The following is a 288358-nucleotide window of genomic DNA, read 5'->3' as shown; positions in this document are numbered from 1 at the left end:
GAGCAGGGAAGGAGCAACATGCAAATCAAGGATGAAGCTATAGAGACAGCCAAGCTCAGGGTAGAGAGGTTAATTGAATGTTTTTATTTTCCTGTCATTTTTTGCCTGGTATACACAAACATATCATGGGAAAGGACGTGTTTTGAAGCCAACGTGGCTAGAATGAAATGGAGATTTAGCCTGTTTGCAAAATTGACTTTGATTATAGACCTGTGGTATATTTTCAGCTGAGCTTCTGCCTTGATATTCAGATGCTAAGAAAGAATCAAATCCTCTGGTTTTGGTGTTTTGGATTCTGAGACTGGGCCACGATACTCAGCAGGAGACACAGCATTTAGATGGGGACTGGCACTCTCTAACTTGCCATCCTTTATTCTTTGTAGGCTCCGCAGTTAGCATTTTCACTTTAGGATATGATTTCCTTAGTGGAAGTGGCCTTCTCAGAAATAATACTGTATTGTTCAATGACTTCCTTGGCCTCATACAAAAATGCTCATAGTCTGTTGTGTTAATCATTGCACCTATCTGAGGAGGAACTCGGGCTTTGAGAATTCAGCACTGTTATAACAAATGGAACATCTATTCAGACTGTGAGAATCAAATGAACTAGATAGAAGTGTAAAAATAAATTTATGTGTATATCTACAAATATAAACACATAATGTTGTATACATTTGTTTACATTTTGTATATAACTTTTTTCCAATTATATGTATAGATATTTACTTACACATTATATAAGTTTAAAGTTATTTATAAAAGATTAGAACTAGATCTGTCAGATGTGTGTGTATTTCATATAAATAAAACATAGCAAAAATAAGTTTGCAGACATGTTTCCCAGATATCTTTATCAGCATATCTTGAAATGAACACAAGGAGCAGCATACTTTAAAAATGTAGGAATATACTATTGCTAGCAACAAGGCGGGCTGGACCACTGTGTCAAATACATCTGCAACTGAAGCAAAGTAGCCTTGTCCAATGTCAGGCTGCAGGAAATGGCCTCTGGACCACTGGTCTTGCTTTGTTGCAAAGAAGTAGATGTGGAAAGTTGATTATTCCCAGACTGCAGGTGAGGAATGAAGCAGGATTTTCCTTGCTTTTTTAGAGACTAGTAACAAGGCAAAAAGTGTATTTCTGTGGTTACAAACGGGCACTGTCTCTTTCTGCCTTTGAGGCATGGACTGAACTGTGAGAAGTTGGATTCTGTGCTCTTCATGTAACATTCTCTGTGGAGAGAAAAGGCTTTCTGATTTATAACCTTTCAAAGAAGGGGCTGATCCCTTAGCCATGTTGTGTTTCTTTATATCCTTCCCCTCCATAGCACTGAGGTTCACAAATACTAAGAGAATTATATAATTAGCAATTCATTACAGCCTTCATCAAGTACACTTTTCAACAGCTACAAATTTTGCTTAGACATCAGTCTTTGGTCTTTTTATTTATTTCATGCTACACAAAATATTATTTGAAGGAAGAGAGTTCATGCAATATTAATGTCTGGGGTCTGATTGACTGCAGTGAATTCAAAGGGCTTTTGGAGTATCCATCTGAAGGCAGAAATGAGCTCTTTCAATTTCTAAAACTTATTCCTACTAAGTCAACCAGAGTTCAGAGCTCCCACCTTCCTTCAGGCTGTGCTTAGCAATTTGCAGTACTGGCCCACAGTTACACAGCTTAGCATTATCTGGGAACAGGAGAAGGGTTAAACAAGAAGCTGACAGAAATTCCACTTATGAATAACACATTAGAAGTTCTTCTTCTGCACTTAAAATAAAACATCATTTTTTTTCCTTCATCCATGTAAAATTTTTCTATTAACATCTGGCTTTGTGTTTTCTGGAGACTATTTCAGTGCATCTATTATAAATATTTATGTGATAAGAAAAAAATGTTGGAACTCCTTCAAGGAAATTAGATGAGAATCCACACTTCAAAAATAAATGTATAAAGTAAGTGTTCAAACTATGCTATTATTAAATCTCTGTATTCAGATAGTGGGAGATTTTGTCATCAGAACAGATTAGTATGTTGTTACCTGAATGCGAGTCTAAAATTAGATTCCATCAAAAAAACAGGAGTTCTAAGTGAAAAAACAACACTAAGAGTAACTTGTCAGGTGCATTTATAAATCTAACAGTAGAGGACGTTATAAATAACCTAGTTAATTCAAAAGACTAGTTTTACACTTAATAAAACATAATCTGCAGAAAAAACATGGTAATCTCTCAATTTAAACTGCTACTTTTAAAGATGTTTTGCATAGCGCACTGCAAACAGAAATTAATGGAACTGCTTAAAGGCACAAAATTATGAAGGTTTCCAAAAAATGAAAATTCTTTCAAAAAAAAGCAGGTACGTGTGGACTATTTTATGTAGCAGACTCATTTCATGTAAGTTCTACCTGTGTCAAAGAAAAATTGTTAGGTTTGCTAGCAGAAAACAAATGCGAATAGTACATAAATCATTTATTTGAATTATGCTGTCTTCCCTGCACTCTGTTTTCTCTAAATAAAACAGACAAATCTGGATTCAAAGAACCAAACCCGCCTTCAGATGTGGGTGTGCATCTCACTTAAATGTCAGGTAGAGTCAGGTGCTCAGATCAGAGGAAAAATATTAATACCATTCTGAGAAAAAAGTTGAGGAGAGGAGGTTGGTGGGGGAAAATGTCGGTGGATATTATTAAGGGAATAATTTTTAAATGAGATTTGAAACTGGAAAACAAACTAAAAAAATTCCTTCCATTTCAGGGAATATCGTCCAGTGTTTGATTTTTTTCTGATCCTTTATTTTTAATTATTTTCTGATTGAAACCAAGCAAAGTGTCCCTGAAATAACTCAAAAAAGCCAGAACAACATCAATGATGTTAACGTTAATTTTGTTTCAGAAAGTAGATTACACCTTCTCAATTGCTTCATATTCTATTTTCCTCTAAGATCTGTTCATCTGCTGTTAGCTTCAAACTCCATGGACATGCTAGTGTAAAACTATTTACTTTTGACTCAGCCTGGTATGGGGTGCAGACAGTGTTATCCTTTCTCTTTGGTTTAACTTTCGTTATTCAAATTGCAGAATGCATAACAGGTAATTACCAGCTGATGTTAATTGTCAGAGTCACTTAAATAAAAGTTAGTACCAGAACAACTAGAATCTTGAAGCTGAATGTGTATGAATCTCCAATTTGACCTTATTCTCACAGCTGCTTAAATTAGAAGTCTCTTCATAATATCTACTCAGTATATATGTATATACACATACTTAATACAACTCAAATAGATTTCACAATGACTCCCTTAGAGAGGCAACATTCTCCCCCCTAGCGGAGACGGATATCTCTGTTGTTCCAAAAGACCATGGTGAAGGTGGTCATTGTAACATGGGTCCAGAGCACTTCTGTGTTGTGCTCTGCACAAAGACTCTTTGATCTGCTCCCTCATTGAAAAAAAAAGAAGAAAGTTTAAGATCGTGCAGTAGTCAAAGTCTGGCCATTTTACCTGCAATTCAGTACAAAACTGAACAAGAATTTCTGGGGGTTTCTTTTTTTTTTGTATTTTAGTAGGTTTATTTTATAGTGATGGGTATTTCCTCTTGCCATTTTTGAATGCCTGAGTTGTGTAGCATTGGAAATCTCTTTGCTCTGAGGTAGTTTTGCACAATGTTCAGGCCAGCTCTTCATCATATCTTCAAGAAGATAACTGATTGAATTGCTTGAATTGCCCCAAAAGGTATTATTTTCACACCCATAGCCTTTTTTTTAACTTTTATAGTGCTTTCCAAAATATTTACACACTTGTCTCATTATTCTTATTAAAGAAAAATTCTAGATATAACTATGTTAGTTTATTTAACACCACTATATAGAGGTGAAATGCTTCTCTCTTTCTTTTTGCATAAATCAGGAAACTTGTAGAAGATTGCCAGTTCCACAGTCCCCTACACACCCTCTTTCAGATTCCCAGTACAGGTGAACAGAACTCTTATGTAAGATGACAGCCAAGCAACCACACGGGGTTTATTTGTTTCAGATATGAAGTGCCAAAGATATCTTCCATGTCAGAAAACATTTCATGTACACAGCATAAAGGAATCAAAGAAAGCAAAACAATAGCATTATATAAAGCAAAGTTGAGGTTTGACCTTCAGAGTCTTCAAAAAAAAAAGGGTGACTATATTGTTATAGAAGAAAACCTGCCGTATGGAATACACCTCTACTTATCATAAATGTGTTTGGAAGTGAACTACTTTGGAAAGTAAGCTACAAATCCTCTAGATTAGATTTTTTATTTTTTTGTTTCCAGACATGAAAATGAGAGTATGCTATTTCTAATGCAGTCTAGCATTAATGATGCTTGCCTTACTTTGTTATGTCCTACAAATTTTACATGGCATTGTAGCATTTCAGCTGATTGGCTGCTTCAGCAAAGAGAAGTGATTGTTCTGACAAATGACAATCACAAAGCATTAATATGGACTATTAATACAACACCTCTCACCAGTTGTAACTTTTTTCCTTCTTTTGTTGTGCACCTATGATATTACCCAAGTAGCTTTAAGCATTTTTTAAACTATCATCTGTGATTATTATAGATGTTAGCAGTGAGATGCTTGCTGTCAGATTCATTTTGCCTGATTACAAGTGTTTGTAATGAAGGTCCATCTGAGCTAGTCACATAGGGACCATTTTGTAGTCAATGGAAAAAATTAGCATTCTTAGGGTTTAGCATTTTAATTGTTGACTGTAGGATAAGTGCTGATACCCCTGCTCTGACTATAGACTTTTGAATGCAGTCAAATGCTATAACTGGTTACTAGAAATTTGTGCCAGAGCACATGGAGTCATATATAAATGTTGACATAAGCTTCTTATTAACTTAGGAAGACCAAATCCAGATGAACCGTTATCTCATTCTCCTAGAGTGCTCCATCACTACAGACACCACACTTCCTCCTTGTAGCCTTGTAGTTTGAGGACTTCAGGTCAGAGTGACACTGATACAACTCTTTCAGCTATTTCTTGAGAAACCTGAGGACATACCTATGCAGATATTTGCTGCTGTCACAGCAGCTGCTGTCTTCATTGCCACCTGTGTCTAGGGATTGTGACAAGCCTATTAAGGCCATTTTTGGCCTGACTGTTGCCAATGTTACTTTCTCAGCCTAGAGGTGTGGGAGATAAAATGCTACCTTTCACAACAGTTTAATGTACACAGGTTGGGCAAAACTACATGAACATAGTAGTGTGTCAGCCTGGTGTCCCCTGAAATAGCCTTTAGAGTCTACAGCTGTTTTTTTGTTTTGTCAAATCTTGCTACAGAGCTGAATTTCATATCTGTGCCATGGGATATAGAAGTCTTTCTTTGCTTGGAACACAAAAAGTGGAATTAAGCTTGTTTACTTTGGAGTGGTAGAAGTTGGTCCCTCATTGGTCTGTGTTGGCATTTTTCCTCCCCCTTGCTAGTTAAGTAATATAGAAAGTGTTTGCCAGTCAAGTAAAGCATTTCATTAAGTGCCTTTGTCTGAATACTTGTAATGGCTACAGACTAAGAAATCCTACAAATAAAACTGTTTTTCATCCAGGAAAGACTGATTGATAAAGGTCACTAAATGCTGGAGTGTGAAATCAACAAAAAGTTTAATCTGGTATGATCTAGCAGTTTGTCAGGTTTAGAAGAACCCATGTGAGCTAAGGATGTAGGACACAGAAAACAGATGAGAAGAGATAAATCACTGACTCAGAAACCAAAAGCCACCACTCCTGGGCTTGAAACAAAGAAGAAAAGAGAGCATGAACTACCCATTCATCAGCTGAAGAATAGCTACTTGTTTATTTCCTCCATCATCATACTTCTTTTTCAGGTCTTCTGCTAATTCATGTCTGTCAGAGCAGTTAAACACGATGCACTAAATTCACTGAGAGATCATAGAAGCATAGAATCACCAGGTTGGAAAAGAACTCCTGGATCATTGAGTCCAACCACAGAGGTGGATATTTTGTTTCTTGCCTGCTTTCCCCTGTAAGGATAGGATGGGATTTACAAGGCACGGGGTTACCAGGGGATGCACAGTCTCAAAGACTGCAAGTCGTCCTGAAAAGTTTTTAAAATAGGGGAAACCCTTTGTCCTCCAATGGGATCTATTCCAGCTGGCCCATGAAAAGTGCAGGTTACCTATGAAGCAATGAAAAACCCCACAAAACTCTTGCATAGCTGATGCCACATATTGGACCAGATGCCACATATTGGACCATGTAGCAGCTGGGTTATGTGAACCAGAATTGGGTACTGCCCTTGAGGTACTTGCCATCTATTGAAATTTGGTGGGAACTATGGAATCGGTGAGTTGGAAATTCACTAAACAATCAGCCTGACCTACAAAAATTTTGATGCAAATATACCCTAAAAAAACCCCCCCAAAACATAGCTTTAATACTAGGAAAGTTTTTGCTCATGATAAAATTACTCTATTAATTTTTAAGTTCTTTGGGGATCACTTTTATTCTGGTCTGAGGTTTTTCTTCTAATAAATTAGACTGCTGATTCTGAATTCTTCAGTCTCTGTGCATGTGAGTGTCTGTCTGTTATCTCCAAATAACATTTGAACTATTTATCCAACTTCGACAAAGTTAAGAGGGATTTAGAATTCCCAAAGAAAATTAAGTTTTTGTGACATTATAATGTAATATTCCAGCTATCAAGAAAACTTCAAATGAACCTTGAAATGAGCCTTGGAACATACATTTCATATGGACTTCCAAGTTCCAGCATAGAGAATGCCATTTCTCTTTTTCGTTCATAGAGGACATACAGTATCCAAGTCTTTGTCCGGAACAGGTTGTGAAGTAACTCTGACTTATTGAATGTGGGAACAGAAGCTGATTCCAAGACACTTGATGAGCCAAGTTTGGGGTAAGTTTTCTTCTTACCTATCTATATCTACTTCTTGCATAATTCATTTCAACTACAGGTTCATACTCTGCTTAACTGGGCTTTCAGTAGTATAATAAGATTTTGTTTATTGTGAAATGAAAGTAATAACATCTCATAGGAAATTCCTTTACACTTAATATTTTTGTTCGTAGTCTCACTTCAGCACTACATAGGTAAGCAAGATCCTTTGGGAGATTAGTTTTACACTAAGGAGGTTTATTTGAGAGTAGGATGAGAACTGATAATCTGAGGTGTACTGTAGATCTACTAATACGTTTTCAATGAAAATGAGCAGAAAACATAGAATCATAGAATAGTTAAGGTTGGAAGGGACCTTAAAGATCATCTAGTTCTAAACCCCTGCCATGGGCAGGGACATCCCACTAGATCAGGCTGCCCAAGGCCCATCCCACCTGGCCTTGAACACCTGTTCCAGTGTCTCACCACTCCCATGGTGAAGAAATTCTTCCTAATGTCCAGTCTAAATCTGCCCCTCTCCAGTTTATACTCGTTCCCCCTCATCCTATCACCACAAGCCTTTATGAATAGTCCCTCTCCAGCTTTCTTGTAGGCCCCTTTCAGGTACTGGAAAGCCTCCCATTATCCTCATTGCCCTTGAGACAGAGCTCACAGAGGATTGTATACAAAAAATAAGCGTGGGTTTTGTCTGGATTTTTTAGAAATTTAGCCAAGATGCATTTCTTGGCAGCTCCCAAACTAAATGACCAGACACCATAAACTGTTTACATATTTTTCCTTATAAATTGAAAATATCACTGTAGAGCTGTCCACCCACTTTCTGACCTGTTAGTGTAAAAAAAAAACCAAACCAACACATGACTTATCAAAGCTCATGCATTTTCAATAGCAGCTCTTAAAAAGACAGTTCATTTTGCCAGCTCTTATGGTTTTGCTGCCATAAAAGTTTTCTGCTGTAAGAAAACAGAAAACTGGTAAATTTGATATAACACTATACAACAATAGCCAGGATACTAGGATTTTAAATAAGAATGCTAACATATTACCATTGCAGAGTATGTTCATAGAAAGCTGTCTAAATTTATTTTCAGGACTGTTTAATTCAGTATCGTGTAATTGGTTTTGGTAATAAATGCACAGAGAGATGATTAATGTTTAGATGTTATTTCTTGTATATGAAAAAGACATGAACCTCCTTTTCACACAATTCCACATTTGATTTGCCTGTTTAAATACTTTTCTGGAATTATAGCAATGCAAATCACCTTCCGATGGTCCAAGAATGGAATGACAGTAAATGTATCACTGAGGAGAATTACTAAAATGGGAAGTACTTATTGGAAAAAAAACATGTAAGCTTTGTTATTTGGGTCATTCCAAGATCTTTGCACTAACATTTTAATATGTTTGCTAAAGTTAATTCACTATTATTTCATAATGCCACCTACCAGCCAGGAGACATTATATTCCACATCAAATTATTTGTCTTACATTTTACTAAGTTTTATAAAGATGCCCAAGTACTTCACTGGAAAATAGCATACTGGAAAAAAATTGTAGTGATATACCCATTATTGATGTATCTAAATCTTGCTTTATGAAATACTTTTGAGATATTAACTACTTCAACAGGATATGAAACCTGATTGTGACCAAATTTATCTAAGAAACTGCATTTGCAGTGAATACATGATTGCATTTTATATAATCAATCATAATTAGTCTTTCTGTAACTACTAAAAATAATCAGTCCTCTTTGACTGTAAGCACAATTTTGCTGAGAAATAAAGTTAAAGAATATGTTATTTTGACAGTACTCGAGAATGAAGACAGTGAATAGATGAAGGCTTAATGCTTTTTCTATTTAAAAGCTTAATGAAAACTAATCTGCTTACACAGACATATGCAAGAGTTTTCCTTTGTCTTTTTTTTCCAGTTATCTGAAGAGACACTATACAGTACATACTTATTGGATACAGAGAAAGTAGCAAAAGTAAGGATAAGTCACCCAAAACAGTGGGTATTTATTCAACTACTTTAGTACAAAATTATTGTGCTCCTTGAGAATGATCCCTTTTATGACATCCTCCGAAGTCCCAGTAGATCCTCAATTGAATTGCTTAGAGTAAAACACAGATGACAAGACACAGAAATACTTGGGAAATTTCTTAAGTGCAGCCATTCTTCTTAAAAGTACTATCAATCATAAAAATGTTAAGTGATCCTTATTTTTTTCAAGAAACTGTCTCTCTGTATCTGATTCCACCTTTAGTGGGAGATCAAGGTTTGTCAGTATCCAGACAAAACAGTGTCTCCTCTCCATTTTCTTTTGCAGTTTTGGGCATGGGAATGACCTGCACCTTTACCCTTCCTTCCTCACCTATACAGAACTTAGCACAAAAATCATTAATAGAGGATCTTTCTCTTCATCTCTCTGCCTTCTCCAGCAGATCAGTGAAATATCTTGGCAATGGGCTCTGTGTGAACAGCCCATTTCCTAGAAAGATGAACTGATTAGTGTTTGGGATGGGGGGGGAGTAAAACCTGGCCATCATGGGGCATAAATGCAGTGTGAAGATGGTGACCCAAAGTGAACTTCATCACATGGTCTTGTTCCACGTAATAAAAACTAGGGGAAGCTGTAGGAACTGAACGATGACCCAGCCAAGTACTGGGTCCTACACTTTATTCACAACAACCCCATGAAATGTGCCAGTCTTTGGGAAGTGTGGCTGGAAAGCTGCTCAGCAGAAAATAACATGGAGGTGCTGGTTGATAGCTGGCTGAACATGAGTCAGCAGCGTGCTTAAGAAGGCAAGAAGACTGAAAGTCTCCTGGCTTGTATCAAAAATGGTGTGGACAGCAGAAGCAGGGAAGTAACTATGCCTTTGTTGTTGGCACTGGACAGGCCACACCTCTAGTACTATGTTCAGTTTTGTGCCCCTATCTTCAAGAAGAACATTGAGGTGCTGAAGCATGTTCAGAAAAGAGCAATGAAGCTGGTGAAGGGTCTGGAGAACATGTCTTATGAGGAGCTCCTGAGGGAACTGGGATGGTTTAACCTGGAGAAGGATAGGCTGAGGCAAACCATTCTGCTCTCTACAACCATCTGAAAGTAGGCTGTTATAAGTTTGGTGTTGGTATCTTCTCCTAAGAAACAAGTAGTAGGATGAGAGGAAATGGCCCCATGTTTCACCAGGGAAGGTTTAGATTGGATATTAGAAAACAACTCTTTAAAAAAAGAATGATCAGTATTGGAACTAAGTAAGTGATAGAGTCTCCATTGTTGGAGGCGAACAAAAAGAGTGTAGATATAGCACTTTGGGCTATGGTTTAGTAGACATGGTGGATGTGGGCTGACGTTTGGATTTGATGTTCTTAGAGGTCTTCTGCAGCCTTAATGACGCTATGATTCTATGATTTGCAGACCTGAATATGTGTCTTTTCCTTGGTGCTGATATTTCTTCTGCATTTCAGAGCTGCAGGATTCTTCCTTACCTGCAGGCTACCCAAATTTTTACCTTTCCCCAAGGAGAAGACAAAGCCATATTTTACTTGAAGTTTCATAAAGCAACATTAAAGTCCTTTAGAGACGTGGAGGGATTTAGCCTCACGTTCTTCTCTGAGGGTGAAATATAATCCTATGAGGATTTGCTGATTGCAATTCACTCAATAGCAACAAACTGGTAGGGGAAAGAGTGATGAGAGAAGGGTAGTATTCACTGCAGAATGTAACACAAACAGCAGAAAAATATTTTTTCAGGCCTAGGCAATCACAAGAAGTCTTGCATCTGATTTCTTTTATCTCCAGACTTCAGAAAGCAGATCTATCTCTGAAAACATCTGAAGGGTTTGGAATTTGGGATTTCTGTACCAGGATGACTGGGAAAGCAACACATTAGGAGGTAGATTGATTATGTTCTTTTGTAGATGCGTCTTTTTCCCTTTTTCTTTTTTTTTTTTTTTTAATCTGAAGATATTTTCTCCTACACTTCTGAAAGGATCTGAATCGATGTCCATCTCCACTCTACAGGGATGTACCTGGCAGCTGGGTAGAGCCAACTGCCTGTGCTGCCTCTTGATAGGCATAGAAATCTTTCTGATCACTGCAGCTATGATTGCCTGTGATTCTGCCAATCACAGAGGGACTAAGAGTAAGCCACCAAAAAATGTCAAGGTACGAGCATCACTCTTTCCCTGAGCCCCCTGGAGCCTAGCTCCTACCTGTGACCGCGTGGGTTCAGAGACACAACATAGGTGGGCATCAAAAGTTGCATCCACTGCAGATGCTGTAACCAAAATTTTGCATGGTAATCCAAATTCCACTTAAGTCCCAATGACAAAATAAACTATCCAAACTTGCTTAAAATTAGAATAACAGTAAGAGAACTCTCACATGGCTTCTCCTTATATGAGAAAGTGTGCTCTTTTGTAAAATTTTTTTGTTTATAAAGGTATTGTTGAGGATCTCTTTGTGACAGAAATAATTGATCCAAATAGCTACTGTTCTGTGTGGAGAGATTTTTGTTTCCAGTAGTCTTTCCGACAGACCTGAGAAGATACATTTATTCAACTATTTATTCAAAGTAATCTGGATGTTGCTTTGAGAAAAACTGTTGCATATAACCATGTACTGCTGTCAATCACAGGGATATAAACTGTGAAATGGTTTGACATCTACGATGACTTCCATATTGTTTGCAAAACTTGCCATTCCTCTAAGGACTACACCAGTCAGGTAACCTGAATGGGAGCCTCTGCTCTTGGGCTGAAATCATTGCTGCTACTCTCAACTGGGTGCAAATGGAAAGCAGTAATTAACTTGATAAGCTACACAAGTGAAGAATGGGGCTATTGATGTCAGGTTATCTAACTAATCATAAAAGACTTTGTTTCTCTGTCATCTAAGAAAATTACCTATGTTCAGATGAGATAAGTGGTCAAAAGTTTATCTAGCACCATGGATTATGGCTCTGGCCCACTGTGATAGGTGTCTTTTCACTGGTTTTCTCATTCCCTCCCTTGTCACTATTGCTAGCCTGCTTTGTATCGCACACTTATCACTGGTTACTCCTCCACTGAATCTCTTATTGAGCATTTTGCTACTGCACTGATCTCTCTTAATGCACAGAAATAACGACGTGCTGGTTGATTTGTTGTGTTGTAGAGTAACTGCTGGGCAGAAATCCACCATAATGCTAAGGAACACTTAAAGTAAGATCGATGACTAAGTAGACCAAAATTATCCTCCCGAGGAAACGCACAGAAAGCATATGATAAAGTGAGGGTGTAAATGTGGGGCCAAGTATGGAAAGTACTTTTTTTTCTAACTTTGTTTCTACTCAGGCAAACCTGTTGAGCAATTTGGAGTATTGGCTTTTAGCCTATCATCAAATACCATGTTTCTTTCTTCATCTGATTTCATATAAAAAAATTCACTGTGAACTTTCATTATAGAATTTATTTCTTGACAACAGGAAGTGGCCTCCCGAGTACCACCTGCAGTATTCAGATTTTTGCCTTAAAAAAGGTTTCCCTAGACAGAAAATATAGCATATCACATATGCACTTTCCTGTATAGTTTCTTGATAGTTTCCTGTATAGTTTCTTGATAGTTTCTTGCCTGTATGATAGTTCTGTGTAGTAATTTGCGATGAATTTATGAAGGATGCCCTGGGAATGTTACCTATTATCGGTGCTTCACTGCAAATAGACAGTCACTCTTATTTGAGCTAATTTCTGATGCTCAGAATATCTCCCTGCAGTTTGTGTTGAGGTGATCTCCTGTTTCTGGTATTTCAGTTTTTTAGTCTCCTCCTTTCAAAGTGAAACCCTCCAGGTTTTTGGCATTTTGGGGAACAATTGAAAACTAGCTTTCTTTGCTGTCAGCCTTCAGATTTCCAGAGGGAGGTGTTACCCAATCTATGGTCTTTTCTTCACTATGGATAGAGCAACATTTTCTGTTCTGCACAGGTGGAGCAGAATAATAGCCCTTAGGAGAAGGAACAATTTGGTAAAAACTGTGTGAAACAACTGTGCAAAGCTGTTGCTATTGCAATAGGTTTCTTTAGGAGAAATGTTCTCAAAAAAAAAGACAAGTCAGACTAGCTTCTTGTGCAGCAAATGTACATTGTATTTCTGCTATCTGCACTAATTTCTTTATAAAGACAGAGAAACTGTAGTGTGAACTGGAAACGTTTAGAAGTACTTTAGAGGCATTTCCCTCAGAAACACAAGGGCAAAAGTAGAGGGTTAGGCATTTTTCCCTGAAATGCCTTCCCCATCACCATGCACCATCCTCATTGTCTCTGTTATTGTGGCTGGTAGTGGTGTGAAGGCAAACATAAGATCCAAAAAGTAGGGAGTACTAGCACTGTCTTACAGATTTCTTTTGTTGCTTTGATCAAAATAGCAAAACTGTTCACCTTTGAACTGTCTTCTGTAAAAGTATTTTGCCAGCACTGGTCTCTCAAGGGAACAGGAAGCAGAAAGTGAATCTGGTGAAACACGAGCGTTCAAGAAACTTACTTCAAATGTTTGCTTGATGCCACTAGAAACTGTTTCTTCACACTTCTATCAATTTCCTGTTACCTTGACCAGCACAGAAGCAACAGGTACATTATAACATGCTGCATTTTTGACTTCAGTGACAGATTTGTCTGGCAAATAAACTTCTGTTTCTGATATGTTGAGTTAATAGGAGACCTGACACTCTTTCTCCAGATGTTCCTGTTGAAATGGATAATTTGCATTTGGAATGACAAACTTTCCTCCTGTCTAATTAATGTTAATTTGTAATAATTTACCTGTTTAGCTGACAGCACCTATCTTTGCAATCTGTTGCAATGAAGCGTTAGCCCTTAAAGTCTTTTCAGCTGTTTCAAACTGCTGAATATATTAGACTGCAAAATTACTTATACTGCAGAACAGGGTGTGGGACACACTGCCTGGATAGGATGTGAAAGCCCCATCCCTAGAGGTATTTAAGGCCAGTTTGGATGGGTCATTGACCTAGTGGAAGGATTTCCTGCCCATGGCAGAGAGGCTGGAACTGGACGATCTTTAAAGTCCCTTCCAACACAAACAATTCTGTGATTCTATGAGGTGTTCAAAAGTTGCAAATATAAAGATGTACATAGGCAGCTACAACAGCTATAGCTAATTCACTCTTGTCTTTCAGGGAATAACAAAAGCAGAAGTAGTTTAATGGCAAAAGTAAGTGAAAGCGATAAATGTCAGCAGCTTCAGCTCTTACAACACAATCCACAGAGGCCAAGAGAGAGGGTGTCTGAAGGCTGGCTGACACCTGGCACAACCACATAGACCTGTGAGATATTGCTATAATTGACTGCTAGAAATCTTCGGTATTTCTGTCTCCCTAGAATGTGTTTCTGAGCAGAAAATCTTTAGACAAGCCTTGCTGAGAACTTTTTTTCCTAGGGGTTCACAGATAGCAGAGGCCGTAATATCATGAAGTTTGAATCTATGCAGACCAATCAACTTTCTCGCTTATTCTAGCCTCATGTGTGTTGCCTCTCATCCAGAGTTAAATTAATTTGGGAAGTTAAATTTGCCTAAAGCTTATCTGTCATTTTTAAGGCTGTGTTTTGCTCACTTATAGTAGAAAATAAATAATTTTTAGAAAAATAACAAATTGAATAGAGATAGAGAGTAAGGTAAACGGAGAATTTATTTTAAAACAGATTAAAAAGGGTGGCTTGGGCACCTGGAAAAACAAGGTTTGAAAGGGAAATGCTTACAGCTAGGAGTTAAGAACAGGAGTAGTACAAAGTCAAAGAACTATGATCTGAGAATAAATCTTTTTAAAGTGAAAATTAAATGAAGGACTCTAACAGCAAAGCTAGTTCTGTAAGGAGGTCCCAGATAATCAGGGAGATGAGGAACTTGAATTATTACAGTGGAAGTGATTAAATCATAGAAACTTGGTGTGATTTTTCAAAGAAAGATTTGTAGGGTAGGAAAAGAATAAGAAAGAAGTTTGAAATTAAACTGTGCGATATCAGGATAAGATAATTTGTTTGGCTTCCCAAAAAGGGGATGAAAGAAGACAGATCATGGTGAGTTTGTTATGCTCTGCTCATAACAGTATTTAATCAGTTCACTGCATACTTCCTGGGGTCTACTGTTGCCTGCAGGCAATGGGAAGAAATTTTATCTTCTTGCTTGATGTCTAACTTTCCTTTTGGGAGGCACAGAAAATTGGTTTTCTTCTGAAATATAAGAGATTAGCTACAGCTGGAAAATGTCCCCTGTACAGACTATTTTGGTATAACATTGACACTGAGAAGCTTTTCAATGCCCTGTTCATGGTGTCTTACTCACATGTTCCTGGTTAAACTGACCTCTCACCTTGAGATTGGAAAAAACTATCTTCTAATCAGAATGACAAGGACTTTAAGATTTTTTTGCTTTCCTCCATGCTCAGGGCACGATCCACTTTCTGAGATTCTCTGCCATTTACAGCTGTCATGCAGCTGCAGAGGCTTGGAATACTGCAGATTATCCTGTTCATTTCCTGGGACACAGAACATAGTAGGATTTTGGTCTCAGGTTTGCCCCAGGGATGAAGAAACAATCTGTGCTCTAGGGCAGACAGAGGTCGAAAATTTTTTGTGTGGACCTCTCAAAAGTTACTGGGTATTGCATATGGGTCTCAGGGACCTTGATGGTCTCACCCAGATCTGTGGTCCAAAGTTATTCACCTGCATGAGTTCATTCAGGATGAAAGTTCAGGACCAGAATTTAAGACAGGTAACATACAGCTTGACAGTGGTGGTGAATTCAGTCATTCATGCATGGATCATGCAAAGACTTTTATTTGTATTTTCTACAGAAAAAAACCTTGTCTACACTTTCCATTTTAGTGAGGTGAGACCTTGATCAGACATGCACAAGACAAAAGGTAGGTAGCTTCTTGATGTTCTGATGAGGAAATGTGCTGAGTTTGTGGGTAGTTTAGGGTTTTTTTGTGTTTGGTTTACTGCATTTCTTTTTCCACTTTACTTTCACAAAGTTTCCTCCTGATCACAGTTACACCATTTTCTCCTTGTCACTAAAAAATCATTATTCTCTCTTTGATAGACTAATAATTGTAGGCAAATAATAAGGGAAGTGGATATGTCTCTGCTTTTCCAGCTGTTTTGCAATAACAAATAGAAGTTTCCTTGTACTAGAAGAATATGTGGGTTCACCTCTCTCTTCCATTGACCATGACATTAAATTTGCAGGGAGTAAATACCAGAAGTTTACTTTTGTGTCCTTGATATAAGATACAAAATTAAAGTGAAACAGAATGCATGACTAATTTGCCAGATGCAAAGTCCTTTCTCTCCTATGACTTACCAAAAAAAGGCCATTCTACCCACCACAGGGAAATAAAAAAACTTTTGATATATTTTCAGCTTAAGATAGGCACATGTAGTCTTACATTTTAGGATGGCTGAATTGCCATCTTCTCTCTGTTAACTCTGTTGGGAATGAAAGCTGTTCCTGAATGGTGAGATTCCTTCTTGAATACTCAAAATTGGAATTATTGTCTGTCAGCCTTCAACACTCACAATATCTTCTACCTAAACAGTGTAAACTATTCAGGGAGAGAAAAAGTCACTTTCACTTTTTCAAAATCCCCAGTTGGATTTTCTCCGTGATCATAATCTTGCCCTTCTTTTTGGGCCAGAGCACAAATATGCTCCATTTCAAAATTCAAAGCATTCATGGGTGGTGGCTGGATTCTCTCTTCAGTTTTACTTCACACCTGTTTTCTCTGTGGGATAATAAGAAGGTAGCTCTTCCTGTATTCATAGGTCCTAATGAGGCTTGACACTCAAAAACACAGAAATGTAACAGCATATTTTACATTGGCCTGTAGTTGAAATAAACTCACAGTGATCTAACAAATTAAAAAAATAACAGTTATAATTAGCTCTTATTTTAAATGTAACCAGCATGACATTTTCACTTAAATAAATCTCATGAGACAGAATGTGTTATATTGAATTAACACCTTTGCAGGCTATGTGCTTTTTAAAGCAAGTACATAAATTAACAATATTCCGAACAACCAAATTCTGCCTTTCTGGAATGCACAATCTGAAAGCTTATTTTCCAAGTTTGCTATGGTGCTAGTGGTTTTTATTACTTATTTTTTTTTTTAGTCTAAGCAGGGGTCATTTTCATGTCTGTTGTCCATGAAACGAAGGGCTGCCAGTCGTTTCAGTGGGTCATCCAACTTGTGTGGCTACCTTTTGCTCTTACTTACCTCTATTTCAAGTGTGATCCAAGGTCAGTGTCTCTGACTGCTAGATTGCAAGGCTATCAGTGGCTTGCAAATCTATCATGAACAAGATGACTCTCCTGAGTTCATCTGATTGCCGTATTTGTTATTTCTAGATCTTGGGGCAGTGTATCCTAGTACCTGGGCATATGAGGTTAGCTATGACAAACAGACTCATGAGGCAAGGGAGGAATGTCTCAAAACCCAGAAAAAACATTTGTGGTTTCTATGGAAACACAACCCTCTCAGGCCTTCTGCATCACACAAAGTTTCTTTCTGAGATCTTTGTAGATCTGATCTTCTTTTTCTATTGCTGTAAGGCAGGAGTGATTTCATTCACAGTAAGTAACATCTTAGTTGACACAAATAAAGACATTTTCCACAGCTGGTCTTCTATTGCTGTTTTTAGTCTATGCTATTTGCAACCTGAGTGATGTTGATTTTAGGACGTGTAGGCAGGTTTCAGGGAGTGTAAGAATCACACAAAAAACTTACAGAATGCAGGGGTATGTCAAGTATAGGAAATTGGCTGTTTCTGGTAGTTTATGGATTAATACTCTATTTCCTTTACAAATCATTTTGAATTTTAATGGTTAAATATACAGAAAGAAAAATAATCTACCATTATTTTTTTATTTATTCATTACCTAAGGAACTGGAACAGGCACTTTGCTGTGAGATTTAGTCTTTCATACTCACTTAGGCATTCCCTCTCATCTTATCTTCTTTTGATGATAATCACACAGTGAGAACCAGAAGATAATGAAGAATTTAAAGATTAGAGATATGCAAAGTTTACATATGAAAAGCTGAGTCAAAGGGCAAAGAAACCACAATGACTGAGATAATGAGAGTGAGGAATATAATTCCTCTTCAACTAGTGACGTAGAAAAATATCCCCATGGCACTTCTACACAGGAGGAGACAGTGTTACCAAAAAAAAGTGGCAGACTAGCACAACATACCAAGGTCTTATGTATTAACAGATCCCACTGCTAAAATCTGGGGTGATAGAGTCCCCTGGATGTCTAGCTCTACTAAAGGTAATAAATCTAAATATATAGGTGTAAATGTATGAACCACGAGTAAAAGGAAGGAATGCAGGGTGACTAGTTCAGATGTAAACAAAAGAAAGGGTGACTTAAGTGCTAAAATACTATTTATTGCTTCTACTTTAGAAACCCTGCAGTAACTCATGTGGCTTTCTGCCACATCTCCAGAAAGACGTTGATCTCCTGTGCATTTGATTTCATAGCTGCAAGCCCTGTCCACATCTCATCTGCTTTAGAGCATCTACAATAACTCCAGATGCTTAGAAAGGGAGAGATTCCAAGGTCTAAAACATTTGGTGAGCTGAATCCCACTATGGAGCACAGCAAAATGGTCCATTGTTATTGTGGGGAAGGTACTTCCCTAGCCCCGAGGCTCATGTTCCTTACACATGGGGTGCTAACACTTAGCATCTCAGTGAGAATCTTTCGAACTTCAGACACAAAGTGTTAATGAGGGGGGAATAACAAAGCTATACCTCAGCATCTGAAAACACAAGGCTGAAGGTAAGGATCCTTCCCTATGTGCTCAAGTATCAACAGCATAATGGTGTCTAAACCACACTTTTAGGGTATTTGTTTTCAGTAGCTGAAAAAAAAACTAGTAAAAGGTCAATAAAAGGGTCAAAAATATTCATTATACAATAGTGACTTTAAAAATAATTTTGGAATATCATCTAGGGTCCTTACTGAAATAAACGTTTTGAGCAATATGTTTTTTATCTGCCTCTTTTATTTCTCCTTTTTTTCCATATACTGAACTTGGTCAGCAAAGAGAGTCTTGCAGATCTTTCATTTTGGGCTTGTTCATACATCGGTTCCATTACATTGTAATAGCAATAAATCATGTCCAATCAACCTCAGTAATGTACCTCTTTCTAACCATTGTCATCACTGGGAAAAACAAAGGCAGACAAAGATCATGGATCATCTTGTTATTCCTGATGGAAGGGCAAAGAAGGTCGAATTTGTGTTCTTCAGTCATGAAGTTGTTGGTAAAATGACCACTGATCATACCTACTTCTACTTAGCAGAGAGCAGTATTTTCTGTAGTGAAATCAATTATGTTTCTCTTCTGTGTAAGAGGATACTTTTGAGTCACAAGTTCTGGAAAAATGTGTGGAATAAAGCTTTCAAAGACATCTACTCACTGTTACTGGTATTTCAGTTTTCGATTTCTTAGTAATTTTCCACTTCGTGAACAGACAAATCTTTCCAAACGAATAGCTATTGAACAATAGTAGCACTGTTTTTCATTTCCACCACAGACAATGCAGTGATCTTACTGTGAAAATTTGTGTGTTGTATTCCATTAGCAGTCATCTGTACCATCCTGACCATGCAATAACTTCTGTTGTTTCTGCTGTTGAGTGACATTTTTAATCTCAATTTCAAGCCAGAAATAATGTTTTGGGAGCATCTTGAGTACATAAAGGATTTCTGGTACAAGTGTAAGAGAAAACACATTCATTAGTGGAAAGTATTTGCAGATGTCTGTCAGTTTATAAAATAATGAAAATTTTATTGCAGTCACTGTTTAAATTTTGAAAGTACAAAACTGACCTACCAGTAATATTGAGAATCTGATGCTCTTATAAAGATTTGAATATTTCACCAACATGTAAAAGATTGTATTAACCTGGGTTTCCTTCATTTAGTAATCTGTACTCATGCCACAGTACTAATGAAATTGTATTTTGAAGTCTTATTCACTAAACAGGATGTCAGGGTATTATAAATCTTTCAGAATTGAATTATTGTCCGTCTTTAAATATTGCCAAACACTTTAAAATACTTTACAGTAAGGTATGAGTCCTTACCGCAGACATTTGCTTTCAAATAGCTATATCTAGCAAATAAACAGTAAAAGACAAAAGAGGAAGAGGAAAAGGAATGGGAAGGGCAGGGGCAAGGGGGAGAGAGAAAGAGGAAAAAAAGGAAAAAGGAGAAAAGGAGAAGGAGAAGGACAAGGACAAGGAGAAGGACAAGGACAAGATATGACCTCAGAAAATCCAGGTCAGTGTATATTTTCGATAGAGTTCAGCCCTGGTGATGTCTATCACCAGTGCATATTGATTGACTTATATCTGCATATTTGCAAAGGCAAGTCAAGGAACGATACCAGGATGAAACATTAAAAGTTATCAGTAGGTGAATGTCATTTCTTAATTAGTATAGACTGGATGCATTAAATGTCCTCTTTTTCTACGTACATAGAGAACATCATGAGTATGGTTACTGTGGCATTTTCTTGTCTCTGAAAGGAGAATATTAAAATTCTACTTCTTATGCTGGAATTATTTTCTTCTTTGGGCTGATGTAAGCAGCCACCTGAGACTTGATTCAATGACAAGACATAATCAGTGGGCGTTCTTACTTGGAGATCCTAGTGAAGACAGTAATTAAGCAGTGCACTTCAAAAAATTTTTTGTTCTCCAGAATCCATTGAAATTGCCATTAGCAGCTCCGCTAACCACAGAATGGAGACTATATGTGTCAAATGACTTTTATTTTGGAGAATGATTTTTAATTTTGTTATTACTTTTTAATCACATGAGTACAGCTGGAAGATACATCTGATTTCGGAAGGAGATATAAGGATGAGATTCTTAGAGGTCTTTATCTTAATCCATCATATGAGATCAGAAGTACCTCACCAGTTCCTACCTCTTAAAATCAAGCTGGATTCCTATTTTCTACCTTTTGTTGTATTTGAATGCCCAGTCCTTAGAAGCTCGAACACTTTTGACATTTAATGCAAAAGCTTTGCTCAGCAAAAATGTTTGGGGGTCTCATTCACATTTAGAGCATCAAATGAAGTGAACGCAGTTAAAACGTCTGGATCTAGGATTTCTACTTTGTCATTTTGAGGGTGTTTTGTCACTTTGAGTTTGTGTTTTAGTAGGTTTTTTTTAACTAGTAATAACATTCATGTGTGAATCTCATGAGTTTCAATAAGGCCAAGTACAAGGTCCTTGTTTTGGGTTGGGGCAATCCCCGATTTCAATACAGGATGGGGGATGATGTGATTGAAAGCAGCCCTGCAGAGAAGGACTTTGGGGTGCTGGTTAAAGAGAAGCTCGACATGAGCCTGCAATGTGCACTCGCAGCCCAATAGGCCTACAGTATCCTGGGCTGCATCAAAAGAAGCGTGGCCAGCAGGTCGAGGGAGGTGATTCTGCCCCTCTATTCCTCTCTTGTGAGACCTCATCTGGAGTATTGCATTCAGTTCTGGAATCCTCAATATAATAAGAAATTAAACTGTTGGAACAGGTCCAGAGGAGGGCTACAAAGATGATCAGAGGCCTGGAGCACCTCTCATATAAGGACAGGCTAAGAGAGTTGGGATTGTTCAGCCTTGAGATGACAAGGGTCTGAGTAGATCTTATAGCGAACTAGTTGCTGTTGTTAGTTTGAGACTAGACATAAGGGGAAATTCTTCACTGTGAGTGTGGTAAGACACTGGAACAAGTTGCCCAGGGAAATTTCGGAAGTGTTCCAGGCTGGGTTGGACGGGGCCTTGAGTGACCTGATCTAGTGGGAGATATCCTTGCCCATGGCAGGAGGGTTGGAACTAGGTGATCTTTAAGGTCCCTTCCAATTCAAATCATTCTATGATTATTCAGAGAAATACAAAGTGTAGAGTAACACTTGGACAGTTAATCTTTCTCGCCATCCTTAGACACTCCAAAGTGCTTCCAAACACTTGGCTGATTTATGCATTTTTTTTAAAATGAAATAGTCCCGTAATCTACAGAAAATGATCTGTTTGTTTTCACATAAAAGATACTCCCTTCAGGGAAATGCAGCTTTTGCTGAAAGAAAGAATAACTAAGGTGCTGAGAGATAAGTATTGAAAACGCACAAGAGATTTAAATATGAGATCCCATAGTAGATTTGTAAAGTAGCGATTACTTACATTTCCGTGTAAAGGCAAACATGGAAGAGATATAATGATTTCCAGGGATTTTCAGTGACAGTTCCTAAAAATAATATAGGACTCATAAACACAACAGACAAGCATCCTTCTTCATCTGTGTGACAATTTGCAAACGCCCAAGGGATTTCTGATGATGTTACGCCCCAAGCTGTTGATCATCATCCTGGTATGAATCAGATCAGCTCATTAGAAAAAAAGCATAACCCAGAGGAGGCACCAAAATGTAGAATATAATCATTAATTTTGACAGAAGTATGGAATTTATATCTATGTTGTTAAGATGATGTCAACAAAGCCTCCTTCTATCTGAAGCAGGGGAACAGGAGTGGAGAAGGTTGTTTGATATTTTGTCAAAGATAACATATTTTCTGGGGAAAAGACAGTTTTAGAATCACAAAGAATAAATAGGAATTCAAACTGAGTAGAGAATTCTGACTAAAATAAAATATATATATTTTTTAAATATTTTCTTCCTACATGTTTTGGTGGAAATATTTTCAAATAGCATGTATTTTTTAAATGCAGCTTAGTTTTATTTTTTACACTATATCAATAGAAGCCTGATAATTAAGACATCCTCTAAATTTGTCTGCAATTGTTTTTTGGGGAGGATTTTTTGTTTAAAAGAGGAAAAGGAAGAATGTTTAATTTTGAAGCAATGACAATTTGGGGCAGGATGTTCTCAGCTTCCTCTTTTCATCTAAAAATCAACCTCTTACTTACCAATATAATCTCCTGTGCTGGAGAACGCTTCCATCTTGATTATCCATTTTCAGGAAGGTAGTATACATATGGACTAATTCAGATGAAGGCAAACCTTAGCACAATATTCCTGATTTACAAAAGTTTATGGAGAGACAGGAGTCATGTTTTATTCTGGACTGTTTTGTTTTAATACAGTTCATTTAGGTAAAATTAACCATTTCTATCACAGCTGAAAATGAGAGGGAAATGTAAATCACCAGAGCTGAACTTATAGCCCTGAATCTTGAGCTCAAGTTTCTAATCACAGGTTATGAATGATGCTTAGTATTAATAAAATCAAATGAAATTTAGGTGTTAAACACTATTCTTTTTTAATTCCTAGTGTAGTAAACTATTTTTCTCTCATCAGAGCAGAGAGAGGAACTGATAATATGTCAGTGGCTAATGAAAAGGTCTTGGTAATGAATAATTTACTGTTCTTGGAGATGTTTATAAAAATTAAGTCTCACCAAGGGTATAAATCTACAGCAGCTTGAGTGAATCAGAAAATACACTGCTGTAAATAGTTCCCAAGTTTTACTCAGAACAATGAGAACTTTATTTCTCAATGACAGTTTGTTTTAATACATCTAAAGGCTGTCACTTGTGTTTGTACTGAATATAATTGAGCTAAACAACACTAACATGATGAAAGAGAGGGGGACAACACAACACCTCCATCACTGAGAAGGTAGAATGTATTTAAGAATTCACAAGTCCACACTAAAGATTTCCAAAAATAACTGTTGATTTAGGAGGTCTTGTTACTGAGCACTTCAAGGACAGGAAAAGTAGTTGCAGGAAAAGTCAAGTTGCCCTTCATTTATCAGGAAAAGCAGGCCCTTGAGCATCAGAATTTTTCAAGATGGGTTAAACTGGAACTCTAGTTAGGTGATGAAAACAGCCATATGCTTTTGGAAGTGCTTAGCATGGACAGAGATGGGACAAATCAAACTCATCCCCATCTTCCCTCTAGACAACAGGGCAGATATGTCTTGCTACTACTAGCTATTGTTGTGTGTCTGCCCAGAAGTAGGAGACTGCAAGTCCATGGTACCCAAAGAAGCAGTCTGTGGTGATAAGAAAGTGAGAAGAAGCCCAAGTCTCATCTGGCCTTGCAGGTACTGCTATCAGCAGGGACTGAACAATAGGAGTCAGTTCAGAGCTCAGAGACTAACTGTAGGTGTTGGAGGAAGTAATTCTCCACGGCTTCTGACTCAGTCTCAGTCTGTGTATACACATACTATGAAACCATAGCGCAACAACAAGCACTGGTGATGCTGCTTCCTGATCTGACCAGTGGTGAGTGATGGTGAGTGGGATAGCATCCAGCAAGGAGCCCATGATTCTCTGCAAAGCAGCTTAAATGGCAGTGCTGCTTCACTCAACAGGCTCTTAAAAGAGCCATCTGTCCTATTCACAGACATCCCTCTCTTTCTATTGCCTGTGAGTTTGAACGACTGGTATTTGCTCCCTTACTGCTAACAGGGAGCTGATGTTGTAACCGCAATTGCAGGCAACTTACTGTGTTCCTTCTCGCTGGCTTCTGCATTGCAATATTTATTTTTTTTTTTTCCTATGCTCAAACAAGAGTTTTCAGCCATTCCACTTTAGGTGTTTGCCATTAACTCTCCATCTAATTTTTTTTTTGTCCTTAAGATCCCTTCCTTTCCTGACCGTGATGAAGGCTGTGAGTGCAGAAGTCTAGGAGGTGAATGAATGTCACTATATAAAACTGACTTTCCTGATGTTATGCAGTTGTCCCTGACATCTAAAGTGAGGAGTGTAGGAACAATTGCTTAAAGAGATGGCTTGGCATCTCATTATAAAGCTGAAATCATCCAATTCATGCTTAGTAATCCACATGCACCAACATTCACTCACAGCAACTCCATCTCTTTCCTATTTCTCTAAAGAGAAGTGGTGTACTATAAACCGGAATTACTTATACCTATTACTGTTCCTGCCAAAAATAAGAAATAAAAGACCTCCAGACAGATTTATTAATATCATATGAAGCATCATAAATACTCTCAAATTAACTACATTTTCTTACCGTGCCTGAATCATAACTATTCAGAAATGCTTTACCTTAATCCTTTTAAATAGTATTCCCTACCCAGCCATAAGATTTTTAGAAAAAATGTCTTAGAACTGATTCATTTTCCCTTTGTAGGAATTAAAATTCAAGACATGACCCTAGACAACTCTGAAAATTGCTTCCTATTAAACCAGTATTCTGTTGTTTTTAATCTTCTGGGGAAATGTCTAGAATTATGTGACTGTTGAAAACATAAGAATAATATGGATGTCACTTCCATAGACTTTGGCATGGAAAAGAAGAAGGTTTTGCTTTTTAGCACAGAAGAGTCCAATCTGTTGCAACTATAATAGTTGCAAGAAACAGGGGGAAAATTTCCCTGTAGTATAAGTAAAGGATAGCCTTATCTTATCTTCTGCCTCACACAGCAAGAAAACTGTTGTCTAGTCGCTGAGAAGGTCTACAGTCAAGAAAGAGCAGATGTGAGGTCTGAAATTTAGAGAACTGTTTCATCCCAGATGAATATGTGGCATCTGCTCCAAGTAGAAAAGCCTGAGAGATCAGTAAAAACAAGACAAAAAATGGAAAACAACTTCATCTTTATTTTCCTCCCCTTCCTCTCTCACAAATGCACTGTCACAAGCTCTGAACAATATCTCAAACAACTGACAAAGAGTTTTGACAAAGTTGAATGTAACGTGGATGCTAGACTACCTCCAATGAAAAATTGCAGGTAACTTTAAATGGTTAGAGGCTACAAATTCTGCCTAAGGGAAGCAGTGGGATGCACAGCAGCACTTAGGAACATTGCAGTTCCAGAAATAACCTAGATTTCTCAGGAGAACATAAGAGAGTACCTAAACAAATCCCAAAACTTCTGAGATGACCTGGCAGGGTATGTTAATTCACAGTATAAACCTTGGGCTCTTATTACTGTTGTGAAGATAGCTAACACTGAGATTTTATCTTCCAGTAGTCCTGTAATGTAAAATTCTCACAAGTTCTTCTCATCGGATGTAAGACTGGATTTCTCCTTTCCCAGTGTGATACCCTAGCCATCAGGACTTCAGGCCTGTCTCTTCACAAGGTCACACAAAGCCCCCTCAACAGTCATCTGGGCTCTGGCAGATATAGTGATCCAACTACCACTACTTTTGGCTAGCAGAGAGAATCGTTGCACAAAAAAAAACTATAAACCTGAACATCACTGACAAATCAGATAATGTATTCATGTAAGTAAGAGTATACAGAGTCAGATCTGTACAGCATGTATAAAAAGCAAGACCAGTGGGAAATAAAAACCCTTTTGGTACAATGTGCAAGATGGTATATTCTAGTCAGCTTAATTAAAGAGGGTTTCGAATAATAAACAGAGCTGTCAAAAAAACTGTATGTGATATTGATGGAGAAATTCAACAGCAGAAATTCAGAAATTTTACAGCAGTGTAATCACCCACCAAGTTCTGAAATGTACCGAACACTTCTACCCCTCCTTTTTTTACTCCAGGACCTAGAGGAGTCAGCTACAAGAATGGTTATTTCAGCTTTCTTTCCAGCTAATTAGGAGGAACTGACTGAGGATGGGAGAAAAAGGACTGAAGAATAACATTCACTACTTTACGGAAAGGGTGAAAAAGATCAGTAGAGTAAGGCTAGAAAGTAACTTGTCACTTGGCAGGCAAGGAGATAGGTAAGATCTCTAATGGAGACAGTGCGATTTGAAGCCAGGAGGTGATCTGTTATAGACTGTATCACATACTAAGAAGTAAACTCCCCTGATGCAATGAAAAGCTAGGAAGCAAAGCATAGTGAGAAGTGATTATGGGCTGAAAGAAGAGCTTTCAAAAGGTTTGAAAAGAACCATGTTAAAAAATTGTACAATATAAAAATGAGGCCACATAACAAAGAATAAACATAAATGGATAGTACATTGTGAGAAGAAAAAAAAACCCCAAAAAGTCCCTCAAATGACAGAAAAATAAGCAAAATAATTCATTGCTAGAGACAGAAAGAAAAATCTGTATAAATACTTTTGAAACCAGTGTAAAAAAAAAAAAAAAAGAAGAAGAAAATAGAATTAAAGGAAAATAGAAATTCATTCTCAGATAGGAAAGAAATCCTAGCAAAAGGCTAATGACACACGGAAGGCTACAGTGGTGGTTGCTTTCCCTGTAAGGCCTCATTACAAAGGTGACCTATGACCCAAAGTCACAATGAGGTTCAACAAAAACAAAGAGAAGAAACAGGAAAAAAAAAAGAAATATTTAAGGAAAACTGGCGTACACAACTCAGCAGCTCAGCTGGAATTCACTTTGCAGTGCCTATGGGAGTATCTGTCCAATCACCACATCTTTGTGGGTAACTTTAGTACCACGTTAGGAATGGGTTGTAGTGAGAGCTGAATAGACACAAACATCTGATCCATCTTTAAAAAGAGAGAAGGATCTCACAGAGGAGTTCAGGAGGCTTAACCTCACCCAGGCTGTTGGGATAAGACTCTAACACATCACTACCACGTAAGCATTAATAATAATAATGTGTCAAGAAGCAGCCACCATGGAGTTTTCAAAACAAATCACAAATCAAACTATTCTAATTTGTTGCTGTGGGAGGAAGGCAAAGGAGGCACATATAGTCTAGATAATTTGCATTGCAGATAACTTTTAAATTTAAATTTTTAAGGATTTTACACTGTCTTCCCTTATAGTTCTATAAACCAGCCAGGGAAAAATGTTCTAGACAAAATCATTATATTTGCACACATGACTAGTGAAAACCACTTGTAGAGTGTCTTTACTGAGGTTACAGCAAACTGAAAGGGTGCTTTACTCCATCTACTCCATTCTCTATGTGGTATTTTTATTAGTAAGTGCTGGAATCAAGCATATAGTGATGAAATATTGGGATGACCTCCCAGTCTATCAGAGCACCATTTTCTTCTATTTATCCTTTGAACTTTTCATGTCTATATGCATCTACAATGCTACATGTCTACAGTTTTCAAATCAACACATACTATTTGGAATATCTTCGCCAAGTTCTAGTAAGCCAGATCTGCAGTTGCTTTCTGTCTTTCTGTCTTTCACCCACACCACATATTTAAATTTAATTAAAAGTTTAACAAGTAATCATCTGGGGCTTGAAGAAGTGTCAACCATCTTCCACTATAAAGAGGACAATATTCTATGTATTCAGTATGACACTGAATACTTGGATCACTTTTTGAGCAAGAAGCAGAATACATGTTAGAAAAAGTTTCTGACTCTAAGACAGATGAAACATAGGGATGGATTCTTTGGAATAAATCATTAAAAAAAGGTTTAGATAAACATCAGCGGGTAATCATTTAGATCTATTGGAAAGATTAATATTATTTTGATACATGAACACAGAGCTACAATAAGTTCTTGGAGACCACTCCAAAGAGCTGTAAATATAGACTTAATCAATGGCTCCATGTCATATCGTCTCAAAAAGAGAGTGGCTTGCCTAAAAACACAAGTTGTGCCTCTTCAGCATGAAAAACATTGAAAGAATAAAAGAACAAAAGAACGTTTTAACATTCAAAAGATATTTCATTGTTGTGATAAAGAGATTTCACAAAAAGTAATAAAGAAAATGTGAAATGTCAATACACCACATAAAATATTCCTTGGACTATTCACAAGATCCGGATTGAGTTTGAGCTCATTACATAAACAGTACATTCAGGAGAAAGCAGAAGTCTACAGAGAAAATCTAAGTAAAACAACATTCTGCAGTTATTAATAACTCAAGAGGTTAAGATCAGAATTGTACTCACACATAAAAATCAAACCTCTCAAAGTTTATGGTTAAAGAATAATGGCTGAAAAAATGTTTCTTTGGCTTATTCAGAATTTAGTTTTAATATATTGGGAATGGAATATATTGGATGGTTATATTCAGAGACTAGTGGTAAATGGCTGAAAGTCCAGATGGAGATCCATGACAAGTGATGTCTCTCAGGGGTCTGTACTGGGACCAGTGCTGTTTAATATCTTCAATAATGATATAAACAGTGAGATTGAGTGCACCCTTAGCAAGTCTGCATATGACACCAAGCAGAGTGGTGCAGTTGCCACACCAGAAGGATGGGAGGTCATCCGGAGGGATGTGAACAGGCTGGAGAAGTGGGCCTCTGAGAACATGAAATGGACCTCATGAAGTTCAACAAGGCCAAGCAGAAGGTCCTACACCTGGGTTGGAGGAATCTGTGATTTCAATACAGGATGGGGGATGATGTGATTGAGAGCTGCCCTGCAGAGAAAGACTTGGGGCTGTGGTTGATGAGAAGCTTGACACGAGCTGGCAATTTGCTCTTGCAACCCAGAAGGCCAACAGTATCCTGGGCTGGGCCATAAGAAGCGTGGCCGGCAGGTTGAGGGAGGTAATTCTGCCCCTCTATTCTGCTCTTGTGAAACCTCATCTGGAGTATTGTGCCCAGTTCTGGAATTCTCAGCATAAGAAGGATATGCAGCTGTTGGAACCATTCCAGAGGAGGCTACAAGGATGATCAGAGGGCTGGACCACAGCCCTGGGACAGGCTGAGAGAATTGGGTTTGTTCAGCCTGGAGAAGAGAAGGCTCTGAGGAGACCTTATAGCGACCTTCCAATATCTGAAGAGAGCCTACAAGAAAGCCGGGGAGGAACTGTTTACAAAGGTTTGTAGTGACTGGGCTAGTGGCAATGAGTATAAACTGGAGAGGGGCAGATTTAGACTAGAAATTAGGTAGAATTTCTTCCCCGTGGGAGTGGTGAGGCACTGGAATGGGTTGCTCAGGGAAGTTGTGGCTGCCCCATCCCTAGAGGTGTTCAAGGCCATGTTGGATGGGGCCTTGAGCAGCCTAATCTAGCCACATCTAGGGATGTGTCCCTGCCCATTGTAGGGGGGTTGGAACTATATCATCTTTAAGGTTCATTCCAACGCAAACTATTCTATGATTTATGGCAAGGTTAGAAATAAATCTAGCTGCTCTGCTTTTGTACTTTCCCATCAGCACAGGTAGCAAATTCTATGTTGGTCTATTATGGCAGAATTAGCAAATGACTTCTCAGGTTACACAATGCCCCTTTTCCCCCCACAATTTCTATAGTAAGAATAAGATGATACCAAAATATTTGGAAGTAGATACAAAGTCACATGAACTGTAAAAAACAGTGCTTGTTTTTTCAGCTTCTGAATTTATAGCAGCTGACCCATTAAGGGAGTAGGACCCTGTTAACTGATTTAATTTGACTGAAAACAGGTCTGTTTTCCTTAGCCATTTTTCTTCAATCCCTTTGATGCTTATCCTTACCATGAGATAGATTTTCAGACTGAACATCACACATACTGAGTATAAAATCTGAATGGCAACCAGAAAAATTAGGCTGTCAACCCTTTCTTTTTAGTAATATTTAACAATACCTGTTAAAGTTTTTATTTGTTCACCTTCAAAATGAAGTTCTTTTTTATGAACCTTTTGGGATTTGGGGTGGAAATCATCATGGACTGAATTATGGTGACTACGCGGAAGGAATACCTTCAGCTTGTGGCTCCCAGCCCTACTGAAGTTATGACAATTTGCCTCTGAAACACAGACTTTCATGACTGGCATCTTTAACCCTTTTATGCTTCCATTTTTGGTACTTTGCCTTTCTTCACGTTCTAATGTAGTAATGTGTAGGCATATATAACATAGGCGTATTAGTATAAGGGCACATATTATAGATAGATATGGTGTACTAGTGTACCACAATATTCTATTTACTCAAATTGGTTATTGATTATTAGCATTGACTTCAGCAGCATTAGTCTAATTTTTACTGCACTGTTACAAAGGGCACAATTGAACTTGTTCTTCCGTAAGAATGAATCCCATCATCAGGAAGCCGCTCATTAATAGGACCTTTAGGGGCAGATAATGTTAAATGCATTGGTTACACCTGCATGAAAATAACTTATGTCATTACAGCTCAGCTAGGAATCCTTTGGAGAACACTGAAGGGAAAAATCCAATCTTATTTCCTCAGATTTGCAAAGTATTTTAAAATCTGTTCACAGAAATACAGGTCAAAATATTGGGTTCTCAATGTGCACCTGTATTTCTATCTAGCCTTTTCCTTTTCAGAGCCAACATTTAAATCACCTTTTTGATTAAATGGAATAATACCTGCATTAAATTGAATGTTAATATTGTTTTCTGTGCTTACAAGGAAGAACAGTTCCAGACAGCTGTCTCATTTTCTCCAGACATATCTTGGAAATTATATGATTTGTGGAATCGTGCTCAGAGGGTGATAACAGAACCTTTGGTTAAAATGTGATTTCTAGACTTGACAAAGTAAATGAAGTGTTGTTGTCAAGTCAGGTAAGGCTGTTTCTGTCTGTTCAGAGGGCTCCGTGTGTGTTTGTTAGGCTGTTGAGTTTTTTTTTAAAGGAAGAAGCAAACGTAACTTAAAATGGCTTTCATTACTGGGAAATTGAACATCAACCACAAAAGATAAAATGAGACTACCCTGAGCTTGCATCATGACAGAGAGCTGCTAATTCTCAGAGAAGCTCAGACACTGGAAATTGCTACAGACATTTACCACGCATGGCAGAATTCTTGGAAATAAAATATGCAAGCTTCTTCCAAATAAGAATGCATCAGTTAATACTGGCATACATGTTTATCACATTGAGGATTCATTTCTCTCCTAATTCCTTAGCGTTGACATTGACCTTCTGAAGCAATATGTGCAAACTTGCATTGCAACATATGATAGCAGTATGATTTCGGCAGGCAGTCTTTATAGTCACATACTGTGTTTCTTTGGTGAGAATAAAGCACAAAGATCTCTGACAATTGTGGAGGTTCTCCAAAGAAAGAGTGACGTCCCATATTCAAACACAGCTGGTGGCTTTGTGTGTACAAAGAAATTCTGAGAAGGCTTGTGGGGAGTATACCTCTTAATGTGAGTGTAGGAATAGTTCAAGTGCCATCCTGAATAAAAATCAATAAATAATGTGACAAAGAAAAGTATCAGATTAAACATGATACTTCATTCCTGTTTACTGAATAGCTCTGGGTAGACTGTGATCTTGAATGCATCTGCTGCTTGAAATTTGAGGTATTTATGCAGAAGCATAAATATTTGCATTTATAAATTCAGGCTGTGATTTCCACTAATGAAACTCATAGTTAATTTAGAACTCTCTTAGTTGGAATCACAGGTAAATGAAATAAAGTCAAAACTACAGGCATTTTTACATATTTCAGTTAGCATTAGTGGCATTTGCAGTAAACAGAGGGGAATCATTTATTTCCAAGTGCACCTGACTTTAACTGTTCTTCCCTTTCCTCCCTTTTCTTTCTGAATAGAAGACAGCTGTGTAGATATTGCATGGAAATGTCTTTCTGGATTTCTCTACTGCTGATGTTTTATTTATGTAATTTCATTTTTTGATATTACACTTGTTTGAATTCAAAAGTTTTATGCCAAGCTGTTCTCAGTAAACTATTTGGAAACAAAGATTCCAACCTATTACAGATCAACCTATATGGTGAATAATATTAACTGAAAGTACTTATTGCCCCTTTGCTAATATTAGTAGCACATCTTATCACTGCCATAGGTAATTTTAAGTCATCTGATATAGTGTGATAGAAGATGAACATTTCAAGAAAGATCAAGAATATCTTCACATATTGGGTACAAATGCATGTAGAGTGTGATTCTTACAATGAAGAGTGGCAATTAATGTAGTCCTCACAAAATGTCACAGCACACATGGGCCATGGTGGTTAGACAGGCTGACTGCTGGATTAAAAAGGTAGTTTTGCAGTTTCTTTTGAAATGTGTTCAGAGACCAGATTGCTGTTCAGGTGGCATGTGTCGAAGGGCAGCCCAAGAAGAAACCTTGTCTCATACAGTTTTCGGGCGCTCATGCCCATACAGCTCAGGTTTACTTAGCATATAAAAATGTAAACTCTTTCTTCTTTTCAGGACTACTAAAGCTACAGTTTAATTTCAGCCTGCTGTGGAGCATAGGACTGGCCATCAGAGACACACTATTATGGAAAAGACACAAGAAAAGTCTAAAGAAGAATAGGCAGAGAGTGTTTCCAGAGCTACCTGTCCAAGCTTATTTAAAAAACACCAGAATATTCAGTGTTGCATGGTCACAGAAACAGATGCTGTTGCAAACCTATGCTTGCAGACACATGTAATGGATAGGAGCTTATTTTACGTGAAAGATACTATTTTGATCCACATTTGAGGTTTGACATCCATGTGGGAATGAAGTAATGAAGATGGATTTGATGTAAATTGTTCCCGGTAGTTTTACAAGAAGCTTGTGTTTCTGTTCCCGTGGAAAGGAATAATATTAAAAAAACAAAAAACAAAAAACAACCATTCAAACCAGGTAATTCCCTTGATCAGAATCTCCTTCCAATTAAGAAATTATTGGTGGGGTGTGGCTTTTGAGACCAGGAAATGATTAAGCTGACATTAAATATGTTATGGAAATTAAATGTGCATGCAGACTCAGGCAGACACCCTGACACTCTCTGCCCAGCACCTCCTTTCTCCCAGCTGAAAAATAACACAGATTTGGGGGGCTTTTTGAGCAGCAGCAGAAGGAGCTGTAGGCTGGAGGAGGGCGGGAAGTGCTGCAGACCCAGATTAAGGATCCCCTTCAGGCCTGGAAAGACCTTGCTGGAGCAGAGACCATCCTGCAGCCCAGGGAGGGAGGATATTTCCTGCAGAAGCTGTGGCTGTGGAGAGTCCAGGTGGGAGTGAGTTGTCCCTAAAAGACCGCAGGACTGGTCCCTCCTTGTCCTGTTGAGGGCAGGAAGTGAGGGAACAGGTGGGTGGACATCTGCCAGCTGGCCAAGTTTAGCCTACCACAACAGTTAGAGAAAGCTAAAATATGTCAGAAACAGTAGCTGTCCCAGGACACTCAGATCTACTGCTGGCATCTGCAAACTTGGTATTTATTAGCATTAATTGTGAGAGTAGTGAGGCACTGGAACAGATTGCCTAGAGAAGTCATGTATGCCCACGTGAAGGTGCTCAATACCAGGTTGAATGAGGCTAAAAGCAACATGATCTAGTGGGAGGTGTCCCTGCCCATGGCAGGGGGGTTGGAACTAGATCATCTTTAAGACCATTTCCAACCCAAATCATTCTATGATTCTATATAAACCACCTGTGATTTCATTATTTTGAATACTGCTGCCACTCACCATTCCTTTCCTTTTGACAATAATTGACAAACCTCAACTGTGTTAGTTTAGATGTAAATTTTGTTATGGGAAGAAATGGAGCCAAAACTACACTGAAAGGAAAAAAAAATGCACTCAGGTATTTCTCTGTAAATTCCCCTTTTGATTTTATTCTCTGGCACATCTAGAAGCCAATTTTGAAGTGCAACACTTTTATGAAGTAGGCTGTTGACTAATGTATTTCACAGCAGGAAAAAAAACCAACAGGAAAATATTCACTCTGGGGTGAGCTTTTGATGAACTGATTCTTGCTTAAATACTGCCTGTTCTCCTGTAACTACTAAAAGGTAAAACAACAATAAAAAAAAATGCAGAGAGAAAGGAAGAACTAAATCACAGATGATGAAATTCAATGTATGCAATAGCCACAGGTATGTGTAAGATTCAGTTTATTACAGGTTGGAGCTAGCTTTTATTATTTTCACTCATTCTAATATCCACCAGAAACCACAGAAACGAGATTATTAAATCCTGAGCAAATATCTTAAGTGATGTTGTGAAAGCACTACTGGCAAAATAAATAAATAATGAAGAAAAGAAAAACAAACAGAATTTAAAGAGATCTCCTGTATTAGCACACTGCCTGGATAACTTGATTCAATAACCATTTACCCTGTCTAATAGTCATAATTAATATGGTTCTTTATATTGTTTTTTCCCCCTATGATCATTATTACATTTGCACTTTAGGTACAAACTACAGCAATCATCTACCCTATTACATTAAAAAAAGTGATTAATCTCATCTTATTTAATGTATCTCCAGCGTCGATATCTTCATTTGTTATAGCTGTCTTGGCTTCTCTTCTAGTAAATACAGACTGAATAAATGGAATTAATGGCATTTCAGTTGTGTTACATCACACAAAATATAAGTAAGCAGTACATACTTCATGAGAATGAAATTGTGATCAAAACTTCCCTGTTTAATTTAACAAGCTCTCTGTATTGACTAAGGAGGTTTGGAATGAAACTCTGAAATATATTTTATATTGAGGTACTGGATGTCATCTTCTCAGCTCAGAGTTTCAAGTGTAACTTTTGCAATGTGTTTGGACAGGTGAACAACTGCTTTACATGTATTGGTACTTGTTTCCTCTTCTTTACAGGCTAGCTGTACAGGCAGCAGTTAGTTCGGCTCTTCAAACTCTCTTTTATGTAAATAAAATGTCTGGATAAAAGCAATTTTTCATGTTTTCAAAGTTCCAAAAGTGACCTTCTGTGTCTAGGAAAAGGTGACTGATCTCCCTTGTGTTAGCCTTCAAAGTTAAAAAAGAAATGTCAGAAAAAAACTAACAAAGGTTACTGGAGGAATCAATCAGTTTTTCTTGAGCTTCATTCTCTTTCAGTCTACTAAAGAATCAGAGAGCGATTGTTTTCACTTGTAAGCCATAATATTAACATAACAACTAAAAAAAATGTATCTTTGTCTTAGTGCAAGAAGCCTGTGTATTTTTAGTAAATCAAGAATTGGGAAAACACATCCGTTCCCGAAGTCATGCTTTCCTGAAATTTATAAATGCAAAACCTTTGTTTCCACCTCTGCCTATTCTGCAGTCTATTCAGGATGCACTTTTCCACATTGCAGCACAACGTAAGCACAGATGTGGCCAAGAAAGGCAGGAAGGAAAAGAAATAGGTAAGAGCCTCCATTTTCCTGATTCATTTTTTAGCACTTTCATAAGTGCTAAAAAATATTCATAAGATGGCTATGAATAAAATAATCTGATTTTGGAAAAACACATGAGTAGTTATATGTGGATACAAAAAAGATTTTTTTTTCAAAAAATTCATGAAGAATCTATATATTCCCAAGACATCATGACCGTTATTTTTGTATTTTGGAAACAAAATTGGCTTTTTCTTTCACTGCAAAAAAAATCCCTGCTAAAGAAAACTAAGTCTTTCAAGATAACAGTGCCTCATCTTTAAATTCTATTAAGAACTGACCATAAGAATTAACACTCTTAATCATTCACCTTTCTTCCTAACTTTCATAACATCATCCTCTCAGTTTTGCAGCAGGTTGCATTTGTCAGTCCATAGCACTGCAAAATTCGAACAATACAGATCCTCCTTGAGTACTTTACATGAAATATTTATTTTAACATATTATAATTTTTATTATAATCTTCCATTTATTTTCTTCATAGAATTTCTCTTTCCAACAACTTAGAGCAGTTGAGTTTTATCTTATGGTCAAATGACATAAAACTGGATTCTTTGTCCTCCAGGGTCTTCAGCTTAGGACCCTCCTTTGACTAAGTATTTTCTTGTATAACCAAGAAAACCTCGGAAAAATATGGGCCTAGTGTTTTCCCCTCAGAAGGAATCGGGAATAAATTAACTTTTAAATTATCTATTGTTTTCAGAAACAATAGTAAGTTTGATTCTCTTATGTAAATTGAGAGTTTTCTTTAAAGCTAAATACATTTCAATGTCTTCTATGTGTCCTTTATAGCCATTAATTACTCTTCTCAGCACTCAAAATCATGGAATTGTACAATCATACAATCATAGTCTCATAGAGTAGTTTTTGTTGGAAGAGACCAAGAAGATCATTTAGTCCAACCCCCCTGCAGTCAGCAGAGATATCTTCAACTAAGTGAGGTTGCTCAGAGCTCTTTTACTTTACAGAACTGGGCAATTTTTTCGTAACTCAGCAAAACGTTTAGCACTTTAAAACACGAGATCAAAAACCACTGACATATTAGAGTGAACTCAGGAGGACTAGAGTTTCACCAAGCAAAAAATTGGTCCACAAATCCACAATAAAGTATTTGGACTTTATGCAAGAAAATTTGAATATAAAGAACAGTTGCTACTATATGAATGGAAATGTCAGAATGAAGCAGCAGAAAATATACAACAGAAATGGAGGAGATTTACTTAAGGCAGAAAGCAGACGCAGTCTCTATGCTGTGGTTACACGGTACTTAAGGAAACAAATCTTAAATACGGCAAAGGGTAACAAAATAGGCTAGAAATGCAGATCACAAGTCTGGTTTTAGCATATATTCAAAATCATATGATCTTTATCAAGACAAGTGGTTTTCAAAAGTCTTCAATTTGGCAATTGAAGCTCTAAGAAAACAAGTTAAAAGTCCTGCCTGTATCAGTCACCATGGAAACATTTACTTCTGTCTGGATAATCTTTATCATTATGGACTTGAAGCTAGTTAAAAAAGTGAGTGAACTATCGTTCTTTCTGTAAATAAAAAAAAAAAAAAGAGGAAGACAAATTACCTAGATCCTACTACGCTTGCATTAATAGGATAATTGTGTTTAACCCAAGATAAAAAAAAGATAAAAAAATAAAATAAATGTCATACTCACCCTTTATTTTCTGAATGTCTTTTCAGGTGCAGATTTTGCTGTCATTAATCTAGTTTAGGATTAGTTTGATACCATGACTGTCATGGTTTTAACCCCAGTTTTAACTGATGTAGTCAGTCCCACTCCCCCTCCATGTCTCCCAGTGGGATGAGTAAGAGAAGGGACATAAAAACAAGAACACAGGGTTGAGATAAAGGCAGTTTAATAGGGAAACAAAGGAAGAGAAATAAAGACATTTCTAACAATAATAATAATAACAATAATAATGCACAATGAATTGCATGCTACTCAATGACCAGTCTGTCATTGTCTACTCCAGTCTGTCCCCAAGTAGTAATCCCCGAGCAGTGAATCCTGGCCCCCATGCAACTTCCCATTATATATTTAGCATGACGTTATATGTTGTCTATCCCTTTGGTCAGCTGTCCCGGCTCTGTCACCTCCCAACTTCCTTTACAGCCCCAGCGTACTCTCTGGAGGGGTGATGTGAGAACCAGAAAAGGCCTCGACTCTGTGTAAGTGCTGCTCAGCAATAACTAAAACATCCGTGTGTCATTGACAGTTTTCAGCACAATCTAAAACAGAGCACCATACTAACTGCTGTCAAGACAATTAACTGTCCCAGCTAAGCGTAAGCATTACCTGGCAACAACTAAAATAATGTATTGTCAACTTTATTCTCATATTAAATCCAAAACACAGCAGCTACTGGGAAGAGGATTACTCTATCCCATCCAGAACCAGGACAATGACAAGATATACTGCAGCAGTGAGCATATCTCCGCTTTAATGAAGCCAGTGCTGTATCGGAGTCAGAGGTCATCTGAATGAAGACAGTCCATGATGCATTCGGTTAAGACATGCCACATTTTCTAACCAAGAATGAAGGAGAAAATGGCTGGAAAAATGTATTGCTAGGTCCTAGAGGGACAGTCTTCAGTAGGAGTCAGAAACAAAGTTCCTATTTATGTTCTTGAACCGTAAAAAGAAATCTTGTATAAGAGAACTCCCATGACTAGCTGGCCACCTCCAGCAGAAACACTGCATAAGTTTTTAACAGTGCATAACAGCGCACAACAGTGCATAACACTGTTGTAACACATACTGCTTGCACAGAGAAGAGTCATTTAGTTAGTGGTGCACAGAACACACTTACTCTGGAACTCAGAATCATCACATGTTGTCATCTTTGCAAGCTTATTTGTCAGATTAGACCTCCAGTTCAAAGAAGCAGCACTCTAAATCCTAAAGAGAAACAAATTACACTCATCACAATGTAAGATACTTCAAGTGTGTCTGTTATGGGCTGACACATAGGAGATTACAGAAAAATGAATGCTATGTTTATTACATTACAGAATGATACTGCAAGAGTCACTTATTGACTAAGCAGTCTTATCAGGAAATAATTTGATTCAGGGAAATGTTCCTATTAATTTGCATTGTAAGTTAACCATCTGAATCAATAAGTGTCTTATTCAACTCTACTCCAATTGAAGTAAGGCTTCCAATTCCCTGTGTTAGTGGGTAAATATGGATTGGTGTTTTCCAAAACATAAGGCAAACATAATTTTCATTTATTTAAAACACCAAACAAAAAAATTGAAAGCCTGGTAACTGAATAGAATGACAAAAAAAGGTTTGTTCTTTAACTATTTCATATGTAAATGGAGAGTTGCCTGAAGATTCTGAATGCAGTCATTCATTCCAGCCCCTTGCAGGACTTAGGCTTGGATGGACTTCAATCCATCTGCTGACTTGGACCTGCAAGGCAGAACACAACAGTTCATTGCCGATTGGTGAGCAATTCAAACACACAATTTTATGTTTTTATTTTATAGACTGTTCAGCAGACAATAGGAGGTAAAATATCAGTGATGTGCTATTCAGATCCTAAAGACTTAAAATTCACTGCAAAAGCCCCTGAGCTGAAGGGTTCCCTAAAATAAGAGGTGTTGAGATAGACCTGTGTGCTGGAAAAGCTTTGATACAGAATGAAACATTCACTGGCATCCTTTGCAGCAACAAAGACCAAGAAAAGATCTTGCAGTGTCGATGAAGATCGTACTTAGAGAACAGTAAATCTACTTCAAGAGGAGTACAAGTACATATATGTTTGGTTTTGATGCTGTTTGTAAGGTGGCAGACTGATCACTGCAAACTACCTAGAAACAAAGAGTGGCACAGATGGGCATTAGTTTAGTGGCCATCTCCACAACAACACAAAGCCAAACTATTTTAAAATAGCCACCTCTTCGTGTAAATGTGTTTGGTTATAGTATTTCTCAAACATCATTATTAATTTACAACTTTTGTCATGTGAGAAGGAAAGAATCTGAAGCCAGAGGCTGGATTATCAGCTGTCTGGTACTCACTTGCAAGGTATTTTAGAGGAGACAGCTGAAAGCAAAGACATTGCAGCATCACAAGTGTACCTGAATGCCTGCATGATGTTCTAAAATGCGATTGTTAGCTTTGCTATAAGAGACTGAACATTTCAGAAACTAGATTGGGACACTAGCATACTGCACCATCTATATGGTTATAAATGCATGTAGATAAAATGCTTTGCTGAGAACTGTAGTGAAAAATCCTACTTATTTCCTAGATTACATTTTCAAATTCACTAGGCATTACCGATACTAAAGATATGAGAAATGCCATACTGAATTGCAGTGAGATTGCATTGCTGTGATATCTTGTTCCCAGCTGCACAACTTTGGGGAAGGATATAAGAAACTTGCAGTAGGTAGATATATGGCATAGTAACCTAGGGATCAGAATACCATTCAAAGATTGGCTCAACGCTGGTAGTAAGAGATTTATATCCCTCTCAGTCTTTGCTGTAATTATAATGAGTTATGATTTTTATAGCAAGAATTGTTACCAGTCTTTTTCTAAATCCTCTTCTCTTGCAAGCTACAATTACTTCTTGAAGAAAAGGGCTCTATCAGATAATTACAGTGGGAAAGTGCACTTAGTTCCTCTTTGCAATTTTCAGTTCATCACATTTCAACTACATTTAACATCCTCATGTTCATTTACTATGAAACATTGGGAATAGTATTTCTTTTCTGACTTTTCCCAGATCATTCAATTTATGTATTATTTTTCCTTATGATTTAATTTTCTTATTTATCTTCCATACTAAATTATTCTGGGGTTTTTTTCACTTCTTTGGTCTGATAGTTATTCTAGTTTATTGGACCCTTGCCATCACTTCTTAGGTCCTTTTGCTGTGCTACAACACCCTTTTTAAGATGAGATGAGGAAAAATATTCTCGCACTCAAGATGAGGTCACATATTATGTAAAGAATTCAAGATATTCTCATTTTTTCTTTTCACCTGTCTTTTATTTTTAGAGGATTTTTATTGTCCTGAGACTGAAATTAAAACAAGGATACCTACTGAATTTTCATGTCAGTTTTCTATAAAACTAATTCAATTTTATTCCTATATTTTGCACAACTTTGCATTTATCAGTAATTGGTTGCATTCAATGTTTTATTGATTGCTAAAGCAGCATATTTGGATTTTTTCTGAAGTTTCTTTCCATCATCTTTGGATTTGACTAACCTATTAATTTTGTGTTGTCTATGAGATATGTGGTATTGTTTCTTAAAAATTCTACGCTACAGGTTATCATAACACGTAAGTAAAGTGGAAGTCCTAAACTTTACATCTGGTTTAGTAATAGCTGCATTAAAATGAGGTTCAGTGCTTGCATTGATGTAATTAACATTTTTACCAAGGATGCTTTTAGCTGTAATGTTATTTGTGTTTGTACATTAAACCTAAGATGCTAGTGTCCATAGAAAGCCTAAGCTGCTAGTAGCCTTAGTCCTGTTATTGGCTGTGTGAGCATTAGGGAAGAGAGTAAGTAATGAAAATTGCTGAGAGGTCAAGCTGAGAAACATTGTCAACACAGTTACTTTGAGAATTTCATAAAAGGGGTGATCTAGATAGAGTAAGAATGCAACAGAAATTAGATAACGTAATAGTAAGAAATGCAAGATCAGGTAAGTGAGGACTATTAAATTTACAGCTATGAGCTAAACAATGTTAGCTGAAAATTATCAAGAAAGAAAAAAACCATCCAGAAATTCAAATGTATTTAGTAGCAGAAGACTCAACATGACAATATGTGACATTTTGTCTAGTATCTAGGACTCAAATATCTGTGTTTCATTATGTCACACGTTTTAAAGCATGTGACTATGAAACAAGAAAGCCTTCAAGACTTTTTCTTGAAGAGCGTTAGAGAGTAGACCCACTAAACATTCGGATCACACTGAGCTAGGTCCACCAGTCAAACAAAAGGGCAGATAAAGGACATGCTTTCAGTAAGATTCTTTGAAGCTGTTTTCTGTGACATATTTCAAATATATTCAAAGGTGGACCTGACCTCCACAGGTTTATGATGCTTCCACTTGGTAGTTGATTGGCTCATCATTTTTATTCTCTTGAGCATAACAGGAAAGACTGTACTGTTGCATAGAAAGATTTTTAATCAAGATGTGTCACCATCCATCTTAATCTTTAATATGCTGGATCAGCTCTTGACTTATGAAGAAGTGTACTGACTACAAAAGTGATTTCTTCAGAACAGAGTAGAGGACACTTCCTTTTCAATCAGGATGTCTACCAACAGAAATTCACCTTCAAGCATGGCAGGAAATTTCATGTTCAAAAATCAATGGTTACTTTGCTAGTACCAGCTTTCAAATGCATACCAGAAAGTCTTTATGTTTCTCTTTTAGTAAGAGTAATCACGTTGACTAGTAGAGTTACTCTAATTAATGCAGTTCTTGGCCAATGCCTACGGGCCTTTCCACATTGTTTCTTATGATGAGGAATAGCAGGGAGGGAGGGAGACAGCAGTAGTAGACTAAAAAATAAACAGATGTGACAGACTGATGGATGTGGTCTTGATCCTACTTGAGAAAAATAAATGGTTAAATTTGTCAATTCAGACTTTTTTTTTTAAATATTGCCATGTTTAGCATAGGTGGCAGAAGTCTGTTTGAACAGGATGAACAAGTACCGATGAGAATTTTCAAACATCCAGCACACGACTGCCCTTTGGATCCTATGACACACACAGACGGAAAGCACTTTTCCTCCTTCTGAACTATTCATCATTAAATTTAATGCAGAATTTGTAGCCATGAAAATTTGAAACATATTTTAACATATCCAAAACGCAGTAAAAATCAGAAATTTTACTATAATCATTTCTTCTGTGAGGTGTATGATTTTTAGTATCTGGTAAAGCAGCTGTGGAGGGAGTTTATCTGAACAAAAGCTTGAAGACTTGGAGAATGTCACAGTGACTGAAGCCTTTTCTATACACAGCTCCCACCAGCAGCAGAGAGTGAGCAAGGCTACGTTTTTAAATGAGACTCCATGAGGCCTCGTGCCACCACTGGAAGCTGTTGAAAACAGAAATGCTTTAACACTTTATGGAGTAATAAAGATAAAGCTGTAAATAACTTCCCTCTAGGTTTGCCTCTGCAGAATGCATGCATTATTGATGCCAGAAAAGATAATTTCTGCATCCCCTTTAGGGAATGGTTTCGTAAATATTTCACGATAAATTAAATATATTATTTCAGAAGAAGTCAGCCTTTTATGACTGTGTTATCTAGAGAAAAGTGACTACAACTGAACAAGCTATTATGCAGAACAGAAACGCCAGTTTCTTTCAGTCTGTTCTAGTCATTTACAACTTGCAGTCTTTTCCTTCTCTGAAAATCCACTGACTGCTTTTGGGAAGTCCACAAAAGATGAAAACTAAAACTGTAGTTTCAGGGAGTCTATACAGACCCAGAAGCTCCAGAGACCGAAGTCCCCTAACCTCTTCAGCCAGCACTGTTCCAGTGCCTGAGCACTCTCTTGATGAAGATTTTTTTCCTTATACCTAATGAAAAAAATGCAGTTTCTGTTAATTGCCTCTTTTGCTTATCACTAAGCACCTTCAAAAGTAGGGCTCCATCTTCAGTTGGGTAGCTGTAGAAAAGAAAGAAGGTTTCCTCTCAGTATCAGTTTTTAATAAAAACATATACAATGTATTTCAGTAGATATCAAATCCATGAATGAACAGAAGTCGAAAGGAGATGTGATCACTATTACAACAGCAGAAACCTGTGCTTTATGTACTCTTTATTACAACACAATTTGTGCATACTATACCAACAAAATTAATTCTATTGCATATTCCTACTTGCTGCTATAGATCCATGCTATGCATTGCTTCAGCTCTGATACATTTGATGAAAGTATTCTGCCACCTAAAGGAGATATCTCAGACAATGCCTCCTAAAAATAGTTGATTTGCCATGATGAATTGAGGCCGTGGGTAGTTCTCCCAATTTTAATTTTATGATCAAAAAGATTCAGTTTTCACACCTTGACACTATTATCTCCTTGAACCAGTCAATCTCTTATGTTTTTTTTTTTTTTCATTTCAATAGACTTCTCTGCGTCGGTCTTTCAATATCTCATTTTCCCATTTGTTAAATGTAAATGTCCTAGAATTAAAGCAGTGTTTCAGTTTTTAGTCAGTGACTCCGATGTCTTCAGAAATTACTGGCATTTTTTCAATGGCCCACTAAAAATTAACTCAGGTCATAGCTTTAAAACATTCCCATGCCCTTTGGTATTCTTAAGAATTCTTATGCTATGATTAAATAAAAAAAATTAGAATTTCTGAAAGGTTGGATAAAGGGGAGAGAAAATGCTAATTAAAAGTACTCTAGACCCTGACACTAGATCTGTATGTAGTTATAGAGATGTACAGATAAAGATATAGAGAACTCTTCAGTTCCTTTACCTAGGGAGTAGTTTATTAAACTGACTGATTCACAACAAATCTTATTATTAATCATAGAACCATAGAATCACCAGGTTGGAAAGGACCCACTGGATCATCGAGTCCAGCCATTCCTAACACTCCCTTAAACCATGTCCCCAAGCACTTCATCAACCCATTCCTTAAACACCTCCAGGGAAGGTGACTCGACCACCTCCCTGGGCAGCCTCTGCCAGTGCCCAATGATTCTTTCTGTGAAGAATTTTTTTCTGATATCCAGTCTGAACCTCCCCTGGCGGAGCTTGAGGCCATTCCCCCTTGTCCTGTCTTCTGTTACTTGGGAGAAGAGGCCAGCACCCTCCTCTCCACAACCTCCTTTCAGGTAGTCGTAGAGAGTAATAAGGTCTCCCCTCAGCCTCCTCTTCTCCAGGCTAAACAACCCCAGCTCTCTCAGCTGCTCCTCATAAGACTTGTTCTCCAGCCCCCTCAACAGTTTTGTTGCTCTTCTCTGGACACCCTCACATAATGACCCAAATATGCTTTGCTTCCTTATTGTCAACAAAACCAATGACATCCAACCCAATGTTGGACCAGAATATCCTCAAACCTTTAAGTTCACGTACAGCCCTGAAACAACCAAGTTTTTAGTCACCAGGTGAGTACATTTGCTAAGAGAAAGGGTTTGGGAGCAGAGAGAGAGTGAGTAATAATACAAATAGAACAACATATTTATATCATCTAACAGCTTTTCACAATTATTTTTCCCATATCTGTAGGCTGGTTGAATTCAACAGTAATTCTTACTAAAATAGAATCATAAATTAAATATATGTATGAGTACAATATTACTACCATTATATGTTAATATTTTATCAATATAATAGTCATTTCTTATGTTTTTTCTATTTTCTACCCATTTGTAAAACCTCAAGCCTAAGTGACTAAAATATTCTCAAAAAAAAATGTTTTTCATAGAATATATAACATAAAGAACAATTCAGAATTAAAATGACATTTAATTATTCCATCTTTTTAAAAAAATGGAGTAGCTATTTAGACTTTTTCAGTACGGCATTAGGCAATTACACAAGATCTAATTTTCATGCTTGCAAAGAAATAAACTTAAAGTCTCCATTAGTTTTATGCATATTTCAATAATCAAAGGTCTAAATAAATCTTCGAAATAGACAAGTGATTGCAAGAATATTTAGCTGTATAAAATTAATATTCTTTCTGCCAGAATCAGTCATCAGTGGTCACTTCATCGTTGTGATTCTGGGAAGCATTGCTTTCACGATTTTCAGGTTTTGTCTCTTATCTCAGTGAGGCAAAATACATTCATTCACCCAAGATACCTATGAGAAAAGAAATTCATCCTTGCTCCGAAATTTAAGAAAAAAAAACTGAGAAAATATTTAACATTCATAGGCATGGCAGGCAAAGGTCGCACATGTAATGCCAGGTTTCTGAGTTCCTTCTTCAGTAAATACTTTCTTTATTCATTTGAGATGAAAGTCAATCTGTATTTTCTGATGATCAAAGCAAGATGTTTACAGTAACATTTTGTATTAGCAACTTCCAACGACTCATTTTCCAAGAGCTTATCAACAATCAGTATTAGTAAAAGAATCTCATTTCATCCAGATGTGTCAAAGTCTTTCTTAAAACTGCATCAAAGTTACTCATTAATTCCTTAAATAATCTATGTTTTGTAGATGTTGGTTTCTTCTTTTTGTTGAAATTAGGGAAACTATTATTTGTATTTATATCTCTGTTCATTTTCTTTTTGTGGTGTCATCCACTTAACATGAGGGTAGTGACTAATTTCTCCTTTTCTCTTTTTTGGCATAGATTTATTTTTTCAAGAAAAACAAACTGAGCATTTTGCATAGCTTCTATTTTTGGGCATTCTTGTGCAGTTGCATTGAACTTTTTTAACTGTGAAGAGGAGTCAGGCAAGAACGTGAAGTAAAGATGAAGATCATAAAACTGATTTATGATGTGTCATACCGAGTCCCATGAAGAAAATAAATGAGCCAGATTCTTTTTTTGAGAAAGTGAAAGCGCTTGGTATACATATCATCTCCATACAAACATCCAAACAGATTTTTGTTTGCTTGTTTTGCACACAATTTTTATGTAGTTGAGAAATGAACATCAATTTATTTGAGATCAGCTTAATCTTCAGATTTGAGCATTACATCAGGTGCTATCTGAATGAAAAGGATCATAGAATCATAGAATGGTTTGGATTGGAAAGGACCTTAAATATCATCCAGTTCCAAACCCCCTGCCATGGGCAGGCACACCTTCCACCAGGTCAGGTTGCTCAAAGTCTCATCCAACCTCATCTGGAACACCTACAGGTATGAGGCATCGACAGCATCCCTGGGCAACCTGTCCCCGTGCCTCACCCTCTTCAAAGTAAAACATTTCTTCTTAATATCTAATCTAAATCTCCCCTCCTTCAGCTTAAAACTGTTCCTTTTCACCCTATCACTAAACTCCCTGATAAAGAGCCCCTCCTCAGCTTTCTTGTGGGCCCCCTTTAAGTACTGGAAGGCTGCTATAAGGTCTCCCCGGAGCCTTCTCTTCTCTGGGCTGAACAAGTTCGACTCCCCAGTCTGTCCTCATATGGGAGGTGCTCAAGCCCTCTGATCATCCTTGTAGCCCTCCTCTGGACTCAGTCCAACAGTTCCATATCCTTCTTATGCTAGGGATTCCAGAACTAGACACAATACTCAAGAAGGGGTCCCACAAGAGAGGAATAGAGGGGCAGAATCACCTCCCTCGACATTCTGGCCACTCTTCTTTTGATGCAACCCAGGATACGGTTGGCTTTCTAGGCTGCGAGTGCACGTTGTCAGGTCATGTTGAGCTTCTTATCTACCAGCACCCCCAAATCTTTCTCTTCAGGGCTGCTCTCAATCCATTGGCTGCTCTAAATCCATTAATCTTGTATAAGCTCTTCAGGAAGTGTCAACAAGTATACAATGCAGTTATAATTGACAGTCACAAGTTTCTCGGGGAGCCTGTGTTCTTTCAGAACACCTTTTGGATAAAGACTGAAAGTTGATATATTGCTCTACATCATTAGGGCAACAAAATTTCTACATTTGCTGCTTGCACAGAGAATGGCACAAAGAAGTCCTGACAGGAGCATGCTTATTAGTAGTTAGACGAGAGTTACAGACCATGACAATCAGCTCTTTCTTCCTGATGAGGTCTGAATACTTTAGGAACAGTTTTCTATGAGAACTTAAGGTTTTTTTGTCAATGTTTATCAATATTAACTATTTGAAATAAAATCTTCTAAATCTTATCTACTCTGGTGGGGAAATTTTTCATGAAATTGCATTCAGTAAAATGTGAAAACTGACTGGAAGTGATGTAAGGAAACTGAGTAAAAGAAAACCAAAGCTGACTACCAGGGAATTCTCCCCACTAGTGAGGGTGAGTAGGGAGCTGTGTATAAATAATAAGGGAATAAGGGAAGTTTCATCAAAAAATCTGGTGAAAAGAGGAATGGACGAAACCATGAAATTGTGGAAAACCACAAAATTGTGGAAAACCACGAAACTGGAAAATCACTCTTTACTTCAGAATTGAGGGATCACTTAGGTTTCTTATTTTTCTACAGGCTAAGCATTGATACATATTTTTAGAGTAAATGCCATGGTATTGTCTGTGGGAGTTTTGCTTGTGTAAGGGCATCTGGGTTTTACCTTATGATTTTATAGACTGCATTCAGCCTGGGCATGAATGACCATAATTACTGCTGACATCAACGAGGTGAGACCTAACATAGTTCATGGCTTAATTGGATGAGGGGATTTGCACTTCCCATGTATGCAAGCACTGCTCAGTGGAACACAAGTGTGTTTAGAATATTATCAAGCATTAACCTTAGGTTTGTGTGTCTAGTGCCTACAATATCTGGAGTAAATGGTTGTACATTCATAACTAAAGAGCCAGCTTGGATACTGACACTGGTTTTTTTCAGACTCATTCAAGGACAGAAAGAGCACTAATCTATTAGGAGTTCCGTACTACAGATAGAACAAGCAGGTCTCCAGATTACGAATATCCTAATATATCTAGGAGTATCTTAAAATCTCACAGTCCTTTTCAGTTCTGCCCTGGATATCTCTGATAATTTGAATTCCCACAAATCCCATAGAAACCATATAAAGAAACACAATAAATCTGCATTGCTCAGCTTTGAAGAGTGCAACTTAACCACATAGGTAGATATATTTGCAAGTCATAGTTGCCAGCTTCACTGGAAGGCACAACTGTCTGCTTAACACATCACAGCAGAGATTCCAAGACTCTGACTATATAAAAAGACAGTGAAAAAATAACCATGCGTCTTCTAGCAAATAGATCACCGTGGCAGAAAGAGCACAAAGTAAATAATTGGTCAGGTCACTGTTTTTTATAAATCAAAAGCCTAAAGGAAGCCCTGTCTAGCCACTCTGTGCAGTCCATGGCTATGTTTATAAGGCTATGTGTCTCCTTTGTGTCGCCTCTATTCCTTTGCATACAATTTGAGTTATAGCACAACACAGTCCAGGAAGTACAAGGGCAACAGCAGAAGAGCTGAGCTCCCAGCTAGGATGAAATCATAAAAGATTTCTTTGCAGCTCTTGCTCTGTCTGCCATCAATTGTGAAGATTGCTCAGTTACCTTGTGAGCTGCTATTTCACAACTCAGAAAAGCTGTGCACACTGCTATTATGATATAGCATTTTGTCACATAAAATAGTACATAAAGAAGGATTGATAGTTATAGAGATAGGAAGATCAGCTGGAAGGAAAGTCTGACACAAAATGAGCTCTGATTAGCCAGCATATAATTGCAGCCTCTGATAGAAGCTCTCTGAGAGGGGAGACCAGATATTAGTAGTCCCCTCCACATGACTTTACAACATGACATGAAGAATGAGATCAGGCAGCCCCTGAAAATTGTGTCCCTTCCATTCAGTGACTGGTTGAAACCAGGCACAGCATGGGCACAGCATTTTAGTGTTAGTTGCTAAGCACAGCTTTTATATGTGCTCCTTGGCATCTAGAACTTCTCAGATACCTCTGAGAAATGTGCACATATGAAATGAGCCTTGTTCAGCAAGAAACAGGAGAAATACAGATGTTCTCTTCCAGGTGCCTGAGCTCCTCAGCTGGAATTGTTCCACCTGCCTCCTGAGTTTGATGGTGATGAAATTTATGGCAAAAGCCTATTATAAGCTGCTTGTGAGAGTCCTAGCTTGGACAATCAACAAAGTAAGGCGGTAAGGCAATGAAGAGAAGGTTGTGAGTATTTACAAGTAACAGCGATTCAAGTGATTTGCCCATGCTCAGATGGAAAGTTTGACCAGAGCTGGATGGGATCCAAGACCACTTCACCGTGATCTGGTGTCTTCTAGTGTGATTGCCTTTTGCTCTGTTGAATGCACCAAGGTAGGATTATCAGTTATCCTGACATCCAGGACTGCCAATGCTGGATGGTAGCAGTAATAGCAATAGATAAAATGTCATCCTCTGGGACATCCACCTTACTGTTGTGCAGGAGCTGGTCTATGATCTGGAAGTATAAAATCCTGGAAAGAGTAACTTGCTAATTTCAGTGTCGTTGTCCTTTGCTGGAGTTCTTCATGTCACTGTATGATTACTAAGCATAGATAAGAGAGAAATAGTGGATCTATGCCCTCATACTGAACTTAAGACTCAAAACAAATGTATTTAACTGCCAGTTTCAATAAGTATTTCTAAGTAATATTTCAATAAGTATTTATTTTCAATAAGTACTTTCAGTTTTCAATTGTGTCTGGGAGTGATTAGGGGTCCTCACATACCCTAAGAAACAGACCCTTTTGCACAGGCTGTTGGCAGAGTTTTACAGACATTCAGCACCTATTGATTTCATTAGTAGTTTAGCATTTGAGAGATGGGTCCCGAGTGAGGACTTCCAGCTCTGGTATTCCTATTTCAGAACAGAGTTAGGTGCCTAAACTCAGTCATCTAAGCTGAGGCAAACCCAAACAAACAACAATGATGAAAAAAAGGAAGGGGAAATATGGGATCTGTTAGGATTGGTTTTACGGCTCTGTATCTTTCTGACCCTATGCTTTTTATTCAGCAAGGATATTTTCATGTTCCCATGACTCAAATTATGGCAATGCTGTTAAAGCATTTATTTCCTTCTTGTAGCAGTCATGTTTGAACAATTCTTCCTCCATAAGGATGACAGATATTTTGATATTTTGATAGCTTTATCATGGTGTTCTTTCACAAGATGGCAAACAGACCTCTCATGGAGCATTTCAGAACATTTAATTTTCTGTTGTCCTCTCTGTGATGCCAAAAATTACTGCAAAACCAAACTTTTGCCTGATTATAAAATTTCAGCACCTCTTTAACACATTTCAGATTTTTGAGAACCCAGTTCTCTGATGATTTCTCTATTGTAGACCTGCTTTCAGTTCCTGCTTGGTGTTGATATCATTGTAGCATAAACTGAGCAATGACTGTAATCAAAGCTTTGGTGTTTTCAGCAGAACACAGCAGGTTTCTATGTGGTGGCAGCAGGGCAAGGAGAGTCGGCAGGAATGCTTTTTCAGGGAGTTACTGTTGTTAGAAAAGATTTAGCCTGGGGAATGTGTGAATGAGGAAAAAAAAAAAGCTGAATACAATAAATTGAAGAGCAAACTCTATTTTCACAAGCTGTTCTCTGTTGGTCACGGAGAATTTAATGCTAAATATTTGCTGTTAACAGGTCACTGAGCTCAACAGCACCTGTTATTGCTTCTTCTCATATCCTATTTAAATCCATTGAATGTGAAGCTTGTGGGATCAGTGGAGGCTATTTAACCCTTTCTGCAGGTGGTTTCCTCTCCATCACAAACACGTTTCTTCTTACTGCAGTAAATTTGAGTTACATGTATTACTGTTTTTTCAGGAAATCATAGAACTATAGAATGTCGGGTTGGAAGGGACCTCTAGGATAATCTGGTCTAACCTTTTAAGATAAAATATAGTTTACATGAGGTGTCATGCTGAGTGTCCAGTGTAGAGGAATCTACCATTTTCCTGGGGAGTTTATTAATGTCATTTTAACTCCCTTAGACCTAGATAAATATATCTCATAACTCAGAATTGAGCCTTTTGGGATTCACAAGTCACAGAAGTTACTATGTTTTGAACAGATTAAGATTCGCTGTTAAATTAATACCCAGATAATTCATTATTTCATAGTACCTGCAACTGTGTGAGGTTGTTTCTTCATGAGTAAACTGCTAGAGTTCTCCTGCCTAGCTTGCACCTAAGTTTTTAAAAATATATGCAGTACCATGACAGCCTAATAGCTTATAAGTGGCCTGTGATGCTGACAGAAATCTCCCAGTTCTACAAGACACCAAGAATGTGTCCCAGATTTATGTATAATTGCACGATCCTTACTCTGCTCGGTATTGAAGGTAAAGTTTTCACTGTCTACTTCTAGTCTACAAAATCAATACCTGCATTACATATTGAACACAAAATCACATCTTCACCTGAGTCCTAGCATGTCCAATGGCCATGTTACACCTCTCAAGTTCTGCCTTTCATGGATCCATCTCCAAGGATGCCTTGGCACAGGCACATACATATGCTCAGAGTGTTTTGTACTGCAGGAGGCCAACTTTACTGCACAAGCTTTATAGGCAGTAATTATACTAGCAAATTAGACAGAGCTGGGGAATGTTCTTGGTCATGGAAATGTGACAGACTGTACTATGAAACTGTTTGAACAGTCCTTTGTGCAATTTCAGCCTGTGCCTTTTAGCAGTCTCCCCAAAGCCCCAGAGTACTATCTGCAAATCAGAGTAGTCCGGGAATTATTCCCGCTATGTGATGTGTACAGGCTCACACTGTTTTGAGTGGCTAAGAGAGTTTATTAAAACACATGGCAGTTGGCTTCAGTGTCTAGGAATGTTCCTAGGCATATTCAGCTCTAAGTGCAAATGTTGCTATAGAGTATCCTTGGTAGACACAGATAAAATATAAAGGATGAGCACGCAGTTCTAGACCTTCTGTGCATTGCTTCAAACCAGGTACCTCAAATAGGGCTCAGAGGGACCAAGCATTCTGTCTTCATTGTCTCTTGTGGGACATATCCTGGCCAGCTCCAAGATCTCTATGAGCCTTTGCAATGCCTTCTTATGGTCATGAAAGTCATCCCAAAAGGGCTTGATCAGAGAAAGAAATAAAAATAGGAACACTAAGCTTTCTAAATTATAAATATCAATGGGAGGCAACATGGCACATAGGAATAAAGCAAGGAATCAGACTAGATTTGCAGATTTCCGGCCCAGTATCTTAGCATCAAAGTGGACACAGTCTCAGTGGTAGCAAACCAAACTGAAGTCAAAGCAAGAAGCCTCACGGTGACCAATATAAATGGTCACAATGAAGGTTTCTCAGTGTAAGGTATCTATCTATCTGATAACAGAAGAAAGAGAAAACATGTCGCAGGAGCTGCAAATTCAACAAGTCACAATGTTTCACACAATAGAAAAGAGCCTTCTTAAGGAAACCAGAAGCAGAAAATTTTCACTAAAACATGACATTGTTTCCCTCTGCCTCAGTTATTTTCTCTGTAATTATTTCTAGAGAAAGAAACTGCAACAAATATAAAAATGAAGTTAAAACATGGATGCAAATGGCCAAACCTGGCTTGAGGTTAAACCTGAAAGGTAAGAGTGTGAGAAATTGTTTGCCACTGCAAACAACAGAAGGGAAAAAGGAGGTGGCCAGCACCAAACTAAGGATAAACTAATAAATCAATAATGAAGAACCTAGAAGATAAAAGTTATGAAATTAGTATTAGAAACTACAATGAGTGAAAAAATATCAAAAGCTACTAAAATAAGTGTATTGGCTCACCAATATTTACTCAGGATGACCAAGTTTATCATATAGCAGTATTATATGAGCAAAGCCAGGGCCCATAAGAAAAGAATAACCCAGAAATGGGCTATTCATTTGTGAGGGGAAATGGGAGGAAAAGTAGAATATAAGGTAAAATAAAAATGGGAGAAAAAGTAGAATATAAGGTAAAATAAGCAATATGATTATGTTTGTTTGAGGAATCCTTGTTGGGTAGCATGGCATTTGATCAGCAGGGAAGGGAAATAAATCTCTATTCTGCCCATAATACATGTGTCTACCTTCCTTCCTGAGCCAAGGGTGCCTGGGCTGCTTTCCTTAGCACATTGAGGGACACTATGGAGAGGACAGAGGGTGGACCAAGCATCGCAATATCCAATGTCTGAGCAATCTGCTGGGTGCGAGGACTGGCACTAAGTTACTCAGACATTCTGGGCAGCACTCAATGCAATGAGCAGAACTGAACTGTGGTGCCATATAATTAACATCTGTGATAATACTGGCCTGGTTTTAGCAGATTGTTTTTTTAAAAAACAGTTTTGATCTTCTATGGGAACAAAAATATCTGCAAATAAAAATAGGAAATTGTCTACCTAGGCCCAATAAAAGGCAAGTTAAGGCCTAAATTACATTCTCCTTTCTATTAAGTAAGATTTTTATTTACAGAGTACACAGTTCTTGATGCATCAAGAAATGTTCAAGAATAGAAAGTACACAAGTGCATTGAAGTGAGATCTCCAGTTTGAGTTGTTTTTCTGCTGCAGGCTATGAAAATTGGAGCCGTGCCAGATAATTGAGTGCATAAATACTAAACCTGAGGTATTAGGTCATGGAAACAGAAGCTGGGAAAGACTCAGGCTCTGCAGATCTGTCTCAGAATAAGCCATTGCCCAGGCTATTCTAGGAAGAAAACTTCACTCCACCAACCAAACATGGCACCAACGAGCACTCTCATCCAAGACTGATACACATATTGAAGAAATTCTTTCCAGCCTTTTTTATTTTTTTTTCAACAAGGTTAATATAGGGCCTGTGTTAATTCCACACTCCAGCTGAGCCAGATTCTAGATTTTCCGCTGTCTGTAAATGACACAAAAGATGGGATTTGGTTTGTGATAACACAATTTTAGGTACCAGCTTGCAAGAATTAACCTGTGTGCTACTTGAGTATGGTCATTGGAGATGAAGGTTCAGTGACAGATTTTCAGTGCCCTTGGAAATGCTGCAGGGTTTTCTGGCCGGCGTCTAATTGTTGCTCCAGAAAATTATAGATCTCCTATAGATACAGTGTCATATCTGCTATCTCCCTATGGATGTGACTGGCACCCTCAGACATTTCACATGTCAGTAGACACATGCCAAGGTAGGTAGGTTCCGCACAAAATGTTTACCTGAAGGCAACCTGAAGAGTTTTCTTGGTTCCACCAGCTTTATGAAATGGATCTCAACTGGAGCTTAGACCTAGATCACAGGCATATACAGCCCATTTTCTTTTGCCAAGGAATAAACATGAAGTGACATCTAAGACATGCTCAGATAACAAAGACATCCACATGGGGATTAGATCTTCTTTAAAACCTTATGTGACTCATTCTCTTTTTGGAGGTGGAACCAGCAATTACATGTAAAGTGGCATAATTTAAATCAACATGCCCAAAACAAAGGAAAAATATAGCTTAGATCCACCAATATTAAGAATAAATAGTCAAGCATTGTGATGTGAAGAGAAACAGTAACAAATTAAAGGACTAAAGTGGATAAAACATGAAGATGTTTATAAGAGCTGAGAAACTTGCCATTAATTTTTCACCATTAATATTTGGTGAAGACAATCATAGAATTTGATATGAAACAAAATGGAAGGTTTTCAAGAAAATCTGGATGAAAAATGTGTCCAATTAAGGGGTCCAGACCTGTCTGCAAGAACAGATGAAGTGTTTACATAGTTCAGTAAGGAGTTCAATGGATATGACATCCAAAACAACACAAGATAAATATAATGGCGTCATAATAAGAAATGTACTGTAAATTGGATTGAGAGAAATTAATGCAGAATTTTAATGGAAACTTTAGAAGGTTACAGCACTGGAGTATACAGCCACTCTGTCAGAAATGAGGTTTCTCTTCTATCTTAGGAGTGTGCCGTGTGTGTCTGTGTACATCTCCAACAAAGGCTGTACCTGACAAAATGGTAAATGTGAATCTGCTTTAGATTACTGCCACTGCAGAGAAGCAGATGCAGTTCAACAGCCATTTGTTACAGCTCAAGTTAAAAAGAAGTATTGGTTTTGTCATCACTGTGGCTGCTAATGAAAGGTATTACCCTAGAATACTAAGGTAAATAAAAGAAGTACAGAAAACACTTGCTCAGGTCTAAGAGCAGGTCAGTGCAGTGTGGTGATACAGACAAAGCAGCAGGTTCTGCCCTTCATCAGCACTAATTATTTCAGGCACAGAGACAGAGGCTGATTAGATTATAGGACATCCTGGCCTAAAGGTAGTTCTGGCATCTCTGCATCATTTTCCACTGCATGGAGAAAACATTGCCTCTACTGAAGGTAAACCAGTGCAAGCAAGGGCATTCACAGTAGAAAACAAAAGGAATTCTCGTGAAGAGATTAGATTTACAGCCAGAGAAAATGGATAGATGAAACCAGTGGCTGTCTCTGTTTGTGGTACTGCATCCCATTGCTGTCCCAGCACATCAGGAAGGATCACTTGGTCTTCAGTTCACCAGCAGCAGCTCTAGTTACTACAGAAGAATAGAATTGTGGAATCACTTAAGTTGTGAAAGATATTTAAGATCATCAAGTCAAACGTAACACTGCTAAGTCCACTACTAAACCATGTCCCTAAGTTACATGGCTACACGTCTTGCATACCTCCAGGGATGATGACTCAACCACTTCCCTGGGCAGCTTGTTCAAATGCTCGATAACCCTTTCAGTGAAGAATTTTTTTCCTAAAATCCAATCTAAACTTCCCCTGGTGCACCTTGAGGCTGTTTCTTCTTGTCCTGACACTTTCTACTTGGGAAGAGACTGACACCCTCCTTTTCTCCAGGCTAAACATCCCCAATTCCCTCAGCAGCTGCTGGGAAGAATATTAATTATATCCCAGCCAAGCATAAACATTACCTGGCAACAACAGAAATAAATTATGATATCAACATTATTCTCACACTAAATCCAAAGTGCAGCAGCTACTGTGAAGAAGATTAACTCTATCCCAGCTGAAACCAGGACACTGACATAACTAGCTAAGAATTTCTGAATATTTATGTTCCCAAATCATGACTTGCAGGACTTGGATCAAAACCTGAATGTACTCCAAGCTAAAAATATTACCAGATAAATCCCTTCTAGGAAGTAGCACCCTTCAAGAAAGATCAGAAACAAGTTGCTAACTCTCCTGGAGATTAATAAACAATTTTTTCTTTCTGTGGTGAAACAGACGTTGTCTTCTGAAGAAGATCATCCCCCCATCTGTCTTTAACTATTAGCTGATATAATGGATCTGACAGCAGATGGAATATGTGTCTAGGAGAAGTGATGACCCTTTCCTGAGAAAAGAATAAATCTTTCGTTTACCAAGCAGAATCTATATATAAATAGAAGAGCAGTCAGTAGAAACGAAGTGATCTCCTGGGAAGATAAATAGCTGGTTTTGTTCCTAACAGTAGGAATACATTTCAGAGAACAGTACTTTCATTTATTTTCTTTAACAGTGGGGGGATATTACCATGGAAATCTCTTTCCTGAAGTAATATGTACCTTGGTTTAACCCATTTGGAAATAAAGTTCTAAAATAGACAATGGCCCATATGATGTTCAATTCCCTTCTAAACTTGGCCCCACACAGTCTCAGAACAAGGAGGACCCAATTCACTTCTTGGGATGCAGTGCATCTATTTGTACAGATTTTCATGTGCTTGCTCTTTGTTTTCAGCAATTCTAATGGTCATCATCTGCATAGCAGTGGAGTTTACGGAGACTCAGGAGTGAACATTAAGCAGTCCAGATACTAAACCAGATACAAAAACAGCTTGGCTTGGTTCTGCTTTCTCTGCTTTGTCTAATGTTGTCAAGACTAACACAAACTGTTTGGCTATGTGGAAGTTTCTTGGTGAACAGTATTGTTCTTGAGTCAACTTATTGATAATGATTTCTCTGACCTTTGATTTATTTGTGAGAAAAATAAATGAAATATTGTGATTCTGGGGTGTAGTTATAATTCCTTCACATGTATCAGATGGATTCTCCATTAAGTTATATAAACATAAATGTAAACGTAAACATAAATATAAACATAAACGTAAACATAAACAGTTCTTTCTTTGTTAATGCACCCTTTGTCTTGTCTTTTTGTGTCTGCATTCAAATAACAAAATTTGAAGGTAAATTTGTCCTGAGCTTCAGTTTATAGTGTTGTTTACATCTTTGTCAGACACTGGGACAGTGGGGTTGAGTGCCCCCTCAGCAAGTTTGCCAATGACACCAAATTGTGTGGCATAGTCAACATGCTGGAGAGAAGGGATGCCATACAGAATGACCTTGACAGGCTTGAGATGTGGGCTTGTGCAAACCTCATGAAGTTCAACAAGGCCAAGGTCAAGGTTGGGGACAGTCCTAAGTGCAAGTACGTGTTTGGTAGAGAATGGATTGAGAGCAGCCCTGAAAAGAAGGAATGTTATGAAAGGCCTTTTTATCGGGGAGGTTAGTGATAGGATGAGGGGTAACGGTTTTAAGCTGAAAGAGAGAAGAATTAGATTAGGTTACATACTAAGAAGAAGTGTTTTACTGTGAGGAGGGTGAGGCACTGGCACAGGTTGCTCAGAGAAGTTGTGGATGCCCAATACATGTAGCTGTTCAAGACGAGGTTGGATGAGATTTTGAGCAACCTGGCCTGGTGGAAGGTGTCCCTGCCCGTGGCAGGGGGGGTGGAACTGGATGGTATTTAAGGTCCCTTCCAATCCAAACCATTCTATGATTCCTTGAAATCAATAAAATAAGACAAAAGATAATTTTGGTTCTCTATCCTCCTGTATGGATATATTGCTCAATATTCAGATTTGGAATTAGGAATTGCAATCGAATCCAATTCAGCAGAATTTCAGCAACTTTCAGTAAATATGAATGCAGCGTATTTGCTAAACTGAAACAATAAATTGAATCTTGTTTACAAGAGGGTGTTGCATTAGCAAGCTCATCTATGGAAATAATGATAGTAAATAAAATTTAGTTGAAATTTTATGACTTTGGTTGCACATTTTTCTGGAATATCTCTTTTCAGAATAAGAATTTTGCTTGACTCGTATTAATTTAACAAAGCTAAACTTTTTTACATGGCTTGTAATATGACTGACAATCAAAGGTGTGTTGTCTACAGCTAATAGATAAATATAGAACTTAGTAAGAATAGATTACAGGAAGTCTGGATCCTTAATCAGCAATTTTCTACTTTCTACATTTTTCATATTTCACCCTTTTCATTAATCTCAACATTCAACTACAACTCCCACTGGTTTCATTAGAATATTTCAGTGAGGGTGTAAAGAGTAGTGATAATTTTAAACACGAACTAGCTCTTCTCAAAATAGGTACTGTGCATTGAAACCTGGTGTCATCCTAAACTATTAAAAAATTCAGTCCATTTCTTATAATCCCCTTGATTTGCATTTGCTGTCCCAGGCCACGGAGTCTAATAACTAAGACACTAAAAATATTTAGCAGTTTTCTTTAGCAAACTCTGCTTCTGGTGAAAGGACACTTATTCCTAAAAAAATGCAGAACAATTCCATACGTGATCCAATTCCTGGACAGCTGCTCTGGTCAGACCTTGTTTTTTCTGGACTTTCTTCTAGTCAGAGAAAGTGTAGCTCTGAATTTCAACATTTCTGATGATATTTAGCAATTCAGATTATTGACCAGAATACTCCAGCTTGACATTTTGATGGGGGAGAAAGGGAAGGTAGACATAAGCATCTTGCTATAGTCCAAAGAGGAGCGACAGAGACTGGAGCTGTATGAAATCAATTACCCCAAAAGGGTGAGTAGTGTGGTCTGAAGTTTTTCAATCTTCCCCTTGTAATTACAGATTGTTCTGATCTAATGTTATGTGAGCATCTATGAGTACTCATAGAAGCTAAAATTGGCCCAATTTGACCGTTGCAATGTGTAAAATCCAGATAAATATGCAATGGGCTCACTACAGAAGTGGTACAAAAGAAATTGTCTGAACTATTCCTCAAGGAAGAGAAAAGCAGTAGTACTGCTACCTGCACCTGTTCCCTAAGGCATCCTACAGCCTGGTAGCCTCTATCAGGCAGAAATCTGGAGTGTCAAACATGGCAGTTACCTTATCAGTATTTTGTTGCCTTTTTTTTCACATCACTAAACAGAGCACAAGTTAGAGAGGAGAGGAAAGGTACAGGACTAATAGGAAGGTAAGTGCCATCGGGCGACACTTACAGGATAACCAGGCGATGAGGCTGTCAGCATGGGTTTAGGAAAAGCAGACCCTGCCTGGCTAGTCTAGTGTCCTATGACAAGGTGACCCACTTAGTAGATGAGGGAAAGCCTGTGGATATTGTCTACCTAGACATTAATAAGACTTTTGACACAGTTTCTCACTGTGTTCCCCTTGAGAAACTAACTGCTCATGGCTTGGATGGACATACCCTTCATTGGGTGAAAAACCAAGCTGGATGACCACGCCCAAAGAGTTGTGTTGAATAGAGTTGAATCCAGTTGGCAGCCGGTCACATAAGGTATTCCCCAGGGCCCAGTGTTGGGATCAGCTCTGTTTAATATCCTGATCAACGATTAGGATGAAGGGATCAAGTGCTCCCTCAGTAAGTTTGCAGACAATACCAAGCTGCTCAGGAGTGTTAATCTACTTGATGGTAGGGAGGCTCTACAGAGGGATTTGCACATTTGCGATTGATGGGCCACGGCTGAGTGCTGGGTCTTGATCTTGGGCCACAACAGTCCCATGCAATGCTACATGTTTGGGGATGAATGGCTGGAAATCTGCCCATCAGAAAATGACCTCTGGGGTGTTAGTTGGCAGCAGGTACATGTGAGCCAGCAGTGTGCCCAGGAGAGTGAGTGGCTGAAGTGTGTGCAACGAAAAGCAATGGCAATGGTAATGGGTCTAGAGCACAAGTCCTAGGAGGACCAGCTGAGGGAACTGAGGTTGTTTAGTCTCGAAGAAAGGAGGCTGAAAGGAAATCTTATTGTTCTTTATAACTACTTGAAAGGAGATTGTAGTGATGTGGGTGTTGGTCTCTTCTCCTAAGCGACAAGTGATAGCATGAGCAGAAATGACCTCAAGTCGTGCCAGGGGTGGTTTAGGCTGGTTATTAAGAAATATTTCTTCAAATAAAGAGTTGTCAAAAACTGGAACAGGCTTCCCAGGGAAGTGGTTGAGTCATCATCCCTGGAGGTATTTGAAAGACAGGTAAACATGGTGCTTAAGGAGATAGTTTAGTGGTGGACTTGGCAGTGTTAGGTTTACAGTTGGACTTGATGATCTTAAAGGTCTTTTCCAACCTAAATGATACTGTGATTCTGTAAATGATATGTGACAGATATGTGACAAAATGTAAATGCTTGAAGCTTATTCCCACTGATCCCCTTTGGGAAAACATCGAATTGCTTATGCCATATTGAGTGAGTCCTAGGAAGATCTGCACAACGTAAAAAGTTAAGATATGTGAAACTTCCTTGTTATATTTTCCATCAAAAATGTCCAGTGTCCAGTCATATGACTGCCAGATATTTATATATATATATGAGGTTTCACCTGCCATAATGAGGCTTACGTATATGAATACATTGCCATCTCCTCTAAATGGATAGTTATAAAATAGATGAATGTTTCCAGGATTACTGGTATAGGTACATCTTGTTTGGGGGATTTAGGTTTTCCTGACACATTTCTTTCCATTACAAATTTGGAACACTTAGGAGTGCTGTGATTTGTATTAGCTAGAGATGAATGAAAGAATGAATGCTGCCGCTTGTAGATTTTCCCTCCTTTCCTCTCTGCACATGGGGAACTTCTACTGTGACACTGCATCATTACAATTGATGCTTCTGTTGATCACTATGGAGTATACCAAGGAGAGCTCACAGTCAGCGTCCCGAACTATTTATCAACTTTTGCAGATTTCTTGGTTAGATGACAGCTGAAAGCTTCTTTGAGGTTCAGTTCTATAATGCTGCTCTAGTATAGGAATGGATAGCTGTATCATCTTTTTGTCAGACCTTTATTTTTTCAAGGTTTTCTTTGCAACATTATTAATATTTTATTTATTCATCTTTTCCTCAACTTTTACTTTCATTCCTGCTGCACGGAAAATTAGTTGCAATGCAGATCCTTGCAGGACTTCAGCCCAGAAAGACTTATTTATGTAAGAACTCCCTTCATGCTCTGGTGACTTCAGTGAACATTAGAAGATCTCTGAGAAAGGGTATGAATTACTCACATGTAGGCAAGGTATCACCCTCTTCCATGTCAGAAGCTAACAGGCATTGCTTTGCTTGGGGATAGTAAACTCATTCTTCCAATGTCTTGGAGAATAGCACAAAAATCTAGATAGTCAGCTGAGTTGCTAAGAAACATAAAGAATTTTAAAGTATGCAAGGTTACAAGGCTAATCTAAAGTTAGACTACTAGTGTAGCATCTCCATGGCAACCAGGAGTGAACGGCATGTAAGGTGAAAGTAGAGCGGAAGGCAGAATAATAATCAGCAATAAATAAAACTTGACAGGGCTTAGTGTGATTATACCATCAATGCTGCTGCCCTGCTGCAGTTCAGCTAAGCTGCTAGAGGAGAAATCTTGCAAGTCCAGAGGAAATGATGGATGACATTTTACAAGTAAGACTGTAATGGACAGCTCTGTGGCTGCTGACTGCTGGAAGGGGCAAGCAAAGGAGAGAAGATGACCTACATGCATGCTTTTATAACAAAACATTCTTCTTTATTTCTTCATATCTAGAAACAAATTTCTGTAGCAGATCAAATAATTGTGCCCTCCCTTTAAAGCTCTTACAGGCCTGACTTGTTTGTTGTGTTATATCTTCTAAAATGTACGTGATTTTGCCAGTACTTATGCTATTTTACACACATGAACCACCTACAAAACATAACCTAGGTACAGCAATCAGTTTAAAAAATTCAAATTTGGCCAGCTATTGTCTTACAGCACTGAATTTTGTCTATTAATGTTCATGTTCCTCTGCAAACAAGGGACAAGGCCCCTGATGGAGGAGTTGTTGTCTAAATACTCTATAGACTAGGGCATCAGTGACTTCAGGCTTCATGACAAACATCACGGTCCAGCAGCAAAGCTAACATCTTCTACTGTTTGTCTTGCACCTCAGACACTAGCCTACATGGCTATTACAGCATTGCCTGACATGCTGAATGTCAGGAGAAAAACTCTCCTGACAGTTCAATAAAAAATCCAACAGTGCCCCATTTCTGAGGTTCAGCCACTCACAAAAGGTCTGATTTTGTGCTCTTTGAACTCAAGAGACGTTTATTAATTCATTCTACTGTACTGAATAGTAAATCAAGGTGTTTCTAAAAACACTCCTCTCTCTTAGGTAACACTGACCTTAAGACTTTGATGGAGATCTTCCCAGTTCTCTTCATAAGGACTACTTGAGAGGAAAACACTAATAAATGATTTGTGGTTAGTACTATGCGCTGCAAAAGTACTGCAGTGAATATTCCTAACTCATCCATCATCATGATAGGCTTCTGAAATTTAGATTTATGAAAACAGAAAACAGACTATTTGACCTCACTTTGTCCAGCATAGATGTATGCGTATGCATGAAGTTACATGAATTTTCTTTTAGTAAAGCAAGGTTAGGTTTATTTGTGTTTCATAGATGAGTACCACTACAGGGTGGAGATCTGAGCTCCAGGTTGTGTCCTTGTTGCTTTTAATACATAACAGTCATTGGCCCTATCTGGCAATCCACATGGAAATTCTTTCCGTTCATGCTTAATTATCTTCAGTTCTCGTTTTCTGTGTGCTTCTGCTGAGCATTAGGAAGGCATGAAAAACAGGTGCAGCATAACTACCACCTGCTCTTAAATGAATGAAATGCAGTCTGTCAGAGTGATGGGTACTAAAACTTGGCAGTCTCGAGCATCTGAGGCGTTGACACTCTTGTTTTCTGGTAGTGAAACAGGAGCCTGGATAAGTACAGCAAAGGAATACATGTTTCCACATTACATTAGGTCATCTTTGAAATTGAGTTCTTCCAATTAAAAGTGGACATTAACAATGCAGGCACCTACACCTGACCAAATCACTTTAAACTCCCATTTAAAGTAATTGCAAAGCAGGTCTTTCATCTTAAAGCAGGTTCATACAGTTGGTCAAAGAAATCATGTCTTCAACTTCACCGACGGTACTTACTGTATTTCCACTGAGAGTAATGAGAAATTCCCAAATACTCCTTTCACAGAGTTACAGTGTAATGCGTTTCACTGTATCAATTCAAAAGATAAAGAGACACCATTTCATGTAGACTTTGGGATTTAAAGAATTCTCTGTTTTCTGTTCCTGTAAATAGAGAAAATTCTACCAATTCTACCAAAAGCTACCAACTTCAGATGGGGGAACCTTGGGCATTTTGATCACCTGGCACCTAACCACATTTGATAATGTTTTCCTGCTGTGGTTTCATGACATTATAAGTTTAAAAGAGGTAACAAATGATCTATTTATCTGACAGTAGATGATATGCTTAAGGTAACACAGTAAGACTGAGGTTGAACAGAGATCTGATTTCAGTCTCTTAAAGCCTACAGATGTCCTGGAGCTGCTCCATCCTCTTTCGTGCTGTGTTTTTCCATCTTCAAAGCAGTGACAGCAATATCACTTTTGTCCGTTAAGAAAGCTGTGCTTCCTGACAGATTAACATTTCACTGGCTCCTGTTAACCTCGAGACTCATTAAGAGAAGGAGAAAAAGATAATTGTGAAAATACTGAGTTCAACTCAAAATTCACAAAAGCTGATGAGTCTTTCAATGAGTTCCAGTGGATCAAGTCCACAATGTTCAAGCAATAATACTCATATTAGATTGTCAATGCTCCATGATGCCACATGTGGAACTTTTCTTAACACATTAGAATCAATCTATTCCATGACAACAGCCCAGAGAATCAATGATGCGTGATTTATTACTGCTTCAGTCTTAAATATTTTCCCTAAACTTATTTAAATTTTCTATGTTATAATCTACATTTCCCCTACTTCCCATTTAGCACATTTAATACACTATTAATGCTGTCTGGTAGAAATGCTTGAGGAAAAGAATCACTCATAAACTCATTTATGAAAGTAAAAGGAATAAAAAAGTGTTTGAATCAAGTTATTCAAAAAGCTCTTATTTTAATTTAATTGAGTAATTATGCTATCTTAAGTAAATAAAAACTGACTTAGAAAGAAATCTAATTACATTTGCTGATTATAAATTCAAATCCAGATAAGTTATCATTATAATATTACTGCATAATTTCATTATTTTTTCAAGAGTTGAAAAAAGAAAAGCTAAAGATCTTGATATTAAGTGTGAGGAAATAATCCACTGACTTCTACGAGTTTTCAGACAAAACCTGCTGCTACAGTTTATGAGGCAAGATCCTCTGGGCCTCAGAGTACAGGCTAAAAGCAGATGATTTATTATTCCCTTAAAGCAATTTGCTTAAAAATTTGTCGGAAGAGCAGGATGCTATTTTTAAAAGTGGTTAGCTTGAAAGTATTTCCAGCCTGGAAGCTTCATTGCCTGAAGATCTCACGTGTACTACACAGAGCTGGCTTATTAAGGGACGAAATAATCTACTATTTTAAACCTGCGAAGACTGTTACCAAAATATTTCTAGCTCTTAATTGGCTTCCAGCATTTAAACCTTGTAATGATTTTCTAACTAAAAAGGAAAGCTTCATTTTTAAGACACAGTTCTGTTTTGAATATTATTTTCCTCTTAAAAATGTTTCCTTTCAATATAGTAATTTCTACAAAGTAATCACAAGTCATTATCAACAGAGATGTCACTCCCCCTTTCTGATAATGTCCTTTTCTTTCACCTTTGCAAGAGGCTTTTTATGGGTTAATTATCTGCCTATCGCTCTGTTTTCAGTGCAGATTTATAAATTTGGGTTTAAGGGTTATTTTTCTCTCCTTTTTTGAAAAAGCTTCCTCTTAATTTGGAAGCTGCTGCTGCCACAAGCCATTTTTTCACTTAGCTGTACTTCCCAGGTCTGAAATTCATCCTGGCATCTGCTCCCTGAAACCTGAGCAGATGGAAGAGTCCAGGGGGGAGTATTTGTGCCAGCATAAGGTAGCTTTATCTTTCTGTGGTAAATGTTCTCTAGCAGTAAAATGCAGCCCCAAATAAAACTGTCAGAAAACCTACAGTTGTTAAGGGAAGTGTTTTATAAGTGTATACAGTAAGATATGTGTCTTATGGGGAAGAATAATGCATTTATGGCAGTATCGACTCATTTTACTTTAACTCTTTTGAAATTGTCCAGCTGACAATCTTATTGCAGGTGCCCTCACATAGCTGAGTTAGAGGGGAGTGACAGTTCTTGACAAGGGGGAATGGCTATAGATTGGGGAGGAGAAGATATAGACTAGACATTAGGAAGAAATTCTTCACAGTGGGAGTGGTGAGGCACTGGAACAAATTGCCAAGGGAAGTTGTAGATGCCCCATCCCTGGACGTGTTCAAGGCCAGGTTGGATGGGAACTTGGACAATCTGATCTAGTGGGACATGTTCCTGCCCGTGGCGGGGGGTTGGAACTAGGTGATCTTTAAGATCCCTTCCAACGGAAATCATTCTATGATTCTTATATTTCTTAACATCTAATAACTTATTCAAAGACTCTGCATTCATAGCTAAGCAATTTGAACGGGATTCTGGAAGTTGTGTTCTTGTTCAGATGTTTCATTGACTTGCTTTGTCAAGTTCAGAAAAATCATCAACATTTAGGTGTGAACAACGGAAGATAAAAAAGTGGTGGAAGCACTAGTATGTCCATATTTCTTGTAAGCAACCAAGAGAAACATAATGTGGGTTCCTATGTTTTGATTGGTCACATTGAGATTATCACAAGTCATTCCCTGCCTGAATTTGTCCAGCTGTCTGCATCTATGTGGGCTGTGATAAAACGTGTAACCTTTTATTCATTCTTATTAAAAAGCAACAAAGATGAGTAAATTTAAGAATACAAGGTGTTTCCCTTACACTGTTTAAATAAGATAATATTCTGTCCACTGAATTTCATAACCTAAACCCCTAAACCAGAGGATACTATTTTATTATTTTCTAAATGACACTTAGAATTCTTGCTTAAAGACTTCAGCCAATAATTACTGAAGAAATCATATTCTTATCTAATAGGAAGATACTATTCCCTTGCCATCTCCCATTTTCATATCTACTGGTTCAGTTATCCTTGGAAAGGTGAAAATATGCTTTTTATGATCATCTACCTAACAAAGGATGAAACTACTGTCCAGATGGGATTATACAGAGGAAAAAGTCTCAGTGACATGAACAATTTTGTTCTGACTTCAAGAACACTTTGAGACATATGAGATTAATTCCACAATGGCTGCCTTCATGCTTATAGTCCATTGCAGTACAGAAGATTAGACACTACAGATTTACCAAAGGCAAGTAATGCCAGACTTACCTAATCAACTGCTACAACAAAACTATAACTTCTGTTGGTGGGGAAAGACCAGTGACTAGTGCTTACCTGGACTTCAGCAAAGCAGATGACATTGTTTTCCACAGCCTCTTCCCAGCCAAATTGACAAGTTACAGACTGGAAGACTGGTCCGCGAGATGGGTAGGAAACTGCCTAACAGACTGCACTGAGAGAATGGTGACCAATGACCATTGGTCACAAGTGGGATCCCACAGGGATCAATACTCTGCCTCATGCTGTTCAAACTCTTCACAAATAACCTTGATGATAGGATTGAAAACACTCTCACCAAGTTTTCTGATGACAGCAAACTGGGTACCAAGGTGGATATGTCAGAAGGAAGGGCTGTCTTACAGAGAGATACGGACAGGCTGGAACAAAGACCTGTACTTGGGATAGAGCACAAGTAAGTCCTGTGCTTGGGATAGCATAACCAAAAAGCCCAGTGCAGGCTAAGGCTGTGTTGTTGGGGAGAAGCCTTGCTGAAAGGAACCTAGAGTCCTCATGGACAACCGGATGAAAAGGAGTCAGCAATGTGCTGCTGCAGCACAAAGGCAAATTGGATCCTGGGGTGCATGTGCAGGGGCAGCTCTACAGTGCCAATATTATTAGAAAACAGAGATAACTGATAAACAAATGAAGTAGTTGAAAAAGGAGCCTTATATCATTTTTGCACCTGATTTCAATATCAGCAAGAATCCCACCTGTGTGAGGAGCAGCTGAGTGATTCCCAGGAGACACAGGCATGGGCAAGCAGGGAACTCAATCTGTGTTTTTTGTTACAGACGGCTTCTTGCAATTTTTACTATTTGAAATATCATACTGTCCCGTGTCCCTGAGTCTCCAGGGTTCCAAAACTGTTCTTGTTTGTTTGTTTGTTTGTTTAACAGACAATATTTTCCTCTCCATTTAGCTAGTGGAATAAGGTTTTAAACCAGGAGCTCTGTAAAGCTGAATTAATTTGTGTCTGTGGAGGACTCCAATCTACTTTAGGGAGACATGTCTTAAAACTGCAAAGTATTTTTGCTGCTACAGTCAAATTCTCAGAGGAGTGATATGAAAAAATGTTAAGCGTGAATAAATCTGCAATTTATGAATGATGCAGACATTTACTTAGTGTGGTGAGCAACTGCTGAGGTCTGCCTCATCCACTCAGCTACAGAAGCAGGCACTCAGCACTAATTACAGCTTTGCTCCTCAGCAAAACAGGTGTGCTCTGCCCGTCTTAAAATTCGGGAAAGACAGTAGCAGTTTGTTGCCTTGGTGCTGACACATTGCTGTGTTGGATTTCACAATGTAATGACATATTGTGAAATGATTAAGTAGAAATTATTGTGATTGCTTCTCCCCCTCCATTTTGTGCTCTGAATAAATGTAGCTTCCCAGTTTTACCTGTCTCCCTGGGCCGCTTTCTACTCAAGGCTTGGAGGAAAATGCTGCAAGGTTTCACTGGCTTCAGTGAGCTTTAGTACATCTTTTCCGCTTCAGGTCAAGGACAGCATGGGCTGTAGTGCCCCATATCTGCTTCCAGAGTTAGGCCAGAATTTATGTCTACATAATGCTTGGCCATTTTCATAATAAAAAACCCCAAACAAACAAACAAACAAACAAAAACAAAACAAGAAAAGATGCTAAAAGATAAAAATTTATTACACAGACTGGTCAACTGTGAGCAAGACCGAAGATACTAATACCTCACCAGTATACAATGACAATATAGCTACTGGGGATGTAGAAGGCATCAACACAGGAAGGGCATGGTCTCCTAGACTGAGTCCAGAGGAGGGCCACAAAGAGGGCTGGAGCACCTCACATATGAGGATAGCCTGAGAGAGTCAGGCTTGTTTAGCCTAAAGAAGAGAATGCTCCAGGGACACCTTATAGCAGCCTTCCAGTACTTAAAAAGGGGCTACAAGAAAGTCGCAGAGGGCCTCTATCAGGAAGTGCAGTGGTAGGACAAGGGGTAGCAGTTTTAAACTGAAAGACGGGAGATTTAGATGAGATATCAAGAATTTTTTTCCTGTGAGAGTGGTGAGGCACTGGAACAGGTTGCCCAGAGAAGTCATGGATGCCCCATCGTTGGAGGTTTTAAAGGTCAGGTTGGATGGGGCTTTGAGCAACCTGATCTAGTGGAAGGTGTCTCTGCCCATGTCAGAGGGGTTGGAACTAGATGGTCTTTAAGGTCCTTTCCGATCCAAACTGTTCTGTGATTCTATGTTATTCATAACAGAGTGTTTTTCACTTTTGCTCATAAAGAGACTGGCATTAAGCATTTAGTTGCACCGATATTTCTGATAATGCCTACGCAGAGTGACATCAGTGGGCACTGGGGATCCCAGGGTTACATGGCTGGACTCAAGACCATTCCAGCTTGACCAGAAAGAAGATAGTAACTATGCAGGAACCCCCTATGCCCACAACCTTTACTGTCGACAAGGAAAAGGCTCTCTTCTTTATTAATGTTCTTTGGCACCAGTGAGTATATTGTGTGGTTCCCGAGTTCTTAAGATAAAGGACTGAAGAGACCGTACATGCTTTCACAGACTCTGCAAAATAACTGAGAAAAGCAAGTTTATTATCATTTGAATCAAATTGCCTATGTAAGGTTCTACATTGAAACTTTCAGGGTTATATGAATAAAAAATAAGTGCTAACATGATCTGTAAACACTTCTAACTTTACTTATACCAGAAATCAGCCCGAGTTTCTCCCTTTAATGAAATCAGTGATACTTATCTTCGTAGAGGTCTCTGTGTGGCTGGACACAATAGGATAGTGAATGTAAGGTTAGCGTTCACAGATTTTTTTAAGTGGGCTGTAAACTGCCACTGAACTAATGACTCATTTTCACTAGCTGCAGAACATAGGAACAGCAGGTGTTTATTTTTTTTCCTTCTGCTGCTGCATCATTTAGGAAGAAAAATGTGTTGAAAGAATGAGAAAATAATGAAAAGATAAATTCTTTGGACATGACACAGCTAACTTGTGAAAAGCTGATGAAGAGCATTGGAAGCATGAAAACTTTTGGAGCAAACAAAATTTACAGATCAGTTAAGAGGGGAAACTTCTCTTTCACACTCTTTAACTACAGTAAATATCATCACCCACCACCGTTCCAGAATTATTTTGCTGTTCCCCCTACAGCTGAGGAAGAACCACAGAAATTCCAGATGATAGAAGGGATTAAAGAAAAGCACAAAAGATTAAGTGACTCATGCAAGATCACTTAGGAAATCTGGCTGGCAGAAATGCTGCAGGGTTCCCAATTTCAGTCTTGTTCACGTCAATGCAGAAGTATTATACATGCCAGCAGGGTAAATGTTTGTAAATGTTCTGGAAAAATATTTTTCATTGTAAGTTACCATTTCTTGCAACTTTTCATATGACTACAAGTTTTGCATAAACTTTTGCCAGAAGAGATTCCTCAGATCCAGGTTGGAAAACCAGAGGCAAAAACAGCAGCTAGCCAGTGTCCCAGAGTCTGACAGTGCCTTAAGATACAGGAAAATAAGACCAAATTCCTAGTTCAATTAATATTCCACTATTTATGAAAGATGAGGCAGCTGTAAAAGGAGAGTCCAAGACAGCCTGGAGAGTAAGATACTAAGTATAAGCACAGATTTTCATATCACAGTTTCTTCCACTTAGCCATCAGCTAAAGACGGGCCTGAAGGGCTCTCACTGTTGGTTGCTATAGCTGAAGAGTTAGTTGGATTTTTTTATAGTTTTGGTTCAATATTGTTCTTCAAATGGGGGAAAAAATATTGCCATCCTGAAATAGCATAACAATTCCTTACTTTCAAATTTTAAAAGTATTGCCCAGTCAGAGACAGCGATATCCTGCATTTCTTCCCCAGATTTAGTGTTAACATACTTACAGACACATAAAAGAAGGTATATTGGGCACAAAAAGTGTGCATGTTTTTACAAGTTCAACCTACTGAATCTTACTAACAAGCCCTGCCAACTCACCATAAACATGTCTTATGTCTTGCATGCTTTGGGCAGCCTATTTTGCAGTGTATACAGCTTCTGACTACTCACCCCTCAGCAAATAGTGTCTGTGCATCTTCACTGTTCCTGCAGAAAGCTTGGAAGAGCTGGAGGCTTGGATAAATTTCCCTTCCTCTTAAATAATTTTCTGGGTCATGGTGGTTTATGATGTTTCCAGTCTCTAGATGGTAATTTCTTTTTTTGGATAGAAAAACTTTAGTGCTTAAATTGACAGATGTGTTGTTTGTTGCTGTTAACTTTTGGATTTGAGCTGAGATGCCAAAGTTCCAACCTCATTTCTCTCAAGCGTCATAGAATCATAGAATATTTGGGGTTGGAAGGGACCTCCACAAGACCAACCCCCTTGCACTGAGCAGGGCCATCTTCAATCAGATGAGGTTACTCAAAGCCCCATCCAACCTGGTATTGATTTTTTCCAGGGATGGGGAATACACCACCTCTCTGGGCAAGCTGTTGCATTGTTTCATCACCCTCATTGTAAAAAAAATATTCATTATTTCTAGTATGAATCTACCTTCTTTTAGTTTCAAACCATTACCCCTTGTCCTATTACAACAGGTCTTGCTAAAAACTTTGTCCCCATCTTTCTTACAAACCCCTTCTAAGTGCTTGTTAAATTTCCTGTGCTTGGACAACCATTATTTCTCACTATCAATTCCCTCCAACGTGACTGTGCTAAAATGCAGAAACTGTTATGCAGTCAGAATAGGAAAATGACCAGATAGTATCAATAGCTGCTAATATACCACCACATTTATGCTCCAGCATTCATCTGATAGATGGGGTAAGTGCTACCCACTGGTATTTTGTTTGTGTCGTTGTTTGTTGACTTTGTTTTTTATTTAACCATATGCTTCCAAGGAAACTTTGAAAGCATAAGGACACTTTACATGGTCCCCTAAAATACATTTGAAATGCACTTAAGAAATTGAAAGATTTTTAAAACATATTGTATTTTAACTTGTGAAGAGAAATTTTTTCCCATGAAAAGAAACTGAACTAGTTTCTCTCCTGCTAGTTTTATTCCTGCTTCTTCCACAACTGATTTCTAACAGAGAGCAGTCAGTCCACTTATGTATTCATTTCTCATCTGTACAGTCTCTAAAGCTGTGGTTATGGTATGCATTTCCGTTATCCAAACTGCAGAATAATTGTTTATATAACCAAACAATAACTGAAGTCACTTTCTTTGGTTGGTCTTCTAAGACATTTAAGCTTGTAGATACTTATGAAAGCAATGCAGGATGCAGACTGTCACATACTGATTCTCTGTGCAGTCAATGAAGAGAAACAGTTGCATCGCTGAAATCTGGCATCTATAGTAAGCAACTAAATATGCTATCCTAGTTATGCCTCTCCACCATTCATGCTGTCAGCTTCCTTATGGCAGCCTTAGAAAACAGGTTACTGGATTTGTCCTGTCATCTTGCCACTGGGTAATCCTGAATGAGCTGAACCCTGAACGCATGTGTTACTTGCATTCCCTCGTTGCTTTCAGCGCAAGGCTCACATTTCCTAGCTTCCCAAAACTTCCCTAACTATATTTAGTAGCCAGAAATTTCTTGTGTTCCTAAGAGGGTTTCAAGAAAACAAGTCATTTAACCAAATAGAGGTATCTACTGCAGGATGACATGAATCACACCCTATGCTTCCTCGGTTATTTAGGAACCCAAGGGTAAATTGTAAAGATGCTGATCTCATGGTACCTTTTCTTATATGGTAACTTGATTAGTGTGCATTGCCTCCCCCCTTAGTTTCTTGACTTGTGAAAGAGAGACTATACACTCAGCCACCCATTTTGCAAGGGACAAAGATAATGAGTTAATGTGTGTAGAGTGCAAAGAAAATACTAAATTCAACAAGCTGTGCCTTAACGATATATTCTTAACCCGTACTGATGAAGACATAATGTTTACATATAGACAGTAAGAGAGCCATAAGCTCTGAATACGCTATCAGCCCTTCAGGGTCTCTACATGGCTTCCAACATTTTGTAAATAGGAGTGTTAGGGCAGATATGTTGGAAGACTTGCCTAGAGTAAAGCAGAAAGTGAGCAGCTAAGTTGGGACAGTGAATTTCTGCATACAGCTCCTGTGACTATTGCTGATTGTCAGATATAATGTAACTCTTCCTTGAGCAACCTGTGATTCCCTCATTTACTCCTAAGGAAATACAGCTGATTTTTTAATTTCATTTTCTGTACTGATTTCTAAATGTCTAAGAAATGCCTTTGAATCTTTGAGGATTAAAAGAGATAGATAAATATTATTAATTATCATTGCAAGTCAGGTAATTTGTTCCAAAATTTTTGCAGTGTTCATGTATCTAATGAGTCAGGGTGTTTTATAACTCATCAGCCTCCAGCTGATGTTTTATAGCTTTCCTGTGTCAGAAGGAATAATAGATTGTGGTTGTTAAAACCATGGTTCAGTAAAGAATTATTGCTATCATCTATATACTATACAAACACCTTAAAACAAATCTTGGCCATAGTACTTCATCAAGACAACCAAGTACGACAAAAGAATGTCTGCAGTAACAGTTGAAATTTGTGGTATCAAACCAACAAAACTGCTCACTTATTCTCCCTGACAAAATTTTCAACAGAAGATAAATTGCTGTGCCCTTAAACGTGGACTGTGGACATGAAATAATCTCAGAGATGATAAAGTCAAATGATAAAACTTTTTATTATAGCCGTGTATTTAAATGATGATGGGACAGGGTAATCCTTTTAGGAGAGTAACACTACCCACATAGATTTAATCTGTTCAGCAAGAGCCAGTTTTACTCTTCTCCCAAAAGTAATCATGAAAAGTATAATCAGAAAGACTAAACTGCACATCAACATACAGATGTCATGGACTAAGAAAAGCCGATCGATTGTACAAAAACATTGGGGTTAAAAAAAAAACAACGAAAAAAAGAAGACAAAGAGAAATGTAAGTCTATTTTTTAGATGGAAAGAAGAACCGATAATAAAAGAACAAGAAAGTTAAATTAATCTTTAGTCTTCAAATGTTAGGTAAGTAAAATTGGGGTATCACATCTATTCTTTTTAAGAATAGGATGAGAGTCCAAGTTAGTATAAGAAAGAGCAGGTTAAGGAGAATTTCAGTAAATTATTTGTATTCAACATAACAATATATTGAACACCAAGTAATGAGTGATGTCCCTCAAGAGTCTGTATTGGGACCAATACTATTTAATATCTTTATCAGTGACATAGGCAGTAGAACTGAGTGCACCTTCAGCAAGTTTAGAGACCACCAAGCTGAGCAGTGCAGTTGATCTGCTTGAAGAAGGGATTCCATCCAGAGGCACCTGACAGGCTTGGGGAATGGGTCCATGTCAAACTCATGAGGTTCAACAAGGCCAAGTGCAAGGTCTTGCACCTGGGTCAGAGCAACCCCAGTATTAAAACAGGTTGGGGCATGAAGGAATTGAGAGCAGCCCGGCTGAGAAGTATTTGGGGGCACTGGTGTATAAAAAGCTGGACATGAGCTGAAAGTGTACACTCACAACCCAGAGAGCCAACTGTATCCCGGGCTGCATCAAAAATGTGTCCAGAAGGCTGAGAGAGGTGATTCTATCCTTCTCTTCTGCTCTGGTAAGACCTCACCTGGAGTACTGCATCCAGCTTTGGAGCTCTCAACACAAGAAAGACAAGCGTCTGTTGGAGTAGGTACACAGGAGGGCCACAGAAATGATCAGAGGGATGGAGCACTGCTCCTATAATGAAAGGCTCAGAGAGCTGTAGTTGCTCAGCCTAGAGGAGAGAAGGCTCCCCGATGACCGTACTGTGGCCTTTCAATATGCAAAGGGTGCTCTTAAGGAAGATTGAGAGAGACTTTTTACCAAGGCCTGTACTGACAGTACAAGGAACAATGGTTTTAAACTGAAAGAGAGTAAGTTTAGATTAGACATAAGATAGAAATCTTTAACGATGAGGATGGTGAGTCACTGGAAAAGGCTGCCCAGAGAAGCTGCAGATACCCCACCATTGGAGAAGGGCTTTGAGGAACCTGATCTAGTAAAAGATATCCCTGTCAAGGGTAGCTGAAACTAGATGGCCTTTAACAGTCTCTTCCAACCCAAACCATTCTATGGTTCTAACATTGTTACCTGCTAAAAAAACCAAATCTAATTTTGAAATGAACTTCCATATATAACATACTTAAAACGTCAGTCAACGTTATTCCACTGTAATTAGTAGTAAGGGAACCTAAGCTAGAATTCAGAAACGAGCTGTGGACACCACACATTACAAATGTTTCTGAAAAACTTGAAAGAGTGCAGAAGGTAAAAAAAATAATACAGGATAGGAAGCAATGTGGTAAGTATGACCTATGGAAGAGTCGAATAGAAGTGAGATTAGGGTAAAGTACTACAAGAGTCTTCAAGTATGCAAAAACCCCATGTATTTCTTGTTCTCTGTGAATGGAACAAGAGGCAATCAGTACTAATTTGTAGTAAAGATGCAGAATGTCATGTACGAGGATAGAGGCACTAAGTGACAAAGTATGCTTCCGACTGTCATTCACTGGATGTCTCTAAAAATGGATCAGACAAGGTCAGCATATCTAAACATGGAGATTGTCTAAATAATCACTCAGGGACCCAGACAGTTACAGTTCTGTTCCCCAAATATATTCTCATTGTTTTTTGTGAGGAGAGGAGAGAGGACGTGGGCTAACAGATGGGCACTGCTCCTAAGAAGCTATGACTGAATCCTATACAAGTTTTCTGGGTTATACAGATGGACCATTTTCAAAGTACTCTTATTGCCCTATTCATAGGGGAGCTATTATGGGAGTCATTGCAGATAGCGCTATTATGTGAAAGGCACTAGCAGAGGATAACTCTCTATGTTAGAGAGTGCTTTGATACCCTTGAGCTCAATTACGGTGAGGAAGGGACTGAGTGCCTGTGGGTTAAAATCAGAGGAGCCCACAAGAAGGCAGATATTGTCATGGGAGTCTGCTACAGACCACACAGCCAAGAAGAAGCAGCTGATGAGTTCTTCTATAAATAGCTGGGGATAGTCTCTATATCACTACCTCTTGTCCTCGTGGGAGACTTCAATCTTCCTGATATCTGCTGGAAGTACAATACAGCAGAAAGGAAACAGTCTAAGGGGTTCCTCAAGTGTGTGGAAGACAACTTCCTCACACAACTGATGAGTGAGCCGACAAGGGAGGGTGCCCTCCTGGACCTGCTGTTTGTGAACAGAGAAGGCCTTGTGGGGGATGTGACGATTGGAGGACACCTGGGACAAAGCGATCATGAGACAATAGGGTTTTCAGTTCTAGGTGAGATGAAGAAGGGGAATTAGTAAAACAGTCACATTAAACTTCCAGAGGGCAGACTTTGGACTGTTCAGAAGGCTGGTTAGCAAAGTCCCATGGGAGACAGCCTTTAAGGGCAAGGGAGCCCATGAGTGCTGAGCGCTCTTCAGAAATGAAATCCTAGCAGCTCAGGAGCAAGCCATCCCCATGTTCTGGAAAAGGAGCCGGCAGGGAAAAAAAACAGCTTGGTTGAGTAGTGAGGTCTTCAGAGGCATCAAAAAGAAGAGGAACGTCTATGAGCTTTGGAAGAAGGGACAGACATCTTGGGTGGACTACAGGGAGGAAGTGAGATCGTGCAGGGAAAAAAATCTGAAGGGCTAAGGCCCAACTAGAAAGCAAACTGGCTAAGTCTGTGAAAGATAACAAAAGATGTTTCTACAAATACATTAAAAAGAAAAGGAGGACTAGGGAGAATATTCAGTCCCTATTGGATGCAGAAGGAACAACAGTGACAAGGGATGAAGACAAGGCTGAGGTACTCAGTGCCTTCTTTGCGTCCGTCTTTACTATTAAGGGAATTTGTTCTCCCTGTGTACAAACCCAGGAGTTAAAGAAGCAGAATGAGGCTCCCATGATCCAAGAGGTGGTTAGAGACTTGCTTGCCTACCTAGACACCCACAAGTCTATGGGGCCAGATGGAATCTACCCAAAAGTATTAAAGGAGCTGGCAGATGTCCTTTCCAAACCCCTTTCCATCATCTTCCAGCGGTTCTGGCTGACTGGAGAAGTTCCATTGGACTGGAAGCTGACTGATGTTGTGCCCATCTACAAGAAAGGTTGCAGGGAGGATCCAGGGAACTACAGGCCTGTCAGTCTGACCTCAGTGCTGGGGAAAGTCATGGAACAGGTGATCTTGAGTGTTATCATGAAGCACATGCAAGAGAACCGTGAGATCAGGCCCAGTCAACATGGGTTCATGAAAGGCAGGTCTTGCCAAACTAACCTGATCACCTTCTATGACAAAGTGACTCGAATACTGGATGAGGGAAAGGCTGTGGATGTAGTCTTCTTGGAATTCAGTAAAGCCTTTGACGCAGTTTCTCACAGCATTCTGCTTCAGAAACTGTCTGCCTCTGGCCTGGACAGGCGCACGCTCTTCTGGGTTGAAAACTAGTTGGATGGCCAGGCCCAGAGGGTGGTGGTAAAAGGAGTTAACTCCAGCTGGAGGCCAGTTACAGGTGGGGTTCCTCAGGGCTCAGTACTGGGTCCAGCCCTGTTCAATGTCTTTATCAATGACCTGGATGAAGGCACTGAGTGTACCCTTAGCAAGTTTGCAGATGACACTAAGCTGGGTGGAAGCGTGGATCTGATGGAGGGTAGGGAGGCTCTGCAAAGGAACCTGAACAGGTTGGACCGCTGGGTTGAGACCAATGGCATGAGGTTTAACAAGGCCAAATGCCGGGTCCTGCACTTGGGTCATAACCACCCTATGCAGTGCTAAAGAATAGGAGAAGTCTGGCTAGCGAGTTGCATGCAGGAGAAGGACCTGGAGATGTTGGTTGACAGCTGACTGAACACGAGTCAGCAACGTGCCCAGGTGGCCAAGAAGGCCAATGGCATCTTGGCTTGTATCAGAAACAGCGTGACCAGCAGGTCCAGGGAAGTTATTCTCCCTCTGTATTCGGCACTGGTGAGACCACACCTTGAATACTGTGTTCATTTCTGGGCCCCTCACCACAAGAAGGATGTTGAGGCTCTGGAGCGTGTCCAGAGAAGATCAACGAAGCTGGTGAGGGGGCTGGAGAACAAGTCTTATGAAGAGCAGCTGAGACAGCTGGGTTTTTTTAGCCTGGAGAAGAGGCTGAGGGGAGACCTTATTACTCTCTACAACTACCTGAAAGGAGGTTGTGGAGAGGTGGGACCTGGCCTTTTCTCCCAAGTGACAGGGGACAGGATCAGGGGGAATGGCCTGAAGCTCTGCCAGGGGAGGTTCAGGCTGGACATCAGGAAAAGAATTTTCACAGAAAAGGTCATTGGGCACTGGCACAGGCTGCCCAGGGAGGTGGTCGAGTCACCTTCCCTGGAGGTGTTTAAGGGACGGGTGGACAACGTGCTCAGGGACATGGTTTAGGGAGTGCTAGGAATGGTTGGACTTGATGACCCAGTGGGTCCCTTCCAACCTAGTGATTCTATGATTCTAGGTTTGACACATCCCTGCAACTGTCATCCAGAGTTTTTTTTGTATAGCACAGACAACAAGAAAGGATCGTGAGTGCATTCTATCTGTAAGCAGGAGTAATCAGCTGAAGAATTTGCTTATTCTGACTTGTTTGTAAAGGCAGTTTTTCATAGTTATTAGTGTAAATTTGATACCCAGTTGACATTAATTTCCAGTGGAATTTGGTGATTTGTCATGGGATTATATTTATCGTGTCTTAATCAAAGGCCACTGGAGAAGGTATATCACAGCTACTATCTCAGCTTCGGGTTTCCCTACAAGCATTCTACTCTGCCTCCTTATGTCTCCTGAGATGCTTCTGCAAGTTACCACCTGTTATAATAGATTCCTCCACCTAGTGCAGCATCATCCTTTGCAGAGACCATTGCTACTCACCCCCTCTCTCGTTCACTTCTCTTTCAGGCCACTTCATTGACTCAAAGCCCACACAAACATAAACCACAGCTATCCTTCTCTTGCTATCTTCCAGCCTCAAGAAATCAGAGTTGCAGAAGTGGCTAATTGCATATGACATCGAAGAAAAGCAAGTGTGATCCAGCTAAGGGCTATTTGGGTATGTCAGCAGTTACGAAAACTCCGCTTGGACAGCACAGGAGCATGAAATGACACTTCTTTATAAAAACTGTGAGGCTTTTAACACTATTTAGTTAGTAACATGTTCATTAGTGCAGTGTTATCCAGAAGTTATTTTGCTTTCAAACCTCTCATCAGAATGGGGTCAGTCTCTACATTTGCTTTCCTGATGAAATAATTTGTTAATCCTGTACTAGTTATGCATTTGCTTCTTTTGGGGTTGTGACAAAATTTTCTGTGAAGTAGATGGATTAGGAAAAAGCAACTGGCTACTTGAACACAAGAACACAGGGGATCAAACCCAGTATCTCTGCCTCCTTCATCCCCACGGAAGTCTGCTCCTAATTTCCCACCCATACAACTTTCTACCTAAAACGGCTACAAAAATCTATTCCCATGTATTTCCCGGTAGTCTGTATCTGAAGATTTAAATAAATTCTAGTAAAACTCTTACAGTTTATAAAAAAAAAAGCCAGCTTAGTCTACTTTCTAGTATGTTTTCACCTGAAACAAAACACACTTTTATTGAGGAAAAACACTTTGAACTGTAAAATACGTTGCTACACAAGAGGCCTATATATGAATTTGAACAAGATAAAACCAACATGGATGAAATAAAATCCCACCTGATTTACTTAGGAGAGGATAGAAAAAAATACTGTTGTGTTCAGTGGCAGCTCCTTGAGGAAGCTGGATACATGTTTTGGAAAGTCGTGTGGAAATACACAATGTAAAAGTCTGTGGAAGACAGGTTTTATGAATAAAAAGAGATAAAAATACCATTTCAATACATGCCTTCTAAATATCAGTAATTTCGTGTCTCTCAAATAGTTCAAGAACGGACTGTCATACTAACAGATCTCAAATGCTCAACTTGACAAAATCCTTCAAACCTACTTACTTACTACACATATGTGGTATCACACCTCTATCGGACCCAGTGACGTACTTTATAAAGTATTTTTGTTTTATGTTGAAGACTGAGTAGCAGGGAAGTAATTTTAGTTTTCATTCCTAGTCAAGAAATTCAGAGTTCTTTATACTAATTACGTTTCCTCTTTGCCTAAAGCAACAAATATCATTAAATGGACTAGGCAAGAGATCTGCTCAAAATTACACAGTGTTTTTTTTTACTTGAAGTTACAATTTTCAGCAGCTGGGTAAAGTTTAATCACCATGCAAAACCTTATTACATGAACTCAGTGGTAAGGCAAGGGAAGATATCAGACAGAGACTTTTAAAAGGCCCTTTAGTTAAGATTATAAGAATGATTGCTCTAATCAGGACAGATTGTGGGCGTGTCTTCTAACATAATCATCAGCAGCTGCCAGATCAGGATGCACTCTCCTGGAGCAGTATTTCCTCTTGCAAGGTGCTGCTATGTGAAGACTTTACAAGAAGAAGAACATCTTTAAGGTTCACCTCCACATTGCCTACTTACACATTCTGCAGTAGCACACAGTAACACAATCTCCTTTCCTGGTTAGAGACAGACAAGCATAAAGAAATAAATACACCTGCCTAAGTAAGCTACTCATCTCAGCACCAAAACCCCTCATGGGGAAATCAGCAGAATGACTCAAAACTAGTTTACCATAAAAGTGAAATTCTGGCTTAAATAAAATCAAGGATAAAAAATACACCATGACCTGTAGCCTACTGAAGTAAACAGGGAAGTTTCTATGGATTTCAGTAGGTTATGATTAACTTGAGAAAGCAAGCCTTCATAAATAGATAACAAATAGAAGGGCTGAATACAAAGACATGCTCTCAGTCACAACTGGCTGTTCCAGAGCAGAGGAGCTTCACACTCTAACGACTGCTGGGCATAGCTGTACAAAGCTCTTCCAATAAATTATACAGAAGGGACAAGGCAGACGTTAAAGCATTCTCAGGCAGGAAACAAAAGGGAGCTGCTTTCTGCAGAGAAGAGAAAGGAAGATGTCTTTTTTACTTCAGTTGTCCACCAACAAAGAAGCTTAGCACCTACTGAAGATTGAACCATTAAAAAATGGTCAGCTCTCTTCATACATGCCATTTTATGTCTAGCCTACTGTTTTGATGACATGGATAAAGATTTGTTTGTCTAGAAAGGTTTCTTACCATATATATATATGGTATGATATAGTCCAAAAGCAGATAACAGGGGCGAGCCCTCTGCACAAAGATTTACCTCTACAATCCCCTGGCAATAAACTCTGCCACAGTTGTATTCCTCTAGCCACTTGTCTCCACTGCTGGTAGTGACTGACTGAAGCCCACTTTCCTCTGCTCCTGTGATCTGACAGATGGCAGTGGGTATTGCTGTCTGCACTGGGTCAGCAATGAGCAATGTACAGTTAATGTGATTGGGCACAGAGCACGTAGTATCTCACCGAAACCCAAAGCTCATCAGACACCATTTATCTTGTACCAAGCTAACTGGAGAATATGTTGATGTCCAGGCAGTCAGCAGCAAAACACATGCGGGAAGAATTCTGATGAAAAAAAGCCATTGTTTCACTAGGAAGGCAGACTGACTTGGCATTTTGCACAGTTCGTACATCCAAACCAAACACTACAATTGTTTCTACTTTAATTTTGGTAAAGGAACAAGACAAGAACTTTATGTTTTCTGCTGAAATTACCTCTAGCTGACTACTTGTCACCCCCACTCACTCCTCCATTTTCTCCACCTTCGCTTTTCTATCCATACCTGTACTGGAAATGTTCTCATTAAGACCTTCTCTTCAGTTATCCATAAGGTGTCAAGTACCTCATAGCCTAGAGTTCTTTAAAACCAGTATTATCTTAACACGTTATTAATCTTACTATTCACATGAATCCTCAAGTGAGTCTAAAATTTGCTGGTTTACAGTATATATATACATATAAAAGAAAAGAAACATATCCACAGCTTTTCATTGCCCAGAGCTGAAAAAAAGATTGCTCCTAGGGTACCAATCTACTGAGAAATCTGAGAATTCAGGAAAGTCCAGAGGACCAAAGGTGATTGTGGTAATAGCATTTTAATGAGCTGTCAGTCACCTGCCAAATCACAGTAACTTTTGATATTTATTTTCATACACTATCCCCACCTGCCATATAAAAGGCATTCTCTCAAATCACTATTTGACTTGTTAAGTAGTTAGACTGCTTATGGCTAGCTGTTAACACTCTGAGGATGTTTATTTATAATCAGGGCTGTTTTCTTTTAACATGCATATATCAAAAGCAATAGCAAAACATTGCTAGGTGATTCCTGTTGTTTCTCTCTGTTTTGCATTAAGACCCTGGTGAATAACAGAGCAAATTATCAGTAAATATACCCTTTAAGTTTGAAATTAACTCATTCATCTGTGCATATGCAAGTTTCATTCTCCATTCTACCAAGAAGCAAGTAATTTATTTTTACTGTCCATGGAAAGCAAATCTAGGGATGCAGTTTCTGCATGCCACTATTTGTGCTGGCAATGATTGTGTTCATTCAAGAGCAGCTTGAGAAAGAGTTGCGAGTTACCTTAGTCAAGAGCGCAGCTCAGAATTTGAATATACCAAATCAGTGGGTAAAGCTAAACATTGGTAAACATAGTCATTAATTATGTACTCATAGCAAGTTCAGTTGAGAAAGGGAGAATCTGTTTTTCAATATTCTAAAACCAGAAAAAGTGGCTAAACTAACGTATTATTCATGTGTACTTCTCTTCAGATCTAATTGCTGCGCACTTTACATGCCATATGTATGCAGGGGAGTCTAATGACTATGAATAAATAATACACTCTTGGGGTAATGATTGTTTCAGATTCCACTTCTTTGAGTGCAGAAAGAAGTGACAGATTAAGCTTTATGGACTGTTGTTACTCCACTCTGCTTGGGACAACACTTTAATGACATTTTTCCCATGCATTGGTTTCAAAGGCTCAGAGTGTTTGGGAGAGAAATTGCAAAGTGCAGTGGCATTTCTGAGAGGAGCAAGTCAGATCACATTCAATATCACACTTTCTTGGCCTCAGGGGAGAGGGGCATTATGGATTGACAAGGGCTATGCAGGAGTTGTGTGCATGTTATATGTGAGCCATTTCAATATGTCACCTCTTCTGATCATCTGACCTGTTTTCACTAAGTGACATAGCCTGCCAGTTCCTCTGAAGCTCATTTCCCTTGCTGAATACTGGATTCCCTGGATGGCAGTTTATTCATGCATACTAAAAAAAAATTAAAAATAGAGAAAAAGGAAAGTAATTGTAAAAGGATATTATTGCTCAGAGAACATCATTACAGTTTTGTCATTAAGAAATTACTGACCTAAATAATTTATACTCAGAAGTGGAAGCGATATTATAGATGACCTGTCTCCTATTGGATCCCAGCATAGAGGCTTGGAATCTTTTTAACTGATGCATTAGTATGTGTCAGATTCAGACAGCCATCTGAAATTACTAGTGATGATTAATATAATTAATTATGTTCTATTAAGTGTGCCCATATTTTGGTAGGACCCTTTCAGAGATAGAAAATTAGATATATTAGCTGAAAAACATCCAGTTTATATCTAAAATGAGTAGGAGGTAATAAGACACATTTCCTGCTTTCACAAGTAATTTTGTATATGAGGTTGTAGAAAAACAATAACGTTTACAAGTAATAAATCAGAGCATTGTTAAAGCTGATGATAATTACACTACAAACAGAACTTGGAAAAATGTTCTGGCAAAGAGTTTCTAATCATTGAGCAATACAGCTGTGAGAACTGACCCTATTCACAAACTTAGAGGACAATTTGATCAAAGAAAGAGGAGATCCTTTGGTGGAAATGACACAACATTGCGCACTGGTGTTTTTATTTCTTAAAATGCATTTTTGTTTCAAAAGTGAATAAGGGACTTAGAAGGCTAACTAAACCCAAAATAAAATGATACCTTTTCTTTTTGATCTTTCTCTTTCGGGCAAAGAAAAGGAACAAAAGTGAGTTTGCTTAAATAAAACACCGTCAACTCCTAATGCAAATATTTTTTTTTTTTTTTTTTTTTTTTTTAATGGCAAAATCCCCTCTGAGGGTTACTGTGCCGGCATAGACACAAAAGATCTCTGCAACCTGTGAAACCCTTAAATAAATATATGAGCTCTGACATGAAAGAGAAAAAGGGACTGTGCCAGTAACTCTTATCATTAAGAAAATCAGCCACAATCTCCTTCAAAACAGTTCCCTTCTGAGTTGACACGCAGCTGCATATGATGCTGCCATTGTTCAAAGCAATTCCACAGATCAGAAAGTCTGTTGAGGATTTCCGTCATTTTTGGTTTCATGTTTTCTACTGAAAAAAAAATAGTACTTCTGTTGAGTACCAACTTGATATTTAGGATCTCTTCACAGTAAGCCTTGTTCAATAACTGAGAAGCTTCTGTTGCAGATATTTTCAGTTTCACAAGAAACCTGATGTTAACTCGCTGTTCCCTCTTGCACATCGACGTTTTCCAACCGAGGGTAAGAAAGTGACTATATTTGAATACATGTCCATTCGTACTAAGTGAAGTGATTGAGTGTCACTGTGACACGTTAGAACATGTTCTGTAACCATCTCTTTGTCTTCCTCCTCCCATTCTCGGTTCCTGAGCTATAGAGTTGGTCTGGGATTTTTTTGTTGGACCTCATACACCAGTATGTAGAAAAATGGACATGTCACGTTGTACATCTTCACTTGCTACAGACTGCAGATTTCACTGAATTTTTCCAAGCTCACATAAGATAGGAATTTAGCAAGAGATTGAGCTCAAGAAAGGGTCTGTAGGATAAATTTGAAAAGTCCTTTACAAAGTATCGGATCATTTTATTCTTTCTTTCCTCAATCCTTATCAATTAAATATTCTCAAATCTTTAGTATTACCTTGACAATCAATAGCATTTACTGTTGCTGATATGTACAAAACTGTTCTCCTAAATCTTTGCTGTGTTTTGTCACTGCTGCTTGTGACTGTTAAGGCAGAAAGCAAGGGAAGATTTTTGTGAGGCTCATAAAGTTCTAGTGGGGAGGAGGCCTGAGGCAAGAGCCACCCCTGCGTATGATAACATGCTGAGGCTAATAATTCTGGATTTTGGTGTCTTACTTTGTGCTAAGGACATCACGTCATTGCATGATTTGGATCATCACTCAAAGCATGAGACAGGGTGCTGCTCATATTAGACCAGGCTATTTTGGGTCAGATTATTTATTATAGCAGAGTATTCTGTCTTCAATAAGCACCATGAAGTGGATATAATGAAAGGAGCAGGCAAGAGAAAGGCAGGCATGCAGTGCTCTGCCAGCCTCCAAGTCACTTACAACTCAATCGCTTCTTGGAGAGTTGTCTTTGCTTTTAATAACCGCCAGTACATCTGGACTCTATGAAGTTGTCCAATCATTGTATGCAAATTTTTAGTACCCAGAACATGGTGAAGCCCTACCACACACTGATGGACCCTTTGTCCCAGAGTTTGAGCAGGTTTTTTCCCCTTCCTGTTGTAATCTAGAAGCTTAGAGTTCAAATAAGCCGCAACTCTAAAGAAAGGAAAACAAATTCCAGATGACCAATAACCTGTCTTTTGAAAACCAGAGTTCCCAGTATTTTTTCATGTCTCTGTCTACATACAATCCATATTCATCACCAGTTCACTCACATATCTGTTCTGGCTGTGAGACAAGTGACTTTGTGTTTCCCAAGGACAACAGACCTGTTTCTTAAAGCAGACTGCAAAAATGCATCAACTCATTTGTCCTTCTGCCAACCCTCACAAGTTTCCTTCTTGATCCACCAGAAATGAGAAACTCCATCTTCTCCCACACTGACCGGAAGAGGAGACGAATGATCAACGCACTGGGTAGGATTGCTTCAGCCAAAATTCAGGCTACTATTATTTACCAGTGGGACTGGTTAGCTACTTCCAGCAGTCTCCCTATGCAGGCAGCTGTCTCCTCTTCTGATGCATGCAGCCACATCTGCTGTTTTTTTCCAGAACAGCTAGAACCTCCATCACAGATTTAATGCCATCAGAAAGACTGGTTTTAGAAACGTTTTTCCACCATTTTCTGCTTCTAAATTTGTAGCACGATAAATATTTAAGTACAAATTATTTTTTCCTCCTTTGGCAAGAAGTAAACTGCAGAATTCCTGTGAATGCAAGACAATGTGGTGATTAAAAATAATTATAACAGATGACTCATGAGTCTATAGTAGTCTTTGCATCAACAAATAAAATCGATCAGGATAGATGTTAAAAATAGCATTAAAGTTTAACCACCAAATATGTCTTCCAAACTCTGATTGCCAATCCTTTTTCAAATGGAGTCTCTTGTATTGTAGGTCACCCAACCACATTTTGCATTTTCTTTTTTTTTTTTAATTAAAAAGTGAAAGAAGAAAAATGGAATGAGTACTCAAAGCGACACCTCTCTGGAACAGGGATGTGCCAAAACACAAACAATTAGAGAGATCTTCTAAGCTACATACTCACACACACAAGAAAAATCAAAATGAAGGAGGAATTACTGTGCCAAGCGAAGACCTTGCCAGCTTTTACTTATTCATGGTTTCCTTTTTACAGTCCTCTGCTGGAACTCTTGTAATTATTCAGCTTTTTAACTTAGGAGCTCTTTTTCCGTAGGATTCTAAACTTTGCCAGATTGGACAAAAGTGGCCCATTTATATGGCAAGCTGTTGCCTATGTTCTTCCGCTAAGAGTTGCCAGTACTGTTTGAGATTAATATTGAGTGGGTGGGGGTGAATTGAAAGTTGGCTAGAATACTGGAATTTTATTTATTCTCTCTTTAAGGACATTGTCTCCCATTCTCTAATATTTGGCAATGGGAAGAAAAAAAAGACTTCTTCCCCTGAAACAGACATCTTTTCCTTTCATAGTCTTTTCTGGATCTGTCTCTTTTCTTAGCTACTTTTCTGTTCTCCAATATAAAATTATTCGCATTCTAGTCAGACCACAGAGAAGAGGATCTCTTGTCCTTAATAAGTCACTAAGAAAAAAGTGGAACAGGTAGGAAACACAAACATAAAGAAGTTAAGTGATTTGCTCAGGATTGTCAGTAGCAGATTCAAGAATATTCGATGAGTACCAAATCTCGAACTTTTTATCTTGGGGAACCAATTGATTTGATATGATATCTAAAGAGAAGCTATTTTATCTCAACCAAATGAGGCAGCATTATGGAGCTAGATAGTTTATTCAGCCTCAAAGGCCTCAAAGAGAGATCAATAACCCATGTAGAAATAGCTGAAAGGAAACACAGCTTATCACAGAGCACGACTAACCAAGGAAAAATGAACCTGCACCCTTCATGGAGTTGTATATCACTTTTATCCTAAGCACAGACTACTGAGCAAGACTCACAGTGCTGTCGCCATCACCAGTTTCCTGAATACAGCTTGTTGCTTAAAACATTCACTCAAATTCCTAAACTGAGGCCCCTCCTTAACAAAGAGGATTCATGGACAGATTTACCACATATATAACCACAGGATATATGATGTGGATAACAACAGCGCCATGCTTCAATTGAAGCTGGGTCACTGTTGTCAGACCACAGGATCTGTGTTGTTCAGCTGAGTGTGTGTTAAGGTCATATCCCTCTTTCATGGACCATTTATGCATTTCACATTGGACAGCTTTTGGCTGTCTCCTCCCCTGACTATTCTACAGCCTGCTGATCAAAGTATTTGATCAGGGTCTGAACACCTGAGAGTTGCATGCTAGAAACCTCCCAAAGATATCAGTCAAACCTTTCTTAAGAGTTAAGATTGCAATGAGTACTCAGCTTACCTCTGTACTAAACACAGGGTGTACAGAACACCTTTCCTCTGTGTTTTCCTAGAAGTCAAGTATCCTTTGGTATCTTACAGCACTGCTTTTAAAACTTTTTCTACCATGGGGTTGGTAGGGTGAGACAGGGTTACATGGAAGAGGGCAGTAACATGTTGCTATGGACACAAGAACCATGATAGTCATCCTACTTCTCACCTGATACAGCAAGGATATCTATCTCTGTGTCTATAGGACTGTTCTCCATCCAACAGACAAGGCTATAGCAAGGATCTCTGCATTAATATGCCACTTATTATAAATATATGCATAGTGTTGCCTGCATTCAATCTGGAGACACCCTTCTCTTCGTCATGCCTTAATGTTCCTATCACAGTTGTCAATGAGAACCTACTAGACAGTAAAGGTTTCTCTGTGCTTCTGGGTTATCTCTGTTTGTAGGTAGAAAAGCCAGCTCTACAAGAGGGAATTGTAAAATTCTTATTGGCAAACTGCTCATGCTCAGTGCCTGTAGCACCTCTGAAGTTCCTGGATGTAACAGAAAAAATCAGGCCTAGAAATTGGAAGGATGGAGCCAGACGTAGATTTAGTAGTCCAGCAGAACTTGCAGGGTCAAGTTAAGTGGGCCTCAGGAGATGAGGCTGGCAGATTTACTGTTGGAATAGTTGTTGACTCTGGGCATCAGGCCAATCTCATGATCTTAGACACAGCCAAAGATCAACTCAGAGTACAAACTTTGTGCTGCAAACCACTTATACAGCTCTACTGTGCTAATTATATTAGCACTGGATTCCTTTTCCTTTCCAGCCTAACAAATCACTGCTTCTGCACCACATGTCGCCTGGAGTTCATACTCTTCCTTACCTACTGTTTAGTGACCTGTTCTTTGTTAACAGCCACTGTGCTAGTGCCAGCAGGACAGGTATTTTGATTCACAGATGGATTAAGTTATTCATGTATACGACTTATAAAAGGCTTTGGGATGAAAGACAAGACACTCTTATCAATGACTGAGGTACATCTCTGAACATTCTCCAGGCTTCATAAATATCTCTTCTCCATCTCTTGAAAAACTTAATCAATAGAATAACTAAATCCAGATTGAGGGATCTGCACCAGTTCAGCCTACTCCTGCTAACAAAGCTCTGGATCCGGACATGGGAGGAGCCTCAGAAAATGTTCTCCTACTAGCTGCTGTCCTGGATTAAGAGAACAAGTTTTTTTTCAGCTTCCTACTACATCCTTTTCTCCCTTTCCTGAATAGCTTGGTTCAACTTGCAAGTCACAACATGACCAAATGAAGAAATTCCTTTCTTCACTTACTCCACAACCTTAGGAAGACAAACACATAAATACATAAGTATCTTTAAGCACATACGTGCATCTATCTTTTTAGAGAAGTCTGACAAAGAACATGTACATGATTAATTTTTTTAACAGGACTCAGTATCTTGAAGATTGATTTATGGATTAGGATTTAGAAATCATCAAATTATTGTTTTTATTTTAATTACTGGCATGTGCATCTGAAATAATAGCTTTTGTCACAGTCCCACAAGGCCATTACTTTAATTGTGTCTGGGGAATCAAAATGCAAAACTTTCCAAGGAGAAACAAAGGTTAGATGAAGTGTCTTTTTCAGAATCAATCTCTCTTAATCACATCCATACTTCTTGGATTCTTTGGCATCCAGCTTCTGGTGTTTTCTTTAGGTACGATGACATTGCTTCAAATCTCTGCCATGTGGATAGTACAAGTTGTGTGTAACTATCATTGGTTAAAAGCAGTGCAGTATATTCACTCTTTTAAATGCTTTTATCTAGGGATCAGAGCTAAATTAGAAGATAGCAGCTGGTTTGTATTAGAAGTGTAGTGTTCCGTCTCGATAAGATAGAGCTCTGAACTGCTCAATTATTCATTAAAAATAAACATTGGAAATTATTTAAAGTAGTGATTATAACCTTCCAGGAGCTTAAAATGGGCACCCAGGTTTATGGTTTGAGGAAAGAATATCTTGCTCTGTTGATGTCTTTAGAAATTCAGGGATTTCAGTCACTCCCCCAAGGACACCGAATCACGCTCACATTGCCTACTCTTAAAGTGTCTTCATTTTGTTTTGTAATAAATAGAGTTGAGAGTAGTGACTGCTTATATTTCACACAGAGGCATTCACTAAGAAAGGCTGAGAGTATTGATCCAAGCTACTTAGCTAATCAATACTTCTTTTGCATGCTTATCTGGAAACTCGTGGTCCTCCCAACTCCAATGTCATTTCACCAATTAAAACAAGAAAGGTTAAACTTGGGTTTATTTTTATGAGTAACCTGATTCAGAAATATAAATACATTTTTTCTTTTTTTTAATTCCTAGAAAGTCCATAAATCTATCATCTTTAGCAGAGTTTATATTTGCTTCTCAGGACTGTATCTCTTTTTATTTTTATGGATCAGTAAAGTAACATGTTTGTAATAAGAACTCTTCAAGGATATGGATGTCAGGCAAAGGAGGCAGGAGGCCTGGATGGATGAATAAGAAGCTTGTACCTAAATTAAAAGACAAGCATACAAAAAGTGAAAGCAGGGACAGGTGACCCAGGAGGTACATAGAGACACTGTCTGGGAGTTCAGGAATAGGCTACAAAAGCCAAATTCTATCATTCAGAGTAACGTGACAAGGGTTGAGAAGGGCAACAAGAAGAGCTTTTACAAGTGTGTTAGCAGCGAAAGAAAGACTAGGGAAAATGTGGGACTGATGCTGAATGAGATGAGGGCCCTGGTAACAAAGGAGGTGGGAAGGCTGAGGTATTCCATGTCTTCTTTACCTCAGCCTTTATTGGTTGGACTGGATTTCCAGGACCCTGCTGGAAAAAGGAAGACTTACCCTCAACAGATAAGGATCAGGTTAGGAAACATTTAAAGACACTGGACATGTATAAGTTCATGTGAACTGATGAGAGCTGGCTGATGTCTTTGCAAGGCAACTTGATTATCTTGTAAAGGTCATGGTGATTAAAGAAGTTTCCTGAGGGCTGGAAGAAAGCAAATGCCAACCCTATCTTCAGGAACAACAAGAAGGGAAATCTAGAAAACTACAGGCCAGTTAGGTTCACCTCAGTCCCTGGGAAACTAATGAAGCAAATAATTTCAGGAACTATTCCTAAATCTAAAATGGACAAGTTTGTTGAGAATAGTCAACATGATTTTTTGGAAAGAAACATACTTGATCAACCTGATAATCTGTAAAGATATGTCTGGCTCAATGGATAAGGTATGTTGTTTACTTTAAATTAGAGGCTTTTGACACTGTCTCTCAAAAAATTCTCATAGACAAACAGACAGAGTATTGGCTAGATAAGTGGAGCACAAGGTGGATCAAAAACTGACGGAACTACTCAAAGGCCTATGATCAGTAACACAAAGCCCAGCTGGAGTACCCAAAAGGCAGTTCAACCTCTTCATTCATGTCCTGGATAGAATAATTGAATCATTTACATTGGAAAAGACCCATAAGTTCTTTGAGTCCAACCCTTAACCTAACACAGCCAAGACTACCACTAAACCACGTCCTGAAGTGGCACAACTACACGTTTTTTAAAAACCTCTAGGGATGGTTACCCAACCACTTCCATAGGCAGACTGTGACAATGTCTGACAACTTTTTCAATGAAGAAATTGTTCCTGATATCCAAGGATGGTAAGATAGAGTGTTCCTTCAGCAGGTTCACAATTTTGGCTAGAAGGTGATCTCATTAAGTTCAACAATGGGAAGAACAAAGTCCTACACCTGGGGAGGAATAACCTCATGCACCACAACAGGCTGGGAGCCAATCAAATACTAAAGAGCACTACAGTGAACGACCTGATGCATTTCAGCAGTGTAGAGGAGAAGGGAAGGATAACCTTCCTTGAGCTGCTGGCAATGTTCTACCTAATGCTTCCCTTAAGCCTGTTGGCCTTTTTGCTGCAAGGGCATATTTCTAGTTTATGGGTAGCTTGTTGACCTAGAAGCATTCTTTCTCTAACACTGAATAATTGTGGATGATCAATCTGGAGCCAACCACCAAGGTTTTAAGGATGATTCATTATCTCAATGAAGAAAGTAAAGACTGCGTTTTGGTAAGGGATCTCTGAATTAGAGGTTTAGATATAGCTGTTATGGGGATGGCCTATAGCAAGGAGCTTACCTCATATTCATAGTCTTGTTATCTTGTCCCCAAAATGTTTGTGTTTTCTACTCCATTTAATCGGTATGGACATCACTCCAGCCTGCTGCACTGGCACACAGTTCAATCACTGATTCCTGTTTGTTATTTCTCAGTATCCTGGTACCCAATCTTGTCCACCGTGGTTGCATAGCAAGTCAGACTAACAGTGGGAATTACAGTAATTAAAGGATGTGTATCAGGTGGATGAGAGTGGGTGTCCTCCATCTTTGCTTATATCAGTGAATTGCAGATGAAGCAGGTGAATTCATAGTATTGCACAATCCTTAACGAAATCCAGCCAACAGGACAAAGTGCCTCACACAGATTCCTGTTATTTTTCAAAGATATCCTTGAATTTCAAGTCTTTATATTTTCCAGTTTTCTCAAAACTGATTAGTTCAGTTTGTGTTGGCAGATTATTTCTTTAAATTGCTCTAGATGGCTATTTCTTTGACTGACTATTTTGTATAAATTTCATCCTGAGCCTTTTTCATTTAAAGCTTATTTCACTGCTAACATGAGCAAGGAAGTTATGCTAAAACATTTTAAACAAAGAGAAGATAAATGCCCTCTTCTACCTGCCTCTTCTAGGTCAAACTGAACAGCCAAATATCACAATGATTCTATCTTTGCAAAATTCATGTAAGATTTAGGGAAGACTAATAAATGCATGCTTAATAAAAAAGAATTAAGGCAGGTGTTTCTGAAAAAGAAGGAAGTAAAGGGTTTCAAATTATATCTCATTATTATTATTAAAAAAATCCATCCTTGTTTGAGTGGGAAGAAAAAAATGTTAAAATTTTATAAGCTAACTCTCTAAAACTAAATTAAATATTCTGAGTACTTTAGTACTTCATATAAAAAACTGCCTTTGTTCAAATATTTTAACCTTTTCAGGGGATAGAGAGCAACCACTATTCCTATGTCTCAGTGTAACTTTCATCACAAGCTAGCAATATTATTTTAAAACCTATAATTTACTATCAGAAAAACTGGAAATAACCTGAATCATAATAAAAATGAAACAAAACAAAAATGTTGCATCTATAGATTGAACATGGAGATAGAGGCACTGTTCAGTTCCTTTTATGGATATATCTTTTCCAAAAACAAGAGAGGGTCCCCAAGGGTATATTTAAGCGATGTCTTATTTTATTAAATATTTAGGATCATTTTTACAGAAGTTTGAAGGAAAGTAGAAGCCTCATTCCACAGGACGTTGAATGATTCTAACATTTATGTTTCTTCTGAGGCAGAACTCAAATCTAACTGATTCACTTTCAAAGTTCTTCTAAATGTTTTATTTAGAATCAATAAAAATATTTTCTTCAAAACCCCCAAAATAATTTATTCCCAGTGTGATTTTTTTTCAATTTTATTTGATTGTATATGAGCATTCAAAATCAGTTATTTTCAAGTGAAAAAAATCAACATCTATTATACTCTGAAATCATTAGGACAGAACACTCAAAACTGAAAATGTATTTCATCTGGGAAACAGGGACTTTCTCCACAAAAAAAATATTTCTCAAAAATACTTCAACAGAGTCATTTTCTAATGGTAAATTCCTTCTGTTGATGACATCCAAACTGGCTGTAGCTTCTGTCTGTGATGAATTGTTTGCTTGGTTTCCTTATTTTCTTTGTACTTGCAATCCTCTTTGCAGTATACTGCTTGTTAGAATGATTCAAAAAGTGTCTCCTTTCTACCTCATGCTTCAAAGCTCAGCATTAGAAACTCCATGAAAACTCAGATGGTATTAATCTTTTCTTCTGATCTGAGTCCTAAAAATGAAATGGGTAAAGAGGTAATTTACCCGTCGTCTTATTTCAAACTAGGGTTAATTATATGTAATTATATATAAATCAAAAGACATATGTCATTTCTTTTTTTCTGAAAACTTCCAGTGATTGAGACACCAGAACTCTTTAGACAACTTGTTTTCTACTTTGTGATTCACTTATTTCACCATTATAAAGTTTCAAAAAGTGCCTTATTTTAAATAGAGGAAATTTCTCTTGTTTGGAGTTTAAACACCATAGTTCTTCTGTTGATCCTAATCTGTCAGCAAACAAGTTGCAACCTATTCTTCCTGGTAGCCTTTTATCCACTTGAAAATTGTCATACTATGTTCAGTCAGTCTTCCCCTTTCAAGAACAAATAATTGTTATTCATTCATTTACTTCTTGTAAGTCATGGTTTCTAGACATCTGATCATCATATCAAATTTTTAACATCTAGTCTGACTTAGTCTACTTCTTTTTGAGCTGTAATGCTGAAACCTGGATCCTGAACTTCAGAATATGTGACCCAAGTAATTTATTTCAAGTGTTTAACACAGTATTAGCCAAATACTTTGTTGTCATTTTTTTCTTGGAGGTGATGGTGGTTTTGGTGAGGTTTCGTTGTTTGGTTGAGGATTTTTTGTAACATAATATAGTTGGATCTGATTACTGTCGTCTAAATAAGTAGTGAAGAAATGCAGTACCCAAATTCGCTGAATTCCTCCAAAGTTCGTAAATGTGTGCCTCAAAATCACATCTCATGATCTGATATAACATCTGAAATAGAACCTGTCTTCAGATAGTGTTCTCATTTATGCTCCCCTAAATGCATTTCTGTTTGCAGTTTTTCCACTTTGGGAGAAAAATATGATACATAAGAAAGAAAGTGCACTAAAACCATGTTAGAAATGCCCAAAGCTACAAATAGGTCTGGAAACAAAGCAGTCAAAGCAAGCATAGACAAGAAGCAATTAAACCAAACACCTTTAATAAAGCATGGACTTATTTCTGTGGGAAAACCTCACTACTTATCTAAAAGTGTTAACATTTCAGAGTAATTTATTAAACCTATTACCATTGATTCAGACAGAGGTGTTTATAGAGATCTGAATATTGAGAAATTTCTGTTATGAAGCAAATAATGTTGATAATGACATTTTCTCCAAACTTTCTGAAGTGAGGTTTAGACAAATTATGAAGAGAATTGTTTCCTGCATAGGAAGGTCTTGAATAACAATAACCTGGAAAGTCTTCAAACACATTGTGGGAGCTGATGTCAGGGGAGCTAATGTCTGTTGGTGCTTAGGAAATCAGACCTTCCAGGTGTTGGAGCAGCTAGAGTGATTAACAACTGGAACAACTTAGGAAGCACTGCAGAGGTTTCTCCATCATTAAGCAATGTTCATGTGAGTTTTGCAGTTGTTTTCCCCATGAAAATTATGATTGTGTCTGAAGAAAATAAAATTTGAGGCGATCATCTGGGCAGTAGTGGGCTTGTGCCATGATGAGGTTATTACAATCTCCTTTCTGGCGCTTTCATCTACCATGAAGAAGACACAGGAGAGGTCCCACTCTTTGTGGGAGTTACTTTGAGGAGTTGTGATCAGAATCCAGTCCAGCTTAGCCTAGAAATACCTTACCTTCTGTGAAAAGGCAAGGTTAGCTACAAGAAAGGGAAAAGACTTTTTTTTCTCTGCTCAGCTTGGATTTCCTCTCCCACGTTTACCTGCCTTTTTAAAGCAAGTCATTAAGGCAGGAAATGAAGTCTTTCTGTCCCTGTCTGTGTAGAGCTGGGAACAATAATGCTTTGGTCTGGGAAGGCCATCACAGTGTAAACTCAGCTCAGGCATGCACACAGCCCTCTGTCAACCCAGCTGTCAACATCATGGATTGCAGGAGCTGCATTCACCAACACCGAAACTCTTCCACCAGCTGCCGTGTGAAACTCTGCCTGTAACATAAGTAGTATCTCACTGTCTGCATCTTTTGAGATGGAAGTAGAGGATAACAAATAATTTAACCCCAAACTAGAAAAACTCCTCCTCCCACCACCTCCCCAGGATAAATGATGAGTGTTTCAGAAAGGCTTCTCCTTTGCTTTTCTATTTCATCTGCAGTTTGATATTGTATGATTCATTCAGATGCATATAAATACAATTTAATATAAAAACATAGCTTAAATAAGGAAGTTCAGCCAGTTTTCTTTGAGCAGGTATGGGGACAGCATCACTATGTGCTCAGCAGTGCCAGGTCTCTCCCTAACTCATTCAGGCACAAACAAAACATCAAGGGTACTGAGACCTATGTGTAAGTCTAGGGAAAAAAAACAGAAGGGAGGCTGCCACATACCGCCATAAATCCACCCTCACCCTGCTGGCAGATACCTTGTAATAGACTCCCTGACACAGGGATTCCCTTTTGGCAGGACTCTGGTCTTGTGGACAGAGTGTGTTGGGGGGATTTGTTGTTAGCATCCCCTGTTTTGGGGGAGGTCAGGATGGGGAGAAGTGATTCCAGCTTTGTAGACAAGGATAGGGTGGTGAGAAAGCCAGAAACAGCCAAGAGAGCTGGATTTGACCTCTATATCTTTACAGTGGCATAGGAGGGGGTAATTAATCCTCTAGATGACACTTTGGGAGGCAGTGGATGACACACAGATTAGATGAAAACCTAGAGCTGCATTTTGTATCAGTGGGACCCATGCTGCTGAGAGACAGAAATACAGGTAAAGGCACAAGCTCTGAAAAGTCAAGCATCAGCCATGTCATTCTGGGTATCCTCAAATTAGCGTGTTTCTTTGCCTGTAATTCTATGTGATTTCTCACTGTCGGAGAGAATTATGTCAGAAAGGTTTATGAAGACTAAGTCATTAATATTTGTGAAATGTTCATATAATCTAGAAGAAGAGTTACAGAAATACCCTTAAGAAACATAAGTAGGGCAGGTTTTTTATTATATTTGTTCCACAAGGCTGACACCAAGCATTTAAGGATATGACTGATGCAGAATATTACATGAATGCTATGTTAGTGAAAGCATATAAGGTACTACAGTATCACAGCCATAGTGGACCATAACACAGACCAGCTCAGTTTGACACAGGTGTATGAATGGTGCCAATTTGTGTCAATGATGGAACAGAATAATCCTTTATACAGGATTCTGGGTGAGAGATGACTTTTACATCAGGACAGACATTAATATGTACAAAACTGCTGACTATGTACGGTTCATCTCTGAAAATAAATTGGCAAGGATTAGTTGGCTTGCAGGCAGAAGCCACTGCTGCCTCTGCTGCTGCTGCTGCTGCTGCTGCTTTGCCATGCAGCGAGAGTTGATTAAAGAGTTTCAGAGCTCTGAGTAAGAAACTGTCACCCAGTTCTTCAGCAGCACAAGGGAAACCTGTTAACTCTCAAAGGTCTCTGAGTATTTGAAGACTAGATCCCCTTTTGTGGAGGAGAGCAATTGTACTCCGCATGTAAGCAGATGAGCAGCTCAGGACAGGGTGTGAGTCAATCACAGATCCTGAGCATCTTTCCCAATCCATGGTGACATTACCATTCCTGTCAGCATCTTTGCAGCTGGACAGGAAGGAAAACTGTCAAGAATGAATATTTTTCACAATAGCTGCAAGGAGAATGTTTTGTTTTGTAGACACAATAATCTGGTGTGCCAGATGTGAGATTTTCCTTGGAATTCCCAGTCCACAGGAAATTCTGAATATTTCTGCCCACTTTAGCCTAATTCAGACTGAATATATTTGGTAGGTGAAATTTCCAAGAACTGGGAAGATTGCTTGTACACTGGTTTTACCAGACAGCACTAGGGAAATTAAAAACAAATAGAAATTTTAAGAAGCCCAAGGGAATCACATCACTTCCATTCTGCTACATGAAAAAGATCATCACAAAGGCTCAAAACATTAGTGGAAGACAGAGACCTGCAACAGCCCCAACATCCTTAATCCTCTTGAAAGAATTGAGAAAGCTTGGGGGCCGTGGGCATGGGAGATGTGTGCACACAGATTGTGCTTCACAGAAGCTGTAATGCTGGAAGACAGGGAGTGAAAAAAGCATATATGTGTCAGCACTGGATAGAGACGTTGGGCAGCAAGACATGTGGGAAGATGCTAGGAAGAGGCAAGACAGAATGTCCCTGTCCTCCAGCCATTATGGGGACAAGAGTGTCAAATTGATTAGACATGAAGTGTAAGTAGGATCTCAGTTTTTCATTTTCTTAAAGTCAAGTCTAGAAATATCACCCAAGTGGATTCACGGTTTGCTTATCATTCCCACGGACTGGATAGACTGCTTTCAAAGATGCCAGCCATCCTGGAGATTTTACTGCGTAGTGCTCTGAGTTTGCAGTTGTCAGAACTTGAAAATGAACTAGAATCCATTAATCTTTCAGGTCTGCATACAGTTGTTAGTTTTCATTGTCTAGAAAGCAAATGTCCTGTTACTTTATCAAAATATTATGGCTCCTGACAGCTTAAATGTATATACAGAATATATCCAAGTAATAAGCCAGATATAGTGCACAGAGATGCACCCATAATCTACTAAACCAGCTGGGAAAAAATAGTGTTGAAATATCTCATTCCTCAGACTAATTGGTGTATGTTTATTATTTAATATGAAATACAATTAACAATTACATAGAATGTAGAAACTTTTTCTGGTTTGCCTCTTAATTAGCACAATAAATTGTTAACTATGAAAGAAATCTACCTTCAAGCCTTATTACAGTGGAATTTTCCACTGCTGTGTTGAACACTGAGAAAGAAAAAGCTATGTTGTAATTCTGCAATGATCTAAGTCTTAAATAATTCAAAAGGGAAGTTCACTGTATGCCTGCAACTCTGATTACAGTGAAAGACAGTGACTCTAGACTGCCCACTGATTTAAAAGCATCTGCAGGCACCTTATTTATAATTAGAGACCTGGAAAAAAACAGTGCAGGAAAACTTGTAAGTGTTCCTCAAATGTCATAAAAAATGCTGAGGCCGTAGAGTGATAAATTACTAGACCTGTAATTCAATCTCAGCTTCCTAATGATCTCATTGATCAATCAGACTTCATGGCTGTGATTCATGATATCGTCTGAACCCTTTTTATTGAGTTATGACTTTGTTATAAATCCCACATTATCCATTATCCTTACATTGAAAATACACTACCTTATTACAGTAGCACTCAGCAGCACTGCCAGATTTGAAGGCTTATCAGTTATCCCATTAGAAATTCTCTTTTTCAAAAGATTACAGATCAGCTAGGGGAATATACTCTGAATTTTGTTTCTCTGTGTAATCTTAGGAAGGGGAGGATGAGGTTGTGATTAGGTTGCCAGCCTTGACCCTGGCAAAGAGCTTGTGCAGATCCTTGCTGCACACAGGTTATAAAAACAACCTTGCTCGAGTCACTTGAGTGGCAGAAGTGCTTAAATGCATGGCTGTATCATCAGGTAGACTACAGAGCAGAGGGACCTAAACCTGCTTCTGACACTGTCTAGCAGCAGCCAGGCAGGGCTGAGGGAATTATCCGGGGTAAGAATCCTCTTAATCAAATAGAGAAAGGGTCCAGCTGAGGCACCTCTGCGGCAGAAGCAGTTTCACTGTGCCTGTCTTAATTTATATGAGGAAGGTCGGGGGTGACCATAGTGTTTATTTCTTCTATGGGAAAAAAATGCTGATAATAACAGTCCTTGTGCAAAGGATGAATTAGGAAAATGTTATGGTATTCAGAGTGTAGCGGAGCCACTGGCATGCATTGCACCACCATGCTGAATTTGACAGACGTGAGTTACAATTGTAGGAGAAAAAAAATAGTTATCAGTGCTATGGGGTTCACTAACACAATGCCAAATAAATGGATCTATGCACTCCAAATGAGCCTAAAATGGTGCGTAGCTAAGCAAGATCCTCCATTTCTGGGTCATAGCTGGAGAGCTGACCAGAGAGGGGACTGATAAAATTCATTGCTTTCTCCTTGCAAGAAGGCAGCTGTGCATCAGCTCAGAAAAAAACCCCACAGCTTCTCGCCAACACTGAGGAGAGTGGATGGGTGAGCTCTTAAATCCTCAGGTATCCATGGTGCCAAATGAGAGATGTGTCACCATATACATTACCTAATGTCAAAGACCAGTAGGAGTGGGTCTGTTCCAGCAGGGATAGAAGCCAGGAGACCGTGCACAGACAGACTGTTCCCTCAGTAGTAGGGCACTGTCCCACAGCACTGTGGGGTAGGGCAAGTGACAATGTCCAGCTCTACCGACAACCCCAGATGAGGTGATGATTCAGGTCCAAGGTCCATCAGAGTCTAGTCAGGAATAGCTCAGATTGGAGATGATAACAAACTTTGTCTTTTGTTCCCTTCTGCCACTTGAATGCCACCAGCCTCATCTTCTTTCTCCTGACCCTTAACTAACTCATAACAACACTGCCAAGGACCTTCTTCTCCTTTCCTCCTGTTCCAGTTCACTCTTTTGCTCCTCTCTTTGGTCATAGAGTTGAGAGCAAGTGTGTGCACGAACATGTTCAGAACATGCTAAAGCATGGATTCAATTCACTGATCCAAGGAGGTGTTTGCTGCTAGTGGGTTTGAATGAGGTCCCAGCAGTGCAAAACAGTAGGCTAAGACCACATGGACTCTTTTGAAATGATTTCTGTTATGCTTTCCAAAAGCAGGAGATGAAAAGAACAGGGCTCGCTCTTGCTTAGTGTGCTAATGTCTTCTGATAATGCCTCTGTGCAATCCAATATCCATCTGAATTGCCTCACCACCTCAACAGAAAAGCACATTACATTTTTTTCCAAAGCATGGTGATTAATTAAACTTGTCTAAGTCAGTTTAATTCCTCTTTAAGCCTTTCCTCTATTTTTAGAGCATGTAATTCTGACAGTTTTGGGGTAGTCTGCTCTGAAACGTCAAGGTGAATTTTCAGTGAGTAATTTAATGATGTATCAAAAATTGTCACCAAAGCACTTAAAAAATGCCGACCAAAAATAAATTTTAAACTAGCACCCATGTTACAGCCACACAAAGATTAGCCTCACCTGCTGAACCACTTAGATGCCAACATTTGTACATGGGATCAATAGAAAAATATAAAGAAGGAAAACTATAGTGACTTGGTCATTTCTTTTTATAGAAAAATATGTAGAAAATAAACATATGCAATGGACGTATATATTTTTCTACCCATTGTTGCAATCATTTATTTCTTTTAAATCTGATTTGAAGTGCTCCTTTCATTAAACAATAATTTCCTATTAATGAGAATTTGTGATTGCTACTAAGATTCAGCATCTTATCCTCATTTTTGAATCCTCAATAACTTATATCTCTCCACCTGCTGTAAGCAGACAGGGCATTAATTGAGTTACCTGCTCACCTTTACAGATCAGCTGGGGAAATCCTTCCCACAGAGGAAACAGCTTCCTTCCCTGAAGGCATCATTAGTAAAATTCTCAAACTTTCCTATGTTTGAGGTCAGACTGGATGGCTGTACTGCTCCATTTCAACCTAAAAATCTGTGTGAGGTTTTTTTTAATCACTTCCACCACATCAATCCACTTTTAATAAAGAAAAAAACCCAACATTGTGTACTCATTTGGATGTGCTATATTCAGTGGAAAAAATGTGATAATGTGGGAAGAAAAGAATAAAGCATGATTCTCAGAGTCAGTTGGTATCACCACTAATTAAAAGAAAAATCATTAGTTGTTCTCCACTGTAAATTGAGTATGTTTTACAATGTGAAAAAAAAAAAATCTGTTTTCACGAATCACACCTTAAAGTATGACTTTCCTTAAGGACATGTTCCATAAGCCTTTAATGAATCCGCATTGACTACTGAAAACTTTGGTGCAAAACTGAGAAGTTCCTGTTTCCTTCCAGCATCCAGCGTGAACTGTGGTCATTAATGCTCCAGATAAAGGGATTCAGTTCCAACACATAGACATCTTAATTTAGGTGTCCACCTCTACAGATGTGATGTAGTGGCTTCAGAAGAGCCTAGTGTCATTCGAGATGTCCCAGAAGACGTCACCTGGACTCCAGCTGTCAGTCCAGAATGTCATAGATCTACCAGCCCCGTGTGGTTTCTTCACATGCAGTAGTTTAGATAGTATAAAAAAAGTCTTAAATCTCCACTGACAATAATGGAACCTGAAATGTCTGACTCACATGAATGTGTGAATTTAGGCATCTAAATTCGTTAGTCATTAACTGAAGCCATTCCCAGGTTTCTAAATGAGCTCTGGAGAAACTGGTCCTGATGCAGTGTGCACAGTTCTCTTCAGTCAGTCTTAGGGACACATGAGATATTCCCTACCTGCAGTCTCCAGTGATTGGTGTCACCAATAAACAGCCTGGTGTTACCTCCAGGGAAGAAAAAAGGCTTAAGGGTAAATGCTGGGCAGGATTAGAGCCTAGAAGGCACTTCTTTCTTACATATGACATTGCTGAGCTAGTCCAGTACCTTGCAGAGAAAGAGAAACCACTCAGTATTTGTCATTACAAACTCTTTTGAAGGCAAGAAAACACTCATGATGGACAAGGCACGATGTTAGCAAGAAGAAAGCTTTGAGACCTGACACAGGACAGGAGTGAGTTTATGGACTTTCTAAATTGCATTTCCTCCCTGACAAAGCAATTACAAAGAAAAGCTTCTTAGTGATCTCTACAATACAGGAATAAACTGAAATGCAAGTTTTACCAAACAAGCCCAGTAGCACTTCAACTGAACTGCCTCTAGGGACAAAAAGAGATGCTACACTCTTTTCTGGACTTGTGCAGTCACACCAATAAATGCAAATTGACTATGACAGCCAGACATCCTTAATCACCATCACAAAAAGCTGTCATTGCCATATATTTATCCCCTACTGACAAGACAGATTCAGGTCCTCTGGTTACTGAATCCATTGCATAGTCTGCTTCAGCAAGATAACAAAAATGCCAGCCGGAAGTATAAAATGTGCTGCCCCAGTTATCTATCCAGTGTCACACACTGGATAATTGTTACTCCTCCGAGACTCAGGGCTTGTTGAGGAGGGGAGAAGCGACAACCAGACAGCTACCTTTTGGATCTGTGCTGAAACTCATATTAACCACTGTACAAAGGAAAAATATATGAATCGCGCAGTGTGTCTTTTTAATTACTCATGAAATCAAAGAACTTAAGTGGTCTTTTAAATAAAAATTTGGAAAATAATTCTCATTGTAATAGAATGCATCACTGGCTGGTAGGAAGCTAAACTGTAAAGGTTATTAAAAGCCTGAAAGCATTCAGCCCCATCCTTCACATTTTTTTCAATCATGTAAGCGTTCATCAAAGCTAGAATAGCATGAAGGCATCCCCACAGACAGATATTTTCACCCATTAGACAGCATACAAAGCAAAGATCCACAGCTCCTTCTCTAGTAGCAGGAGCAAGCTGAAAATTATGTTAGAAAGGTGCATTTTCTGATCACATCCATTTTCATTTTGGGAGTCCTGGTGATGTAAACCACGGAGCTGTGTTTCAGTCTGGATCATGTAAGCCTACCCTAGGCTGTATTCTTAGTACATGAAGCAAGGTGAATCTCACCTCATTTTACAAGTAAAGAAACCAGTGTTACTTCCTTCTTTAGGCTTCTCCCAGCAATGATGGAAAGGATCCTGTGGGATCCTCTTTCTGGGTTAGAAGGGATTATCTCATACCTGTATTCACCTCAGTACACCTTGGAGCAGCAACGGCAACCCCTTCCCAGACAAAACAGTAATTTACCCTTCTCTTCAAAAGATGGCATAAATAGCCTTTGTTTGCTCTATGAATGTAAGTTTAGAAGACAAATACAAAATTTTGTATAGTTGTAAGAGTAATGGTTAGGGGAATGGGCACTGTTGTTATGTAATTCATTCAAGAGCCTTCACTTGCAGAGTCCTGTGGGAACTGTGTATTTAAGGATGATCATCTTGATGAAATTTCAGAAGCACCAAGATAGTCTAGGGGAAAAATTGGACTTTTGAATATGCAACAACACATTTATTGGCATCTTTGACGTCCAATTATGTGTAAAAATGTATTGCTTTTTTTGCAAAAAGCAAAAAAACACCTGGCACGTGCCTTGCTTTCTGTCTTTCTTTCATACAGAGCTCAACAATTGGGCAACTGAGTATGTGGAGCATGGTTTGACCTACTTAGCTCTAGAGACTGACTGAAATATATACAAGTAAAACAAAAGACAAACAAGAGCTCTTGCAAACATAACTGAAATAGTAGGGTTTGTAGCTTTGTGGCATCCCTGGGTTGCCATGGTGATTTTACAGGGAACAGCAGTATCTATAGGTGTAGTTAAGGTTACAAATTCAATTCCATACCTTTGGATTCTCATATCTTTGCCCTACAAATACTTCCATTGAATTAGATGTGTCCGGTTCATTATGAAGCCATTAATCTGAATCTGCTCACACCTCTGTAACATAAAAGTATTTGAAAACAAGGCAAAGCTCGCCTAAAGGAAAAATGTGTTCTGATTAATTATAATCAACTGATTATTTCATTATGACTGTAAGTTAAAGAAGATTTGCTTGAGCCATTTTCTAGCTGGATTAGAAAAGTAAGTAAATATTGTTTTGATTTTTGAAAAAAAGTCAGATGAACCTATAAACAACTTCAACAAACACCTGCCTTTAAAAGGCACAATTATAATATCATGTAAGTATAGGATTGTAAATTTAACTTGTGCATGTATTTGCTAAATTGGGTGTCAGTACCTGCAAATGTCACTTGCATATTCAGTTATCCATTCTGAATACCCTCATCTCATTGAATTCACAGCTGCATACCTTTGACCTAATGTGCATAAGAAGCATTCCCAAAATCACAGAATATCTAATGAAAACAGAGAACCAGAGGCAAAGCAGTGAAGCATTTACATGTACTTCTGCACACAAAAAGCCCTCTTTGTGTATATCTATTTCATTGTTCCTATTGTCACAGTATTTATCAGGTGGGTTACAGTTGAAAAAAAATCCTTTAAGAGCATATAACTATAGCGTCAAACATGTAAATGAATCATAGAATCATAAAATTATTTAGGTTGGAAAGCACTTTTGAGATCATAGAATCCAACCATAAACCTAACACTACCAAGTCCACCACTAACCCATGTCCCTAAATACTATGCGTCTTTGAAATACCTCCAGGGATGGTGACCCAACCACTTCCCTGGGAAGCCTTTTCCAATGCTTAAAGCAGGGTTATTTTTCTAAAAGAGCTTCCATGCTCATTTTTTGACAGACTCCTTATTACACATTGCTGTGTAGCCTTCCAGTGGGTGACACTGCATACCCTCACCCCTGGTGAGCTTACTGCTCTGACACAGCCCTTGGGGAACCTGCCATCACATTGGTCACATAGAGAAGCGTGCTGTCACCTGGATGTGGGAAGGTTACTCTCTCATGGTCCTTTGAAAATGACCTCACTGCAATCATAGAATCATTAGGTTGGAAAAGACCTCTTAGATCATCGAGTCCAACCATTCCTAACTGCCACTAAACCGTGTCCCTGAGCAATGATAACAGAAATTAGTTCAAGGAGAGGAACTACCTGACAGCGGGCTGTTTTCTTTAATGTTCTCAATGCAATTTGAGGGGAGGTGAGAAAGAGAAAACCTGAGATAATAACAGACACATTTAAAAGAGGAAAGACTTCAAGCGAATCTAATTAAAAACACTACAAAAATAAAAAGCATTAAGCACTGAAAATACCTGGTAACACTTTGATTCCCTGATTCACTTAGAATCATTTTGAGTTTTCTCAAAATGTGGGCTAAAAGTCAGTAGACAGTCTCAGTACAGCCTATTACGAAAACCAAGTATCTGCCAAACTGTTCCTCAGAGAGCTTAGCTCCTTTCATCCATCCTCTGGCAGACCACCTATTGCTCCTGGGTTTGCTTTTCCGTCCATGTGAATAGCTCTGTGATGTGTAGCCTGGTGATCAGTACAAGTAATCAGAACTAAAACAACAAGCCAGCAGATGATATCGATGAGGGAGTTTTTAAGGTCCCTGTGTTCATGACTCACTATTTGTTATCAAGTCTTCTCAGTCTCTGTGCTGAAGTTTGCTCACCTTTCAATAATGAGGTGTTTTCCTAGTTTAGAAACTGCAGAGACACAAAAGTGAGGTAATAGATAAGTAAGAGAATTTTCTGCTACAAAACTGTCGCAAATTTAGCTCAGCAATAACCACTATTCCCACCTCTGGTTACAGGAAATAATGCATCTTGTTGGATTTACACCAACATCAATGAGCATACTTCAGTGTTAAATCCTACCTGGCTGAACTGCATGTGGACATCCACAAAGAGCATCCCTCATTCCGCTCATCTAGTTTCAAATTCCTATTTCCACACCACAGTTTGCTGCCTGTTATTTATAATAACCTTCCAGCAGACTTCAGAATACCTACCATAAGCTCTCCTTGGTGACTGACATCACTTTTAATAATTTGCTAGTATTATTCTGTTTTCTTTCAGCTTTTGTTGGGGTCTAATGGAATGAGGGCAACTGGTACAGGGAAAGCCTCCTCAGATATATAAAACAATTAGACCTTTGTAAGTATGTCAGAAATCTTTTTTTCTTAATGGGATGCAGGTGCCAGGCATATGCACAGCTCCAAACACACCTGCCTGCGAGAAAGTCAAGGGCCTTGTGCATCGACTGTCAGACACGAATACACCAGAGACACCACAAATCGGGAAGTGTGATCCTCTTCCTGATGTGGATGCTAGAATATACCAGTACCTGTGATGTTTGAGGACTGTTTAAAATCTATTGCATCAAGTGTTTTATTGAAATTGAATTTTGTCTCTTTTTTTTTTTAATTTATAAAATGGATGTTCCGAAATTTACACTTCAGGCAAAGAATTAAGGTGAGTACTCAGAGAAGAATATAACTAGGCTATCCATCAGACTGTTCTAGCATCAGCCATCATATTAATATTTTCAAGGAATGCAAAAATAGAAAGCTCAAAGCATTAGTCCGCAACAATGTGGTCAGGACTAACAAAGAGAAACTGATGGACAGAGACCTGACTGCATGATCTGTGTGTCTAACTGCTTTCTTGGGAAAATTCACAATTGTCTCTGCAAGAAATTTAAATGGTGGTGCATTTTTTGACTTGTTTTTTCAAATACCTTGGAGGAAACTCATTCTATTTTATAACAGACACTTAGGTGTGCAGGTTTTGTAAGAGAAAGGACTTCCAAACTAATACCATGTCAAATACTTGGAAACATTTAACTGTTCTTTGCCACCAGTTTTCTGCTTCTTCTTTCCTAACTTGCCCAACCCCAGCTGAGCCCAGGCTCAGCTCTGGCCAGAGCTGAATTAGCTTTAAATATTTCTTGATATCTCTTCTCTGTCTGGCTGCCAGCCAAGCTCAACTTATATAAGGAGAGATGCTACTGTTGTTGCACACTGTTCTTTCCAGAAAGATGAGTCAGTGAGTCCCTTTGTTTTGTTGTTCACTTGTACAAGTTTTGTATACAGGAAAATTTATTCTCATTACTTCTCTGCAAAAGGACATCAACCTGACTTTTAATTTCTCTTTAGCTGATTGACCAGGACTGCTTCCACTCCAAATGAAAACTGGGAGTACATGATATATTTAGTGGTTTTAGGCATCTCATTTCTTTTCCTGAAGCTGTAACCCACTGAAGCAAGCAAATCCATATCAGGATTTCACTTAGGGTTCACTCCAGGCACACAGAGGCAGCAGCTCTCCACTGAGGCTGAGATGAGCGCAACTGAAACAGGCACTGAACTAGACACAGATTCCTCAGTGCTAAGAGCCAAGACCCCTGGCTAGGAACTCAGCCATCATAGTGGCCCTTTCCTCCACAAGAACCCAAAATGCTCGACCCAAGCTATTCCTGTACAGTAAGTCTGTGGCTGCAAAGCGTTAGGGAAGCATTTGGTCACACACAAATGAATTCATTGCAAGCTTTCAACTAGACAAAAATTCATCACCTCAGTGATTTCTCAAATTCCACATGGTTATGATTTCTTTAATTCCAAACCAAAAGATCATTCTCGGTGTAATCCTTGTGATCAAGCACAAGCAATGCAAAAATGGGTTTGGCCTTCATCATTTGCTAGTGGTTGATTCTTTACACCAAAAGGCAATGACATTATTTGCATATCCGAGTATCAAAGAATGCGTTTACTCATGTACGTTAACGTTCAAATCTCTGACTAGAGTCTCTGGACCCTGTCTATTTCACACAATCCAAACTATAGCTATTGTCCTGCAGATTGATATTGCTTTCCTTATTTTCATCATTTCAAAATATTTCTACCTCTCTCTGCCTCACCCGGTTCTCCCTTTCATGCTGAAGTTTTCCACGTTCTCAGGAGAAGCACGCAAAGCATTGATGCAGCATTCAGCACAAAAGAGTGCATGAAAACTTTCAGCAAAAGAAGAGACTGAAAGACTAGAGAACTATTACATTGGCTATTCCTAGTTCTGTTATGTTTACTATTACAGACATACTAAACAACTTTTTTCCTATACATTCATAAGAAGGAAAGCTACGGAACCTCCAGGGCAAAACATCTTGGAAGGAATGTTATCAACAGGAAATCCAGGAGAATTAGCAACTCATGACAATTTAAGGTACATAAATAATAAAAACATTTATTCATTAATCTGCTATATTGCTCAGGCTGGAAGCATTTGTTTTGTGAATATCCCAAGTTCCAGTATGTCTAATCTTGCCCTGGCACTGGCTGTGTACCTGTGGAAAAGGTAGGGCCTGAATTTTCTCTTGGAAGAGTTGCTAACTTCAGCTCATTTTTAGTTTCTCATGGCTAAGGCAAGTCATCTACTCATTACAAGTTTTTGGACAGTAGTGAAAAGTGGACCTGAATGAATCATAGAGCTGAAATTCTTCTATGAATCATAATTTTATAACTAAGAATGAGTCATTCCAGGATGGAAACAGCTGTATTAAGTACTATCAGTTTCTTTGTCAAAAAAGTTCTCAGGAAGAGCATGTCATCATGCTAGTGCCCCTTCAGAAGGGACTGGGAGTTCTGGACAGCAGAGCCACAGCTGGTCCTGCCAAAGCCACACAGGAGGAGCAGCACAATGAAGCATTTCCAATTCTGACAGTGGCAAACTACTGGAAGACACTATGCACAATATTTATTGGATGCAGTTCCTTGTGTAGCATCTAAGAAGGTATCCTAGGAGCTGCAATTTTCTGAAAACTCTGTCAGCTTAGTTTCTCGGAATAGCCCCAACTCCTATTAACATTGCTGGAGTGCTGGACACTGCTACTTGATCCCAACAAGGCATGCCCTTTATCCTGGGTTCTTCTCTCTGGCAACTTAAAATGGTGCAGGCAATAAAAAGTAGACTATAAGATTTCTGATAAAGTCAATGGGGGATTAATTATTTTTCCATCCCTTTCCTTCACCATAAGCAAGGCATTGTGCAACTACTCCAGGGGGGATGGATCCCATCTAGCTGCAATTAATCACCCTGTCTGCCTGGACATGGGGAGCACACATCACAGACCCAAGAAAGGCCCCCTGACTTTTCATCTCCTCTGTGCCTTCACTTCCAACCTGAAAAGGCCCCAGAACCCAGCAAGCCCTATGGGCTTTGCGAAGATATGGCAGTAGATCCCATCAACCCTCTGAAGTGAAGTTGTAGACTCTAAACATACTTGCTCTGACAACAGCTCCAGAGTTTGCTAAAAGAGCTTTGTAAGGGAGTCTTAGAAATCTCATTGGAAATACTCCTCTAATCTGACAGTGATTTTCAGACATTATTTCAGATTTTATTTTGCTGTAGAATGAGGTTGGAACAGTTAGGATAAGCCAACTGATGAACGTCCGATGTTCAGTCCGTCCTATGTTTTGCAGACATGTCTTTTTTGCCATGGAAGAGCCCTGCCTTGCCCTCCCAGGCTGCAGTTCTGTGCTTGCTGTATTTCCCCTGACTTGTGCAGGCAGCATGATTAGAGGTACTTCTCACCTAAGTGACAGGAAGTGGCTAATTAAAGACTCAAAGGAGAAGAAAATACCTCCCTAGATGTGTCTGTTGGACATTCTCACAGATTCATGACATGGCAATGAACCAATTGGAAGGTGATCTTTCTCAGTTTGCAAGCCTGGTAATAAATCATACTTTGTTATAGTTTATTTAACATTTTTATCTCAATATCTTCTCTTAGGAGTAGTATTTTCTGAAAGAAACAGCTCATTGCCTAGGAAACCATGCCAATCAAAAGCATCAGCGTCTCCACAAGGAATACTTAACATTTTACACTTCTGTACAGACTCACCAAGGAGAAATATTCAGAGAAGGCCTCATAATATACTGACCACTCTCATTTTGTCCAACCCATATTCATGTGTCCAGAACCATTAGGATTTCAGGTCTAAGCCTTCCCATAAACCATTGATGAAATAAGCATATTTTCTCTCTCCCTTCCTGGCCCTTTATCTCTTGCATCATAAGCCACAACTTCTTCCAGTAAGTTCCAGTTTCTGATTCTGCTTGAGATTGATCCATAATAATTTGTTTTCCCTTTTTATTACTGCAGCTCATCCTTGTGTCTTGTAGGCTTCTGATAATCACCCCTGTCTTTCTCCACTGATCTCAGAGAAGAATCAGATGTGAATGAAGAGCTGTTTTGCTAAGAAATTTCTGTTTTAAGGCCATTAAAAGAGCAACATCTCTAAGCTGCTTTTGCAACTAGCATCCATTTTACTTGTTGGCCTTCAGATTCCTTGAACAGCTTGATCTAAAGCTTGTTTTAACCACATTAACAGCTGCTCTCTGACATTTCTCTACTTCTTATTATTGGTTAACATGTCAGTAGCAATCATGTTTCTTTGATTTCTGCAAGCAGGAAGCCTTAGGACAAACGACCAAAGGAAGCCAATGCTATATATTAGTATTGGGGATGGCTATAAGTAAAAGTTTAAGAAGTTTTGCTTTAACACCCTTCTGTTATTCCAAACCATTCTGATTTCCATGCAGTTCCAATTGTTCAAATTCTTGTTTTAACTTCATGATAATGGCACTGTTTTTTTCATAAGCCTAACTGTTCTTGATTCTATTTTTTAAAGCATTGTGGCCATCAGTGCAATAACTCCAGGATGAGTGCTGAACCACATTTGCCACAGCCTCCTCCATCCACAGAAAAATCACTAAACAAATGGTCTAAAAGCAACTTGAAGAAGTGATCTAGTCCCCTGCCATGTAGCTGGCAGTCCCATAATACTGACATCTTTTGCAACAGATGGAAGAGAATTGTTGTCTCATCCTAAAACCGTTTGGTGATTTTAGCTGTCCTACTCTTAGTATTTCTCCCAAAGGTTAATCTGAATGTCTCTTACTCTAATTTAGGATGACCCTTCTTGCCCATTCCGAGGCAACACATCAACTTTCTCACTAAAGCTGGAACACCAAGATGTTTTTATGTTTTTCAGACACTTCTGTAATTTCTCCCTCACTAAAATCAGTCTTCTCTGAAATAGGATAAGTGTACAAAGCATATCTGCTCTTTCGTGATCACCCCAGTTTCTCTTAAGGAAATCTTACCTGGATGCTTGTTCCTCCTTGTGCATTTGAGCAGTTAATTTGTGAGGTTCATTGTACATTTTCGTACCTTTGGCTATTTCTCCCTGATTTATAGGTAGATATATTTGGTCGGTAGGATAGACCATATCAACAGATTTGTATGAGATGTAAGAATTATATAGCTGTGTTTTGGTGACTTGTGGATCTCTTTCCCAGGCTGAAGCAATGAACCAAGGATATGATGCTGCTATCAGAAAATTTCTGTGCTGTAACAGTGCAAATGATGGTGTAGGTATCTTCAGAGCTGGCAGAAGGTTTTAGGTAAATTACAAGAAATGTCAAGTATTTTATTAAAGTTTGTTGCACAGCTCTGTATTCATTTACAAGTGACAAAAATTCTTACAAAATCATAGAATGGTTTGGGTTGGAAGGGTCCTTAAAGATCATCTATTTCCAACCCTCCTGCCACAGGCAGGGAGGGACAGCTTCTACAAGATCAAGTGGCGCAAAGCCTCATCCAGCCTGGCCTTGAAGAGCTCCAGGGATGGGGCATCCACAATTTTCAGGGCAACTTGTTCTACTGCCTCATCACCCTCTTAGTAATCTTTTATTCCTAATAAAATAATCTAAATCTCCCCTCTTTCAGTTTAAAACTGCTACCCCTTCTTCTTTCACTGCACTCCCTCATCAAGAGCCACTCTCCAGCTTTCCTGTAGATCCCCTTTAAGTACTAGAAGGCTGCTACAAGGCGTCCGCAGAGCTTTCTCTTTTCTGGACAAAACAAGCCCGACTCTCTCAGTCTGTTCTCATATGGGTTCTCCAGCCCTCTGGACATCTTCATGAGTCCCTTCTCTGGACTCACTTTAACATATCCATGCCCTTCTTGTGTTCGGGATTCCAGAACGGAAACCAGTACTCCAGGTAATATTATTTGTGTATCTTTAATGATTCATAGATTCATCCAGCACAAGGGAAGGCACAGTGAAATCCTGCTTTTACAGTATTTTATTCAGAAGTGGTGTAACCTACTTGCAGAATTTCTCCCTTTCTAATCTAGCCAGGAACAAAGTAAAACCCAGTTTCTATATACATAGTTATAAATAGAAGAAGACAATGCTCATTCTTTGACCCTAAGACCAAGTGACACAGTGCTGCTGTCATTCATATGGATAAACTTCCCATCACCATCAGAAGAAAAAGAGGGTGGTTTCATGCAAAGTGCCAAGTGACATGGGTCCCTGGTGAGGTCATGACAGAACCATGCACAGGCAGTGCTCATGAGAGTGCTAGCCAGTACAGACCACACTGTGCCCTCACCTGAGGTAATGATTAAACAACACGAAAGACTCCTGGCAACTACTTCAGCTAATCCCAGTCTCTGATTAACATATTTGCTTAGATGTAGCAGGTAAGACCTTCCGGTCCAGCCCAGGCTAACAAGGAATGTTGCATGATATTTTACTGATGTACAGTACTTATAGATTAGTGAAATGTTTTAAAGCACTTGAGCTAAAATATACCCTTCTGTAATTTGAAGGAAGGGAGAGAAGATAAAAGGTAAAACATCTATCAAAGCATGTCTGAAGCAGGTCAAAATTGCTTGTTATATGACTTAAACAACTAGCGCCATACTCCAACTAAATCAATTTTCCAAGCCCACTCACTCTCCTCATCCCCCTGCAGAAATTTGCAGCTTGGTTCAATTTAGTTGTAAGACATTCTCTTGCAGAGTAGTCTTCATGATTATATGAACTTGTTCTTTGATTAGGAGTACAGAAAAAAAATTAAGATGAGTATTACCAGACTAAAAATGGAAACACAAGTTAAGTAGTGAAATGAGTCATCCCAGCAGAAGTATGTAAACTAAAAGCAATAGGAAACCTAGAATAGCTCTTTGTGAAAGAAAATATTGTAGTGGCTGAAATCTATCCATGCAACTATCAGAGTAAATTATAGGAGATTTGACATACTTCAGATCATATTTAAAATAGTTTTAGTAAACTTTAGAAACATTTTGAAAAAAAAATCAAACTGAAATTTCCAGATTTGCTGCAAAATTATGACAATTTCAAAAGAATAGAAAATAAATAAAGGAAAATTTTCATCATTTTCTTATAACAAAGATGTTACAGATCGGATGACAAAAAATATTTTGTTATGATTTAGCAAGTTATTTCCTCTTCCAGTAAGAAGCACTATATGAAATAATAACAGATGTGATTTTAACAGTGGTTAAAACCCCTTTAGATATTCACCTGCATGGAATGAGCTTCTTCACTGACTGCTTGACAGGTATGGGTAATTGATGGATCATTCAGGAAATTCCACACAGTCAGACACCATATGTTAGAAGGCACACTAATCCCTACCTTGCTGCTTAGCTTATCTGTCTTGTCAGGTTTAAGATTTTGGCAATCCTCAGTGGAAATTGTTGATCTTTAGAAAATTATGTAATTTTCTATTAATTTAGCATTTGCAGCACATAAACAACAAGTGTCCTAGCTAATGCATTACTAATGCAAACCCACCATATGCTTTCTTTTAAAGGCAAGCTGTATAACCATAGATGCCAGTGTAACTCTAAGCACAACGTTCACACTGCTTTGTCATGAAGTATTGATTTGCACATTTTTGGAAAGGTTCAACTTCCAGGTTATCAGGAAGTGCTCTTTTTGCCACTGTCCTGGAGGATTCCAGATCCATTAAATCACTACAAATCGCAAACAGAGAATATAAATATTAGGTATGTCTGTTTCCAATTTAATTCACTGTCCACTTAAAGTGGTGTGTTCCTAATTATTCCCACCAAACCAGCACTCTGTAACCATTTTCCGCCACTTAAGTCAAGCCGTTTCCATAATCGTTTGGAGACTCTTAGCTCAGACATGTGAACAAAGGTGTTTGTTGATGCAGTTCCAAAGATCCATCTTCCACAGTATAGGATTGTGGTCCTTCTTTGCTTTTCAGTCCATAGTATTTCATTTTTCATAGGATAGAACAACTTTCTTCTAGCTGGTATATATCATATCTTAAAAAAAAAAAAAAAAAATAGCCTGCAATCTACCAGGGAAGAGAAATCATCAACAAAATCTGTTCTGAGTGTTGTCATTTTTATCAGATAAACAGTAGATATATTTTATTTTCCCTCTGGAGGCTTGTACACATGAAAGATGGCTTAGCTCAATACAAACTCCAGTGGAACAACTTTGTTCTTTATCTCAAGTGTAAGATCTTTGGTTTTAAAAGCCAAAAATAAAATTCTGATAGTCAAAGTGAGAAAAGTTACCAAAAAAATAACCCAAACAAAATCAAAACAAAAACAACAAAGAGCCTCCTCACCTCCCCCTCCCCGACCCCAATATGCGTGTTCAACTAATTCCCAAGCTTTTTACTATAGTGCAATTTATCATCTTGGATTTTTTTTAATATGCCTGAGGTGGTAGTATAACGACTCCCCAGCCCCTAGCTGGCTGCAGCACACATCTGGGCCTCTCTCTTGGTCTTCTTCACCATGTAGTATGTCTGTATGACTTAACTTGTACAGATAAAATTAAATCCTTCAGTGTGTGGGCCATCAAGGGCCTGAATGGGTCTAAAACACAACTGATAAAGTAGGTTCATCTCTGACCTGCAAACGATAACAGTAGATGTAGTTCAGATTCCTGTGCCTGCAGGTTAGGTTATTAGTCACATGTATTTTATTTTTCGGTTAATAATTATACATTGAAGTTTTCGACCTTTCTCCATATCCCTGTGCAAAATTATGGTCTCCTTTGGCAAACCTGATCCTCTATATTGCCTGTGTGCGCTGTTACTCAGGGCTGCATGCAGTGCTTTGCCAGCACCGTGCACAGAGGTCATTGAAGCTCGCTGTAGCCCTGGGACACGCAAAGGAGAGGAGGGAAGAAGCCTATGATTCAGATTCAACAACAGGCAACAATTCAGCTCTTGTGAGGGTTTGACAATTTTTTAAAGCCTCCATGTGAAACAACCGTCTAATTTTGTTCTTCCTTAGTGAAACCATGATGAGTAAATTGGTGATGGAGTTAATTCTTTCCTCTTTCTGCTTCTTTCTACTTCTTAGCAGCTTCAGTGAGGAAATACACATTCACAGGGAAAACTTAAAAGAAGCATACACTTTGGAGGCTTAAGACAATACTAAATCATAGAATTATAGCATCATAGAATCACTTGGTTGGAAAAGATCTTTGAGATCATCAAATTCAACCGTTCTTGTCCTCTATTAAGTCATATCCCTAAGCACGTCATCTACCCATCTTTTAAATACCTCCAGGGATGGATACTCAACCATTTCCCTGGGCAGTCAGTTCCTGTGCCTGATAACCCATTCAGCAAAGAAATTTTTTCTAATATCTAATCTGAACTTCCCCTGGCGCAACTTGAGGTCGTTCCCTCTTGTCCTATGGTCTATTATTTGGGAGAAGAGACCAACAATCCCCTCACCACAACTTCCTTTCAGGGAGTCATACACAGCGATAAAGTCTCCCTTCAGCATCCTTTCTTCCAGCTAAATAACCCCAGTTCTCTAAGCTGCATCTCATGAGACCTGTTCTCCAGCACCTTCACTAGCTTTGTTGCCCTTCTCCAGACACAGTCCAGGATGCCAGTGTCTTTCATCAAGTGGGTAACCTTGTAATAGAAGGAGATCAGGTCAGTTTGGCAGGACCTGTCTTTCATAAACCCATGCTGACTGGATGGCATTGCTATTGTGATACATGAGGCACAGGGTATGCCTGGAGGTGACAGAGTATTGCCTCATTTTTTCTGCTTTAAAGAATATTTCATGTATTCTTCTGAGTTCAGCCCAGCCCATTCACCCAGAGTCTGGTACAAGTCACCTACAGGAGTGAATATGGTTTTCAAGATCTAAAATGTTCTGTCAAAGGTGTCTTTTTATCTCACCTAAGAGACTATAATTACTGTCTCTTGCAAAGTTCAGTGGCAAAGTCCTTAGAGTGCCGTAATGTCACAATATTAATTGCAAAATTCTTTTTCCCACGTGATGGTAATCACTCACATTTTCATATTAGCAGCTTTGTATCTCCCACTCTTCTGACTCAGGTGTTTTTAGGTTTTGGTAGCAATAAGAAGATGATGCTCATATTTGTTTTCTTAGTGTAGGATTAAGCCTTTGAAGAAACATTGCGTTGTGTGATATAAACTATTTTCATGTATTTTGCCACACAGCAAGGGAATTTCTTCACTACTTCCATATGCTTCGTGATGGTTTCTGAGACACCAATGGGTCTTGGGAGCTGGGAATTGGCATGTTGTCCATGAGCCTTGAAAATATTTCCACTTAAGGGAAAAAGCAGAGCAAATAATTAAATGCTTGATGTATTTCTCTGTATCAGGAACTTGATCCAAATTGAGATTTTTGTTATTTCTCATCAGAAAATCAGGGAATATATGATAAGCCTCAGTGATCTGAAGCCCCTTCTAGAAATGAAGACATTTGTGACTGCTCTCAAGAGAAGTGGAAATGCTGGACTCAGACTTAATTAAATATCAATTGAGTTAATATCAGTCTGGTATTTCAAATCCATGAGAAAATTGTTAAGGATAAGATCTCATCTTACCCAGATGGGATTATCCATAAGGATGCTCTTTCAGCCACTCCCTTTGATTATGCTTCTTATTAAGAAAGACTCTCTTTTCATGGTCATCCTAAAGTTTTCCACTTGCACCTTAAGGCCGTTGCTTCTTATCACACCATCCTCTGAGTATTGTCTTCTTTACATTTGTTTCTCTGGAACTATACCTAAAGTATAATCACATCCTTACTGAATCTTCACTGAATCTTCACTGTAATAGACTACTTTGTACTTCTTTGGGTTCTTCACTGCCTTCTTAAATGGTGTCATTCTTTTGCTGAAACTCCCACCCCTCACTTTTTACCAATGACAGAAGAAAATGAGAAAAGAAAAGGCATTTTTTTTAAAAAAAATCTCACTTTTTTCCTTTTCAAAGTCAGAAAGATTAAAGGTAAAATATTCTAGTCCCATTTTCTACCTGTGGTTGTTCCTATCTTTTGACCACCAGGAAAGATTATAAATTGCCCAAGAGTTAGGGAGCTTATAACACTACTCACAGTCTATAGCAGCTGTTTCATACTCATTAAGTTTTCCTTTCAAGAACGTTTCTCCAGGGACAATGGTACAAATCTAACAGCAATAAAAACCATTGTGGGAAAAATTGAACAGCACAGGGGCATTCTTTTCAGCAGATCTTTCAGAGATACATCCAGCAAATATCTGTAGTAACGTAACATTGCACTCATCAAAGATGAAAGTGTGTCTGTGTATAAGAAATGAAGTGTTCACTGCAAAGCAGCTCTTTCACACACGTAAATGTGTAAATTTTTAGAATGAGCTGAAGATAGAATAATGTTTCCTAACGTTTCTGCTGAAATGTAACAACCATTGGCTAAAACCATAAACGTATTGTTGTCTGTATTTTCATCCCTCTACATGGCAGAATAAGTATCTTTAAGTATTTCTCTCTTATTCTTTGCTTTTCAGCCACTAGCTTTTCCAGTATTTTTGTATTTTCTGGTACAATTAAACCTGCTCATGAAGACGCTGATGTTTGTCATCTTTATTCTTACTAAATAGCAGTTATTCCTTGGCAATACAACAAATATCAGAAGTACTTCATTTCCATTACTGTTTCCTCCATAGTACAGATTACTACAGCGTTAAGCAAACATATTTTTTTTGCACCAGAATCTTTTTTTTTTTTTTTGAGAACCTGTGGAATTTTCTACTGCTTCTGAGCCCTCACTCTCTACTGAGGAAAGGAATCTGCTTTTATGCCAGGATCTGGGGCTTTCTTCTCTTCTGTTATCAGAGGCAAATAGGTGGATATGGAACATGAAAAGAAAAAAGAAGGACTAGATAATTTATCTACAAATCTTGTGCTATTCTTAGCTTATGATTTCTCAAATCCATAAGACTAAATCAATTTCTGACATCACGGTCATGCTAAGTTCAACAAGAAAGAGAAAGTCAGGACTGAAAAAAACAATGTTTCTCTTCTCACACCGAAATCCTTCCTCTCCTCTGTGCACTCAGGAGGCTCCACAGTATAACAGCTGACAATGTGTACTTTATTTACTGTATTCTCTTTTGCACCAACTATCAATTCATCTGCAGATTTCAGAAATGGGAGGCACGCAATATTTGTCATTTACTAACTAACCATGAGGTGAGTTGGAAGTATATATTCCTTGACTACAAAACCTGTGCACAAAATTAATATTGAGGAAAGGTTCTAGGCTTTGAGAAAACTGAGTTTGGTTTTGCTGTACTAAGTACTACTTTGCCCCATTATCACAAGTACAAATCTCACATCAGTGAATCCTCACACAATGCGTATGTAATATAACAAAATAGTATGAAAATGTGTAGCAGTGGAAAGAGAAATGAAGTCATAGAATCACCAGATTGGAAAAGACCTCTTGGATCATTGAGTCAAATCATTCCTATCAACCACTAAACTAAGTCCCTGAGAAACTCATCTACCCATCTTTTAAATACCTCCAGGGATGGTCACACAACCATCTTCCTGGGCAGACAGTGCCCGATGACCCTTTCTGTGAAATTTTTTTTTCTGATGTCCAGCCTGAACCTCCCTTGGTGCAGCTTAAGGGCATTCCCCCTTGTCCTGTCCCCTGTCACTTGGGAGAAAAGGACAGCTCCCTCCTCTCCACAACCTCCTTTCAGGTAGCTCTAGAGGGCAATAAGGTCTCCCCTCAGCCTCCTCTTCTCCAGGCTAAACAACCCCAGCTCTCTCAGCTACTCCTCATAAGACTTGTCCTCCAGCCCCCTCACCAGCTTCGTTGCTGTACTCTGGACACTCTACAGAGCCTCAACATCCTTCTTGTAGTGAGAGGCCCAGAACTGAACACGGGATTCAAGGTGCGGTCTCACCAGTGCCGAGTACAGGGACAGAATAACCTCCCTGGACCTGCTGGTCAAGCCATTTCTGATACAAGCCAAGACGCCATTGGCCTTCTTGGCCACCTGGGCACATTGCTGGCTCATGTTCAGTCAGCTGTCAATCAACATCCCCAGATCTTTCTCCTCTGGACAGCTTTCTAGCCACTCTTCCCCTAGTCTTTAGCACTGCATAGGGTTGTTGTGCCCCAAGTTCAGGACCCGGCATTTGGCCATGTTAAACCCCATGCCATCGGTCTCAGCCCAGCGGTCCAGCCTGTTAAGATCCCTTTGCAGAGCCTCCCTACCCTCAAGCAGATCAACACTTCCACCCACCTTAGTGTCATCCACAAACTTGCTAAGGGTATAGTCAATCCCCTCATTCAGGTCATTGATAAAGACATTGAAGAGGGCTGGACCCAGCACTGAGCCCTGGGGGACACCACTTGTCACTGGCCTCCAGCTGGAGTTAATTCCATTTACCACCACTCTCTGGGCCCGGCCATCCAACCATTTTTGCACTCTGAAGAGTGTGCACCCGTCCAGGCCAGAGGCAGACAGTTTCTAAGCAAAATGCTGTGAGAGACTGTCAAAGGCTTTACTGAAGTCCAAGAAGACTATATCCACAGCCTTTCCCTTGTCCCGTAGGAGGGTCACTTTGTTATAGAAGGCAATCAGATTAGTTTGGCAAGACTTGACTTTCATGAACCTGTGTTGACTGGGCCTGATAGCCCAGTTCTCTTGCATGTGCTGTATGATAACACTCAAGATCACCTGTTCCATGAATTTCCCTAGCACTGAGGTCAGTCTGACAGGCCTGTAGTTTCCTGGATCCTCCCTCTGACCCTTCTTGTAAATGGGTATAACATTAGCCAGCCTCCAGTCAAGTGGAGAGTCAACACACTGGCAGGCAGACTCTGGTTCAGGGCTGCCAAAAGTACCCCTTTGACTCTGTATTAGAGTGTTTAGTTTTGACCTTCAAACATTTTGCAGTTGTATTAGGCACTACTTGTTGTATTGCTAACATTACTCTTGAATATACAGTTGACTGATTGTTTCTTAATTACATGTCATTGATATATGTATTAACAGCCTTGATCCTAATTTGAAATGAACTACATGAATTGAACAGTTTTCCCCTGCAGCAACCATCATTCATTCTATCTTTCCAGGAACAAATATTTCTTATGAAGTAAGATGATACAATAGTTTGGTCTTTAGAATTGTATAGTATGGTGCAGTTAACTCCAGCAGAATGTAGAGGCAATATTGTCTAACAAGAAGGGAACTGAAATTCAGCACTACTGTAATTAAGGGATAGAGAACATGACAGACATGTGGGAGACCTGCACTCTCCACAGTTTTCCTGCTCACTCTCTTCAGCAATAACAGGAGAGTTTGCTTCTCTAGACCTTGAAATCCTGAGCCTTTGTATTTAAATACAACCAAGGTGAGTGTGCTTTCCTATGTGTTGCATGACACGTAATCCTGTGAGGCCTCTGATGGTTTTGAGGCTGTCCAGATGAACTGAAACAAAACCATTGAAATTGTACTATAATATGGCTACCTGCAATTCAACCACAAATATAGCCATATGATAGAGATCAGAGAGGACTTACCTCCATCTTTTCCCTCTTTGACCTTCTTTGATGTGCACTAGTTAAGGATATTCATATTTATACATATTTATATCTTAAAGAAAACGTAAGTATGCTCTTTAGTCCCAGCATTGATCATTTTCCAAAGGAAGTTAATTGAAAGGCAATGTTTCATTAACTCTTTCTGTAAGTACAGAGACACCAGACTTCCCAGAAGCATTTTTTAGGTTTTAAAGGGTTTTGTGAAACATTTCAAACCAGGTGAGAATAAAACAAAATCGCCAAAACTTGTATTTCTTTTAGAACTAGGACTGTGAGAAAGTAAAAGGTCTGCTTACTTTAATTTTGTTCACAGTCCTCATTAAAGGGTTTGTTTAGACATTGCTTGATTGTCAAGAATATACTGTAGAAATGAGCAAGGCCTTTGTGGCCTTGAGAAAGTAAATGGCTTCGTGCTTTGTTCAGCGAAATGCTGTCATTTGGATTTAGACCAAATGGCTTCACAGGGAAAACACTGCCTTCTTCTGCCAGGGAGGCCCGCAAATAAACACCACAGTCGAAATTAATCTGAGTATTGAGAAAGCTAATCTCTGTGACTGTGCTTTTCTGAAAGCCTTATACATAATAAAAAATAACAATTGTACTCTTATTTAGTTCTGAAATTCTTTCTCGGTTCTCGGAAACAGTGATGGTGAGAGTAGATTTAATTGTGCCTCTAAGTGCATTCCAGATCTTTACTGCTGATTTTTTACTTTTGACTTGAAGATGAAGGATATAAAGACTGCATAATCCCCCAGTGGAATGTGTTTCTTGCTGTTTCTACCTCTGTAGCCACTATAAGCAGGACACCAGGTGGGACTATGAACTCTGTCATCAGTGTCCTTATGGCTCAGGAACGCAGAGAGACTAAAATGTTGGATGATTAATCAGTGCTATGGATGGCACAAAGATAAAGGGTGGAAGGATAACCCTAGGCATCTCCATGACCTCTTGGGGTGGTTTGAACGTGACTATCCCATGAACTAGCTAACAGTTGATTAGCTAGTTAACCCACTAACTAGCTAATGGAGGGCATGAGGTACCTCAAGGTGATGTAGCCAGAGTTCAAGCACGGTAGTAGGCTTAGAACACTTTTCGTGAGGATGAGAAGGTTGGAGCAGTGCACAGCAGACAGCCTTAAATATTGTCCCTGCTCTACCAAAACTTTTGAATTCACTCACTGTTTAGCACCCTACATCCTGAGGACAGTGCAGTCTCTCCATGCTCAGCTCCCAGACCCAGAGCATCAAATTGATCATGGGCAAAGCAGTTATGATGGCAAGGTTTCTCAGGGAGCCATTCTGCCCATCCTTCTTCTCAAAGACCATGAGGCTTGGGGCAAAGGGAGCAACGAAGCTGGTGAAGGGGCTGGAGAACAAGTCGTACGAGGAGCGGCTGAGAGAGCTGGGGTTGTTTAGCCTGGAGAAGAGGAGGCTGAGGGGAGACCTTATTACTCTCTACAACTACCTGAAAGGAGGTTGTGGAGAGGAGGGAGCTGGCCTCTTCTCCCAAGTGACAGGGGACAGGACAAGAGGGAATGGCCTGAAGCTCCGTCAGGGGAGGTTCAGGTTGGATATCAGAAAAAAATTCTTCACAGTAAGAGTCATTGGGTACTGGAACAGGCTGCCCAGGGAGGTGGTCGAGTCGCCTTCCCTGGAGGTGTTTAAGGAACGGGTGGATGAAGTGCTGAGGGACATGGTTTAGGGAGTGTTAAGAATGGTTGGACTCGATGATCCAATGGGTGCTTTCCAACCTTGTGATTCTGCGATTCTGTGACTCTGTGAGAGTATCCTATTGCTGCAGTCATGGGATTCAATTTTCCATTACTCCCATACAGGATCTTGTAGTGCACATTATCCAGACTCTAAGTGGAGAGATGAAGCAACAGGTACTGGAGTGTCACTTGTAAACCACGGGAGAAATTACAACACATCCTTTCCCTGTAAGTGATGGTGACAGAGATGCTGACGTATTCGGACAAGCCCCTGCCAACTGCAGGAAGCAGTGGGGTCACTTGTAGAGCAGCCTACAACCAGGGAAGCAAAGGTTTGTGGTTTGGTTTCCCTTCAGAAAGTCTCACCACACATGTGCAGTGATGACGTTTGTCCCAAGCAACTAACCTTAAATGAATTCACACACATTTCTTTGTACTACTTGTAGAAGAGATGGTAAGGATTGAACAGAAATCACTTGAAATTACTGATCCACTTTGATTGTGCCAAATCACTTCTAAACACAGCTGTAGTCCCTAGCACCTGTGTGCTGAGATTTTTTTCAAGCCAAAAGCCCAGAACCTTAAGATAGGCCAGTGGCCCTTTGGGATTTGGAGCAGGAGCTGACTTCTGCTGTTGCCCAGGTCAGAATGACCATGTGAAAGCCAAGAGATCACAGACATTCACGAACTGTCACAACATACAACTTTGGAAGTATCGTTTCTTTTTTCCAAAGGCCTAATTCTGATCTAGGTTTCAAAAGTCCCATGTCAACAGAAGTCCTGATTTGCACCAATGTTCAAGACCTAAAAATACATATTTTATGTTATATTCCATCTAATGAGAAAACGGACTAACTGGCACTTATATTACTATATTCTCCATGCCTTGATAAATAAATGTGACACAGCTGTCATCCATGGCACAGCATGATGGCAAAACACAGTGGAGTCTCTCCATGATCACTCTTTCTTACAGAGAATACGGCGATGGAAAGCAAAAAAAACCTTCAGTTTTGCTGAATGCCATTTTCAGTTTGCTCCAGTATAACATTACTACATAACAAATATGAGCTGGCAAGCATACGCTTCTTAGCAGAAAAGCGGAGTATTTTGCTGGGGCTGGGGATAGTTTAATATCTGTGATAAATGATCTGTAGGAGGTAGGGAATAGGAAAAAATGCTATAGAGCTCATGCAGAGAAGCAGGATGGGCTGTGCCTGCTTACAATTCAGAGCAGAACTTCTGCATTCATATTGACACCAGGAGCTTTGAAAGATCATACCTCAATAGCCAAATTTTGTTCAACATCATAGGAATTTAGTCATCTGAAAAATAAGGTAAATTTGGTTACCAATATGAAATTTGACTTCCCTCCCCCCTTTCCTTTCTCTTTTGAGAAGAACAAAACACAACCAATTAACCTCCTGCTAAAAGGCTCACATGAACATCTGTGGATCAAAGAACATAGGTCGAAGTGAAGAAAAGACTAAAAGCTAAATCAAGGCAACTGTTGAAACAAGTCAGATGAATAGAATAACTTTTGACAGCCTGAACTGCAAAAAGACAGCTTGTGCTAGCACAGGAGAGCTACTCTGCTTTGTCATATTCTTACATTATGCAGGAAGAGCATAAATAGAAATATAAGCAGAGGTAATCACAGACCCAGAATAAATACGAGATCAATGAACCATTCCACACTTAAAAGATATCACCCAAATGACCTTGGCACATTGAAAGTCAGCGAAGTCTATGCCTTGTGCTAATCTGTGATAAAAATAACTACAAACTGCTGAATCTAATCTGAGAATAAAACTGTCCTTTACCTTATATTTAAGTCCTTTATTCATATTAGTATCCAGATTATTGACCTAGTGTGTGACCTTTGTATGGCAGAGTCCTGACTTCTGAAATTAAGAGGAAGTAAAAGGTAAGGAAACCCCAAGCATAAAATAAACCATGTCATATTACAATTTCCAGCCTCAAAGTTCTCTGTTTTCTCCCTCACAAAGGAAAGAAGAAACAAGAAACTGAACTCTGTTGAATCCCTTATTGAGAATCAACTGTTAAGAGATATCACAAGTCTTAGGTATTTCCACAGCCTGCTGGATGCACAGATCTAGTTCCAGTTCTCTCTGGAGAAAAAAACAAACCCATGTGGTCACATTTTATATTTGAAGAAGAAGTAAATCTCAACTACAGGGCCAAAAGCATACAAGTAAGATTAGCTGACAGGATATACATGAGGGTTTTTTAAGTGGGAGACATATATATATATGTATATATATATATATTTTTTAAGAAAAATTAATATGTAGGAGTCTGTGGACATGAATTCACTTCCACGGATATCGTACAACTCCATCCAGCTTAGACATCTTTTAGGTCATACTTTCCAATGTATGAAGAATTCCCTTAAGGTTTCCCCAAGAATTCTTTGAGTACTTTAACTTATGAAAAAAAAATCCTATATGTCAGAAAAAAAATATGTAAGTATAGTAGAGTTACAGTCATACTGAAGAATCTCATTTGATCACTTTTAAATTAACAAGAATACATTAAATTCTCACTAACAGGTACTTAATGCCAGTTGACATATAGAAACCTTGGCTAAGATTTTTCTGGGCTAGATGCTGTAACTCTTTCATTTTAGGCATCTGTCCCTCAGAATAGGATCCAAAATCCAGAGCCGGAGCTTCTGAAGTAGGGTGAGGAGGCTATTTCCGCTATAGTCCGATCCAAGTTTATCATGTCAGACCTGATTTTGAGGACCAGCAATCAAACCCCTGGGCAGGGCAGAAGAGGTTGCTGAGGCAGTTGGTGTGCTCAGGACCGAGATACTTCATTGTGGATCCAGGCTCCTGAGCTCCTGCTCAAGAGGAGCATTGCCTGAGTTTGGTTTCCTCTCCTGAGTTTTGTAACTGCTCTTCCAAGAAATGCCTCCTTCTACTCACAGAGACAAGTTTAGCCCAGGGCTTAGCATACTCAGCCCAGAAAATGGGAAAACTAAGCATTAATAAGACCTCTTCTCCACCTCTGGGGATTCAAACTTGTGTTCCCTGGGAATATGTGAATAAAACGCCAGCTGAATTGGTTGTTGTTGGAAAGTGTTTGATCATCCTGATTAAACCACCTCTTCATCCAGTGACAACTGCAGGATTTATTAAACAAACAAGAGAAAGCCCAGATAGAAACTTTAGATGACAAGATAAAATTTGGACAATTTTGTTGTAATAAAGGAATCCTGGAGCCCTGGTCTGTTTTTATGTGAGGAATTGTTTATTTATTTTTTTTTTAAATCTGTAACTTATGTAAAATGCATATACAGTAACCAGAACTGAATTCCAGTTGCCCTTTTACTGCATACTTTTTAATTAATATTATTTTCTATATAGCACAGAAATGGAAACAAAAATCAGAATATGCACAGTCGTACTGAATTCATGTCTATCTGTATTCTTGTGCTGAAGTCACATTATAACTGAAATAAGACACTGGTACTTAGGGGAGCATTCAGCGCTGGGATTTGCTATTTTATCTAGTGCTCAGTCATCTGCCCATATGCAACCTCCTGAAAATATCCTCTCTTAGTGGGAGAAAAGCCCTTTTAACAGAGGAAACATTAAGAAATTAGAGTGGGGAAGTCGCTGATGTTACTCTTCTTTTGCAGAGTTAGTTTGATGATAAAAGCTAACAGGAACAACCTGTTTGTACATAAACTTTTGCTGCTGCCCGAAAACAAATCCTGTATCACCTCTCTGCCCGTTTAACCTCTTGGGGTCAGATTCCTTTCCAGATTCCATCTTCCTGATAAATCAGATTGTCACTAAAAGAGTTGGCTGCTCGTCTTTTTCAGCAAGAACTGTGGTCTCAGGTGGGTCTTCAGGCATGTAATTCCTAGAACACTTCCAAAAGAACCTTGGAAAGTCTGACTGGAGTGGTGAGTATATGTGCAGATTTTCACATTTTAGGGTGTCAGGTAGTGGTGCAGAGTATTGCAGACGTACCTCATTTAGGAGATTTTTCCTACAGCTGGCTTGAACCTGTGAGGGTCTGTGATCATATGTGTAAAGGCTCTTTATCTCTTCACTAGCTGTGGGTAATCCAGACATCTCCAGATCACCCAACTAAGCCTGGGAGGGACCCGGGCTGCAGCGGGTGGATATTTCCTGCAGGAGCTGTGGCCATGGAGAGCCCAGGTGAGAGCAGGCAGTCCTTGCATCCCTGCAGGACTGCACCATGGGGAAGGGCCCATGCTGGAGCAGGGAGAGGTGTGAGGAGGGAGGAGCGGCTGAGAGGGGCTGTGGTGGACTGACCCCAACCCCTATCCCACTCCTGTAGCCATCAGGAGGAAAAGAGTCAGGAGTGGAGGAATGAATCCAGGCATGGGGAAAGGGGAAAGAAAGGTATTTTAATGTTTTCCTTTTTGTTTCTCTTTACTCTAATCAGTAATTTATTATTTTGTTAATTTTAATTGGTAATAAATCGGTTTTCCTGAAGCTGAGTCTGTTTTGGTTGTGATGGTAATTGGCAATTGATCTTCCTGACTTCATCTGGACCCATGAGCTTTTTCATTCTAATTTCTGTTCTCAAGTTGAGGGGGCAGAGGACAGAATGGCTAGCAAGGTGTTTCATTCATCCAGAAGAAACAAATGCTGAAAAAGCTGTGTCTGCAACATCATGGAGTTTCTCCTGTCCTGTGGGATTTCGAAACATTGGGGGATCTTGTCCCATCTTTTAAGGCCCAGGCCCTCAGGTTTCATGGTTTCCATGTTGGGAAGAAAGTAGGAAATTGCTTGAAGGACAGAAGAAATGTTTCTCTTGGAGGCATTTCCTAGTTAAAGCTAAGTAACAAGGTGATAAACTTCATCGTGACCTTTGGGAATGACTCCGCTAGGGCCTTTCAAACTTATGCCACATCATTTATTAATGGATGTGCATTTCTAAAGCTGTTGTTTCTCTTCAGTAATTTCCTAATGTGTTCTCCACTGCACTTCTAGTTCTCAAATGCACTTTGTCTTTTCGGCATGTTGGGCAGAAGAATACTCCATTAAGGGCTGGCAATTTGGAGCGCTCCCAGCATGGCATTGCTCTTGCCCACGCCTGGCACATTGCTTAGCAACGCAAAGGAACATTTATTGCACATCCTGCTATTTATGTTTCTTCACATGTTGACATTCTCTCCTGCCTCCAAGTTGCTCTGATGGAATTGCTGTACGATGCATGCCCAATAGTGAAGGACAAACATAAGCCTCCATTCTGTCCCTATGAACTAAGTAGGTAAGTGATTTCACCTGCTGTGACAAGCCTGTCAGCTTTACTTACTTGTTGTTATGGAAAGTTGCAGCACCTGATTAACATCAAATATACACTCTTTAAAGTAATGCTATATTCACAGATACAGGAATAACAATAAGGATGCTCCAAACCTTTAACGTTTAATATGATTCACCTAGAGTGTTTTTTAACACAGAAAGGCATTCTATTTTTAACAAGATCTTGCCTTCATTGCCCTGTTGGCAGACTCCAAAACATCTCCTTGTCCTTTGGTGTCCCTCTGTGTTACTGGTACAGCTGAATTTCCAGACTGGTATTTCCCATATACACTTCCTTCAAAGACCCAGCTGACTGGGAAAGACTGGGAATGACGGGGCAGCAGAAGGCACAAGTGGCTAATGGTGACCAAGAACATCAATCACAACAAGCAACTGCTGGCTAGTGTTTTTCAATATTTTTGTTCTTCCCATTTCTCTACGTCTAGAGTGTACACAACAGAAAGTGCAGACTGGCACCGTAACGTGCTATGCTACAGTGCAGCAGCTGCAGTACACATACAAATAATAAGGTCTAGCACTTTTCACTGAGGGGCTTCACAGCTTAAATGTATGGTTCTATTTATAATTGTTTAGAGAGGATCTCAACAGCACAATATAGGTTCAGAAATTCACCCTACCACCCTCAAATGAATGTTTTTCAGGGAGGAAGGAGAGAGGAAATTCTCTTTAATATCCAGCTGAATTTCTCTACAGTGAATTAAACTGCCTAGCAAACAGAAAAAAACCGATACATGTTGAATATAAATAAGATGTGGAAATGGGGAAAAGTATCAGTGATAGGCATCTGAAACGCAATGGGCTAAATTCACAGAGGTGTGTGAAAACCTCTTTTTTGCTCTCATTTCTTTTATCATGTCTCAGATTTCACTTTGGGATTTGTGGCTTCAGTCTGATTTTAAAGAATTATTTCTGGAAGCAGCCAAGCTACATTCTGGGAACCAATCCCAATAATTGAACATGAAAAATAAACTATGACCATATACCTGATGCACTATTTCCATTTCCCTTATGCATTTGACTGGAAAGATCAGAAAGAGCATCTTATGAAATATTGTACATGAATTTAAGATAGCTATCTGTAGAATAAATATATACCGTGACCTTAACACAAAAGATCAATTTGATCCTTGACATAAGGGGAAATAATTTCTGTATTTAGTCAAATACCAAATAGCTAGGGAAAAATGGAATACTTTTGGGAGCGGAAATAAGTATATTAGTTCAGAGTTGAGAATACAGAAAATTTGAGATTAAAATCATATAAATTACAATCATATAAAAATGGGTCAGCAACTACCATTACAAAACAAATGAAAGGGTAACAGTGGCAAAATATCTATTATGAGATCCAGCAAGCTCAATTTCTCACAGCATTAAGTGCTGTGAATCAGAGTATATGCACACAAAGTATTTCAGATTTTCTACAGAAATTGCAATGAAATCAGACATTTTGTCAACGCTTCTTTAAGTTTTCAAGGCACATCTAACTCAAATGGCTTCAGGGTGCAGATAAGATTTGTAGTTGCTTGGCTGATGTCTTGAAAGAACCAACATAGATTTGAAAGCTAACAAAACAACACTAAGAGAAAAATACTGTAAGCCATACAGCAAGCTTCCTCAAAAATAATCTAAACTAGCAGCAACATGCCACTCAGCATATTAAATAAATGTGGGCATATGTACAATGTGGGCATATGTACAATGTGGACATATGTATCAATTAACATCTGTGTTTTTCCCTTCTGCCAATGTGTGCAGGTGAGAATGAGTCGTTCAAAGTGGTCAGCTGTGAATTCATAGAATCATAGGATCATAGAATCACTAGGTTGGAAAGGACCCACTGGATCATCGAGTCCAACCATTCCTAACACTCCCTAAACTATGCCCCTCAGCACCTCATCCACCCATTCCTTAAACACCTCCAGGGAAGGAGACTCAACCACTTCCCTGGACAGCCTGTGCCAGTGCCCAATGACTCTTTTCGTGAAAAATTGTTTCCTGATGTCCAGGCTGAACTTCCCCTGGCAGAGCTTGAGGCCATTCCCTCTTGTCCTGTCCCCTGTCACTTGGGAAAAGAGGCCAGCTCCCTCCTCTCCACAATCTTCTTTCAGGTAGCTGTAGAGAGCAATAAGGTCTCCTCTCAGCCTCCTCTTCTCCGGGCTAAACAACCCCAATTCTTCCAGCCGCTCCTCATAAGACTTGTTCTCCAACCCCCTTCACCAGCTTTGTTGCTCTGCTCTGAACGCACTCCAGAGCCTCAACGTTCCTTCTTGTGGTCAGGGGCACAGAACTGAACACAGTATTCGAGATGCGGTCTCACAGTGCTGAGTACAGAGGGAGAATAACCTCCCTGGACCTGAAATCAAAACCCATTCACTCAGAGCAAGTGGCAGCTCACTTACTCTCATGCAAAGTGGAGAGGTAAAGTTCAACAGCAAGTGCTGCAATACAGGCTCAGGAGAAGGCAAGACTCCCTCTTCATAGCAGTGGCCTCATAAGTGACAGTGGCTCACATCCTTCTGCTCTATTTTGTCAATTCACTACCTACTGCTGGGATATTGAGCAGCGCCATCTCCAGTGTTAAGGAATTTCCTTCTGATTAAAGGAGTGCGTCTAGCAGCTTCCCACTAAGATACATCTGCCTTTGTGCAAGACTCATGGCAAACCCTTAATGGAGCCTCAGGATAAGTAATCCATACACTAAAATGTAGCACCAAGCAGGTTGCATAGTTAGTTCCCTGTACAATTGCAAGAGGAGCTACCTGACTACTCGTTGGGACTAATACCTCCTTTGGAAACTAAAGTCTTCGCTCTCAATAGGTACTTGATGAGGGAGTCTCAGTCTTGAAATCACAATCGCCTTTCACATCAAGTGGGAAACAAGGGTGTGTTCTGGTCTTTTCACATTAACAACTGAACCAGAATTCCCATAGAGTAGTCACAAAGCTCACAAATGCTACATACTGATCAAAAAGTGACAGCCATACACCGGCTGTGACGAGGAGTGATTCTCATCAGGAAAAGGCGGCAAGAACAGATGCAAAATATGTTCCAAGCATATATTCCAATATGATACAAATATGTATGGACATATTTTAAATGCCTGGCAGGAGCTCAGTGATCCCAGGAACCTCAGCCTTGATCTGTCTGGCTACCTCCAGTGCACCATCTTTCAGGACAGAATCTTCCAAAGGCATCTGAAGACAGGTAACCCATAGAGTTCAAATTTCAGATACAATTTGGGCTACTGGAGACTAACATCGATGGGAAAAACCAAACGTGCAAGCTATCAGTAAAGTTAGTGTGCAAGGATTTTAAGTAAGTGGGGACCACAGGAAGTCAGAAAACACGGGTCAAGGAGGCCTTCAGGAAACCTTATGTTCCTACAAGTCTCCCAGAAAAATATTTTAAAGAAGATGATAAACACTTCCTGGTACAGAAATGTTCTCTTAGAAGACTACAGAAAGTGCAGATTGTTTTAAGACAAATTCATCACCTCTTTTTTTCCCCAGGATAATTCCAAATATCTGCTGACACCCTCAGGCAGAAAGGCAAATTTTCTTTTAGTTTAAAAAAAGTGTGCTTCTCTCTCTAAAAACAAGTAACTCAGGAAGAAGAGTTTGCTTGTGTTACCCAACTCAGCTGCAAAACTATCCACAAGTTGCTCATCAGTAATATCCTGTGCTCACGGCTGTGGATAACAGACCACAGTTTCTGTTCTGAGCAATCTATAACAGAAGTTTGAAATACAATTTATTTGCTTCTTTATCCTTGGTTGTTCAGACTTTTTATCTCCCTACAACATGTTCTCTTACTAGACAGACAATACTCTGGAGGTGAGAAGAGCTCAGGAGGCCCAGAGCACACTTTGGGAACTAGTGAAAGGCAGGCAGTGGGTGCCATCTTCTCCAGGTGTAAGAGAAAACCAAGAAGTAAAAATGTAAAATAGCAACATGTTCAAACAGTAGTGACAGAGCTACTCTGTTCCTGTAGCTTGGGTCATGGCCCTACCCACTGCAACAGTCTGATCATATCGTGGTCATGACTCCCAGTATCCTATCCTCAACCTCCTACTACTCAATCATGATTTCTAAAGTGCCTGCTCTGTGTGATTAGGTGAGAATCTAAAAGTTTTTTAAAATAAATATCTTTATTTGCAAAATTAAAAAGAAAAAAAGAGAGGAAAAAAGAATTAAAGAAAAAAAACCTATTTATTAAATTCTCATTATCATAAATCAGTTTCCCCCTTCTTAAGTAAGAAAATTTGCACTTCTGAGGCTTGTTTGAACATTCAGCATCCTCATTTCCATGTTCTTTACTGTTAAAAGGAAACAACAGGGACACTGCTCCGTGATAAAAGTTCCTTATGCCATGCTGTTTTCTGGAGGAGGTGATTTTCCAGATAAGGATCTACCTGTTAGAGTACACAGTTTTGCTGTGGTCCTATGTGCAATAGGAAATAATCCAGTAATCCAGACCTACTAGAGCTAGGATCATACCATTTCTTGTTAACCACCACTGAACACAACTTGAAATTGTCTTATTTATGCAAACGTAACCCAGAGTAACCATTTTTCCATTGCTATTGAAGATACAGTCCTTAACACTTGATCTGGTTTGGAATTTTACTCTAAGGGTAGCATCTTACACAGAGCATTAAGTGCCAAGTTGCCATGTGCAAATACCAACCATTGACTTACGAACGACATAATGCATTGCAGCAAATGCAGACATCAACAGCAAAGGGGAAACAGGAGGGGTAACAGGATTGTTACAGGATAGCAGGAAAAAGTCTGTCTTTCCTTCTGGTAGAAACATGATTTGTTAGAAGGGAAGAAAAAGTGAAACGTGAACTCAGAAGGATCAAAGATTGGCTTCTGCGATGGAGTTAAGCCACTATAGGCCAGATGGAATCAGCCAGAGGGAAATTATAGTGCAGAAATGGCAAAGGAGTATGAATGTGTTTCTGCCAACTAAAAATATGAAATCAGTCATTACTCTTTAATCTTCACATCTTCTCCTTCAGGTTTCCAAAGGTTCTTTGTGAGGTTTTGTTGTTTGTTTGTATTTTTTTCAAAGTAAAGCCTAGATTTTAACACATATCCTTGCAAGACCAATCTTGTCCTTTCTTGTCCACACAAGTCCTCCTCTTCCCCATCTGTAAGAGACAATCCAGAGAGAAGCTATCACAGGCCTCAACATGTAGCTTTACTACCTCTACCTTGTAAATCAAGGGGAAAAAGAAAGCAACACAAAACAGAAGGAGAAACCTCAGATGTCTGGGGCTATTTTTCAGAGGATTGAGGTGAATTGCTCAATGGAATTACCCACCTGGGGTTCTCCATGGCACTTTTTCTGATCTGAGACAGATTTATCCCAAATGCATGAGTCCAGATCCCTCTGCTGAGCTGAGATTTGCACCAAGTCCTTTATCAGAAGAGCAGCTACAACAAAGGTGATTGAGACTTCGTTTGAACATAAGAAGTGACAAACACTCCAGAATGAAGAAAACCCGAACATTCAGTGTGAATGTGAAGAGAGGTACAACTGGGAGTATCAGGACCATGGGCATCATTAAGTATCTGCATGAAGTTCAAATGCAGTCACAGTGGATTTTCCTCATTACCAATGAAGCATTCAAAGTTAAACAGGATGGAAAGGATAATTATGACCCTGTGGCTATGATTGATGTCAGCCATTTGGCTAGACAACAAAAAATTTCTTGAAGCAAACAGACAGAGCTGATAGCAACTATTGGAGGAAGAAACAAGATTGAAAGATTAGGTCCAAGCTACAATTAGAGGCATCATTTTGTATTGGTCTGAACAACCCTGCAGTGGTATAGAAATCAGGCAGTTGGTAGTCAAATGTGGGATCAGTGGAAAGAGAAAATTATGGAAGCCTTGCAAGTGTAAGCCCTCAGGGAAGGTGCAACAGTGCAAAGAATTCCTAGACAACATCCAAGAAATAAATGAACCAAAAAAACACGAGTAGGTGTATCTGGAGAGTTCATTTGCACAGAGAATTATTTTTTAAACTTACGGTCATTTTAACCAAAATATGTCTCTGTCCTTTTTTGGTTCAGGAAGACGAGTTAGGGCTGAGGAAAGGAGTATAGCAGAGAAAAGCAGGAGTAAAACTAAAGCTGAAAAGTCAGTCTGAAATCCAAAACAAGAGTTGAAAGGTTAATGAATGCAAATAGCTCCACTGGGGTGCTGCATATTGAAAACTAGCAATCATGTTGAACAAGGGAATAATCAAGAAGGGACAAAAGAGAAACATGCTGGGACATGGTAAAGGCAGAATGTAAATCCGATGTTTTTCATGGAGACACAGCCAGTGTAAATGTGGTCCAAATTTGGAAAACATGATTTCCCCTTTTACTTTTTCTAAGGAAAACAATTCTGCTCTTCTCGGTTTTTTTTGTATAAACATCCCTTTACAAAAATACTGCTAGTTTTGTAGAGCCAGTTTTAATCTATTAGGTGTAAATAGCAATGCTCTACAAATTCCCATTCCTAATTACCACAGCTCAAAGGCTAATGGACACAGGATAAAACAGCAGTATTCACAGACTGATTCATGAATGGACATCAACAGAAGTAAGGGGCTATAAAATCAAGCTCATAAACAGGTACAGGAAAAAACGGTGACAAGTGTGTTGTATTTGAACAGCTCAGTCAGCAGATCTGTGCACAACCGTTCTACATCACAGAGTGAGAATTTCACAGCAGGAAAAGTTTGGAATTTAAGCTCAACCTGGCAGACAGGTATGTTGTACCTGAATGTAAGTATCTGGGAGTGGCTTTCTGTGGTGCATGTGGGCTGTTCAGTTTCTAATGAAGTTTCATTTGTTCTAAGCTATGAAACCATAAAGAGAACGTTTGACAGAAGTATGTAAGGAAGTTGTGGTCTTCCTCATTAACATCACCTGGGGCACGTGGTCTGCACCACGCTATGGAGAAGACACACTGCTATGGAGCTAAGCTCTCCTCCTTCTCAGCTCCTGGTTAAAATGCTTTGGATGCTTTCAGCCTGTGAAATTGCCTCTATACTTCACGTAGATGTTGCTGTATGCCATTCAACGAATGTGTAACTAAGCTTTTTTTTTTTCTTTGGCAATTATGCTAAAAGCACTTAAATATAGGTCAAGATAAGGTAAACAATATGACTATGTCACTAAAAGTCTTTCTTTTCACTACTTCTTTAATTCTGGGGAGGGGAATGGGAGAGGGGGTGGGGAGAGGGGTTTACCAGTAAAAAAAAAACAACAAACCTATCACATAAACAAAAATCCAAATCATACTTCCAACATAACTGAAGATTCCTGATCCGAAATATGATCCAGGATGTTGTTTCTTTGCCTCATGCAATGTGGTTGCTCCCTTACTGTAGATTATACACTGTCATGGAAGAAGCAGCTTTAAACAGTTTTGAAACTGAAGGAAGCTTCTCAGATGAGTATTTTTAATCTGAAACAACCTGAACTCCAGTAAATTTGTTAGCCCTCAAGGGATGTGTTTTGGTGCAAGAGACAATTGGAGACCTCATTAAAGCCTACAGGATACAAAGACTGCAAATGTTCAAGTCTCGTAAGAAGTCTGGGGTTTATCAGACTCTGTGCTGTGGACCTGCCATATTCAAGAAAATGAAACTTTGGTTTCTATTTGCTTATAAATTAAAGTGTTTCTAGAAAAATCTGCCCCCTCAAAGAACCAGAAAAGCTCTGTGTAAAATTATTTATTTCAGGCAATAGCAAATTTTGGGAAGGATTGTTCACAAAGGCTTGTAGTGATAGGATGAGGATGAATGGCTATAACCTGGAGAGGGGCAGATTTAGGCTAGACATAAGGAAGAATTTCTTCACGATGAGAGTGGTGAGGCACTGGCACAGGTTGCCAAGGAAGCTGTGGATGCCCCATCCCTGGAGGTGTTCAAGGCCAGGTTGGATGGGGCCTTGGGCAGCCTGATCTAGTGGGATGTTCCTGCCTGTGGCAGAGAGGTTAGAACTGGATGATCTTTAAGGTCTCTTCCAGCCCAAACTATTCTATGATTCTATGATTCTAAACTCCAGGAAAAAAATGCATTTTACTCCTTCAGAATTCCATAGTAACTTTTTTTTTAAATCTGCCCTGTGTTGTCACATGTTCAACACTCAGTCCTGACCTTGACTGCTGACTTAGATCTCAGTGCCATATTTCCAATACAGGAGGATACCATACAGTGATACAAGAGAAAGAAATAATAAGAAACATACAACTTGTTTCCCCCTTTTTTTTTAATTGAAAAAAAAAGGAAGTAAGAAAGATATCTGATGACTCTGTATGAGTTAAAAAACTTCCAGAAAAAGGAAAGACAAAGATCACCCTCAGAACTTGGTGTGCTTTGTAGTAAGGGTTTTGCCCTGGGATTCTCTTTCTAAGACAAAGGCAAATAAAACAAAGGAAAACAAGCTCCAGTCCGATGCTGGTAAACAGACCTTTAAATGTGCACTTTTCTTCCAAAGGAAGGTGGTTGAGGCAAAAAAATATTTGAATCATTGAAAATAGATCAGAAGTTGCCCTAGGGGAAGTGAAGTATGAGGGCTGGACGAACCTTAATGGGTTGAGGGACCTTTACTCATTCCCAGAACAACTATACAGTTGCCTCCTAATAAGCCATTAAGTTACATTGCTGAAATTATGTGGTTTCAAGGTCTGAAAGGGGCTACTAGTCTTTTCTCAGTAAACCCAGTAGTAAGTAGATAGACATAAAGACACCTGCCTGAAACAAAGTATTACCTAACACATTACACAGAACACTTTTGAAGAGTTTACCGTACAAACTGGGGAGAAGAAGGTAGAATTGTAGTTCACATAACCAAAAAAACCAAAAAAGCATTATGTGCAAAGTCTCCAAGAGTAAACTGCAAAACAAGCTTTTATTTTTAGTTTATTCTCTCTTGTATAACTCCCACTCCAGATAAACAACCCTGAAAATGAATCAGCAGTATTACATCCCAGCATCAGCTATCTACTCCCTTAGCAAGACATTGCTGTGGGGAGAGGTTCTCCTCCAGTCTAGTTAAAAAGTGCGTCTGTTTTCTTTTCTTTTATACAGAAAACGCTGTTTTCTGTCCTCACCAAGAGTAAAAATAAACCAAAATACCAACCCAACCAACCAACCAAAACCACCAACCCCCAAAGTCCCAATGAAGTCAGAATTTAATTCTCTAGTAATAAATGAGGGTATTAGAGACTGTTAGGAGAAGAGTCTGGAGGACCTGTGTGGAGAAAAAGTCCCTTAAGTGCTCAACTAACAATTCCATAGAGCCTTTGTTATGCAAGTTCTGGAAAGAAGCTTTAGTAAATGATTTACTCTTACTTTAGACACAGCACTTACCTTAGTAGAATTTGGTCAGAAGCTGTTTGCAGCCTGCTTCTAAAAACACAGCCTTGTGTCAAAAGTGCAGGAAGAAGAGATGTCTAGTCTCAGAGACTCAGTTCTGTCCTGGCATTTTGAGATGGTTTACTTTGTTCAGAAAGGGTTTTCAGCAGCAGATTCAGTGAGAGCAAACACTGTACTAGGTCTAAGTGTCTGAGCAGGACATTGTCAGTTCTGGTTGCAGCACTGGTGGCAGCAGTGTGGAGAACTGTGTGAGTGGGAACAGCAAGAAGGGATCTGTACACAGCTGACAATTCACTCTGGACCTGATACTTTTTGTACAGTTCTTGTGATATCTCTAATATTGCCTTAAGTAAAAATGCTGCTGCAATTACCACCCTGCTTTGCTACTCTGAGTCTGCCAATTCTTCTCACATCCTCCTTCCCTAGAGCAAACCCCAGTTTATCCTCCTAATTTTCAAAAGTCTCCATTTACCTCTGCTATACCTGTCCTTCTTACCAGTTAGCAGCTGGGTTGGCTCCTTCCTTTGCTCTTTAGGGGACTGTATTGTTGATTTACATCCTTCTCTCTGCCCCAAGTTCCTTTCTGCCATCTTTCTAGTGTGAGATAACTATAAATTTACATGTTTTAAGCCTGTCAACTTGTCTGCACCTCAGCCTCACCTCAAAATCCACTATGCCTGAAAGCAGCAACTGCCACGAGAAACTAGCTGAATAGCTGGTGCATTGCCACCAAACCTGCTGATTAGGATGCAAGAGTACCATCAATTTGTGTTAATGCTTCTCATTACTCTAGCTACCTTAGACCTTTCCACTGTTATTAATTTCCTTCTTCTGATATAATTTCCCTGAAAACCGAGGCAAGTTCTTGGTGTCCAAGAACTGAAATCCACTGAGCAGTGGGATGAGTTCTGGCCTACAGTCAGCCTGCATAGCATGGAAGGAGGAGAAGGGATTTTAATGTTTTAGGCTTTGAGTGGAAAGTACTCTTCTTTGAAGAGATGCAAAGAGGCTTTCACAGCTGCTAATAAAAGCAATGCTGAAACACTTAATATACCTTCCTTCTAAATTATCTCTGTGTTGCAGAAGGGCTAGAGTATTTGTACAACATCATGGTGTGTTGCATCTGCCTGAGAAATGATGACTTCGTAGGTTCCCTGTGAGCTGTACTTTAAAATATGAAAGGCCTCACACTTTCCCCTCTTACTGTTCTTACAACCTCAGCTTGCTATTTCTTAATCTCCCCCCTAACTACCACCCACCTCTCTGCCTGCTGTTCTCAAACTGGTCTTTTTTAATAGGGGCAGAGGATGAGCCTGTGGAGGCAGGGGCTGAATGAGACCATTCCCGCTGCACTTTGGTGCAGTGTGGTTCTCAGGCTGAGGGGAAGGGAGAGCTCTGTAGATGGTCTGCAATAACCCACTCCTGCAGCACTCATCCTTTGGTACTTGATGCATGTGGGTTGTGGATCTGCAGGGCATAGGTCAAGTCCTACGTGCCAGTTCAAGGCAGGGAGATTTGTGTCTGTGAGTGTTCCAGAAGAGCAGCCAGAAAGGGCAACCGCCCCCTTTCTCAGAGGCATGAATGGCTACACGGAGAGTTCCTTCTCACCAGTGCTGCCTGGCTGCCCGCCCTGGCTATAAGCACCATCCAGGTCTATCAGAAATGGTCACACTGTGTACCAAGTGGGGGTACCCAACATGGTGCCCCTCGTACTGTCCCCTTCCCTCCTCTGCTCACCTTGAAGCAGTGACGCAGTTCAATGGAAAGGACAAACCAGGAGACCGGAGATGAAGAATAGCTGTGGAAATGGCAGCTCCATGGGGCTAAGGAAAGCTGAGGGTTTGGGAAAATCGTGATGTTTGTGCTTTCATAAGGATGAAGTCCTGATAGGAATGGTTGGACTCAATGGTCTGACAGGTCTTTTCCAACCTAGTGATTCTATGATTCTATGCTTCTATGAGACAGCCTCACAAAAGCCACCAAGGGAAGAGGTGGGGCAGGTAATAGGTGATCTTGAGACTTTTTGTACTGTTTTGGTGTTTGATGAAAGAATAATTGCCAACTTTGTTGACAAACACTGGTCCTTCTCATTTCCAACACTCTCCAGAGTGCCTACCCAAGCTGAACTGTACAGTTTTGTTTATGGAGGCAAATGCTCTTTGGGCAGTATTCAGATGGGAATTTCTCCCAGGGAATAGGACAATTCTAATGTAAAGGTCTGTTCAGCTCTGTACAACAGCCCAAACCTCTTTAAGTATGTTTCTTATTCCCTCCTTTCCAATGTCTTCTTATACATCTCGATTTTGCATATATAAAGCAGGAATAATCATCCCTTCTTTTCTTTCCTCCTTAGGAAGATCAATGTGTTAAAGTCTAAGTTTCTGGGATCTATGATACCACAGCCATATAGATATTAGAAACCAGATAAACACTGATCAGTTAAGTCTGTTTGGGTTAACACGGAATTTACTTTACTTTTCAGCTTTCAGTGATGCCACTGACTACAGGTGCATTAGGAACCTTTAGAAAATCCACGATTTTAGTCTCCACGATACAATCTCGGAAGCTGAGTGGTGGCTAAAGAAAGGAAGATAACAAAGAGCTGGGTTTCATTGCAGAACCAAGTTTAGAGCCTCAGAGAAGCTTTAGAGAGGGGATAGCATCTACTGTTGCTAGAAAAGCCCATATTTCCTGCGTAACACTACTAACATTTCTTTATGCAAACATCAGTGTCTCCCTCAGCAACAGCCACACAGTCTTTTTCAGACTCTAGAACAGGTACTTGATAGCAACAGGTTTGCTGTCTTTCCTGTCACTGCTAATGTCTCATATATTTATTTCGTTCTTTGTATAGGTTTAGTACCACACATTGTGGTAATATTGTTCGTAATGAAACAAAAACTGCGTGACTCAGAAAACTCCTCTGCAAGGACCTTGAATAACAGTAAAAACACACAATTTCCGCAGGTGAAAGAAAGACATTTTACTTTTTGGAAATAGGTGCAAACTGCAGCATCTTGTTAATGCAAGTAACTTGATTCGTGGGAGCCATCTCACTATCGTGAAGGGGACAGCTCATGGAAGTCCATTTCTTCATGTTTCACTTGTTCTGTTGCACATTTTTCAGTAGTTATCAACTAGTTCTTCTGAATTAGATGTTTTAAACTGAAACTCTAGCACAGGTTTTAGTCCCAGTTCAGTCTGCATTTGTTATCATTTCACTGAGGACTTTCTAGAAGACCTGCTGGTATGGGATTCACAGACAACTCATAAGCTACTGTTCACCAAACCCTTTGGCAAGGGTGTAACCTGACTCTCCTGCCCTTCTTTGTCCCCACACCTACCTCTAACTGTGAAAGTTTAGTTTGAGCTCAGTTTGTGGCACCTGATAAATTTCACTCCGGGTATTCAGTGATTGGTGCAAAAAGGCAACTGTTGCCTAACAATTTCAGCATCTGCAGAACTGGGGCATTAGACATTTAATTGACAAACAACACTGCTGGCTATCAAGGTCCAGATTGCCGTTAAATGAAGGGTGTCCACAACCGAATGATTGGAATCTGAAAACTGAAGAACATGTTGACTTTTTTGACATGTACAATCCAGCATGTGCTAAATTAATGATCACAGGCATGGATCAGATGGTTGGTACAAGAAAAAGAATCCACATGACACATGCCTGTTTCTGCTGTTATGTGTTAGTAGTTAGTTCAAATATAACTGTTACATGTGTTGATTTTTTATTCTACTTTTGAGTAATAATCCAATCTGCATCATCATTTTAAAAATAATTTAGCTCTATATTGCAGCAAAATTTAATATAATATTGTAAATAAACGAAGATTGCCCAAGTCCCAGGACTGTCATGACATAAATGAATAGGGATGGATAAGTCATTTTAACACACATGTGAAACATTATTTAAGTGGTAACGTGCTGGATTTCTTCATTATATCATAAACAACCGTTAAGATTATGTAACAGCTGTAAATATAGCACTGAAGTAATTCATGTTTAAGAGAGGACTGACGGCAGCACTGTCTTTCTTAATTATTCAGCTATCAAACTTGGAGAGGCTTTGTTGATCCAGCAGCAGCAGACTTCTGCCCTCCAGTGTAATTTTCACTTGTGCTGAGCACCTGATAAAACTGAAGTACGGTTTTCAAAATGGTGAATTTATCTCCTTTTCCATGATAAACATAATTTGTTACTCTCTGTCATGTCTGATTGCTTTTTTGTTCATAAGCACTCAGCAAAGCATTGCGTAGGAGACTGGTTGCCCATAGAGACCTTGGATCTGCAATGTCATCCCTATTCAGGGCAACTCTCAAGCACTTGGTGTTGTGTAATCACACACACAGGTGCTTTCCTGACCAGAAATAGCTAAATACATCCATATCCAAGTGACCTTCAATTTTTTTGGCCAGATCAGCTTTGAAGATGTTTCTTTTTGTTTTATTCATTAGAAGAACCGTGTTTCCACAGTGCTAAAACAGTTCATAGGTTCAGGCTAACTTCAGACAGGTTTAACTAAATCCCTGAGGCTCTAATGCAGGACAGGGTTTCCCACTCTCTTTCTCTATCCATCTCACATATTATTAGACCTACATCAAAAATTAGAAACTTAGCAAAGAGTTAAACCAAGACTGTACCAAGCCGTGGTTCTGACTGTCAGGGTCAGTCAGGATGGAGTATCAAGTGTTGGATTTGATGTTTAAACCCTCAGTGTATTGAAACCCACTTAGAGGACTGGCTTCCCCTGTGTGGACATGAGATCCTCAGGGGTGCAGATACCGGGCTCCTGCGGACGGAGGAAAAGAGGACACTGCCCTTCCCTGGGGACTGCCTGGCATCAGAATGCATCCACCCAGTATATCTCCAATAATCCAGTATTGTGCCTTTTAACAGCAAATTATGTATCTCTTTTTTTTACAGATGATAGTCAAAATTGGTGGAGTGATCACAAGAAGGATCATTTAGTTGGAACGAGGCTGGAGCACAAGCTTAACACCTCAAATGGAACCAGACTACATATTATATGGAGTAGGATATTGAGTTGTAGGATGTATTTTAAAAGTAGACAAAAGTTTGTCTGACCTCAGTAGTTTAGAATTTAATCTGTAAAATCAAAATAGATTCAAAATGTTTCCTTTCAGAAACTGAATAACTATAACAATTCATAACACAATAAACCCAAGTTATTTCCAAGGAATGAAGAATGGGAGAAGCAAGAAAAATGTTTTCAGAGCATAGCCCTGTAGTAAGAATCAGATATGTTTAAGAATAATCTTTAGGTTGCCATATCTCCTAGGACTGCTGCAGAAATGGTGTCATGTAACTAAGTGGAAATGCTGTCTTTCCTGAAAGAGATAGTCTTAAAAAAAATATTTGTTTTGAGAAATTCATATTCTGAAGGTGGGGGAAATGAAGTAGAGCGGAAATGCAGTTTCACCTTAAATCTTTGTAAACACCTATAGTTTATGAACTGAGTGAAAAAAATCTGCAGAGTATGTGACCATGAGTGAACACAATACTTACATTCACAATAATACACTACATTTTTCAGTAGGCATGCTCCTAACCTTTACTTCTAAAGCTATTGAGGATTTTAAATGAGTCTGATACTAGGGGGATTCGTATTTTTGTTAACTTTTCAAGAGCCAAAACTACTTATTTCCCCAATAGATATTTGATATTCTTGTCTTGGCTAGCTTAAATGAAATATTTTCCTCCACTCTTTAAGAATGTAGATCAGAGGAAGAACTGCTTTTTTTTTTTTTTTTTTTTGTGGATAGAAAGGAGCTTTCATCTGACTTTTATAAATTTAGGACAAAACCAGCAGGCAATCCAACTACTGCAATTTCAACCGCATACTGTTTAGACTGTCAGATTCACAGACAAATAAATGACATTCTCATTGCTGGATTTATCTCCCCTACAGATTTGAGTAATTTAAAATGAATTCTCAGGGTGCAGTTATGTTGTATGGATTTCATGTAATATTCAAAATCTAATGGTGTAGAAGTACCTTATTTGATGGAGAGATGGATTGGTAGCTCATTAGGTAGGAATGGGTCTAGAATACTTTGACCCTTGGCAAAATTGCATTGTCACTTCTGAGTGTATCAAAAATGGATTTAACCATGTTATTCTCTCAGCACCACTGCTTCACACTGCTTCATGAAAGCAGAAAAAATCTACCTAAAATATTCTCCTCTGTCAAAGTTTTAATTTTGTTTCTATGTAAATAAAGCATATGTGCAGGCACGAGTGCTACTGTCATTAGCTGGGAATAAACCTGGAGCTTTTGGCACTGAAAGTACAAATCCAGACAATTTGAACAAAGGCAGCAATTCTGTCACACACTATTAAAGGCTGCTACAGTCACTGTTACTCACCATAGGGAAAGCAAATCTGCATGCATTAAACACCATTTATAATATTGAATATAGAGATCGTAGTAGACAATGTAAAGCCCTCATCTGATCAATTTTAAGGGGAAAGAATCAAGCATGGCATGCAGAGACACTGCACATACCTTTGCCTGCAAGCCCATCTACCTCACTGTTGATTTCTTTGGCTGTGTTGCAGCCATTAACTACCATAGCTGTGTTATTCAAAACAAAACAGACTAGAAATAGCAACTGCAAGTGAAATAATTAAGGTAATCACTGTTCTGCTTAATGGTAAGAGGCTAGTTGTTCAACATGCTCTTACCAAAAACCTGTATCTTTTTTGTGTATAGTTAAATAAATAGTTAAAACTTACTTAGATGCTGCAAATGCACCTCAAATGATCCAGCTAGAGGTGCTATTTGCTGCAGTGGGGAAAACAAATAAATGCCTTTTTCTCAGGTCTCAAAGTGATGAAATCTCGATTTCAGTGCAAGACTGTGTTGAAACGCCTGAGAAATAACCCATTGCATTGATATTCTGTCAGAGTCTTCCAGTGCTGAAGATACAGAGGTAAAACAAATAAATCCCTTCACTAAGGAGCAAGCTGACCTCAATAGTGAACACAATGTTTGCAAGGTCAACTCCATGCTCTCTACAGGCAGATCTGTTTATAACTGCTGTGTTCAAAACCAAAACCCACTGTGGATTCCAGTGTGCTGACAGCAGGGACTATCACACTGAAATCGAAATAATAAATTGCACTAAGCTTTCTTCAAAGGGACACCTGTGCTCTTCAGGGTTAACTCCACAGAAGAGGAAAGTGATGTCAGCATAGAGACAAACATTAAAACACATGTTGGAGAAGCTTTGAAGATCACTTATTCTCTGTGAGGTGACGAGTCTAGAATTCACATTTCTTTTTCCATCATTTTTCTCTTTACAAACAATTCCTGTTTTTCTAGCTGTCATTCATGTTTTCTGTATCTTACATTGTATTATTCCATGCCTAAATTGGAAGAATACCTTACCAAAACTTTTTAGGATCTGTCTGGCCATTTCTTCCTCTTTCAAGTTAAACAAAAGGGGCAAAAATGAAGTAATGTGCTGCCTGTGGATGAGTGGATCCCCTATCATGTTCTGGATAACTGTATCTTACTCACAGAGACACATTCACTCCTCGAATACACAGATTAAAACATGTGTATGGCTCTGTTTAGCTGACCAAACACTCACTCATTATCTTCCCCATCACCCTGGAGCAGGTTGAATGATGTTCCCACTCTTAGAGGTGTCTATTCCAAGTGAACGTGACATAACAATAGGATTTAGGGTCAGTAATGAGTCAAGAAGGCAGCTGATCCTTCTACTAGGACACCAATAAACAGGTTATGGGAATCAGCCTTGAACCCTCCTGATTACATCTTCAAATCAAGAAGAGAATAAATGATTCAGGCAGAGTGAAGATGTTTAGGCTGTGGCTGCTTAGTTTGAAAGAGAGAAAGATGTTTTCCTCTGTTATGTCGATAAGGTTGAGTTGTTTCACCTGTTATTTGAGAGACTATAAAAGCTCTTTTGAAATGCTACTCCTGACTTGCAGTGGCACCCACCAGACTGCTGAAAAGTAGTCATGACTAGCCAACTGCAATGCATTAACGGGGTAGGGCAAAAGGGCAAAACTATCAACCTCTGCTATATGGAGAAACTCAGTGTACACCTTGCAAGTCTTCTTGTCTCATTAAATTAAACTAAATTAAATTAAATCACCTCTGAGGTCTAGATGGTGGAAATGCGCACAACAGAGACCTATCTGTGTTTTAAAGTCTGCATGAAGTTCGGATAAGAGGAGTGTGCATTTGCAGCTTGGTTTCATTGATGTGTGAGCTAGTATTCATGTCAGGTTTTCTTTTAAGGATATTTGAATGACTCTATTTTTAGACTGTACTGTGATCTTACTTCATCAGATATTGCATGCATAATGCATCATCAGCAACAAAAAATTTTAATCATAGCATAAATCAGCCAAAAGATGCTACAAGAAATCGAAGTCCAAATGGCTTTGCTTGGGGACTTGAGTAAATGGATTCTGCTTTTTGTTTCCTAAATTCAGAGAGATTCTATGGGGGATGCTCCCCAGACATGCGCTGATAGGGGAACGTGTGTTGTAAGGCCCCTCGGGTTCAGTTCCAACCATGAAACATCGTATTTCAATCTGAAAGAAGTTTTTTACCTTTATAGATTTGCATAAGAGAAATCAGGACTAGAATTTGGGTCTCTCATGTAAATAATTCAGATAAAGCGCAGCTCCTGATTGATGGCAGAAAACCACTACCTCTTCATTCACAAATTCCAAACCAAGGAAGAAAAACATGTGAAGCAATTTCAGTGCAGTCCCTCATGAGCCTTCACAAGTACAGGAGGCTTAAATGCTTCCAGTTTCGTTTCCAGCAGCAAAGAGTAATTACCTGTGCCTCTGCCCTGTTATTAGTGTGTTAAGGAAATAGAATTAAAATCATATACCTCACAGAACAGCAAAGAGCACAGAAAGTGAATAAACAGACCTGTTTTTCAGTTGGGAACATTTTTTAATCATTGGTTTTTTTATTATGGGCGATGCATTTAATCTAGGTCGACAATTTTAGAAAGTGCATCCCATGTGCTGTTTGTGGGGAACATGTTTCTGAAAGAGGGCATATTCCTTTTCCTTGCAGGTTAAATGGATGTAACAGTACCAGCTAATGGAGCCAGATGAGACTCGGATGTTTGTGCAAGCAGATGTCTGCTCCTTCTTACCCTCTCTGGGCAGCAGAGTCAGGAGCAGCTCATAATGTGATCTGTGCAGAGACACCCTTGAATCATAAAATCATAGAATCATGGAATGGTTTGGGCTAGGAGGAACCTTTAAAAGCCATCTAGTACACCCCCTCTGCAACAAGCTAGGACATCTTCAACTAGGTCAGGTTGCTCAGAGCCTCATCTACCTAATCCTAGGCTTGAAAGGAAGCACTCAAGGGTTAAGGTAGCTCTTCCTGCCTGAATAGCCACTTTAGGTTGGATGGATAAGCCAGATCTAGATAGCAGGTCAGGACTTAGACCTCTCCATCTTGATGGGACAAATGTCAGGTGGAGGTATTATTTCATCTGAGGGCCATAACTATTATAGCAGGAATATTTTTTCTGACTTTGGTGACACTTCATCAAACAGTGTTTTATCTTTCACAAGGAGAAGCTTTCTTCTCCACAACCTTTGCAATCTGGAAGAGCCTTTTGTATTTCCCTGGTTCGTGAATCCATCATATTTTATCTTCAAGTTATCGCTTTCCTTTGATTAGGACTTTTATTTCTCTTTCCCCTGGGCTATTCATCTCTGTTTCCACAGTATATAATTGAGCTGCTGAATATTCATTATTAGTCCCTAGAGTCACATAAAGATCTCCAGAGCATGATAAAAGCCTTCTTGGGAGTGTTTTGGTTAGATTAGACCCAAAGAACTAAATGGAACTGGGAAATGTAATTCCTCCCATTAGTTTAAAAAGAATTGGAGAGTGAACTTTTATCCTTTTATAAGGGAAAGGAGGGAAGGAATAGTGTGGTGAAGTGAGAGAGGAGGAAGAGAAAGAAAACAGCCAGGCAGCTAGTGAGATGGAAAAAGCAGACTACTTCAATCCAGCTACCATGATGTGAAATCCCTTCTGTCCCGACAGCATGGTGTTTAATGAAAGTATTGTGTCACTCCTTGGTGATGATGTCAAAATATACAGCTTTTCAAAGCAGCAATGGTAAAAAATTCAAGCAGCTAACTTCTTAGTCAGCCAAGCATACCTGTCAGAAACAAGTCCTCTTTCTGCATGCAGAGAAGTAATAGTGCTAGCCGTGCTTTACACAGGTAATGAGTGAGATCATATGCACCTGAGTAAAGCATCAATGTATTATTTCCCTAGTTAGGGGCATGATTTAGTTCCTTGGGCATCCCAGTCCCACCAGGGCATGAACCTGTAGCAAGTGAAGGCTGCTTGCAGCCTGCTGCCCTGCCTGCATTGAGCCCTGTGCTAGCAGGCTGATCTCCCCAAACTGGGTACAGAGACAGCAGGGAGAGCGGCATTTCCAGAGGGCAGTTCAGAGCGTCTGGAGGTCTCACCCTCAGTACTAAGTGTTCGATTCCCCATCTGATATTGCAAGTTATTAGCTGAAGAGAAAGATTAGAAAAACATGCCAATATGGAAAACCGAACCAATGTCTTTTTCCTTAATAAAACAGTCTACGTGATAGAGAGGTTAGAACAGTTTTGGATTTGTCAGGCAAATGCTATGTTTGACTGTGGTAAATATTCCTAGTATTCTTATTTAGCAGGATTTCAGTTTGACCTTTTTATACTTCACACTATGTGAAATAGTCCCCTGTGACTAACCTAGGTCTATGCCCAGGAATATCATGAGTATTTAAAAGCAAAATAGGAGAGAATGAAAAGCTCCAGCCTTTCTAGAGGGTAGAAGGGCATGTTTCTGAGTGGGATACAGCTGAACTGAACTTCCCTCAAGAGCTGCGTAAAATTGAACCAGATCTTTCTCTCCACTCTCCATTGCTAATGCTTATACCTTTGCCACCTTCTTATGTCTTTGCCCAGGCCCTTCCACTCAGTACGGGCCATTTAGCCCATCAAAGATCTGTGTAGTCAGACAGCGTGTTACGTATGCTGAAGTAACGTTAAATTCACCATGAGGGTTTGCAAACAGTTTCTTACATCAGTATATACAAAGTCCAGTGGTGAATCTTTGCATTTACAAGTGCACACAGGCAGTATTTACACACTAAGAGGCAACAATGGGATGTATTCCCAGGACCACACCTCTCAGTACATACCCAAAGTGATTCCTGGCACTTCAAAGCTTGTTGTAATGCTAGAAAGAATCCAAAGTTCAGGACACGTTGTCAGTTAAAAGAGACAGAGTTGTGTTATAAAAGTCATATTAATTGCAAAGCAGTGTCTTACAGATGATGATCTGCCTGTATGATATTTCATTTGCTGCCTTAGGGAGTTTTCAGAAACAATATATTTTAATGAGTCACTGTCATGTCTTAAAATTCAGTGAGAAAAAATATACTTTCTGTAAAATGCTACTTTTAATTGGGAATGTGAGAATATCAGAAAACATTAAATATCTGTTGTTCATGTAATCATTTTTAACAAACCAAATGCATAACTTTTCCTTGGTAACTGCTGTGTTAATGGAAAATGTAAACCCTGGCCCAAGAAAATAATTGTTTTTTCTTATAATTTGAATTACAAAGGGAAGTAATTTTCACCCTGATTCTTTATCACTTATGTTTAGAATCTTTCTTTCAAAACAAACAAAATTAAAATTACTAAATGTCAAGAACAACTCTACTGAAAACTGACAGTGGCCATGGGTTGGGGCTACTTAGCTGACACACTTTCCTTCATTTCATCATTGGATATACTGCATCTGGTCTCAATGTGAAGCTCTTCACAGAAATACAGAAACAGAGAATGGTCTGGGTTGGAAGGGACCTCTGGAGATCATCCAGTCCAATCCTTCTGTTAAAGTAAGGTCACCTTCAGCAGGTTGCACAGGAGCATGACCAGGTAGACTTTGAATATCTCCAGAGAAGGAGACTCCACGATCTCTCTCAGTAGCCTTTTCCAGTGCTGTCACCCTCATCATAAAGAAGGTTTTCCTCGTATTAATGTGGAATTTCTTCTGTTCCAGTTTGTGCACCTTTGTGGATATAACTGCTTCTCTCCAAATCTTCTGCAGCAATTCTACTGAAATTAGCCTCTTAGCTCAAGGAAATAAAAGTTACATGGATGAAACTGCATGATACAAAAACCCACTGATGTTATCCTACTATTCATTTACCATTTTACCTGTAATTTTGCTGGCCAAAACTGGAGGTACTCAGAGCTAGACATCTAGCCAGCCTGCACAAAGCACAGAATCTCACAGAATACCTGTATTTTTCTCTTCCTGTACTGGATCAGGCACCACTATTTGGTGAAATTAAAACCGATTTAGAAAAAATCTATGTTTTTTTTTTTCCATTCTCAGTATAACCATTCTGTGCAGATCAAATAAAACAACACATATGCTACAGAAGGAAGCATGGAAAGAAATTTAGTTAATTTTGTACAAAGTGACTGTAAAGGGGGACAGGAGTCAGGATTCCTTCCTAACCTCTTAGAAAACCACTTTGCTCTCTGAAGCATTTACCAGTGTTTCTGGACTCATTTCAGTGAACTTATTTTCATGAAAAATTGGATTGTTTTGGTCTTTATTTCCAAATGATCTATGTAAAATTTAAGCTAGGAGAGAAAAAGACCGTTGATTCAAAAAAGAAAATAACAACATCTACGGGAAATGAAACATTCCATGATGTATCACTCTGATTTTCTTTAAGAGATAATTAAACTCAAGAGGTTTTCTGAATCTATGCATTTGTATTTGCAAGAAAGAGATCATTATGGAAATTATTGAAGGTGTATAGAAGCAAACAATAAAAGGACCATAAAAAAAATGTCTTGTGACTTAAAAGTTGGAATTGCTCACAGCCATCAAATCTCTGAATTACAATTAACTTCATTTTTCACCCACATGAAAATACATCAAGGATATTTTATATTATTTATTACACATAACCAGATATAAAGGAATGTACTTTGGAAATGGAATGTGTAGTAAATGCTTAAGTAATGCTAGAAATAAAAAAAAAAGGAGTCAGGAAAGACATAGACTCCCCTCCAAGATTTTGGTCAGGGAAAGTTCATTCCATCACTTTGTCTGATCTCACTGCACACAGCTGGACCTAGTTAGTATTTATTTGTTCATGACAAATATCCAAATATGTAGCACTCAGTGCTGGTGTTTCAGAAGGTGGCACTGTGGCGCTGAATCAGATTTTCCCTGAGGGGCCAAGGCAAAAAAAGCAATCTGCAACTTTGACAACAAGTTTTACAAGTTTTCTGAACCATAAAATATGGTGCGTCATGTCTGCCATGAAGAAGGTCAGAAAGGTATGGGAAATTTTAGAAAAGGCATAGAAACTCAAGCTCCAGGAACTTTTCATCATTAAAAGCCATGCAATCGGTGATCTATCAATCAGGTAAGTGTAGAAGTGCAAGTTGCAACATCCCAGGAATGCTCCAGTTTGGATAATTAAAGCCTGCATAGCTAAAACTGTGTAATTGGACTTCATCTGTGTGCCACCCTTTTCTTGACTGCTAAAGGTGCTCTTGCTTTCCAGGTTTCCTCCTCTGTTTGCATCTCTCTGTTTTAGATTTCTTTCCTCACGCATGTGTTAGTTTGAGTCTTTTTCCATGCTGAGTTTCATTTTGTTATTTTCAGCTCAGCTTTGAATGAGTTAGATTATGCTCATGCTGTAAAGCATTGCCAATCTTGTCATACCATCTGTTTCAAAAATTAGAAAAGAAGTTGAATCTCTTAATGGGATGAAACAACCGTACTTCACTCTGGAAGTTTTCTTCATGGGTTATTTTTTTTTTCACTTGTTGATGGTTCCATCCTCTTTGGTCCAGTAATTGAACTATCATTATGTTCTCTGCCACTGTGCTTCCCTGAAAGCTTCGTTTTGTCCAAGACTGCTAACAATCTATAGAATTCAATTTATTTTGCACTTCCAAACACAGAAATCTTTACAGGTTTTCTAAAAACTCAGCACTAATGAACAACAGCATGTTTTATAAGGCAATAGCTAGGTGGCTCTTCTACTGATATTTAAGGCCATACAAACTTTTAAATTACAGCCTAAAAAAATGAAAAGCAATAATTTTAGTATTACTCTTTAAAAACGCTTGTGATTTTTACTTAAACTGAAGTTTTGTGCATTCAATTGCTTCCACCTTAGTAAATTATATCTGCAGGATTTCTGAAGAGTCAGTGAGCATGTGCTTATCTATCCCCTTTGTAAACAAATGGAAAGCAAGCTGAAAAGGGTGCAAGAAAAAAACGAGGGGCACAAAAGCCTAATTAAAATGTGGCTGAGATTTCAAATGTGTGAAATTGTTTCTCCTGTGTGTACATCTCAGCATGATCTTGTTACACATCAGTTAAATTCCATCTTCCTGTTCATCTCAGCAAACTGTCAGCAAAGGTGAGCGCATAGGCCTGCAACAACTAAAGATGATCAGGGGTTACTTTTTGCTAAGGTAATGAGCATGTACAGCACAATTAAAAACTATACTTTCTACTAATACAGTCCAGTCTTGTGTAGGTATGAGAGTTTCTAGTTTCTCCAGAGGGTGGTATTTTCCACACCTGAGGGAGAAAAGGGGGACAGGAGAGCAGACAGAATCCTTCATAGCATGGGGCCTTTCAGCAAAAGGGCCACAAAAAAAAAAAATTCAAGTCCATAAATAAATAAACAGAAAAAACACTATATTTTTCCCTGAGATTGAGGAAGAGTACAGAAGTGGCAGGAGACTAAAAAGGAACGAAAGACTTCAGCTGTTGTGGGAAGTTCTTGCAGCAGCTGTTGATAGACTTCTCTATTTCAAGCCCAGCTGCAAGCTGCTATAGATGGGAAGTGTGACAGGTCTTGTGGTCCTCAATCCCTGCTAAATAGGTTTATTTTTGGAGCTTTAAGATTTCTTCCTTCAATTGACTTTTGCTTTCTGATGAACTTGCTGGAGCTGTTCTGGGAAAATGGAAGATAGCTGCAATTTAAGTGTAGAAACATGTACAGGAGCAGAAGGGGAGAATATCTAGAAGCTAGTGAGTAGTACAGGTCTGTGCTGTCTCTCAAGAACACACATGTTGTCAGCAGTTAGCTGCCCCGCACAACACTCATAGCGAGCTCTGCCTTAGCCCAACACCTCTAGACAGGTGTGCCTTCTCTATTCCCTGGACTTGGGCAGTAGAAGAGAAATCACTGATCAGCTCTTACTTCCATCCCATCTCTTTCCTTTATGCAAACAAATAAAGACTATAGTTACAGTTGTAGGTGTGGATCCATTTTAAGAGTCAAACGAACTTACAGGAGTCAAAATAGCAAGTTTTTATGGCATCATCTCCCATTGCAATTCACCATTCTTATATTTGTTTCAAAGGATAAGGTAGAAAAAACAGCATTAGAAAATAATTGTGTCTATTAGGAAGGCTTAGAGTCCTGCTTGAATTCAAGGAACAGTTTTTCAGATTGGATCATTTTTTATATAATGCTCATTCTTCCTTCAGCTGACTTTATCTCGTAAGCCCTGAAGACTTCTCTTCTTTCACAAACTTCTTGTTTCTGTGGGAGTTTTGATTGCATAAGGACTGCACATGTTCACAAGATTTGAGTTACTTTTAATTTTTTATATTCTTCTTTCAGATTAATTATTTATGTGCACTTTTTAGAAACTTTCAAGTTTGGTGTTACTAATTTCATGCGTATTTTCTTCTCTGGATCCTTTTGATACTGTGTTGTTAGGCAGCTGAATACAATGAGTAAAGAAGCTACATTTTTTTTTCATTCTAATTAGCGGTCACAGTTTTTAATAGCCTACAAAATGAAAATGACAAAGTGATTTATTTTTTAATGACCATAAGTTTAGTACATATACTCTAAAGCACTGTTTACCTTTAAAGGATAAATCAGCCTGTAGCTTTTTGTGATATTATCTGCATAAGACTATAATGCAGAATCACAAAATGGTTTGGGATGGTAGGGACCTTAAAGATCAAACAGTTTCAACCCCGCCTGCCGCAGGCAGGGACACGCCCCATTAGATCAGGCTGCCCAAGGCCCCATCCTTGAACACTTTCACAGAAGGGGCTTCCCTGAGCAACCTGTGCCCATGTTTCACCACCCTCATTGTGAAGAATTTCTTCCTTATGTCTAGTCCAAATCTTCCCCTCTCCAATTCATAGCCATTCCCCCTGTCCTATCATTACTTGCTCTTGTAAAAAGTCCCTCCCCAGCTTTCTTGTAGGCGCACTTCAGGTACTGGAAGGCCATTATAACGCCTTCTCATCTCCAGGCTGAATAGCCCAAACTCTCTCTGCCTGTCCTCATAGCAGAGGTGCTCCAGCCCTCTGATCATCTTTGTAGCCCTCCTCTGGACCAATTCCAGCAGTCCCATATCCTTATTATATCAAGGAACTGGACACAACACTTAAGATGAGGTCTCACGAGAGTGGAGTATAGGGGCAGAATCACTTCCCTCAACCTGCTGGCCACGCTTCTTCTGATCCAGCCCAGGATGCCGTTGGCCTTCTGGGCTGTGAGTGCACATTGCTGGCTCACATAGAGCTTCTCATCAACCAGCACCCCCCAGTCTTTCTCTGCAGGGCTGGTCTCAATCACATCATCCCCCATTGTGTACTGAAATCAGGGATTGCCCCGAGTCAGGTGTAGACCTTACACTTGGCCTTGTTGAACCTCATGAGGTTCTCACAGGGTCACTTCTCCAGTCTGTCCAGGTCCATCTGGATGACGTCCCATCCTTCTGGTGTGGCAATTTCACCACTCATCTTGGCATCATCTGCAAACTTGCTGAGGGTGCATTCAATCTGTCTATAATATTGATGAAGGTATTAAAAAGCACTGGTCCCAGTATGGATCCCTGAGGGATACCTCTTGTCATGGATCTCCATCTGGACTTTGAGCCTTTGACCATTGCTCTCTGAATATGACCATCCAACTAGTTTCTTATCCACTGAACAGTCAAATCTATATCTCTCCAATTTAGAGAGAAGGATGTTGTGGGTGACCGTGTCAATGGCTTTACAGAAGTCCAGATAGATCACATCCGCTGTTTTTTCCATGTCCACTGCTGTGGTTACCCCACCATAGAAAGCCACCAGGTTAGTCATCCAGCATTTGCCCCCGGTGATCTAGAAGGGATCTGTTCTGGCAATACTTTACAGGATTTATGTGGGCAGATTGATCCTGCAGCCTACAGAGATAGCAGAATAATTGTACTTTTACAGATTCATAAAGAGCTAAATATTGTGTTATTTGCCGCAAATTATCATTACATTTATCAAGGGAGCAGGGGTGACAGAACGTTGCAACGATCACACTGCAGAAAGCAATCCCATCGAGAGGTGGTGCTGTATGTTCACTTTAGAGTTAAACTCACCTGATGCTCAGTGCTGGTTAGGAAGGAGAGGTGAGAAGCATCTGCAACACGTTTGGCACAATCAAACTGTTGACTTCTTTACAAGATCCTTACAATAGTTTTTGCCCTATTGCTGTTGGCAGAATTTATATCCACTCTTTCAAAGCAATTTGTGCAGTATAAAGTGTGCATCATCTGATTTTCACTTGTATTTCGCATCAGTTGTGGTTATAAAGTCAAGGTGACCTCTGAACCTTTTTACCAATTGAAGTGTTCTACAGCTTTAGTGGCAGATGTTTTTACTGTAAGTGATGCAAAAAAATGAACCTCTGTAACTGAAATTATATTCTACAAGCATCTTGGATCAGCTAAGCATTATAGGTACCTGTTCTATTACAAATCTTGTGGATAATTTTGGTCTTTAGGGACTTAAGTTACTATATTACACATGAATACTGGGAGTTATTCTTAAAACATAGCATATATGTTATTTGGGCAAGAAAACACAAACCTTGCTTGAAGTACAATCTTGAGTGTGACACTGAGCAGAAGATTTCCTTGTCTTTTTTCACTGAAGACAAGCTCATAGTACTGGTAAAACCATTAAGTAGTCTGGGGAAATCAGGAACTGGGAGCCATCATCTGGTTGGCCTCACTTTGGTCCCTCTGAAAGTGAAGGAGCAAGTAATCCTCAAAACCATCTCTAAACATATGAAGGATAAGAAAGCGACAGGGAATAGTCAGCATGGATTTACAGAAAGGAAATCATGCCTGACCAACACGACAGCTTTCCATAACAAAATGACTAGCTTAGTGAACAAAGTCAAAGCAGTGGATACTGTTTACCTTGACTTCAGTAATGCTTTTGACACCGTCTCTTCATTGACAAATTGATTAAATATTGACTAGACAATGGACAGTGAGGTGTAATGAAAACTGGAGGAACTGCTGTGCCCAGAGCTGTCTGCAGCAATATGAAGTCTAGCTGGAGACAAGTCACCACGGGTGTACTCCAGGGTACTTTTCAGTACTTCCATTGATCATCTGAATGATAGGACAGCACGCTCAGCAAGTCTGTAGAAGATACAAAACTGGAGGAGTGACTTGATACTCAACATATGTGTGCTTCTATTCAGAGGGATCGCAACCGGCTGCAGAAATGGGTTGACAGAAATTTCATGAAGAAAGTAAACCGGAAAGTCCCGCACCTGGCAGGAAATAACCTCATGCAGAGGCTAGTAGGCAACTGGCTGGAAAGCAGCTTGGCAGCAAAGGCCCTGGAAATCCCGGTGAACACCAAGTTGACCGTGACACAGAACTAAGCCCTTATAGCAAATAAGCTCACCAGGCTCCTGGACTGCATCACAAAGAAATTGCTGAGGCTGGTCAAGGCAGATGATCTTTTTCTTCTACCCAACCCTTGCGAAACACATCTGAAGAGGAGCATTTGCTATATGAGGAGAGGCCAAGAGAGCTAGGATTGTTCATCCTGAAGCAGAAAATGCTCAGGGGGGATGTCATCAACAAATATAAATTCCTGATGCGGTGAGGGAAGTCAGAAACAGAGTCTTCTCAGAGATGTCCAGCGACGGTACAAGAAGCAACGGACACAAAGAGAATTTAGAAGTTTTCTATTTAAACGTAAGAAACTTTTTTCACTGTGAGGGTGGTTAAACTGCAGAATAGGTTTCGTAGAGACACTGTGGAGTCTTCATTCTTGGAAATATTCAGAACCTGAATGGACATAGCCCTGAGCAATAAGCTCTAGCTGACTCTGCTTTGAGCAAGATGGTTGGATTAGATGATCTCAAGAGGTTCCTTCCAATTTCAGTGATTCTGTGATTTTTCTCACCATTTTCTCTCAGTGCATATATAAATTTGTTTCTGTTTGTCTGTACCAGTTAGGATCTATCCCAGTGATCTACTCTCTAAGGAGTTTCCTGTATTAGAAAATACTGCAGACCATGATGATGTCGAGGTTGTTTTATGGAGAGGTACAACACAACTGTTTCTGATGTTATAATGTAGAAGTTATTTCACTTTTCTCCAAAAATAACTCCAAAAATAAATTTTGAAGGCCAAAAATTATGAGTACTTCAGATAAATAAACTCCTATTGAAACTGTTATACATATTATTTATGAAAGACTCATCAGAACTCACCTTTGTTTCTCTTCTCATTTTCAGAAGTCAATACAGTCAGATGCAGTATGTGTAATATTCACTTTTCTTTTTCACATGCAAAGCTTCTGTTTTCTGTATGATGCTCTTCTTCTTCATACCTATGTCAGACTACTGAGCAGTACATCTTTTTAGCTATTAGCACCTGTGGTAAGTTGACCTTAACTGGCATTTTATTTGTGTGGCCAAGCCCCGACCACTGGAATTTAGGAATAAAGTTTCACATAAGAAGATAAGTTTCTGATTGCCATGAATAAAAGCTTGAACTAGCATATAAGTATAAACTTAAGTTTCAAAGAGCTGAAGAAAAGAAAGAAAAAACCTATTTTTTGTTATTATTGCTTAAGTTTTATGATAGTTAAGCCAGCCTCATGATTTGGGAGAAGCACAGAAGTGAAGAACATTAATATATTTTTAGTGTTTGAGTTGCTTACACTCTGTGCTATAACAGGCCAAGATAACAGGTTGGTGGATGGCCAGTTTGCAATACTAGCAGATCATCTTGCTCCAGTACAAGTGCTTTGCATCAGTGGAAGTGAATGTTCTTTGTAGAGGCTGTAAAAATTATTAATCCTATTTCAAATATGGGAAACAGAAGAACAGATGGTGTCTTGCTCCTAAACACACACTAGGGCAAGGACAGAATTTGCGTCCTGAGCCCTTGCTCAAGGAGAATGCATTTATTTGTGATGAATAGCTTACATAAACTATATTTTTCAGACAGCCAACAACTTTAACAGGAAAGGTAAATCTGCAACAAAATGTTCTGACACAAACTTTATTTCCTGCAGACACATTTATTAATCAGGAGAATGTATAAAGATGTGCCTGCAATCTCACTTTGTAAGCTATATCGTAATATAGGACCTAGGCATCAGCACCTCAGCATCTCCCTAGAGATACTGAAATTAATAGCCATATTTATAACTGAATTATATTTTGAATCTTAGCAATGGCAAGGGACATTGTGTATGAACTGAATCATATTGTTATACTAGTGAGATACTGTCTTACTAAAGGAAGAACAGAACTGGGTCAGCCCTACCAAATGCAGAATCTATGTCAGGGAGAGGGCTAGTGTTATCCATTAATCATTTCTGAAATTTCAGTTTTCTTCCTTGTCTGCAAAACACTAGGGATTCATTCTGTGAAATGCAAATAGTCAAAGACCAGCAACAATTTCAGGGTTTTTTGTCTCCCTGTTCTAAAAGTACATTACAGCTTGTGGGCACAGTATCCTGTATGTCCCTTCCTGCACTTACCTTACTCTCATCAAATGGAAGTCCCTGAAGGGTGGAAGTGGAGAACAGCCTTGCAGACTCCCTAGTGCCCAAAACCTACTGATGGAGATAAAGAGAGGCTTTTGCAGGATCAGTAGAAGTGGGTGATGAAAGAATGGTACTAATGTTATCTTCATCCTTTACGTTCTCCTCACCCCAGCTTCATCTTACCTGGACTGTCTCCTGAGACAGAAGCTACCAGAATAAGGAGATCTTCTGCAGTGCCAGAATGCTTCATGTAACACTGAAATAATGAATCACATACCTCTTATCATCTATATTCAAATGTCTCATTCACTTCAGCAGGTGTGACAATGGGTCTATAACAATTTGTTTCATAAACATATGGTTCCATAATACAGCACTTATTAGCTTTTCCCTCATTATGCTGAATCAGCTTGAACCTTAAGGAAACTTCATATGTTAGTGGAAAGGTTGCATAATAGGCGGCCTTTTTGAGCTGTTCATGATTTTGAATTCGAAGTCACAACATAGCAGCCTGAGTGACAGCAGTTACTAGTCTCAGTTCTTTCCTCACTAGACTGACAGCCACCTAGGATATCAATCATCACATCAACTAAACAGTCTTTCTGCTCAAGCTGAGAGTTTCATTTTCCATGGAAGTCTCCTGATCTGTTGGGTGTTACTTCTCCACAAGGAAAGGGACGGGAATGTAAAAATGTTATCTTTCCAGACATCATCACAACTGGGGACACAGTTGGGAGGAGCTGCTAGGGCTGAGATAACACTAAGAGAGCAGGACTGAGAAGTTATTCTTAGCCTTGAGGTTCTCCACTAAACTTTATCCTGTCTCCTGTCCCAGTCCTGTCCCTACCATAGCTTCACCCAGTGACAATTTAATTACTGATATCATGGTTATCTGTTCTCAGAACTGTAGATAGCACTTTTTCAAGCTATTGTAAAAAAAATTATCTGTTGAGCATTTCAAATACAAGGAGAGTTTGGAGCAAATATTCTTCAAGCTCAAGTTGGACATATAATCACATAAATCCATCCCTAATGAATGCTATGGGAGAATGAAAGCAACCTCAAATGAAAAACACACAAAAACTTACTATTTCCACCTTCTTTGAAGAGCCATTTTGAAATTCCCTAACACAAGCCTGAAACACTGAAAGTGAGAGGCTAATGGAGTCCTTCAGTTTCTTAGTCTTCTTTGAGAAGAAATAAAATTAAGGATGAAGTGAAGATAATCGTCAAAAACCAGTTTTTATCGATTTCAATTTGCTTCAAATACAAATTACTGCCTCTCACTCTTCTGACTTGTAAGTTGCTTCGTGTCACCATACGGAGTGTCTGGAATAGACTGTTCACTTATTTTTATTCTTCCTTTTGCTTTAAAAAGTTTTGCAAGAGAACAAAAGGATAATCTGTTGCAAGTCAAGTGGAAAGGTATCATTTTATGGACTACTTCTGTCTGTAATAGGACTGATAAGATAGGAAGCAGTTTCAGGTACAGCACCATAGCTGGGAGGAAAGAGAAGTTTATACAAGCCTTTTCCTCTAAAAAGGTCAAATAAGGAGATAAAATCTTTCCTTCAAGATATGTTTGATTATGTGACAGCAATGCCTTCGACCTACTCTTTGAAAAAATGTATAAGAATACAAGGAATATTGAAGTATCTTCTGAGTCAATAAGTAGATGCAACAAGAAAGTGACAGAGTAATCACACCAGAACTTTGCAAATGACAAACATCTGTCTAATAGTAGTAGAAGAAGATGCAGGACAGGTTAGTCTTTTGCATTTTACAAAATGATGAAAAACTATATACAAAATATTTATTTAACCTTACAATTAAATATTTCATTGTTAAAGTAATAAAAATGTGTTTCACACAGTTGCCTTTCACTTAATGATTAGGCACACAAGTGCCAGCTGTAAACTGCGGACTGTTCTCGCTGCAGTTTTTCTAAATAGAAAGAGAGTAAAGCCAAGGCTGTAGGAGGATCATACCTGACACCTCAGCATGCTTGCATGCGATTGGAACATGTTTAGATTCCCTGACAGATGTCAAATCACACATTCAAAGCAACGGAGTCTTTGGACATTATCCAAAATGAGTTCCTGCATTTGGAGATAATAGTATTGCTACTATAAATCATACCAAAGATAGCTTAAAGTGTAAACATTATGTTAATAAATCTGGTGGGTTATGTAGATCAACTATGACCAGCAATAACCAACAACAACTTGGTCATACGCCTGTAGAAGCTAAACCTGGACTGATTTATTTGCAAGTGCATCTATAGCTGCAAGACTTCTGAAGATGGTCAGAAAACGACTGAAACAGGTCTGAATTACATCATGGCATGTCGCTGTTGAGTCACGACACGGTGATGTGGAAGCAAGTTTCTTTATTGATGTTACAGGGCTGACCGGCCGGTGCTTGATCTTACGCGCGCTTCTTATACCCTTGATTAACACACGTGTCTCCGCATGATTGGATTAGCTTATACACAAACAATCTGTGAATGGATAGTGCTACTTTCATGCATGGTCCTATATTGTCTGCCCACCTCCTGTCCCATGATCTCCTTCCGGGTGCATTAATCACGGGTCCTCAGCCTGCTGTGGACCCCACAATGGCACAGTATTTTTCAGTTGTAGCCATGTGTTTCTCTACGGTATATATGCTGATAACTGTGCTTTGGTTTAAATGACTGATTTTTCAAAAAATTTAGTTACTTGCATATTATACGCAAAGCAAATTTTAGTATTAGGCCTAAGTGAGAAACACTTTTTATTAGCAGTTTTCTCCTTTTACATTAGAATATAGTTAACAAGATCCATTAACCATAACACGAAAGGCAGAACTTCCATCCTGTCAAGTCTTATTCCTTGTCAAATCAGCTTTTCTGTTTTCAGAAACTATAAGGAGGTAGTACAGTCATTCATGATTTGTCATATTGATGCAATATGTGATGGAATTATTTTCGAATTGCAGAGCGAATGTCATCACAGCTACTGGGAAAGCTGTGTATCCTGATACACAGAAAAGAGAAGGAATGAGAGAGGGAGTGGAAGAGGTAAATCTGACACATCTGTCTGTAGATGATTTGAAGTTCTAAAGACTCAATTAATATTCATAAAAGGAAAACAAAATGAAAAATCAGATGCATCTCACTTTGGGTTTATTATGCACAATCACAGAGGGAGTGATAATGTGGTAAATTTGAATCCTACTCCTGTATCTTGATGCCACAGAAGCATTTTAAACAAGCCTTTTCATAACATTGGGAAGATTTTAATAAGGTCCTGAAGAAAAACCTTTAGTTTCAGATGACATGCATTTTACCTCATAGACTTTTGCCTCATGAGGTTTGATATTAAAGTCTATTTTGTCTTGTCACCACACATTTTAATGATGTATACAAAACACTTCATATCTGTAGTAAAAATACTGCACACAGTAAAAGATTTCCCAGTTAGACACCATTTTTGTCAGCCAATTCTATCCAATTATCTAAACAACAAAAACATTTTAGTTGGAGGGAACAGAGGACTGTTGTAAGAGTAACCCAGCTATCCTTTCATAAATGAAAAGTAAGAAAAACGCATGATATTGCAACAGTTACTACTTCCAGGAATCTTTTGAGATAAAAGCAGAGATTTTTATTTCTTTGATTCCATTCTTCTGAAGATCTAAGACATGTCATATAAATTAAAGCCTATAAATAATAATAATTAAGAAATCTGCATTCAAAATCCATTCACGTGAGAAACAAGGAATGACACTTCCAATTGTTACACATCCTCCAATTTGCTTTCCACTCCAAACAGCAGCAGGCTGTAAACAATCCCCTGTAAAGGAAACAAAGAATTGTTCCTTTTTTTCTGTCCTACATGCAAAACCACTATGACAACTTCTAAACAAAGCAACAAAAGATTCAGATACTTTAAGACCATGAGCAACTACCTTTTACTCATCAACACATTTACAATTTAAATAACTATGTAACCATTTGCAAGGCATTCTTGGAATGATTGGAAGGCAAGTAGCTGGGAAAATATTCTTCTAGAGTCTATATTTGTAAAATCTGTCCAGCTGCTTTGGATAAAAGGCATTAAATATGGTACTCACAATTTATGTATGAGTACTACCAACACTGTGTCATATTTTTGCATATTTTGTGGTTTGTGAGTGAAAGGCCATGAAGAAAGTAAATTATTTCTTCTTGGAAAATTGGATAAGAAGCAGAAATTAGAAAACCTAAGGCATGCGCTTAGTCTGTTCACATGTGCTTAGTCTGTTGCACATTCACATGCAGCAACTCGTGAATGAAATTATTGTTCTGATGAAGTAAAAGGAATATCTTTTAGCAACATCATTATTTCTTCTTATTTGCAGTCTTAAATTATGGGAAGAGCATCTCTATCACTATGATACCAAGGATTAAAAAATTTAACTGCTGTTATTGCAGCAGGAGTCAAGAACAAGGTTTGAGGATCAGGCACAGCAATTCCTTTCATCAATGACTTTTTGCTGGGAAAAAGAAGTCGCGTTATTATTTTAACTCAACTAGAATTTTATGTTTATTTTCTCTTCTTCAATACAATGAGGGTTTGAATTCAGATTAAAAATATATGCAAGCTCTCTTACTTCAGAAACTTTGAAGTGGAAACCAGCTCAAGTATTGCAAGATAAAGTTTTTACGCCTCAGAAACAACAATTTGTTGTTATTTCTGAAATGAAAGTCATTTCTTCTGCAGGCTCTTTCAAAAAATAAACAAGTATCTCTTTCATGCTTTCTTTAGAAGGACATTCATAAAGCCAGCAGAAAATAGACACAATTGGAATAAATAAGCAATTTACAGATGCTGTTTAATCTCAGTAATTACCTATTCAGCAGAGTCAGGACTGGTTAGAAATAGACATTTTTCTATTTAAAATGTTAAAGAGTTTCCTCAAATGTGCTAAACACAGTACAAATGTCCTATCTGTTCTGCCAAAATCATACCAAGATAAAGGACAGAATATGGTCAAACAACGGATAATATTTTCTACGTAGCAGTCACAGTAGGTGAACAACTCTGAGCTAAATTTTGTTCATTCACATGTACCAATCTTGCCTGCATCATGAACTTCCACGAGGCAAGGTGTGGTCAGAAAGTGACCCCATCAGTGATTTTCTAAATAGCATTTCTTGAAGTGGATTTAGAATTCAGCAATTTTGAAAAGTAGCATTTTATCACTATGTTCTTTTTATATTTTCCACGTGTTTGGTGATTTTTTAGTCAGATTACATACTATTTAAATACATGCACACTCCTTCACTCTGTCACTGGGCATCCCAAATAGCTTGGAAAAGTCAGATATATTTGAGAATCCCACCTGCTCCAAGATAGCAGAGACAATGTTCAGGGGATTAAGAAGTGTGTGGCAGGACTTGGCTGTGCAAGTTCTAGGTCACTTCAGGCAAAATTAATAAATTCCAGTCCCTAAGAATATGAATGATAGACAGCATCAGGCTACTTTACTGACAGCAGTAACCTGACTTCGGAAATGCTGGCCCTACTGGCTGCCACCTTTTTGATCAGCTTTGGCCGTAAGGAATTTTGTCTTCAGTGTGACACTTCAACTGGATCCTTCTTAATGAAGGACATACAGCTTAAAGAATAAGACTGGAAGCATGCAGGACTAGCAGGCACACTTGAGAGCAAATCCAAAACTAGTTTCAGATTTTGATAGTCATAGATGTCACATCAGGGCATGACCTCTTCCCAGGCTGCTGAATCCAACAAAAGCTAGATAAAGCAACACCTTTATCACAGTTTTCTGTTTATGAACTTGGCATAATCACGTAAGTGAATACATGAAAGAGAGGATGAAAGGAGGGAGGGGAAGAGAAGGGAAATGGAAAAAAATGATGCTAAAGTTGGGAAATATCCTCTAATGTACCTCTTTGGTGATGGTGGCTTTTAGTCAGCTTTCAGCTCTGCAGACAATATTCAGCTTGGTGTCAATGGCAATATAGGGAACCAGCGAGTTAGAGGAAAGCTGTTAGGACGTGATTGAAGAAAAGCATGAGAAATGCATGCAGAGGCCGATGGACCCCATGATTGAGGGGCTGGCTGTAGGGCAAGCAGGTGAATTTGAGTAGGCTTCTGCTGAGGGGTACTGACTGATGACAGCACGGCTTTGGAAGACTCTGAGACACAGAAGGAAACAGGGCCTCTTCCTGCACCTACCTACCCTTCTCCCCTCCCACCACCTCCCATACTTAAGCTGCCCTCGTCTTGCTTTAGTTCCCCTGGACTATGTGACTCCCCACATCTCCTATAACCCACAAACCCTATTTTGCCCTTAGCAACTACTTAAAATTTTTTGCACTTTTTTCCAGGAAAGAGGCAACAACATCCACTCGTCTCCACCTATGCTGCTGTAGAGAGATTAAGAAAGGAAAAGATGGACTTTAGACCTACAAGACAGGACTGGAGTGGGAATGCACTGGAGATACTGGAGGTGAATGGATAGGTATTGACAGTGACTGCTTCTGAAAAGGGCCATTTTGTAAAGCAGCAGCAATTGCCCTCCTAGACAAATACACAAAAAACCCTCAAGTTTTCTGCATTGCAAACTCTGTATCTCAAGCCTTAATCTCTTTGTGCCTCAGCTGAAATGAGGTAAAAAGTGCCTTATCTATTCATCTCAAAAAGGTGCTGTGTAAAGCAAATTAACATGTTACATTTTGCAAGGATCTCAGTTAAGAATCAATGAGCACTAAGGCAAAAGTCCATAAGGAAATTAAGTTTCAAAAACAAAATTGAAGAGGTTACAAATGCTCCACTGGGACACACACCCAATGGCAATAAGCAAACAAATTAGAGAATAGCTTCTTATTTGGTAAACACTAATTGGTATGTACTGAAAAACATGGCAGGAGTCCAAGTGGAAGCAAATGCATAAAATCAGGTACCTGTACTGCAAAACTCTGTGCTTAAATTTGAGGGAGAAAATGAAGTAGGCATATGACATTTCCTGGCATTTCTTAAACAGAACTCAGCAATCTGTTTATGTATTTCCCAAATTTTTAATTTGCAGAAAAAAATTCAAATCTGATATATGTGCCAAACCCCTATAGCTGGAAAAAAAAATAGACAAAAATGTGGCATCAATATTGTTATTTTCAAAGTGAAATCCTCTGGAGTTTTTGCTCCATATAGCATTATTTCAAGTTTAATCTGAAAAGACAGAAAGGGTTAAAACATTATAGACGAGCTGAACAAAAAGTTCTGGACTTACTTGCAGTTTGTTGTGAGGGGGGATTTATTTTTTAATAGAAACAAAATCACGTGCGTTGATCCAAGATATTCATTTTCCACCTCAAACCCCAGTGTTTCCAGTTATCTAGTACTTCTTATAAGGATCAGCTAAGAGCAGAGGAGCACTGGGATTCCTGTGCCGTAGAGTCTGTTCCTAGCACAGGAAAGAAACAAGCATAGATGACTCTGTGCATTTCAACCAAGACTGACTCTGTGTTTCACCACACCATCGACTCTTTCTCCCAGTCCCAGTCTCTGTTTCCCCCTTTCATCCCATTCTTCAGGCTTTTATCCCAGCCCTGGTCTTCTTACCAAAGAATCATAGAATCACCAGGTTGGAAAAGACTTCTTGGATCATGGAGTCCAACCATTCCTATCTGCCACTAAACCATGTCCCTGAGCATCTCGTCTACACATCTTTTAAATACCTCCAGGGACGGTGACTCAACCACCTCCCTGGGCAGCCTGTTCCAGTGCCCAATGACTCTTTCTGTGAATTTTTTTTCCTGATGTCCAGCCTGAACCTCCCCTGGCGGAGCTTGAGGCCATTCCCCCTTGTCCTGTCCCCTGCCACTTAGGAGAAGAGGCCAGCACCCTCCTCTCTACAACCTCTTTCCAGGTAGTTGTAGAGAGCAATAAGGTCTTCCCTCAGCCTCCTCTTCTCCAGGCTAAACAACCCCAGTATCCCTCAGCCACTCCTCGTAAGACTTGTTCTCCAGCCCCCTCACCAGCTTAGTTGCTCTTCTCTGGACACGCTCCAGAGCCTCAACATCCTTCTTGTGGTGAGGGGCTCAGAGGTGAACACAGCATTTGAGACGCAGTCTCACAATTCGAGGTGCGGTCTCAGAAACTGATACTACTTCCTGTAACAGGGTAAAGAAAACTGAGAAATGTTTTGGGACAGAAAAGGATGAATCTCCTACGTAGTTTGGATACTGGATCTTAAAATAGTTAATATTTTATCTTTCCAGCATTTCCTATTACAATGTAACATCTTTTCATATTATGATTTTACGCTTATTTTTCCTAAACATATTCCTGCCTAATTTTTTGTTTATTTTCTGTATTTGCTTGTAAGTATTTTTAGCATCCTAAAGCAGTAGGCCAACTGGCATTAAGTCAGCATAACTCAACTCACTCCAGATGAATCCTGCCAGTTCACACAAGCTGAGAATCTGGCCCACTGTGAAAGGAATTGAAGTCTTTTTTTTCTCAGTAGAGGCTCTCACCCACAGGCCTTTTAGAAACATAATTGGTTATTTTAAGAGATGTGACATGTCTTTCCCCAAAAGTTATTAACAGGAAAAACATAAATATTTTTTTCTGTTATCAGCTGGAAATAGTGAAACCTGATTTCTCATGGGTTTGTGTTCCACGTGCCTGTACATCCTATGTCACAATTCCAACTCTTCTCTTATTTTCATTATGATCTCATAGAACTATAGAATCATAGAATGACTAGGTTAAAAAAGACCTCTGAGATCATCAAGTCTAACCATACCTGTCCACTACTAAATTATATCCCTATGCACTTTGTCTACCCATCTTTCAAATACCTCCAGGGATGGTGACTCAACCTCCTCCTTGGGCAGCCTGTTTAAGCCAGTGCTTAATAATTCTTTGTGTGAATAGCTTTTTCCTAATGTCCACTGGTGCCACTTGAGGCCATTCCCTCTTGTCTTATCACCTATCACTTGGGAAAAGAGATCAACACCCACCTCGCTATAGCCTCCTTCCAGATAGTTGTTAACAGTGATAAGGTCTCCCCTCAGCCTCCTTTTCTCTAAGCTAAACAACCCCAGTTCCCTCAGCTGCTCTTCATAAGACTTGTTCTTCCGCCCCTTCATCAGCTTTGTTGCTCTTCTCTGGACACATTCCAGACCTCAATGTCTTTCTTGTAGTGAGGGGCCCAATACTGAACACAGTATTCATGCATCCCCTAATACTTCTAGTGGTCCCTCCATATTCCCTCATTGCCATCTGGAAATGAAGAAGTAGAGGTCAGGTCTGGCTTGGTGCTCTATCTGTGCTGACTGTTGTTGGTTCAATGAGTTAATGTGATGCTTTTTTCTCTCAGAGTGGTCACTAATTCAGTTTACTCTGCCCAACCTTTTAGGATTTTCATAAACCCTCCAGAAATGTTTTACCTGTTTGACTTCTCCTGGTGTCCCATCTGTGCCTGCAACTGGCTGTTGGTTCCCAAGTTATTAGGGACTAACCAGTGTAATTGCAAAAGACTTAGAAACTAAGGAAAAGAAACAAAAATAAGTTGCATGGAACATAATGTGTGTTATTTGCTATCAGTACTTTAAATGACATAGAATAAATATACTTTGCAGCAAAACTGGAGCATATCTCTTCTTCTCTATAGGGTTTTAATCACTTTGCAAAAAAAAATGCTGAGAACAAAAAATGGAAAAGAATAATTAGATACTATTTTTGGATGCTATGGTAATCAAATATTTTGACATAACTCTCCTATTACATAGCAGAGGGAGGAGAATGCCTCAAGATCTACAGAATATGCAGAGGTACATCAGCAGCTCAGTGGACTGGACTGGGAACTTGACTAATAAACAATGTCACTAATCTGGAGTATGAAAAACTGTAGTATGAGATACTGCGACCCATAACCAGCTCTCTTTACAGATAACACCTCAGGAAATCTGAGCCTTGCATACAGTATTTGAGTCATTACTCATTGCCACCATTCCGTATTGGTGAAAGTTCTTACTTCATTCTCCTTCCGCCCCGATTTGGACAAGTAACACAGACCTCATTTAAATAGGTAATTATAAATCCATTTACTTTACAGAAACACTACAAACCTTAAAAATAAACTCTATCAAAATTGCTTCAATGTGCCAAAAAAATAACTGTAGATACTCCTGATGCCAGAGGAAAGGATGAAAAGTACATAATCTGATGGAAAGTCTACTTCTGTGTGAATGAACTTTCTGCAAAATCTCTACGCCTCTAGAACAACTAATAATTTAAAAATAAAGCATCTGTGAATCATGAACTATGATTTGTCTGCAGATACACACATGTGGGCATATACACATTTTATGAGGACTTTTCTTAAGCACATGACAATTATGTAATGCTAACATCTTTAATTTTTATGTGTAATTTATTCTCCAAGTACACATGTCCGTCGTTTTGAAAAGTATTTGGGGATTTTGGATGCAATTTTAAGATTCTTGCTCCGAGACATCTGCAAGACACTAACTTCCCTGACAGTGGCTGCTCAGCACTTTCTGAGAATTTCTAAAAAAAAAAATGTAATGATTCCAATCTATTTTTACTGTCCCCCTGACAGCTGTCTTCCTAGTGAGCACTGCTGTCACTGAGAACTCTTGCTTGAGAAGAGACTAGGGGGAAAAAAACCTACAAGGAACTACTGGATGGTTCGAGGCACTGAAGTGGCATGAGCTCTCTGCTCTGCTCTCAGGGCTCGTTAATATCATAAGTTTGCATCCATTATGCCTCCTGCTAAAACGTACAGTGACAGAGTAAATGTCTTAACACAGGCCCTAAGGATCTGATCTCTGCAGTCTTACTACACTTCGCAGAATTATCTTCTGTCATCAACGATATTTGATGGTCATAATATATCATAGTTAACATTCATTTATGGAATAAACCATAAAAATATGAAGTTGGGAAAATATGTCACTGAGCAAGCATTGTCAAAATGATTATTTAATTGGCAACTGATTATGTAGGTAAAAAATATTTCAATTCAATGTCCGTGAATGGTTTTCTTAACAGGTGACTGAGCACACTACAGAGTCATTGCTATCAAAACTACTGTTTTCTCACTATTGAAAGCCAAAATTAATTGTTACAACAGATTTTTACAACAGAGTGGTGAGTAGCTGTAGTCCAGCCTGGACTTGTTTCTGCTGATGAGTTTTGTATATTTCCTATTCCGTCTTTCTCTATCCACAGCCTTTTAAACTTAACTGTATCTTTCTTAAATAGGTATAAAAGTAACATTAACCTTCTACTGTTCCTGTTGCTGGGATACTCCTTTTTTTATTTTTCTTTTAAACTCCTTGAAAAGAGCTCATACATTTAGGCCATCTAAGGCTAACTAACCACTCCTTTTACCCTTTTGAACATCCACTAGCATTTCAAACTAAGGTACATCATGCTGCTTACTGCAGACACTGAAAATCTGATTGTACTTTTATGTGAATTAGTAATCTAATTAAAAAACAGAATTGCTATTGCCAAATTACTAATGAAATCCACATTTTACTATTGGCCACAGAACAGGACGTTTTTGTCTTACACCATCAATATTTCTAGAGTAAAAAATCTAAAAGCTATGCCTATGTAGTGATTACTACTTCTTAAAAAATTTTAAAAGCAGGCTACATAGGACCCAGGATTTGTCCACGTGTGCATCAATACATGTATAAACTGTTGCTCCAGAAGATTTAGGAGATGTTCAAGAAAAACTGGCCAGTTCACTCATATGGGTCTGGGATGAGGGACAGTAAAACCAGACAGTTCAGCTGCAAATTAGCCATACAGCAAATTCACGTGTGTAATTAAACCTTTTCTTAATCTTACTGAGAAGTTTGATTGCTACCCTAGATGTGATCAGAGGATCAGGTCCATCTTTCATTAGCAGTAAATGAAAAACTGGTGTTGGACAGAAAGGTGGCTGGTACTCTTCTGCTCTCCTCACTAAAATAAAAAATTCTTGTAGTCCACAATTATATTTGCTACCCGTTACATAAGACATATGGAAGCTCACAGAGATCAACACATACATATGCATAGACTACAGCTGTTTGCAAATTAAATTAGGAAAACAGTTGTTTTAAACAACAACACTACAATTATGCTAAGGGCTTTACTGATACTTTTTCTGAATACTATATATCACAGTTCATATCATAATGTCATAAAAGGGGCCTGTTTTAAAACATATTAGCTCTTTTCAAACAAACCTCAGTCCCAACACTGCACTTATTTTATGATTTGAGCTTTGTAAGTTCATTTTGTATTCACAGATGTTTGCAATGCAATAAAAATGGAGAAAAACATATTAAAAGCTCTCGGGCAAGAAAAGGTATTCATCACAGACACAGGGACTGTAACATTGAACAACTGAAACCTCAGTTTTAAATTAGGTTAGTGTTTCTTAAACCAAAAAAAGACAGAGCAATCGGGACATTTGATACTGCTACATTTAAATCTGTGAGTAGTGGCTAAAGGAACACCAATCCGGCTTGCTGATCATCTCATTCACACAACCAGTAGGGACTAGTGCCTGCACTATTTACCAGCATTTTCCTGAAGCCATATGGCATGACAAGAGCTTGCACTGCCTCATGCACAACTAACAAGAAAATGAGAGAAATGGCTTGAATGAGCACTTCAATAAAGAGTGCAGGTTACCATAGCTGATTATCAGAAGAATGATCTTTGAACTTGAAGCTGCATCTGACATGATGAGTTAAAACCATGATCATTCACTTGCATTTTTTCGCCACGGTTTAACGCCACCCGTCTTGATTGTCAGCTAAACATGAGCAGTTGTGTCCCAGTCCCCGTCCTCCCAGGAAGAGGAAAGGGAAATGAAAGAAAGAGGCTTGTGGGCTGGAAAAAACTAAAACAGCTCTAGTGAAACAGTAATAATAATAAAGAAAATACTATTAATACAAAAATAATAAAATATATACACATAGATGAAATCACCCTGTTCCTTCGATGACTATGTCACTACTAATGCTGCAGAGCAGGCATGAGGAAAATGACCCAGGCTGGACTCAGCAGCAGATGGAATTGGACTCAGGAACTGGATTCAGGAACACAAGGATCTGGGCTTGGGGCAGAAAGACGGACAAGATCCATGTCAGATGCCGGTCATCAAAGAAGACTCGACCCTCGTAATCCCTCAATTTATACTGAGAATGATATATACGAAATGGAATACTGTTGGTTAGGTTCGGGTCACCTGTCCTGTCTGGTCCTCCCTGTAGATGTGACCCTTTTTGCCCATTTCACTCATGACATTCCACTAACTTGAGGAAGAACTTTGTCTCCATAGGGACAGATGTAAGAATGGCCTTTCTGCATACCAACGTCTTGTGTTATCACTTCTAGAAGTGAATATTGTCTGAAAACATGTAGCTAACTTTCAGAAAATGAAGTTATTTAGATGAGGCTTAGTTGAAAAGTTAGAAGATTGATTCTGCTTTAGCTCAAACCAGAACAGATGATGAAAATTTTATTAAAACTTTCTTCTACGTTTCAGCAAAGAACTAGGAGGGTTGTTGTCACCAGCTACAATTGAAGGACAAAAGACAAATGTAACTACATGGAGTATCCCAGTGCTAACCTTTGCTGGCTGAAACAATAATAAACTGCACTCTAATCCCATCAGCTTATGCTTTATAGGCAGTGACTCAATAAGACTATCTATGGAAGGCAGGCTGTTCACTTTTTGTTATTATCTTCATTATATCTGTTCCCAAAAGGTCAAAATCAAAAGTTGCATTTCAGAAATCATATAAATAAATAAGATTTTCATTCACTCTTTTAACTCCCCCAGTTGCACCCATATGTGATAGTCTTGTCAGTTTTCCCAAATAAACACATCTTGGATACTGCTGAAAACTGTGAGACGTGGAGACATCTCATCTCCCCAGTTTCACATTTTTACAGATTATTTTCAAGTAACATAAGTCAGAAACATGGATCCTACTCCTGTTGTGAAAGGAAGAAAAATAGATGCAGTGCAAGAAAAAGAAATGCTAGGTTTTCACTAGATTTAACACAAGTAGACCCAAACATAGTGAAATACATTAACCCTTATAAGGTTTTAACTTGTAACTAAGTGTAGAGAATACCTTGGACTCATCCATCTAACTTGATAGTTGGACTGGCTTGTCTTCCTCCAGAAGAACAGAAAATGAACTTTACAGATTTCTCTTTGCCCGTCTAGAGTATTATGTATCAAATGCATCAGATTTTGAAGCCAGTAATACTATTTCAAGGAGAATGGATTAAAGGATTATACTGCCTTGGAGCAGTGGCTGTTTCACGTGATTTCCGTTTGGGTTATTCATCACTCTGTACACAGCTGATCACTGGTCTCAGTGAAGCAATCAAGCACAGCTCATTAAGCCTGGCCCCTTCCCTCAGTCCTTGGGCAACCGGAGCTGAGCACAACTGCAACTCATGACCAATAATGGCAGAAACACACAGTGAGGCCAAAGACCTTGTGCCGATACAGTACCTTCGTGCCCGACTTTGACTTTGCATTGTTTAGAGGAAGAAATGCCTCCCTCTGAGGTGTTGTATGGCTTGATTATTTTTACTTTAAATCTGCTTTAAAGTTACCTTGCAGAATGCTAGCAAGATGTAAGCTGTCACTATTGATCAACTTACAGAGCGCCAGATGGCTTTGGCTGAAGTCTTGAAACAAAGCAAGTTTGAAATGAACAGTTCTTGTGAGATGCAGAGGCAGCAGAGACTGGGTAGTTTCATCAACAGTAGTTAAAAGGGTAAAATTACCTGGTTTGCAGTTCATACATGGAGGCGTCAAAGGAAAGTTCAGTAGGAGAACAGCCATTTAGGATTGCTAGAGACACCTAAGACTCTTGAAGACCACCACTTCAAATAACTGGATATCAAAAAGGGAAAGGAGAAATGTTATAATCAGTTCTGGGAATGTAATTAAAATGTATGATTATTATGGGAATTCTAATGAACATACATGTTTTCTTGTAACAAAAGAGGAACCAGCTGAGGGGTTCAGTATGCACAAATAGCTTGCAATGATCCCCCGTGGAGTGCTGTCAATGAAGGAATGACTTCTTAATACAGAAACGGGTTTCAGAGGAGTTTTTACTTTATTCCTGATTTTCAGTGACACAGATATCTTGCTGTTGCACCCAGAGAGTAGTGACCAACGGCTTGACGTTCAGATGGACATCAGTGACAAGAGGTGTCCTTCAGGGGTCCGTACTGGGACCAGTGCTGTTTAATATTTTCATTGATGATATGATATAGACAGCAAGATCGAGTGCATCTTCAGCAAGTTTGCAGATGACGTCAAGATGAGTGGTGCATTTGTCATGCCAGAAGAATGGGATGTCATGCAGAGGGACCTGGACATGCTGGAGTAGTGGGCCTGTGTGAACCTTGTTGAATGAGTTTCAACAAGGCCAAATGCAAGGTCCTACACCTGCGTTGGAGCAATCCCCAGTTTCAATACAGGATGGGGGACGATGTGGTTGAGAGTTGCCCTGAGGAGAAAGACTTGAGGGTGCTGGTCGATGAGAAGCTCTGTGTGAGCCGGCAATGTGCACTTGGAGCCCAGAAGGCCAACCATATCCTGGACTGCATCAAAAGAAGCGTGGCCAGCAGGTCGAGGGAGGTGATTCTGCTCCTTTCTTCTTCTCTTGTGAGACCTCATCCGGAATCCTGTGTCCTCAACATAAGAGGGATGTGGAACTGTTGGAACGGGTCCAGAGGAGAGCTACAAAGATGATCAAGAGGGCTGGAGCACCTCTGCTATGAGGACAGGCTGAGAGAGTTGGGTTCAGCCTGGAGAAGGCTCTGGGAAGAGCCTGTAGTGGCCTGCCAGTACCTGAAGTGGGCCTATAAGAAAGCTGGAGAGGGATTTTTTTGCAAGGGCATGTAGTGATAGGACAGGGCGAATGGCTTTAAATTGGAGAGAGGAAGATTTAGACTAGACATTAGGAAGAAATTCTTCACAGTGAGGGTGGTGAGGCACTGGAACTGGTTGTCCAGGGAAGTGGTGACTGCTTTATCCCTGGAGCTGTTCAAGGACAGGTCAGATAGGGCTTGAAGCAGGGTCTGGTGGGAGGTTTCCCTGCCCATGGCAGGGGAACTGGAACTGGATGATCTTTAAGGTCCCTTCCAAACCAAACCAGCCTATGATTCTACAGTTCTTCACAGAGCACCACTGTTCTTCACACACATCACCCGTCAGGGATACAACACAAAGGTTTTAGGGGAAGCAGAGCCCAGTCTACTTTAGGTAGCGCCTCCCTCTCAGGGCTTCAGCTCATCCGAGCAAGCAGGGCCACCACCAGCCCCTCTCTGCCCTGCCTAGGTGATTCGAGAAGTGACTGTTCAAGGAGTGGAATAGTTCTGATTCACCTGAGGTAGAGTTAGGTTTCATCTAAATAATTGTATTTCTTTTAAAGTTAGACAGAATGTCCCTCTGATAGCACATTTTCTTTCAAAAAGTGTTTTTTACAGGCACGGTTCATTCTTTGAAGATTATTACATCTTATGTGGTTTATTATGTGTGCTAAACAAATGAGTCTTCTGCAATCACCTCTGTTTGGAGTCTCTGTCTCAAATACAAGGTCAGGCAGAGAGTTGGAGGCAGCTCCAAATTAGCAAGAGTTTTGACTGTTGTCAAGGTCATAATAACATTAAAATTAGTCCCTGGAAGGTAACAGAATATGCATAAGATTTCTGGGAAAATTTGTATGTGTGCAAATATGTGTATATATACATATATACATATATACATATATACATATATACATATATACATATATACATATATACATAGTGGGAAATAGATTCTGTCCCCAGATCTTGTCTTGCTGCACACGATTGATGGGGATCACTCCCTCATGTTGCTCAGGCCTGATAAAAGATTTTTGCCTTCTAAAACTCCAAAATGGGTCTTAAGAGAGTATACTTGCCAGCATTTTTGGTATCATTACATCTTGTGTTACGTGTGATCTCTGCTGAACAGATGTCTCTTCTGTAATCACCTCTGTTTGGAGTCTCTATCTGAAATACAAAGTCAGGCAGAGAGTTGGAACCAGCTCCAAATTAGCAAGAGGCTTGACTGTTACTAAGTTCATAATAACATTAAAATTAGTCCCTGGAAGGTAATAAAATATGCATAAGATTTCTGAGAAAAATTATATGTGTGCCAATGTGTACACTTACATATACATATACATATGCATATACATATACGTATACGTATACATATACATATGCATATGCAGATACATGTGTATACATATATATATATACACACACATGTACACTTACAAAGTGAGAAACACATTTTGTCCCCAACTCTTGTCTCGCTGCACACGGTTCATGGGGATCACTCCCTTGTGCTGCCCAGCCCTGACAAAGGACGCTGGGCAAAACACCAAAGCGAGTCTTAGAGCGTTTACTTGCCGGCATTTTCGGTATCACAGGCAACCCCTTTCCCCAGGGTCCACTGAGCCGCGTCAGAGATGCGCTTTCGTTTACCGCGACTCCTGGTGCGGGGAAGGATTGGCGGCGAAAAGCCGTGGCTCGGCGCTCGCAGAAACTACAGATCCCGGCGTGCATTGCGGCCGGGAAACTTAATGGGGATGGCGAAAAGATGGCGGCCACGAAGGTGTGCCTTGGCGTTCTCAGAACTACAACTCCCGCCGTGCGTTGCGGCAGGGCAAGTTAATTGGGGTGGGGGGGGAAAGATGGCGAGCGGTAAAGCGAGTCGGAGTGGAGCTGAGGTGAGTCTGGGACAGTCAGGAAGTGGTCCCTTTACTTCTCTTCGTCTTCACAGCCGTTTTCTTTTCTTTCCCGCGTTCGGGAGCGAGAAGGCCGTACCGGATGGGGGAAGGGGAGGTTGGGAGGAACCCTGCGGGGCATCCCCCGGCCCTTCTCCCCGCACGGCCTCAGCGGGGCAGCCGGGCCTCAGCGGGGCAGCCGGGCCTCGGCGCCCCTGGGCGGCTGCTCACTCGGGGGAGAAAGAGCTGGGGGTGACTCAAGTTGAGTGAGCAGCGCGCTGGCAGCAGCAGGGAAGGCCAGCAGCGTGATGGGGCTCATCAAGAAGGGCATCACCAGCAGAGATAAGGAGGTTGATAAAGAAGATGATAAAGAGATGAAGAAGTTGATAAAGAAGATGTCCCGTATGAGGACAAGCTGAGAGAGTTGGAGTTGTTCAGCCTCGGGAAGAGAAGACTGCGGGGAGACCTTATAGCGACCTTCCAGTACCTGAAGGGGGCCTATGAGAAAGCTGGAAAGGAACTTTTTGCAAGGGCATGGAGTGACAGGGTGAGAGGGAATGGCTTTAAACTGGAGAGGGGAAGATTTACATTAGACATTAGTAAGGGATTCTTCACGATGAGGGTGGTGAGGCACTGGAAGTCACGGAAGCCTTCTTCCTGGAAGTATTCAAGGCCAGGTTGTTTGAGGCCTTTAGCAGCCTGGTCTAGTGGGATGTGACTCTGTCCATGGCTGGGGGGTTGGAACTAGATGATATTTAAGGTCCCTTCCAACCCAAACTGAACTCTACTCTGTGCTTGTCAGGGTACATCTGGAGTACTGTGTCCGGTGTTGGTCTCTGCTGTTGAAAAAAGAGGTGGACAGGATGGAGAGGGTCCAGAGAAAGGCCACCAAGGTGATTAGGAGACTAGGAAACCTACTGTACTAAGTAAGGCTGAGAGAACTAGGTTTGTTCAGCCTTGAGAGGAGGCGGCTTAGGAGAGACCTTATTACCATGTAACAGTACTTAAAAGGTGTTTGCCAAGAGGATGGAGACTTCCTTTTTACAAGGAGTCACATGGAAAAGACAAGGTGTAATGGATATATTTTTTTTCTGAGTTGATTCTGACTGGATTCCAGACTGGACACTTTTAAGGCTCAGCTTGCCAGGGCTATCTCATTTGAAGTAGATATCACCTAAGAAAGGTTGGACCAGATGATCTTTGGAAGTCCATTCCTGCCTGGCATTCTATGATTCTATGAAAAACTGTCCTGTGAGGCTGGAGGAAGAAAGCAGGACCCTCTTTCCTGTCCTAGGAGAGTGCTTGAGATTCTGCTGCTCTTACGTGGTAAAGGCCTTCTATGTATTGATCGATCGTAAGTCAAAACCTTGTTGTCAGCAGTCAGTCATGTCTGATGCAGTCAGACATCCCTGTAGCAGTCTGAAAGCAGTGAAGCAGTAGAGGACTGCAGGTTTGGGATTTCCCTAGGCTGGTTTTCCTCAAATGAGCTTAGCATAGAGAGGTCTTGCTAAGCATTAACTGAACACAGTGCAAATTCACAAAAGGACTATGCTGTCAGCTTCATCTTTTACTTCAAAGTTAATTATGCTGCATGGAGCCATACTATAGATAACTGGGGTGTAGGCTCACAAATCCTGTTACTGACAACTAATTATAGTACAACTTCTCTTTCATTAAGCTGAATACATCTAGGGAGGTATCCCGTTGTATGTACTTTGAGCTGAGTCAAATGCTAGGAAAAAAAAGATCCTGTTGTGGATTGAGAAATTTCTTGGAGAACTTGTAGAAAAGTCAGTGACCTAGAACCAAGGTTTTAATTCCTATATCAAAGTAAAGCTCACTAGCCCAGATGTTTGCTGTGCAAATTGAGTAGGTAAGCTAAAACCAAAGTAAGAGCCAAGGCTTTGGGATGGTGTAGATAATCTATTTCCTGAAGCCTTTGTAATCCAAATAATTGGAAATGTTTCGTTGAGTAGCTTTAGCATTCAGGGCATCTTGCTGCAAAACTTAGTACATGGATGTCCTTAAATGTGGTCAAATTTTCCTGAGAAATTGGTGATCTGGGGTTGAAATCTTGATTACAGTGTCCTGATACATGTAAAAGCATACTCACAAGTTTTATTTAAGCCTTTTAAGAACACTTTAAGTATTTGTCTAAAAAAATGCTGCTAGAATGATATTAATTTCTGATTCAGGAAAAAGCTCACAGAAATGAGAAATAGAATATAGTTTTTAATTAAACAGCTGTTTCACATATTTAAGTTTGTTGTCCTATTATGAAAGTGTTTGCAGTTAATAAGGACAATTAACTTCTTCCTGCTTCTGATCCAGACTTGCGCAGGACAAAAGAATAAACAGAGTTTATACTACATGCAAATAGAAGAAGGCATTAAAATACTAATCAGACTTGTCAATTGAAATTCGGGTGTAGTGAAAGGGGATTACACTTGTAATTATGGAATCTAAATTGTAAAATGTACAGGCTAGAAACAGCCTTGGTTTGTATCACTGGCTCTGTAATGGCATAATTATTGTAAAATTACGGTGTTGCTGTTAAACAAATGTGATTTTTTTTTTTTATTATTATTTTTAAGGAAGTAGTGTTTTCTGTAGTTGTCACAGAGCAAAAAATACATAGCTGATGGATTTTTTAACCTATCATTGGAAATATGTACCCAGGCATAGCAGCATTGCTTTTAATTTTGCCAGTGAAATGGTATATTGGGTTTAGCTACCCATAAGAATGTGGGGAGGGTTGCTAAGGAACATTTATTTAATGTGCAGAGTTTTTCTTGTCCTGAACCCATTTGCTCTTAGAATTCTCAAAGATGAGGCAGGACAAACGTACTTTCAGATGTCCCTGTTTAGATGAGCTCTTGGGTTAGAGAACAGGGTGGCCTCATTAATAGATCCAGGCTCCTGTGTGGCATTGCTTCTCTGCCTGAGGAAGCTAATTCAAAGTAAAATCAAGTACTTGTACAGAGTTGCACTCTGCTGTGTAAATCCATTTTAGATTGCATTTTTTGGATTCTGGGAACTGTACTTGGAGCCTAACCGCTTATATTTAGGAATAAGCCAGTGACTTATTAATGTTGCATTGCATTGTCCATTTGCCTACCTTCAAAACTAAAGGCACTGATTAATTTTTCAAGTAGGAAATATGAGTGGGGAACCAAGTGATGTAAAACCTTAATGTGATGTGTATTTTTAATTTTTCGGCTCACGCCTACCCAGCCCAGGTTGCCTGACTGTCAGAGGTGCTTAAACCTGTATTCTTCTTTGGCTTAGTTCAGAGGAATGGATAGGTGCCCAGCTGGCACTTTAATTTTGAATACTCAAAGCCAAGTTAACCATTTTTAGTGTTACATGATAGAATAATGCAATGGTGGACTTAATATAAGAAAATGAAAACCTCAGGTATGCTAACTTCTGTTTATTTTTCTGTAGTACATAATGTGTACACTTTTTCATTTTTAGATCTGTTACAGAGATCTGTTGATCTAGGGCAGAAAGGAAAAAGATGTTTGCTCTTCTGCTTGGCTTTCAGTGCATTTATGGAGTCTTGTAATAATAAGAAATAGGTTTTGCTTGTAAGCTATCCTTTAATTTCAAATCCCAGGTTATTCAATGACAAAAATATCACATGCAAACATGTAACTGCAAGAAGATTATCTGAAAGAATAAGTAGAACAAAGTGTATTTTAATTCCTGTGTTAGTGCTGAATGAATCTAATAAATAAATCAACCTTGGTTTTCTTTTTGCTAGCCAGATTTTGTAGGATCACCTTAAAACTAAACTGAAAGTTTTTGTTAACAAAAATGACCCGTAAGTGTCATAGAAACGATGACCTGCTTTATAAGATACATTCACTAGCATTATACTTTGATTATAATTGTGTTTAAAATAACTATGTATCCTTAGGAAAACACACTAATTTTAGTCCTCTGCAGAAGAGTAGCCATGACTCTTGCTTACCTCCTTAAAATCCAGGATTCGTTGGTGCAGGAGACATTGTATCGTTACAGAATATCCTTAACTTGCTTCTGGTGATCTGTCAGATATGACAGAAGGACACAGAATATGTTAAACTGTAAGTGTTAGACTACTTAGGAAAACTACATTATGTCTTATGGTTTGCTGTCTCTTTTTCTAATTGTAGCCAAGTTCTATTTCATCAGATTCTGGTTTTATTTTTTCCCGTCTCTTGATATGTAAAATTTAATTTGGTGACAAACAGCAGAACAGACTTATGGTGGGAAGCTTCTCTATTATATTTTAGTTCTGTTCTGCTGTAACAGATATCAGCATCTGTAAACTGTGCTTTGCCCTAGGCATAACGAGCCTGTGATTGAACACTTTATGAAGAAGTAATTGTGTAGTGTGTTCTGCAGGTAGAAGCCAGGCCACTTCCATATTGAGTTTTGGGTTGTGTTACAGATGATGAAATGATTAGTAATGCAGCAAACTTTTTAAATACAAACCCAAAACCCTTCAATTTGAACACCTGTTTTAGTTGTGTATTCAACTTTTCCTTGTAATTCTTGCATTAATATCTTCTAAAGTTAGTTGACTTCACTAGCAGCAACAGTGATAATATTCTAGCAGAGTTTATTGAATTCCTGATTGCTTGTGATGGTCAGTAAAATGCTGAGTCTCTGGCACTCGACTTCCTTGGACCTCGTGAGGCTTGTTGCATTTTTATGTTCTAATATGTCAGTGAATCTGTCTTCTCTAATGTTTCAACTAAGTTCTTAGATGCACTCTGAAGTAGAGGATTCGCTTTTCCATGTGTCTGTTGAACAACACAATCCGTAGTACATTGAGTTGTTTTTTGTTTGGGTTTTTTTTCAAAATTATGCTTCTAATTCTGTCCTTGGAGAGGGACAGGACATACAGTCTTCTAATGGGGCAGGGTGTTTTAAATAAATTACTTTGAAGCACTATTTTTAATCACAGTTGTGATCAGCTAATTGGAGCCTTTGATTGAAATACATATACAATGAGAATAAAGTTTAATTTTAGCAACTATGAACACTGCTTTTGTATGTGATTATTAATATGTATCTTGTAACCAAATAAAATACTTACTCTCACATTATCAGTGTCTGAGATTATAGTCTTCTGGTCTGCATTTATAAACAAATATTAGCTGGATTTTTTCAATTTAAAATATTTTATCTTTGATAAGAGCAACACTCAGTCTCTTTAACTGAGATTTTTTTCTTATTTCTGAAAGGTATGTTTGCGTGGAGGTTGCATTTGTCAGTTAATAAAACCCAAATGTGTTGGTTTGATATAGAAAAATCTTCAAATTATTTGTGTTTGAATACTAATTAAATAAATAGTAGATTAGGCTATTTTTATCAGCAAAATTCATTGTTGTCAGTTCAGGTAGTTGTATGAAAATGTCAAATTGCATCAAAAATCCTTTGAGCAGCTATTTTTTGTAGTAGTTTGCTCCTCTGATCTAAAGTCTATTTTTTTTGATACTTGGGCAAAATGTCCTCGGAAGTGCCACACAGGCTTTTCAGCATCAATTTCCTTCCTATAGAATGGAAACGTTTCACGGGCATTTAAATGGGGAAGTGCTGTAGTTCACATTTGAAGTATCCTGTAAGGCTATACACCATTTAACATTGTAAACAGTGGCAGATCCAAAAGGTCATCCCAATAAATACAGAGAGAAATGTTTACTCAGGCATCATATGCAAGAACAGAATGACTAAATTTTAAGAACTGGCAAAATCTATATATAATCTGGTCAGATAAAATGATATCTGGGTTTCTGTGGTAACAGCCTCTTTCGTATTGGAGCTGAAGAATGTGAATTTGGCTCATTCTGCATAAGTTTCTACATATATTGGGATGTAAATTGTCTAAAGCCATTATCTTGACTTAATGTTTGTTTTCTTTATAGCTTATATTTTTGCAAAATTGAAGACAGATTCCTGCTTAACAATGCCTGGCAGTAAGTATTGTTACCTTACATATGTTAATACAGTATTTAGGGGTATTTACTATTATAGTATTTTCTTTGAGGGTTAAAAAATTCTATCAAAAGTTAAAATGGAAAATACCCCAAATTATGATACTTGCTTTCATTCTGAAGATATTTAAGATCTCACTATTATCCAGCCTTGGCCTTTGTAAAACTCCTTAAATTTTTGAAAGGAAAATGGGTTCTGCATTTTCCTTTCGATAAGAAGTTCAGAGTTTAACATTGACACATTTTGTGATTTCAAGTATGTTTTAAAATCAATGTATTAAGAAAATAAAAAGAGATTCTGATATAGCTATAATTCTATCTTTGGAAAATTACAAATGGTGTTAATAAAAGACAGATTTATTCTTCAGGGTATAAACCGATAAGACAAAATTTTAACATTCAAAGTTAAAGGAGATTTTTGTGGCAGATGTTTCTAAGAATCAAATTATTATTTACCTTCAAGGGTAGCAGCTTTCTCTAACACAAAGTCTCATGTTATGAAATATTTTATAATAGTATTACTTCCAACTATTGTTTTTTAATTATTTTTCTGTTTTATTTTTTAAAAAATTCTGCATGGTCTCTAATAAAATTGCTAGCCACAGTCTGTCAGTAAAGCAGACTTCATGCAGTTACAGTACCAATCATATTATGTGCTCTTTAATTATACGCTTGTAATGAGTTTCACAAGTGTTTAATTTCATGAGGAAATGTTTGAGCATTTGTTGTAAGCTGTGACTACTGGGTGCTTACAAATGTCTTCGAGTAATTCTAAGTTTTGCGTTACACAGTCATACTTTTACAATGACTGTTCTGTAACTGTGAAAATACTTTTATGTGTTGCATTGATTGAACCACTGTCATGTGAAATACCTTACTGTAAGTATTCAGGTGTTTTCTGCTTTTGTGGTAAATAGTTGAAAATGCTTCTCTACTTAAACATGATTTATTTTATTTTTTTTTGTAGCAAAGAGGTATGTATTGTATTGTATATTTACATGAGAAGCATCTGGAATAAATTGCTCCAACTGTACTGTGGTTCAGCTTTTGCAATCTGATGAGTTGCGGCTGTGTTTCAATTGAGTATTTAGTGTTCTTAAAGCGTCTATCTTGATGCTGACTTCTGCTGTGAAGAACTGGAAAAGAAATATTATTTTTACTTTTTTAAATTATTTTTGCTTTTAAATCAGATCTGCTTATGTACAGTATTTACTGTAATACATGTACAGTCTGCATTACTAAAGAGTCAGTGGAACTTAAAGGAGACCAAACAACTGATTGCAATATGTATCTATAGTGTATCTATCTGTGTAGCAAGAACTACGCCACTGTTTATTTCTCTGCTTTGTATATTAGATGAGTTTAAGTGCATGGGTGAGGGGAAGGTAATTTAACAGATGCATGTATATTGCAGTTCTTACAAAATAACAGTACTTTCTTAATATTTTCCTTCCGAAAGCTGTGGTGATGAAGGTGTAGGATTAGAATTTAATGCAAGCAAGCATTACCTTGTGGCTAGTTGTACTTTTTATTAACGTGCAGAGACAGCCTTCAAGACTATAGCTTTGTTGCACATGGAAGAGGAAGCTTATGCCTGCCAATTTAGGCTTCTTTAGAGATTCCACAGAATTCTTTTTTGAGCATATTGATGAAACAGGTTGCTACTGTTTAGTGTTACTTTGAAATCTTAAAAGTATTGGTCCTTGAAATGTGAAAAGCTCAGTTGTTTGTAAGGGCTGTTTTTTGTTTTTTTTTTTTCCACATAGAGTTCTCTCATCCTACGCATTAGTAAGTGTGTTGAGCATCTTTTTGAATAAAATGTGAAAAAGACTATTAGAGTCAAGTATTTACCAAAAAATGTTCTTCCATACTAGAATTATTTCCTTATAAATTAAATAGAAGAATAATATCTAGATAAAAAGAAAGTTTGATGGCATTCTCAGGTGATGCTGGCCAACTCTTTCTTCCAGAGTTGACCTGCTTGCTTTCCTGAGTCTCTATGTCTGTTCCTGGTACGATTTTTACTTTTTTTTTTTTGCTTTTTTGTTTGTTTTGTTTCAGTACGGTGCTTAGGGAGTGTCTAGGTCTAAAAGTGATGGTTTAGAAGGTCAGAAGAGCCCCAGATACTGGTTTTACAGAAATACTGGACAAGGAGACTTAATTAGTCTAAGGCACTTTAGAAGTCGATCTGGGAGTTGTTGTACACCAGAATGTTCACAGGACAATATACTTACCTCCATCAATATTAACTGTCTAAAAAACAGAAATATAGTCAGAACTGTAATGTGGTATTGAGAGGAGGAGAGATGAACTTAGGCAGTTAACCAACAGTAATGTTCTTCTCATTTAACCTCATCTCAGTCATGTGCTGGGTTCTGCAGTAGTTGTTTGTTATGCATTGGATTATCAGATTTTCAATTGATGTTGCTGTTTAGTGATCCTATTTAAGGATATGGGGATATAGTGCTGCAGTTGAGTCCTTAATGAAATAATGTTAAGGTATTGGTCTCAATGCAGTAACAGCCCATAAATAGAAAGTTTTCAGTCTGCTTTCTTAATCTTAAGATGTAAAAGTGCTTAGTTTTGACTAGCCATGGCATTTGTATTGTCATCTACTCTGCAGTGGAAGTGTAATACTGTTTAATTGCTGCAGCCCTTGTAGCAACCTTGTCAGATCATTGCTTTTCCCTATATTATTTGTAGCTGTGTAACTTTATGCATAGCTTCTCTTGTGCAAATAACATGGGCATTGGTGCAAGATATGCTTACAAATATGGTGTCTTAATCTGAAGTTGAAATGCAGGTTCTGAAATGTTGAGAAAGCAAATTTGTTTTCTCACTGCTATTGTAATATAGGAATTGATAGATTTGAACCACCGCTATTTTATTGACCAGTTTATCTGTGCCTTATCACAAAGAAACCATGGATTAAAAGAGTAATCATTCCTTTTATTTAAAAAAAAAAATAAAAAAAGCAAACAAGGAGCTTGTAACCAGATAGCCTTTGCAGTACAGTCAGCATGTGTTTTTCATTTGTCACAACTTTGCTCTCAATTTATTTGAGAACAAAGAAAATTCAATAATTTGTGCAGGAAATGTCATTTAATGTATTTCTGTTATGGAACATGAATGATTTTGATAGTTTTTTTTTTTTTGTTGGCTGCATTTGGATTGGAATGTTGCAAATGCTCCTGTTAAGAAAAAAAAAATAGCTAAATTACATACTAAGGCATTTGTTTAAGACTCTGTTCTTTGTCGACATTATGTTGCGGATATTCACACTTAATCAGATGCTTGAAATACAGTTTGGTAGATAATTAGTTTTTTTCAGAAATAGCTAACCTACTTACTGGCTGCATTTCCTGGCTTCAATTAACTATTTAACTTAAAGGCAGATTTCATACTAAAATGAAATTGCTTGAATTAGAAAAATTATGTGATACAGGTAGGAACAGCTGCTGACTATAAGAATATATTTTATTTGTGGTAGCTGTGTGTTTTTTTGGTTTTTTTTTTCTTTTTTCTTATTTTTTTCCTCTTATGCTATTAATGTAATTAAATCTTTACTTTGCAAGGGATTGCTAATAACGATTGCTACATAAAACTGATCTTAGCTGCTGATTTAGCAGGTCCTTGTATAACTGACTGTAACATGTGAGTTAAGAGAGTAAATAAATAAAAATAAGGATTTTGACAAAAGTAGTTTTCCCAAATTTTTCCCTTGAATTACTCCTGTGCACTTTACCAATCTGAATGTCCCTGTCCCATATGCTATTCTGCCAAGTGTTTGTGAGTTAGAAAGAGACCAACACTGTTTTGAGAGATACATTTATTAGTAATATGGAAAATCTTCCGTGATTTGGCTTGTTGTTGCTTAAAGTGAAATAACCGTTCTGGTAACTTCAGAATGCTTCTCCAAGTGCATTGATTGCTCCTCTTTAAAATTACATACCATTTTGTTTCCTCAGCTTTCCAGACACCATGTGGTTTTTTGCCAGCTGTCTTTGCAGAGACAGCCAGTCTACAGTTGGTGTGTCCTGGTGGCTTCCCTAGTTTGTGTGAAATGAAAATAGATAGACGATAGGACAACTGAATTTTGATTGTCTTTTTTCCTTTGTTCTTGAATTTTACTGGTTCCAGTCAAGTTGTTTCATGGTCTTTAAGCAAACAAACAACCCACCTACCCCCAACCAAAAGAACCCAACAAACATTTACAATTATAATTTTCTCTTTGAACAGAGCTTCCTTGCCAAGTGTAGGAATGAAAACAGCACTTGAAATAGAATTTGAAAGTAGTGAATTCCTAACTTGTGTTTAATGTTCTTAACTCATTTTAAAAGGCAAATTATCTCATTTTGAGTTTCTTCCTTCGCAACAATTTTGGGAAATTAACTTATTTTTCTTTTGTAATTCTAGTTTTTATTCTATATATAATAACAAGATCATTAATGAGAAGGGAAGATTTTATTTCCTTGTGCAATACAGTTCTAAAATATCCATGGTGGCTGGAAGTGTATTCCTAAATCTGTCTTTGCAAATATTTCATGGGTAAGCATTCTAATGTTTTTAGTGAACATGATGCTGTAGTTTTAACTAATAACATTCCCTACTCTTTCTATGTAACATACTTTTTTCCCTCATCTGGAGTATGTTTCTCATGTACTCTTGATGTTTTAAACCCCTAAATGGCACCTTCCAATTAATGAAGCATATTTCATAATTGCTGTAATTTATTTTATATACTCTAGAAACCTGTTAGTTTGCTGATAGTATCATTGATTACTTAGAATAGTGTTAAAATAATAATACATTGTAATCCTATAAATTTTGCATGTTTCAGCTATTACAGAAGAGTTACGTGGGGGTCTATCTCAAGTAGTTTTCTTCTGCTTGGTTGTAGTACCTCAGAAGAAATAAGCAGCCCTGTATCAAGTTAGTCTTTTGACTACTAACCTAACCAACACAGGAACTTGAAGAACAACAGCCAGGGGAATGTCATGGTTTGGGTTACTTTCAGCAGTTTGCCATTTGCTAGACCTAGGGCAGTAAAGAAAATAACTGTATATCAGAATATTTGTGGCTGTTAGAATACTGTAGTCACAAAATGTGACATATAATGTGTGTTTCATTATGTAAACACTTACATACAGATTTTTCTTTATAGCTGATTTTTAAATTATTTTCTTTTCTACACTAAGAAAATGTAGGAACTTCTCTTGGTGTATCCTTTCATTAAGCTAAGAAAACCAAACTCAGGTACTTCTAGCTGGAGAACTGTAGGTCTTTGTACATCTGTTTATGTCATTCATGATACCCTAAACAACTTTGTGTGCTGGTGGGGTAGTTGCTTCCGTATTCTTTAATGAATCTGCATGGGTTTCTTCAAGACTTGTTAATTTTGAGCAGGTGTTCATTTTGGTTTTTTTTCTGTTAGCTGTTAATTCTCTTTATCTATGCAATATCCTAACGCCATTTGGGAAAGTTAATGTTTAGATGCAGTTCCATAGGCAGTGAAAATCACTCATATTAACACACTGCAAATAATGTCCAGTAATATTATTAACATAATTCTTTCTTTCATTCCTTCCATTTGTTTTGGAACACACTTCATTGTAGCCAAGATATGAACAATTTAATCTCATCCATTCCTTGTCAAAACCTGAAGATTTTTTTTTTTTTTTTTTTTCAGCTATTGTCATTTATGTATGCACAGTCTGGGCATATAACATAGGATATTGAGTGCTTTAGAGATGGACTTAATTCTGTCCACATCCAAGCCTTTATGTTCTTTTAGTCGATACATGGCCAGTTAAGATGACCAAATGTTAAGATGCAGCTTAACAGGTTTTTTTAAGGTTTTATTAAAATGTGGCTATCATTGTTATTTACAGAAATCACTTTGCAACTGATTTTCCTATCAGTCGATTAACCTTCATGTGCAGCACTGTTTGCTATTGATTTCTCAGTCATGGGACGAAAGGGTAAGAAGGCTCATGCTGATTATGCATGCAAGTGTCCTGGTTTTTTTTATGCATGACAACAAAGAAAAATTGATTTTTGGGAGGGAGTAAGTTTTCCATTATGTGATTAAATGCATGTCTCTGTGGAAAGACCAGGGTAATCTGCTTTTAAAAATACATTGGATTTTCCTTTACATGGTATATGGATTTTCTTTCCTGTCATTGACCAGTAGGATCCCCAGTGGCTTTCTAGAGAATCAGATAACTTGTGAAGTGCTGAAGATAGAGCTAACGATGTACATGATTCTTGGCTTTCAGAGAGTGCTATTTTATTTTTAGATAGTTACATCCAATACGGGTAATGTCCAGTACTGAACAGGTTGCCCAGAGAGACTGTACGTGCCCCATCCTTGGAAACATTCAAGGTCATTTTGGATGGGGCTCTGAGCAACCAGATCTAGTTGAAGATGCCCCTTCTCATTTCAGGGTGTTGGACTAGATGATCTTTAAAGGTCCTTTCCAACCCAAAATCTTCAGTGTTTCTATGATTTTAATTCATGCGGCAATTAGACATAAATGAGCAGAAGGTTGGGCTAAGGACATGAATGAGACTGTCACACCACCAGAGCCATCTACTAAATTGTAGATTTTGGCTAGTGATCACATCCAGAGATGAAAAGTGCTCGATTTTGCTGTTTTGAAGGTGCTCAGCTGAACAGCTAAAGTTCTTCTTACAAACTCTAGAATATGGAGTTGTTTGTGAAGTATACTAGTAAATTCTGTTTCTCGCTGATGTGTTCAAGGGAATTACCTATGGCATTTACTGGTAACCCAGCTGGTTCAAAGAATATGAACCTTCTGGTACTCACGTAGAGGTCAATATGGAATTTTCTAACACAAGGCATGTTTCATACTTGTTCACACTTCAGAAGTTAAAACAGCTATAGAATCCCCGTTTTGCACTCATATGTTTAAGGATCTTAGGACTAGTAAATCATTTGTAAACCAGGAAACTTATTAATTCGGCTCACTACAAAATATAAAAAATTAGTTGAATATGTTCATCGAGTACTTGCTATTTTCTTTAACAGGAGTTTAAATAAGTAATAGAGTAAATACTACAGTAGTCTGACTTGCATGCTTTTAATACAGAGCAAAAGCATTTAATTGTATTTAAAGAACTGTCTAGCCTTTGATAATACATGTGCCATCAGGGCCATCACCTCAGTGAGTAGCAAACGCCCACAAAAAATCATCAGATACTTATATAACATTATACAATAAGTATTTTCTTTGAAAAGTTCTTGGTGTTTTCCCATGTGCTCCTAGTTCTTTATTCTTCATTGATTCCAAAGTCCACAAAAGTCCACCTTAATAATCCATCTCCGCTGTCATATTTCGGTTCTCTCTCAGAAGTGATGCTTCAAAAAGTCACGTTCCTCCTCCGGTCATAGAAATCAATACCTATGTTCTAGGTCTGACATTTCTTACACAATGTGTTGATTCATCTGGACTGGGGCTATACATGGGACAACTGAAAAGTATTCTTGTAGTTGTCATAAAGATTAATTTCCAACATTTGTTCTTATTATATTCTTAATACAATACTCTGTTTATCACAATCAGCTATCAATAATATGTAAGTCCTATGTGGATATATTTATCACATTTTCTCATTTTTCTTAACAGTATAAATATAAAGCTGGCTGTCTCCTAGGTTGATCGTATCCTAGACTGATCAGTTTAGTTTGGTGGGAACCAGTGGCAGTACCAGAAGGACCTAGCCTTTAGGTACTGAAGCTGCACAGAAGAGCAATCAGCTGCATTGTACATACACTCCTTGTGCACTCTGTGGCTTATTAACAGTGACAGGAATTATAGAATCATAGAATAGTTAGAGTTGGAAGAGACCTTAAAGATCATCTAGTTCAAACCCCCCTGTAGTCCCACCTGGGACATCCCACTACAGCAGGCTGCCGAAGGCCCCGTCCAACCTAGCCTTGAAAACTCTTAGGGATGGGGCATCCACAGCTTCCAGTGTCTGACTACTCTCATGGTGAAGAAATTTTTTTTCATGTTTTGAGCACTGTGAATGTGCCTTAGGACTGCTACACTTGATTTTCTCAGTATAGATACCGCAGTGTGGTTGTAGATACAGAGAAAAATTTTCATCCATTCTCTATCGTATGTTGCTTTCTGTATATTTGAGGGGGGAGGAAAATAAAATTTACATAATGTGGTGTTGAACTAGTTGTATATATCATGGTTTAGCTCTGGCCTGGCCAATTTCAGCAGCTACAGATGAGCAATTGGGCTCCCAATTCCCTTCACCCTTACTCCCAGGGTAAGGAGAATGGGAAATGAAAGGAAAAGACTTGCAAGTTGGAAACTAAAACTGAAACAGCTATAATGAAATAACAATAATAACAATGAAAATAATAGTAATAAAAATACTATTAGTAAGGAAATAACAAAATGTATACAAAAGTATGAAATTGTACACCCCCCACAGCCCTTGATGACTATATGTCACCACAGATGCTGCAGAGCCAGCACAGAGAAAGTGAGTGGGAGGAGGAAGCTGGGCACAGGAATTGAATTCAGGAATGGATCTAGTTTCAGGGGTAGACAGACAGATAGCATCCTTACTGGACACTGGCCATGGAAGATGAGAGACAGACCCTAGTTGTATCTCTTTTATACAGCATATGACGTCTATGGGATGGAATACTCTAATCTGTTTGGGATCACCTGTCCTGTCCGCCTCTCCCTGGAGGTGTGACCTTTCTTAGTCTCTCTGACTTATGGCACTCCACAAGCTCAAGGATGGCCTTGGGTTAGCATAGGAATAAGTATAAGCAATGGCCTTCCTGCATACCAGTGCCTCATGTTATCACTTCTAGAAACACTGCCTGAAAACCACACAGTTAACTTTTAGAAAATAAAGTTAGTTAGACAAGACTTAGCTGAAGTTATAAAACTGATTCTGCTTTAACTCAGCCCAGAACATACACATAAAGTTTTGGTTTTGATTAGGATATGATTTTCAAAATTTGTGTATATGTACTGAACTCTGTAGCTGAATGTACTCAAATGAGGGTGAAATTTGGTTTTGAAGCTCTGGACTTATTTATGTTGTCATTTGCGGTGTTATAAGAGGAAAAATGGTACAGAGATCAACAAACTCCTACAAGTTTATATGAAGTTTCAGCGGTTTACTCTGAACTAGTTAAAATCTAGTTCCCTGAGCTAAACCTTCCTGCTGTATTAGGTTTGAGGCTTCCAGAAAGAAGGTTGATGAACCTTTGCTTCCTCATCATTACGTCTTTTAAACGTGACACACATGCTGGTTTTGCTCACAGAAACCTTCTCATGCCTTATTTTTCCTCATGGTTCAAGTGACAGCGTGGTACCTGCTCTGTGATCCACTTCAGCACTGTGCATTTGGGCAACAAGTGCTGCAAGGCATCATTGGGCAGGAGTGGAGAATTTAATCCTTCCAGCCTAGATACAGGAGTCATAGGATACCTGTGATAACGTGGAAGTTTCTGGGAGTTCTTACCACAACACCAGTTACCCTTCCTTGTGGACTGGGTAAAGAAAACAATCTGCATTGCCATAAGAAAATGGAAAAAGTAGCAGTAGTCAGGAAAGTTCTCCACACTTTTCTGCACTGAGATTTTTCAATGCACAAGTTTTCAAGTGTTAGTCACCCTGAGAAGACTTGCAGCACTGGGCACTTGCTGACCACTTACTCTTTGGTTTGAAGTGAGTTTGTCTTCCGTAGGGCAGGTGGTGAGTTTACCAGTGCCATCCTTCAAGATCTCTTCAGATGTTGCAAATGGGTAGTATTGACAAAATCTTTATGACCTTTCAAAAGCAGGGAGTTTTTGACACTGTTCCATCTATTGCTTGGTGTAGGGAAGCCACAGAGTCAAAACCAGAATTGGCTTCCAAGTAATACAGATTTCAGCTGACCAGCAAGGGAAATCTTTAAACATTTTGGCAACTTTCCCACATGTCAGGAGTCATTCCAGTTTCTTCTTGTGGCTTCCTGTTGTAACCTCTTCTTCCCCTCCCCTCATCCTCAAAATGCAGGCACATAGGAAGGGTGTTACTTAAAGGCAATGGCTTAATTGACATCAATTCCAGTAGCAAAACAGAAGTGAGCAGTGAGTGTTCAAATAACAAAGTAACTTTCTTCCTTCAGTAATCTGAGGAAATGAAATGTGAAAGAGTATGGAAAATCTAGTTTAAAAGCTTTAGAAATAGAGCTGGGGATGTGGAGAGTGGCACAGAGAAAGTCCCTGTCAGCTGTCTGCCTTGCTGTCTGGAGCTGGAATAAAAGGTATCACCAAGCTTGAGCACCTGGGAGGGATTCTGTAGCCTGGGCTTAAATAGCAGTCACCAAAGCTCACCAAGCCAAGTATATATATAGTCACTTGTAGTTGACCAACCTGCTGACCAGAAGTATAGTTTGAAGGCTCCAGAGGAAGGCAAGTGGCCCTTTTGGAATAGTTTTGCCCCTGGGCACCCCTCAAGAAATGCTTGTTACTGACCCCTGACCACTGCTTGTCTTGTTATCTTTCAACCACACCTTCCCTCTCTTTCAAGCACAGTGTCCATATCAATCCTGAGGCATTGCAGCAGCCTCTGCAGAATGGTCTTCCATGTTAGATGTTGCTTCCTACTGCAGCAATGGCGAAACAAGGTGGTATGGGAGGTGCAGGTGTTGCAGTTCCCCTTCTCCATGGAAATAGTGAAGGAGTTTAAATCAAGTTTGTTGGTGTTTGAGTGCCTACAAAGGTAACAGCACACTTGTCTGTCACTGCAGCAGTCCTCTGCAGCTGTGAAGAGCTCAAGGATTCTGTATTCTGAAGTTGAAGCCAGGCTTTGGACGTTTTAGTCAGTCTGGTACTGGGAGTGTACTTCTGTGCTGGGTTAGATGGGGAGATGATGTTCTGTACCCACTGGTCTTGGGAGGAGCCAGACATTTGGACAGAGTGCTTGTGTTAAATCATGAGAGTACACGGAGGTTGCTGTGGTAATGTCAATCCTTCTTTCCTTTTTTATTTTAAATTAAATAGTAGATAAAGGATATCCTGCTGGCTTGGTGTGTTACTGGATGAAGCCTTTAAGTACAATGGATATTTTGTCATTGTTAAGAATCTGCTCCATGCTCTGCTGCTTGTCTGGATGGAGGAATAATGTGTGTTCACATGACTCGGAGATTGCACAAAGCACTATGTGAATCCTTTTCCCTCCCCTTCCTCTTCACTGCAGTAGTTTGCTTATGTCCCCGTTTTTCACTGGTCTGTGAAAAACCTTACTATGAAATCAGAGTTTATGTAGAAATGGAGTATCATGACACAAAACCTCTTCGTTTTCCTCCTCTGGATTTATCACTTAGAACTCATTTCCTGACTGTGAACCCAATATTGAAAGCAGGAATGAAAGTTAGACTTTACCCAGTTTTGTTTTACCATGCACAGGTTATCAGCTGTGATGGAGAGGTGTCAGGGAGCTTTAGGTTGGTGTCTTTCCAGGTGTCTTCTGAAGTCAGAGGGACAAAATTTCCTTTTTGTAGTGCTTCAGTGATAAGAAGTAAATGACCTGGTTGTGGCCAGCTTAATAGGAAGATAAGTAAGGACAAGAACAAGTAACGATAAGGACTAAGAATCAAAATACATAATAAACCATAGAACTTCTTTCACTGGAACCAGATTAATTTTAGATATTAATGCTGCATTAAAGATGGAGAATGCTGGTACTGTCTCAGAGTAGGAAAGGGGAGGAGATGTTGAAGAGAGCAAGTAAAACAAACTTACTAAGCAAAAACAACAAAGGTGGGAGAAAGAAGAGACAGTAAGGAAACACTGCCGGCATGGAACTTGTGAAAAAGGATGCAACCTGAGAACTTGATGTAATGGAAAACTTCCTTTTAATGGATTAGAAGTCTTTAAATGGCACCATCCCAAAGATAATATCTTCCCTGGGGATTTGTTGTAATTGCTAATGGTTCTGAAAAGAATACTTCATTGAAGAAGCTTAGTGGTAAGCTTTATTTGACTAGATTAATTGGGGATTTTTTCTCCTTTTTGTTAGTAGCTTGACATGTGTTGTCATGTTTTCACAAAAAGCTTATATTCAAATTATTTTTGCATGCTTTTCACTGTAGCAGGCTGTGCACCTCTCCATCTTGATTCAAGTATAGAAGAACACACCTTGAAGTCATATTGCACCAGAATTAGCTTTGTAATTAGCTTTACAGCTTTACTGTAAGACTAAATTCTAAGGGGGAAGTTTGGGGTTTTTTATTTGTTTCAAAATAACTGAGCCTGAAAATATTTTTAAAAACAAATATAAAGTCACCAAACCCAGAGAGTGGATGGAATTTTCCATATTGCCTGTTAGTGAGATTTTGCTGTTGTGGAGGTCAGAAATCTGCATCAAGATGAAGATTGTGTTCTTAAGACAGAAATTTCATCTGTATATCGAAAGATGGGGAGGGGCTCTTTATCAGGTAGTGTAGCGATAGGACAAGGGGTAATGGTTTTAAGCTGAAAGAGACGGGGTTTAAATTAGATATTAGGAAGATATTTTTTACTCTCAGGGTGGTGAGGCACTGGAACAGGTTGCCCAAGGAAGTTGTGGAAACCCCAACCCTCAAGGTATTCAAGGTCAGGCTGGATGAGGCTTTGAGCAACCTGATACAGTGGGAAGTTGCCCTGCCCATGGCAAGGAGGTTGGAACTGAATGATCTTTAAGGTTCCCTCCAACCCAAACTGTTCTATTATGGGATGTTTGCTGCTTTTTGGTGCACAGGGGCTGGAAACCAGCTGTTTACAAGTCAAGTAGCACGCGAAGGCGAGACGTGGAGAGGTTTACCTGAGGGATGAGACTTCATACAGTCTAAATGATGAGTTCTGTGTTTGCCCTGGGGGTGTGTTACAGGGACATTGCAATGACTGATGAGCACATACTTATAGCATTTGTTCTTTTTATAGCAGGTTGAAAAATATTTTTAATTAACTCCCTTATATGGCCAAAATAACTTCCTTGTTCTACAATATTTGATCTGGTTTTAATAGGTAGAAAGGGAATGCCCTTGAAAATAGTTTTAGTTCTGAATTAAAGGCATTAACTGATACTAACAACTAAAAACTAACCAGGTGTAGTTAGTGTAGTGATTGAAGGGTTATTTTATGCACTTCCCTCTGGATATTTGATACAAATTTCTTTTTGTTTATATTTCTCATCTCAGATACAGGAAAGAAAGAAAAATGGAAGTTTACTGCGTAAAAGTGAAGTAGTTAATTTTTACATAGATGTATTTAAATAGATTGAACAACTAAATGTAATTTTACTATTCAGTTTTTTGTGACAGTACCAGAACATGTACTTTCCTGTTGATTCCAACTTTTATGTTAACTGTACAATTTTTTTTTTTTTTTACTGAATATGATTGCTTTTTAGTAAGTCTTGAAAGACAGTAAAGATATAGATGACTATCCATGATTTGGACATAATAAAAATATTCAGTGAGCAAGCATGAATTGTTGGTTAAGCTTGTTAATGTTCTGCAAACAATAGATAACAAAATTAGGCACCATTAACATTTATTTTAAGAAATTCTAGAAACAAATAATACAATCCACATGTTTTCTGTTTTGTGTGGTTTTAGTAGAGAGGAACCTAATCTGGCAGGTTTAAACTTCATGGGCAGAGCTTGGTGTTTTATGTTGAAAGTCAGCTTGCAGGTTTTGGTTTTCTGTAGTTTTGTACAAGTAAGGTATAGCAGTGAATGTTCAGACAAACTCATTTGAAATAAAACTTTAATCTATTTTTCTAATTCACAGAGCAGGGTTTCTTTGGTGAACAATGTGGTGACAATTGCTGTGCACCTTAGTGTTTCCTCTGAATTTATTTGTAAACAGTAAACAGTAATTCATTATCACTAGTCTCTTCAGTCTAGAATTAGTATGGGTTTGTTATTTAGGGGAAATTATTAATTGTGTTCCTTATAATTTCCAGGGTTTATAAAAATACCTATAGGAAAATCCTGTACTTTTGTAACCCAAGTAGATGCAATGTCAGAAGTAAAACAATAAACTGTTGAGAAGTAATGGGAAGCCAGGAGGTAACTTCGTAATTCCTGAACTCAAAAGTTATTTTCTACCTGATGTATTGTAGTCTTTGTAAGTAAGGATATTAAGGATTTAAATTCTGTAATACTTGCTTCTTGAATTCTGAAGTATTGTCAGTTTTACTAACCTATTAATTTTTTAAATGCTTGTCTAATTTTAGAGATAAGCCCTTTTTTTTAAAAAGCCTTTTTGGTGAGCAATCTACCTTAAGTAACTTTTTTTCTGACTGTTCTTCGGCAAGATAAAGTGAGCAGGTTTTGTTGAAATATTTATCACTCTACAGTGATATGTGGCTGTTGACTGAACACAGTCTCTTCTGAAACTATACTGGGGTTTGGGTTTTTTTTTGCTAGTCATGGAAGAAATGAACTGCATGTTCGGAGGAAGCTGAAGTAATGAATCTGGCTCTGTGCAGTTTAATGTGATGAGCTGTGAATCACACATTGACGATGTATCTTTTATTCCTTTCTCCTTTCTTGTGCCTGGCCTTGTTAACAGAATTTGATACTGAAGTTTTTCACGTGTTTGGTGGCTTTATGTAGATGTCCCAGAGCTAATCAGATAAGCTTACAGAGTGCAGAGCCCTTGAGTGAAGTAACTGCTTCTGTGCTAGTGTGAGAGAGCAAATTTCTGGAAAAGGAGAGAGTACCTGGGGAGTGAAATCATATCCAGGATGAGGCAATATGTTCAAGTTCCAACTGTTGAGCAAGATAAAGCCTATGATTATAATTCTTCTTTTGAGCCGAGACCATGTATGTGTTTGGGTAGGTAAAATTACCATTTTCTGATAATGTGGACTGATTCTTCTTACTGTTATTATGTAGAATAAATGTGTGTTAAAAAAAAAAAAAGATATCTGTGCAGCTGGGATATATGTACAGGCTTAAAATGTAAAATACAAATTACAGCATTCCTTTAGCTGCAAAGAACATGCAAAATTGAACTTGGAAAATTCCGCTATTGCTGAAGGAAATAAGTGTTGTTTAAACGTTTATTATATTGACTTATCATGTAGCAATGTGAACTTCTCTGTAAATGCTGCTTTAACCTTAGTATTTACTTGCATAAAATAACATAAAGATATCTTCGGGAGGACGACCATTAAAATGTAAATTTTGCCTGGTACTGAAAAGGAGTTTTCAGAGGGTTTTTTGGAGATAAATTTGCATAGAGTGGCACAGTTTCTCTTTACCTGGCTTAGTGACTGCTTAATAACTACAAACCCACCTATTTGTGTGTGAAATTAATCTATTTGTTTGGATCAACTTTTATCTGCGTTAAACTTGTCTCCAAGAAATAGAGAATCTGTTTTCTATTGATCAGCTTCTCTCCACAATCTTTTCTGGTCTGTTTATTGAAATGTTCCTAGCCTTTGTTTTATTTTTTTTTAAGTTCAATCTGTTTTCGATATGCATTGTTAAGTCTTCATTTTTATGAGTTTTTTGTTTGTTTGTTTTTTATATTCATACTTTTTCTTTTAAAATCTGTTCCTGTTCTTGTTAATCTTTCCTGGTTATATCAAAACACTGAGCAATGCTACATAATTTTCCCACCAAGTCTGTCTCATGACTTAATTGTTTTGAGGTTTACTTTTTTCTCCTTTTTTTTACTGTTCTTCAGAGACCCTACCTGGTTTTTTTCTGATAGTGTTCTGCTTAAATTTTTGTACTGGAAATATCTTTGGAGGCTGAAAGCTTTAGTAGATTAATTCTAGCTTTCTAGTATTTGAATGTTTCTTAGAAAATTATTTTAATGGTAAAATTCATATTGATTTTAGTTTTATAGTTTGGTGATAAGTGTGCTATAATTAATCAGACAGCAAAGTAAATATACTACTGAAAATCCAGGATGGGGAGAAGAGAAAATTTTCAGATCTTATGTAATATGTTTATTGTTTGGCCTTCTTTTTTAATGTCAAAGTTCACTGTATGCCTTAAATTTGAGAGTAGTATTTGAACACTATTCAGTTCCCATTAACTGAAACCACTCGGTAAGGCTGCTAGAATGAGTTGGCACTGTTATATGATATTTCCTTCTTCTCAAGGTGTGACCTGTTATCTACGTTTTATGTCCGATTTATGTAACTACTACAGTTCTGAAACATTGTCTGAAGACTTAAATTGTCATTCTTTTCAAGGATTTTCACTCCTGTCATTCAGAGAGGAAGAAACTAATGCTAGAACAATATCTAATCACCTTTATCTTGCATACTATATTTTTTGATATTTTCTGTACTTGCTATGTTTTAGATAGCTCTAGCATAATATTCTAATATAGTTATTGTAAGAACATTTGTTATACTTAGTAATCAAATATGCTGTTTACTCTGGACCAATGTGAGAGATCCATAAGGTAGAATATCAAGTAGGAAAAAACAAGTACGTAGAGTGTTGAGCCAGATGCAGAGCTGCATACCTAACTCGAGAAGCATTTAAGAGAATTAGGTCTGGTTTTGGTGGATTTTGGTGGTGTTACTTGAGGTTTCCAAACACAGAGTGATATGCTAGACACTAATGAGATGCTCCTTATAATATTTTACTTAATGTTAAAAAGTTACACAACATTACTCTCAAAAGAGTACAATTGTACAGCTACCCCAATTATTTCTGGTTCACGTTTTTAGCCTCTTTCGATAGCTACATTTTTCAGTGGCATATGGAATAGCTTTGATTTAACTACTTAGCACCTTCTACTTTTATGTAACTGTAGATTTTTACATTGGTTAGAATTCTGTGAGCAGGGCATGTCAAGAGAAGGAATCATATGAACTTAACAGTAGTAACAAAGCGCTGTTTCTCACAAAAATTCTCAGCATTCCAGTTCAATCCTTGTGTGTTTTTTGTTCTCATTATGAATTGAAGTTTAAGTCTGAGCTCAACTTACTGATGATATATGACTCTACAATTCGTAAATTTGGTTAGAAGACCACTGAGGAGTACCTAAAGTGTGCTTTTAAAATCATGGACCCGTCTTTGAAAATTGTTTCTGCTAAAATAAATTACAAGGATTAAGTTGTCAGACTATGAGCACAGTTCAGCTTTTTGTCCGAAATACAAGTAGTGTCAGAGAAGAGGTGGAATCGAAGGACAATATCTACGCATGTAGGGTCTTGTAATAAATGCATGTACAGCAGGGGAGGTCTTTGCCATGAAACTCCCAGATGTTTTGATAAATATAGTTGAAAACAACTAAGGTTACTTGGATATCTTAAGAAATATGAACCCTGATGTTTTTTTCCAATACTTCTTCACATCCAGAAAAAAATGCAGATAAATTATAATCATCAAAGTTTCTTCCAAGAAATCCTTTATTCTTTTCCTTGTTTTGATTTGCAATAAAAGCTTTTGCAGCAAAGTGTTTTATGATTTTTTTTGGTACATAAAGGAATACTTTTCATAAGATTTCTGTAAGATATTTAGCTACTCTGAATTCTTGAGGTGCTGAGAATTGAAAGACCAGACAGTCACTGAACTGTCTGTGTACTTGGTATGCTGTTGTTTAGTATATTATTTTCAATTTAGTGGCTCTTATGTATAAGAGCTGCTTTAATGTTAATATGAGGCTTGACCAGTCTGGTAAGATGTCCACTGAAACATTTCAAACTCAATTTAGCAAAACATTTAATTTCTTTGGGAATAAATCTGCAGTGATAAAACAATTGGACAGACACCTAGAAATATTTTTCAGGGTTTTTTTTATCTGGAGCTTTTAGTTCAGGTAAACGGGAATTATCCAAAGTTCTAGTAGTCTTGAATGCCAGGGAAAAAAAACCAAACCATATTTTGTAGGTTTCTGTATTGTTAACACAGGCAGTATGATTCTTTTTAAATTAATAAAATGCAAGTTACATGTGTAGTTCTGATTCTATGAGTACAGTGTTAGTAGTAGAGTACAAATGAGATCAGAAAAATACCTTTTGTCACTTCAGTAGACTGTCTTTTGTCTGATGCCCAGAAAAAGAGCGATGATGGAGAGCTGTTTTTGTGTATTGTGCTTTATATAATTGCCTGTAAAACAGGAGATTTCATAGTTGACTTTTTTTTTTTTGTAAGGGAGTGAACATAGTGCTTGTTTGATTGTGTTTTTGAAATGGTCATTCATAATGAAGAAAAAAGAGTTTTAATATTACTACCATTTGAAATATCTTGATTTTTGTGTATGTTGTACAGCTGGATGACAGGTGCATTCTAATACTTAACATGCTTGCATATTTTCTCATGTATTACATTATTGTAGTAGTTTTGCTTATTTGACTTCCCAGTCATTTGCAATTACCGTAATTTTGCTTTGTTCCTGACAGTAATAAGCAACTGAATTCACTGTTACTTTTTTTTTTCCTCATTGCTTGTCAGCTACTCATGTAACATGAAAATACCAGCGTTCCTAAAACCAATTCTAAACACTGTTGGTTAAATCTCTCTGCAGGAGTGTGCTGCTGCTGTGCTGCTTTGCGACCTCGCTACAAGCGTCTGGTAGATAATATATTTCCTGAAGATCCAAAAGTGAGTGATGACTTCAAAATTTTAAGAGATTGGCATTTGTGGGGTTTTTTTATTAGCAACTAGTGCTGTAGTATTTTTATTTTATTTTTCTTGTCTATTTTCACATTTTACAGCAAATTCTGCTTTAACATTTCATAGCTTTATTAGAGGTTAGCATATTAATTTAGCTGGAAAGTAACTTCTACAGATCGTCTGTTCTAATTCCTTTTTCAAGGCAGGGGTTTGCATATTGAAGAGTGAAATTAGTATCTTTTGGTCAGAGAAACGGATTTAATCTAACAAGGTATCCTACAGGAGAGGTAACACTTAACTTTGTAACTACTGGAAGCACAAACATTTATTTTATATTTGCAGATGTTACCTTTTTCTGCTTTTCTGCAGGATTTTTATTTTCTATCTCTTGACATATTTACTGTGTAAGCCTTTAGAGTTCTGGTAGACTGTTATGATCCAAAGAGATTTGTTGTTGTTTTTTAATTTCTCCAGTTATGCAGATTATTTTCATTTCACTTGGACATTTTTGGAGCCCTACCCTTACTGTCTGTGAAAATAAATAGTTCCTATGTTATCATCTAGTAATGCCTGTATCTACACATAATCACATGGTAGTTCAGAGTAATTCAGAGCTTATACCTCTGATGCTAGATTTTTTCAAATGTGTTAACAGATTTTTTTATCTTTTATAGTAGAAGTAGGCGGAACAATCAGCATTTGTATAATGTTTAGCTTATATCTTGTAAAGTATGTGGACTTTTCTTTAAAATACTTAGTGCCAGTTACTATATAAGTGTATGTTACTGGCTTCAGAGAAAATGTTTTCTGTGTGTACAGTTTGTTGAAATCATGGAACAATATGGGTTTAGATAGTTATTTGTTTTAATTTACTTGTTTTATACGGGCTTAGAAACACCCTGAATGACTGTATTTGCAGTCTTATAGCGTTAATCTCGCTTAGTAGCTCTGAGTTGGCAATCCTTAGTCTCTGCTTTTGTTAATATTCACTGGTTTGGTACAGGGCACAAACCAGTCCATGGTGTTTCACTGATAGTTGCAATTATAATGTCACCTGAGGAGATCCATAACGCAATTTACATTGGAACTAATATGTTAATTTTAAATATCGTTCTGACAATTAGCCCTCAGGTACGCTGTATGTTAGCTTTGTCCAAGATGTGACTTTGAAGAAATAAAATGTTAAACTACAATCTTGTTAGTATATGGTCTCAAAATTATGCATGAAATAGACTTTTGAGGGGTGGTGAATGAGAAAAAAAAACATTGTGCCAGTAGGAAAAATGCACATCTTAGAACTGATAACAGATCTCATTAAATACCTTCTTTTCAGATATCTGTTTCCCTCCCCCGCCATCACCTGAAAAAAATGACGGGGAAAGATAGTTGCTTCATTTCTTAAAAAAATATTTTACTTAATTTTTTCTGTTGCTGATTTTTGCACCTAAGCTATTGACAATTTTGCTCAAAAGTTGTGTGGGTTTTTTTTTTTTTTCTCAGTAGTTTATTCCCATCTCTGTGGCTCAGACTCTGTAAATATTGAGTACACAAAACGGAAAACACTTAAAGCTTTGTACTTTCAGTGAACTTTTGAATATCTGTTTTTAGGATGGTCTTGTTAAAGCTGATATGGAAAAGCTGACATTCTATGCAGTTTCTGCACCAGAAAAGCTGGACCGAATTGGTGCTTACCTAGCAGAGAGACTTACCAGAGACGTTGTCAGACATCGCTATGGGTAAGGAAATGTTAAAAATAGGTGGTGACGTGTAGCTGCATTTCATTGTGTTTGTTCTGATCGGGTTTAGGAGGCAAGACAGACTCTTTCTGGTGAGTTAACCTTATCTGGCTGCCTTGTGCCCACCTAGCTGCTCTCTCACTCCTCAGCTGGACAGGGGAGAAGATAAGATAGAAAAGTCGGTGGGTTGAGATAAGGACAGGAAGATCATTCAGCAATCCATTATGGGCAAAAAAACCTCAACTTTGGGAAGGTTGATTTAATTTATTGCAAATTAATAATAGTGTATAATAGTGGGAAACAAAAACAAAGCTAAACCCACCTTTCCTCCAGTGCCCTTTCTTCCCAGGCTCAACTTCACTTTTGACTCCTCTATCTCCTCCCTTCAGAGCAGTGCACAGCAGTGAGGAATGGGGGTTGCCATCAGCTCATCACCACTTTTTGCTGCTGCTCCCTCCTCCTCATGCTCTTCCTTTGCTCCAGTGTTGAGGTTTTCCCCACAGTAGATAGTCCTTCATGAACTGTTCTAGCATGGGTCCTTCCCACCGGGTGAGGTCCTTCGGGAATGGACTGCTCCAGCATGAGTCCCCCACAGTTCATAGGTCCCGCCAGAAAAGCTGCTCCTGCACGGGGTCGCAGCTCCTGCCAGGAGCCCGTTCTAGGAGCCTGCTCCAGCAGGGCCTTCCTATGGGCTGCACCTTCCTTCACGGCACATCCACCTGTAGTAGCTTGGGGTCCTTCATGGTCTGTAATGTGGATATCTGCCCGCTGGAGGTCCTCGGTGGGCACTACCAGCATCAATGAGGGGCTCAACTTTGAGAAGTGGTGCATCACCTCGGAGTCAGCTGGAGCTGGTTCTACCCAGCATGGGGGAAACCTTCTAGCCACCCCTGCTACCCTTTGCTACCAAAATCTTGCTATGAAAACTCAATACACCGTTGAATGTCATTCAGGGTATAGGTAAGTGGGGATGTCTTTCTTTTCAGCCCTTTAGGCTAAATTGTGTTGTAATGGGAACTTTAAAATACTGTTATACTCTTAAGTCCTGTTTAAGCTATAAATTTTAAAGGACATAGAGTCAGAAGAGGGAGAAGGTTTTTAGATGGTATTGGAATAGGAAAATACTGAGTTCAAGAAGTGGCAAGAGTTGGAAAAGAAAAGCAACATTCGCTGTGGGCCATCATTTTTGGCCTTTGGCATGTCAAAAGCTATTTTCTAACTTTGTAGAATGGTTAAATAGCGATTATTTAGAGTAATTTTGTTCACTGCTTTTCTTTACTCCTTTTCATTTATTTAGCAGTCTAACTATGCAGGAGCATGGATAAGTTGCTGGCTTTCCATACTGGGAATTGTATAGGCAGAGAATCTGTAGACTAGAAAGCTGGGATTTATAATTGAAAATAAAATGTGCTAGGAAAGAAAATTGAACTGTATTTACTCTGTTACCAAGTATTATGACATCCCGTCTATAAACACTCAATTTCCTCCCCCAAAAAAACAGAGAAAAATGTGAAGATGGAAAATACCAATGATTTCCATTTTAGACAATAAGAAATATGTGCCTTCCATTCTTTGTTTTCTAATTCTTGTGATAATAAATATGTGAGTTGAACTAATTGAGGTAATGGTAAATGTTGCACATCTTTATGTGAATCTCTAATTAATTTTCAGATATGTTTTAATTGCCATGGAGGCATTGGACCAACTTCTTATGGCTTGCCATTCTCAAAGCATAAAACCATTTGTGGAAAGTTTCCTTCATATGGTGGCCAAGCTTCTGGAATCAGGCGAACCAAAGCTGCAAGTTCTTGGAACTAATTCTGTGAGTGAACACAGATGCTGAATTAAATCAGAATAAATCTTTTCTTGTTTGCTATGGGAAAGTAGTTTCAGAAGTCTCAAAATGTCTGCTAGTTCACATGAATTAAGAAGATCCTATACATGGCAGGCTGTACCGTTTGGGCCTAAATACAGAGCAGATATCAGCTGGAAGCAGAAAATTGTTTCCTTTCAGTCTCTAGAAGTGTTTTGATGGCTGAACTCATCCCCTGCAGAAGTAATTTCTAGAATGAACAGGAAAGCTGTTCTGTGACTATGTGTTTTGAAACTTTAAACAGACCTCCTGGAGCCATTCTATAGATATGGCAGTGTTTTCTTGCTCTCTGGCTATGAGACTGATAGTATGAGATGGAGGAAATAGCTTCCTTCTCCACAGAAAGATTCCTATTAGCTGAGAAGTAGCCTGGAGGCAAAAGCTTTCAGTGTTACAAACTCACCATCTTATATTTCAGGATTCAGATCTAGGTTTGAGTGGCGTAACTAAAAGTGTCAAAATTAAGATTTGGAGATCTTGTTTTCTCAATAGAGAAACGGATGCAATCAATATTATAGTTCTGTGATACTTCCGTTCTAGCTATTGTATTTCCCAGCTGGTACAATAGGAATATCATAAATACGAGGGTTGTGGACTGTTTTCACTTAGTGTGACTGCTTTTACGTGAGTAAAGAAGTAGTGATTGCCATTATTAGCAGTTGGGGGAGTTCATTGTGGATTCTCCATAACTGTTGGGCTTTACTGAGACGTGATTCTCAGTCTGTGGAATTAAATGGTATTGCATTTCAGGGTGTAGTAGAGTGATGTTATTCCAAAGCAGAATTTGTTATTATGGTGGAATGCAGAGAGTTCTTGCTGTGATGTAAGGGAGGAGTGTCCCCTTGTGCTCCAAATTAAGAGCACAACTTTACTGACAGTAATCAGATACATGATACATACATAATAAGTAGGTATATTTATACATATTGATTTATTTAATATTGATTTAATATCTTTCAGCTAGACTACTCTGCTTCTTGTGATTTGCCTGGGTGAGACCTCTTAGAGAAGTAACTTAGGAAATTATTTCTTGGGCTGCCAAAAGATGTACATCAGTTTCCAATTGGTTAAGATCCTTGGTGGCAGTTACTGCCAGCCTCTACTTTGATCTACAAGACACACATCACTTCCAAATTAATGTTATTGAACAGAACTCCACCTTATGGTAATCTGTTTGATATCCACATCAGTTCCGAAATGAGCAAAGCAGATTAATGGACTTCCTAAATTAGGAGACGGTTTGTGTTTGTTGTAAAACTCCGTAACCAAAAATAATTATGTTTTCTTAAATAAGTTGTCAGATTCTATGAGGAGAATGAATCTACATTGTTCATCATCTGTATTCCAAAAACTCATTTGAGTCTAATAATGCTAATTTCCTTTGGTGCCTTCTGTAGTCAATGAAGAGAAAAGATATGTGTTGACTCAAGAGGAGCAAAGTGTATTGACACTGACAAGTCTGTCTGTTACCAAGGACACTGGCCTACTGTGTTCTTAATTAAATTTTGTTAGATGTGGAGAACTTTACCATTCCTCGTGAAGGAAATGAATAAACAAAGAAACAAACACAGGAAGGAATAGAGATGGTATAGTGACTGAATAATATTTCAAGTACTTCAGTTATTTGGATCTACCAGTTTGAAGTGGCAGCTAGTATCACATCTGGAAGAGAAGAAGAAATTATGTATGAAATAAGTGTCTTTAAGGCAATGAATAGTCAGTCAAACTTTGGAAAAATTTGCATAATATTTTTATGTTGAACTTTTTTTAGGCCAATACAAATTTATAATCTGGTTACACTTAAAAAGATATGGAGTTGGATTGTGGCTATGAGTAGATCTTGATTATTTTCCATCCAAAAACTAACTTTCAAGCTTCGCTGAGATACAAAAGCAGTGATGTCTTTCAAGTGAGATTGAACTGTCTGACTGGAATTATAGTTTTTTCTCACGAGCAGTTTTCTCTTTAGCTATGGCGACTCCTGAGCTTTCTCAGAAGTCAGGGTTTCAAATGAAACAAATCTGTGTAATGAATGACTCCAAGTAGCTTAAAGTCTTGGAAAGAGCTAGAAGTTCCTACTATCTTCCAAGGATTTTCCCTGACTTCCAAATACCTGATTTTGGATGCAGAACTTACTCTAGTTCGTGTTCTATATATTACAAAAAACCTGAAAGTGTCATTCCACTGTTTCACATTTTAAATTTATTTCTGAAGTTAAATTTCATTTTTTAAGTTGATTTACTTCTACAATGTAAACTTGAAGATCACTGTTTTATAAAAACACTTGTTTGTTTTTCATTTTTATACCTTTATGCCTGATCTACAGGTTCCCTGTAGTCCTGTATTTCTTCATATGTTGCGTTTGTAAATTGTTAGCTTATCTCCTACAGCAGCAGTGGGGTTTTTTTTTGGTGGTTTTTTTTTTTTTTAAATATATGACATAATTGTAAATCTATTTATATATGGAGATACTTGGAAACAGGTGAAATTCAGTAGTGGATTTGTCACGTTGTACTTTGTTTTGAAGTAGACCAGATTTCAAATTGGCAGTGTCTATGAAGTTCAAAATGTCTTTTTCTATCATGGAAGATATTTTTATTAACCATGTGTTAAGGTAGCATATGCTAGCAAGGAAGCTGAAAAAATGTGATATTTCCTTGGCTTAGGGATTACAGAATCTGAAGGCTGATGGCAATAAGCTTTTATTTAGAAACTTATGGCAATACTAAGTGTCTCTTGAAACATTTTGCAGGATTTCTGTAACTGAATAACTGAATACTAAGTAAAATGTCTCCTATGTACAAATAATTGAATATATTGCTTAGTATTGCTTAGATCCATAGTGGTTACTCTACTCAGAATTAATCAATTATGCCTTTACTTATTGCCTAGATGTGAACAGTGTTTAAAATCTTTGAGCTTGTCAATTTTTTCCTACAAGACTTTTTTTTTTTTAATTATTTTTTACTTTCTGACTTTTTTTTTTTATAGAGGGTCCAGAATTTTTTTGTTTAGTGAGCATCTGGTCAAAAACAATGGGATATTTAATTTACTAATTACTAAATTTAGTTCTAACTTTTGTCTTAAAACTATATTGACAAAACTCTGTTGAATGCAAAACATTTTAATATGATTTGGAATGTTGATGGCTGAATTCTTTGTATTTTGATAATAAACCAGTGTGTTCACGAAAATCAGCAGATATATGTAGGACCAAGTATTACCACATTTTATATTATTTACCACAAATTCTCTCGTTGTTAGGGTGCTTCGTTTTAGAAGGGCAGTGTCTTCTTAGGAACGGTGAAATAATGATACCGTGAGTGATAGTGTTTGGCTTCCTGTGCATGAGAAGGTGACTGTTATTGCTGGTTGTCAGCATTTGTTATCTAAAAAAAAGACAAACAGTATCACAAGTGGAAAAGTGAGCAGTTAGTGCCTGATATAACAAGAAAATGATAATATTTATTAGTATTGGCTTATAAAAGCAGTTGGTTTTGGTATAATTGAAGTTTGTGTATATGTAAAAGTAGTATCAAATGACAAGACTGTAAAATTAAGGAATGTCAGAATTAATATTCCCAGTAGAGTATCATTTGTTTGACTTGGTTGTCTGCACCATGCTAATCTGTAAGTATGTGATGGAAACTTCTTTATTCCAAGATGCTTCTCTCATTCTGTGTACCAATGTGGAATTATGTGCTAGTGGTGATTTAAAGCACAGTGAAGCGTTTAATCTCTAGGATTGCTGCTCTATCTTTTTTTCTAGGAGTTGAAGGTACAGGGAGAGAGGATTACACAAAGCACACTCTCTCATTCTGTAGGTTAATAAATTCTCTTCTGAATTGCATGTGTGCATCTACTAGAATTTGATGCTGGATGAATTGCTTTAGGCAGTCCTCTTAAGGTCATTCACAGTTAAGTATTGCTTCATCCTCCTTGTGCTCTCACTCTCTGCTCTTGCAGTTTCATAGCCACACTGATGTGGTTCTGTGAGCCAACACACAACTGCTGATTTTGTTACACAACGGCACGTGTGCCTTTCAGGATAATTTTCATCCTAGTGGCATGAAGTAAAATAGAATGTGAAGCTATGCACCCCATTCCAGTAAAACTCAAAATGAGAAGTGTCAGGTGACCTTAACTGTTAATAACTCAAGTAAATCACCAAGTTTTGTTGCTGAGAACCTTATTGTTTATTGTGATGATTTTAATACTGTGTTTGTGAAGTTAATGTATGAATCCACTATTTGAAACTTTTCTATTTAGGGAAGTTGAAGTTTCATTTGTCCTTTTTTCATTTGTTTGAAGTATATGCATACATTCACATACTTCTCATTAATGCAGTGCTATGTAGTTTGAGTCATACGTTAATAGGATATGTGATAGTTCCCTAACAATGAAGTACAATAGTTTTGTCTATAAAAGATCTATCAGTATCAGCACCCCTTTTCCTCCATCTCAACCATGAGAAAATTGCAGGCTGTAGAAGACAGAATGGGGAGCTCAAATATGAAAAATACTGCTTAGGTTCAGCCTACTGTTTTTACATTGAGACACTTGAAATAACATGATGCATGCCGATTCTTTGTTCTTGAGTTGCTGCAAAAACCTGACCTTCTTTAAAGACATCCAGGGTCCATGAAAAGTTACGATTTTTCTCTTCCTGTACCGGCCACATAAGAATGATACGATAGCATGAATGTATTTAAGAAATTATGTCCTTAGGAATTTAATTTGACAACTTGCATGATTTACTTACATGACTTGCCCAATCTCTCCCTGCTAATATAATCCAACTTTCTTGACTCAGTCTGAAACAATCGTCTGAACAGATAATATCTTCCTTCTTTATTTTGTGATAGATTTGTTTCTATACTGATTGAATTTTATTGGTTTCAAAATTAATGAAAATAAGATGTTACCAATGTAACTTCCTTTTTGTACCTTCTGTATTGTACAAATATAGAAGATGCTTGTACTGGTAAAACTTGTGATTGCAAGCATTTACTATGACCAAATGACATGTTTACATCTATAAAAAGCTTTGTAAGTATATTCTGTGCAAGTGCTCGGACTTTTCATAAGAATTTCATCCTTTTTCAGGTTGATTTTTTTTTATAATTGAAGCATGCTTGAAAATATCTTAAATGCTTGGGAATAAAATATCCTTTATTTAACAACAATAACAGCAGAAGAGCACCACTCCTAAGCAGGAAGAAAGTATAGACTCGTGCTGTAAAACCTTAAAATTTGTATAATGAAATAGAATTGTATGCTTTACTAAATGACAGTGGGAATCAAAACTGTTATCATAGTTAGCTTTCTACTGGCCTAGATGTTCAGTCATCTGAATCTTGGAATATACTTCAGAAATGCCTTATGTTCTGTGGATGAAATTGTTTTGTTGTATGTATGGGGAAATGAAAAAAAGGTGCCTCTTTGGACATTTTAGTGTGTGTGCCTTTTTGAGAGGTCTTGCTTCCCTGCGACAAAGCTGCATCTTGATGTAGGAGAAATGTGCAGGTCAAGAGAGGGAGCCCCTGACACTTCTTAAGCCTATATTACTCATTCATTCTTAGAAAGCATTTTCCTGGTACAATAAATCTTCTAGCAAAAAAGTTATTAGATTTGTATTAAGTTTTTATGTTGGAAGATCCTGTCAATCAAATAATTTTGTATTTTAGATAATATTAATATGCTAGATTAGTTAAAATTCTCACAGACGTTCCCGTAGTCTTCTGTGTTTGTTTTGCTTTTTTTGTTTTACATGCTCTTATGGAAATTTGCTGACTGAATCACTCGTAGACTTGAACACTTGAATGTCTGGAAAATACTAAGATCATATTGATTTTACGTTTTTTTCCACCTCTGGACACTATGCTTTATTAAATTGTAAAGACTAATTAGGTCCCTATCTTCTGAAAACTTTGGAAAATCTTTTCCTCTTTGGTAAGTCAGTGAAACAAACTAGTGAGATGTAAGACATTTAAAGCTTTTTCTAGGGTCTCTTGGGAAGGAAATGATCATTTTTATAACTTGCTGTATTGAAAAAAAAATATATATGGTTGCTGTTTGTGGATTGTCCTTCAAGCTGTGGCAGTAGACTATACAGAATTGTTTCTTGACTGAATGCCACTTTTTTCTCACCTGGCTATACAAGATTTTCTCTACAGAAGGACATGTAAAATGGACTAATTTTATACAGTCTTGCTCCGTTTTCAGGTGGCTCAGAACACAGTTATATGAACGCTATCATTTTCAGCTACACCTGTAGTTTTCAGTGGGTGAGCTGGCAGTGCAGTCAAAAGGGATAAATGTTCTCAATAAAACAGAAAAAAGACTGAAAGAGTAGAAAAAGTGGTGTGGTTTTTTTTCTGAAATGTACAGGTTTCCCTTTCAGCTTGAGAACCAACTCAAAACCTCCACAAGTCAATATGCTGTAAATTATGCTATAGAGCTTTGGACTTGTCTAGGTATGTATAGGTAATGTGCTAATAAAAGCGGGTTATGCATCTTCCAGGGTATACAAGAAATGCCTCAGCCTGTGCTTAGCACTTGGTAGGAAGAACACTGGTGTGAGAAAAGATGGAGGGATCTTAATGGAACATCTGTGCTTCAGGGTGGAATCAGCACTATGTTACATATTTCCTGACAACCTTCCCATTCACTTTTTTCTTCCCTCTGTAGTCTGTTCTTAAAACTGTCAGTAATGGAGAATCCAAAAGGTTTTAGGCAGTCTGCTCGCATTAGAAAACGAGGGTTTTTTTCAGTGTTTAACTTCAGTAGCCTTTGCATCAGTCTAAGCCCATTATTGCCTTTTCTATTACCTCTGGACAAAGAAAACCATTTATTTCTTCCCTTTTTATAGCTGTGTTCTGTACGTTGTAAAACTAATATCTTTTAGGCAACTCTAGACTAGATAATTAATGTCTTTCAGTCTTTCTTAACAGGTGTTTATCTAAAGCTCTGTCCATCCCTTGAATAATTGAAGGACTGTATCAGTTAATCACCATCTTCAGCTGTGATGGTTCAGCTGGATGCAGTACTTCATCTAAGGGCTTATTAGTGCCAATTAGACGGCGAAAAAATTCTTCATAGGTGTTACGGGTTAATACAGATTCTTTTTCATGCTGTTATGTTATTAACTTTTACCAAATGTACAATTTATTAGAACCCAAAGTTCCTTTTCTGCATTGAGCTGTGTCTGGCTTGTTTTTGGAAAGCTGTTTTAAAATGGAAATTTGCATTTGTCATTCCTAAGTTGCTTCCTTGATTTTTCAGGTCCTATTTCCAGTTTGTCAAGAACTAGGCTTCAAGTGTGCTACAGCTCTGCAGCTTAATGTTCTTTGCAAATTTGATGAGCCCACTCTGTCATCTAAGCATGTAGTGAGACTCGAACACTACTGTATTCCAGACAGGCTCCTTCAGAGATTCACTCAGTACTTTTGTCAGCAGCATCACTGAAGTTAAGATATGACAGATGCTGTTTCACCAAATCTATGTCATTGTCATAGCAATAATTTAAGCTGGATTGATGTGATTTGTTCTTCATAAAACCATGTTGACTGTTACTTAACTCTTTGTTACTTTCTAGATGGTTGCAGATTGTATTTTTTTTTCAGTGTCTTTTTGTGAATAGAATTTAAGTTGACTGGGTTATGGGACCCTGACTCCTCCTTTTTCCCTTTTGTAAAGATAGACAGACTTGACAGAATGCCTCCAAGTTTATTTCCCTTGAATTTCAGTAAGTCAGAATGTTGCTAGTTAACCTGCTACTGACACTGTAGCATTTGATTGCTTGGATTGCTCTCTACAACTCACTGAAAGGAATTTGTAGTGAGATCAGGTTGGTCTGCTCTCCAAAGTAACAAGTAACAGGACGGGAGAGAATGGCCTCATGTTGTGACAAGGGAGGTTTAGATTGGATATCAGGAAAAAAAATTCTCCACCAAAAGGGCTGTCAAGTGTTGGAACAGACTGCCCAGCGAGGTATTGAAAAGATGTGTAGATGTGGTGCTGAGGGACGTGGTTTACTGGTGGAGTTGGTAGTGTTAGGTTTACAGTTGGACTTGGTGACCCTAAAGGTCTTTTCCAACCTAAATGATTCTATGAATCGATGACACTCACTGTTCAAGTGTTAGATGTTTCTGTATTGAATGGCATGCTGTATTTCATGCAGTTGTACCCTTTCATAATCATAGAAGCATAGAGGTTGGAAAAGACCTCTAAGATCATGAAGTCTGACTGTCAGCCCAGCACCACTGTGCCTATTAAACCATGTCCCGATAATAATCTAAATGAAGTTCCAGTGGAAAGGCTTTAAAAGGAAAACTCTCCAACTGAACTTTTTCGTCTCTGAAGTTAAATATTTAAGTACTGTCAAATTTGGATTCTTTGCTATTGCAATGTTTTATGTCATCTCTTAAATGAAGCTTAGTATTCACAATTCTCTTTTGGGAAATTTGTGTCAAAAGTTTTTTTAATGTATTTCATTTTCCAGTTTGTCAAATTTGCCAATATTGAGGAAGACACGCCTTCATACCACAGACGCTATGACTTCTTTGTGTCTCGATTCAGTGCCATGTGTCATTCATGTGACCATGATCCAGAAATACAAACCGAGTAAGTGCCATTCTGTATGTTTTGCAGAAAACTGTCTTAGCACATTAATATAGTCTATAATATAGCTTGTATTAAGGTATGTAAGTGGAATAGTTCATTGCATAGGAAGAAAATGAAAGTCTGACTTTTTAAATAGCACTGAATATTGCAGATCTTGGGTGGCTAGAATTCCTAGAATATTCACGTGGAATTTTACGTGAATAATGCCTGCTGGATTGCATGATTCTCTTCAGCAAGGCACTACTTATTACTGTAAATGTGTGTGAGTTGCATAACTCATTTGAGGAATGAATAGGACTACTTATGTGAATAGCAAAAGCTTATTTTGAGTATCTGCTATTTGAGAATTACTCAGTAAAGCTGAATTTCTTAGATGTCTGCAGTCTGATGCCATGTGTGAAACTGAAATGCCTTAATATATTAGCATTACAAATTTTTACAGTATTATGTAAGCACAACATTTTTTTTTTACTTCCACTCCCTCTAGCGATGCTTTCTTTATATACTTCATCAATCAGCATTTAACTCCTGACCATCTTAAAAGTCTGAAGGCTTTTCAGATTACATGTTGTTGTAATTTCTGTTCATCTCTGTTGTACCCATCTTTTCTATTTCCATGAATTAAATTGTTCAGCCAACTATAATAAAAATCCATGTGCTGAACATTTAGTCAGCCCTTTGGCTGTATAACCATTATGTTAGCTGCAGCGTCTGAGGATTTTTCTTAAAAAGTTTGCAGTTTCAAAAATGTATGAACTGTATTTTCAGGAAGAATGAATACTATGTACATTGATTAGGAAAAAAAAAGCCAAAAAAACACCATAAAAACACAGAGTCATTCCTCCTTTAGTCTTCTGGTTCATTCGTGCTTATTTTTTGTAATTTGCAGCCATCTTATTTGTTGCCCTATTGCAATGACCAGGGTTCTGCTGTAACTTTGTCTCCAAAAGGGTTAAGATTAAATCTGCCACCTTCTGCTGTACTTTTCCCCTTAGCCCCACCGCCTTTGCCTTGAGAAACACTTTTCCAGTGTATGGTTTTACAGTATGGTCCCAGGAATTCTTTGGGGAAGCAGTGAAGGGATAGTGTATCGTATTCAGGGAATAAAAGGCAGTTGTCACTAGTGAATCGTGTGTATCATCCAACTGCCTCATATCTTAGGCTTCTGCCAGGTACCTGAGGCAGATTGCTGCAAACAGTATTCATAAATGTTTTAGTGAGCTTTTTGAGATTTTGCCTTTTTAGGCTTAGTGAAACTAAAACAGGATGTTAAACTGCTTGCTCACTGTAAAACGTTTCATAAGAGGTTAGGATATGAGGCTCAGGTCAGGATTTTATTACTACTTTCACCTTCATTACCCCTTGCAAATGAGAAGTAATATTAGTAATGAATGAGAACATGGAATGAATTAAGAGAGTAGCACATTTCTAATTTATCTACAGAGTATGATCTAAACCCAAAGTAGCATCCCTCAAAGCTGAGATTGCTGTAGGAATAAGAGAACTGTGCTTGCTTGTCTTTTGCTCTTCAGATCGCCAGCCTGCACCATCATCTGTGTATCGGTCTGCAGTGTTGATGTACCTTTAGGCAGGGAAAAATTTCATCCTAGTAGCATAAGTCTGTGCATGACCTTGATTTAAATGTAATCTCTGCTTTAATACCTATCTGAACCTTCTTCAGAGGAATGAATCCTTTTGTGTATGTGGTGAAATTTGATGCTGCACCTTCCTCAGTACTTAAGCTCTTATTTTTTGACCTCCTGTACAAGAGTAAGAACATGAAATTGGTGCTAAGTGGCACTCCAACACACAAAAGTGTGGCCTCTCTTCCCCATTTGTATCATTTTTTACTCAGGTTAATGAAATTTATAGCAATATGACCTTTTCCACATCACCCTACACAGTTTAAATGTCTGTTTTGAAAGAGATCTTTATAAACAGCAATTGTTATTGGAGTTGGCATACCAGGTTTGCTGTATGTACTGAGGTAATTCAGCAAAACACCTGAGCGATGACTGCAGATTACAATTCTAAATGTAGATATCACAAGTAGTCAATACCATTGATGGAAGTTAGGGTTTAATTCAGCTCATCTAACAACACACACGTGGAGTCACTTTTCACCGGCATAGCATGAGGTTCCACTGAACTGACTGCTTGAATAGGAGCATGGGCATCATCTGTACTTATAGTCAGGTAATGCTGGCTTCTGAATCTGAAATGGAATTTCACTGGTAAGTAAGATTTCCCTTTCAGCAGGGGAGATTAGTGCTAGTATTTAATGTATATAAAGACACAGTATCAGCAAAATTTTATTACCTTAAAAATAATAATTGAAAAGCAAAAAGACAGCACTGAAATCGGTTAATATTGCACAGTTTCAACTGATGGGTAGTATATTGCATAGAGTTGGTGGGCTTTTACCCATGTAACTTCTGTTGGAGGTGGTATATGCAGTTTATGTATTCATTGATCAGTGTTAGCATTATCTTTACAGATCATCTGCTGTTTGTTTTGTCAGATTCTTTATGAGCTCTAAAGGCATTTAAAGGCAATATGGGCAACCTTAAGGAATTGGCTAGGTTTCCACATTACTGCTTGTGAGAACCTAATGAAATTCCACAATTCATGATTGCTACTGCTTAATAGGTGAACAGCCATACCAGGAGGTGCTGTGTTTCTCATTTTCAGTAATTTCTTCTTTCCTTCCTTAGAATCCGAATTGCTGGAATCAGGGGCATTCAGGGAGTGGTTCGAAAAACAGTTAATGATGAACTTCGAGCAACTATATGGGAACCTCAGCACATGGACAAGATAGTACCATCATTGCTGTTTAATATGCAGAAAATAGAAGATATTGACAGGTATTTTTATTCCTGATTGCTGACACGGTTTTTAAGTGATCTTTGGGCTTAGGTTTTATGCTAGATACCTTTTACTTTTTATTGGAAATAACTACTGATGTTTACTAGCTGAATCTCTCGAAACTGATAGCATAGCTCTGCTTAACTACGCTTAATGCTTCTTTTCTTAAAGTGTTTTCAACCACTTGCATTTCACGTTTTTTTAAAATTCTGCCAGTCTAAAAATCGCTCCAGAAACTATATATCCATGATTGGATTTTTAAAGAATTGTAAACTTTTTATTTTGTAATGTCAGATAGAGAGGTTAGTAAGCATACATTTGCAGGTGACTCAAATGATTTTTCTAGTTCTAGTTGTTAAAAATGGAGGTTCTAATTCCCATTTACCCATTAATAACAATTGTCTGTCCCATCTGCAACAGTACTTAGAGCGAGAATTTAAAGTTTCTTTATATGTAGACAACTTTCTCTTCTCTTGTTTTCAATGGCTCCTAGGCCTATTACCTGCCAGATATGCATTCAAAAATGATCTCTGTTATAATTTTTGTTGAGCATATGCCAGTCCCCTTACAATTGAAAAGTCACTTTTTTGATCCATTTCTGTATTTGTGGCTGAACACTATAGAGTAGTAAAAGGTGTTTATTACTAGCACTGGGAAATTTCATTAAGCCAAATTCAGCTGTGCAAACAAGCTTAAAAGTTTGTTTCATGTCCAGCCCTAGCTGCTTCAGAAGTTGCTTGGTAAGTAGGTTCACTAGCCTTCCTTTAACAACAGGCTTTTCGTGCTTTCATGTGACACTCAGCTTGTTAAATCTCTCAGGTTTCTCTTTTCATTTTTCTTTGTTGCATTTTGATGGGGTGTTTTTGCTATTCCTCAGCCTTATTTTGCTTTCCACTGTCAGCACCTATCTGTTCTTTAAAGTGAATTTTCAGACAAAATGACTGTAATCGATTACTGTCTATCTGTCCGTGCTTTATCTATTTACTACAAGTGACCAAGGGCCCCCACAGCGTATACAGAAATATCCGCTTGGATTTCACATTTCAAGAGTGATCTGAATAAGAGAAGAAGGTTTTGAAACTGTCGTTTGAACAAGGAGAACCTAGTTAGCCTTTGCTTGTTCTTACAGGTTTTTAGATGCAGGTGGGCTCTTTTCCTTTGCTACTCTTTACAGTGTTCTCAAGCATGTACTTTCTTTTATATAGCAAAATTTAACTACTGATGGAAAAACTGACTGAAATAAGATTTGGATCAAAGCAGATCAGTTTATATGTATTGCAGGGCTAATTTTTATCATTTGTTGAGCAATTCAATAGTGGTGGTAGAAAAACAAATCTGTCTGAAAACAACAGTTAATTAAATATCTGAACTGGCTGTTTGAAACTCTTTCTGTAATACATGTTCAACAGTCAAAAAGACTAATTATTTCCCAAGTGGCAAGGAGGGCCTTGCATGATGCACATATGACTGAAAAGCTGAAAACAGTGTTTTTAAATTGTTGATCAGCTGGCCTTAAGTGATGCTACGGAGAATTTCTCATCTTGTTTCATGTGTGATTTCATATTTGTAGAGCACAAGTAGAGGCATCTTGAAGAGTAGGAGTAAGAAACATATTGTCCTGGCAGATGGAACCAAAGCATTATTTGAGGAAGAGCAGAAATTCCAGAAAATACCCCAACATAAGTCCATAGAAAATAACCATTTTTGTTTAAAGCACGTTTGTTAAAGTGCACATAGGTAAAGCTTACCTTAAAGATCAGTAGCTTAATTTAAGAGTCTTGTGAATACATGTCAGATGAGGCATTTTCTGGAGTTAGGAATATAATGTTTAAAAAACATTTTAAAAAATAATTGTATTTGTGTATGTCATTGCTTGTCTGTATATTTGAGTTGCATGACTATCTGACAAATTCACAAGTGTAACATTTCTAAAAATCAAACCATTTTTCTGTTGGTTGTACTTCTCTACAATTTTGAATTACAAAGTAATTGCTATGCATATTCCAGTAGATTGCAAGACATTGCTTTAAAGACTCTCCCTCCATCCTTCGAGTTTTCTACAAGAGAATTTGGAAGAATTAATCATGTTTGTCTGTTTACGTGCATCTCTAAAGTGGGGAAGGGTTATATGAAGTTGGGTATCAAAACAGTGGACATATGGACTGAAAGTCTAAATGTGGAGGATTAATGTTCTGTAAGTGTTGCAGTTGGGTTGTTCAGGGTTTTCTATCTTTATTTAAAAAACAAGTCGGTGAAAATTGACTAGAATTACTCATTTGAATGTAGAAACTTCAGAATCTATGCAAAGCTTTCCTTTAAAACTAAAAAGTTAAAAGAGTAGTTTTGTATTCATTGTCTTTCATGTGATAATGCTAAGGAATACTTAGTGAGAAATACTTAGGTAGGTGCTATTAAAGCTCAAAACAAAAATGTGATTCCTACAGAAAACAGGAGATCATTTTGAACATTCTGATGCATCCTCACGTTTTAGACTTGGAAGACTGGATTGCAATTTATTCTTTATTCTAAAATAAGACTCCAAACAATGCTAAGAAGTCACCTTCTGTAGGATTTCCTATACAAACACTTAAAAGATAACTTATTTTTACTGCTTTTTAGCTAGAATTATTCCAGATAGACAGGCTTTGCATCAGTTTTCTGTAGCCTGCTGTCTTTTTTTCCCCATCACGCACCTGCCTTTTTAATGCTGCTGAATTCTATGGAACCTGTGTTGCAACAGCGATGGGGATGATAATCCTGCACTGCCATTTGTATCTTCTTGGCACTGAGAATGATGCTTGTCTGGCTAGATCAGAGTCTAGGCAGTACAGAGGAAAAAAATAGGGCGATTGAGAGACACGGCAGTTAGGTAAAGCTGCAGTTTAGTGATATCTGTGGTGGCTTATATACAAATTGTCATGCTATTTAAAATTCTAATCATTGTCCATTTGTATAACTTTCTCATTTATTGAACAGATGCCTGGGGTATTTTTTTTATTAAAATCTGGTAAGCTAGCAATGTTACGGTAGCTTCTGAAACACTGACGTTGCCAGAGGCAGCAGGGTTTTTATATTGTAACTTTTAGATTGTGGTAGTCTTAAAACACTAGAAGATCTTTTGCTCTCAGGAGGTATTACAAATATGATGCTACGTGATTTTTTTGACTAGTGGCATGTCAGTATTTGACTTTTTATAATACTCTAAAGCTATGGCTTTATAATGCTGAGTAATGAGCATTAACTAAAACTGATGCTTTTTTAAACATATTTAATGCAAGGCTTGCACTGAAAAATTGCAAGTATGATTAAGGTTCGAGTGTACTGATTACTGCAGTCTAAAATTAACCTCCTGATGCATAGGTACATAATGTTAATGTAGGTGAATGAATCCTCACTTAAATTTCTATAACGTGTTTTATGCAAAAAAAAAAAGACAAACCCAAACTTGCCAGCTAGATCTACAGTAATTCTCAATAACTAGGGGGACCTATTTACTTTCTTCCTCAGTCTCCCACTTCTCATCTGCTCAATTTAAATGAAATATTAGTAGCAGCCTATTGATTTGATGTGTGAAGCACTTAAATTCAGAAATAAATCTCAAATGCCTTTAATTTGCTCTAGTAATTCAGATCTCTCTGTCCTGATAAGAGGGTGACTGGGTAAAACAAAAAAAAGGAACAAAACCACCCCACAAAACCAAGACCCCACAATCCAAGAAGTGAACGAAAGAAATGTTACCAAGGGCTGCATGAGAAATGAGAACTGGGAAACTGGAAACTCTTCTGGAAGGACTCTACCTTTCACTGTTTACAGTGCAGATCAGATTTTAGTTATTTCATGGTGTGGAGAGGCTATTCCCTTCAAAGCTCAGTGGCAGAATTTGGGTCTCAGTAGGTTTTAGTTTAACTAAAACAGTGTGTGGTTTCTGTAGCTTTTCTTGCAGCTGGATTCTGTCTTTAGTTCTGTATTCTTACTCTTTTTTTGTACCACGTTGATTTTAAATAGCCAGCTTAATTCCCAGTTGCAAAAAATTGCAAATGACAGTATTTGAACTTTACAGAAGTTTGGTCATTGCTGCTGTCATGAGTATAAACCATTAAAGCCTTGCTTTGCACTGCAATTTTTATTAAGTTGTAAATTCCCTACAAAATTAAGTTACTTAAATGCTGATTATAATTCCTTCTTAATTTAAAAGACGTTTTATTTTAGATTAAGTCATTCATTGGGGTACTTTAGCACCTGATGAAGCAGTAGATGTGGTCGTAATAAATACTTATTTCCCGACCTTCCCATCGTGAGTTGTGCATCATTTCTTATTGTTCTATTTACTATCAATAGTACATTTCTGTGATTGAAATAACTGTAATCATCTTGTTAAAGGACAAATTTCTTAGCAAAACTTATGCAATTTAACACTGTTCGTGGTCTGTATATCTGGTGCAAAGTTTCACAGCCTGTATTTTTTCATTGCTATTATTTTCTGGCTGAAGAAATCAGTTGCTGTTTCTTTTTCAGAGTAATGCTTTTAGGGAAAAAAGAATCTTCCTTCAACAAGGGCCACCTTGTGAACATATAAATCTTAAAAATATATTTCCGAATGTGAAAGATGTCTGGTCTGTCCCCCCACCCCCAAAAAAAAAAAAAAAAAAAAAAAAGCTTAGTAACATACTATGTGATAAAAACAGAGAGTCCGCTTGCCCAATGATATCATTGAGGGGAAGAAAACTACATGGCAAGAAGGATCTTGACAAAGTACCATATTCTAATAAGGCTCAAGATTAGAGGTTTGTAGGTACTGATGAAGACATCACAATAGACGTTGTGCTTATCTTTCCAGTCCTTGTGTGGGTTAGCCTTGGCTAAAAGCCAAACTCCCATCCAGCTATTTGTTCCCTTCCGCACCCACTCAGCATGACAGGGGAGAAAGTAGGATGAAGAAGGTCATGGGTTGAGATGAAGAAGGGGAGATCACTCAACAGTTGCTGTCACAGGCAAAACAGACTTGACTTGGGGAAAAATAATTCAATTCATTGCCAATTAAAATAGATTTCAGTGGTAAGAAACGGGACAAGCTTGAAAACATCTTCCTCCCACCACCTTTTACCCTGCCCAGCTTTAGTCCTGACTCCTCTTCCCACAAGGGCTCATGAGTGGGGAGGGAGGCTGAGGTCAGTCCCTCTCAGCCCCTCTCAGCTGCTCCTCCCTTTTCACACCTGTTTCTGCTCCAGCATGGGCCCTTCCCCAGGCTGCAGTGACAACCTGCTCCCACCTGGGTTGTCCATGGCCACAGCTCCTGCAGGAAATATACCCCTGCTGCAGCCTAGGTCCGTCCCTGAGCTGCAGAGTGGTCTCTGCTCCAGTGGGGTCTCTCTAGGGTTGCAGGGGATCCCTGCTCCATGCCTGCAGCACCTCCTGCCCTCCTCTTCCTCCTGCCTTAAGCTTCCTCTGCTGCTGCTTACTCCTTGGCTTCCTCCTTCACCTTTGCCCCTTTCAGAAACCTGTTTTCCCACCGACACCTGCAGATTGGCTGAGGGGCTCAGCTTGTCCTGCAGTGGGGCTAGTCAGTCCTCTCCATAGTAATGTGGGGAGACAGGCAGTTAGAGGGTGACTAACTTGTACGCTGTCTGGTTATAGTTAACCATGTGGGTGATGATGTTCTAATTAGTTCGATCAGACTTTTTTCAATTCACAAGCCATCTGTTTCAGCAGAAGTATTGCATTTTATTGAATACTCACCCACACGGTGTGGATTCAGTAGTGGGCAGGTGAGTGAGATCATTAGTCTGAACAAAATGACTAAAATTTTGCTTAACATTTTGCATGGTTTCATAGCCGTGATGCATTGTTAGTAATGGGTAATGGTTTGTTAAAAGACAGTGGGTAACAAGTTAAATCAGTATTTAAACAGCTGCTTTCTTGTATAAATATTTACTAATACACTGGTCAGCACTGAGTGAACTGATGGTGGTCTGTAATGCTACTGTAAGACAATAAAATGTATTATTTAGAATTCTGGTTTGGTGCATATTTGAGATACAGTTTTTGCCTAGATCAAGGGCGTAACTCATGAGTGTTGTAGAACCAAGATTATTAATATTAATCAGTAGTAAAATCAATGTATTTTTGTTTTATTTCAGCAGAATAGGCCCTCCATCCTCTCCTACAGCAGGAGAAAAAGAGGAGAATCCTGCTCTGCTGGCTGAGAATTGTTTCAGGGAACTACTAGGACGAGCAACCTATGGAAATATGAATAACGCTGTCAGACCAGTTTTTGCGTAAGTTGAAAATTCATGGTAGGTCTTATCTTAAGAGATTTTTTTTAACTTCATCCTCCAATTAAGTTGCATTAATTCCTTCTTCCTTTTCACCCCAATGGATTCATTTAATGTTTTTTCAAGAAAGTGCCCCTTTTAATCTTGTTCCTTTGTTGCCTGTCTGTTAACTTGAAGATAGCTATGGAGAAACGTGTGTCCCTTTTTACTGGTTTTAGAAGTACGTTATAATGATTTGGATGTGTTGTTGCCTCAGCTGGCCTTTCTTTTTGAATATGAAACTGTTTATTTGATACATTAATGTCCCATAGATGACTGTTGCAGTCAGTGAAGAGACAAGTAAAATATAAGTAGCACAAAGGAATACTGTGCCCAGATTAATACATAAGGTTAAAATTTCTACTTACTTGCAGTTTTCTGCTGAGCCCTGTTTTGATAGTCTGTGAGGAATATCTTTAACAGCTCATTTAATAGTGGATGACATCTACAAGAAGGGTTGCAGGGAGGATCCAGAGAACTACAGGCCTATCAGTCTGACCTTAGTGCCGGGGAAAGTCATGGAACAGGTGATCTTGAGTGCTATCATGAAGCACATGCAAGAGAACCGGGTGATCAGCCCCAGTCAACAGGGGTTCATGAAAGCCAGGTCTTGCCAAACTAACCTGATCACCTTCTATGAAAAAATGACTCGACTACTGGATGGGGGAAAGGCTGTAGATGTAGTCGTCTTGGACTTCAGTAAAGCCTTTGACACAGTTTCTCACAGCATTCTGCTTCAGAAACTGTCTGCCTCTGGCCTGGACAGGCGCACAGGCTCCTGGGTTGAAAACTAGTTGGATGGTCGGGCCCAGAGAGTGGTGGTAAATGGAGTTAACTCCAGCTGGAGGCCAGTTACAAGTGGGGTTCCCCAGGGCTCAGTACTGGGTCCAGGCCTGTTCAATGTCTTTATCAATGACCTGGATGAAGGCATTGAGTGCCCCCTTAGCAAGTTTGCAGATGACACTAAGCAGGGGGGAAGCGTGGATCTGCTGGAGGGTAGGGAGGCTCTGCAAAGGGATCTGAACAGGCTGTACTGCTGGGCCGAGACCAATGGCATGAGGTTTAACAAGGCCAAATGCCAGGTCCTGCACTTGGGGCATAACCACCCTGTGCAGTGCTACAGACTAGGAGAAGTCTGTCTAGAAAGCTGCCTGAAGGAAAAGGACCTGGAGATGTTGGTTCACAGCCGACTGAACATGAGCCAGCAACGTGCCCAGGTGGCCAAGAAGGCCAATGGCATCTTGGCTTGTATCAGAAACAGCGTGACCAGCAGGTCCAGGGAGATTATTCTCCCTCTGTACTCGGTACTGGTGAGACCGCACCTTGAGTACTGTGTTCATTTGTGGGCCCCTCACCACAAGAAGGATGTTGAGGCTCTGGAACCTGTCCAGAGAAGAGCAATGAAGCTGGTGAGGGGGCTGGAGAACAAGTCTTATGAGGAGCGGCTGAGAGAGCTGGGGTTGTTTAGCCTGGAGAAGAGGAGGCTGAAGGGTGACCTTATTACTCTCTACAACTACCTGGAAGGAGGTTGTGGAGAGGAGGGAGCTGGCCTTTTCTCCCAAGTGACAGGGGACAGGACCAGGGGGAATGGCCTCAAGCTCCGCCGGGGGAGGTTCAGGCTGGACATCAGGAAAAAATTCTTCACGGAAAGGGTCATTGGGCACTGGAACAGGCTGCCCAGGGAGGTGATTGAGTCACCTTCCCTGGAGGTGTTTAAGGGACGTGTGGATGAGGTGCTGAGGGGCATAGTTTAGGGATTGTTAGGAATGGTTGGACTCAATGACCCCTTGGGTCCCTTCCAGTCTAGTGATTCTATGATTCTATGTGCGTGCAGTATGCACAAATGCACACGGTATAGGTTGTAGCTGATGTAGTAGCTATCAAGTCACGTTTTCAGTTCTCTGCATTGCCCCAGTTGCTTCCTTAAAAAAATACGACACAAAAAAAAAACTACAGGCATTGAGGTAACTTTAATCTGCTTCTTCCACCTCTGCTAGTGTGTACAAATTACGTGTGGTCTTAGGGATAAATCTTCACAGGAAGCTCTAGACTCAGTGATACCACTTTCAAACCATGACTTTTCATGGTGACGAGGAGAGCTGCTTGCTCCTTGTAGATTTTCAAGATAGCCACCTGTTAGAGGAATATGTTGTCTTTGATGGCCTAGTTCTTCCCACAAAGACTTCATTTTGTACACTGAAATACTTTCAAGCTACCAAAGGCCATTTTCAAGTCTCTATTGTTAAGTAAAAACAGAAAGGCAAAAAAAGAGATAAGATAGGCATTGAGGACAGAGAACTTTTATAGCCCCTTGTTTTTCACCTAAATGCATTAGGTGCACAGAACTGTGCTATTATCTTACTTTCCATGTGTACCTGTTACACCAATTGGGTGGGAGTTTTAACAGTTGTGAAGTTGTTTTATTAAAAAAAAATCTCTCCCTTTCCTACATTTAAAATTTGTATTCCTCCAAAATGGCTGTCATTAGAATGAGCATTTAGGTACCAAGCAATCTGGATGGACAATTTAGAACTGTATTGCAGCTGTTTTCTTGCATCTTACAAGTTTCTTTTATGGAATTATCTCAGAACTTTATTGGCACGTGGAGTTACTTCAGTCTTTTGAATTACTTCAATAGTGGGGAAGTTTCCCACAAATAATGCCTGATTCCTTAGACCCAGTTAGTGCTGGGTTTGGGATTTGAGAAGGTGTCATACCTGCATTTCCTGTGACAGCTCCAAAGTTTATGTATTCAAAGGGTTATTTCCAGCTTGATTTCTTTTCTTATTCGCTATAATCCTGAGGAACCACTTGAGTCTTTGTGCACCTCTGTGTGCCACGTGCTCTGTTTGTGCACTGAAATCGTAGATCATGACCAGTTACTCAGAATATATTATCTGTTCACCATTTTTATGTTGCATTTTGAGAAAAAAAGATACATCTATATGGCAAAATTCTATAAGTAACTGCTGTATAGTTTTAATATTTTTGAAGAACAAATGATGGAGAAAATGCATTTTCCAAGCCATTTTTCCTGTACAAATAGGGATTAATGTATATAATCAGCTTCGCTTTGTGAATGAGTAGAACTTCAGTGAAGTCAAAGTTTGAGAGAGTCCATTGCATTTTATTTAATTGAAAAACCTGACTTAGTTTATGTTTACCAGCTTAGAAAGCAGTTTCTCCTAACAGTTTTCAACAATTTCACATATTTTAAGCTGCAGAAATAAAGTTAAGGCCACTTGCTACAGTACTGATACTGAAGATGAAGGTTCAGTTTCCTAATTGAAGGCTTGCTTCATGTGGCATAGGAATATCAGTCATGCTGTCACTTCCTTGCAAAGCTGAAAGAATAGTGCTGCTTGCATCATGAGACTGAGTACATTCAGTGATTGAGGGATTTAAATATAAAGAGGATAGTTGAAATCTGATGTCAGTCTCCTGGTATGGGTTTAGATTGACCTTAATTCTCCTTGCCTTTGGCAGAAATCTCCATGGTTATAAGTTTCTACATATAGTAGCTAGAAACTCTGACATTCTCATTTTTAATGAAATCTTGCAGATGAGACTGGTAAACTCTTAAAGTAAAGTAAAAAAAAAAGTGATATGAAAAAATTTTGTATTTTATATCAGGAGTCACAAGCTATTTAGACTCTGCAATGGTGAATAGATAAGGCAGATCTAGAGGGATACAGAGATCTAGGGAATATAAACAACTTCCCAAATAGAACAAGTTACACCCTATTTATCTCACTGTGTTTCCGTTCTTGTGAGTTATCACATCATCTTTGCAGGGGATTTGAATATCAAAAGACTTATGCTTAATATTCTTTCAGCAAACATGATGCATGAGAAGTTTTTTTGTATAATCCCATAGATGCCTCAGCTCTACTCTCTAGTCATCAGTATCGGTCTATCATTTTATACTGTAAGGATTACTTGCATGTGTGATAATATGAGTGAATTCAGGGACTACTCCATAAAGTAGTAACTTTAACCACTGGTTCTGCTGTTCCTTTTAATCTGAGAAACCTAATTGTGCACATTTGCTACATATATGCAGATATAATGGAATTCAGAGTTCAGCATCTGTTAATCCCGTGATAAAGTGTTTTGCAATCTTATTTAAATAATCTTTATTAAAATAAATAATAGGCAAGATAAGTTAAATCATCCTGTTAGTGGTCCTGTGTTCAAGGGGCTGGCTTTTCACCTGCAGGCTTTCAAGTTTATTTGAATCATCTTTATATATTTACAACATTCTTTGGGAAAGGGCAGACCAATAGTCATAATGTAGCTGAAACATATTTAGAGACACCACTTAGATGCAATTTCTGTTAGACAGTTTTTACATTTTGATGGTTTCTTTGGAGTCTTTCTGTTTGGGTTTTTTGTTTGATTTATCTTGCTATTTTTTTGTGGGGTTTTTTTTTTTTGTTTGTTTGTTTTTAAACCTTAAATCATTCTAGTTGAAAGGCATCTCAAATTACTCTTTTCAGTATCCTAGGTTTAAAAATGCTTTTATTTTTGTCATGCTTTTCCAGGTACGCACATCTCCTTTTTGGAAAACCTGATGTTTACCCTAGTCATAGTTTTGAGAATAGGTATTAAGGAAAATTTCTTATATTTGCTTGAAACTCTGAGAATGTTTTTCATTAGTGGTTCCTATCCCATTTAAAGAGAAAGAAATGCATTTATCATTCTGATTTGGTTTTTGTATTTCTTGCAGAAGTGTGAAATGTTTCAGAGTGAAAAAGGAGTAAATACACAAAGAGTAGCCCTTGTTTTATTTACGATATATAGTATTCATGAGACCACTATGAAAATGAGAATAATTCTTAGAATATCTGTTCTGGATGTAACATTCAGGCTTAATTGTTTTGTTGCTCCTGGTTCAAAACAAATTTCTATATCTTATGTAGAGTAAATGTCTGCCAAGGATTTACAACCATCCTCTTCAGTCTGTCTGTTTCGTGTCAATAACCATATGTCATAGCCATTTTTGTGTATGCATTTTGCATGGAAACAGTGTAGTCTTAACTGTATATCTTTGGTATGACTAGATTCCTTAAAATCTGAAGATATAGAATTTCTGATACAGCCAAATGTGTTGTGATCACATCCTAAATACTGGAAAAAAATGCTTTTCTGAAGTTCTAATTTTCTGTCTAGGTATTAAGATATGGTTTTTAATTTTCCTGGAGGGAAATAATCTCTTTGAGGTGAATTTTGAGAAATCTGAGGTCCATTTATTATATTTGTGGAACGTCATTATTTCAGATCCCTTCATTTTTGGTTACAGGCATTTAGACCATCACAGGCTATGGGATCCCAATGAATTTGCTGTTTCTTGCTTCAAAATCATCATGTATTCTATACAGGTAGGATTTTCTCCAGGGCTTGTTTTCCTTGCACACAGGTTTCAAGCACACAAGATGGGGTTAAATGCTCACCTCACCATGATAATGATAGACAGTAGCTGAAATCAAAGAACACAGGAGAAACCTTTCCATAATTCCTTTGCCTTATTTGTTAAACTTTTCAAATAGTAACCTAATTGTGATTTGTGATCAGAAGTTTTCTGATTTACTTTCATTTAATGAACAGTTGTAGAAGAAAAAGAATATTAAGAGGTTCTCAATGGAAAGTAGTGTGGAGGTCCCTCAGCGAGCTCCAGAACCAGGAGCAGAATAGTTGTACTGATTTGACATTGTTCTTGGTAAATAAGTATCTCTTAAGTTGGTCATTTCTCCTTGCCAATACAACTCAAGAAACCACCTTCACATGGACTTGCATTGTGCTAATTGATTGTTACTAATAAGCAACCTCTATTGTGAATATGATCAAAGCCTGGTTATTGGATTGCATCAAGCACAGACACACAAAAGATACAATCATAATATACCAGCTTTGTGGAAAAGAGCTGAGTTTTGTCAGCATTTGTATCAATGTAAAACCAGCTGAGGTCATGGAACTGCAGTTAGCTGAACCAAGTACCTCTTCACGCTTCTTCTGTTCTTGTGGATGTTCCTGGATATTTTAGTACTGTAAGCTTTTGTTGTAAACTGTGCTCTATGGACCTGTATGGCTTCATCCGTCTCAGTAGGGGAGTTTTAATCCATATTAATTATGAATTGATCGAAATGCAGGTAAATCTATGAGTATGAGTGCTGCAGAATAGGAACATGGCCGTGACTGTATGAGGGCATATGAGTTTATTCTTGCTAAAGTCACAGATGAAGCTTTTCTTTTTGTTTGTTTCATTTTTAATAGGCACAATATTCCCATCATGTAATACAAGAAATTCTTGGACACCTTGATGTTCGCAAAGGAGACTCGCCACGAGTTCGTGCTGGTATTATTCAGGTTCTTTTGGAAGCAGTTGCAATAGCAGCTAAAGGGTCAATAGGTAAGACGTCTTAAAGACATCAGGTCAAAGCATAGATTTGAAGGGTGTTGCTCATTTTACTTTGTTTTCAAAGTGAATGAAAGTATAGATTTTGACAAGGTTTTGTGGTTATTCATTAATTCTCTTTGTGCCAATAAACTGCTTGAAATCTTACTTGGTTTACAATTACTCAAACGTACTTGGTTGTTTGCTTTATAATCGTTCGCATTATAAAAAAGAGTAGAGGTGTTTTTACAGCCTTGTGAAAGGCAGGAATTCAGGCTTGTTACGAAGTTATGAAGTCTGAGAGAACTGTGGTATTGGCTTCACAAAATATAAGAGCACTGTCACTTTATGATACAGCTGCTGTGAGACTAATGGTAATATGGAAGTCAAGAGTCAAATGTTCTTTGAGAATTCTTACTTTAGTAACTGTGAAGCAACTGAAATTAAGTGAATTATATCATTTAAAGTACCATAGTTCCTTGAAATAACTGTAATTACAAAGATGCATACACATATGTCCTCTGCTATTGTTTTTCTTTGGTGCCCTGCTGAAATACTGCTGCTTTGCTTCATTACCTTGCGTTTGAGCCTGTCCTTTCTCTTTATACCAGACCCTGCTTACATGCACAGGCTTGTGAAGTCTTTTGCCATACTATGAAAAGAGGTCATTATTTCATCCTAGATATAGAACTGGATTTTAGTAGCAGGTTTTGAAATAACTGAAATTTGTGTAAATACCTGCTGTTTAACCCATCATCAATGCTTAATTTCAGCAACCACTCATATATTCTATGTAAAACTTGCCTGGTGGGTTGAATCTGACCGGTAGCCATTTGCTTACTTCCCTTTCCCACAGAATTGGGAGAAGGTAAAAATAAGGTGAGAAGCCTCATGGACCATGATAAAGACAATTTAATGGGAAGCAGAAGCTCCATGCACCAAGAAAACAAAGGAATTTATTCAGTACTTCCCACTGATGGGCAGATGCCTAGCTGCTTTGGGAAAAGCAAGGCCTCAGCATGTGTAACAGTTACTTGGGAAGACAAATGCCATATGAACAACGGTCCCTCCCCTTCCTTTTCCTTTTCCTGAGCTTTTGTTGCCGAGCATGACATCATGTGGTATGGAATAGATAGCCTTTTGGTCAGTTTGTGTCAGCTGGCCCAGTCTGTATCTCCTCCCAGTTTCTTGCATACCCCAGCTTACTCTCTATAGCAGTAGAGAGGTAAAAAGAAAATATATTGACATGGGCTGGGACTGTTGAGCTACTGCCAAAACACTGGTGAGTTGTCAGTACTGTTTTAGTCACAAATTCAAAGCACAGCACCACCCAGGCTGCTAATAAGAAAATTAATTCTGTCCCAACCAGACCTAATACCGCTTGATAGTAACGGATCACGCTTTTCCTGATTACATCTCCTGATTCCAAAATAATTTCTAAAATATCAAAGTGTAGACATATTTCAAACATTTATCCATAGGCCGCATCCCTCAAACAGTGAATTTCACTTGTTCTTTTCAGCTTAATCTGATTTCTCCTGAAAAGAGATTGAAAAGGCTAGTTTTCATTTTTCTTAAGGCATCTTTCCCTTGACAGGTGCAATCATTGTTATGTGTTGTTTCCAGGCCCAACAGTTCTGGAGGTTTTTAATACCTTGTTAAAGCATTTGCGCATCAGTGTTGACTTTGAGCTGGGTGATAGGCGCAGTTCAGCGGGAAGTGCCACTTTTAGCACAAGCTCCAAGGAGAGTGATGAGCGGATTGTCCAGAACGCTATTATTCAAACGATTGGTGAGTAATGATGTAGGCTCATTTAAAATTCCTCCCCTTCTCCCCGTTCCTCAATGAGATATTGTTAAAACAGTTTGAATCAAAAAGGAATAATGGCAAGTGTTGTATCCTTGATTGTATTTACTTCTAAATCTCAGGTTCATTTCACAAATTAGATTACTTCTAAAATACTCTTCTTTTAATTGTTAACTGAGCAGAAAGCCAAGAAGCTCAATGAAAATTAAAAACACTGGTGGACTTACAATACATTTGTTGTTTATTTTATTATATGGCCCTTGAAATATAGACACCGTTTTGTACCTGTGGTACAGAACCAATATTAGTCCTTTTATGAAAATAATATTGCAAACAATCATATACAGTAATATATTTTAGTAGATACTGCTTCAAGATTTGTAGAAGCCACTGTTAAAAATAGCAGCAACAATGACACCTAATGGCTGGTTATGCTAGCACAGCTTAACTGGAGTACTTTTAAGCACAATACTGAGAATAAAAGCATCAGTTTCTGAAATGATTTCATTAAAATAGCCTCTCCCCTTTTTTTAGATTTTTCTCCTTCTGGTAGTGATACATATTGCAGTGCATTTACAATGTATATTCCTTTACTTAAAGAGCGACGGGGAATGTAACCTAGGTATTGTTCACTGATCTGTACCTTTGCTTATCCCTTGGAGCTTTCTAGAGCAGTAGCAAATATGTAGTAGATTTTGTTACCATTACATTAAAACTCCAAGTGAAAATATTACACCTCCTCCCCCGAAACAAAACAAAACAAAAAAAAAAACAACAGAAAGCCACAGCCAAACCTTTTAAAGTAAAGCTTCTTTCTTTCAAAGTTGCGCTTATACTGTTGCACAGCAATAGAATAGAATATCTTAAGTTAGAAGGGATCCATGAGGATCGAGTCCCTCTCCCTGCTCCTCGAAGGACTACCTAAAACTAAACCATATGTCTAAGAGCATTGTCCAGAAGTTCCTTGAATTCTGACAGGCTTAGTGGCCTGACCTGAGGAACCTGTACCGGTGACCGACCACCTTCTCAAGTAATAACCTTCATCTGGTCTGGGTTTCCTTGCCACAGCTTCATTCTATTCCGTTGTCTCCCATTACTGGTCACCAGAGTGAGGAGATCAGCACCACCGCTTCCACTGCCCCCCTTGAGGAAGCTGTAAACTCTAAAGGTCACCGTTCAGCCTTCTCTTCTCCAAGCTGAATAAACCAAGTGACCTCAGCTGCTCTTCATAAATCTTGTCCTTGAGACATTTTCACCCTCCTCTGGATACGTTCTAATATTTTGGTGTCCTGCTTACGTTGAAGTGCCCAAAACGGCACATAGTACTCAAAATGGGACCCCAACAGTGCAGTGTGGAGAAGGATGATCCTCTCCCTCAAGCACACCCAGGACGTGGTTGGCCCTTTTTGCTGCCGGGGTACACTGTTGACTCACATTCAACTTGCCATCAGCCCGAACACCCAGATCTCTTTCTATATGGCTGCTCTTTGGCCTCTTATCCCCAAGTTTGTATGTATAACCAGGATTACCCTGTCCCAAGTGGAGAACCCTGCACTTTCCCTTGTTAAATTTCATATGGGTAGTGATTGACAAGCCTCTAGTAAAGCTTCTCTACCCTGAAGGGAGTCCATAGCTCCTCCTAGTTTAGTATCAGCAGCAAACTTACATAATGTACATTAGATTCCTGCATCTAGATCACTGATGAAATTGGCCCTAAAACTGAGCCCTGGGGGACCCCACTGATGACTGCCTTTATGTCTTTACTTCTGTGATTTCATTCAATTTTTACTTAGGATTTTTTGGAAGCAATCTCCCAGATTACCAGAGATCAGAAATTATGATGTTCATTATGGGAAAAGTACCTGTTTTGGGGACTTCACGATCACTGGATACCACACATCTTGGGTTTGTATATCCTACAGTTTTTAATTTCTGATTAAAAATTTAGATTTTGTAATCCCAACAAAGTAAAAATAATAAAGGAAAGTAAAAATTCTCATTCATTCAGGCCTGTATTAAGTGCCATGCCGAATCAAGGCAAGCTTAGTGTCAGCAGTGTGAAATCAATCTCCAAACACATTACTGTTAGCAAATAACTAGTTGGAATGCAGCTTATTTTGCACTAAAACATTTCTTCTCTCCACATCTGTACAAATGTATCTGGAATTGTGTTCTTAATGGTGTTTAATTGTGTAACTTCTTATATGTGTGTTTTGTGAATGAGGGAAATTGAACTAGGACTACATTTCTTCAAATAGCTGCATAATTTAGAAACGAATTTTGCTTTTTCTCCATTCTCTGTGAGCTGACTTCAGCTTAAGAAATAAACTGCTTAAATTCCAGTGAATCTCTTTTGGTGTAGATTTTCCCTGTTTATTTACAAGTGATGTAATAAAAAATGGTCTTAAAAGACTCGATTACATTTTAATTCTGAAGAAACTGAGGGCTAATGCTTGTGCAAATCAGACAAGGGTTCATCAGTTGAACATTTCAGATACAAAGAGATTTCTGAATGAATCAAGATGTAGATATTCTTCACATATATCAATTAGAATTTAAACTGCAGTATGTGCTTTGCTTTTTTTAAGCCTTCCTGTAAATGCCTCTTTCAAAAATATTTAGTTATTGCACCTTATTTGGAGGTATTTGCCCTTATTTATAGTCATCCAGCATCCCTTCCAAGACTGCTGTATTTACTTGTCAAGAACATAGTTTTTACATTGTCTAGAGTAGACTAATATTTAGAAGATATGTAAAGAAACTAATTTTCAACTTTTTTTCCAATTGTAGAGATCTGGGAACTAGGAGGATTCAGATCATGTTACTGAGATCTTTACTTATGGTAAGCCTTCTGTGTTCAGTATATTATAAGCATACTATGTTTCACTTCATGTATACATTTATGCATATAAGTACAAATACAACTCTGTTATGAAATGTAACATACCTTCCTATAACATGGGTCTGGAGTTCTGGATAAAATTGTGACAGCATTTTTCCATCTTACATTACAAGCAGTTCAAGAAATATTCCTCCATCTCTTAGAGCACTTTAGAGAATATCAGTTGTAATTAGATCTGCAGATCCAAAAGAACATCATAGAGTAGGTTGAGTTGACTCATTCTGCCAGCAATGCTAGCAATGTGAAAGTGAAATCCCTTTTGTCTCCAACACCAGAAAAGCTGTAATTATAACAGTAAAATGGCTAATATTTTTAAAACTGTAGGAATGAGTGCCTGTTTTCAAGCCCTGAGAGCCTCAGACACTATTGTTCTTTCATTTCTTGTATTTCCCAAGTTTCTTCTAAGCTATAATTAACTGCTTTATCATGAGTACATTTCTTCAACTCTAAACCTTCAAAGAGTATTTCTGGAAATACATTCTGATGGTAAGATTCAGAAGTGGGTGGTAGAGGAGGCTCTTGCTTGTAAATCCTGGCCTAGTTTGTCACAGAAGCTGAAAACTGGTGACTGAAGCAGAGGAAACAGCATAAAGAACGATTTCATGACTAAAGCAGTAGAATGCCTTCCTAGAAAATGAATTTGTCTCTGCTTTGACTTAAAAATTCTGCGTGGTGTTAGACAAGCCAGTTAGATCGTTCTTTGGTTGTCAGAATTTGAAATCCTAGATACTGGCTTGCAGAAGAGCCAAGCATTCACAGTTGCAATTAAAGGGTGGAAAACATGTTAGAAAGGACATCATGGAGTTCTTTTTGGACATTGTCTTCATTAAAGAGAGACTCAGCTATGCCTAAATTGTTCCTAACAGTATTTGTCTCTCCAGTCTTAAAAATTGCCATTGAAGTCAGTAAAAATTGTTCTAATCTGTAAGTATATTTTGAGGTATTCAAATGGTGTATGTGGAAGGAATTTTAACATTTTGACACGGACCTGGTTTGGATTCTCTTCTCAAATATGGAAGTAAAATCCCATCATGGCAAAAGATGTGAAAGTGAGGGTTTTGATGCTTAATGAATTACTCAGACATTTATAAATGTTGTGGAAAAAATGTGGCAAAGAATTTGTGTTCAGAGCAAAGCTTTTATTGTGGTGTATGAGGTTTAGTCTGCATACATAATAAGAATTAGAAACTGCTGAACTCTGCCTGTCTATGTACTGAGCTGAACATTGTACATCATGTATTCTTTACAAAAGAATAATGCTTCAGAACGTAATTAGTTTGTTGCCATGCATACACAGAGGTAGACAACTTAGTGTTTTGCAGGCAATTAAAATCTGGGACTTCATTAAAAGTGTACACTTCTATTTGCAGCCTTACTGCTTGTAATATTTTACATTTTCAAAATGATTGATTAGATACCTTGGTGTACCCTCCTCTGCCAGTTTCCTTTCAGCCTGTTTGGTTATGCTGCAGGAACAGTATTTGCTCACATGTTGTAGCTTAGTCTCAGAGGCATCAAAGCACTACCCAGTCACCTACTCTTCTCCAGTGGGGTGAGGGAGAGAATCAGAAGGGTACAAGTGAGAAAAGTAGGTTTGGATGAGGACAGTTCCGTCAGTAAAAAAGGGAAACAATGAAAAACAAAACCAAGAAAAAAATACTAACAAATTATAAAAAATAAAACAACAAAAAAGAACCTCCACCCAAACAAACCACAATCTCCACTCAAACCCTAGCTGCTCAAGTCTAGCCTCCCAGCTCCTTGTGCACCCTCAACCTGCTCGCCAGTGGGTCAGTGTGAGGAGCAGAAAAGGCCTTAACTCTGTGTCACCACTGCTCAACAATAATGAAAACTTCCCTCTATTAGCAATAGTTTTCTGCGTGAATCAAAACCAGCACCATATATGGTATTTTGAAGAAAATTAACTCTATCCCAGCCAAACCCTATACAACATAATTCACAAATAAAAGCTATAATGGTATGGAGTATGCATAATGGAGATACAATTATTATGCAAAGTCATAGGTAAATATATGGTTGATTTTATTATAATTAAATTTGGGGATATTTTGTTCCCCTTATCTTCAGCAGCTTATGCTTGGTAGTTTCTGAATCCTGTTTTGTAGTATTCTGGTAAACTTCACTTTAAGAGAAAGTAGCTTTGTAAACATTTGACATTTGACTGGTGTAAGTGTTCAGCTGATGAATATTTAAATTGTCAAACTGAAATTAACTTTTCCTTGTGTGTCTGCAGAGCTTGCTTTAAATAAAAATAATCAAGTGAGGCAAGTAAGCAGTAGTATTAGTTAAAAAAAAGAAAAAACAGCACCATGGTGCCAGATTTCTAAGAAAGTGATGTTTGCTTCTTTCTTTCTATTTTTGCAATAAAGTAGTACTCATACATGTTTAAGATGTGCAAATAGGCCCCAATTTCTCTTTCTAATGCACATGAGCGTACTCAGTACCGTATATGAGCAGTTTGAGCTGAAATGGAAAAATCTCTATTGGAATTATTACCACATTCATTTTATGCCCTACAACTTTTTGTAGGTTATTTTTCAAAAAATATTTCATATGTTATGCTTTTACTTTTAGTTTTGAGTATGTTGGTAGAGGAAGGAGCCTGCTTCAGCCCTGGAGCCCTCAGCACAGGAAAGACATGGACGTGTTGGAGCAGGTCCAGAGAAAGGCCACAAAAATGATCAGAGGGCTGGAACACCTCCCATACGAGGAAAAGAGTTGGAGTTGTTCAACCTGGAGAAGAGAAGGCTCCTGGGAGACCTTATAGCAGCCTTCCAGGATCCAAAGGGGGCTTATAGGAAAGATGGGGACAAAGATTTAGCAAGGCCTGTTGCTTAATGATTTTTAAACTAAAAGAGGGTAGATTTAGACTAGATATAAGGAAGAAATTTTTTACAATGAGGGTGGTGAAACTCTGGAGCAGATTGCCCAGAGAGGTGGTAGATGCCCCTTCCCTGGAAACGTTCAGGGTCAGGTTGGATGGGACTCTGAGCAACATGATCTAGTTGAAGATGGCCCTGCTCAGTGCCAGGGGAGTTGGACTAGATAACCTTTAAAGATCCCTTCCAACCGAAACCGTTCTATGATTCTGTGAAATACCACTTTAAAACAGATGAGGGAGGTTATTTGAACACAAGTATTAAAGTCCTTGCAAATTCATAGTGAGCTTAGAAAATTTCAAAACAAATACACAACTCACATTTGAATTCGCCTTTCAGATGCCAAAACAGGCCCACTGAAAAGTAACACCTGCAAGTAATTCTTACAGTACGATAATGCGCATTAATTTTAATTCTAATGATGAACAGGTGACTTCAGGATACAAAGCAACAACGATAACTAATGCACTTCCTCCCCCATTTCTGGACCCGTTATTGTCTCCTTCACTCATGGAAGACTCTGAGCTAAGGCAGCTGGTCTTGGAAATACTGCATAATCTCATTGATCGGCATGACAACAGAGCAAAGCTCAGAGGGATACGGTAATTCTTTTTGTTTGCATTAGCCTACTTTAAATTCTAGTTTAATTTCTGAATGATAAGTACTGTTGATTTTAAAATACTTTTCCTGATATGAAATGTTAATTTACTCTTTTGATAAGTGCACAGTGCTTGCTGTAATTTATTGATGGCAAGAGTTTTACAGATAAGCCTAGTGCATGATACTTTAAATGCCCATTCCAAATATCTGCTAGTGCGGAAGACAGACTATGGTATTTTATGTAGAGAAAAAAAATACGAGATTGTCATAATTCTGTTTATGGTTTTCCCTCTTCAACTGAAACTTGAATATCATTGTTAAACGTGGATATAATTAAAATGGAAATTGCTTCAAGATTTGTTTGAATAGTTCATGTATTTCACATTCTCTTCCCTTTCAACTTTTCTGCTGAAACGACATCCTTGTTTCCTTTGTAGAATAATACCAGATGTTTCTGATCTAAAGATAAAACGAGACAAAATTTCGAGGCAAGATGTAAGCTTCATGAAAAAGGTAATAGAAAGAAAAAGGTAACTTTTCTGTCTAGAAAGAAGATAAACTAACTGAACCAGTTGCTTTGCTTTTCTTCTTCAACTGTGTTTTTGCAACAGGTTACAAAGATCAGTATTGAGTGATTTTAGTTCAAATTACAGGGATCTTGGTGTTGAGGTGCTCTAGATACTTGAGAGGTGGTTCCATGGAATAAAATTTTCGTTTGTGTCTTCAGTTGAAATCCTTATGTATATAGAACGCTGTATACCTAAACCATGACTCTGAAGAGACCTCCGTATAGTTAAATCCCTGTGCAGGATTTTATTGATGCTCAGGAACAGTTTTTAATTTCTATGGCTTTTATTTTGTTTTATTCTCAGATAATTGTTCTTTAAAAATCTTTTTTTTAAAGTGTCCTTTGTTTTAATTAAAGATGTCAAAGAAAGTTAACTTGGAAGAAAAAGCACACCTCCTTACAAGATTGTTTTTATAGGACTTTGTGCTGGTTGAGTTCTGAGTATACTTGGTTTTAAAGGAAAACAGATTTTTTTTTTTTTTTTTTTTTTATTTTAGATTATGCTTATGTGGAGTGAAATTGCTTCATTACATAAACACCTTGTTTTCTGCACGGAAAAAAAAAAACCATAAAGTTATTAGTGTTTCCTGTCATCCCTGGCTATAGTTTGTCTGTGTAGGTATTGTTATAAACAAAAAATACGAATTACTGAAGTCAGCTCAAGCAGGCTTTAGAATGTTTATCATTGTTAGCCGCTTGAAAAAATATTCACTTCTCACAGCTATCCCATGCTGCTTTGTTTCTGTTTCTTATTAGCTATGAAATAAAAAATGCGTGTCTTCAGAGTACTGAATTACTTTAGTATTCTATTTATAAAAATTAGAAGAATTGCAGTTTAACTTGTCCAGAGGCAAAAATACTATATGTATTATAATATATAAGCTAGAGTTGTGCAGCTTTCAGGTAACATTGCAGATACACGTTCTTGCTAACCTAGTACAGTTGATACTCTTTACTATTTACACCTGTTCTGATTAATACTAGAATAACACAAATATAAAGATTAAGCCAACTTTTGCAATTGTTAGTAATGTCTCTTTGTAAAAACTAAATTATGTTTTAATCCATTTAATAGCTAGGATTTGAAACAGTTTGATTAAGTTATATTTACTGATTTTGCCAGATGAAAATCTTAACTGTCAAACTAAATACTTGAATTGTTAACACTCTTAGCTAAAAAAAAAGACAGGAGAGGAAAAGAGACTCTTAACAGGTCAAGAACAGATTACGCAGTCTTCTGAAAAAATACATAAAATACATTAACTCCGTGGAATGAAGTCATTCAATTCAAGTATATATTTGATTTTAGAAGTAATAAGAAGATTGATATTAATCTTTATTTCTTAAGTGAATGTATCCTGCTTGTAAAACAGATGTTAAAAATGAGTTTTCTTTCTCCTTCTAAAGCTGCACTAGTACTTCCTGAGGTAAAGCATCAGTCCTTAGGTCTTGAAAATTAACTATGTCAACTGATACAGAGCTGTATCCTTTACAGATTAAGAATGCTGGGCTGGTAGTGATTCATGTGTTACATACAAAACCTGCTTCTTAACCTCCCTTTCTGTCTTTTCATCATTCTTGTGTTGAAATAATAGTTTTGTTACAAAGATTTTGTAAAGAACTGCGTTACAAGGAAAGTAAAATCCCTCAAGTTTGCTCTTCAAGATGACTTGCTTGATGAACAAATTCACTGTCTTCACAAGGATAACTCCTGGAGCTCCTCAGTTACTTGGACATGCTTGAGAGTGCTTCAAGACCTACTTTTCATATATGCACAATATGAAAATTTCTGTATCATCTTGTGCATCCATATGAATCAAATACACATAAAATGAAATAGCACTTTGTTTATAAGGTAGCTACTGTTATGGTAGTAAACTAGTGGTCTTCTTGATTGATGGTCTACATGTCCATATGTACATGTATTTTATTATTTTTTATTTTTTTAATTCTCTATCCAAAATGATCTAACATCAAGGTTCACTCTGCTTGGAGTAGAGAGTTGGACTAGAAGACCTTTAAATATCCTTTCCAACCTAAATTATCCTGTGATTTTAATACTCATTTTCTCTTTTTGGTCTTTATAGCATGGTCAGCAGTTGTACAGACACATCTATTTAGGCTGCAAAGAAGAAGACAATGTCCAAAAAAACTTTGAACTTCTGTTTACCTCTCTAGCTCTTATCACAATTGAGCTAGCCAATGAAGAAGTGGTTATTGACCTCATTCGATTAGCTATTGCTTTGCAGGTATGGGTCTGAATCAGTGTCAAGTTCGTTGATTGACAATTTATATCAGTAATTGGAGATGTGAATAACTTTTTTTTGTTTGCATATTTACCTTCAAATTGGAAATCACATTGTTCAGTCTTAAATGGAATAATCCATTTGTACATAATACTTATTAACAGGGAAACTTCAACTAATTAGATTTGTTGCAAACTTCGGGAAATACAGCAGACATAAAAATCTGTTGAAATGCTCCCTAAATTCACTGATATATTTGTTAGAAGATTGACAAGGTATTCTTAAAATCTTATGTCACTGTTCTGTATGAAGTACATGGAATATCCTCACACTGGAAGAAGGCTTTTGGTTAAAATATTTGTCAAACCAGGCTTTAATTTTAATTTGGAGTAAAATTCTTTCAGTGTGTTGACAGGCTTTATTCCTTAACATTTCCTTTACAGGATCAGACATCATTTCATACTTGCATACAGTCCTCAGTGAAACTGTATAACTTAGTAGATTTATCTATGTTGAAATTAAAGCATTAAAAAAAAAAAAATAGTGCTAGTATGTACCATGGAAATTTGATGACATGGGGTCTTATATTCCCAGTTCCCTCTCTGTCATGAGCTTTATTCCCTAATGTGCACCTGCAGTATGAAACCCTGAAATGTAGAGTGTATCCTTAATTTTAAAACATGTCACTGAACCAAATTCCTAGTTAATTAGAATGACATTAGGAGTTTTACTTGACAAAAGTAATTCAGTCTGAATAAACACAGAAATGCTAATAATTACTAAATAATTTCCTTTATGCTACCATATCTTCGACTCACAAAAGAGATACTTTTATTATTAAACCACTGTTTCCGATTTTCCTTAAAAAAGTTATGATCAGCAGGGGGTCCTTTTGAGAACTTCAGGACAAGAGACTACCAGTCAGAGAAACAGAAGTTTAAGTGGAGTAGATTTAATTCTCTTCTTAACTTTAGATCAATATATTACCTAATTCGAAAGGGAGCCAGAAGACTAGAATTTTAAGGTGAGAGGTTTTAAATGCCAGTACTAGGTAGTTGTCATATGTCAGCAAGTGTTACTAATAATAACTTTGAGTTCCATATATTCAGGACAGCCTATTAGCTTTGGAAGGTGTAACGCTACGCTTTATATTCCAGGACATTGCCATCATCAATGAAGACAATCTGCCTATGTTTAATCGTTGTGGTGTCATGGCATTGGTTGCAGCATACCTAAATTTTCTGAGTCAGATGATTGCAGTTCCTGCTTTTTGTCAGCATGTCAGCAAGGTAACACATGATTAAGTAGTTTAAGTAGTTCAGTACGTGTTCTACTGTAAAATTGCTAAATAATTTCAATACCATGAGCAAGCAATTGCTCATGGTATTGATCTCTATATTTGTATCTACCAACACTGCTCTTTGTCTTTGGTCTTCGATGGCATTACTTGCCAACTCTGAAAACTGTCATAGTATAGTTAGGGTTGGAAGGGACCTTAAAGATCATCTAGTTCCAACCTCCATGGGCAGGGACATCCCACTAAATCAGGCTGCCCAAGGCCCCATCCAACCTTGCCTTGAACACCTCCAGGGATGGAGCATCCACAACCTCCCTGGGCAACCTGTTCCAGTGTCTCACCACTCTCGTGGTGAAGAAATTCTTCCTAATGTCTAGTCTAAATCTAACCCTCTCCAGTTTATACCCATTCACCCTGGTCCTATCCCCACCAGCCTTATGAAGCCTCTCCAGCTTTCCTGTCGGCCCCCTTCAGGTACTGGAAGGTCACTATAAGATCTCCTCTGAGCCTTCTTTTCTCCAGGCTGAACAGGCCCAACTCTCTCAGCCTGTCTTCATAGGGAAGGTGCTCCAGCCCTCCGATTATCTTTGTAGCCCTCCTCTGGACCCGTTCCAACAGCTCCATATCCTTCTTACGTTGAGGATTCCAGAACTGGACACAGTATTCCAGATGAGGTCTCACAAGAGAGGAGTAGAGGGGCAGAATCACTTCCCTCAACCTGCTGGCCACATTTCTTTTGACATAGTCCAGAATACAGTTGGCCTTCTGGGCTGCGAGCGCACATTGCCGGCTCGTGTCGAGCTTCTCATCCACCATCACCCCCAAGTCCTTCTCTGCAGGGCTGTTCTCAATCACATCATCCCCCCATTGTGTACTGAAACCGGGGATTGCCTCGACCCAGGTGCAGGACCTTACACTTGGCCTTGTTGAACCTCATGAAGTTCCCAGAGGCCCACTTCTCCAGCCTGTCCACGTCCCTCTGGATGACATCCCGCCGTTCTGGTGTGGCAACTACACCACTTAGCTTGGTGTCATCTGCAAACTTTCTGAGGGTATTGAACAGTACTGGTCCCAGTATGAACCCCTGAGGGACACCACTTGTCAGGGATCTCCATCTGGACTTTGAGCCGTTGACCGCTACTGTCTGAATATGACCTTCCAACCAGTTTCTTATCCACCTTACGATCCACCCATCAAATCCATATCTCTCTACTTTAGAGAGAAGGATGTTGTGTGGGACTGTGTCAAAGGCTTTACAGAAGTCTAGATAGATCACATCTGTTGGTTTACCCATGTCCACTGCTGCGGTTACCCCATCATAGAAAGCCACCAAGTTGGTCAGACAGAACCTGCCCCTGGTGAAGCCATGCTGGCTGCCATTAATCACCTCGCTGTCCTCCATGTGCTTTAGCATAGCTTCTGGGAGGATCTGTTCCATGATCTTCCCAGGCACAGAGGTGAGGCTGACAGGTCGGTAGTTCTCAGGGTCGTCTTTTCTACCCTTTTTAAAAATGGGCACAACGTTACCCTTCTTCCAGTCACCAGGGACTTCTCCTGATAGCCATGACTTTTCAAATATCATGGAGAGTGGTTTGGCAACCACATCTGCCAATTCCTTCAGGACTCTGGGATGCATCTCATCAGGTCCCATGGACTTATATATGTTCAGGTTCCTCAGGTGTTCGTGAACCTGATCCTCTGCTACTGGGGGGGGAGTAGGGTCTACCCCCCTGGTCACCATCTTCCTGTCCCATGACCCGGGAGGGGTGATGAGAGCTGTTATCAGTGAAGACTGAGGCAACAGAGTTGTTGAGTACCTCAGCCTTTTCCTCATCTGTTGATACATGATCTCCATTTCCAGTTATCAGTGAGGGTACGTTCTGTGTGCCTGTAAAAGCCCTTCTTGTTGGTCTTTGCTTCCCTTGCCAAGTTCAGCTCCAACTGCACCTTGGCCTTCCTAACTTCATCCCTACACAACCGGGCAGCGTCTCTATACGTGTCCCAGGTTACCTGTCCCTGCTTGCACTGCCTGTGAAGTTCCTTCTTCTTTTTTAGTTTAACCAGCAGGTATCAAGTCAGCCATGCCGGTCTCTTCCCTTTCTTGCCTGATTTTCTACATACGGGGACTGAGCTCTCTTGCGCCCTGTTGAAAGCTTCCTTAAATATTTTCCAGCTCTGCTCCGCTCCCTTGTCTCAGAGGATGATGTCCCAGGAGGTCCTACTGAGTAATTCCTTGAAGAGCTGGAAGTTTGCTTTCCTGAAATTTAGTGTCCTGACTATAGTCCTCATCTGTCCCATATCCCTCTGGACCTTGAACTTCGCCAGCACATGATCACTGCAGCCCAGGCTGCCACTGATCCTAACGTCACTAAAGAGTTTGCTTGTATTGGTGACCAAAAGGTCCAGTATTGCTTCTTCTCGGGTGGGGGTCTCTATCAGCTGGACTAAGAAATTATCTTAGATGCACTCCAGGAGTCTTCTGGATTGCCTATAGCTTGCTGTGCTACTTCTCCAGCATATGTCTGTGTGGTTGAAGTCCCTGGGCAGGATGAGAGCTTGAGAGCGTGAAGCCTCCTGTGGAGGAAGAAGGCTTCATCAGTTGTCTCACCTTGATGGGGTGGCCTGTAGTATACACCAACTACAAGATTCCCGTTGGTTCTTCCGTCTTTAATTTTTACCCACAAGCTTTCAACCTGTTCATGGCTATTCTTCAACGACAGCTCTTCACATTCTATCCCTTTCCTGAGACAGAGGGCAGTGCCTCCACCCCTCCTTCCCGCTTTGTCTCTCCTGAACAACGTGTAGCAGTCAATAGCCATGTTCCAGTCATGGGACTCATCCCACTACATTTCCATGATGGCAACCAGATCATAGCTTTCAAGTAGCACAGTAGCTTCCAGCTCCTTCTGCTTGTTGCCCAAGCTTCTTGTGTTAGTGTAAAGGCACTTCAGCTGGGCTGACAGTTGCATCACCTTCCCAGTGGACCTTCCTTTGCCTATAAGGTGTTTTGGAGAAGTCTCCTCTCTGACACCTGACCCCTGACACCCGTCCTTCCACCTTTTGTTAAATGCTGGTTCTGTGTTAACCCTTTCCCCCTTCATATCTACTTTAAAGGCCTATCTACAAGTCCCGCAAATTCCCAGGCAAAGATCCTCCTGCTCCTCTGAGAAAGGTGGCTTCCATCTGAAGCCTGTAACCCTGGTGCCATGTAGGCCATCCTGTTATCAAAAAGCTCAAAGTTATTGTTGTGACATCAGCCACGGAGGCATGTATTAATAGACTGGAACCGTCTGAGCTGTTCTATGTCACCACCTGTTATTATGAGGAGGGAAGAAAAAATCACCTGGGCCCCTGATTCGCCCAGTAGCCATCCCAAAGCCTTAAAATCACTTTTAACCTCCCTTGGGCTTCTTACAGCTGCTTCAACACCTCCCACATGGAGCAGCAGTAATGGGTAATAGTCAGTTGTTCTCACCAGGTTGGGAAGTTTCTTGATTACATCTCTTACCCAGACTCCTGGGAGGCAGCAGATGTCCCTGTGAGTAGGGTCTGCTCGACATATTGGACCCTGTGTCCCCTTCAATAGAGAGTCTTCTACAACTATGACTCTCCTATCGGTCCTTGTGCTGGTTGTAGCAATGGCGTGTTTACGTTATTTCGGTCTCTGACCCTGCTCTGGTGTGGGTGCATCTTCCTCCATGTTTTCCTCTGCTCTGTCCTCCACATTGAGAGCCTCAAATATGTTGCGGAGCAACAACTGAGGTGGTGTGAGCAAGGAGGGGGTTGATTTTCTGCCCCATTGGTGGACTCGCTTCCACTCCCTACTGCCTTTTGAGCCTTTGCCCACAACCTTAGGGGGAGAAAATGCCTGATCCTTTTGCTGAGAAAATAGCTATAAAACTACTTCATTTGTACTGTTTGTCTTGTTTTATTTCAGGTTATTGAAACTAGAAGTCTGGAAGCATCTTATTTTCTACCAGAAACAATTTTCAAAGACAAATGCAAGTAAGTAAATACAGAATGTGAATTAATGAACAATGAAGTACCTATTTTACTATTAAAAATTGCACATCATTCAAATACGTTGTGTATGTGAAAATCAGTTTTGAGGTTTACATCTGCACAATACAGTGCTCGTTGTAAGTGCTAACCTAGCAAAATGAACTTTCACTGAATCACAAGATGGATGAGGTTGGAAGGGACCTCTGGAAATCCTCTGGTCCAGTCACCCTGCTCAAGCTGGTCACCTAGAGCAGGATGTCCAGGACTGCATCCAGATAGCTTTGGAACATCTGCAGGGATAGAGAAGCCACGATTTCTCTGGGCAGCCTGTGCCGGTGCTTGGTCACCTTCACAGTAAAAAGGTGTTTCCGGATGTTCACTGGGCACCACTAAAAAGGTCACTGCTCTGTTGACTTTCTACCCTCCTTCCCTTAAGGTAGTTGCATGCCTAGTTTTGTCCATGTTGAATGGTCTCAGCTCTCTCAGTCTTTCTTCATTGGAGAGATTCTCCAGTCTCTCAGTCCACCTTAGTGTCCCTTCGTTGGACTCTGCAGTAAGTCCACGTCCCTCCTGTCTTGAGGAGCCCGGCGCTTGCCAGAGTACTCCAGATGAGGCCTTACCAGTGCTTTGTAGAGGGGAAGGCTCCACTTCCCTTGTCCTGCTGGCAATAACTCTACTAATGCAACCCAGGATACCCTTAGTCTTGTTTATCACCAGGGCATATTGCTGGTGAATGGCAAATACTATTACTCTGCAGGTTTTTTCCATTTAACAGAGACCATATTCTCTCAAGATGTAGCACAATAGGTGAGGAACATAATTGATATAACCAAGAAGTGTTCAGGTAATTAAATATTGCAGTGGTATTCAATGAACTCATTTTGGAATGTATATTAATTCCTAAATAACTGAAGAAGATTGACCCTTTTTGGTTGCTTGCAGACATTATGGAAATACTTTATTAATGAACAAATCTCTATTAGTAGATAATAACTTCAAATATGTGTCTTGACAGTCTTCCAAAATCCTTAGAGAAGGACGAAAAAAATTTATTTTTCCTGACAAACAAGATTGCTGAATCATTAGGAGGCAGTGGATACAGTGTGGAAAGATTGTCAGTTCCATATGTACCCCAGGTAACAGGTAAGCTGTGATTAGAGGCAAAACTGCTAAGTACCAGTTATTATGAATGCTTGCTTAATGTGTTGTGTGCCATTGAAATGTAGCGTGAGCACTTGTCAACAAAACTTAATGATAGAGTAATTTCGTTTTCTCAAGGTTTTATTTTTTTCTCATTAGCTACTGTATTATTGCTAAGAAGATTCAACTTTGTGTCTTTTTAAAATTTATTTTTTCCTTAAGTTCAGGAGGTGGGGCAGAAAATTCTTGGACCCACTTTAGCTGTTTTTAATGAAGTCTTTGCTTTCAGAAGATATCTAAGAAGATAGTAGTCGTTATCGCTGTTTGTCTGTATGAACTTTAGCTAACAAGTGAGGAAGGATAATACAAGTCAGCATACTCTATCCTTTTCATGTAAACACTAGATGGAACGTGTTCTATGATTTTACTATATGGCCTTGTGCTGACTGGAGATGTTTCCCTTAGTAAAATTCTCAATAAGCAGATGTTAATTTAATGAAGAATGTTGTGTTTTGTTCCATTAGATACCTATCCTAGCTTAGTGTCAGGTAACACAATGAAAATAACGGATGCCTAAGGAAGATTTATGAGAGTTCATGCTACGAAGGATGCGTGAATACTGTGTGAATGACGGACTAGTTTGTGATACTATGTGTTTTCACCTTTTAATATATTTTCAATGGCCAATTGAGTAACTTTCTGAAAAAAAAATGGAAGACCTTGTTTTATTAATCATGCGTGTTTTGTGGCTGTACATAACAGATGGATATTCTAATAGACTTTGGGGCATCCCAGTCTGACATTCCAGTCTGAAATAAAAGTGCCTAGCAGGAAAATTATTCCTATGCTTTGTAGCTCATGCATAGAAAGAAACGTGGTGCATGTGGACAGTGAATGCCAGATCTGTCCCACTTGCAGTACAATTCAGAGATATTACTGCCTGCTCTTGAATAAGACTTTTTGGATACCTGCTATTGGAGGAAATGAGTTCTCCACAACAGCAGATGTGGTTTTGCCTCGGGTGCTAGCAGGCAAACTAGTGATATATTCTGACAATGCCTGTCTTTTCTGTTGCTGGTTGTCTTCTTTTAAAAAGGAAAATGTTGCTATACTTGACAGATTCTTTCTTCTGGCATCCAAAATAACACTTAGCATTGTATTGTAATATTGACAGAAGAGGTAAGTAGCAAGTAAGGAAATTTTACGTTTTCAAATTTTTACTGGCTTTGAGTGAATGAAAATAGAATGAGAAAGATAACTTGGTTTGTTAAGCCTCTTCTAGGAAGTGAGATTTGTTTGTACCCAGAAGACTTTGCTAGGGTTTTCTTGGATACTTTATAAAAATGCATTCCTACACAGGAAGATATATAAGTTCTGACATCAAGGTTAAGTGAATTTAGCTGCCAAGTATGTGATTGGCTGCCTCATTAGGTCATGAGAAATGGCCATTTTAATGCTAAAGCGTAGGTGAGGGAGGGGTGGCAGTAATCTTTTTGTGAAGAGCAGTAGTTGGTTCCATGTCTGTTGCTATTTCTAATTAGGATCGTTAATCTCTGTGGGATATTGAGCCTCCAAGGTTTTAATTTAACTAAATCAGAACCAAAATTAATATTTTGGAATTCTGAAACTTTTTATTTTTTACTTCAATGAAATGTTTCATTTCCACTGTTATAGTACAATGCTAGAATATAACGTTTCAGAAGATGTCATGAATTCTAGTAAAAGATGGATCCATTTTTTGTGTATGTGAAATCTATGGTTGAACCCAAAAAGCCAGTAAGATTTTTTTCTGATCATTTTATATTATTTCTGAATATCAATGAGACAATGCCTTACAATGACTTGGAGACATAAAATCATCATCCTGTCTTTCTTTCAGGTTTTGGTACCTCTTTTCAGTTTGAAAGACATTCTTATTTGCAACTCCTTGTACCTAGTTCTCTTTCTTATTTGGGGGAGGTGGGAAGCTCATAATTTAAATGGACATTTAATCATTTTTTTCTATACGTATATATTTTTTTTGATTTAGCTCTATTTCCATCAGGCAAAAAACCTCATAAATGCAGACACAAGTCAAAAGGTAAAAACAAGTTGTAGGTCAGCCTGCTCTCCTGCTAGCTGTAGTGTATCTGTATAAGATCTGCACAGTCAAAAAAAAAAAAAAGCTTTTAGAAGGCCTTTAGACCTCTAGGCCAGAAATTGTGTTGTACTTTAGTGTTCCCTCTGCTTTTTTTTTTTGTTTGTCTCCTTGGTATGCCTTTAACAATGTTTGCTGCTGCAAGGTTTGCCTTTGTGTTTATTCTTGATTTGGAATTGTATAATATCATAGTTTCCTATGATATTTGTTTTCCTGAGCAGGTAGTAGTTCTATGCGTATCATTTTTGTCGTAGTGCTAATTACATCTTTGAGATTACAAGAACTTGATAGACAGTTGGAAGATCTCAGCTGTTCACAGAATGGTAATTCATCTGGCTGTTCAGGATAAAGGTCTTATTAGTGGGTTATGTATATGTGCATATGTTCTATGTGCATCCCAGTAGTAGCTAGGCTTAGACACTTTACGCACCAGCAGACCTCCTGGTTCCCAGTCTCTCAGTCACTGGCACCTGAGCGTGTGGGTCCTCAAGGCCCACAGCCCCCATCCAGCTGCTGGCACAGATCCTCTTTGTGCATGGTAATGGATACGTGCATGCACATGTGGGTCTCAATCAGTCCCCGGACTCCCTGCTCTTTCTGACAGGTGGTCTGAGCCTTCTCATCCCTCCAGGTGCACTCCCCTTAGAGACAGACTGACTCGCAGAAACACACAAGCACGCACACCCACAGATCTAAGATTACTTGATTTACTCACCTGCTGGTCGCGATTGATATTTCCTCATTGACATGCACTGGTGCTGTGCACCCTCACTCACTGCAGACGCACAGGCCCTCTGCCTTTTGGTCTGAGTCCAGTTCCTGAGCTCAGACCTCCATGCATGCAGCTGCACAAATGATAGTCCCTCACCCAGGTAAAAAGAAATGGGATTTAATGAAAAGATGGGACAGGTTGCACTGATGAGGCTCAGCATGTGGTCAGATGCATGTACTGATCAGTAGACGGTTTATGTGGGACTGATGCCTTTATCCCCTTACCTATCTATTTCCCTTGCTAGCTCTTCCCTAGACCATCTCAATCCTCCTTTCTCCTTCCACTTGGTTTCACCCCTAAACATCCTGTACTAAAGCTTGTGCAGTCCCAAGATGCTGTTCCCCTGCATCTCACAATATCCCCCATACCCCAGGCACTGACCCCACCTTGGCCAATGAGGTGACTCAGAGAGCAGCTCCCATTGCCTCATGGGATGGATGCCAATCCTGGACCATGGGGCCAAGACTCCTGGGACAGCCCTGGCAGGGGCCAGGGCAATGGGTATTGGAGCCCCGGCACTTCCCTCGTGCCTCTGGGCTTCTTTGTGAACAGTGAGCTGAGCTTTGTATCATATAAGAGATAAAATGGCAGTTTTCACAATATTTTACCCACTTAACGTGTAGAAATTAGAAAAGAATGAGCTTTTTATTAGGCATGTATAGCAAAGCATCCATTATAAAAATGAATTCTATCCAAAGTAGCCCCAAAAATGTGTCTTCTGGTGCTTGCATGTCAATTATAAAGAGAGCAGCAAGATGGCAGCAAAGCTGTACTTCTGTCTTGTGTTTATTCTTGAGGGCTAAGGGGTAAGGCTCTGCATGTATTGTGTTGTGTACCAGGGAGCCACCAGAGATTAAAAATGAAGCAAATCCTTCAAAATGCCACTTCAAATGCTCAGGGAGTCTGAAAACCTGGTAAAGACAGCGAGAATTCAGGTGTTTTTTTTCACTAATCTTGTTCTTCCACTGCCTCTTCATCTTAAAATGGCATTTTATTTATATGACTTCTTGAAGTTATTTCTTGATTTTTAAAAGGTGAATACGTATAGCTCTGCTGGAATGAATTCTGTTTGTTCATGCTCAATATTTGCTCTGCAGAAGTGCTTTGCCAGAAGTGTTTTAGACAAGGACTAGTTAAGGACCAGCATAAATTTTCTTGTGGTGAGGGAGTTTTACAGTCGTTGTTCTTATCTTAGTATCAAGTGCCTGTAGACTTAACAACTCTATCTTAGTATCAAATGCCTGTGGTGCAGGTCATCAAATAATAATGGCCAGGTCCATATTGCTTGATTTGTGCTAAAACCTAAAATGGGACATTGCAAATCATGGTTGTGTAAATGAGATGAGTAAAAGTCAGGCCACTCAAGTCTCCAGTTGTCAGAAGATTCTCATGACACATCTGTAAATGTATTTTTAGTAGGATTTTTTAATCTTATGTTAATGTATTAAACATCAAACATAAGAAAAGATTATTGGCATATTGTCATAGGAAAGCCATCACAAAAGGAAAATCCGTCAACTGCTGGATCATTTCATCATATCTGCTTAAACACTAATGACATTGTTGTGCTCCTTTTAGTATCAGCACAGTTGGTTATTCTGGCAACTTTGTAGGCCAGCTGGATTTGCGAAAATGCTTGTAGGAATTTAGAAACTGAGAGGTTTTTTTTTTTTACTGAGTAGATTTTTTAGACTTGCTGAAAATGGTACTTATAGCAACAGGAATAAGGAAAGATTATTGTTCATTTCCATTCAGTAATCTATTCTGACAGTGAGTCAATATAAACTATTTTCTGTTTCAGAATACTTTCAAATTAAGACCTTAATATTTCAATTTTGCAACCAAAGGAAGTTAAGGCTTTTGTAAATTACTCTGCAGCAATATATCATCATGCACTATGTTATTTATTATGCAACTGAACAAGATCTCATCTAATTTTTATTTTTTTAATTCTGGGGTTTCAAGGGAAAGATTGCAAGTTCTGGGATAAGAGAGGTGAGGGACAATGAAAAGGTTATTTTTCTTCATATTTAATAATTTAGAGCAGTAGCTTATGATTTTTTGCAACAAAACAAATGACAGAATAGATGATTTTGGCTTAAATAAGCATATAGAAACAAATCTGTGTCTGATGTGTAGAATTTGATTCGTCATATTTCAACTGTTATACAAAAAGTGAGATAAGTTCTTTTTCTTCTAGATGAGGACCGACTCTCCAGGAGGAAGAGCATTGTGGACACTGTATCTATTCAGGTGGATATTCTGCCTGGCAACAACACAGAGGATAAGGTATGAAAACCAAGGAATATTTTAAAGCAGAAGCGTCGGGGGAGGTGGGAATACAAATGAAGTTTTCCCAGAATGTCTACTATCTAATCATTCTAGCAATGTTAAATGCTTTGGGGGGGGGGCTTTTTATTTTTTTTTATTTCCTACATTTGTAGAAATGTGTTGTCAAAGACCATGATACACATCTTTCAGTATAAAAATATAAAGTATTGTCACTATAGTTTTTACACATAGTACTGCTGAATATGGGGTAGCAATACATACATACAAATAATATTTTTGAGTAAATATACTCAAATATTTTCTTTGCATTTTGAGGGATCAAATAAAAATCCAGCATCTGTATCCCTGAGTCATTTGAAGTATCTGACTGAGTCTTGTTTGTCAACGTGAGGCTGACAAATTTATGACTAGTGGGAGACCTGCTGTCTTTGAGAGGGGCAGGTAAAGACTAGGCAGACCGTCTGCACTGTAGTATGCAATATCACTTTTCCCTTCCAAAAGAGTTCAATGTGCAGTGCTTTAAAGATATGGGGAGGAAAAGGTAGCAACAAAAAGGTCAGATGCAGGGTACGGGAGGTGATGTTAATTATCCTTTAGGAAGACAGTGTTATAATTAAATTATCCCCCATCTTTTGATACTTCATTTGAAGTATTTCTTAAAATAAATTTCTGTTTCTATTGAATCATCGTCAAGGTTCTGCTGATTTTTATTAACCTGATTTCTGCTGGCTGCAATAGAAATTAGCTGCTGAAATAGAGGTGTTTGTTCATGCAAATGAATCTTACCTTTAGCACCTTAAAGGACAAAGCAACTGGGGGCATGAAACAGAATGTGGAGTTAGAGTCATTAATGTTAGTTGAAAATGCAGTATTAAGCTTCTGCAAAGGAGCAAGCCTCGTTTTAGAATTTACTGACAAAATAATTTACCTTTTGCATCATTATTATTATTCCTTTCTACTTTGTGCTGATGATAACTCGGATGATATTCTGTGTTCACTTTTTGTTACTGTGCCTTAACAAGATTACAGGTAAATTAGGTAAGGGTTTAGAGGAAAGAATTGTTTGAAAAATAAGCCAGTTTATCAGTCTTTAGCTTCCTGAAGAGAGTAAATGCTCCTAATAGGAATGGGGGTGTTTGCCATTAGTATCCTAACAATATTTAATGAACATCTCTCTTGAAAGTAGAATTAAATGAGAAAAGCTTCCATTTCATATTCCAGATCATTATACTCATGTTAAGCGATGATCTATAGACATTTTTTGAACAGGATGCAGCAGTTGTAGGTAAATAAAAATCTGTGTATGGGTTCTCAGTTTAATGTGATAAAGTATCTAGGATAACAAATTACTGTGTGTCTCTTCAAAAGAAGAAGTTTATTGATCAGAAACACATGAATCAAAGTATTCCTTCTTTAGTTGCTTTGCAATGTTTGTTTACAATGCAAAAGGAAAACCATTTTTTTCCTAATTTGATGACTGCAAAGTAGTCTTTATACTTAAATAGTGAATATCTGAAAAAGTTTCACAGAGTCATTGAATCATAGAATTATTTAGTTTGGAAAAGACCCTTAAGATCATTGAGTGCAACTCAGCAGATTGAAATTGACAAAATAAGGCTTTATGATTGAGAGCATAGACTACTTAATTAATGGAAGTTTTAGGATTAATGATATATGATATCATTTCTACACTTCCTGAGGTAGAAGAATGTTTACCCATAAAATACCTATTATTGTATACAGTATACAATACAAGTGCATTTCTTCTGTCAGCACAATCATAGGTTTTTGTTGTTGCACATCTGTTAGTGAAAATGGTTTATTTCATAGTTATCTCCATCTATAAGATGGAAGCACTTGTAAAAGCAGATAGTGCTTCTGTGATATTAATAACCAATTATGATGTGGGCTAATATCAGCAACTACTAGGGGTGTTAATTAAAAATCTGAAAGGGGGCCAGAAACAGGAAACATTTTCAAAATATGTATTGTATAAAAGGTAATTATTTCAAAACCTGAATGCTTTTTATTTCTATCATATCCAAAAATATCTCACATAAAGGATGTTTTGCTGTTTATGTATTAATCTTTTGTGTGTTCAGAGGTAGAGAATACAATGCTAATGTAGTAAAATCTGTTAGAAAAGTATCACATCTCCTGAAATAACACTGATGTGAAAAAGGAAACAGTTACTTCTTCTGGCTTTTCCATTTACAGTAGTCAAGTCAGTGAATTAACCAAAAATTAAAGAATTGAGACTCTTCTTAATTGGGTGAAAATAACTTTTTGCTACCTTACAGATGTTTTATCTTGAAACACATTAGACCATTCTAAACAGTTAGCATTTATACGGAAAAATAGAAGCACTGCCTGTTTACGTGTAGTTAGTTTTGAAGGATTAAAGTAAGGCAATCCAAGTCAAGAAAACATGCTATATTCAGGTGAACACCATTTTGCCATCTAAGCTTTCCCCCCTAGTACTATCACAGTGGTTTCACTGTAAATACACTTACTGGCAGAAAATGTAGGTCTATAAAGAATTGAAACCCAAAGATCACAAGCTGGAGCTCTTCAGAGAAATGTTCATGTGTCTTCAGTAATTTTTGCAGCACCAAGCAATTCCTAAGTACATCTACAGAGGCAAATGGATATTCATTTTGCTAAATGAACACATTTTCTCAGTGCACCATACATAGCTTCTTATGAAGAGCCCTTTAGCTCTGATGTTTATGACATAAGCTCCAAATTATTTGGAGCCCATACTTGTATGAAGTTCGCCTAAAGCAATAACCATTTTCCACTCTCCCCTCCCCTAACATTGTTTATTTTAGTGTCACGTTGAACTGGAAGCTCAACTGATCTCAGGAAGCAATTGCTATTATTTGCGACATCTGTCTAAGAACCAGTACTGAGGCTTATCGATATAGAAACACAGTATATTATTGACCCAAAAGAGTATTCTGCCAAAATTCAAGTCTACTTTTCCACAGTATTGTTGCCATAGAGCATCTTGACCAGAATCTGGAAAGTTTTCCTTGAACATGCTTGATAAAAAGTTCCTCACAAGTTGGAGTGGCTTGAAAATGTGAATTAGTGATCTATTGGCTGTCATAGAAACTCCAGATAAAGCTATTAATTTTTTTAAAGCAGAAAAGCTCTGTGGCCATTTTGGTCTTCTCTATTTTTCATATTCCTTGTTTTTTAGAAGCTTATTATATATGAGGTTTAAGGAGTTTTGTTTCCTTGTGTGTAGGTTGATAATACTGAAGAAATCACCTTTGAAGCTTTGAAGAAAGCAATTGGTAAGTTGTTTTACAATTGTGTTTATGCAGCATAGTTCTAGGTTACTGTGGAATAGCTAGAGAAGATCTTGCCAGAATAACATAATTAAAATATTACATTTGTTTCTCTTCAACTAGTAAATTTATTTAAAACTTCAGTTATTTATTTATACATTTATGAGATGATATCTTGATAATTTTAGTGCATTCATTTCTGAAGCTAATGTGACTGAACAAAAAGCATCTGGAAATGCTCGTCATCTATTAAATTTGCCCTCAAAGGCCAGGCTATAAATAACATGAGATTTTCAAATTCCATTGAGTGGTTGTATATAAAGCAACTTAAATATGTATGTAACTTTATGTATTGAGATTTTTAAGGTTTTCAATTCATTCAGAAAGTAGAGTTTAAGGTACACACTGAGGACTTCAAAAATACTCTATTTTTTACTTAGCATATGGATGCACATATATCTGATTTTGTTTAAAAGAATGTTTTTCTTACAAGTGATCCAGCTACCAGAACTCAGAATTATCCAGTTTCCTTATTTTATATCGTCATAAGTGATTCATATTTAATGCTGTCCAGGCACAAAATCCTTGCAGAAATATGGATTAGACATTGATGTTTTAAACAACAGACACTGACATTTTAAACAGTAATTCAATCTGACAGTTTTCCAAACCTGCCTAATCACTGAAATATTTAAATTCAGTAGATGCTGCAAAGTTCTAGCTGGTTGTAGGTTCACTCAGCCTATGGAGTTTGAACTCACTTTTCCCAAATGTTCATAGAAAACCCTGCCCACCTGTCTGCGAGGGAGACTACTCCTGTCTTTTCTTTTGAAACTAAACTTCTGTGCAGTGAGTGAAGAGTGCATTCTTGAGTCCAGATAGTAAAACAAAACGAAGACTGCATCTACTGGTAATTAAAATGCAGACTAAGAAAGGTGTAAAACTGAGGTCCTCAAACCAGTCTCTGAAATTATCTGCATTTTGCTTTAGAAGGAGTGACAGATGACAGCTCACTTGAGTATGATTGCATCACTTCAAGTAGTGTTCATTTGCCTCTGCAGTGTACATTTGAAGGTTTATATCACCTGATAGTACTTGATGAGCAAAGATTCCATTTGCAATTATTTACTTATTTTTTTTAAGATAACAATGGACTTGAAGAACAGGAAAAAGAAAAAAGGCGTCTCGTGATTGAAAAGTTCCAGAAAGCGCCTTTTGAAGAAATTGCAGCACAATGTGAAACCAAAGTGAGTTTCTGAAAAACGTTTTACAGCATTTGAGATACTCATATAAACATTACCGGGGATGTGCCGGCTAAAGGCGGTTAATATCAACACGTCACTGCTGCTGTTACTTCTAGAGAAGTTCAATTCTTCGTTTTCAGCTGCTACCTTTACTGTTATTAATGTAGGGAAATTCCAGTTATTTACAGTCTGCTTTTGATTGTTCCTAGACCATTTGAAAAGGAATGGAAATTCCTTACAGTCCTGATCTTAATGTTTTCCTTAGTATTTGAAAATCTAGATTCATGGTCCATTCCTATTTCATCCTGCAATAAATGGAGCAGTGTTTACCCTATTATGTATTTTGAATAACTGTGTTTCACGTTTGTTTAAACTCGTCTGCAACAGCAAAACTTGCTATATAATTCTTTACACACCAAGGCAGGTTCACTCAATCTCACGTGCCTCTTCAAGGCTCAGAATCCAATCCTTGCAGCAGTGAAATTCAGATAGGAAATGCTGCCTAGATTTGATCCGTGGTGGTGTGAAACACACTCACTGAGTATGGCCCGGTGCATTCATTTTATCTTGGTTTCAATATACAGTAGTTAATAATTCAATTTTAATTTTCTTTCCTAGGCAAACTTGCTTCATGATAGACTTGCGCATATACTGGAACTCACCATTCGGTAAGGCTTTATTGAAGAAGAATATGATGAATTAAAAATTAGTTATAAAGCAGTTGTGACTACTTTCAGGCAATCATGTCATAGAGTTCTTAGACACATGTAGTAGGCAGAAAATAATAACTGAGTATTGTGATTTAACCACAGCAGATGTTTAAGCCCCACATGGCCTCTGGCTAACCACTTCAGTGGGATGGGGAACAGAATTAGAAGCATAAAAGGGAGAAGACTTGTGGATTGAGATAAAGACAGTTTAATAGGTAACGCAAAAGCAATGCACACAAGCAAAGAAAAACAAGGAATGCAATCACTGCTTCCCATCGGCAACCATCTCCAAGAAAGCAGGGCTCCATCACATGTAACAGTTAATTGGAAAGACAAATGCCATCACTCAGAACGTCCCTCCCTTGCTTCTTCTTCCCCCAGCTTTATATGCTGAGCATGATGTGATATGGTGTGGAATACCCCTCTGGTCAGTTGGGATCAGCTGTCCCAGCTGTGTCCCCTTCCAGCTCCTTGTGCGTCCCCACAGATGGGGGGAGTGAAAAAGCAGAAAACACCTTGCCTCTGTGTAGGTGCTACTCAGCAATAATTAAAACATCTCTGTGCTATCAACACTGTTTTCAGCACAAATCCAAACCAGAGCCCCGTCCTAGCTGCTATGAAGAAAATTAACTCTATGCCAGCCAAAATGAGTACACTGAAGAAGAGTATTCTTCATCTAAAAGAGTTATTTTGATTTTTACTGTTACTGTTTTGAATTTTTAGGTAGTGGATAATATCCAAAAAGCATGTCATAGTATACTTATATAATTTCTTTGTGTATCGTTAATATTGAAGAGTGCTGCTGTTTTCCCATGGTGTGTCTGAGAAAGTGATTATAAAATGAGCACTCAAAATAGTACATGATATTATTATATGTTGTGCACATTTATTGCACGTTATGAACAGTATTTCTTAGTAATAAAATGCATTTTCATAGTTCTGTAACATCACTGAATTGATGATTTAGACCAGAATACAAAGAAAAACCCACCTGAAACACTATAATTTCATTAGAATTTCAGGAATAGGATAAAATATTGGTCAGTGAGGAGGGGGGAAGGTAATTTAGTCAGCCATTCATGTATCAAGTTATAAAAAAGAAAACAGTTTAAAGAATTATAAATTACATATATTGATTGTTCTTCTCGTGCAGTCCTCCACCTAGCCCCTCAGGAACGATGACCATTACTGCTGGACATGCTCATTACCAATCTGTTCCGGTCTATGAGATGAAGTTTCCAGACCTTTGTGTGTATTAAGTGTCTTCTGAAGTCTGCTGGACATTATTTAGAATAGAGTACAATAGAAAGAACAAGATGAGTTTTCAAATTTTATTGTTTATTTCATCTAAACTAACTTTAAAATAATGATGGACATAAGCCAAATACAGATTATTCTAGCTGAACTCATGAGACTGTCCTGAGCTGTTTTCTTCTGTAATGTATTTGAAGTTAGGTTTTTCATGTATCATGTTTCTTCATTTTCATATTTGAGTACATGTAAAAGTCAGATTTAAACTTGTCATATAGATTAATATTTCATTTCCTCTAAGAATTTGTATGTCTGTAAATTCCTTTAATGTGAAGGGTTGTAATCGAAGAACCTTTAAAGCTTTTTTAGTTTATTTCTGTTTGTTGGGTTTTTATTTTTTTCTCCCCTCCACATCGATTATGTATCTAAATAGAATGCTTTTGGCTTGCTTCATCTACATAAATGTATCTAATGGCATGTTGCCTTAATTCCCTTTTCTTCATGCTGTCATGGCTACCCAACGTATTTATTTTGGAATATATGGAAAAAACAATACCTTACATGTGTTCAAGTACAGTAAATGAATTAATGGACACTTGTTAAGTATTTTTTTAATGCATCACATAACGTGCTTTTTAGGTATATATGCCCAGTATATGTCCTGTTTCTTGCTAAAAGTTAACTGCTTTTCTGAAGAGAGGAGAAATCTCCTCTTGAAATGCTGAACTGTGCAATATTTTTCATGTCTTAAAGTGTATGGTTTACAGACTGTACTTTTGAAAATGCAGTAGTATTTTGCTGTCTGCTTTAGTATAAATACATGAGAGATATATTTAGTATAGCAGAAAATAAACTGAGGACATTTTAAATCATAAATACAAAAATTACAAATATATTCTATGAGATATTCTCCATAGTTTATTACAGCTTTTTTAATGATATTTTAGAAACTGTAAGAATGGCTGAAACTGTTTAAAGACCAAGAATTTATTATGTATGTTTTCAAGCAAAAGCATTTTTAAAGATGCATCTCTGTGTTCATTTTTGTTTCATTCTCAAACCTTTCTAGAAATAAAGAAAATGTGGTAACTTTCATAGGTTTATGTATCTGAGTATACTCTTCAAATGTAAATAAAGTAAAACTGATATAGTAAATTACTGAGGTTTTGATCGTGATTGTCAAGACTGTCTTAATGACTCACTAAATTCTGCAGGCAAAAAGAAAATACAGCTTTCATTGATGCCAGGAATAGTAAGTTTGAAGTCTCTTTATCAGAATCTGACTGAAGCAGCACAAAAGTAAATGAATGTTCTCAATTATACATGTAAGGCATTTAAGTTAGCCTGCAGTCTAAACAGTGATCAGGCCATGAACAAAGTGATTTAACTTCAATTAGCCCTGCTTTGAGCAGGAGCTTGGTTTAGATGACCATCAGAAGTTCCAGCCTAAATCTATTATTGCATAGTTCTAACATATGAATGGTCATCAGGCCAGCTAATCTGTTTTGAGCATTTGCAATCTCACTGTAGAAGAGATTTTGAGTTTTTTGAACTGTAGTACAGTATTGCACTGGACTACTTTAAAAAGCCTGATGTGAAATGTCATCAGAGAAATATCAGCTACTTAAACCTATGAGATAATGTGCTGAGACTTTCAGAAAGCATTCACAAAACTCAAAAGGTAATTGAGACCTTCTTTTCAGTTTAACAGTGCAATCACAGCTGTTAGTGGATGACGAAACAGCCTCTTATCTACAGCATTCCGTTGTGATTTTTACTGCTGCAGCGTATCAGCCTGATCAGACCACAGTCTACACATAAATAGGACTCGTTACTTAGCTTTTAGTTTTCACTTTTTGGGGTTTTTTTAAGGTAAGACATACTAGTTTTTTGGCCTATATAAAGAGTGTAATTTTTTAAATAGTAAATCTAACCTAGGGATACACTGTAAAACACTTATTCACTCTGTCATTTTTTAAGAAGAACACTGTGCACTTTTGTACAAAAAGAAAATAAGGAGTCTAAAAAAATAAGAATGTACTTCTGTTTGCACTCTTGCAGTATGGAGACTGTGCTGTAAATACAGGATTGTTTTTGTGATTGATTTCTGTTGCATGAATGCTGCATGTGAAAATAACTAGAGTCAGCATTTTGTTTTCTGTTCTGTTTATGAAGTATTCTTCATTTATGCTAATAACAGGTTTCCATGGTATCGATGTTCAAATGAGCTTTGTGTGGGAAATGCAGGTGTTGTACAGGTATTGTGCAGGGAATGAAGAGTTTGTAACACTCTGTGTTCACATGATGTTTAATTTCTTCCTTTTTGGACATTCAGGGACTCTGTAAGTTGGTAATTGGTTCACTCTGGCCTTTCTAAATAGCTGGGAGATGGGAGTGACTGTAAAATGTATGGTTTTGATAGCTATTGTTATATGTAGCTAATGAATGAAACCAAATGAATGAAGAATGCTGTTGTACAGTATAAAGCTGCTTTGTTTCACTTATCTCTTTATGTTCTTGAGGCAAGTTGCAGAACTTAAAAGCTCCGTATGCATACTGGCCCTGTATTACCTGCAACAAATTGAGTACTGTCACGATGTCTGTGAATTGATATCCAGCTGTTCAAATATATACCAGCTTTGGCTTTGGGTTCTATTTCCCACTGTGTCATTTTGAAAAATTACAGCTTTTGGTAGTGGGTTAAATCCTTGTTAATTTCAAAAGATAGAAATAACTTGTTGTCCAGAATCAGAGTAGGGCTGATTTGTCTGTTGTTCTGATGGTCATATATTCTGTACTGTACATAATGAACCAGTTTCAATAAATGTAAGAACACACTGTGCAATCTATATTTAAGCAATAAAATAAACCAAAATTTCAAATTATAGCATTGCAGCATTATTAAACTACCACTATTTATGTTTTAACCATTACTATTTCCAAGACCAAGTTGATAATACAATACAAAAATTGTTTCCTAATAGCAAACAAGCTTCAGGAAGATAAATTAGCTATGCATTTCAGGCCTACCTCTCTGGTTAAGAAAACATTGAGTTTGTAATATCAATTTCAACCATTAAAGTTATTGGTGTGTGTGAAGATCTGTATGCAGCTCACCCATAGGTAGCATTTTTCAAACAGTGATGGCATCTAATTGGGCTGAGTATTACACTGTTGTTTGCTGATGTATTTTTCTGGTAGCATTCATTTATTTAAATGGTTTTAATAGTGTAATAGAAGCGGGAAGAATATTTTTGTTTTTCCCAAGTGAAGGATCTCTCGGGTTGTTTTGTGTGGATCTCCTTCAATAGTGGTTCTCAACTGGTTGTCTTCTATCAGAGAAGAACATGTGCAACCTTCCTCATCTTCAAGGCTCTTGTTTCCATTATGAAATTTTTGAAACCAATGTCAAACTGTATGTTTGTTAACAGTGCCCTGACTAAATGCTTGGTTGATCTTGCTAGCAGTTGTCACTGCTTTATGCTCCCTTTTGAACTCATGCAACAAAATCACTCAAATTTGCTTTTTTTCCCATCTTTAATTTGACAACATAATATAAAAAAGAATAAGGCAAACCTATTAGCATAAGTAAGCAGAGTAAATTTTGCACTTTAAAATGATGTACTATAGGAACACTGCTAAATAAAAGAATAATCAAAAATAAGCATCACAGTTTACAATGACAAAATCTGCAATTACTTTTGCACCTACCTGATAGTAGCCATGCGTAGGAGATTATTTTAAATCTAAAGAGAAGGTGTAGAGGTGAATCAGGCATTCTGTCACCATGCCACATGAGACCAGACAAGGAGGGATAAAAGTGGCAACCGCTGCAGTTGTAAGACTAAACAAAAGTGACCTGTTTAGAGCTACTTTCAGGGTATTGGGCAAGTCTCTATGTTTTGCTTCTTCACACTGGTGCTTTTATTTGAAATGTTTAGCTCATTCATTGCTCACGATTTTAATGATGGTGTGACTTCTAGTACTTAAAGGGGTTCTACATGAAAGATGGGGAGGGGAACCTTATCAGGCAGTGCATTTATAGAACAAGGTGTAATGGTTTTAAGCTGAAAGAGGAGAGATTCAGATTAGCTATTAGGAAGACATTTTTTACTGTGAGGGTGGCACTGGCACAGGTTGCCCAGAGAAGTGGTAGGTGCCCCATCCCTGGAGGTGTTAAGACCAGGTTGGATAAGTCTTTAAGCAACCTAACCTAGTGGAAGGTGTCCCTGCCCATGGCAGTAAAGTTGGAACTGGATGATCTTTAAGGACCCTTCCAACCTAAACTATTCTGTGATTCTAAGGTGACCAACCAGTACGCATGAATAGTGCTGTTTTCCAGAGTTCATGTCTTCCTAAATTATGTTGAGTTGTTTATGAAATCACATTGCCAAATCTTTAATACTTTATCAGCCTACAGGAAAAACTGCTTAAAAAAATTAAAATAAGTAAATTAGTAACTAATGAAGTAAAAAATCTTTTTTACATTAGTAAATAACAGAATAGTTGTTCACTTTAGAGAAACAACTAGGTTTTAGCTAGCCCTGCCCCATATCTTTGGGAAAAAAATAGTGTAAAGTTACTGTGAGAATGAGAGATGAAAAAAAGCTCTGCTGAATATCTGATCTTGGTCTACTTATACTTTTTAAATTATTTTAGCACTGATCTCTGCAAATGAATAAATATAGCTAATCATAGCTAGATTATTAAAGACTTCTCTTTATCAACACAATTCATATCGTAGTAATTACTGTACAGAATCACTCTGGTATTTAATTCTTTCTGAAATAAAAGATACTGGAAAAAATGCCTAAAGGAATAAATGACAACATTGCCTCAATAACACCATATTGATACTGGAATTTCTCTGCTACTTGATTATCTCAAATGATCCATCTCTTATATCGGTGATCAAAAAATTCAGCATATCTCAAAATGAGCATATGGATGTTTCATTTTTATACCTGTGAATGTAATACTGGTTTCTAATAGTAACCAGAAAGGGATGGTATGGATTTCAAATGCAGCCTTCACAGCAGCAGCACTGCTGTCATCAGAGAAATCAGTTTGTGTTGTTATTAAGAATAAATGCACTTAATTCACTTGTTTGAAGGCACATTTTCCCTGTTTCAGCTAATTAGCTATCTGACCTTTGAATTATTTTTATTTATAAATGCCATAAAATATAAATTAGTCTTTATCGCTATGATGAAAGGCTGATAAAAGCCATTCCAATTCTGAAAAATGTAAACATATCAACACAAAGCAGATCTCATCCTCAGCACTGAACAAAAATGGACATCTTAGAGGTTTGGGGAATTTTGCTTAAACACTGAAGTGCCCTTTTCCTGTGCAGCATAACAGGGTGCAGGGAATCAATGTTAATTAAGGTCTTGTCTGCAGATAGAATTTCTCACCTCACTCAGCTATCCCTTCAGCCTCCCCTTAATGAGAAAGTCTTCATCTTCTGGGTTTTTTTCACAAGTGCTAATGTTGTAAACACTGTAGACAGCGGGATTCCTTGTGGCTGAATACCTTTGGGGTTTGGTTTTGATCTTGGTTTTTTGTGATATTTTTCAGTTTTTTTTCTCCACTGCTGTAATCCTTTGCAGTTTTAATGTTTGAAAAATACTGAAGAGGGAATAGCACCAACTAGAGATTTATAGAATTTTAACTGCTCTCCAAGAACATTCACTGTTAATTTTACCTGGTCTTCTCACAATGTCCAATTTGCATGAGGACATTAAATGGTTTCTTGAATACAGAGGGCAACACCACCACCCCTTCTTCCTTGTCTATCCCTTCTGAATAGCCTGTTGCCATCTATAGCTGCACTCTAGTCACTGGATTTGTCTTACCAAGTTGCAGCAGTGGCAACCGGGTTGCAGTTTTGCAGCAGCACAATAACTTTCAGCTCCTCCTGTTTGTTGCCCAAGCTGCGTACCTTCGTGTAGAGGCACTTCTGGGCTGTCAGCCTTGTCACCTTTTTGGAGGACTGTGCTTTAGTTCTTTTGAGGTGTTTCACTGATGTTTCCCTCTTGTCTCCTGTTACCTCAGGATTTCCTGGCCCATCTCCATAAGTCTTCAAGCATGCTGCAAGCCCCGGAGCAACTGGCTGAGGGCCCCATCCCTCTAACCTTGATGCATCAGCCCATATGAGCCTGATATTATCCCCCTCCCTCATCAAGTCTCGTTTGAAGCTCTGGCCATGACTACTAGCTCACGAACAAAGACTTTCTTCCCACTTTGAGAAAGGTGAATCCCATACAACCCCAGCAGGCCTTGTGCTGTGTAGACCATCCCGTTATCTTAAAACTCAAAATTGTGCTGGTGACACCAGCCATGGAACCATGTATTAATAGACTGGTTATGACTGAAACCTGCCCTGTTGTGGAACAGGCTGGCATTGGAGCACCTTCCCTCAGTGACTGACCTCTAGTTTCAGTTATAGCTCCTTTAAATCTTTTAATCTAAGAGAAGATTAGAAAGTGAGGTAAATTTTGGTATTTTTTTTCCATAAAATTATATTGTAAAATGATTATTTTGCTTTTATGTATTTCTTTCAGTTAATAGTAACAATTTTTGTTTCTTTTGTTAAGCAAACTGAAGCATTAAATGTGATTATTCTTAGAGACTTTCTAGTTCCAGGAGTAAGTGAAACAGGTATGACTTGATCCTCAAGTCTATTATTAATTTGTTTCTGGATGTTCATGGTTACACAAACAAATGCAGCTCCTTGACACATCATTTGAAGTTGAACTTCTGAAGAACATTGCGCAAAGTAGGTAAATTTTGACACCAATGTTAACATATTTTTTAATCCTACTGTAGGTTTGCAGGCTCAGACTTGTACAATTCAGCATCCAAGTGTCTCAGGTAATGTGGTACTTGAGCTGTTGCATTCTGTGATGGTTAACCTCTGAAGACACCTCAACTGAAAAGTAAATCTACCTTGTTTTGATTTCTGGTTCTATTGTGCGAGATGTCTGGGAAGTTATAGTGAGATGTAGTGCAGAACTAAACCCAAACTCTGAACTCAAAGGCAGTGGTGGTGGGGTTGTTGGTCTTTGTTTCTCTCTGTGCCCAGCACTGGGGAAGCTGATGGAGAGCAAGGTGCTGTCACTGCTTCCTAAGGAGTGAAATATAGCACTGGGAATCAAGAATGCAGTTGAAGTGAATAAGATAAAGGAAGGCCAATAGGATTCAACTGAATAAAAGAGTGGGAATCACAATTCTAAGCTTTTAAAGATCTCATGAGTGATGCAAACACAGCACAAAGTCAGTTATGGCAGGTCAAAAGATGAGTAGTCAATCAGTTTAAAATATATGTGTACCTTTTGCATCAAAATAACAAGTGCTAGTGATTTTGACCCTAGCTGGGATTTGTTGTTTAGCTTTGTTAACAGTAGTCATAGTCTAGTAATTTTACTTCTTGTGGCAGTATTTTATGATCAAAACATAAATCAGCACTTTATGAAGTAAAAGGATGTACATAGACTTTTCTACTACTGTTATCTGATAACTGGTGAACCTTAGAAGTGGTGAGTTTGGATTAAAAAGAAGCAAACAAACTTGGGTTCACTAAAAAGCAAAAACCATTATTCCAGCTTTACATTACGTATTTCAGAATACATGTGGTTTAGTTGAATCCGGGAAGCAGAACCTTTAAGTTCTGTGTTTCCTTTCATCCTGAAATCTCTCAGAACTGGAGATAACCATGCATAGTACACTGCACGGGGACGAGGAATGTGTCTTTTATTGTCATTATCTGATTGACCAGCAGAGACTCTGTGAGTTGAAAATTGCAATTAGATAAGAAGGGAAGCAGATATTCATTTTCGTGCAACTACCTCAGCTTTTCTTCTGGATGTTTCTTGCTAAGTTCAATAAAGGAAGAATGTCTGCAAAAGGAATTGGAGTAGTTGCAGATAGGTTTAATTAAAAATCTGAAGATCGAGTCTGAACCAGCTACACAGGAAACAAAAATCAGTCTTTGATCAGAAGAGTTCTTAAAGAGAAATCAAACGAAACTATACAGAATTCTGTTAAATGATTATTTAAGGTAATATCTGACTGAAATGGGTGGTCTGTAGTGCTGACTTCACTATGGTAAGGCATTATATAGCCTAACATTTAATACCTAGTCTATGATTACATCATTTGTGTGATGCAGAGTGAAAGAATAAGGTACGCAATGCCTGACTATGAAAGTCTCCATGCCATTTCTCAAGTGCGTAGTGGTGGTTGGTTATCTGCCTTCATGCTGCATAGCTCTGGAGTTTCCAACAGGGTGGTACGCCTCTCTCTTTGCTCTTCTGAATACGCTCCGCAGTGGGCCTTCCTCCTCACTGCTCTCTTCAGAGCTGGAAATCCCAGTGCCTGTTTCTGTGCCAACTGAAGGCCTTTCATATGGGACTCTTTGACATGAGAATTTCTCCCCTTGGCACTCTTGGCTGTGAGGAAACTTAAGGCTTTCATTGAAGAAGGCAGAAGCCATGCACCCGGCTGCTGTCTCATCACAGGCACATAGTAGTTTCTCACATATGGTCCAACCAATACCTTAAAAAGAAGTTTCAGACTTAATGTTTGAAAGCAGTTACAATTAGACAATGTGTAATTTACCATGGGTAGATGGGCTTTGGAAAACAAAATTTTCAAATCTTCCTTGAATCTAAAAACTCACCTTTAATGATCTAAATATAAGCCTGATAACAAGGTGCTGGGCAGCTGAAGGTCTGACTCTTTATTTGAATTTGTGAATGTAAAGACACCAACAACTGACTTCTGTCTCCAATAATGAAATCTCTTGTTAACTTTCTCAGTCTGGCTTGGTCACATCACACAAAATGGTGTAATAATCTTTAGCTCAACAAGGGGAAAAAAAGCTTGGCTTTGTATTTCAGCATAGCTAACAAGCCAAATTTTTCTGTCTCCATACTCAGCTCCAGCAGCTTGCAGGAATGGTGGCATTCGGTCTGTAATTATTTGATCCACTGTCACCAGGACATAAGAAATTTCCTCTAACCTGAACTTACATTTTGGCTTATGATCAAAACATACAACTTCTGATCTTGAACTTCTTTCTGCGTGACATCCAAGTTTCTTAACTTGTTCCAGACAACAGTGATGAGAGAAGCAGCACCTGAAGTAAACAAGAGATGTAGCTGAAATATTCCTTCTACACTGTTCATAATCCGCTTTCCAAATCTTCTCTTAGCCAAGTTTCATGGCAACTCTTACCCTCATCTCTTTTGATATACTCTTCTTTCTGCTCTGCTTACCTCCCATTGTTCTCCTTTCTTATTTTAATTGAGTTAGTAAGTCCTCTCCAAACACTGATGCAGTAATAGAATGTCTTAGTGACATTGGAGTATTTAACGGTTTATATATTTACGTGGATTTTTTTTTTCAGAATGTGGCCTGACTACTGATACGTAGCTACACAAGGCCCAACATAAGGTATTCTTATCTTTGTTGGTCTGTGGGCACCCGTAATGCTTGTAGTTAATGGTAGATTATAGAAGAGCCCATACCTGTCCAGTGCATCAGAAGGATAACCTCTTCCTTCTCGGCCACAGTAGCAACCATAAGACTCAAACTCCTCTGGGCATCGCTCAGTTAAACAGTATAGCATTTCTCCTAGCTGGGGCAGCTCCCTCTTTGCTCTTCCATTTCCTCTCTCTTGCAGAAAGGTTAATCGCTCACATGCTATAAAGCAAAGACTGTTATTTGACATATCATATTTTCAATGGTTGAGGACTCTCTTGTCATGATAGTAGTAATTTCAGAACTATCAGAAACTTTTAAAGACAACATTTTAGTATTTCAAAATTATTGCTCCAGTCTATGAACTGTGACTCTTACAATACTACAGAGAAAGACTTGGGGTGTGAGGGAAGTATTTAAAGAAGAAAGAGATCCCCATGAAGATATAAATTACAAGGCAGATTGGATTACAATGAGAAAACTTTGCAATCCTTTGTAATCCTTCATAGTTATTTTTTCTTCTAGAAAACAGAGTCCCAGCCTCTTATGCTTGCACAATGATAGCTGGGCAATGACTATGTTGGGCTGGAAGGAACAATAACTTTTTTTTGTTTCAGATACCTCTGATGTAGTATTAAAGGTCTACTAGGACTAACATGTGCATGATTTCTTCACGCTATGCTGATAAAAATTGTCCAGATAAAGCTTGGCTACCATCACAGAGCAATCAGTAAGTGTTGCTTTTCCAAAGGGAAGATTCTGGATTTTCACTTCAAAGAGTGTTTTTTTCTGATCCCACAAACCAGGAAAGACCACGTTGGATTATCACATTCACACTTTTTAACTGCAATTCTATTAGAGCTGTGATACCTCTATCCAAGACACAGGAGCGGTTTATCATAAAGGTTACTGTGCTGCCAAGGTCTTGGCATCCCTGTTTCCCAACTCAAGTGCCTCTGTGGCTTCACTCACTCTGGTAGAACTGATATTGTGGGAGTTATTCATGAGGATTGAGAAGAGTGTGTTCCATGCCAGAAGAAACAGTGTCAAGGGGTCTCTTTTGGGACTTGACTAAGGAAAGGACTTGAAGGGGCTGGCTGGTGACTTGATTTGGGAAGAGAGAGGGCAGACCGCTCTTCCCTGTGTGTTCTTCTTGCTGCCATAAGTATTCCCATCTTCTTTTTAGTAGCGGTAGACTGACTCTTCCTGCTTCTTCCAGGGGCAGCCCTGGATTACTCCCCCCAACTGGAAATTCTGCACACTTGCCTGCTGGGATCTTTCCTCATTTGTGGTACTTCACCAAGAGCAAACCCCAGATTCATGCACTGATGTGCACACTCTAAAAGCTGACATGTCCTATCAGATTTTCCACTTTGATGGAAAACTGGGTAGATTCTTCACATCAGCCCTGTTTCAGTTCTGGGACCGCTTCCATCCATTGGAAGCCCTAACAAGATGGATAAATGAAAGAGGATGTGCAGCAGCAACGGGTCTGAAATGACTTGGGATCCCTATGAACTCTGGGCAGGAGTTGGGACAGAATCAGAAATGGTGAGAAAAAGGCCAACTCCGGCAAGACTTTAGCGATAGGTCAGAGTGAAGAGCAAGGAAAGTTCCTTTTACTGCTTTTGCTGCTTATAACTCAAAGATGTTATTAAATTACAGCCTAAAAGCAAGGGGAAATGTTCACTGAGCTAATTTTAGGTCTTATACTGTATGAAAAATGTACTTATATGCTAATCATAAATAGTTTATGTAAGTGTTAGTAGTAGCACAATGTGAAAGAGATTTAACCATTGAAAACTTTTACAGGTCAACTGCATCTCCTGATCTTATAAATAACAATATCTATGCACTTGTGCAACTGGTATAGAATAACTATAATCTCTATATGTAATATACAACCTACCTTTTAATATAAAGGTAGCTGAATATTTCATTAGCTATAACTGGAACTAAACCTTCCATTTACCTTTTCCTGCAGATTCATGGGGTCCTGTGTCAGACAGGACCATTTTCAGAGCTATTGCAGAGGAAACTGTGCTCTGACCACCCCTTGCAGGGCTTGTTTCTGGATATGACAAATGCATAGTTAGGCTTGCAAAGGCAGAATAAACTCTTCTTTCAGTAATGTGTCCAAAAGTGCATATTCTGAGCCATAATCGATTGGCCATCTTCTAACATTTAATTCATAGTTGGAAGACTGTCCATTAATGGATAGTTAAGTTTTCCTGGTCAGTGTTTGACAATGAACTGCCTTTTCAAGTGCAGTCAGTGCTATGCACCCTTTATTCTATGTAATCTGTGCAGACTTTAGAAGAAAATAGTGTTATTTTACATGTCAGTGAAACATGCTATGTCTTCAGATAGCAGGGAACAGGGCTAGGTGAGTGCTGTAAATTAAAGCAGGTGTAATTCAGTTTTTACTTGCCTTTTTCTTTTGTCCTTGCAGATGTACCCACAGGTATTTTCTCAGTGGCGACATTTTGATACTTATTTTTAACTTGCATTGAGTTACTATCTCCTGGAAATGAGGCTGGGGAGGTGGTTATCTCTTCCACTGAGACTACAGCTTCCATAAATCCACCTTCCTCTAAATAAGCAGAAAGAGGAAAGCAGAAGAAGACATGGAGCAGTAAACAGCAAGATTTTCATTTCAGATAGCAGGTCAGAGTAAAATCCTCCGGTGAAACTGGTGTGAACTGATGGTCATAGAGAAAAAAAAAATAAAAATGAAGATTGGAATAGCAAAGAGTACCCACACTGGTAATTTCTTCAGTTTTTTGCCTTTCAGAAAACAAGATGCTGGTTAGACAGGACCAGTATAAATAGTGATTTAAAAGAAAAAATTGTGTTGCATACTGATTTAAAGAGCTGTGCTGGCTCCTTAAAACCATATAGGTTACTGATTAGTCAACCATACTGAGTGATAAAGTGTAAGTGTGATGTCATCTTCTGAGTAAATTGTTAAAAAAGGTGTCCATTCACATGAGGGTACCAAAGCTGATAGAAACATTAGGGAAGGTAGAAGATTATTTGACTGAAGCAGAGATGGGCAAATGAAGTATGTGCTTCATTGTAACCATAAGCAAATATGAAGGAGAAAATAAAATTGGATGAACTGAAACAGTTTTAAGGAGATTCTTTATCGTAAAAATTAAATTGGCATTTATTTTTAGGTTATCTGAAGCTGACCAGGAATGTTTTGTTTAACTTGGGGATTACCTAACAATTTGTTTTATAACTTTCACTTTTGCTATAAGCTAACTTGTAAATAAAAATACAGTTATCAAATGAAAATTGAATGTTTTCATTTTTTCTATATGTCATTATGAAGGATGTGGCATTTCATAAACAAAATATCTTGAAAACACTGATGAATATGTGTTTCCACATTTTTAAACCCTTTTCTTTTAAATTCCTTGGCTGAATTTATTAATTGGATTAAACTCAAAATCACTAAATTTGTTTCTCTGAAGTTCTGTTTTTAGCATGGTTTTGAAAACAACCTGTCATAGGGTAAGAAAAAAAGATTAAAACAAGGAAAGCACCACTAAGAACACAAGGAAGACCATAAGAGGTTGCAGAGCGGGAGCAATAGCAACACACTAGTTTTGGTAGTTCAGTAAAGTGAATTTTTTGAGCCAATGTGTTTGACAGTGGTGTGTTGAAATGAAAGTGATTCCTGCTAGATGTCAAAAATAAAACTGGAGTTTGGGAAATTCTGCACTTAGCTAAAAACACATATTACAAATAGTCTTCCAGAAGCCATGCAGACCTCCAAAACAGCAGATTTTCTGACACATTCAAGGTAATGGAGGAGAACATTTCGTGATTTTGATCAGTGCTTAGTACAGCAATGCCCTATTTCTGTACTGGTGTGAGAGACACGGTCCAGACAATGTAATCAGATGTGAAAAAGGATGACTTTCTACTCCTTGTATTCAGTGTTCTCTGACATTTTTCTGGTGCATTTCAGTCTGCCTGAACAATCCTTTCTACAAAAAAGGGGCCACCAAAAATGTCCAAGTCTACCAATGTGCTCCACTTTGAGCTGTATCTACTGATGTGTCTGTGTTCAAAGCAATAACAACCATAAAAGCTAAAATAGGTTTTAGACTGGGAAAGAATTCTGTGAAATTCTGTATAATAAAGGAGAAGACAAAATCAAAATGAGCCCTTCTGGCAGCAGATGCTATGAATGTAATTTAAAGATTCAACCATTATGTTGGAAAACCTTTTATGAAGAGATTGTCACAAATACTTGCATGAAGAGTGCAAATGAGTGGCTGGAGGCAACAACAGCTAATACTTTTCAGTCTGGCTTTATTGTTCTTCTCTCTGTTATCTGAGCCTGATCTAAATTTGATCCTCCAGCAGCCACGTTGTCACCATGCATGGATTTTTCACTGTGATGCTTTTAGATGAAGTCTTGCTGTGTCAGCCAAAGGAAAAGGAAAGCTGAGAGTCACGTACCTTTTATTGAGGGGATAGAGGGAGCAGGAGCTGTACCTCTGGAGTCTCTTGTGGCAACTGTGCCAAAAGCAGAGACACAATGGTAGTGATCTACCTGTTCTATTTCTGCAACGCATTTCTGGAGTGACTTTTACTGAAAACACCATAAAGGTTAACCAGACATCACTATTAGCCTTGTTTTATAAACAGGGTAAGTGGTTTGGTCAGGGATGTGCAGGTCAGCAGAAGAACTAAGGGTATAATCTGGAAACCCCAACCTATAGACTTTTGCCTGTAACACCATAGAGTATCATAAACCAATATATTTTTTCCCCTGGAGTCAGAAGTGACTGATTTGTCAACAAAACTATAAACAGATTCTTACCTCCAGCCTTGGAATTCCCCAGGACCACCACAGTGGGCTCAAAAGAAATCACTGCTGAAGACAGAACATGTAAAATCAGCAAACAAGTTGCCAGCACAGACTCTTATGAGATGTCAAGCTGTAGAGAAGATCTTTTTCAGCAAAGCAGGAAGACCCGTATTTCACGTACAGAGATTTGATCATTTTTCTCTGCAGTGTAGACAAAATGATATTGATAAAATAATCTCATTGCTGCTCTAAAATAATGTGCTTTACACAAACGAGGGAGCAGCATAAGTATGACTGAATTGGTAAATTCAATATTGAATCCATTTGACAGATAAATACACTAAGGAGATGTGGTCTAAAACCTCAGTGTTGTCCACAGAAGGATGTCACACTCCTCTTGAATGCCTCATGTTTAACTGCATTGAAAGTCAAGTGGAGATGGGCAGCTGCAAGCCCAATACTTCCCTAACCTCACATTTATTTACTGATCTGATAAATATTTTTCATTTGTCATTACCTACATTTTGCTAAACTATAAACATATAAATTACGTTACAAAAAAACCCCCTTTTAGTCTGTTGCTAGGATGTTGTGATGTGAGGAAGAATGCCATTGCCTTTGAACAAGTTTCTGAGTAATACTTCAGCTTAATGTGGTTCCCACAGTTGTCAATGGTGAAGCTCCTGTGGGCTTAAATGGGGAGATAACTGGTTAAATGGTAAGTGGTTCTCCAAATATTTTCTTCAAAGTCTGACTAGATATATTATCTGCGATAAATTTTCAGCTTTCTGAATTTCATAATACAGGTTTTTATCCCTTGGCAATGTTTTGAGCTATAGGGTGACTATAGGGTGACTTCTTAGAGACAGAAGCAATCATTTTTTCAGGAAGTAAAAGATTGCTACAGATGTGTAAATACCGGTGCACTCACTTCTTCAGGAGTTCTCGGTTTTCTATTACCAAGCCTCCCAGAGGCAGATAGAAAAACATGAACCAAGACTGGAGCTGTTGTTAGATGAGAACAAGAAATAGCTGTTAAAACATCCACCTCAACACAGGAGAGGTATGAAGGAACAGCGAGTGCTTACACTTGGCATAAAGCCTTTTCAGATAAATACCCTTATGCATATGATGCTTTTTTAAAAAACAGTAATGAAAAACCAAACAAACAATGAGCCCTGTTAAAGTCTGAAGCATTCTTTCTTAAAAAAAAATCCTTATGGTTTTGCATTATTCCAGATTCACACTTAGGGCAATGACTTGCTTTGAAAAACACTGAAGAGTACAGCAAAGATTGAAACTAAGTTCTTACGTTCTAAACACATGCAACTTTCCACCTCTCTCTACTCACGCAAAATAACTCCAAAATTCCTTTGATTTGAGCAGTGGATCAGTCACACCCATCTGGTGCTCGTTGCTTGTGTGCTTGGCAGATCTGAGATCTGTGTACATGACTGTGTGGCTTTGCTTGTGATGGGGCCACGTTACAGGAGTGAGTCAGCTAAATCAGGCAGGGATTTAGTCTAAGACCAGTCTAAGACTGGTCTCCTTCTGTACTTCACTACTGTATGATTGGCCCTCTCTTAGTGGGTGTGCCCTCTCCACAGCTTCTTGTATTGTAGCACACAGCTTGCAGATAGAGAGAGAATAATTTCCTCATAATGCAGAAATGAGATCTTGCAAGCATCCATTCCTGAATAAGGTAATTATTAATTGTAGCAGAAAAAAAATGAAGATGGTCAGAAGAATGTTGGATTAGGAGCTCACCCAAGAGATACCAGAGTGAAAGAGACTTCAACCTGGATTTCTATGTTGCAAGTAAATAAACCATCAAACTGTTGGTTCCTTTGCAACAAACCATGCTTAACTTTTCCTCGTGCTGCTGCTTGAATTTATATAATCGAATGTCTCTTTAGAGACAACAGCTATACAGTTGGCTATGGATTCAGTGGTTGGCACTCACACAACATCTCTGCCAAATGGCTTACCTGCTGCAACCTATATTCCCAGGGGGAAAAAAGATCTTTTTGGAGGAGCCCTTGGGAAAATTACTGTAAACACTGCACAAATTGAAAAATTGCACCTTCTCATTCAGTCTTCAATTTGATAACCAAAACATTGTATATACTTTTATATCAGCCCTTTAGAAGAGCAGAAAGAAAGGAAACAGCTTTCAGCTCTTAGGAGATGAAAACAGTGCTTTTTGCACTGCAAGATGCAAACCTTCTTCCATGGATGCAGTTGCAGCTTGTGTTTTCCCAGTCCCACGATGAAGGAACTCTGCAAAAATTAAAGTATTCTTAGCCCAGAGAACCATGCCTTGAGGTGCTTATTAGACAGGGTCCTAGCATAACAAGATCATAGTCATCAGAATAGAACTTATTTCAAAATATTACTACGGTTGTGCTTTTTGTGCAGTTATTACATAATATAAACATAGCAAAGAAAAACCTAATTATTGGTAATTACTATAACAACATTAAAATCCTGCCTTTATTCCCTGCTGATACTAAATTCTACTCAGCAACATCCATTATAATAAAGAAAAAATGCTCAGTTTCTGTCATGAAGAGTTTCAACCTAAACAAGAGAAACTGGCTGGCAATCAGCGTGCAAATAGAAAACGATCCATCTGAAAAAAGTTGCTTTTAGTGTGTTTCTCCTTATGTTATTTCTAACTGAGATTCAGGGCTCTCTTCTGAATTCCTTCTCAGAAGAAGAGTCACTTGTCTGAAATTTTCCTGTGGACCTGTGTAAAAGCTAGTCACAAAAATGATGCTTCAGTTTATTAGGATTTTTTCTCTTCCTTTCATATTTTGACATTGTGCTAAATGATATATTTCTTCTCTTCTCAGAAAGTAATCCATAGCTTCCAAAATACTCATGTTATTTTATCTGAGTATAAAATAATCTTAATATACTCAAGTCAAAGAATTACAGAGATAAGGACATACCCTTCATGTGAAGTGTTGTCATGTCTTTCTTGCTGGTTGTTTCTGAAAAAGAGAAAGCTCTCTCATAGACTAACACGTAAGAAGGGGGGCGGGGGGTGTCACTGTTTAATCTGAATGGCACAACAAATCAGGAGTTCATTGAATTTATTCCTATTAAAGCAGAAGTTTTGGTAAATATATTCCTGCTTCATTCACATTTTTCTCTGTAATAGGAATCTACCAAAACCCTTTTCCTAGAAATTTGTCAGGCAGGCTTATTTATTTATTTATTTCAGAGCCTGAACTGGACAGAACAGCTACACATGAGTGTAAATAAATAAAATGTTTCATTCAAAAGGTTTTTTTTCCATTAAGAAATATAATCAGGAGCCTAGAATTAGTGGAGGTATTCAGGGAGCTACAGCTGAATCTATCTTCTTCATCAGTGGTAAATCTAGCATGATTTTCCTGTTAACACCTAACAATTTCCCCTTTATTTGTGATGTGTTCAGACGGCCATACTTTATATGAGCGCCATCCGATCCTAGTGAAGGATTGCTGGCTTACACAAAACAATTTTCTGGCTTTGATAAAAACCTTGCTGTGGCATTTTCTTCTCCCTTGACCTATTCACAATGGGGTATACGCATCCAGACCATGATGTAGGTATATGTATCTGTCCTTAACACTACAATGTGTGAATACAAGACAAAAGATTAGAAAAATTAGCGTTGCTTTTTCCCTTCTGTCTCAGCTTGGAAGTTCAGAGGTCTTTCTGCTTCCATGCTCTGATTGCAATCCATATGAATTAAGCTTTTAATCCAGTCCTGTTCCCACAGGATAGTGGGAACAGTCTTAGGAGGCTGTAATTTCAGCTGTGGAGCAGAGATCAGTGTATAACAATGGAGAGAAATGTCCCCTTCAACACTAAAGAGGGTTTTTCCTTCCAGGATGGAAACCAAATAACAGAGCAGAGTGGGTGTGGTTTTGCCTTTCTAGGTAGTTTTTGCATCATTAAGGGGACATTTGAGCTAGCAATATTTTCAGTTTGGTATTCTTGCTAGTGACCCCAGGTATCTCCCATTCATTCACACCTCATAGGGTTGGCAGAAGCCTCCAGAGGCAAAAAAAAAAAAAAAACATATCTAACTGTAATTGCCCTGTTGCAGTTGTGTCTCACCTCATGGCCTGTCTCTAGAGTCTGGCTCTATCTGCTCTCCACGCCCCACTAGGTATTAAAGACAGTAAAAAGATCTCCCCTGAGGCTCCTTCTCCTCTTTCATGATGTGCTTCTGCTCCTTCATCAGCCTGGTAACCTCTCCTGGATTTGTTCCAGGATGGCAATTAGCCCACCTTCATCTTTTCCCTTGGTATTCACTTGAGTATCAGTAAATGGAAAGGACCCTTGAAATGGAGAATAGGACAGACTGCCAGATTTAGTGCAGGAAAGCCCCCAGCTACCGCCTCGTTCTTGTTAGGTCAAATTTGATGCCAGAGGAAAACTGGCAGGATGAAACAGTTGATCATATCCTTATTATTACCTGTAACCAGAGATGGACAGAAGGAGACATCCAGCCCATTCAAGGAAGAGTTAATATGTGTGTTCACAAAGCATTCAATGGCATCTTTGTCACAGTTACAGAGGAATTGTTCACAGGGATCCTCAGACTCTGGCAATAAAATAAAAATCCAAACAAGGTACTATTGAAATATCTTTTCTGCCTCCTGCTTTCTCCTCCCTGTAAGGTTTGTATCTACATTCATTAATGCAAACCTATTTATGTTGTGCTTCTTCACATTAAACACAGTCAGGTTTCATAGTCCAACACAGTTTGGTTTTGAAATGCCACCCAATGACATCCATGGCAAAGCTGGCAATAAAATTCTTGCCTGTTCATTCTGCAGAGTAGTGAGGACTACAGAGCAGTGCTTTGCTGCCTCTAGTTATTCCATGAAAAACTTAATGTAGCTGATACTGAGTTTGACATTTCACAGATTTCATTAAACTGTCCTCATAACCTCAAGAAGTCATAGTCCACAAACCAAACCTTTTGTATAAGATGCGTTTTGCTCCTTTTAATGGCTACAAAACAGTTTCCCCACAAATGCTCTTTTCCCATTTCAAAACCTTTTACCTTTCAGGGTTTCAAACAAAAAAAAACACCCAGTGCCCTTTGGGAGATGTCACTTTTATGTTTCACATTTTTTATGAGAAATATTCTATTTTTTTCTTCCTTTTTTTATTTTGAACAAAATGTTTTCTGATTATTAAGTATAGAAAGAGCTAAAAAAATTATTATTCATGTTTAAATGCACTTGGGCCTATATAGATTGGTCTAAATAGCAATCATTATTTTAATTTGTAACAAGAAAAGGAAATTGAATCAAACTGTTACTTTCACAAGCTGTAAGGGCATTGTTTTGGGGATTCTAGTGGTCCTTGCTGGTATCCTCAAACCACATTCTAGCGCATAGTCGTTTCTATTCTATTCTGAAGCTATTATAAAAGCATGGTCTCTGCCCTTGTTGATGATACTGTTGTATCTGAGGAGTGTATATGACCCTGTGAGCAAAGAATTTGATCCCTCAAAGTACATAAAAATCAGGCCTTGAAGCTTCATAAGGCAACTTTTCCTCAGGTCTTTCCCCAGCATACACTGCATTTCTGATTTGTGGAGATAACTCAAGCAATGCTTAGCGGTCCTGCAAAGTCAGACAACCTTCTGCAAGAGGTTGCCTATTAGAGGAGCCTTGGCAAGTTTCTAGTTATTGGTCTTCAAATTTCCTGCCTCGTTGTGCTTTGATGCCTCTGTGTATTCCTATTTCTATTCACCTCCGAATAGAATACTGAAGTTCTTAAAAAATCCACACATGGAGGTGGTTTCTGCTTAATTTAGATATGACTTGGTAGACAGACCAGAACAAACTTCTCGATCACGTTTAGGATTCCATATTATGCTCTTGCAATAGATTTATCTTACCACAGGTCAGGTTTTCAGTAGAGCAGCTGATGTCTGTGGAAATCTTTGATGGATCCCATGTGCACTCCATCTCCACTGCTTCCTCGTAGCATTTGCGATGCTGGAAACAGCAACTTAAAAAATGACATAACAGAAAGTTCACACAGTTTAATTTCAGTTAAAGACAGACTGCAATGTTTTCATGTTGCTATTACACAAGATTGCAAAAGATGCCAAGAAAGGAAAAGAAGTCCTCAGTGTGATCCCTAGACACATGAAGTGAGTTCTGCTTTTCCCTGAGTCAGTCTAGTGGGACAAGTGCAGCTGGATGCAGAACTCAGTGGTAGGTCTGCATGATGTGGGAGACTATACTTACGTTTCTCTCCTTCTGTACATGAGTTCTTACAGTTGAGCTCTAGAGGTGTTGGCTCCAGCCGCGCCACAGCCTTTCTTGTTCAGGTTTGTTGAACTACATAGAACCTGGCACACATACTAATGCCTCTGCAATGCCTTGTGAATCCCCATGTTTCATTTAGACTACATAAATACGTGCAGTGTTATCCTCTGGGTTTTGTACTTTCTCTTCTGAGTAATAATCAGAAATAAAATGCACCATTTCACCAGGGGAAGGGACCATGAAATCTTTTTCTCATACTGGAGTAAAGCAGCTTTCTCCTACCACCACACAACAAAGGCAGTTAGAAACACCGTGTTTTCCTACACCCATGCTGTCGTGCAAACCCCAAATGCTTGCATGACCACATTAGCTGTGAATAGCAATGAAGAGTCAGCTAAAACAACAAGCCCTTCATCAATCCTCTCTTCAGCTATTTTGAACAGGCAAGTCATCTGCTTCTATACTATAACAACATCTGTGTGCCCTGACATCAGCTATAAATAAAACATGAGTAAAACATTCAGTCATTGTTTACCCAATATAAGACTGCTACATAAATCAAGCAAGGGCTTGCTGTTTGATTTAGATTAAAATATCCTCATTTCAGATAAATGGACCCAGAAGATGGGCCTGTTAATGAATTGCTGTTGATCTTGACCATGCAGAATGCAAAGACAACATTAACACTCGAAAGCAGCATCTCCTGGCTGTAAGGGCTGACTTGCAGTCACGATGTGAAGAAACTTCAATTAGGGTCATTTTTGCTAAAAACACCTCACCTGTAAACCCTGCATATGCACAGAACTCACTGGTGGACAAAAGCTTTTTTTTCTGTTTCAAGCACCGGAACATTTAATTGCCTTTCCTTTGCAAGCAGGAGATCATAAGACAGGGATTGTCCTCTGGGCTTGCTTCTCTTTCCCTATGGACAATGAAGATAAACTAGGCTCCTAAGTTATATAGGACAATTAGAAACACTGGGAAATGAGGGGGAAAAGGTTAGGCTTATGGGCACAAATATTTTCCAATGCCTTAACAAATATTCAGCCTTTTTTAGTAGAACAGAAATGGCAGTGAAAAAACACGAGGTTTGCAAAACTAGTTTCTAAAGAATAAAGCCAGTGAAAAAACTGTAGCACTGTGGGAACTGTGTCTAAAAAGGACACATAGCAGCAGTTTGTTTGGAGGCCGTCTTGAACCAAGGGCATATCTGTGTCAGTGACAAACCAATAATCAGTCTCCATTTACTGCAAAATGCTGCGGGGTTGCTATGCTGCTAAGGAAAGATCATTGCAGGACTGCTAACAAATCTGTAAACACAAAGTGACTCTGTGGCTGTTTCTCAGGACAAAACTGCTGATAGATTGTTCTGCTGTTTCTGTATTTATATTGCTCTGCATTATAATGCAGCTGAGTGAAGCAAAATCCCAGGTGCTCAGCAATTCGGGTATCAACCCATAGAACTGACTCAAGCTCTCATTTCAGCACGTCACCAGGATTGTTCAGAAAACCTTTCGTAAGAGGTGCTATGGCTTTTTTCCAGTAACAGGTTTAGATCTTCATTTTCTCAGCCATCTGATGCTGGAGAGTAGATGGATTAATTTCCATCTGTCTATAGGCTTTAGGCCTTTCTAAGCCATAGCTGTCTTCACTCAGGGAATTAATATATTACTCTGTTGGAAAAAATGTTTTTCCTATTTAGACATGGATGGATCTTGATTATTTTTTAATTTATTTTCATATCTCCCACTATTACAAGTGAACATCGATTTGATTGTCCTTGCCTGAGATTTTTCCTAGCCCTATCAGTGTCAGGGGCAATATCCCTCCATAGCACAGAGAGGGATTTTGATGGTATTGTTCCTGGTGCATGGTAAATGGCAAAAGCCATTGAGCTAAGCTGTTCTCTGTGCCCGGATGCTCTAGTGTCTTACAATCTTTGCATGTGTACTGGTGTTAATGGTAAGATCTGCTTAACCTCCTAACTGCCACTTGAAGTCGCACTTAGCTGTAACTTAATTCTGTTGGTGATCTAACACTCCTCATATGCCTGGACCTTCATTATAGTCCGTTATGGGCTTACATTACACAGCTCCTGATACCAGCGGTTTGGAAACAGATTGTAAACTCACTAAACCTATCAGATTAATGGTCTCTCACCTTTTAAACAGGGTCACCAGTTCTTGGCATCAACTTAAGTGTGAAACAGAATTCCTCGGTAGAAAGAAATGAATGAGGTTTTGTTCACAAAGATCTGTTCAGAATTTAGAGATTCCTTGGTAAGATATGTCAAGGAGGTGGGTGTGGTGTTTTTTTATTCTACTGCATTACTGGGCACTCTTTGCAACCAGTTTAAATCAGCTGTACCATCAGAGTTGCTCTGGTGGAATTATATATAGGTGTAGGGAACTCCGCTTTTACCTGTAGAATGGGAGTATTTCTCCACAGCAAAGTGTGGGAAATAAGGACTCCAAGTTATAAGAAAAAGAAGCAAGTTAATCATCACACTCTTAGATTGTGACCACCTTGATTTCCTTTGTTTCCAATCCATGCTGTAAGGCAACTGGTACAGGCTATTGGCTCAGCAAAAAGACACTGCTCAACAGCAGGTAGACTAACACAGGACAGGGCTGATAAACCAGATCTGAAGTTATTTTTCATAAATCTTATCAGATATTTAGGTTGCAAGTGAGTGACAACAAGATTAAACAGAGCAGGATAGTGTGGGACTGGCACACTCTGAGAAAAATGTTCTTTTTTTTTTTTTTCCACAGCTGTCCTTAAATCATAGAGTTATGTTTTAGGTTGGAAGGGACTTTAAAGATACCCAGTTCCAACTCCCAGATCATTTAGGCAAGTGTTACGCTCCAGGTCATCAGAGCATGAGGGCACTGACAGCCAGTCAGGGCAGAAGAGGACAGACATCTCAAGTATGAGACTTACTTATCGGCTTCATCCATGGGGAGACCTTCCATCTCAAACCGGCAAGAGCAACCATAGTCTTCAAAATCCCTGGGGCAAAACCCAGTAACACACTTCATTTTGTTTACAAAGTTGAGCAGGGCAGGGAAGTTAGTGAAGATGGACTGTAACCAGGTGAAGTGAGAACCCAGGCAGTCTGCAAAGGGAATAGCCATAAAATGCATGGTAAATGGAGGTGAGTTGGTGTGGCTCACACATGGATAACATTCGCGTGAAAGGAGAGTCTAAATAAGACAGTGGCACAGCGACATTGAGCAACGCTTGACACTCAGCAGTATTTAGTGTAACAGTAGCCTTTGGGGAAATCTATAGCCTCAAAAATCCCTGTTCGTTTTCAGTATACATAAAAGCAAACTCCATGGGATTTCTATTCAGTGTTCAAGTACAACGGGAACACATACTTACCGAAAAACAGTGTAACGCTTTCCACATTTTGAAAGACTCCATTGAAGAATGTGGCATTGCCTAAATTAAAAAATAAACAAACCACACTTCTTTTTAAAAAGGTAAATGGCAAGAGTTGTCCCCAGACTGCCTCTGGTCTTGCTTCGCTTGTTAGACTATTTTGAGACAAGAATTACTAGATATTTGCTAACAGCACACTTCTCTGCAAAGCTCCCAGAGACAAGAGATTCCCCACTGCCATGCAATATTATAGAAGGAAAAGCTTAAACTATTCTTACTCAAGATTCTTTCAGGTGTGTTGAGAAGCTCTGGCAGGAATGCTGGCAGCTCCGCTACTTGGCCACCTACCTCAGCAAACAATTTTACAAGAAAAAGATTTAAAGATTAAAAAAAAAAAAAAACACAAAAAAAACCCAACAACAATTACTTCATTATGACACAAACATTGCAGGCCTTTTGAATACATTCTTACACTAGCAAGCTGATTTATCAGAACCATGAAACACTTATTTAGCTCTATCTGCATTCACGGAAGCCCAGAAGTGTACCAGTAAGTCACATTTACTTCAGCTTAAAAATCAGTCCTCTGTTAAACTGAGATAGTGATAGGGAGGGTGTACTAACCCTTGTATTCCTGTGCTCTTTTGAACAGTAACACTTGCTGGAATGAATCAGTAGAATTGCATAAAATTGTTTTAGTTGCTCAACTACTTTCATTGTCCTGACTGTTTCTACTTCTGCAACCCCATGCTCTTCACTTATCTGAAGTCAAGAGATTTGTTTTTTTTCTGAGTCCTTATTGCCTATTGTCTTATTGCCTCTTGTCCTATCACTATTTCATTCTTAAGTCAATTATCTCTTTTTCCTTTTAAAGACGTGGTTGTATCTTGATCTAAAAACTGAAGAAAAAAGTAATGTTAAATTCATGGCACAGCTTATGTCTCAGAATAACTGCATTAGGAAAGCTGTACATTTTGTCTACAAAGAATTCTGGGAAAGAACTAACAGTTATTTTACTAGTCTGTTGCATTTTCCTGCAATAAATACAGGTGTAAGAAAGTAAAGTGGAGCACTAGGGGTTTTGAGATATAAGGGTTAACTGTATGTTTAGCAAAGGATTAAGTAAAAATAAGTACTTTCTCTTAGATCTTATAGAAAGACCTTCTCAGGAGGTCTGCAACTTTTTTGGAGTGGACAAGATGTTCACTCTAACAGTTACATGTCTCAATTAATTTCTAAAGGTTAGTGGCAGGATATGGGATTGAGGGAGGTAAAAAGAGATGCTTCCTCTTCTGTTATTCTATTACTGAAAATCTTGGTCACAATGAAAAGCTTTTAGCTGAACAGCATTCCACCAGAAATATCCTCATTACAGCAGGTCTGAGGGGAATGGACCACTTTCCACAAACCAGAAAAGGTCTCCTGGTAAGGTCTGGCTTCTTCACAGAACTGAATGAGTCCGCTGAAAGGCTGGCAGCCATGAGGATTTCAGATTCAAGGGAAATAATAGTGTGCTATGCAAAATTTATAGCATTGAATGCTATATATTTGTACAATATATAGCATTGCTAATATAAAGCAGCCACATATTTTCCTGCTTAAAGGTTGTATTTCCTTTGCAATGATGAGCAACCTTCCCACAAGCTGTGTTCTGTCATCAAGTGCATCTAGAGCCAGGTTTTGACACACTGCATAACACCATGGCTCAAACTCAATGTCTGTTGATAAATAGCTATTGATCATTTAGCCCTTTCAACAAAATTTTGGAAAACATTAAAATCACACTGAGTTGAAATGAGACACAGGAGAGAACTGATAAAACCATGTAACAGAACTACTGGATGTTGTGATTGCTCCAGCAAACTTCACTTGCACTTATTGCTTCTCAGCAAACTTAATTTGCACACAACCAATTAAGACATAAATGTTGGAATCTCCCCTGGAGAAAGTTCTCTACCGCAGGGTCAGCAACTTGATAAACCTTTGGCTTTTCTACTCTTTTTATTACAAGGAACAGTATTTCTAATTGTCACTAAGTCAAGATCAATGAACCAATGTTCACTAACAGGATTTCTTAATTTTGTTGAAGTTGTGGGATGAGGGACAAAGAGAAAATACTTTCTGGATGAATTAATCTCCTTTCTTCTTTTGCTGTCATGTCTTTTGGGGCTATCGTTCTTAAGTCATTCCCTATATAGCCAAGAAGAGAAAGACTGCACTACGAAAATCAATCCTTTAAATCTCAGAAGACTCCAGGGAGGTTAAGTCCTCTCGCCTTTATCTAAAACCTCCTAAATGCCTTGGCAAATGTCTTAAGGAGTCTTGGATGATACAGCAGCTCTTGGGCTTCCCAGCTACATATGTTATCCACCGGATTTCATTCAACATTCAGATACATGTAAGAGTGTTTCTGAATTGTGTCTGTGATGTCGCTACTCTGAAAATACTTTTCTGATGTGTTATCCAAAAAAAAAAGCCTATCAGAACAGCATCAATGCTTATCCAGTTGGGGTTTTTGGTAGTCGTGACTAATTAAAATGTCATGCTATAGGACATGGACACAGTCATAGTCCTCGGGGAGCAGAAACCTTGATTGTGTCAGGAAAAGTCAGGGTGGAGCAAACCTATTCTATTTGATTTATTCAAGGTAAATCACATTAGTTCCTTACAAAGATGCTAGTTCATGCACAGATATTTGCGTCAGTCTCAAAGCAGGGATCAGCAGACTAGATCTCACATAAATGTAAATCAATCATCCTCTTCAAACCTAAAAATAGTAACATTTTAAATCTTTGTGCTCAGATGTCGCTTAGCTGGGGGAAATCTGAAATCTGCGGCACAGTCTTTTGAAGTTTTGGGGAAAAGCTCTTTCAAACATTATGTCAGAAAAATTGCTGAGTGTCCATATATTTCCGAGTGCACTAGTTATTATCAATATACATATAGTCCCCTTTATGGCTGGGGACTAAGCACACCTTTATTTTTTATGAATAAGTTGTGTAGGTATTTTGGCATTCTCTGTCACTGCAGTCGGAAATGCTAATATTCTCACTGATTTATATTCCAGTTGTAGGAGTCTTAAGGTTCAGCTTCATGTATGTTCAGCCCATGTGTGTTTTGTTAGACTGAATCCCAGTACTCGCAGCCCCTTAGAATCAAAGCAACTGGCGAAGCTGAAGTAGTTCAGTGCAGAGTATTGTCTATGCCAAGGTGCTGAGATTTCTATTGCTTTCAGAAATAATCCCAGAAAGTAACCAAAAATAGTGTTAGACCTTCCAAGAGTCCTTCTCTTTACCTGCATACCACTACTCTAACTGACCTTCCTACGCAGTGCAGGGACTGCAGACATTTGAAATGTTTGCCCATCCCTGTCACTAGGAAACTCATTTATCATGACAATAAAATCATAGGAGTTAGATGAAGAAAAAAATCTATTAACACTAAAATTTGAAGGAGGAACTTTAGCTGAACACAAGTTATAGGTCAGGATGCACTGAAAGGTTTGGAGAATTTAGACAACTCATATGAATTTAATGAGTAGAATCTCTCTTATAACTTTTTTTTTGAGTCCAAAGGACTTAAATAATGCCTAAATGCTAGCAGAAAGGAAGTGGCAATTTTTTTTGCTTATATTTTTTAAGCTCACTAAATGTTTCTTCTTCTTCTTTCTTCTTCTTCTTCACTGCACACTATGAGAAAAATGTTTTTTATGAGTAGTCCATAGATAAAATTATTGAAGTGCACTTCAGTGTTGAACAACTAGGTTTATGGGGACATAAGGCATACTTCTAAAGGTTTGTTTCCAAATGCACATACTTTAAGTAGAATTTAGGCATAAATGTCAAACAATTATAAAAATACATTGCCACTTACCACTGTACAAGAGCATTGACATAGACATCAGCAGAATTACAATCATTTTTTGTTAAATCCAGACCCACAGAAAAAGTCACACAGCAGATTGGTGAGCCTAGTGAGTTAAATAAAATATTAGGCAGAATATTATCTCTTCAGTCTGGGAGTGAGAAGGCATCAGCTTAGAAAAATCATTCATTTGTACGCTGGCCATATTCCTTCTTGATGCAATTCAGTTTTTACCCTTATCATGGTAAATGCACATATTACAGAAATAATGAGCCTTATGTATCTTTCAAATATTACCGTAGTCCTCTATAAACCTGATTAACAATATTTATTTTGATACTGCTTTAGGTGAGTCAACAGGGTCTGCCAAATTGCCATAGACAGAGAAAGTCAATTTAGCAATAAAATGGTATACCATTTTCTTCTGTTTTGCAAACAATTTCCACATCTTACTTGATCTAACTAGAAGTTTAAACAACTTTTCACATTATGTTTAAATGCAGATATTGTGAAACACTGTATAAATGAAGAGACATTCTCGGAGTACTTCTGTTGAACCCAGTTAATCTGTAATCCACCATATTATTTTGCTTCACATCAGAAAAATTCTCCCCCTTCATTGTCAAAAATTTAATCTGTGTTGAGACTGATCTAATGATATGTTTTCCTAATGATAAACACTATGTTGTTCAGAGATCTTTTAAGTTCTGGGTGTGCTTGTCCTGTAAAGAATTCTTCTGAAGCTAAAAGCCTTGCACTAATATTCATTAAATGACAAATAATAGGTTAATTTTGAACAACAATCATAGTTTACCCTAAATGTAAAATGATTTTCCAAGTAAGTTAGACATAGAGTTTTTACAGCCACGTAAGTGAATATTTGTTTGTCAGTTTACAAATATGTATCTAATGTTGATTATCTGTTCCCCTATGGTCAAAGGTTGAATTAATTTCTATTAAAATGTCTTGTAATATTTCATTAGGAAGTGAGGTTATAAATCTAAAAGCTCTAAATATTTATAGTTTACTATCCCATATCTCTTACCTACACTTACTCTACAACTGCCCAGTCCCAAATCACTTATTCTACATTGTTTTCTTTCTGATTCCTGTGTTACAGAGAACATCTAGAAAGGCTTACCTTCAGGTATATTATTCGAAAGCACTTGGATGGAGGACAAATGGATTTCAACAGTCAGTGCTAAGTTTTTTATACCCACTTGGGTATATACCTCACCCATGTGATCACTTGCTTTATCAAACCCACTTCAACATTTATTAATTAGTTCTTCCATTAAATTCCTTAGAGTCATTATGCCCACAGTATACCTTAGTAACACAGTTCCAGCCATGTAAAGGATCTATACTGAGAAATCTGTTCTGCAGGTGCATTTACTGTATAGTAACTTTCCCTAATACTCTTGGTTGTAATTAAACAACAATAATCTCATTGTTACTAATCACTCACAAAATCTCTGGAGCATGTGAATATGGCTTTAATAGCTTTGCAAAAGTTAGTGTTTGGTGATGAAAGATGGTTGAAAATTTATACAACTTTAGACACTGGCATTCCCTCAGGGCTGAGAAGTCTGCTCGTGTCTGTCCACAGTGGCTCTGATCCAAAGCTGAGAGAAAGCCAGGGAAAGGTTGAGGCAATGAGCTTTGGGAAGGCTTCTCCTCATTGGGAAGGTGTACTTCCCACCAGAGTCAGACACAGCTACCTTTCAAAGATGCCGTCAACAAAAGATAAACTGTCTATTGAGTTCTAGCATGGGGAAGTAAGAAGTCTGACAAACTGGGAACTGTAAAAATACCGAGGAGAACAAAAGGCTTGGCTCCTCCAAGGCCCTGGGGACTGCATTGTCTTCAATAAGGCCTTCAACACTGTCTCCCATAAGATGCTCATAGAGAAGCTTTTGGTGTATGGGCTGGATGAACTCAGTGAGGTGGGCTGAAAACTGGCTGAATGGCAGAGCCCAGAGGGTGGTGGTCAGCAGTGCAAAGTCTAGTTGGAGGCCAGTACCTAGCATCGTAAGCCAGCAGTGGTCAGTACTGCATTCAGTCTTGCTTAACATCTTCATTAACAATCTGGATGCTGGGCAGAGTGTACCCTTAGCAAGTTTGCAGATGACACCCAACTGGGAGGAATGGCTGGTACTAGAGAGGGTCATACTGCCACCCAGAAGGACCCTGACAGGCTGGAGAAATGGGCCAATGGGAAATTCATAACGTTCAACAAATGCAAAGTCATGCACCTGGGAACATAGAACTTCATGCATTAATGTATGCTGGGAGCCTCCCAGGTGGAAAGCAGCTTGGCAGAAAAGGATCTGGGGTCCTGACAGACCACAAATTGAACTTTTGCAAGCAGTGTGTCTTTGTGGCAAAGAGAACCAAGGGTATCCTTGTCTGTATAGGGCAAAGTATAGCCATCAGGTCAAGAGAATAGATTCTTCCCCTCTACTCAGCACTGGTGAGGCTATACCTGGAAAACTGTGTCCGGTTTGGGGCTCCTCAGTATGACAGACATGGAAAAATTGAGACAGTCCAAAGAAGGGCAAACAGCTGACTAAGGGACTAGAGCATCTCTCATATGAG

General features: G+C 38.5%; 2 protein-coding genes across 8 annotated transcripts; one reads left to right on the top strand and one right to left on the bottom strand.

Annotated features, from left to right (window-relative positions):
* Positions 1 to 176246: 176246 nt before the first annotated feature.
* Positions 176247 to 261083, top strand: EFR3A (EFR3 homolog A). Of its 6 annotated transcripts, XM_054057415.1 has the most exons (25): positions 176247 to 176333; positions 182249 to 182299; positions 188209 to 188298; positions 200850 to 200926; positions 202547 to 202674; positions 204346 to 204496; positions 213051 to 213172; positions 215887 to 216036; positions 222175 to 222312; positions 227651 to 227729; positions 228622 to 228757; positions 230369 to 230533; positions 232342 to 232453; positions 233339 to 233390; positions 236780 to 236952; positions 237388 to 237463; positions 239606 to 239767; positions 240922 to 241053; positions 244999 to 245066; positions 246079 to 246206; positions 251313 to 251401; positions 254658 to 254706; positions 255844 to 255947; positions 256563 to 256612; positions 257808 to 259238. In XM_054057415.1, exons 3-25 carry the CDS (start codon positions 188286 to 188288, stop codon positions 257911 to 257913), a joined length of 2460 nt encoding a protein of 819 aa, XP_053913390.1. In that variant the 5' UTR covers positions 176247 to 176333; positions 182249 to 182299; positions 188209 to 188285; the 3' UTR covers positions 257914 to 259238. The 6 variants fall into 6 exon arrangements, with proteins under 6 accessions (XP_053913390.1, XP_053913391.1, XP_053913392.1 ...); XM_054057416.1 differs by lacking the exon at positions 188209 to 188298 and having other exon boundaries at positions 176285 to 176333; XM_054057414.1 differs by lacking the exons at positions 176247 to 176333; positions 182249 to 182299; positions 188209 to 188298 and adding exons at positions 197023 to 197188; positions 259609 to 261083 and having other exon boundaries at positions 257808 to 257902.
* Positions 261084 to 264033: 2950 nt separating this feature from the next.
* Positions 264034 to 286832, bottom strand: OC90 (otoconin 90). Of its 2 annotated transcripts, none has more exons than XM_054057419.1 (13): positions 285770 to 286832; positions 282175 to 282240; positions 281897 to 281956; positions 281453 to 281627; positions 278134 to 278246; positions 276694 to 276822; positions 275174 to 275215; positions 274443 to 274499; positions 272232 to 272285; positions 269823 to 269984; positions 267439 to 267613; positions 266941 to 267047; positions 264034 to 266464 (listed from the first exon to the last, which is right to left on the bottom strand). In XM_054057419.1, the coding sequence occupies exons 1-13, from the start codon at positions 285813 to 285815 to the stop codon at positions 266154 to 266156; spliced, it is 1497 nt and encodes a 498-aa protein (XP_053913394.1). In that variant the 5' UTR covers positions 285816 to 286832; the 3' UTR covers positions 264034 to 266153. The 2 variants fall into 2 exon arrangements, with proteins under 2 accessions (XP_053913394.1, XP_053913395.1); XM_054057420.1 differs by having other exon boundaries at positions 272232 to 272282.
* Between the last annotated feature and the right edge of the window lie 1526 nt (positions 286833 to 288358).

The sequence above is a fragment of the Cuculus canorus genome, chromosome 2, assembly GCF_017976375.1.
Source record: "Cuculus canorus isolate bCucCan1 chromosome 2, bCucCan1.pri, whole genome shotgun sequence".
Lineage (NCBI taxonomy): Eukaryota > Metazoa > Chordata > Aves > Cuculiformes > Cuculidae > Cuculus > Cuculus canorus.
This window is presented reverse-complemented; position numbering and strand designations above follow the sequence as displayed.

Bases quoted from the DNA above. Each gene is read 5' to 3' on its own strand.
- EFR3A (XM_054057412.1), top strand. From the start codon at position 197,098: ATGAGGCAATATGTTCAAGTTCCAACTGTTGAGCAAGATAAAGCCTAT. The intron at 204,497-213,050 runs GTGAGTGAACAC...TTCATTTTCCAG, and splicing joins AAGTTCTTGGAACTAATTCT to TTTGTCAAATTTGCCAATAT. The intron at 222,313-227,650 runs GTAAGTTGAAAA...TTTTGGTTACAG, and splicing joins GCTGTCAGACCAGTTTTTGC to GCATTTAGACCATCACAGGC.
- OC90 (XM_054057419.1), bottom strand. From the start codon at position 285,815: ATGATTGTAATTCTGCTGATGTCTATGTCAATGCTCTTGTACAGTG. The intron at 272,286-274,442 runs GTTTGCATCTTG...TTCTGTCTTCAG, and splicing joins AACTGCATCCATGGAAGAAG to CAGTGATTTCTTTTGAGCCC. The intron at 267,614-269,822 runs GCAAGTAAAAAC...TTTGCTTTATAG, and splicing joins TGCAAGGACAAAAGAAAAAG to CATGTGAGCGATTAACCTTT.